Source organism: Jaculus jaculus, chromosome 2 (assembly GCF_020740685.1).
Source record: "Jaculus jaculus isolate mJacJac1 chromosome 2, mJacJac1.mat.Y.cur, whole genome shotgun sequence".
Lineage (NCBI taxonomy): Eukaryota > Metazoa > Chordata > Mammalia > Rodentia > Dipodidae > Jaculus > Jaculus jaculus.
In genome coordinates, this window is record NC_059103.1 from 83,893,744 (window position 1) to 84,154,726 (window position 260,983).

Here is a 260,983-nt window from a genome sequence, read left to right on the forward strand (position 1 = left end):
AGGAAAAGACAATCCATGAGCACTAAGAGGATTTAATAATGGCCTAATGTAAGAAACTGTTATGAGTGTATTGTGCTTCCAAAGTGCTTGAGTTACAAAGGACTTTTAAGTAAGAACTGAAAGAACCTCTCACAGTTTGGCTTCTGAGGCTGTGGGACATGGGACAGACAGAACAGTCTGAATCCTGTGGAAGCAGAGAACTGGTACTCCCTTGAGGCAGCTGTGTAACCTGGGGCAGTATGAGAGAATGGAGAGAAACTGGCCCCTGACAGGCTGGCTCTTAGGGGTCATTAGAGACACTTGGGTATTGCCATTTGAAATCTCCAGAAATACCAAGAGTTGGAAAATGACAGATAAAGGGCAGGTTTTACTGAGGGAACCACATAAAGGAAGCAGTGTCTAACGCCTGATAGGGCTGTGTTCACTAGAGTTAAGAAAGAAAATAATCCAGCAGGGACTCGGGACAGGTATGGAGCTTTAATGGCCTCGTATGCTTCTTGATGGGATGTGCTCTCTATGAGATAGGTGATGTTTTGGCAGATTTGAGTGACTTTGACAGGTATATAAATTGTGTTCATGAGTGGTGAAGCAATCTAGATGAGAAAAAGGACAAGCAGACAAAAGTATGTTTACAGCATTTGACGGCAAATGTGTTAAGATTTGTGTCAAGCTGGAATTCCTAAGGAAAATAGCAACAGAAAGCCCAACTGCTGTGCTTGTGAGCCTTTGGAAGACTTTAAAGTCAGAACAGTTCTCAGAAAGCATAAATGATAGACAAATGCATCTAAAAAAGACAAACTTGTCTTAGAGGTGGGAGATTATGCCCTGAGTGAACTGTGTAAATTTCTTTCCAACCAATCAAGGTCCCACATATACATTTGAACTTAGCAACGAGGCTTATCCCAGTTGAATGTCTTACATCTTTAAGGTTACAGAAAAGACCTGAATTCAGTGGCCATGCAGACTTTCCTGGTTTTTCTACCCTCTGTACACCTTCCAGTTTGGGATGATGGTGGTGTTTTCTGCTTGGAAGCTTTTCTATTTTATTTCTGCTTTCTCATTTATATTTTTTCCTAAAATAAATCTATTATAACTTACCCTTCTTCATGTCTATGTTTACAAATTCTTTGTTAATCATAAGTCAAGAAATTGAGAGCCCCTGGCTTGAGGAATTCTACACCTGTCTAGAGCCCAGCAGGGCTTATTGCTCTCAACCTATAACAGAGGCAGAATGGTCCAGAGAAAATGTGGATTATGATACAGATTAGATAAGGTAGTGTCTCCTGTCCATGGTGCTATTCCCAGTACTGCTCTTCTGAGAAAATAGTTGCTATAAAGCATTGGAATATATTTAAAAACTATTTATTTATATATTTGAGGCAGAAAAAAGGAGAGAGGAAGAATGGGCACACCAGGGCATCCTGCCACTGCAAATGAACTCCATATCATGAGCTACTTTGTTTATCTGGTTTTGTGTGGGTTCTGGGACATTGAAACCACACCATCAAGCTTTGCAAGCAAGAACCTTTAACAACTGAGTCATCTCTCCAACTCCAGTACTGTAAAGTTTTAATTCTGTTTTGGACCTTGAAGATGTTCTTCTGAGCTGCTAACTTCTAAACCAACTTGTACTTGTTTGGAATGAATGGTAGTGGGCCTTCCCAACCTCTGTAAAATGGTTTCATTACTTGAATAATATATGTGAACTTTCGAGTGTCTTACAGATTTGTAAAAAAAAGATATATATATATATATATATATATATACATACATACATATATCAGGGCTGGGGAAATTGCTTGACAATTAAGGCATTTGCCTGTGAAGCCTAAGGACCCTGGTTAGATTCCCCAGGACCCACATAAGCCAGATGTACAAGGGGGCACATGTGTCTGGAGTTTATTTGCAGTGGCTGGAGGCCCTGGCGTGTCCATTCTCTTCTCTCTGCCTCTTCCTCTGTCTCCTTCTTTCTCAAATAAATAAATAAAATATTTTTAAAAATCTATAAGAACAGTAAAGACAGCAATAAAAGTTGAAAAGAAGATAGCCTGTGTGAGTGGGAAAGGGCACTCCTAAAAGCCATTAGATTATTATGTAAAGATCGCAGTGCTGGAGGTGGGCTACCTCCCTAAGGTTTTTGGGTCAAAGAGGCCCTGGGGGGGCCCCCAAATGATAAAGGCTATTACCACCACTGTTGGTTGTGTACCATAGTTAGATGGTAAAATTCTATTGCTGAAGACATGATATGCACTGATTGCAGGACATAGAGAAATCAGGCATAGACTGCACTAGAAGGTCCCTTCGTACTGGCAGGTTTTTGTGCAGGCTGCTGGAGATAATGATCACCAACAGTCCTACTCGGCCATGAACCTTGCATGCTACAGTTCTAACATGCCAGGCCAGCTGTGCCTGCTGGTACGATAGTGGCAGAGTGTTGTGGCTGTAATCAACTTCTTGGTTGTTTTTAAGACCCATTCCATGTAATGTAAATGTGGTCAGAAACCTGTGACTGAGGAAGTTCTAGGCTGCTAGCTGGGAGCAACTGCAAAATCGTTAGATGGATGTGGTATACTTAACAAATGGTGTTATAAACATTTGTGCTTGTACCTATAGGGCATTCCTGGCTCCCATTACTGCAGCTGTCTGCTTTGGCTAAGGAAGAGTGTGTGTTGCAATGAGTGATGGTTGCAGATGGAGAGACCCATAACTGCTTAAACTGGGGAGAATAAATGACTGCTGAAGTGGCATGTCCGTCTACTATTCAGAAAACGATAATAGCAGATATTATACACACAGTATAACACATTTAAAAAAATTATAAAAAGCTTTGCCATAACTTATCTTGCCAAGACCTAGGACTTGAAATTTGAAAATTGAAAATTTGAAAATTGGTTTGTATGATGGGGAAAAAAAAGACCTAATCCTAACTCTTAACTCAGTTACTCTAGTACCCACTTGGAAATAGCACAAAATTGACATTTCTAAGGTAAATACCAGTGATTTGCTGGTAGATTTACTGTGACAAGGAATGGCTAATTTTTGCTTAATGGGCCCTTCCTTTCCTTCTTCCATGGTCACTTGTTATTGATATTATTGGCAATTTAGGAAGAAATTGTCCCCTTGTGTTCTCAGGATTTCTTATTAGGTCACTGTATAGATGGAAGGAAGTTCAGTGCTTGGATCTTTAGTGATTACTCAATATTACAACAGAAAGTCATTTCACTCAACTAAAATAGAGCAAGGTATTTCCTGGTTGCGTTATATGTGCTGGTGACTCAATCTCCCTTTCTCTATAGTCCCCTTTTATTAAGGCGCATGGTACTCAAGTATGACCACTACTCTTATCTGGTAGAAGTCATCAGCTGTAATTAGCATGTATTTCTATGATCAGCATGTAAATCAGTTTTACTTTGAAATGTTAAATCTAAAATTAAAGCTTACAAGTTGGCTGTTAATTCTTGGACAGACAGAGTTCAGAATTCATGAAAAACAATGGCTTTGACCTTCAGGCAGCCTTGAGTCAAGCTGTAGGTATGAGGAATGCAGACCGTGTGACCCATTGCCCTCCTGTTTCAAAACAGTTTACACCCACTTGAATGACATCATACTGCAGGAAAGCACTGTTGATACGGACTCCCAGGTGCCTCTGCTGTCTAGACATGAGTATTTCTACAATTCATCTCTCATGAGATAAAGTTTTATTGTTCTTTAGAGCTTAAAAATTATTTCTACACATATTGATCATTTCTGTCAAGTGTCTTTTTGTGTATACTTCCTAATTCCATTGACCACATTATTTCTTGCATAGTAGTTGTCTTTGGCACAAATTTCCCCATGACCCTTCATTAACTACAGTCAGCCTTGTTACCATCCAAAGATGACTCAAGTGAAAGTGAAACAACAGATCTCTTTGCTGGTGGTTTTTCATTCAACAGATATTACTAGAGTTTCACCTTGTTTAGGTTTCACCTTTCACTACCCCTTTGCAGAACTTTTCAGGGTCCCATGGATTGACAAAAATGCTGACTAAAGAAAACTTCCACACCTTATAACATTTTCTACCTGCCCCTGATCATATCCTATCTCGTCTACACAGTGGCAGGTATTGTACATCACAATACACACTCAGTCCAGTAATGTGATCTGAGTTCCCACATTTATTCCCCCAAGCCATTGTGGCAAACACCAGTCATTCTTGAGATGTACTTCTACCTCCTACCCAGCTATATTTCTTTATTATTCTTATTTATTTTTATTAGTTTTGTACTCAGTGAATACAGTCAAGTTGGTACCATTGTTGTTCTCCTCCCTGTCCTCCCCCTGGCCCCTCCTTGTTGGGGTATATGGGTCACGCATTGTGGGGTTAGCCACCAGTTATGGGTAGGAGGAAATGTCTCTGTGTATCATGACCCAACGTGAGGCTTTGACATTCTTTCCACCCCCTCTTTCACAAATTTCCCTGAGCCAGGTTGGGTTCATTTTAGGTTTGATTCAGTGATGAGGTGTTGGGAGCCTCTGTGTCTCTGGATATCTGATTTGGTAGGAGTTGATTGTTCTCTGTGTAGACCTCCTTCACCCTTGTGCTGGTACCAGGTTCACCAAGAAAACAGCACACTTGCTTGTTTAGCCAATTATTCTTAGTTTCAGCTGGGGCCCTTTTGAGGTATGATGGGGTGGTTCTCGCCTTAGGATCTGCATCTATCTGAAAAAGAGAAGCAGATTCTCCAGTGGAGAGTAAAGTTAGCACCCGATAAATGGAATAACCATTTTTTTTTTAAGAGCGAATTTACTAGGTGTAGGCCTTCTTGTAGCCCACAATTGGTGGTAGCTTGATAGTGGAGAGTGGGCTCATGTTTGGATCTTGTTCTGACTTGTTTCCCAGCTCCAGCTATGGGTCATTTAGCCAAATCAAGAGCAATTGGTTTCTCACCATGGCTGTGCGCCACTATTGCACCCGTGTGAGCCTCATGACAGGTTATTTCCCAGCTATATTCCTTGACTCCTTTAAAAATGCTGTGTAATTTCTTCCTGGGGTGTTCTTATTGATCCATAACAATTACCAGGTTTATTGTCTTTAAATGATAAGGAAAAGAAATAAGAGGACAAGTATGGACAGCAGGTCTGTTCATCATTTTCCATGCACATTCTCCTAGTTATTCATAATAGTTTACTTGCCAGTCAAACTTTATGGTGATTTCAAGCGATGATTGCCTGTGTTCTTATTTAGAGTCAATCCCTGCACTTACATTTGTGCTTACCTCTTTACTTTGCTTAGTTCATTTTGGAGCAAAAATCATTCGAGAAAAGAATGCTATTTCTTTTAGCAAATATTGTTTACAATTAGTCATCTAATGTGGCACTTGAAAGTCCTCAAAAGTTTTGCTACTCACATTGTCATTTCTTTGATTTCCATGAAGAAATTCTACCTTATGGCATGCTTTCCATCTTCAGATCTGGATCATGAGGCTTCATGCAAGCCCCACACTCTCCTGGTACACACAGTTCTTCTAATGATGCAACTTGCCCATGCAGGAGCTGCTTTCCATCCTGACTTTCATCTCTTGCAGATGTGAGACAAAGCCTGGACTAGATAAGTGAAATTTTTATGTTCGGAGTTAAAATGAAAGAAAACAAATAAAAATCTCTGCTGGCTCTGATTAGTCCTAGGTGACTAAAAATGCTGTGATCCTGTGGAGTGTGGAATGTACTGGCAGCAAAGACCCTGGGCTATCTCTTAGAATCTTGGGGATGGTTTTGAAGCAGGAGGTTAAAGCTCTAATGTGTCTGAAAAGAATCTCAAGTTTGAGTTATGATTGCATAATGTTTGATAAAAGTGAAGATATGTGAATCTTATTATAAACTTGCTTTTGCACTATGAGTAAGGCACCAAATTTGATCTATCAAGATGTTTGTTTGACATGGTCACTGCTGTGATTTCATTCCAGTAGCAGAGAGCTCTCTTGCTCCTCTAGCAATGTGATTTACTGCTGCCTCATCATGGGTAATGATGAAGACACATGGCTGCTTCCTCTGCTATCATTTCTGATCTTACTTACTTCATGCACTTCTACGGTTCACTTCTAGCAGGTCATCAGTTAATATTGACCTTCACCCAGACCTTTCTAGTTCTTTGATATTATGACTGACAATGACAGGGAAACTATTCTAGATAAGATATTAATATCTAAATATTGAGATGTTTCCAAATGAAAAATACCTAAAATATCAAAGGATGTTTTTGTTTGTTTGTTTTTCAAGGTAGGGTCTCACTCTAGCTCAGGCTGACCTGGAATTCACTATGGATTCTCAGGGTGGCCTCGAACTCATGGTGATTCTCCTACCTCTGCCTCCCGAGTGCTGGGATTAAAGGCGTGTGCCACCATGCCTGGCTCAAAGTTTTCTTTTTAATAATAATCCAGCTTGAAGAAATTTTGATGTATGCTAATTGTGGTTATTTCTTCCCCCCCCTTTTTTTTTTTTTTCAGACAGGACCTCATATGCTTCTGAGAATAGCCTAGAACTTAGTATGTAGCCCAGGATGATCTCTAACTTATGATTCTCCTGTCTCAGCCTCCTGGGTGCTGGGTTTATAGACATGTGCCACCATGCTTGGCTGTGCACTAGGGGTGTGTGTGTGTGTGCGTGTGTGTGTGTGTGTGTGCACGCACGCACACACACACACACACACACACACGCACATGCACATGCACATTGAGCTACTGGGGATTGGGCTCAGGGCTTTATGAATGCCAGACATGTACCCTACCACTGAGCTATAATCCTAGCCCATGTATACTAGTTTTTAATTATTGAGATGGCAAGGGAACTAAGCTAAAGGGAAATTATAATATTAATTTATAACATATAGTGAGAAGTCATTTTTGACTTTTTTGTATATGTTTCTGTTCCAATATATTTTTCTACATATTTTTCATAAATCTATGTCATTAGACATTAAAATAAACTAATTCCATTAAATAAATCACTTCTTGAACAGGTTTATCAGTTTATATTGACAGTAATATGACATGATTGGAAGAAACTGATTCCCAGGCATCAGGAGACACACAGTTCTATTGTGTGACATTAAGCAGGTCATGTAACTTCTATGGGAATTGGTTCCCTCACCAGTTATGGAAAAGGGTGGAACGGGGCAGTCCTCCTTCACTTCTAGTCATGACAGTCTTACACTTTATTTGAGGGCTCTGAATATGTGGCATGCAAACAAATTCACAAGCTGGAGTCCAGGTATATATTCCTGCTTCCATTTTTTTATTGCTTACTTTCAACATTCCCTTCAGAAAAGAGATTAAATTTATTTAATTTATTTATCTTTTGTTATTCCAAAGGCACACCCAGCCACAGGGCCAGTGAGAGAATATTTAAACATGTGTAAACAATCAGCTTTCCTAATTGGAAACCGAACTTGGCAGAATCATAATCAGGGCAAGGCAAAGAAAGCAGTTAAAGCCCTACTTGGACTCCCTTACGAAGTCCAAAATTCAGATTATTAGTTGGTTTTATCGTCTGGATTTCTCTTTCTTCTATATTAGTGTTTTATTGCCTTGGCAAGAAGAATAAGAAAAGATAATGCAACTGACTCACAGAAACATGAACCTTAGTATAATGAACTAAACACTGAGACTTTGTTGGTCATCAAGCAAGACTGTTGGGTCATTTGACCCACTGACTGTGAACAAATTGTGAAGGGTAACTGGGTAGATTGGTTATTGACTCTAATTTAACAAAATGCCAATAAAAAATGTGAGAGATCCATGAGTTAGGATACTCCTTCAATGAATTGATGGTTCTTTCCTTCTTTCTTTTTCCTTTCCTTCTTTCTTTATTTTATTGATAGCTTCCATAATTATAGACAATAGTCCATGGTAATTTCCTCCCCCTCCAACTTTCCCTTTGCAACTCCACTCTCCATTATATCCTCTCCCCCTCTCAATCTGTCTCTCTGTAATTTTGATGCCATCATTTATTCCTCCTATTATGGTGGTCTTGTGTAGGTAGTGTCAGGCACAGTGAAGTCATGTGTCTGGAAGATAAGATTGCATTGTAAGCAGACCTACCCTTCCTTTGGCTCCTATATTCTTTCTGCCACCTCTTCCACAATGGACCCTGAGCCTTGGAAGGTGTGATAGAGATGTTTCAATTCTGAACACTCCTCTGTCACTTCATCTCAGCACTATGATGCCTTCTGAGTCATCCCAAGGTCACTGCCATCTGAAAAGAAAAGCTTCTCTAACCAAAAGTGAGAGTAGCATTAATATATGGGTAGAACATTAAGAGAAATGCTTACTGGGCAGTTTGGTGAGCATAGTATATATATTTAGCCAGACACCAGTAGACATTACACCTCTAGGGCTCATGACTACCCCTGCCATAGGTTTTCAGTATCAGACATGTATTCCCTCCTGTGAAGCAGGCCTCCAGTCCAATTAAAGAGTGGTTGATTTTCCCCATAACAGACATGCCACTATTGTGCCTGTTGGCTCATTTGGCCTGGCTAGCCAAATTTAAAGCTTACAGTGTCCACTGTTGTTTATATCCACTGGTTATTTCTCTCTCTCTCCCATGAAATTGCATGAAACATAGCTTTTTCCAGCTTTCTGTCAGAGGAAGTTTTCAGCTCAACTCCAGCAAGATTTCTCAGTGACCCTGAAGCCCAAGAATGTGGAGTCTTCAGCAATAGGGTTTTACCATCTATTCCTGGTGGGAAACCAAGAACCTCGGCAATGGCCTGTAATTTTGGGGGGAAATCAGGGACCTTCCTGGCCAACAACTCACTGGAAAGTATCCCATCCCTGGCACAGAAAAATTTCTCGTAATAATCTATGGCTTCTGGGTGTGCCACTGTCCAAAAGTAGGTTTCCATATGGCTTATTTGTACCCTCTTAGATTTCGATTAGCTGTCCCCCTACCTTTCCTTTACTCAATCTCTTCCCCAGACCTCACTTAGGCCTTTCCACCCCCAGTAATCTGTTCTTCAGAAGACAGTCTTTATGGGGGAAGAGGGAGGCAAGGTCTTGGCTGTGTAAAATAAGCTGTCCTGGAGCTTGTCATCCTTCTGTTTCCAACTCTTGAGAGCTGAAATTACAATTGTACTCCCTGACATCTGGTCTCAGAATTCCTCTTTTAAATCTATTTCTTACCTGTATGAACTTGAGCATTAATTGATGCACTTTTATGAGGATGGAAAAGAACTAAAAAGGTGTGCCTAATGTGAGAAGCTTAATAGGACACACCCACTATAAAGTCAGAACACAGAAAGACTGTACTCATAGTCTAAGGGTGAGCCAGAAATCAGCTTGCATGCATTATAAACACTGCCCTTCCCTAGGTTTTCAAGGGAAATTACCTGCATTTAACTTTGGCAATAAACTTAGGCATGGTGGTATATGTCTGTAATCTCAGCTGTTCATGTGGTAGACGTAAGATGATGGAAAGTTCAAGTCCTGCTTAGACTACATAGCAAGTTTGAGGCTAGCCCTGGCAATTTAGTGAGTCCCTGTATCAAGCCAAAATTTTAAAAAGGGATAGGGTGGTAGCTTAGTGGTAGAGTGCTTGTCTAACATGCATGAGGCTCTGGTTTTGGTGATAAGCAGGATTAAAAAAGAAGTTTAGGAAATGTCTAGCCACAAACTGTCTTCCATGTGTTTGAAGACATAATTCCAATACTCCCTGGTTGCTTGGGAAATCTGAAGCCCATGAATCCTAGAATAACAGTGCAAAGGCACTTGTCAGGAGAAAATGAAAGCTCCTTGGATAGGGGAACTTTCCCTAGGTTGTAAAGACCAGTGAGGCTCAAAGAAGATGAGGAATTCCATTTAAAAGAAAATCATAGACAAGGAAAGACTATTCCAAAAGTGATGGTCAACAGACCAGAGAAACCTGCTGACATTTTTTGAATTACTACACAATTATTAGAAATATGATATATATATATTTTAATAATTTTTTATGTGGAGAACAAGCACATTTAAAACAGTTAAACCAACTAGACTTTATAGAATTGAAGTATGATTAAAATGTATTGTTATGTGTTGAGAGCTAGAGAGATGGTTTAGCAATTAAGGCACTTGCCTATGAATCCTAAGGACCCAGGTTTGATTCCCCAGAACCCACATAAGCCAGATGCATATGGTGTTTCATGACTCTGGAGTTTGTTTGCAGTGCCTAAAGGTCCTGGCATGCCCATTCTATCTCTTTCTCTTTCTCTCTCTCACTCTCACACACACACACAAGTAAATAAAAATAAAATTAAAAAGTATGTGTTGATATTAAATTAGATACAACTCAAAATACTGTCCAAAAAAGAAAAGGCAGAAAGGTATGAAATAGAGGTTAAGAGACATAGAGCTAGTATTAGAGGTCCAAAACATACCCAATATGTGTACAAGGAAGGGGAGAAGCCGAGCGTGGTGGTTGAGGCCATCCTGAGATTACATAGTGAATTCCAGGTCAGCCTGAGCTAGATGAGACCCTACCTTGAAAAACCAAACAAAACAAAAAGGAAGGAAGGAAGGAAAGAAGGAAAGAAGGAAGGAAGGAAGGAAGGAAGGAAGGAAGGAAGGAAGGAAGGAAGGAAGGAAGGAAGGAAGGAAAGAATGAACAAAAAAGAAAGAAAGAGAGGGGAGACCTCAGGGATTTGAGATTTTGTAGCCCAATCCTATTTCATATTTGCTCTATGCTTCCCACTTGACAGTGTGAGTAGCTCACTCCTATTCCAACCATTATAGAAGCTAAAACAAACCCTTTCCTTCCTGATGTTGCTGCTGCTCAGGCATTCTTGTCTGAGCAATGAGAAAGTAACTAATATAGCCTCCCATCTCACTGTAGGAGGCTGGGATTACAGTTGTGAGCTACCACATCCAGCTGTACACTGGTCCAGGAAATCCATACTCGAGTCCTGCTTGGAAGCAAGTGCTTTACCCATTGAGTCATCTCCCCAGTGGCCCCCACCCCATTTCATTTTTTTGATACAGTCTCACATAAAATCTGGAGATCACGGAGTCTTCTAGACTACCTAGTCCAGTCTAGTCCTAGGGGTTTTTTCTGTTCCTGCCTTCCCAGTGCTAGGATTACAGGCTGCACCATTTTTACTTGCGTGCTGGGAATCTGAGCCACGTTTCCCACTGAGTCATCTCCCCAGCTCCACTGAATTTATGTCAAAGAGACTGTAGACTTTTTGGACTGGGAGAGGTAGCTCACCTGGTAGAGTGCTTGCCTGGCATGTATGAAGCCCGAGTGCCATGCTCAGCAGCACATAAACTGGGCATACTGGTGCATGCAAGTAAGCACTTCACTACTGAGCCATCTCTCCAGCCCAGACAATAATTCTTTTAAGATCACAAGGTTAACAGTATTGAAACTGGGCTTAATTTTTACACCTTCTTGTCTCCAGATGTAGTGTTTGCTTTGCTTTATAGTTTGTAAGAGGAAAATAATTGGAACATAATATTATCTTCTATGAAGCCCTAGCAAGGTCACTGAGTTGGAGAGAATTATGAAGTTTTACATATGACATGGGTAAACTCAAAAATCCAGTGGATTCTTCATACAGATTTCACATTCCAGGTTTCTGACATTTGAGGTTGAGCATAAAGGTCATGACTTATATAGCCTCATAGCGAAGACAGTTGTTCCCTTATCCCTTCATTCAGCAAATGCACCCTGAGATCCTGAGGCAGTTGGGTGCTAACCTGGGTATGGGTCTTTCGCAGTCTCCATAATGCCTGCATTCACAGAACTCAGGTCTGCTAGGCGACATGGGCAAGCAAGAGGAAATTTTGTTGAATGCTGGAGGCAAGGGAGGCAGGGTGTGCTATAAAAGATGTAGAAAAAAAATTTCAGGCGTGGCTCTCCCCTTAGGATCTACATCTATCTGAAAAAGAGAAGCAGATTCTCCAACGGAGAGTAAGTTAGCACCAGGCTGGAATGTGGGAAGGCAAGATTGGAGAGGGCTTGAATCTTAAAGGATAAAGGTAAACTTTGTTTTGTGAGCTGAAAGGCTGCTTTGGCACATAAGTCGTGATAATTTGTCACCCGTCATCTTCCTCACAGCAGAGGCAGAGCTGAATCGCCAAGAGTGTCTAGGCTACATCTGGTAGAAGGGGGGCCACCGGCCCGCTCCCCCCCGTGGGATGGGGCAGAGATGACAAGGCATCCCTCAGTGAAGGACTGACTCTGAGGGAGGGGAAGAGCGTGAACATGCTTCTCCCAGTGACAAGAGCTTCAGTGGTGATGATGACTTGCCCAGTTTTCTGAGTAGAGAGTGGCGTCTGTTGACATTTTTCTTGGTAGTTACAGCTTCCTGACTTTGTAAGGAAAGTGGGTCTAGGTAAAGTAGGAGAGGAACAGTGGAGTCCATACTGCAGCTGCTTGTGGGAACATGGAGACATGGTGGAAGGGCTGGAAAGGGGAAAGGACGAAATGTCTAATCGAAACTTTCAGTCATCAGCTGCAGAATATGTGGTTTAACCTTCCTTCGTTTTCATACAATGTTGGGTGAGGTCCACATTCCTCAGGAAGATCTTTGTTTGCCAAGAGGATTCATTTGGTGGGAGTAGGTGTTGGGGAACTTCAAGGACAAGGAAACAGAAGAAAAAAATATGGGTTACACTTTTCTCTCTGATTTAAGCTCCTCCAACATATTCTTTTTCACCCAGAGGAGAGGAGAAGGTGAAGACACATGGTCCCCGAGTGAGAAGTCCATCATTTAAAACCTCAGCTGGATTCCCAGTCACCTCCTGAATTCCAGAGCAAGACAGAAACTAAGGAGAGAATCTTTCTTTTTTTTTTTTTTTAAAGTTTTTTTTTTTTTTAATTTATTTATTTGAGAGAGACAGACACAGAGAGAAAGACAGATACAGGGAGAGAGAGAGAAATGGGCGCGCCAGGGCTTCCAGCCTCTGCAAACGAACTCCAGACGCGTGCGCCCCCTTGTGCATCTGGCTAACGTGGGACCTGGGGAACCGAGCCTCGAACTGGGGTCCTTAGGCTTCACAGGCAAGCGCTTAACCGCTAAGCCATCTCTCCAGCCCAGAATCTTTCTTTTTTTAAAAGACATTTTTATTAATTTATTTGAGAGGCAGATTATATATATATATGGAGAGAGAAAGAGAGGAGAAAATGGACACACCAGGCCTCTCACAGCTACAAATGAACTCCTGATGCATGTGCCACCTTGTACACCTGGCTTTATGTGAATACTGGGGAATCAAACCTGTGTCCTTTGACTGTGAAGGCAAGTTCCTTAACTTCTAAGCCATATCTACAGCCCCAGGAGAGAATCTTTCTTTCTTCTCTGGCCTAAACCTTCCCATGTGTAGCAAACTCCCTGTGCCCATCCAGTGGCCTCCTGAGCAGAAGTGTGAGGTCAGCCATAGCAGAGTCCAATAACCTGGGATGTCCAGAGATCACCTTGGGCACGTGGACCTGCTATAATTAGGTTAATAACAACTTTGTTCAAGGTCACAAAGCGAGGAAGTGACACAACTGGAAGAATTTGCAGCCAGGCTACCTCACTGCAAAGTTAGGTTCTTTGCCACCTTACTAAATTATGATTAAGAGAGTAGGATCCAGAACCAGGCACCTGGCAAATCCCAGGCTCCAGCACTGACTTCACCCTGCATGGAAGGCCAGGGGTGTATCCTCTGTTCATCGCTGTGCACCCAGCAGCTGGCATGTTGTAGGTATTCCGTGTGGGATGAGTGAAATCAGATGTATCACTGCATTCCTAGGAGGTCTTTTGTGTTCGGGACTGGATTCTCTTCTCGGCAGAAGTCCGTAGGATACAAAGCCCAAGCAGCATTCTCTGAAATTTTCTTGTTTGGGAAAGAGAAGGATCATAGGGCTCAAAGACTGTGACACACCAACTGTTCAGATGAGTCAACAGGGTGGTAAGAGATGCTCCCATGGTCACATCAGCAAAGGCTAGGATAGACAGTAAAAGAAGAAGAAAACTAGGTGTATTAGGGAAGATGGTTAGGAAAGAGAGAGAGAGAGAGAGAGAGAGAGAGAGAGAGAGAGAGAAAATGAAGTCCAAGTAGCCTGTCAAAAATGTCAGAATCTAGAAAATAGCCTCCCAATTTCAGTATACATGTAAATTTGCATCATTAAAATATATTAAACTGATAGCCGGGCATGGTGGCACACGCCTTTAATCCCAGCACTCGGGAGGCAGAGGTAGGAGGATCACCGTGAGTTCAAGGCTACCCTGAGACTCCATAGTGAATTCCAGGTCAGTCTGGGCCAGAGTGAGTCCCTACCTCGAAAAACAAAAACAAAAACAAACAAACAAACAAAACATTATATATATGTTAAACTGCCATTTGCAGTACAAAATGGAAGTGGTGGTGGTCTCGCAGCCTTTTCTATGATTGGCACCTTGAAAGAACTGAATCCTGCCATGGACAGAACCATGAACCGGATCCCTGATTGCTAGTTCAGGCTGTAAAGTGATTCTGGAGGGAATGCTGAAGGAGGGCAGGACAAGGAAAGGAATGTGAATAGTCAGAAACAGAACCCACCCGCCATTCTTTTTCTAAACCTCAATGAGGCCACATGGAACCTTATCATTCTACCCATGTTTCCTTCCTCTTGATCTTGCTTGCAACTTCCCTTTTCTCCTCCTTCCCACCTTCAGTGGGTAAGTTTCCCCTGGTCTTGCAGTTGTGATGCTTCATGTGTGATGTGTTCTCTGTTGGTAGCAGAGAACCTTGGCATTCTGCTGCTCCTGGAGCACTTGCCATCTTTCTTTGCCTTCCTTGAGTTCTAAGTCATCCTGTTAAGGATTGTGGGTGGCAGGAGAGCTGGAGGACAATAGGCCTCTAAGGCTTTACTCTGGGCCCCCAAGGAGCGATGCTGGTCCACTCCTACTTGGCACTGGATCCAACCCAGGAGGAAGCTGGTGCCACCTCCCTGGTACCTGCCCTGAACCAGTGTTGACTTTTCCTTAAGCTTTGCTTACAATAATGTGTGGCCTCAGTTAAATGATCTGGCTTAGACAAGAACTTGAAATGTATCCAACTTAACTCTGTTTAAAATAAAAAAGGTATACAAAAGGTATATTTTTCAATTTAGAAATATAAAATGTGCATAGAACTTTTGAGCTTCCTCTCCAAGCCAGGCCCTAATGTTAGCTACAGGGGAAACATGTTATTAACCGTGATAGAGCAGGGAGACTGTAGACCGGGGCCTCTTTCTTTGTGACTGTTTGCAAAGACTGAGGGCAGAATCCATTCTTTTCATTTCTCCAGCATTTAGCTGCCATGATACATAACGCACATTGGTCTACTGAAGAATCTCACAGGTAAGGGCTGGGTATGTTGCCCAGGCCTAGTACTGGCAGAGCTCTAGATCAATCTCCAGCATTGCAGAAGACAGGCAGCCAGTGTGTTGAGCTGATCAGACATTACACAAGTGCTATGGAAATACTTTACATTGGAAACACGTGGGAGCATGAACAAGAAAAAGGTAAGAGGGGTAGTGATCAGAAAAATGCTTCACATAGAAGCTGCTGTGTAGCCTGAGGCCTGAAATACGAGAAAAGAATGGTGTTGAAAGACATCTCAGATTCCAAAGATGAGAAAAGGTGGGGATGAGGGCATTGGTATTGAAAAGCATCTTGGACAGGGAGGTGTGTCAGCTATAGTGTGAAGGTTTGCATCCACTAAAGAAAGGAGTTTCTGAAATTGTCAGTAGTTTGATATGGATGCAGTACAAAGCGCAAGAGAAAGGGATGTAGTAAAAGGTAAGGCAGGGGCCACCAGGCCTGTAACCCCAACACTCTGAGAGGCTGAGGCAGGAGGATTACCACAGATTCAAGGCCAGACCAGGCTATATAGTGGGACTCTGTCCACACACACACACACACACACACACACACACACACACACACACACTTCCTAAGAGTTTGGATTTGGGCCAGGAAACCATAGTTGGCTTTAACATGATGTGCATTTTTGTAATGTTACTTTAGCCATAGTATGAAGAACAGAGCAGTTGGAGGCAGTTTGTTCACTTAGGAACCTATTAAAGAGAACAGCATACCTGGCCAAATACAGTGACAGTGGCGACAGGCATGACCAGGTAGATGACAAAACCACTGAGATGGAGCACAGAGGCTTATGAGTGGAGTGTGGCATCAATGTGAATTAGAGACTGGGGTACAGCTTTCCATCCCAACATGCATCAGGATGGCTGGTGGAGCCAGGCCATGGACGGGAGGTGGATGAAGGAATAAAGGATCGCTCCTGGAAGCAGGAATCTGAGGTGTTTGATGGTCACTCAAGCAAAGTGATTAAACAGACTCAGAGCCACAGCTATTTGGAAATTAACTGTGGGTACTGATTATCTATCATCATCACATAAGTAATTTAAGTGACTATTAATTAGATTGCCCAGCCAGATCAATCAGAGGGACAAAAACTGGAGCTGGGGATGGAGCCCCACACCAGAGCAAAGGCACTGGGGACAGCGGCTCCTCTGGAAGGAACTTCTGTAATCCTAGTCTCTGTGTCACATTGCACAAACACTCCTGCGCTTTTTCCAAAATGCTCTGGGGGGTTCTTCTCTTTTCTACTCTTCTCTTTCTTCTGTTCTCTTGTCTTCTTTGCTCTCTCTGGGTTTTAAATAGTGGGCTGTTTCCAGGTTTAATCCTACTTCTTCCCTGGATCTCAGCTGAAATATAACTTCCCCGACAGAGGCTTGGATGTCACTGTTGTGCACACTACATTCAGAAGATACCACAGCTTGTTTTACTTGGTGGTTTGTTTTTGTCTCTGTCATTATGTGCAGACTCTGAGACATCAGGGAGTTCTAGTTCATCAGTGCCCAGCTCACTGTGACAGTTAGCCTGTCTCTGAAGGGCTAACTGTAGAGTAAGTGTGTATGTGCAGGTGACTGTCTCCGGGCCAGATGGCTAAATGGTGATACCGTTAATTCTCTTGGAAGAAGTCCCAGATCAGCAATGCATAGGAAGGTAGAAGCAAATTTTATTGCAATTGCTCTTAGCACTCTGGCTATATAACCACATCCATGATAAGGAAAGTAGTCTTAAACTAGGCATGCTGTCTGTAATGCTGGCACTCAAAAGACAGAGGCAAGAGGAATTGGAGGGCAACCTGGCCCACATAACAAATCCCAGGTCAGCCAGGGATATACAGCAAGACCCCATGTCTATAAAAATAAGTGTTATTTCAGCAATAGAATTGCCATGCATTACAATTAGTGTTTAGTTGGTCCTGCCCTGCCATGTGTGGGAAGCTGGGCTTGCTTCCTTTGCTTTATTTAGAACTGGGAAGGACTTAAGGACTTCCCTGGCATCAGCACATTAAGTTCATGGTACAGAGATCAAAAGGGCTAGAAGTGAATCCTGACTCTACTAGTTACAAACACAGGCTCTTGGGAAGCAAGCTGATAATTCTGGACCTTACTTTTCTCATCTATAAAGTGGAAGTTACAATAGTAACTCCCAAGTAGGGTGACTGTAAGAATTAAATAAGTTAATATGTAAATAAAGTCTGATACATGATAAGCAAGCCTTGTAATTATTAGCAATTCCTGTTACACTCTAGTAGTCCTTTTACTTTAAGAGTAGTTTTCTACAAGGCTTAAAGTTTCCATACTTAATATCAGTTCAATAATGCCAACATAACCATTTTATTTTTCTCTTGTAAGTTTGTCTCTCACCTTACTTGTCCTCATCCCAGTTTTATGTATTTACTTATTTGCAAGAAGAGATAGAGAGAAAGAGAGAGGGGGAGAGAGAAAGAGAATGGGTGTAGCAGGACCTTTAGCCACTGTAAATGAACTCCAGATGCAGATGCATGCATGTACCTCTCTGCATCTGGCTTGACATTGACCCTGGGGGAATCAAACCCCAGTTATTAGGCATTGTGAACAACTATTTTAACTGCTGAGCTATCTCTCCAGCCCATTTACTTAACCTCAGAAGAGCATCTTGTGCAAAATTAGAAATGTAATTAGTACTTGGAAGAACTAAAAGATGGAATGAAATCTTCTGTTCCAAAAACTGATATGGCTCAAGAAATCATAGTATTCAGAGTTTTATCCACTCATTCATTCACTCAACAAGTTCATTGTGAGCCATCCCTGTGCTCATAAGATGCTGGAAAATAAAAGGTAAGCAAGCTTCTGCCTCTAATATGGAGTTTAAACAAAGTATACACAAAAATACAGAGGAGAGTTGGCTAACAGTTTGGGGAATGAAGTGCTTGAATGAGAAAGCTTGAGCTGTTTCACGAGGGAGGAGCTCACACATGAGGAAAGGAGACCGGTGCTGAAGGCTGAGAAGAGCCTGTGGAATGTACAGAGAATGTGGACAGCGGTCTGCAGAAATGAACTGCTGACTGTTTGGAATAGTGACATAAATTGGGCTGGAGGTTGTTGGCACTTGATGAGGCAGGAGTAGGCTTCTAAGAAGAAGGGAAGCATTTCCAAGAGCTTATTATGTATCTCAACATTGGCAGGTATGAATTTTAGAATATCACTACAGGAAGAACTCCAAGGCCCTGGAGGAGGTGGAGAGGTAACACTTGAGAATACGGAGCTGGGGAGCAGGACTGGGAGCAAAGCGTTTCTGCATTCTCTTGAGTGACCTTGGACGTTTTGTCTTAGCTAGCTGTATTAGTCATTTTTCTTGTTGCTATGAAAAAATACTTAACAAAAACAACTTAAGGAAGAAAGGGTTAATTTTGACTAAGTTTTGAGAAGGGATACAGTCCATCATGGCAGGAAAGGCATGGAAACAAGAATGGCTTCAGCTGTGGGGGCCGAAGCGTGTGGCAGCTAGTCACGTTGGATCTCTAGTCAAGAAGCAGACAGAGATGGCTGATGGTGTCCAACTATCTTCCTCCTCTTCTTTATTTTTTATGTAAATTTATTTTTATATTTTAAAAATTTAGTCCAGCCCATGAGATGGTGAGCCACCCCCATTCAGGATGTATCCTCTCAACCAAATTAAACTTCCCTGGAAACATCTCCACAGACATGCCTAATGAGGTGATTCTAATTCTCATCAAAGGGAAAACAATGATCAACCATTACATTATATATCAAATCCCTTTCTTAAAAAAAAGAGTTTGACTAGATAATGTTCCTTTCAATATGATTATCCCATATGTAGCTCAAAGTTTTCCTTTTCTTTTCTTTTCTTTTCTTTTCTTTTCTTTTCTTTTCTTTTCTTTTCTTTTCTTTTCTTTGTGTGTGGGTGTGTGTTCAGGGCTCCTCCTCTGTCCTTCTTCCACCCTATTTCCTTGAGAAACTGGAGTTGCTGTTTATCAGACTGGCTGACCAGTGAGGCCTAGGAACTCTCCTGTCTCTGCCCCATGATAGCAGTAGGGTTACAGACATGTGTGACCATGCCTGGCTTTTTATGTGGGTGCTGGGGATCAAACTCAGGTCCTCATGCTTGTGCAATGAACACCCTTACCTACTGAGCCATGTATCCAGTCCAGATTTTTATTTTGTAGTGAATGGGTTATAACTGCAAACTGTAAGCTACAGTAAATCTTTCTTTCCTTAAGTTGCTTCTGGTCAAGATTTTGTCCCACTAACAAGAAAGTACAGAGGCAGTAGAAGTAAATTGTTTTGTTTAGGATTGGTATGTTGCAACTACCTACAATGAGGAGCAATCATGACTATCATACTCCTCCTACTTCTTGTGTCTATCAACATCCACTGTTTCTGCCTAGTTAGAGTACTTAAAACCTAGAAAATACCTCACAGAGCCCCTGGGGTATCATTCCTATAATCTCAACACTTGCAGGATAAAGCAGAAGGATTACCATGAACTAAAGGCCATATTTAGCTGCATAGTGAATTTGAGGCCCACATAGACCTTGTCCTCAAAATACAAATAAAAGAAAAAGGAAAAAGATAAAGGAACGAAAGATGAAAGAAAGGAAAGAGGGAAGAAAGAAAATTACTCATATATACTTAAGAGGTGATTGGATGAATGTGGTAAAACAAATAATTCAGGTAAATTATGTCAAACAAATCTCCACCTAAGTTTTTTTCCTTGATTATTTGAATAGAGTATTAGTTAATTAAGGGTAAATGTATAATCAACAGCTAAGTCTCCAGTTCAGACTTTTGCTTTATTTAAAAGAGCTACATTTCAGGCTGGAGAGATTGCTGAGTGGATAAGGCACTTGCCAACAAAGCCAAAAGACCACATATAGTAGTCAGATGCACACTGTAGCACCTACACCTAGAATTCATTTAAGAAAAAGAAGCTACATTTGGGGGGCTGGAAACATGGCTTAGCAGTCAAGGTGTTTACCTGCAAAGCCTAAGGACCCAGGTTTGGCTCCCCAAAACCCAGGTAAGCCAGATACAGAAGGTGATGCATGTGCACAGGTGGCGTATGTGCACAGGTAAGGTAGACATGTGTCTGGAGATCGTTTGCAGTGGCCCAGGCCCTGGTGTGCCAATTCTCTCTCTCTCTCTCTCACTCACAAAAAGCTACATTTGAGCTGAGAGGTTTATCAGTGGTTAAGGTGCTTGCTTACAAAGCCTAAGGACCTAGATTTGATTCCCCAGTACACACATAAAGCACAGGGTGGTGCATGTGTCTAGAGTTCGTTTGAAGTAGCTGAAGGCCCTGGGGCACCCATTCTCTCTCTCTGTGTGTGTGCCTCATTCTCTCTCTCTCTCTCTCTCTCTCTTTTTTTTGAGGTAGAGTCTCACTCTAGCCCAGGCTGACCTGGAATTCACTATGTATTCTCAGGGTGGCCTCAAACTCATGGCGATCTTCCTACCTCTGCCTCATGAGTGCTGGGATTAAAGGTGTGCACCACCATGTCCAGCTAAAATATTTTTTCAAAGTTACCTTTGCTGCATTGAGAAGCCATAGGTTGTTATAGGAGCATCTTAATGCCAGAGATAAGATGTGGGTGGGTGGGTGGGTAGGAATCCCGTGAGGTGTTGGTCAGGGAGGACCCCAAAATAACATAAGCTACTTCCAATGGTCCTTGTTGCCACGAGAGCTAGACAGTAAGACCATACTGCTGAAGGCAGCACGTTTTGGGTAGGGGACACTAAGAAATCAAGCTGGAATTGAGCTGGAGGCCTCCTCTCTGCTGGCTAGCTATCATAGTACTGAAAAGTGCTATACTGGCTGCTGAGGGAGAAAAATCACCAATAGTCTTAACCAACAGTGGACCCTATGAGCTACACAATTGACCAGCCAGGCAGGATGTGCCCACTAGTGAAGCATGACTGTGTCGGGCACTGCCTGGCATAGTCTGGAGCCATCAGGAGACAGGCCTGAGCTTCCAGTATGGCTAAGGACCCCAGGACTACAGGAGGCCACTAGCTCTCCATGTTGGCACACCTGAACTTAGGTTTTGCCTATAGCCCGGTGACCTTTGGCCAGTTGCCTAGGACACTCCTTATATGGTATCAGCCAGCAGCCTTCACCCAGCCCATCCCCCTGCGACCCTCTTCCCACCACTATGTAGATCACCTGACTCTCTCCTTAGTGCTGGAATGAACGTCCCTAGGCATCAGCTAGCAAACTGTGAACCCAACAATCCTCTTAGGACCCTCTTCTGGCTCTCAACTGCTTAGAAACCCATTTCCCTGACAAATATATGAGCTGTTCACTGAGACTGCACCCCAAAAGTTATTCCTCAAGTTCACTCTCCATGGTTGCCTGGACGCCTAACGGGAACCGCGGCCCTGAGCATCCAGGGACCCACATGACTGTTAGGGGAATAAACATCTGCTCTCTAATTGGATTTGAGGCCAGCTCCATGGGAAGAAATTCATGCCTGGTACTGAAACCTAATCAAAATCCTCTGGTTGGGAAGATAATAGGCCTTAGTGGGGAACGACTACTATTGTTTGACTACATGGAAATTCTGTACCTATCAAGTTGCTCTCTGAATGTTTATGTCTGTAACCACAGATTAATGCTGCCCTTATCTTTGGTCAGAGAAGCTTCTTATTGCAGATCGTGGTGTCTACTGAGGATTCCCAAACCTCATCAAAGTACTGAGAACAGGCGACTGCTGGGTGTTCAGCACTAAAGTAGGCATCCCTATCACACCCATCAAGGCTCAGAAAACGTAGAAGAGGAGGTGGAATGAATATGAGGGTCAGAAGATGGAGAGTGCTTTGACATGCTATCTTCTGGACATGAAGTGATGACTGCATGTGTAAGTTCACAGTGATTACCACTACCTGCACAAGACCACCATAATATTGGGGCTCTTCAACATTGTTTCATAGATGATGGAGGGGGAGAGAGAGAGGGGGACAGAAGAGTGAATATCAAAATAGAAGGAGGACTAACTAGAAAAAAGAATGAATTCAGTGAAAAGAGAAACAGGAGATACAGGAGAGAGAAATGGAAGGGGCTTATGACTGAACTACATCATGCACATGTATGAAAATGATCAATAAAAGTGAAAGAATTCAGCTGCATTTTGGAGTGATGTGATAAACTTAGAACAGATCAGAAAAGCATGCAGCAGAATTGCGATTTTTGTGTGTGATGCTTTCCCCAGTCACTTCTGTTTCTGAAAATCTGTGAGGAACTATTGTGAATTTCTGTCTTCATCCTGTTGAAAGACTCTTATGTCTTCTGGGGCTTGACCTATTTAGTGGGTATGACAGACTAGCAATTTCTTGATTATAGAGCTATCTTAGTATGAGTTACTATTGTAGCCAACTCTGGCATTTTCTGTTTACTCTTTTGGAAGTACCCGTTGTTATACGTCTTCCGAGACTATATTCTTCTTCAACTCATGTTTCTGCATTTGGGAAGAATTTTAAAATGGAGATAATGATATACTGCCATTATGAAATCAGCCTGCAATTGCCAGTGACATCACCTTTGTCTGTGAACCAGGAAGGAAGGAAAGAGGCCATGTCTGGATCAGTGTTCACTGCAATGCACACTCATCCCCTACATAGCAAGCCCCTCAAGGGTGGAAGCGGGCTCTGTAACTCAGTGACATTCATGTGAACCTGGCATTGTGCCAAAGTAGATTAAATTTGTCATCTTAAATCTAGCAAATATTGGGTCACAAGAGCTCTGCAATTGCTTCTCTGAAGAAAGAATACTGTGGAGAGTCCTGGGCCTCCTCCGGCTTTCTAATCCCTCACCTGTCTTCATAGCCTCCTTAGGTTCCCTCTTAATCATCCGAATTTCGAATATCCAGCCAAGATATTCTTTTGTCTTAATTATCTTTTAAAAAATCATTTCAACCCTAAAGTATTTTAGTGGCATGTTTGATTTTAAATACTTTGAAATTAAGATTTAAGATGATTCAGCAAAGGATAAATTATTAGATTATATCACAGGAAGTGAATCTGAACATTTAATTTTTCTGAGACCACATCACTTCATTTGCCAAAATGAAATGAAGAAAATTGATTGCTCCTCCTTTCAACCAGAAACTATGTAACCACATGTCATGTGCACTGGCATGCAGGAGGAAAGTCAGCTGTCTGGAGTACCCGACAATGCTTTCTAGAAGCTGGACAAGTGGGCTGCTGGGGTCACTCAGTGTAATAGACAGCTTCAGGTCACTGAGATAAACCTCTAAATCAAGCACAGTTATGGAAGAAGGGATATTTACTAAAGCTTACAGATCCAGGGGAAGTTCCATAATGGCAGAAGAAGCTGGCCTGCTTTCATAGGTCCAAGCAGAGAGGGAAAAGCCACAAGCCACCACCAGCAAACCAGTACACGTAGAAACTCCAGGCAGAGCTCAGGCACTCTGTATATCTTGAGACTGGAATTCCAGATTCACCACCGCACCTTAGGGCTGGACCACAGTGACACCTCCTTCAGCCAGGTGGCTGCAGATCTATATTAAAAACTGCAGTAAAATCCTGAATGTATTGGGGCCATCCATTCAAACTACTACACTCAGCATAGTTCTCTGTTCTATTCAAAGTTTTAAAAGAGTGACAGCTGGCAAGAGAGCATGTGTCTGAGGTGGAGGATGGTAAGATAAGAGCAGGAAGCACAATGGCAGAGAGGAAAGGACAGGAATTGATGGGGAGGAAACAGCCACTGAGGATAGTTTGGTGTCAACCAGTTTATTGCATGGTGTTCTTGAAGGCAAAGCATGCCTGCATATTTATTTGGAGGGTCTTTTTAAATTTTATTTTTAGTATATGCATAATAGTTGCACATCTTCATGGGGTACAATGTGATATTTCATACGTACACATACAGTATGTACTAATAAGTCATGATAATAAGCATGCCCATCACTTAACACAGCTATCATTTCTTAGGGTGAGAACTCGCAAGTCTTCTAGTCATTTTGAAATATACAACATGCATTGTTGATTATTATAGCCAGGTTCTGGGGCAATAGAACATGAAAACTTAGTCTTCCTATCTAACTGCACCACTGTAGCACTGTACCCCTGATAACTGCTCCCCATGTCTCCTTTGTTCTTGTCTCCTTGCCTTTGTAACCCACTGTTCCATGCTTCACTTCTGAGAAGGTCGGCTGGATGTGAAATGATATGACAGCCTTCTGTATCCTTTTCATCAGCCCCGCTTGAAAATGCCTTCCTCCATGATGCCCAGGCGAGCTTTCTGCAACACCAGCATGATGGAGCCTCTACAACACCAGCACAAGGGAGGCCCCTGCAACGCAGCCATCTCCTTTAATGGGACTAGGGATATAGATCAGAGGTAGAGAGTTTGCTCAGTGGGCCCAAAGCTCTGGGATCCAGGCCCAATACCTCAAAACAAAGAGCAAACAAGTAAACCATTAATGCTTCCCTGTGGTGGCCCTGTAGCACAGATGGGTAGACACCATGGCCAATGGGCTAAATTTGGATGAATGCTGTTTCTGTATGGATGGTGAGTTATAAATGGTTTCTACTCTTTTTCCGTGTGTGTGTGTGTGTGTGTGTGTGTGTGTGTGTGTGTGTGTGTGGTGTATTTATATGGGCTCAGGTATATGTGGGTATGTGCACGTGGAGTGGAGGCCATGGGGTTTTGTCGCTGTCTTTCTGGATCACTCTCTTCTTAAATTCTTTTTTAAAAATCTTTAAATTTAAATAATTCCTGATATTTTGAATATTATTTATCTTTTTAAAATATGCATGTGTCAATGCTTATGTGTGTGTGGGTACAGGTGTTCCTAGGAGGGTCTAGATGTGTGCAGACGCCAGAGGACAGCCTTGAGTGTCATCCTGAAGAAGACAGTCCACCCTTTCCTCCACTGACCTGGAAGTTAAACTGTCTGCCAATGAGCATGAGTACCAGTTATCTTCCTGTTTCTGCCTCCCCAAAACTAGAATTACAAGCATGAGCCATCATACTTGGCATTTTTATGCAGTTCTGAGTATCTAGCTCATGTTCTCATGCTTGTGAGGTAAATTCTTTTCTAACTGAGCTATTTCCACAAACCCTCTTACTGAATCTCACTGTCCAGTATAAAGGAAGAGCTAGGCATTTAGGAGATGATTAGACTACAAGCCTCTGTCTTCATCATGAGATTAGGAGGTGATTAGACTATGAGGCTCCGACCTCAATATGAGATTAGGGGGTGATCATTCTATGAGGCTCTGCCCTCATCATATTAGGAGGTGATTAGACTATGAGGCTCTGCTCTCATCATGAGTTTAGGGGTGATTATGCTATGAAGCTACACGCTCATCATGAGATTAGGAGATTATTAGATTATAAGGCTCGGCCTTCATCATGAGATTAGGAGATGATCATGCAATGAGGCTCCACCCACATCATGAGTTTAGGAGGTGCTTAGACTTTGAGGCTCTGCCCTCCCTCCAGCCCTAATTGTGTTTATTTCTTAATGTCTTCTTTTCAATGAGAAATTTACATATTCCTTATTCAATCATATTATGAAATAACCAATTGAATTTCCATGAAGAGTATAAGATTCTAGGATGGAGAGATTGTTCAGTTAAGACACTTGCCTGCAAAGCCTAAAACACAGGTTCAAGTCCCCAGTACCCATGTAAAGCCAGATGCATAAAGAAGCACATGCATCTGGAGTTTGTTTGTAGAGGCTGGAGTGTGTGCCCATTCTCTCTCTCCCTCTTTCTCTCTCTGCTTGCAAACAAATAAATTAAAAAAAATTAAAAATGAGATTTTTATCCCAGCATTCAGCAGGATGAGGCAAGAGGATTTCAAATTCAAGGTCAGCATTGGCTACACAGTGATAGCCTATCTCATAAAAGGGGAAGGGATTGGTACTGAGAGTTAACTCAACTGATAGAGTGCTTGCCCGCCTAGCATGCACAGGACTTTAGGATGGGTCACCAGTGCCGCATGAACTAGGTGTGGTGGCACATGTCTATAATCCTAGCACTTGAGCAGTGGAGGCAGGAGGATCAGAAGTTCAAGGTCATACTTGGCTGTAAAGGGAATTTGAGGTCAGCCTGGCTTATAGAAAACCCTATCTCAAAGAGTCTCTGTGTGTGTGTGTGATTTTAAAATACCACAACCAGAAAACTCTGCAGGCCATTTTCCTTGTCAAGTTTTTGTTCCACATAGGGTTTTACTTACCTCTGTATTGAACATAGACTATTTTGCCACAATCTCCAGGTCATTTTTTTTCTAGTTTTCATCTGCTAATAAGTATCAAATTCAGGAAATCATAAGGGAATTTGGCTGTTAATCATAACCACAATTATAGGTTGAAATTAGAGGGAGCTTGTTTGAGTGCAAGGAAAAGAGCATTTATGGTCAAAGCAAAATTCAGATAACCGGGCTGGAGAGATGGCTTAGCGGTTAAGCGCTTGCCTGTGAAGCCTAAGGACCCCGGTTCGAGGCTCAGTTCCCCAGGTCCCACGTTAGCCAGATGCACAAGGGGGCGCACGCGTCTGGAGTTCGTTTGCAGAGGCTGGAAGCCCTGGCGCGCCCACTCTCTCTCTCTCCCTCTATCTGTCTTTCTCTCTGTGTCTGTCGCTCTCAAATAAATAAATAAATAAAAAATTTAAAAAAAAAAATTCAGATAACCATGAAACTGCAGTGTGCGATGCCTTGGGTTTGACCTGAGGACTCTGGAAAGCCATCAGTTCAGACCTTTTCTAACCTTCTGCCACCCTTCTGGCTTCCACCACCCTCTCCTCTGAAGGGAGTTATGGAAACCAGAATTCCTCTTCTCTAGGGAGAGTCACGCAAGCTAGAGTCCCTCTCAGAAAGCTGCTGTGGGGTTTGAGTGAGATGTCCCCCACACACTCATGTGTTTCCCATGCTTTGACACTAGCTGGTGGCACGTTGGGAGGTGGATTCTCTCTGGAGGAGGCTTGTAAATTGGGTGGGCTTACTGTGTTAAAGCCAGCTTTTCCTTGTCAGAGCTCTGCTCTCTCTCTTGCTGCTATTTTCCACCTGCTGTGACAAAAGTGATGTCCAGCCTCTGGCTCTGCCATCTTTCCTGCCATCATGAAGCTTCCCCTCAAGACTCTAAGCCAAAAGAAACATTTTCCTGTTTGTTCAGGCAACTACAACAGCTGCCACACCTGGAAACTCATCATTCCATTCTCCCTTGGGGGTCTCATTTCAGAAGGTTCTTCCTCATGCCTGAAAGATATGTCCTGCCGACAGAACAAAAGACTTCCTCTCAGTCTGTTCTTGTGAGGCCATCCTCTCTCTACATGCTGTTCATGAAATCTAAGCAAAAAGATAAATGCTGGTCACCCAGGGCCTTTGGGTCTTCAATTCTGAAAGGCTTGTGTCATGTAAAACTTTGATTAAATACATTTGTCATGATTTCTTTTGTTTACTTGTTTATCGAGACAGGAATGCCCATTATGATTCTTGTGAGAGAAAGTATTATGGAAAAATACCCATCCCTCTTATTTATCTCTCTTTTTTTTTTTTTTTTTGGTTTTTCGAGGTAGGGTCTCTATCCCAGGCTGACCTGGAATTCACTATGGAGTTTCAGGGTGGCCTCGAACTCATGGCAATCCTCCTACCTCTGCTTCCCGAGTGTTGGGATTAAAGGCATGTGTCACCACGCCTGGCCCTTATGTTGCTATTTTTAAATCTTATTTTTCTGTGCCCTTTGTACTGCTTACAGAGAATTTGGGTATGAGTGAGATGTTGATCAACAAGGAAAATACCAAACCAGAATCTTGAAATGCGGCCAGTCCTGATGGGTCAGCTGAGGGCTGCAGACTCTCAGATAGCTCTCTCTCTCTCTCTTTCTCCCCTGCACCTCCTCTTTCTTTGTGGATCAAACCCAGGGCCTTAAACATACCATCCTTATACACCTACCCCATCCCTAGTACTATCTCTTTAAAGTACTTAAATCTTTAAAACGTTCCTTATAATTTTAGTACATTTTCAAATAATGACTGCTTAAATTTTTTTTTTATCAAAAGGCCACACAAAGGCAATTTACTCAGAATTTATGAACAAAAATGTATTGAGAAGCTGTGCTGTATGATATAATTTGACCAAGAAACTCACTAATGCTGATGCTTTAATACTGTGGAGCAAAAGCCATTTTAAAGAAAGTTTTGTATAGAATGGCAGCTTCAGTGTAACAGAGGTCACTCTTGGGCCAGCTGGAAAGGGAAAAACAGCAGCACTGTAACGCAACACGCACATGGCAGATCAGAGCAACTCATGTGTGCTGTGTTTATGCGTGGGCTGATTTCCAGTGCACCGTTAAAGAATGGATTCTTGAAAAATAATATCAAGATACGTTTGGATTCCAAACTTCTTTGCTTTTTGTTTTGGTTTGGTTTTAGACACAATCTTCCTACATATTCCTGGCTGGACTTGAATTTATCATCCTCCCATTTCTACCTTGTGTTGGCACATCTGGCTGGTCTCACTTCTTAAATAAGTGAAATTTATTGTACTTTCATGGAGGTTTAAAAGAAGCCTTTAAATGTTCCAGTGACAGAATCATTGTTTGGCCAAACTTTAATCAAGCTTCTATATTAAGCACATCTTTGAACTTCCTTATAAAATCCACTTTTAGCAGAGAACCCTGCAAAATCCTTATAACATACCCTTTACTCTGGATAGCTCATCAGGCCATTGGTTGTTCAGAAACCCTCAGAAGATTCCCAATTTTCCTGCCCTGTCTTCAGCAAGAATACTCTTATATTGATTAATCCAGAAACCCTTATGTTGCCTTTTACTAAATTCCCAACTACTCCAACCAACCCTACCCCTTGGCTGTAAATCTTCCCTTGCTTAGGCTGCCTTTGGAGTTGAGCCAATCTCTTCCCCCAATGCAAGGTCCCATTGCAGTGGGCCTTGTATCTGTGACTGTGATCCTAAATACAGCCTCCTTTCCATTTCTTCTTCAAATTTTATTCATTTATTTGCAAGGAGAGAAAGAGAGAGTTTGGATGTGCACATCAGGGCTTCTAGCTGCTGCAAACGAACTCCAGATATATGCGTCACTCTGCACATCTGGCTTTTACATGGGAACTGGGGAACCAAACCCTGGTCGTTAGGTTTTCAGACAAGCAACTTAATTGTTGAGCCATCTCTCTAGCCCTCCCAATCATTTCTTTAACAAGTGACATTGAATATTTTTTGTTTTAAAAAGTATATTTATTTATAATTTTGATCAAGAGATCGAAAGAGGGAGATAGAAAGAGAGTATAGGCATGGCAGTGCCTCCCGCCGCTTGTGTGGATACCGGGGAATCAAATCCTGGCCAGCAGACTTTGCAAGCAAGCTTCTTTAACCACTGAACAATCTCTAGCCCTGACACTGAACAATTTCTAACAGTTAAAATGTTGCCATGCAGTAGGAAATCCTTCCAATGTTTCTGGAGGCTATTATGAAAAGTCAATTTTAAAAATAGATAGTAGAAAGGAGTAAATCTTTGGAATTAATAATTCAAAATGATTTTTACAGAGAAAAATAAGAAGTGTCCTTGGTTTCAAAGTTACTTTTATTACTTATATAATATGGATTTCAGTATGAATCTTTCAAATACATTCTTCTGGGAGAAACAAGTGGAAATGCCATTCTAACTAGCAGGAGGACAGGCTTTCTTTTTTTAAAAAAAAAAAAACAGAAAAGTGTGAACCATGCAGTACTTACTTCTATCTTAAGTAAAAATCAAGTGTTGGAGTATACCTTTTCTTAAAAAATAAACGCCCTTTTAAAATTCTATTTGTTATAAATGGAACATTGATATAATTTTTACACAAAGTTTTAACTCACTAATGTGTGTGTGTATGTATGTGTGTATATATATATATATATATATACATATATATATATATATATATATATATATATATATATATTATATATAAAATTTGGTCTGCATAAGGTGATCTTTTCCAATGTGAGTGATGGTACCAAATATGAGGCATCTTCAGAGTCAAGTGGACTGGAACCTGTGCAGTCATCAAACTCAAAATACAAGTTTAAGTTATTTCATTAACAGACATGCAGCCGTGATATGAAATTCAAACTCCAAAGGCAGGTTAAGTGCCAGGTTGGCTTTATGATGGTGAGCTACTTTAGAAAAGGTTTTTACATGTACAGTGAAACACTATGGGATTGCTACCAATTGTATTATGTCTTACAACAAATGTGATATGCATTTCAAAGCAACACCTCTTCTCTACAAGGACTTTTTTGGAAGATGAGATCAACAATAGTTATCTACATCTTTACCCCCACAAGAACAGAATCTCACCAGGCCAAAGATCTTGAAGAAACTATACATTGATTGGAATTTATCACTTTCAAGTAGATGGGAGAAAAATAGCCACAGCACACTTGGAAAGAATATAACAATGGAAATACCAATAATGCACTTGGTGAGGACTTAACAAGGGGAAGACCCTCGGTGCACTGGGTGAGGACTTAGGGGAAGAGCCACGTGCACTGGGAGAGGACTTAACAATGAAAAGCTGTGCATGGTGAGGATTTAACAATGGAGATACTACAACTATGCTGCCACGTGTTACTTTATGTTTAGAATAAATTCAAGTAGCTCAATGCAAACGATGATTTTAATGTGGTACAAAGAGAAATACACTTTATCATATCTAAGTTAACTATCTGCTTCTATTTTGAATCTGGTGAGTCTTAGTAAGTAGTATATGTGTCAAGTGAGGGAAATAATGCTTAGCACTTACCAAACAAAAAAGCAATAGAATAGAATATAGCCCCAACAAATAATACCTTTTTTGCTAGGTCCCCATTCTTTCAAACATTGCAGCCTGGAATAATTCAAATGCTGTACTCTATTTTCAACCTAGTCAAATTTTTATGTGAGGGACTCTTGAGACTTTCAATGTAAGCGATATTACTTCTTTAAGACTACATAAAAACCACCTGGGATCAATAATTGTATTTTATACTTTAAGAGAGTTAATACTACATTCATTTAAAATAGTTTAACAACAAAACTTTTTGTTTTTATTTGTGTAAAGCAGGGTGTCATTTGTAAAACCCAGGCCTTACCTTGGCTTGCTGAATGCTGAGGTTATAGGCATGAACCACCATGCCTATCTTAGTTTTAGAAAGTATTCATCTATTTCTTTTCTGCATAACTGAGCAAATTAGTTTCTAGCCATTTCTATCACGAGTAGAAATTGCTGTAATTTCTTCAATTAATTTTTTTACTTCTAAGGTAAGGGACCATTTGTACCCTCAGTAGTTCATTTGTTTTGTTCTGCTTTACTGGTGTTGGGGATTGAACCTAGGGCCGCATGCTGCCAAGTGCTCTGCCACTACACTGCTCCCAGGCCCCTTCCATGATAAAAAGCTTTCTGCTGCGAAAGTACCATTATGTGGTAAGATAAATGGTTTAAAAATAAAATAAAGCAAAGTTACCTAATTTACCTAAAACTAAGAAAGTTTTAAATACTCAATCTTTTAAAATTTAAAGTTATTTAGATAAACCTACTCTCAGTGTAAACTATTTTGGATTTGCTTATATTTGCACTTTGTGAGTACGGCTGTGGGAGTAGGTGTCGTCATGGTCACACTAGCCAGGCATGGGCCATGGGATGGATAAAGCAGCAGTCTAACTCCCTCGGAACATCCTGCCAGCAGCTTCCTAGAGAAGCGCCTCTTGTTGCACGGGCTGGTGTGACATGCTGTCTGTAACCACGTAAGTGTTCATGAGCTGTAGTTGCATGATAACCAATATGTTCATCTACCACTTCCTTCAATCCATTAATACTTTTATCTTCACATCAACCCTCATTCCACATAACACATAAACAAAACCTGCCACTTAGGAATTCCTTTTCATACCTTCAGTGATGCATGTAGTGACACTAATTATCCAATCCATTCCTAAGGTTAATCTGATATTTATGTGATGAGCAACACAAACTAATGCATCAAAGATCTTTTTACCAATGAGAAGCTCACAATATCAGCTACTAAGAATCTGAGAAATTATATAAACCAGTGTTCTCATTTGACAAATGAGGATGACTAAATCCAAAGTCTATTCCTGTCTCAGACTGCTGACTTTAAATAGAAAATAAATCCTAAACACAAATGTTTTGGTTTTCCTCACATTACATCATTTGCTCCCAAAGTCTATCTGAGTTGTATAGTAATCTGACTCATGTATTCCTTTCTAAGAACATTTATATTTCAGCCCAGCGTGGTGATACACACCTATAATCTCAGCAGTCAGGAGGTTGAGGCAGGAGGATTACATGAGTTTGAGGCCAGACTGGGTTGCAAAGGGAGTTAAAAGCTAGCTAGGGATGCATAGAAAAGCTCTGTTTAAAAAACAAACAATAGATAAAACTAGAACATGTCTATTTCAGTTCTTTAAAAACTACAGATTAGGCTTAACATTTGAGAATTTTTTTAAATGAAGTCAAGGAGATTATTTTGTACATAAGCATGCTTATGATCCTACTTTCCTTAAGAAGTTCCTCCAACAGGGAGGAAGGAAAGTAGCCAGGGGAGAGCAAGGGGCTTGGGAAAGGGACATGAGCTGATGGATGAATTAGAACAAGATATAATGACACAATAAAAGTGCCACAATGAAACCCATTGTTTTGTATTGTGATTTAGAAATTAATTTTTAAAAGGATAAAAGAAGAAATGTCCTCCATTATTATATTCCTTACTATTGGAGCTACTGATAATTAGCACACCAAATCCTACTGATTCCTTACTGGACTAAAAAACTAAGAGAAGAAAGTATTTGATTTCACTTTAGTTGAGCAAAGTTGAGTTTCATAGAGCTCCTCTATATGGAATTAAGATACTGAACTACATTGAAGTTCATATAAGAGCCAAAGCATCAACCCAGAAAAATGAGTTGTATTGAGGCAGGATCTCATGTATCTCAGACTGGTCTCAAACTCACTATGACGCAGAGGGCATTGAACTGATTCTCCTGCTTCCACCATTCTCTGTGCAACATCAGCCAAGGAAGTGACTCTTACTCTTGAGTACACACACACACACACACACATACACACACACACACACACCAAGACCCATGACTGGTGAGAACCAGCCAAGACCAAAAGTGTGCCTAAATCTGTCAACAGTGTAAAGAACCCTACGGAGAGCACTAAAATAAACAAAAGCCAGTTTTCACACTGGCTCTCATGTTTGCTGTCCCCACCCCCTGGGCTGTGGGTTATAGCTACAACCTGCGACTGGAAGGCAGTAATCAGACCTGGTCTCCATGAACGATTCTGAATCATTTCTGGACTCCTGCCTGTAATATGCATATGGCAGCTGGGAACCGAATAAGGAGTTGGCGGACATGGGGTTACTGGCTAGGGAAGCAGCGTGATACGCTTGCCTTTGGAATAAGCCCGCGTTTGTCTCCGGGGTCTGAGAAGCGGAGGACAGTCTCGCCTTCCATCCCTCTGAGGGCCCCGGGAGCGCCTTCCTGCGGGCTGCTGACACCACGTTAGCCACGACGGACTCCTGGATGCTCCTGGGCGCGAAGGCATCATCCACCAGCCCGAGCGGAGAGCGCGCTGCCGCTTCCCAAGGCGTGGGTCTCCGGCCTGCTTTCTCTAATCCCTCAGCTGGCTTGCTGTAAACGGGCTGGTACACCCAAGGCGACGGAGAGCAGGTGAAAGGGGCTGACCTTCCAGGAAGCGAAAGGGAGCGTCCACTCTCCTAAAAACAAACAAAGTGTTACTATGTCCCATTCCAGTTTGTGCTTATCATTACAAAGTCCATGGTACCACTACCACAAGCCGCAAAAACCCAAGTCCTACAATGCCTCCTTAATCCCGAAAGCTGTCTTCGCTTGGTACAGTCTTAGTCGGCTCTGCCTCTTGACTCTCACGTTCCTCACATGACCCTTTCTTGCCTTCCTTCTCTGCGCTCACACTTCCAAATCGCTACTGTCTTTCTCAGGCATACTCTGGCAGGAGCCCCGACGGTCCTGGAAGCCACCCTTCTCTCTCCCCCAGCACCCCCCTAACATCCCCAGTCCACCTTCATTCCAGGCCCGTTTTCCCGGCACAAAATAAAACACAGTGATAACTCCAGAAACAGGAGGCAAACTATGAGGATCTGTACTTTTACCGAGTGACTTTTAACCTCTTATCTCATTTTGGCTCTCTGAATCTAGCAAAAACAAACAAGAGATACTTAGAAGTCATTAGTAACTGGTATGATGGGTGACTGGCCTTTGCCTCTCAAAATCTGTTTATGTGGTAAAGATCACATGATTCTGTTTTCTTTTACATTTTTTTAAACATGGTCTTATATGTCATCCAGGCTGGCCTTTATAGCAATCCTCTGCCTCAGCTTCCTGAGGGCTACCACTGCAGCCGTGAGGCACCACGGGGTTGGTTTCTAGTTCTTAGGTGCGGTGCATCGCTCATGGTTCTGAGGAAGTAACTCGGTTTCCTTTATGTCCGTTCTTTTTCTGCGTTGTGTTACTATGTCTTTCAGGATTTGTGTCCCCACAACATTCCTCTGGGCATACTGAAGTTCTGCTTGCTCATGCACGGGTGTGTGCCACTCAAAATTCTCGTGTTATCTCATTTTATTTACCCTTCTGTCTTTCTAGGGACCATGACTACTGACAATCTTCATTACTTTTCTGTACATTTATTCTTGGTTGCATGAGACTTGCTTAGACAAACTAACTGCTGGGGGGAAAAAAGGGAAGCGAATACATGTAGAAGAAATGAGTCAACTTTGAAGGTATTAAAGCATTGTTTCTTAGCTAGGTAAGGGGACACATCCTTGTATCCCAGCACTTGGGGACGTGGGGCAGGATGATCAGTTCAAGGCCAACCTCAGCTGTGTTACATTAGAGGACAGCCTGAATTACATAAGACCTTGTATCAAGAGTGTACGTGCATGCACACACACATTGTTGAACAAAAGATTATGCTTTCAAGTTAAATTCAAAAAGAGTTTTAACAGCATTTTATGTCTTAATTAAATTCTTAACTATAATGTAAATAGCAACACTTAGATTTGAGCAAAGCATGTCATATTCAATTTTTTTTTTTTTTCAGTTAGTCATACAGTGGTGGATAGTTGATCCTTGATTTGTGTTTGAGGAATAAAGGAGTCAATACAATGGATCTTGACTTTCTTATTTTAATCAATAAACATGTTTGTGTTGGCTGAACCCTAGGAAAAGCTTGTTTTTAAATTAACATTCTAGGATATGAATATTATTCTTCTTCATAAATAAATCCTCTTTACTATAAACTTGGTAAAGGGGTGACTTTTAGTTATCTAAGGCCTTGATTCATATTCTACAGTTTAAAGAGTTACAACAAAAGGTGGGCGTGGTAGCACAAGCCTTTAGTCCCAGAACTCAGGAGACAGAAGTTAGGAGAATCACCTTGAGTTTGAGGCCAGTCTGGGATGACATGGTGAGTTTCAGGTCAGCCTGGGCTAAAGTGAGACCCTGCCTCAAAAACTTAAACAAAAAAATTAAAACAAAATTGGATGTATCCTACATTATTCATGTGTTAGTTTCACGAACTTAGGTAACACAATTTTGCAAGAACACCTGATACCTTCAGGCACTATTCTAGAAAGCTAGAGATACAAAGATGATTAAAATCCCTGCCCCAGACCACACATTCCAGTACTAGTTTAGCTCTCCAGTGGCAAGTTAATCATTGAGGGCCAGTGTGAGAAGAGATTCTAACTCTGCTAAGGGAGATTTTTTTAGCTATGAGAAGTAAAAGATTTGGCATGAGAAAGAGAAACCTAGGTGTGCCCACAGCATGTTATCTACATTTCCCTTTGTCATTAGCCATGGACGAGGAAGAGCAATGCTAATATGCCGAGTCCCTGGGATGGTTTGCAGCTTAGAATGATTTGTGCAGATGCCTTATCTGGTCAGAGTTCGCTCCTTAGGCACCTGCTACGGTCTTTGAAAACAATCAGTTGTGCTGGGAAGATGGCTCAGTGGATCCCCAGAGCTCACACAGAGGCAGATGCATAGCCATAGCCCCTGTGATCCCAGTGCACCTGTGGTGAGAAGGGAGGCAGAAACTGGGGAATCCTGAAGCACAAAGGCCAGCTAGCCCAGCATGCACAGCAACAATCAACATAAGACATTACTTCAAGAAAGGTAGAAGTGTGGCCTGACACTTGAGATCCACCTCTGACCATGCACGCCACAGCCTGCACACGCCCTCGTTCACACACAAACACACCCCACACAACAAAACAGTTGAGAGGACAGCAATAAGTAAAGGGATCCAAAACTACAAAAAAACATCCTATCACTGGCTGATAACTGGAAAAATAGCTATTAATATAATTAGAAGTATTAAACATTTTGTGAGTGCATAGTCTGCAGTGGTAAGACATCCAAATGCTGACTGAAAGAAATTTATTTTCTGTTCTTTCTCTCATGCTCAGTTCTATTATTATTATTATTATTTTTGGTTTGGTTTTTAAGGAACATTGTAGCTGATTTGATAGCATTGTTTTCTGGCTTTTAACTTGTGGGGCCTGACAGTTCCAGAGAGGGATGTCTTCACGGGATAGATGTGAAGATTCCTGTTCCTAGAGACCTAGTCTTCATTCACAATTTTCTCTCTACCCTACAACATTTAACCCATTCTGCACCATGTTTGGATGTTGCCTGACTTTAGCTAGTAGGTCCCCTTGGAGAGGCCCCAGATAACCACACTTCAGCTCTCTCTTGCTCCTGTCCAGTTTTGGTCCAGGAAGAAGTCTATGGGCACAAGGCAGTAAATTTCTTGAATCTTTACCAAAACAGTTTGCCAGGCTGTCTTACCCTCTATGTGGCTGAGAGGGTGGTCGGATCTACTTGGAGCTACTAGCTAGCCTCGTGCAGTCCTCTCAGTTCAGCTTGTCTCAGAAACCACTTTCCAATTCTTCACTCACATTGCACAAAGTGAAAGGTTAGGGCTTGCTCATGGCACACCCCCCCCCATCTTAAGTAGTCCACTTCCCTTGCCACGCTGACCTCTTGTTAGTTACCTAGACACTGCTAGGGACCAAGCACTGTGGAAGTTGTTTGTTGCTCTTTTTAATACATACATACATATATATATATATATATATATATATATATATATATATATATATATATATATATATGGCCTATTATTTTGGCTTAGAAACTCACTTGTCTGGGGTTTCTTGGATGGAAACTCCAACTTCACTATCCTGCTGTGTTAGCATGCGATTTTTTAGTAGAACACAGAGTTTTCTGTCTTAATTTTATTTTTAAAATAAAATATACTCTAAAATTGAATGGAAGGGGTTTTTTTTTCCTACAAATTAATTCCAAGAAATTTCTCTAGGAACTTTCAACAGTCTCTTCTCCATAGCTATTCTTCCATGGGATCCCAGATTTATTAGATGCCCCCCAACCTTCTTTGACCACTTTCACTCTCCTGTTTCTGACTTTCACTTACATATATACATTCTTCTTCCTCCAGTTTGTTAAATAAGCTTAATACAGATAATTTTTTCATGTTCTTAAGTAGTATGTACATAACTAAACAGAAGCACCAAAAGCCAATTCATGGACAAGCCATCATTCAAGCATTTTTGGGGGGGGGGTGAGGTAGAGTCTCACTCTAGCTGAAACTGACCTGGAATTCACTATTCAGTCTCAGGGTGGCCTCATTCTCACTGCAATCCTTCTACCTCTTCCTCTGAAGTGCTGGGATTAAAGGCATGGTCACCATGCCCAGCCAAGCCATCATTCATACTGAGTGAGGGGCCATGCCATCTGGTAGATGACAGTTAATATCCCACATGGAATATTCAGTCTGTATATTTAGAGCAGTCTGATCCATAAGGGTCAGATTCATAAGTGTACACATGAATCTCACTAGTCTAATATTATTCACATAGTAAAAGGCTACAAGACTCCCATTTACTTCACTAATTATGATTACATTCTCCCCAAAGAGAGCTGAACATTAAGTCGGACTTTTTCTCCCTCTACCTTTAATTACAGTTGACATGAATTGATTGCTCTCAGAGTACCAAAAAGTAGGTGTGCATTGCTTTAAGTGAATATTTCATGTCATGCTCATAATAGCCCCACAAAGCAGACACAACATTATTCCTATTTCCCAGATGGCAATGAAGCCTGAAGAAGGTAAGTAACTTTCCCAAAGGTCAAAAGCTAAAGAGTTTTGCTAGGACGAGCTGAGCCCAAGAATCTCATATCAGAGAAACAGGCTTGGGTTCATGGTGCATGCCTATTGCCCCAGAAATTGGGAGGCAGACCCAGGAGAATAGCTGCACATTCAAGGCCTGCTTAGTCTACATAGTGAGTTGTAGGCCAGTTGGGCTACATATTCTCTCTCAAAAGAACAAAAAATTACAGCTCTTAATATAATATTGAACTTTACTTGAGGTAAAATATGAAATTGCTTGACAGAATATCATTAAAATAAACATTCAAGGACTGGAGAGATAGCTTAATGGTTAAGGTGCTTGACTATGAAAACAAATGACCCAGGTTTGATTCCCCAGGACTCATCTAAGCCAGATATGTAAGGTGGCACATGCCTCTGGAGTTCTTTTACAGTGGCTGGAGGCCCTGGAGCACACAGTTTCTCTTTCTCTGTCTGCCTCTTTTTCTCTCTCTCAAATAAATAAATTAAATTAAATATTTTAAAAAACATTTGAGTCCATGAAGACTAAGTAGAAAGAGATCTTGAAAAAAAAACCCTATTAAATGTTGATTATAGTAAGATTAATTAATACTAAAGTCTTGTCATTTGTTACAAATACAAGTAAGGGACCAGTGTGTAGGAAATACACTTTTAGATCTCACTTGGATACTTTTCTGCCTGGAGGTGAGGTCAGCGGGGGCTATGCATTCAGAAGAGCAGAAGGCCTGAGGGTCCTTCTCAGCTTTTCATCAACTAGTTTTTATGTCAATTAAATGCTAACTTCTCCACATAGCTAATAAACTGTCTGGTTACCAATTTAACCAGGAAATGCAACATTCAAGATAAAATGCCATCTGAAGTTTGTTTAGGACAAAGAGTTGACTTCTAAAGCAATGTATGGGGCTGGATAGATGGTATAGGGTTTAAGAACCTTGCCTAAGGACCTAGGATCAATTCCCCAGTACCCATGTAAGCCAGATGCACAAGGTGGCACATGCATCTGGAGTTTATTTACAGTGGCTGGAGGCCCTGGCGTGCCTATCCTCTCTTCTCTGTCTGCCCCCCCCCAAGTATATAAATAAAATAGAATAACTAAAAAATAAGCAATGTATGGAGTTTGATATTATATCAGCTTTCAAGTTCAAAGTATTTTCTATCATGAACCCTGAAAGATTAAAAAAAAATCTTTTGACTGAAATTCTGCTGACATATGCACTGTGGAGCAGGAGTTCCACTGATAAATATTATGTATGTAATCTTCACTGACTCGTTTCTCCTATGAGCACACAATCAGAACATCCTCCTTTGAAACACATACGTTTTTGGTTTATTTTTATTTATTTATTTGAGAGTGTCAGACAGAGAAAGAGGCAGATAATGGGTGCAACAGGTCCTCCAGCCTCTGCCACAGAACTCCAAATGCATGTGCCACCTTGTGCATCTGGCTTATGTAGGTCCTGGGGAATCAAGTCTTAGAAATGCATGCCTGGATCTAGGAAGAGCCTGAAATAGGTTTACAAGATTTGAAAAGTAAGACTGAAAAAGAAAAAGATAATAGAAGGTTGGTGTTAGTGTTAGAAGAAGAGAAGGCTGGAATTTGAATTGCTATTTGTGCCGTGTTAGTAACCAGTTATACGGGGTTACTCCCATCTTCAAGCAGGATTTAATGACAGCAGAAGCATTTCAACATTGGAATAAATTTCTGCTTAGCATTGCAGAATCATTTATCTAGAGGTCCTTAAATATAGCAAAAATATTTTCTTTAGGTAATTAGAAAGAGTCATGTGTGAAGTTAGGGATGAGGAGGCATTTAAGTGGGTTTTTGTTGTTGTTGTTCTGGTATCTTAATATAACAGTTTCTTCTTCATAGTCCCCAGGACTTGCCTCATACAGTGGGTCTTGAGTTTTCTTCTATCAAATGGAGTTTTTAGAAATTCCCTTGTATCTATTCTTCCCACCTTTCTCATCTCCCCTCTTTTCTTTTTCTCTTTTTGATACAGAATCTCATGCCCAGAGTGGCCTTGTATTCATAGCGGAGGGTGACTTTGAACTTCTGATTCTTCTGTCTCCATCTCCTGAGTACTGGGGTTACAGGTGCCACCATACTTAGTTTATGTGATGCTGAGAATGGAACCCAGGACCTTTTGAATACCAGGCAAGCACTCTATCAATTCTGCTATGTCCCAGTCTATAACAGGAGTATTACCATATTCAGAAAATAGAGGCAAGAGTCCACAGAAGTTTGCAGTATTATTATGCTTATAAAGAAAAGCCAGACTCGGGACTAATAATCCATATTTTTTATCAAATAACCTAGTTAGCATATATCTTAAAGTAGCTTGAGAATGCAATGAACATACTCATGTATCAGAAGAAGGAATATGTCCACGTGCTCCTCTCCTCTTGGCTCTGTCACTGACTATTCATCTGAGATTAACTTGTAAGTTAACATTTCAGCTCTGAGCCAATAGGTTTTAAACATTTTATCTCACATTTGAAGAACATCTTTCTGGGAGAAAGGAAGGGTTGTCAGTGGTGTGTTATGTTGAAAGAACGTGAACTTGGACCTCACACAGACATGGTCGTGCTACTGCTTCTCTGGTTTCCAAATGGCTCAGCTCCTCTAGGCTTGACTTTCCTTAGTCCTGAAATGGGGAAAATGCTGACTACCATTTCAAGATTTTTGGGTAGAGGAGACCGGAGTTTAAATTGAATGGTACCAACTAACAACTATTTTTGTTATGTAGGAAGAGACCATGGTCCAAAAGGTATCAGAGACCTGGCAGAACCTTTTGTTCAAGAGGCAGCTGCAAGGGCGGGCTGCTGACCCCAGATAAAAATAGGAGGCAGCCCTGTCTTTGAAGTGGTGTTAGCAGTACAGTGCTCAGAGGTGCCAAGCCAGCCTGGCCTCCCTGCCCCACCAGGACACAGGCAGGAGGCCGCCCAGAGCGCTGCCCCCAGGGACCTCAGCCTCTGCCTCACTGAAGTACCACAGTACAGAATGTATGATTTTTATAGTCTTCTATTTTAAAAAGATACAGGAGTGCTCAGCACTGCAATATCTCTATCACACCTTCCATGGCTCAGGATCCATTGCGGAAGAGGTGGTGGAAAGAATGTAAGAGCCAAAGGAAGGGTGGGACTCCTTACAACATGCTCCTCCAGACACAAAATGGCCTGGATATCCATGACCTCACAGTGCCTGACACTACCTACTCAAGACCATCATAACAGGAGGAAAAGATCATGACATCAAAATAAAAGAGACTGATTAAGAGGGGCAGGGGATATGATGGATAATGGAGATTCAAAGGGGAAGGTGGGGGGAGGAAGGGTATTACCATGGGATATTGTTTATAATCATGGAAGTTGTTAATAAAAAATTGAAAATAAAAAGGATACAAACATACTTGACTGCTTTTCTGATTATTAGATTAGATCCTAGCCTATTCTTGTAAGAATAGCACTACAGACTTACTCTGGGTAAGAGTGCTACAAGTGAAAGTTAAAGATGTAGCTTCGTTGGTAGAGTTTGTGTCTAGTGCGTACAGAGCCCTTGTTCAACCTCTAGCACCTTATAAACTGGATGTGGTCATATATGCTCGTGATGCCAGCCAAAGGCAAGAGGATCAGAAATTCAAGGTCATCCTTGACTACACATTCATTTTCAGGTAGAGAGAAGGTTTAATGGTTAAGGCACTTGCCTATGAAGCTTAAGGACCCAGTTTCAATTGCTCAGTACCCATGTAAGCCAGATAATATAAGTAAAGTAAGTAAATAAATAAAATAATTTTTTGAAAAAAAAAAAGAAAGATGGACACTACAGAGGGATCTGTGCAGGCTGTCTGTGTTCTGGTCATTTTAGAAGCATGACAAGGCAACCAAGATGGATAGAGAATTTACTACATTGTCATAGTTCTTTTTATATAAAAAATTTTAATATATTTTACTTCTATTTATTTATTTGAGAGAGAGAGTGCACTCTAGGACCTCTACTCACTGCAAACTCCAGACACATGCACCACCTTATGCGTCTGGCTTACATGTGAACTAGGGAATAAAACACAGGTCCTTAGGCTTCACAGACAAGTGCCTTAACTGCTAAGCCATCTCTCCAGCCCTACGTTGTCGCCACAGCTTTAAGCAGTCTTGTCACCTCATTTCATCCTCCTCATGTACCCCAAGCCCTTATCTTGCAAAAAGGGAAAGTGATGTACAGGTATTGGGTCATTTGCCATAGGCCACGCAGCAAGTGTTATTAAAAGTATTTCATAAGGAAATCGGGGGGTGATTTTAGTCACAGGTATGAAATTCAATTTGAATAATGTATTTTGAAGCATTAAATTTGTTCATGAAAAGATTGCTACAATAGCAACTTTTTACCTGTTCTCTTTCCCTTCTCCTCAGAAAAGAAGCTACCGAGCTTAGACATAAAATTGTCTCTTCAACACATTTCAAAATATTTTCTGAAAAGTTTTCCCTGTCTTCAAAAGATTTAAATACTGTAAGTCATTCATGCCATAGAAAAAATGAATGATAAATGTCAAAAGTTGATCTCTTATCAGTTTATATAATGAAAAAAATTCAGAATAAAAAAGGATATTGATTTTGTGTGAAATAAATGAACCTTTGACCATGGGAGAGGTATTTGTGGAGAAAAAAATAGCAGTGTGTTGGCTCAGTGAGCACTTAACAAAGGACAACAATCACGAGTAATATAAAAATAAACACTGGGGTCTTGAGGAATGGCTTAACAGTTAAGGCACTTGCCTTGGAAACCTAAGGACCCAGGTTCAATTCCCCAGTACCTCACATAAGCCAGATGCACAAGGTGGCACATGTGTCTGGAGTTCGTTTGCAGTGGCTGGAGGCACTGGCACACCCATTCTTGCTCTATCTGCCCCTTTCTCTCTCTCTCTCTAGTGAATGAATAAATAAATAAATAAAATGTTTAAAATAATAAAACACTGGGCTAGAGAGATGGCTCAGTGTTTAAGGCACTTGCCTGCAAAGCCTAACAACTCAAGTTTGATTCCCCAGCATCCACATAAAAGCCAGATGCACAAAGTGCTACAGGCCCTGGCACACCCATTATTTCTGTCAATATTCTTCTTGCAAATAAGTAAATAAAAATATTTAACAAATAAATACTGGACATTATTTGAAGTATAATTATAATAAACTACAAACCCCATTTAAAATGTACTTAGCTATGTGAATATAACTTCAGCTGTCCATAATACCTTAAATACCTTTTTACTGAAATAAGAACAGGCACTTGTCTCTCTTCATCATGAAAAGAAAAGAAATTATTAGATGTGCTTTTAGCTCTGGAGGGAAATTGAGAAAACGGGTGACAGTGTGGGGTGGCTAGCTGGCTGATTGCAGAGTAGAAAGCATCTCCAGGCAAGCTCTTGGACCAAGTAGAGTAGCTTTGCTGTCTCAGAGGAAAATCCCAGTAAAGATGCTAAGAGCAGCTATTCTTCAGAAATGCATGCAGGGGGCTGCGGGTATTGCTCAATTGGTAGCACTCTTGCCTAGAATGTAGATGGCATTGGATTTGATGACCAGAACCACATAAACCAGACATGCCTGTAGACCCAGCACCCCGGAGGTAGAGACAGGAAGATCAGAAGTTTGAGGTCCTTCTCAACTACATAGGTGAGCCTGAGCTACATGCGAAATGAAAGAAAGCATGTGTGCTATGCCGTCCAACATTCTCAAACTTCCTCCTGGTGTGTTTCGAAGCGCTTCTCTATTACAACTCCTAAGAAAATTAAAATTTCCTGTTAATGGTAATGGCTGAGCCCCATAAGTAACCACATAGCACTTGACAACGTTATTCCACACAGACTTGGAGTATAGAGAACATATGAGGAACCTGACTTCTTAGTCCTTGCAATGGTTCTGTCTCCCCCATTCCTAGGCTTATTGAATGTACCCTTTGATTCATGTCCTGGGCCCTCAGGAAATAGCTTAACACTCTGTTCAAGGACAAATTTAAGACTTACTGCCAACTCATGATTATGTCCCCTTTGTCAAAAACATAGCCCCAGAATGGTCTTAAAACTAGCAAGAAATGCAATTCTTCCTCCAGGAAGGCATCAACACATTTTTTTTTTTTTTTAAAGCACAAAGTAGAAAAGATGGTGCTTAATTCACTGAGCACATCTCTCTGGTCCAAGTAGTAACTTTTATTTAATGGTACATTTTCTGTTTGAGAAGTTTGCACAATAATTTCATGCATATCATTTCATTTTAGAGGAACAGGAATACAATAAGGCAGGTGGATTTTTTCAACTGAAGATTAATTTCTGGGATAGATAAAGGGCTACTAAGGACATTAAAGCAGAGTCTACAATGTTGGTCATGAGTTTATTCTTCTCAAACATGAATCAGAAATTTGAAAACTTTCTCTTGTTTGTCTGAGTTACTATTTTTTTTTTTTCTGAGTAAAAGTTTCACTGTGTAGCACAGGCTACCCTTGATTTCGAAATTCTCCTGTTTCAGCCTCGCAAGGGTTGGGATGACAGGCACTAATACCACACAGGGTTTACGAAGATCTTTCATGAAAAGGTTGCCAGGTCTATTTCTTTAAAAACAAGAAGCATTTACTTGACTTCATAAGGCTCACCCCAGCTGCATTTGTTATCTGGCATTAAGAGTTTAAGGGGATGTCTTGTGAGGCATTTGAATGCTTGTCTACTTATCTAACTTTTAAAACTGGAGAACAGGTATTTAATTTTGCACTTGGCACTAGGTGCTATTATAGCTGTTGTCTCCTGGCATGGCTTTCTTAATAGATGCATAAAAGTACAGTGTGCAATTTCCTAGACATAATATTGTATGCCATTATCATAAGAAATTTTACTATGTTAGACACTGCTACTACTGCTATGTTGGCTACTCTACTAATTTTATTTTTAACGAACCTTACTGTACAGGACGTACCAGTACCAAAACAGGCATGATTAAGAATGAGGATGAGATGAGCATAGTGGTTTTGGCCTATAATCCCAGCACTCGGGAGGTTGAGGCAGGAAGATTGCTGTGAGTTCAAGACTGGCTTGGGCTGCACAGCAAGAACTCGGCCAGCCAGGGCTATATAGACCATGCTGTAAAAAATAAAATAAATAAATAAGGCTGGAGAAGTATCTCCGCTGATAAAGCGCCTGTCTCAAGAGACCATGAAGACCTGAGTTCAATCCCTAGCACCCACCTGACAATACTGGGTGAGATGAGACACATCTATACTCCCAGCACTGGGGAGGCAGAGACATGAGGGTCTTTGGAACTGGCTGGCCAGCCAGATTAGCCTAAGTGGAGAACTCCAGGCCAATGAGAGACACTGTCTCCAAAAAAAAAAGGTGGATATGATCCTTGAGGATGACACTTGAGGGTGTCCTCTGGTCTCTACACACACATATACGCTTTCATAACATGTGTACCTAGACATACTAAAAAATAGGATAAATCAATGGTAGGGAATCAAAGGTTTAAGGACAACCTGTTTCTTGGTATCAAAGCTGATGCAGAGAGAACCTACTTGTTCTTTGCTTTCAATTCTCTCTCCCAGTCTCACTCTCTCAGTTTCTTCTTTCTTTCTCTCTTTCTCTCTCTCTCTCTGTGTGTGTGTGTGTGTGTGTGTACTGGTACTGAACCCAGGGCCTTGAACGCAGTGTAACACGGATTTTAATCAGTCTTCTTTTTATCTTTTTCTTTGAGGATAGCCTGGACTTGCTCTATAGACCAGACTGGTCACATGGACCCAGCCAGATCAGCCAAATGACTGGCAATCAGTGGGGTGCCCTGTCACAGCCAGCTAGCCCTGGCATCCTTTTCCTCCATACTTGTGGAGTTAGGCAGCTCTCTGCCATACTGTTCTGTCCACCCATTCCACTGTCAGCTCGCGGTAAGGTTAGGGGTAGGAAAAATGTCAGGATCTTTCCCTCTGGTATCTAAAGTGCAAGAATTTCCTTTTACTTGTGAAAATTTTACGATCCTTCTTATTTTTGTTTTAAAAAGCTAACTGGAACTGGGCATGGGATCATACAAGTAATCCGAGCACTCTGAAGCTGATGGGGAAGATGCCTATGCATCTGTCCTGGGCTATGTGTCTCAAAAACCAGCACAAAACAAAAAGCTGATTAGCATTCAAAGTACTCCAGAAGTCTCTTAGTTGATGTCAACAGAAGAATGTTTTGATTACTGCCCCAGAGGCTTAAGTTAGTCACTAGGACATTTGTGATTAGAGATAACCGGCTAGTTCCTTACAGCCAGGGAGGTCACACAATCCCTTCTACAGATAAGGGGAGGGGGGAAGCCAAAGGAATTTGGAACAATCTTTTGTCTAGATGGTAAAATTGTAATGGTTCTATCCCTAAAATATGTATGTTCACCCTTGATTAGAGGCCGAGGGCCTGACAAAATCAAGTTTTAAATCTCCCCCATGGCTTTTATTTAAAAGAAAAGAAAAAGGCAAGCAACCCGCTTTAGACCGGCTGCCTGCGAAGCCCTTTGTACGGAAGAGAGTTTGCTGCCACCTTCTGGAAAGTTAAAGTAGCGTCGGCAAGATGGGTGCCCTTCAGGGGAGACACAGCTACCAGTGTGGCTGATCCTGCCGCGACGAGCAGGCAAACTGTTTAAGGGTCTTAAAGAAAAAAGTTGGTAAGTGTTAGAAATGTGGCTTTCAAAGTGCGGTGCACAAACCATTTGTAACGGAATCACCTTTGATATGTTAGGAAGACAAACTCCTGGAGCCTACACTGACCTATAAAATCAGCGTCCAAGGTGGGGCCAGGGAATCTGATTTCTGCTTGGGAGCAGAGTCGGAAAGCTATGTGTTAAAATACAATAAAGAGAGCCAGTTAGGGCTGGGGTGGGGGGGGAAGCTCAACAGACAAGGTGCTTGCTTGCAAAGTCTGCTGGCCTCTGTTAAATTCTCCTGTACCCATACAAAGCCAGATCACCAAAAATGGCTCATATGTCTGGCATTCACTTGCAGCAGCAAAAGTCCCTGACACCGCCTCACCCCCCCACCCCCCACGTACAAATAAATAAAGATATTTGTTTTAAAAGAGGGAAAGGCAGCCATTCATGGTGGCCCGTGTTCAGATTGCCTGAAGTTCTAGGCCTTCACGTGACTACAGAGACCCTGTCACAAAAACAAAAAACCATCCCTGACAAATCCCAGCCCAATTACAAAACCATATGTGTTGGGTGCTGGGGAAATCAATCATACTAGAAGTGTAAAATTGAAACAAAAAAATGTTGAGCTGGAGTGATTGCTCAGCGGTTAAAGTTGCTTGCTTTCCAACCTGATTACCGAGGTTCGTTTACCCATGTATAGCCAGATGCACAAAGTGTTATATGCATCTGGAGTTTGTTTGCAGGAGGCCTTGGCACACCCAATCTCTCTCTTTCTCTTAAATAAATAAAGAAATATTTTAGAAAAAAAACAAATAAAATTAATTTTTTTTTTGAGGTAGGGTCTTATTCTAGCTCAGATTGACCTCGAATTCACTATGTAGTCTCTGGGTGGCCTTGGACTCATGAAAATCCTCCTAACCTGTGCCTCTCAAATGTTGGGATTAAAGGCATGTACCACCACATCTAGCTAAAATTAAATTCTTTAAGTTATATATTTTGCTTATTCTTTGTTTAAATAATGCTACCCACAGTAAGCCATAACAACACTTCAGTGGTTTCTCACTGGTTTTGGCTTAAAAAAAAATCAGTCTCATGTAGCCCAGGCTGGTCTAAACTCCTAAGTATCTGAGGGCAACCTTGAACTCCTAATACACCTGCCTCAATCCCCCAAGTGCTGGGATTCCTGGCATGTTCCACCCTGCTCAGCTCTGGTTGGGTGTTCAGTCTCTGTGGAGCCCCAGCAGCCCAGGAGGCTAGGCTACCATCAAGAGATTCTGAGTATCATTTCAAAACAATGAAAACACTCAAACCTTAGAAGCATGATTGGGAAAGGACTGGCATGCCTTAAATCAGCAGCTGATTGACATTAGCCCAGCTGATTCCTTAGCCATTCTGCACTGGAGAGGATGGGTTGAGGATGCTCCTTATGTATCTGAAATATACTAGGAGAAAAAGAGCTAAAGGGAAAGCCAGTGCCGGAGAGACCCAAAGAGAGTCAGATATCACAAAAGGAAATCTAAGCTGTCAATTTATTTACATTTAAACAAAAATATTTTTGGATCCAAATAACACCTTCTGAATCTAAGCTTGTTTTGATTTTCTCTTTCTCTTTAAGATCAGTTCTGACTTCTGCTTCTGATTCTGAAACATTCTAGAAGTACCAAAAAACCCACAAAAATTCCCGGGGCTTGAAAGGCAGCTGGAATGTTAAGTCCTGCCCTGCTCAGTCCCTGGCTTCTGAGAATTGTTTTCCCCTAGCCCTGTGAGCTAGATTGGGCTTTGTTCACTCCCTCTGGCTTTGGAAAGCAATCATGCTTCTCAGGCCAGGGGATCGATTACTCTGCATAGGCCAGGCTACTGACCCTTTGTCCTAGGAGGGAGTTGGGCAGCGGGGCCAGGACAGCTGTGAGCTGCCCTCATGGGTCAGCTGGTGCTAGCAGAGCCCAGCTGTGCGGATCTGAAGAAGTGGGATAGCCTTGGGGACAGAGGTGCCAACTGTTCCACTTTCTGTGTGATAGGCCTACTTAGGCTTCAGCGAGCATACTAGAACCTTACCCAGGATATCAGCTCTCCTCCTTTGAAAATATATTTGAGTTACAGACAGATCCGCTAAGACTGCTTTCTGTCCTGCTAAGTACGATGCTGGTTCTACTTGACACTGCTATTTTTAACTGAAAATCATGTTGAACCAGCGTCCTTTCCTTCCCTTCTCCCTCTCCCTCTCTCTCTCTCTCCCTCTCTCTCTCTCTCTCTCTTACTAAAGCTATGCTGGTAATCTTGACAAAGCTGAAACAAAAATGACAAGCAGGCCGAACATAAAGCAAGCGTATAGGAGGGAGTTGTGACACACACACTTGTCACTTTAGCACTGGCAGAGGCCAGAACATTCTGAGTTCAAGGTCAATCTGGGCTACCTAAAGTAAAAAGCATGCTGACTATAGAATGTGCATACAATACTTCAGTAAGAGGAAAACAGTAAAGAACCAAAGATCCCTTGAAATAATCCTACGATTAGATTCATGATGTCATTGTAAACATTTATGCAGACACTGGATAGGGTCGTTAATGCAGGCTGGCTTCACATTCCCTTAGCAGTTGAAGAAGACCTCAAGTGTCCAATCTGCTTGCTTTCACCTAGGCAGTGGTGGGATTATAGTACATATACAGATTCTGCAGTGTTGGGGCTCAGGCCTTGTACATCCTAGGCAAGCACCCTACCAAGTAAGCTTCATTCCCAGGCCTGCTCCTACTCTTCCCAGTTTAGTTGTGGCATGTCCTCTAAACTGAGATTCGGGTGAGCAAGGAACACAACAGCACTTGCTGCATTTTCCCTTGGAAGTTCTTGAAATGGTAGCTATTGTTTAGGGAGTGCACTGTATGATAAGATTAATATCTAATGTGCATTAAGTACTTTCTATGTCCCAAGTCCTGTTCTATACTCATAATGAATACCCACTCATTTAATCGTCATAACAGCCCATCATTTTCTTCCACTTCACAGCTGAGGTACTGAGAAGTGGCTCAGCAAGATGTCTGGTCTTAGAAGTCATAAAGACAGGGCTGAATTCAGATGCAGACAGTTTGGCTCTAGGGTCCCCTCCTAAACACTGAAAATGTACCTCTGGGATGGGAGTAGTGGTCCGCGTTTGTAATCCCTGCACTCAGAAGACTGAGGCAGGAAGATCACTGCAGGAGAATCACGGATCATGACAAGTTTGCAGGCCAGCCTGGCTCATGCGGTGAATGATAGACCAGTTAGGAATACATAGAAAGACTATCTCTAACAAGAAAAGAAAAAATAAAAATGCTCTATTCTGAGTGTGCAGGTACAGTGTCATGCAGTGCCATGTAAGTTTATTGAAGAAGTGATTTATACCCCGAGTCTCCTATCTCCCATCATGCCTTACCCTCCGCCCTCCCCCGCAACACACACTGGGGATTGAACCAAGGGCCGCGTGCTTGCCAAGCAATCACTCAACTATTGAGCTGACTTCCCAGCTCCAAATCATGGCTTCTTCTTGATTTACAAAGTTGGGGAGTTTGGGGGCATAATTACTTAAATTTGAAGATTTTATTTTTATCACTATCTTCTCTTGGTACAAATACACATAGCTCTGGTAATGGATGATGCTATTTGGCTGGGAGTGGTAGTGGGTGTTTCAGGGATTTGGTCAAGTGCCGTCTTCTGGAATGTTAGGTATAAAGTGTCATTGCTGGGAAGTCTTTGACAAAAATAGAAGTTGAGGGATCTTCCAGTGGGGGCCTTGTGGAGCAGGAAGGGTTTGCTGCCTCATGCACATCCAGGGTGGTGCTGAGTCAAGCGCCAGAGGCAGGGCTCTGCGTCTGCAGTGGTAGCCACTTGCCACTTGCACGGTATACTTTGAAACAGCCTCTTAGCATTATTCCACTCAGAAGATTGTTGGGATGGCTCAAGTTATTATAGCTTTGCGGTAACCCAAATTTCGTATTGATTCATTACTTAATAGGAAAGTTCCCTGAATTAGATTTAGTCAGAATAGCATAATGCCAAGGGGACACTTCCTTTTATGCAGTTTCATGTAGTCTGCTTTGTGGCTTCCTTTCTCTCTCTTTTTTAAATTGTTTTGCCAAACTTGAGGATTGAACCTAGGGCCTTTCACATGCCAGGAAAGCACTCCGATACTGAGCTACCCCACCCCACCCGACCTTCTGCTTTTCTAAATCACATCAGTTTCCTAGCCTGTGAATAGGACCTGCTCATATTGAATAAGTGAAAGAATTTGTGGCCCTTGTACAAATTCACTGTCAAAGCCATTGGTTTCACTTGTAAAATGAGACTGTCACTTCTAATATGATATCATAGCATGTAATTCTATGAGCTATCTCATGAAAGTGGGGTCCTTCCTAAGGTCACTCAGTGCATGCAAAAATGAAACTCAGGGAACAAAGGCCTGGTGGATCGACTTGCTGATTGCATATCCACCAGGTCTCAAGGAATGAGCTCTTAGAGTCTGGCAAGGCAGTAGAAACCCAGCGGTCCTGTAGGGATAGCACAGAAGAGGTGGGGAAGGTTTTTCATTTTCATTTCCATTGGTCTAATTGCAATTATTTGATGTTTAAATCTCTCTGAATTTCAGATACTTTGTACAATATGAAAAACCTATCTTCTCAGGGTGATTCTGATGAGTAGCTGAAATGGATATATGATTGGCTAAAAACATAGGTTGCATAGTGAATTGTGTAGGGTGCAATTATGAGTTCACAATATGTAACCTTGGGCAAGTTACCCAGACTTTGTGCCATAGCATCCTATCAATGACCATAAAATGGGGACATATGATGGTACATACCTCAAAAAGACAACTGATCAAAATTGATATTTTATGGAAGATACTCAGTTCATGGATGGACATTTCCCTCAGTTAGTACTAGCTATTATTATAACTTATATAAAATATCTCACATTCTTCCTGGCCTAGAGTAGATGCTTAATACATAACACATTAACTCCTCTCTGTTTACCTCCCTCTTTTCTTGTGGGCCCCAGGAAGCTTCTCCAGCTTCCATTTCTACCTGTCATCCACATAGGGCCTGGGACACTTCACCAGGGAGGTTGGGTGTCTTTGAAAACACATCATTCCCTCATTAAATGTAAGAAAGTTTCCCTGACTTCTAGAATTTATTCTGAAGAAAACAAAGCAAAACAAAAGAAAACACTGTGTTCTTTGTCATTTACTTCCAAGAAGAACATTTCCTTGTTTATTAACACAATGTGCAATTTTCTTCAATGCATGGCCAACTACAATACTGTGACTATAAAATGCTTCCTGTGAGCCCACCAATAATAATAGTTCTTAAGGAGCCAAGCAAGCAGGAACTGTGAAAGTAGGGACTCTGTGTGGTGCTTTGAATGTGGCTAAATGACAGTGCCCCTTCACTGACAGAGAGAAGGATAGAGTTCTACCCTGAGCTTATAAGTAGTTTGGCACTAATAAAGCACCAAATGTAGATTAATAGGTCAAGAATGAGCAGACAGAGACAAACATGAGGGCATTTAAATGAAATAAAATGAAAACTCAAAAACTTATATGTATCCATAATTAAAAAAAATTGCTTGTAGCACTCTGGAAAAGTCTAACCTCCTCTTCTTATACTTAAACTGTACTTTATTGGCAGGCAAACTTTTGGTAAAATCTGGAGTCTAATTAATGTCTGATAGGATCTGACTTTTTTTTTTTCTTTTCTTTTCTTTTCTTTTCTTTTTTGGTAGTCCTGTGCGTGGATCCAGAGCTTGCAACTGCTGGTCAAGGGCTGCCCTTCTGAGCTGCACTGCCAGCCCCAGGTCTGAGGATTTCAAATTAAATTTCTTTTCATTCATTTGCCTCTGAGTAGTTTTGTGATTTCTTAATGTCAAGTGGTAGTTTAGTATTTAAAAATTTCAAGAACTGTAACCTGATAATATCAAGCAATCAGTCCTGACTCAAGAGCTCAGAAGATGACAGTTTTTTTTTTTTTTTTTTTTTTTTTTTTTTTTTTTAACTACAGAAGGATAAAGAGAGGCTGCGCTCTTATAGCACTTTGGTATTTGGGTCCTATGGGAATTTATTAGCCTGCTTATGGCTGAAGGCCAACTCTGCTGGAAAGTCAAGAGAAGAATTTCAATGCGGCATTTTCCCAGAATACTTACTAACTCAGTCAGCTGCTCTGAAGTGTTATACAAGTCTTTGTGTCCCCCAGAGTCCAATGACATGGGACATAAGACCATTGAGGGTCAGTGTTTCTGGGAACACAATGCTACTTGTTGAAATTATAAATTTATATAATTTTCTCATGAACATAAATAATTACAAAAAGAAAAAACTCTAGGAGACAATGAGCTTGCACTCTGCACTTGCCTCTGGAAGCCTTTTAAGCATTTAGCATTTAGAAAAAAATCACTTCTTGATGAGCACAACCTCAAACACCTTTCCTAGCTGGCTGGGGTTGGGGGTCTCATGAAAGGGCATCACTGATTTAGAGGAGTTCACCCTTGGCATGTGGGTGCTGGCAGATTCTCTAAGAAGTTACTGTTTGAGGGCTGGACAGATAGCCTGCAAAGCCGAAGGACCCAGGTTTTATTCCCCGATGAAAAGCTAGATGCACAAGGTGGACTATGCATCTGGAGTTCTTTTGCAGAGGCTAGAGGCCCTGGCTTGCCCAAGCTTTCTCTCTCTTTCATTTTCTCTCGTTGTCTCTTTCTCACTTTCTCTCTTTCTCTCCCCCTCTCTCTCTCTTTCTCTCTCTCGTAAATAAAATATTTTAAAAAGAAGAAATAACTGTTTGAAATGATATACAGTAACAGTTATTTGAAAGATTAAGCCCAGGCACAGATGACCACATCTTCTGCTTGTCAGAGACTTTACTTAAGGTGCTACAGAGAGTGTTTCACATGCCCGCTGATAGCAAAAGACTTTCAGCATTCTTTAACCTAGTAACTGCAAACAGGAAGGTGGGCCCATGCATTAGTATACCCCCTTTAAAAGAGTATCATTTGCTTGGATATTTCAGATTTATTATGTAGGCTGTGAGATAATACTCAGCTGCCCTAAAACAAAAAAAGTTAATACTATCTCAAGTAAAGGACCCCAGCTTATGTTAAGGAACCACGTGCAGCTTGGATCCACTTTCCTGTTGCTGCTTGTGGAGATTAAATGAGATACTTGATCCATGGTACCATCACCAGTCATATTAGATACATGCTGAAGTAAAATATTATCCTACAATGTATAGTGGAGAGTCAAAATACAGAAACACTGTCTTATCCTCACAAAACAGAATGTGTTATTGGAATATTACAAATAAAATAGTAAATAAAATGTGGGCTGCTGGGCATGGTGGCACATGCCTTTAGTCCCAGCACTTGGGAGGCAGAGGTAGGAGGATCACCTTGAGTTCAAGGCCACCCTGAGACTACAGAGTGAATTCTGGGTCAGCCTGAGCTAGAGTAAGACTCTACCTCGAAAAACCAAAAAAAAAAAAAAAAAAAAAAAAAATGTGTGCTGGAGAGAAGGCTTAATGGTTAAGGTGCTTGCCTGTGAACCCCAAGGATCCTGTCCCAAGTACAAGGTGGCACATGCATCTGAAGTTCCTTTGCAGCAGTTAGGGGCCCTGGTGCACCCATTCTCTCTCTCTCTCTCTCTCTGCCTCTTTCTTTGTCTCACTTCCTTTTTTTAAAAAAGATTTATTTAATTTCTTTATTTGAGAAAGAGGCTGATAGGAGAGAGAGAGAGAGGAAGAATGGGTACATCAGAGCCTCTAGCCACTGCAGACAAATTCCAGATACATGTGCTACCTTGTGCATCTGGCTTTACATGGGTCCAGGGGTATTGAACCTGGGACCTTTGACTTTGCTGGCAAGCGCCTTAAGAACTAAACTATCTCTCCAGCCCATGTCTCCTTTTCAAATAAATAAATAAATAATATTTTTTAAAATAGTAAATGTTTTAAGATTAAGATGGCAATGCTAAGATTCCCACTTTTACCAATTCTGTGACTCAGTATGCCTTTCCATGAAACTATGGGGGGGGGAGTGTTATAGCTGTGTGAATAAACCATCTTTCTTCCTCCTAGAATATTCAGTGCTGAGAACACTTTCAGCAGTACAACACTCCTGCTGGGAAAGCAGCCTTAAGACACTACGCGGTTCACTGAAAGAGGAATGTACACCAGGTCGTGCCGCACCTCAACGGCGGCTACTTCTCAGTGAACAGACCATGCACAGCCAGTGCCTTGGGGGATTGAATATAGAATGGCAATGGGCAAATGATTAGTGCTGTGTGGGTGCTCTGCTTAGAAATAAGTTAGCAACAACAACAAGATACAAACACAAACAAAAAAAACCAAAAACTGCCTTCACAGACACAACCAGTCAAACAACCAAACCAGTAACTTCTACCAGAACGAAACCAAGACACAGATAGGGATGCTTGCGCTTGATTTCTAACCTCCGGCCTTCCGACACAACAATCATTAATCTAACTCCAACTAAAGGGTGCCACATGCAGCTACATGGATGGACAGGGTAGGGGCAGGAAGGCCGCCTTTCTCTGGGAGCTGATGAAATCCTTCTCCCACCCATGCCCAGTTTCCAGGTGCTACTGGGGAGTTCCTTTGGAGAACTTTTACCTTTTCTCTAGAAAGTGGGCCTGTCTCATTGCAGATGAGACCTCTGCTATCAGTTCTTGGTCCAAACTGTACATTGTGTCTGCATGCCTGGAGGGTCTTTTAGAAGCTTCTTTTGGGAACACCAAACTGTCCCCAGGTGACAAGGAGATGTAGTAATGTGAGTGCTGTCTTTAGTTATTAATTCCAAATAGTGGCTGTGCTCAAATTGCCATCTGTCCAAAAGGAAACCCACAAAACATTTCTCATTCTACATACCACAAACCACAGAACAACTGGGAATACTGGCTCATCACATCCAGGATACTTTTTTTTTTTTGGTTTTTTGAGGTAGGGTCTCACTCTGGCTCAGGCTGACCTGGAGTTCACTATGTAGTCTCAGGGTGGCCTTGAACTCTCGGCAATCCTCCTACATCTGCCTCCCGAGTGCTGGGATTAAAGGCGTGCTCCACCACGCCCGGCTACATCCAGGATACTTTTGACCCAATGAGCTACCTGTCAGTTTTAAGGCAGAGCACCTAAGAGTTCTTTACCTTTCCTCTAACTTTTGTCATTTTTTAAATGCCATGTCAAGAATCCAAAGGTATAAAATGACTCTTTTTTTTTTTTTTTTTTTTTTTGGCTTCAGGTTAAGAATTGTTTGGTGGTTCTATCAGAAAAAAAAAAAATGCAGACTGTCCATATAGGGGGCAAGTGACACAAATCATGGCTGTATAAAGTAGGTTGCTTTCCCTCTCATCCTGCTATATCTTTTCAAAAGTATTTTTTTAAATTTTCTTATTTATTAGGGAGAGAGAGGCAGCTAGAGAGAGGATGGGTGCATTAGGACTGTCAGTCTCTGCAAAAGGAACTCCAGATTTATGTGCCACCTTGTGCATCTGGTTTACATGGATCCTGGGGAATCAAACCGGGGTCCTTTGGCCTTACAGACAACTGCCTTACCTACTAAGCCATCTCTCCAGCCTTTTTTCCCCCTCCTCTTTCTTTATTTTTCATCCTGCTATGTCTTGGCAATTGGTTTCCCATAACAACACATGTAGGAGCAAGCTACATTTGCTTTGCCTGTTGTTGTACTGCCGCCACACGCAATGGAAGATTTTACAGAGAAACAGCAGAAGAATCAGCATCATTGTTCTGTAGCTGACAATTCTCTCCTGTGTTATGTGATAGAAATACCTTAGGGTTATAGTTTTAAAATGTGTGGAAAAATGGATGCTGCCCCAAAGGAAACTCAGATACAGTAAGAGAAATATCAGAGAAATGACTGAGATCAGAATAGCTCAAACAAGAAATCTTTTTAAAAATATGTACAATAAACAGATAAAGAAGAAGGTAAACATTTTAATAAGATAGTGGGAAACAGCAGATTGACAGTGACAGTGGAACAGGAATACAGATATACTGAGAGGATAAAGTGGTACTATGCACTCCCCAGCCAGACCAATTTTTACATGTCTCTAAACACAGTCGTGCATGTAGTAGGTGATTCTCCTCAGAGCTGTCATAAATGCTCCGTAGTTGTCTACATTAACTCATGTTGAATACTTTCCGTGGTTGGTCACACTCAGACTTAAAATAGACATGAGAAAGGTCTTCAGATTTGCTTTCAGTAACATTGTTAACCTCATAGCCAGCTGGATGACGACATGGTGTGTGATCATTCCAAATTTACAAGGTAACCTTGCCCAAGTGATCCTGGTCCATCAAATATAAATAATAAAGTGAAGGTGCAAGAAGAGAAGTGCAAGGAATAGTGGAGGAGCCCTTGAGGCAAATTAAACCTGTGAGGTCACTCAGATGTGATGTGAAAAATTAGGTGTTCTTGCCCTAGGCGCCACGCACTGGGTTTCTCATGCTTCACCATCAGCTCCTGTAGTTTGTAACCCTATGTGGTTTTTCAAGATAAAACAATAGCCACGCATACCTTTATGTTCACCCTCCTTTTCACATTACTTCATTCTACTCTACCATTTGCCTCAGCTGAGGAAAATAATAAGTGCTGTCATGGGCAACTGGAAATGTGTTCACTTAGTTCCTTAAGTAAGTGGGGAGGGAGGATGGGAATCGTCTCTAAGGATAATTATCTTTCTTTTCCTAGCCTACTTAAGTAAGTCTTCTGAAATGACTCATTATGTCTAAAAACAGCTGTCAAAATCAGATAGAGAATAAATGTTCAGTGACTACAATCCCGCTTCTTTCCCACCTCACACTAAACTATATACATTCCAACCAGCCTCAGAATACCGCCTCTGTGATATCCATCTAAACAGGTGCCTGTGGGTCACAGACCGCAGCTGATCCTGTCCTGTCCTTGATAGAGTTCCTATTCCCTTAACACTGGTGATAGAAATAAAGTATGACTCGAAGGGAAACCTGACTCGTTTCCCATTACATTTTCACTACATTTGAACCATTGCAGGTTGGGAGCACGGCTCTTCCAGGCTGGGTCCTGATGCTGCATGCTCATCACTGTCTTGTGGCTAAAGCATCAAACCTACATATCCTGCTTACTTAATACTGTGACACGTGTCTGTTTTAAGTCAATCTGAGTTGAGTATTCGATTCATTACTGATATTATGCTATTTGGACTCAGATTGGGAGGTGACATTCTGAAATTAAGTGGAGGATTTGTTAGGCATCTTGGGGGACTCAACACTGCAAACAATTCATTTCAAGCAAAGTGGACACCCAGCTTCAGCTATACGATTACTCCTCCACAACAGATGGTTTCCACACCTGGGCTGTGACACCGCTTTTCTTGGCTGAGAACTTGGGCCTTGGTGCCACAAAATAAGATGAGGAGGCTGATTCTTGCTTTGGAGAGGTGGGGACACTCACAGGCACCGGGGATGCACTGACTGGGGAGGTCACCTCTGCAAAGAAGGAAGGCTGAGAGGTGTAGGCCGGAACCGAGTAAACGGAGGAAGCCTGCATGTCGGTGGGTGAGCCAACATTCACCGGCCTGGGAGGAAGCATCTGCTTCACAGCCGGGGCTGCGCTGGCTTTGACAGATGGCTTCTGAGGAAGGCCACCCTTTGCATCTGGAGGTTGGAAAGTGAACAAGGATGCGTTGAGTTGGTAAGGTTGGTGCTTCATGACATCCAAAGCATTGAGGGGTTTCTTGCCTTTTTTCTTGCTCGTTTTGGAGGCCTGAGCGGCCTGTGGCTGAGACTTGAGAGCAGCCAGTGGGTAGGAGGGGGAGTGGATGGGATTGTAGGCCACAGGTGGGGGTGCTCGCACGTTGGAGGAGTACTTCCAACTGGCGGGCAGCGATGGAGTGGGAGACTGGGCCCGAGCTGCGTGGGCCTGCACCGTGTCGGAATCCACCACGTACTTCTCCATTCTTGACTGCCTCTTAGCGAAGAGCTGGGCTCCTTTCCCACTCATTGCAGGCAGCTCGTTGGATGGTCCCCCTACACCAGAATGAGTAGCATTTGCTAGTGGCGTGGGTGCCATTGGCTTGGGCGTGTAATTCTGACTGACCACAGCCGCTTGTGGTCCTTTGAAAGGACCGGCCAGGTTCAGCGCACTGGCAGGTCGGGCAGGAGCATAAGAAGGCTGGGCGATTTTGATGGAGGCCACAGCTGTGCCCTGAGATGGGTTTGATGTGGGGAAGGCGGGAGGCTGGGTTGGAGCCACTCCTGGAGACCAGACGGGAGAAACTGGAGTTACTGGCTGGGAAGCGGAGGACTTGACGGTGGGTTTGGGAGCCACGGGAGGTGGGGTCTTTTGTTTGGCAGAGGAGCCTTGCATGAAATTACAAGCCTCGGCTCCCAAGCTGAGGTAGTCTTCTTCGGGTCCGGAATCCCCTCCAGCTCCGGGGCCCCGTTTGCCTTCTGCGTTTTGAAGAAGCGACAGCAGTTCAGGATTGGGGCTTACTTTGGGCTCTTTGAAGGTAAACATGGGCTTTGTCGTGCTTCGCCTCTTGGCTTCCTGCAGTATGCCCGTTCTTTTTGCTGGCACCGAGATCCTCTCGTCCCGGGAAGCTATTTGCTCGGCTGAATCGTAGAAGGCTGGTTGGGACCATGGGGCGGGCTGGGGCCACGGAGGGGGCTGCGCCGGGCCAGCCTGCGGGCTCGATACCCCTCTGGAGAAGGCATCCGGTGGCGGCGAGACCGCAGAGTAGGGCGGGGGTGCGGGGAAGTCCGAGACGGGACTGGTCACACTGCGGGTTGGGGAGAAGGGGGCCGCCGGTACGTTCATTGCTCCCGGGAAGGGCTTGGCCGTCCTGTTCATTGGGGTCACCCTGGGGGCCTCGGCTGGCTCCGACGCTCCGCTGAAGCCATTCTGTTGGGGCACGGGGCCCATGTGCACGGAGGTTTTGCTCACCGAGCTCTGCGTTCTCAGCGCTTCTTCCTCCTTCCTCTGGTAGGAAGTCACGGTTCTCAGACCGTCGGTCTGCACGCCCACCCTTTCCTCCTCCTGCTGGGCGGTGATCTGCTCCATCCGCTCCCTCCTCTTGGCAAACATGAGGGCCCCCTTGCCTGTGGTGTCCGGCAACATCTCCATCTTGTCCCCCCGGCTCAGTTTCTTCTCGATGTCCACCAGTCCAGAATCCCAGTCAAAGGTCACCACCTGTGTGCTGTCGTCAAGGTCAGACGCTAGCTCCTCATCCACTTCTGACTCGCTCGCGCCAAGAAGTGCGACCTCACATGGGTCCTCCTTGTCGCCTTCCTCCTCGCCGTCCTCCTCGCGGTCAAGCTCGCCCGTGCCGTAGCTGACTAGGGTGTACTTCCTGGCCCGCCGCCGGCGCTTCTTAAACATCAGCACCCCCTTGGAGTTGGGGTTGGGGGCATCTGTAAGAAGTAGGGCGATGCTTTTGCATTTAGACTTCGCTTCTTTCACCTGCTTTTCCGACAGACTTTCACTCCTCCTGAGCCCTAGGGAAGGAACAAAGTTGTGTTGAGTTGATGAATCCCAGGAATATACCATAGCACCCCAAATCGATTCCCCTTGGGCAAAAGGAGGAAGTCAAAAGTTCTTACAATTCGGTACTGAAACTTGAAAGAATCTCCCCTTCCTTCCTTCCTTCCTTCCTTCCTTCCTTCCTTCCTTCCTTCCTTCCTTCCTCTTTCCCTCCTTCCCTTTCCCCTCTCCTCTCCCCTCCCCTCCTTTTCTCTCTCCTCTCCTCTCCTCTCCTCTCCTCTCCTCTCCTCTCCTCTCCTCTCCTCTCCTCTCCTCTCCTCTCCTCTCCTCTCCTCTCCTCTCCTCTCCTCTCCTTTCCTCTCCTCCTTTCCCTCCTTTTCTCTCTTCTCTTATCCCCTCCTCTCCTCTCCTCTCCTCTCCTCTCCTCTCCTCTCCTCTCCTCTCCTCTCCTCTCCTCTCCTCTCCTCTCCTCTCCTCTCCTCTCCTCTCCTCTCCTCTCCTCTCCTCTCCTCTCCTCTCCTCTCCTCTCCCCTCCCCTCCCCTCCCCCCCCCCTCCCCTCCCCTCCCCTCCCCTCCCCTCCCCTCCCCTCCCCTCCTTTTCCCTCTTCTCTTCTCCTCTCCTCTCCTCCCTCCCCTCCTTTTCTCTCTTCTCCTCTCCTGTCCTCTCCCCTCCTTTTCTCTCTTCTCCTCTCTCCTCTCCTCTCCTCTCCTCTCCTCTCCTCTCCTCTCCTCTCCTCTCCTCTCCTCTCCTCTCCTCTCCTCTCCTCTCCTCTCCTCTCCTCTCCTCTCCTCTCCTCTCCTCTCCTCTCCTCTCCTCTCCTCTCCTCCTTTTCTCTCTTATCCTCTCCTCTCCCTCTCCAGTGCTGGAGATTGGACTGGTATGAGCCTCACTGCTGCTAAGTATATGCTCTACCATAGAACTTTGCCTCTAGCCCTACATTCCTTTTGAAATTTGCACTTATATAATAGTAGATAACATGTATAAAACACTATAAAGTATCTTGTTCCATTTATTCTTGCAACATTTTAATATATGACAATTAGAACTTATTTAATATTTCTCTATAGATTTGTACATTTTAAATAAAAATGGGCTAGGAAAATGCCAATTAGTAGGAAAAAGAACACAAGATAAGATGTACTTTGTGTTTCTATACTTAAAAATAAAATGATATTATAAGATGAAATGCCTTAATATAATAAATTTAACTATTTGTATTCCTTCTTTGTTACTTAAGCAGCCACCCTAAATCTTTCCTTTAAGTGCTGCTGGGCTAATATAATCTCAAAACACTGAATTAACAATCAAAAGTACCAAATTAATAATGAGCTATAATTCAGAATTTTAGGCAGTAGGAATGTATGTAATAAACTCTAGCTACATCATTATCTAGACAAGTTTGTAAATGTATCACTATTTTGGAAACATGCTGTTTTAATTACAGCAACAATAAGTTGTACCTTTGGGGGAAATTTAAAAATTATACAACTTGTGATCATTTGAACTAACATAAAAACTGATGCCAGAATTAGATGATTTTTAAAGAAGAGCTAGACATGTTTTAAAATTTAAAAATTTTATTTGAATTTTTATTTTATTATCAAATATAAATTAATGACTAATTATAGCATCAGTTACTTATATTGAATTTTAATATGATTCACAAATAAGTGTTTAATATCTCAAAATAGTTCAATTAAAATTTCAGGAATAGAATGAATATTTTATAATTGAAAATTATTATTTTCATTGAAAGAAATCAAAGTTGGTTAAGTTTTAACAACAAGATAAAAATCAACGAAAACAGTTTCATAGCATTTTATCAGGTATCTTTTGGTGATCGAATTTTATAGATGAAACAATAAAAATTGTGGCCCGTACTAAATGTAATTCCTTTTCTGACTGTTGGCAACAGCTTACTAATAAATTGGCAGTCACAACTGCACAGTTGTTGCTAACTTCACTGGGAAATATGTGAATGCCATCATAATGCTCTTGTTTAATATGCTATAAATGTGAAGATGGCATACAGATGCCTAAGACATAATGAGTGGTTAACAGCACTTGCCAATAGAACTACAAATGGTCATGCTAAAAATATATGTTGAAAGGAATAACGAAGGCTTGGAGGCTTACTGTTCTCCTTTGAATAACCAAGTGCAATGCTGTTGTGTGCCATTCACAATGCAGCCTTTATATTCTCAAATGAAATCTCATTTGTAAAATGAGAGAAAAAAAATAACTATGTATAGATATGAAAGAAAATAGCAAACCCATAGCATCTAACCATAACTCTTAACCTCATTCTTTTTTTGTCCTCATGGTCCTAGGTAAAACAAAATGCCACAAGAAGCCTGGAGTTAAGTCCATTTTCTGGTTGGGGACATGGGCCGCCTGCACATGGCTCTGGGAGACTGACGTCTGTGTCTAGAAGGTGGGTGAAGTGCTGTAGTCTAGTGAGGACTTACACAACAGTGGGGATCATGTAACTGCCCAGTGTCACACATGTCCTTGTCTGTCAAACTCACTTCTGCAAGCATCATCAAGCCACAAAATGATTTTTCAAAATGAAGATTTGCTTTTAATATTAGTACAGAGCCTGTGTTTTAAAGGCACCGCTCAGAAGCAGGTTGAAATGTTTTTGTCATTTAAACTCAGAGTGCCCATGGCTTCTAATACTCTTATGGTATATGACTTAGAAATAACATTCTGAAACAAATCAGAAGGGCATATTGACTATATATCTTTGACAGTTCCTTTGTCTTGCGGACACAGAAAGTTTATGAAAGGGATTCAAGTCTAATATGAAGTCCAAACTTATAGTGCCAATTCAGAAACAGATATTCTCTACAATATTCACATTTGTCATTTTGTGCATTGATTTGAAAAAATAAAGATAATGAAAGACAAGAGAAAAATCTTTTCAAAATATTCATACAGACAAAGCAGCAAAATGTCGTAAACTCCCAGCCTCCCCGACTCCAGGCACCCACCTAGGACAGGACTTACTTGCGTGTCGTGCTCTGTGCTTGTGTGGTCTGCTGTGAGCCTTTTCTGAGCAAGGATCTTCTCCCTGCTCGGTGCCTTCTGATGAGATGGCAAAGGAGACCAGGGAAGGAGGTGCCTCTGACAGCCCTCCTTCCACCACAGAAGCCACACACCCCTTTCCTGCCTGCAGCCTGCACTCTTCCGTCTTCTGCCTGTCAGAGCAGTCGAGGATCACTTCCACGCGGGCTTCCCTCCCCTGGGTCACTCTCAGTTCTCTGCCACTGGAGATCTGGATTGTCTTGCTGGACTTCACAGAAGGCTCTGCTTTCTCAGGAGCAGGGATTGAACTTATGTGGACAGTCTCCTCATGTAAGCCACAGTCTGGGGCAGGTGACTTGGAATTTTCAGCTCCATGGAGAGCCACTACAGGGCCAGCAGTGCAACGGTGACTCTCTTGTGAGAGAGACAGTTGTAGCTCAACCACAGGGCCCAGGTGGCCCACTTCTGCCCTCTTTCTTAAGATGACCTCCTCTGACAAATGTCCTTGGGAGTCAAGTGTTTGGTGACCTTTCTTGTAGCTGGAGTCTCTTTCTTCTTTTATGCTCTCTACACAGTCAGAATCATCTCCTTGGTCCTCAGCTAGGGGAACTCCACTCTTGACTGGGGCAAGGGAGAACTCTGTGCACTGGGTCTTAGTGGCCGGACGAATCTGTAGGGTGGTACTTTCCACAAACTCCTCATGCGTAAGATGCTCATGATTTATGTTTTCAGTTTCAGAGGCCGAGGTCTCACTTATTCCGCTGGATGGTCTACACACAGAAAAATAATTCCAGACAGTTAAATCAGAGTGTGTTCCACCTGCCAAAGAATTCCCTGACATTTATGATGTCTATTGCATGATATAATCAAAATATTTCCTCCTAATGTCAACCGCAGCATATTGGAAAACAGAACTTGGCAACATGCCTGTGTGATTGTTTAAAGAGCTTCCAAATAAATTTTTCTCTCAAGTACAACAAGAATCCTTACAAAAATTTTGAGACATAAATCTATCTTAAACTCAGATTTTATTTTTTAAAAAGCACAGGTTATAGCTACATGTATGCTCTTTACCTGAAATCATTTGGATATTTCCAACTAATTATTCTTGCTAGAATGTGACAAAGCATTTCAGTGTTATGTGAAGTAAGTTTTGGCCTAGACATTATAAACTTTATACAAAGTCACATGAAGATATTCCATGGCTTTATATTAACCTTAAATTACAGGTTAAAAAGTCAAGTAATCTTTTAGAGGTGGGATTTTTTTTGAAAGAATGGAATAGAACTTGTTTGTGAAGTTCTTATGAACTTGTATCTGGTCAAAAGTAGACCCCAGTCCAATTCTCTTATGGAAAGATAATCCTTTCCATGCTGCAATGAACCATTAAGTCATGGAGTATTTATAATCTGAAATGCTTTCCCTTCTATTTGAACCTGTCTCTTTCAGCATTTCCCTTTTAGAACCTCTGAAGTCAAGCTGGACCTGCCCGGTGGCTCAGGCCTTCAATCCCAACACTTGGAGGATGAGTTAGGAAGATCACTATAAGTGAGAGTGCCAAATTAGGCTGGGGTAGAGTCAGACACTGCCTCAAAGAAAAGTCTGAAGTCTAACTGTTTCTTTAACCACTGAGGCATCTCACACTGTTTCTTATCTCTCAGCCAAGGAGCCCAAGCAATTCACCAAAGTCTTTAAATTTTAAACCTGTTCATTTGCAGTTGGTTTTGCAAATGTGAGTTTGAAAGAAGTGAACTTGATTCAGGGGTTAAACAATTTCATTCTAAAACACTGAGCTCTTAGTATGCTTAGAAGTGTCATTCACAGAACAGCTATGGGAGACACCTTCATTTCTCACACTCAAATTTCTTTAAGAAGCAGTAGCCATCTCTCACAATGAACCCTAACTAAAGCAGGGGTCATCCACACAAAAAGAATCCTACTTCTACCCAAAGAATTCTACCCTAGAATTGATGTGGAAATAGAGTTTAAAACTATTGTCCAAAATGTTTACCCCTAACTTTGATTTTGACTGTGTTTGAAACAATAAAAACTAACAGTAAAATACAACTTTTTTATATTGGTCATTTGAAAAGCCTCCTAGTAATATAATACATAAAAGTTATAATAGATTTTTTAACATGACAATAGCAAATTAGATATTTATTTTATTTTAATTTATTACTAAACAGGTTCTCACATTGTAGCCCAGGCTGGCCTGGAATTTACTATAAGCCAAGGTTGACCTCAAACTTATGGTAATTCACCTGCCTTAGTCTTCCAAGTGCTTGGGAATATAGGTATGAATCTCCAGGCCAGGCCAGGCCAGATCATTCTTATGCAGGAAATGGTGAATCTAATCTATTACACTGAATTTGAGAGCCCTAAAAGATTAGAAAGGTTTAATTTAGAAAGGCCTAAATTAAAAGAAATAGATGGGATCACTTTGAATTATTCTAACAGTCAATTTCACACCTGAAAATGAGTAGTTTCAAATCATTCCAACCTTGTAGACTGGAATGTTGGCAATTGGTCATATAAATGCTAGCATTTCTTGGTAACTGAAATAGAATGTGTATAACATTAATAAAAATTCAAAAGCATGAGTGATTAAAGCTTGAATCACTCTTCTCTCTTCAGTCTATTTAAGTACTTGGTTTCACAATTTGTGCAGTTAAAAAATAACGTATTTTTAAATTTTTTATTATTTTAATAAAGTTCAAGATAATATAGGTTTAGTATTCAAGTACTTTTAAAATATTTAATTTAATTTATTTATTTGAAAGAGGGAAAGAGGAAGAGAGAGATAGAGAGGGAGAGAAAGAGAGAATGGGTGTGTCAGGGCTTCTAGCCACTGCAAATGAACTCCAGATGCATGTACTATCTTCCACATCTGGCTTACGTGGGTTCTAGGGAATCAAGCCTGGGTCCTTTGACTTTGCAGGCAAGCACCTTAACCACTAAGCAATCTCTCTAGCCTCTTAAAAGTCTTTTCAAAAAAAACTATTACCCAATGCTGGGCAGGGTGGCACATGCCTTTAGTCCCAGCACACAGGAGGCCAAGGTAGGAGGATCATTGTGGGTTTGAGACCAGTTTGAGAATACACAGTGAATTCCAGGTCAGCCTAGACTAGAGCAAGGTCCTACTTTGAAAAATAAAAACAGAACAAAACAACAACAACAAACTTTTACCCAACAAGTTCTGGGTAATAATCTAAGAAAGGTCAAATCTTGTTCCCTAATGACAGATGACAGTGACATGAAAGAGAAACATTTTATTGCAGGAACCATGTTCATCTAGTGATGATGGTTGTGATCACCTTTGGGTGTATTTTAAATTTTTTTAATTTGTTTATTTATTTGTAAGCAGGGAGAGACAAAGAGAAGAGAGACAGAGACAGAGACCAAGAGAATGGGAACACCAGGGCATCTGGAAACTGCAAACAAACTCCAGATGCATGTGTCACCATATGCATCTGGCTTTATGTGGGTACTGGGGAATCAAAGTTGAGTCTTCAAGCTCCATAGGCAAATGCCTTAATCCCTGATCTCTCCCTGGAGTTATTTTAATTAGAGACTGAATTTTGAATTCCATAAATTAATTATTTATTTTTAAAAAGTCAAAATAGATTAGATAAAAATAGTCATTCTAGTTATTAAAAGTAGCAAATAACTACTACATTTCTTTCTTTTGTAAATTAATTTATTATTGACAATTTTATACATGCACATACATATTTTGATCACATTCACTCCCCCCCATTGTCTGCTCTCACTCCCTTGTGCTGAATCCATTATTTCTCCCAACTACTTCTTCTTCTACTTTGACATCTTTTTTGTGACCCACTGAATTTAACTAGGGTTGTTTGCACAAACATGACTTGGGAGTTATTTACCAGAGCATGAGAAATTTCCCAGTGGCCACACTGCTAAAGAGAATGACTCCCTCTCTCCAAGTAGTCAATTTATGTTTGAAACTAAATAAGAAACTGAGACACAGCTTCAAATGAAGCAGTGTTTCACCCAGTGATAACCATCCAAATAAGAACGAGTAGAACATGTCCCAGACAGTAAGTATGCTCCAGAGAAGTTGGCCTCATTAAGTCAGTAGAGACATAAAACAGGAAATAAATTAGAAAAGATTGTTCCTCACTTTGCCTATGACCAAACCTTTTGCAGAGATGGAAATTGGGTGGCTTTGTATATTTCATAGATTTATACAGAACCATGTCAGCTACTGGAACCACGCTTACATGGCCATGCTCCAGCATCATTCCTCTAATTTTATTTTGTGGTTACTGATTCCTTTTCAAAGCAAAGGGCAGGATTATAAAATAAATGGGAGCCTAAGAGCTTGGTAAGTGAACATTTAGATGAGAAATTCTAAAAAATATGCTGATTTGCTTAATTTCACATGATTGGGTCAGTTTGCTTTTATATTGAAATGAAATCACACTAAATGATTATCAATATTCTATAGAGGTAAGGCAAAACCCCAAGGGCTTTGTTGTTCTGGAGGAGACATTCTCTGACATCACCTGACGGAGGTTCTCCAGCAAGCTGGAATCTCAGTAGGCCAGGCTGGTCTCAAATTTGCTACATGGCAGAGGTGAGCTTTGAATTCTTGATATTCCTGCCTCTACCAGTGGTATGCTGGGATTAAAGGTGTTCTCAACTATTATTTTTTATATTCAGAAGTTTTCTTTCACATTTTCAACAACAGTGGAATTTGGAGATTTTAATTGCAAAAATGATTTGCTTTGATTGTATAAATCTTTATTCTGGTTACCTGTATTTGCACACCCAAATATTGGTTTTAATTCCTGGTAAAAAAGAAACTAGCTACTTTTTTTGATTTTGTGGGGGTAGGGTCTCACTTTAGTCCAGGCTGACCTGGAATTCACTATGCTGTCTCAGGGTGGCCTTGAACTCATGGAAATCCTCCTACCTCTGCCTCCTGAGTGCTAGGATTAAAGACATGTGCCACCATGTCTGGAAAGTTTGGCTACTTTTAAACTCTGTTTCTTTTATTCTCCAATATCCTTTTTGTATGAAAACTTGTACAGATCAATGGTTTAAACTCATCAGTGAATCTATGAGTTATAATAATCCTGAACCATTTGAAAATCTTGACCTTGAAGAGATTAACTTGTCCAATACTCTCTAAGGAAGTACTTTAAAAGTATCTAAGATTTTCAACACAGTGCTTGACACAAAGATTTTCAAGTTAATTCTTAATTAGCCTGAAAGTCAAGTTGAATAGTATTGTTAATTTTCAAACACTGTAGTATTTCTGCTAAATTCTTCTGACCTACACAGTACCAATTCCAATCCCCCCCCAAAACCCATAAGATATCAAAATCTAAAATCATTCTCCCTGAGTTTTAAAGAGAAGAGCTAATTGCAACAAATGTACTGTACCTTTTAATGAGCACCTGGAGAGAGTCTGTGATGCTTTCCATGAGCTTGATGACTTCAGGGTAGGTGAGGTCTGCACAAAGGGTGCCATTGATAGACACCACTTCATCCCCTTCACACAGCCCCGACCCGGATGCTTTGCTCTGGCTTCGAATCTGAGTGGAGTAAGAAAGCAGGCATAGTCAGAAACACCCAATTTGTGGAAAAACATGCCACCTCCTCTCATAGACAAGGTAATCAGACCTGCAAATTATAAAAGTAGCCCTGAACTTAACTCACTTGTTAACCTGTATGTCCATTTTAGACAATTCTCAGCATGTCCCAAACATGCCTGCCTCACACACAGAGGTTATGGTTTGCTATAATGTCAACATTTAATTCATAACATTGTAAGTAAAAAGCAGATCAATGCAAAGGAATCAGAACAAAAGAAACAAAGAATATGGAAGAATGGGAAAAGATAATAGATGTTTATGTTAAGAAAGTGACTGTACTCAAATAAAATTTCAGAACTCCTTGCATCACCAAGGAAGATGGACACTGTGACTTCAGGAAGGAGGTGTGGGAGGAGGACCCAGTTTGAGGAGAAAGCTATACAAATGACCAATGAAAACCACCCCAGTATCATAGGAAAGCATATGTCCAGGAAATTGGGGAGTGTGTCTAAAGAAGAAATCCTCCATTTGAGTTAACTATTCAGGGCATGGTATGAACCAAATTTTAGCAAAAAATATTATATTTGCAAATAATAAAAATAGCTACACTATAGGGACTGTACCATATTCTAGCACACAGTGATATGGAAAATTCTAGAAGAGGTATTTAGATCCTAGAAGAAGAAAACTTCAGAAGATTAACATAATGAGAGAGAGCTCCAGGGAGCTTCTCAGTGAAAGGAACTGGAGGCTTATGTCTTGCATAATGATCACTTTAAAATGTCCTCTTGATTACACTCTATCTGCCCATCCAGGCCCATCCTCTAGCTCCCCTGGGCAATGGCCTCTGGAGACTTGGTTGAAACTAGTCAACAGGAAGTCCACTGGAGTTCTGAGAGTATGAGGAATGAGAGGTCAGGCCGCATAGCCTCCTTCTAGCTCTGCTAGGCCCTGGTTTGGCAATGGCTCTGGCCTTTGGTCTGGAGAGTCGTGATGCCTGTCAGTCTGTCCCTCCCTTGTTACCTTAACCTGTGTTATTCTCCAACAATATCCTTGCAACTCCAAACTTAAGGATTTGAGCTCTCAGGATGTATTCTGTACTCTGTGTGTCCTGTGGCCCAGTCTTAAGTAGACGTTTCCTTTATTGGTACTTAGAAGTCTGAATGTTAAGCAGTGTGATGAATTTGCAAAGCAAGGTGAACAGCTAGTTCTTTTTTTTTTTTTTTGTCATTGTTAAGGTAATAGAGGCATTTTATTAAGAAGGAGAAAGGGTGCTAGAGAGATGGCTTAGCTGCTAAAGCCCTTGCCAGTAACGCCTAATGACCCAGGTTTGATTCCTCAGTACCCATGTAAGCCAGATCACATGGTGGTACATGTGTCTGGAGTTCATTTGCAGTGGCTAGAGGTTCTTGTGTGCCCATTCTATCTTTATTCCACTTTTTTCTTTCAAAGAAATAAATAAGAATATTTTAAAATTATTTTTGAAAATAGGAGAAAGGAACTCCTGAAGATGGGAGTTGGCTTGTGAGTTGGGAAAGATACATACTCAAAAGGCTGAAAAATAGATTTTTGGAAAATAAACCCTCATCAAAGATGTCTGTCATTAAAACATTTGTTGCTTGATAGGAAAATGGCAGTTCATCATGTGCTTGTCAAGTGGAGCTTTTGATAGCATCTGAATAAGCCACTGCACATCAGCCTTCTTTCAGAGCATGTGGGCTGCAGTCAACACTCACCCTCAACTGTTGTGATTGTATTTCATTGACCATTCACATGTGTCTGAAAACTAGGAAATGTCATTCCTTCAAGAACCATGTTAAGGCTGGGCATGGTGGTACCCAGATATAATCTCAGAACTCAGGAGGTTGATTTACATGGAGTGAGGGACACTACCTCAAAAACAAAACAAAACATAAAAAAAAAAAGGATAGAGTATGGTAATACTTTCCTTGTCACCAAAAGCAGCAGAACTAATCTTTATTTCTCGGAGAACTGCTAAATCAGCCAGATGCAGTGGTACATGCCTTGAATCCCAGCACTTGGGAGGCAGAGGTAGGAGGACTGCTATGAGTTTGAGGCCAACCCAAGACTACTGAATTCCAGGTCATCCTGGGCTACTCTATGGTGAGACTCTGCCTCAAGAAACCAAAAATATGATGGAGTCTCTTCTGTCTAAACACATCCCTTGCAATCACTATCTTCACTAATTCTGTTCTTCATCAGTTCTAGTCATAGATGTATTATGACATACATACGTGATATTGTACATAAGATTTTTTTACTGTGTATTATGTATAACTTGTATTATTATGTAAATGTATGAATTCAATATCTTGAAAACAAAATACACTGTTAAGCCAGGTATGGTGATGTATGTCTTTAATTTCAGCCCTAGGGAGACAGAGGTACGAGGATGGCTGTGAGTTAAAGGCCACCATGAGACTACATAGTGAATTCCCAATCAGCCTGGGATGGAATGAAACCCTAACTCAAAAAAAAAAAAAAATACAGTATCAATCATAGGTTTAGACACAACAAGACAACAAGTTCTTCAGGAGTGATAACTCCGATCTGTAGTGAACATATCATTTGGTTTTCTTAGATAGTTCTAGACTCATGGAAACACATGAAACAGTGGGAAAGAGAATCAACCATGAAGGTTCCTTTTTGTCGTTTTGAGGCAGAGACTCACTAGGTAGACTTGGCTGGCCCCAAACTTTCAGTGATCTTCCTGTCTCTGCCTGTCAAATATTGAGGATCTGGTCACATTCCAATTCAACATGTTACAAATTCAAAATTGAACACAATTACCTTCTTTAACATATGATTTGACACACTATATCCACATGAGTACATAGTGTAATTCCTTTGAGGATACTCTTTTAGAGACTTCATTCCATATTCAATATATTAGACCATGAGAGAGTTGCTGTCTATAGAATACTGTAATTCCTTTCTGTGTCCTCAGTTTAGCCAGACCACATAACTAAGAGGTTATGACACTATAACTGTCTACCAAATGTTATGTTTCATTGTTTACTAATCTTCATCTATGGCAGAAAGCTTTATTTGGCTATAACCAAATACAAGTGGGGAGTTTATTCTTCTTTGGGAAATTTAATATTATTTGCCTTTTGTATAATAAATTAAGAAACACTCCAGCAATGTAATCTAGTTTCATGAATCATTCCTTGTAAAAATGAAAAAAAAAATACCCTACTCCTTTTCTGTTTTTACCTCTTCATTTCCATCTCTCCCAGAACTGACTAGAAAGATGAGATCTGACATAAGTTATCATAAAGCCTTATACTTAAATTATTTTGTGCTGTATGTATGGCATATTAGTCATGTCTGCCTGCTGTCTATAAAGCCAAGTTGTATCTCAGGAACTTCATTTTCATACATAATTCATTAAGAAGCCCTTCTGAAAAATGTCAGAGTAAATGCAAAACCAAGACATTTGCTTCCTCAAATGACAATACTATGCATATTGAACTATAATGAACAAAAAAGAAAACCCATTAATCTTATTTACTACATATAAGACATGTCAGCCCCTACAATAAAGTTTCAGGGGCATGGGAATAATGTCGAAGATGAGCAAGATGATCTTAGACCATAATTAAAGTTTCAGAGCTTAAGTTGGATGTAGTGTACACACCTGCACTCCCAGCTCTCAGGAGGCTGAGACAAGAGGGTCACTGAGAAGTTGAGAGCCAGCTGGGACTACCTGGGAAATTCCAGGCCAGCCAGGTTTACATAGCGAGACCTTGTTCCAAAGACACAGAAGCAAGCAAAAATGTATTAGATATGAAGACTTGTTGAAGGAAACTAAAGTAGTCTATGATTCAGTTGCTTTTTTTTTTGTAAGCATTGATCCTTTCTCGATTTTTTCTTTAATTTAGGCATTTGGTAAAATTTTCTTATGACTATAGAACACAGTTTAATAAGCCTCTTCCCAGCTAATTCCTAAACTAAAACCCCAACTTAGTGTGTATCCTTCACTTGACACCATAGAAGAGTTCATAACAATCCTTTGATTTTACAGAAAGAGCAATGATAATGATAGCTAATGTTTTAAGAGGTAAGCAGATAGTTCTTCCTTTAAAGGGCTGGCTGGCTATCAAGAATCTGAGGTCCAAGCCCAGTCTGTACTAGAGAAGCTTCCTAACAGCAAAGCCAAGTTCACTAGTTGTTGCAAACTCATGTTTATGCTAGAGCAGTATGTCTGGAAACAAACAGCAAGCATTTACCCATTGTTTTCTAAGAAAAGGTACCAAAGAGAAGGATCCAACAACAAGGAACCAAGTCAGATCCATATTGTATGAAGCAACATCATCCTGTAGATTGCAGAAATCCATGCAATAAAATGGACAAAATACTTGAGAAAATGCCTGGAATGCATGACAAATAAATAAGAAATAGGACTAATAAGTGAGTAAAAGTTGTCAGTGAAGAGGACTGATGAAAGTGTTGGTTGGATTGCCGCACTTCTGTTGCACACTTCTCATGTTCCTGTGTGTGGCAGAGACTGAGGAGGTAAACATTTCTTAGACACTTCTCAACCAGGGCTTGGAGTGTACTGGCCAGCTCAGCAGGTGCACCTATAAGAAACTTTTGAGATCCATCCTTCCTTCCTTCCTCCCTCCCTCCCTCCCTCCCTCCCTCCCTCCCTCCCTCCCTCCCTCCCTCCCTCCCTCCCTCCCTCCCTTCCTTCCTTCCTTCCTTCCTTCCTTCCTTTCTTTTTTTTCTTTCTAGAGAGAGAAGGCTTCAAAACTCAGAATAACCCCAAATTCACTATGCAGCCCAGGTTGGTCTCAAACTCACTGTAGTCCAGACTGGCCTTGAACTCCTGATCCTCCTAGCTTTACCTCCCAAGTGCCTGGGATCCCATATACATGCTATCACACTAGGCTGAAACTTGTATTTGGAACTGAATTAAGAAAGAGACCTTATAGAGCATGAGGCATCCTTTTTATCTGGTCCCTGTCTAGTGAATAATATAACTGTGGGTTCTACTAGAAGCTTCTCAATCCCAAATCATGGCTTAGTACACGATGCTGGACCCAGGTGTGACCAGAGACTTCTCTGTTCCTCAGTTTACTGATTTGGGCAGATGCTACCAATCTCTTGGGTAGCCAGCTCTGCTTTTTTGTTGAGATCACTTCAGTAGGCCCTTCTGAGCTTTCAATTATTCTATAAGCCCCTGCTGTATTCCTTTCTGATCAAGATGCTTCTAGTTACAACAAATGAAACAGAACTGACAAAGAATGATAGAATTAACAGCAAACTTAGAAGGTAAAGGCACAACTATTTCTAAAATACAGAAAAGAAGGGGAAAGAGGTATTCAGAAGCAGTCATTTCAAATTGACTAGAAAGAAACATAAGTGTATGAGATCATCATCACATAACAATATCACTAAGAAAGGGGGAAAGGTGAAGAGGGATGAAAGCATGGGGACTATGAAGGAATATCTAAGCATAAGCCAGTTGAGTGTGTAGTAGGGTAAGCAATATAGAAAACAAAAGCTTTGTGAAGAGCTCCCAAAGTAGAGCTGATTTCCAACATGAACAGATACCTTAGACAAACATCTTTGAGGAAAAAGAGAGCAAATGATTCTAAAAAAGAAGCAAAGCTTTTCTCTATTAAACCATTAAAGCACTGGTCAGTAAGTGACATTCAGTACTAAAATAATATTCATCTATACAATGACACAAAATCTTCACCTATATATTCAAATCAGGTCCAGGTACAAATACAAGTGGACACTAGGCTTTTTTGCTTTTGTTTTAACTTGGTTGGTTATTCTACACTCAAAAGTTTTCTCACATGTCAGGTTCTTGTTTTAAGATCAAGAGCTTTCATGTTCTTATCAAAACATGTATCTAGACACTGGACAATAAAACCATCCTTTTCCCTTGGGGTAGTTGTTCTGACCCTTAGGAACAAGGCACCATAAAAGTAAAAAGCATTCCTGGGAGCAACTTTGGAAATGTTTCTGGGTAATGGGACTTTAATCCACAGGGCTGCGTACTTCAGAATCTACATACCAATGTGATTCTACAGGCAGAAATTGTACAGCAATGTAACTGCTCTGCGCTGTGAAGAAGTAGTCATCATGGTGCTGGAAAACCAGCAAGTACAAATACGGAATGGTATTCTCTGCCTCTCTCCTTTCAAAAGAATGTAAACATCTCAATGCTCTCAGGAAACACTGGCAGACCAGAGTCTGGTGTGACTTGTCACTGGCTACTTTTCTTCACTGGATTAAATTTTGATAGATTGCTAGAAGAGTCTGAAGTATAGGCAGATTCTTTTTATAAATATTTACAAAGACTATGTAAACTCCCTCCTTTTTTTTTTTTTTTTTTTTTTCAAGGCAGGGTCTCACTCTATCCCAGGCTGACCTGGAATTCATTATGGAGTCTCAGGGTGGCCTCGAACTCACAGAGATCCTCCTACCTCTGCCTCCCAGTGCTGGGATTAAAGGCGTGTGCCACCACACCCGGCATCCTCCTGTTTTTATTTTTTTAAAGAACTCATTAAAAAAAAAAAAAAAACCTCATGTGTCCTGAGGGTGGAGCTCAATGCTGGGGTGCTTGTTGAGATATGGCATTGGGTTCCTTCCCCAATGAAGGACACATCAAAAATGCCTAAGATTACATGAATCTGTTTAATCATAATTGATAAGGCCGGTGAGGAAAAGTAAAACTCATTATTTAGATTTTTCCACATTTCAATTTTTATTTGTTAACTGGAAGTACAACTTGTCCTAAAATAATTATTATGTTACTAAGAAATTAGTTATCTAAAGTACCTACAGATAAGTTTCTTTTGAGTGGTCAAAATATAGAAAAAAGTTCACTAAAGGTTCTGCATATTAATGTCTTTAATTTTTTAGTCTACCTAACCAATTTTATATAATTCTAATAATCTATATTCTTTGGCTTACAAAAAATTAGAAGTGGGGAGACAAACACGCACCTTGCATATACGAATGTCAATAGCCAAGGGCTAAAAGTCAAAATTTAAAGACACTTAAAATCTTAAAGAAAGCAGCAGAAAAGACTCAGAACACTAGGCCATTTCATCAGGCATGAAGCACTCATGTACTCAGTAGGATTTAGTGTCTCTGCTGTAGCCACATAAAATGATGGTACTGATAACAGTGATCCCAAGTTATTTAGAATGTGTAAATCACCACTTGAATCAGATCAACAAGATGCAGAAATGTATGTGATTTCTTTCAGAAAATATTTGTCCCAAGGAGCTAACAGAGAAGCTTTGCAATCTGAAGTTATGATGGGATCTGAGGCATTGCCACATGTATAAAAGTAAGGAACTACTTTATAACCCAAAATTAATACTTTACCAAAGTGATTTAATTTCAGCTTTGGCTATGTTTCATGTTTGTCTCTTAGAATACCTGATTTTTCTTTAGTTCCAGGCACCTGAAATTTTCCTATATTTGATTAAACTAGATGAAATAGTTTATTCTTCCATTTTACTTACAGATAAAACTTTAAGAGTGCTGGAGAGATAGCTCAGCAGTCAAGGCACTTGCCTGCAAAGCCTAATGACCTGAATTCAATTCTCCAGTACCCACATAAACTCAGAGGTACATGCTTCTAGAGTTTGCAGCAGCAAGAAGCCTTAGCATACCCATCCTCCTTCTCTCTCTTTCTCTATCTCTTCAGTCCTGTCTGCTTGCAAATAAATAAATAAATATTTAAAAAGAAATAAATATATATATAACATAAAATATATTCTATTGGACAGCAGATGGTAGGCCGGGATTAGTGGGGATAAAATTAAACTATGCAGGCTGGAGAGATGGCTTAGCAGTTAAGCGCTTGCCTGTGAAGCCTAAGGACCCCGGTTCGAGGCTCGGTTCCCCAGGTCCCACGTTAGCCAGATGCACAAGGGGGCGCACGTGTCTGGAGTTCGTCTGCAGAGGCTGGAAGCCCTGGCGCGCCCATTCTCTCTCTCTTCCTCTATCTGTCTTTCTCTCTGTGTCTGTCACTCTCAAATAAATAAATAAAAATTAAAAAAAATTAAACTATGCATATGTATAATATATATATAATATATATTTCTAAATGACAGGAGTATAAATCTATAGAAATGTGTACATTCTGTTATTTTGCTTTTGTCCTGAAGTTTTTAGTGAATATAAGATCTTGTCCTAAGTCTGTCAAAATGACCCTGACCCAAGTATTCAAGCTTCAAAGAGGGATACAGGATGTAGCTCAGAGGTAGAGAATTTATGTAATATGTTTGACTCCCTGGGTTTAATTTCCAGTACCACAAGCACATCATCTCTCCAGCCCAAAAATGTCCAACATTCCTAATCTTGTAACATATTAAACTACAACTTACATATACATACATGCATGCAAGACACATCATGTTAGTTCATCTGGGAACAGTTCACATGAAATTGTTATTAGGGTTTCAGTTGAAGCAGTATCATTGGAGCACGTCTATAATTCTAGCACTTGAGAGACCGAGCCAGCTGGGGCTACATGGTGACACCCTGTCTCAAAGAAAAAAAATTACCAAATATTTTGTCTAGTTTTCAGCCAAGAAGATGAAGTGGACTACAGAGAACATTTGTAGCAGTAGAGAACTGGATTAAAAGGGTGATGGAAGTTACACTATTATGTAATCAGACAACTGCCACCCCCATCCGCTGGAGATGCTGAGAAGACATTTATAAAATGCAGCAACCTGGCCAGAGCAGAGGCCAGGGAAATCTAATTGTATCAGGAAGACTGAGTCCTTTGAAGGAGGTCTGTTGTATGTTAATTTACAGAGCTTTAATAGACCAGAGTTTGATGTAGGCCATCATCAAAATTTAAGTGAGTGTGTCCTAAAGTAATAGTCTTCAAATACTTAAATCTTAAGAACAATCACACTCAAAAATGATTTAGGACTACAAAAATATCTGGTTTATTAAGTTCTATCTATTGATACCATATTACAAAGAAAAAAATGAGAACTTAAAATTGATTAATTAGTTTTAAAATAACATAAACTCACTGCATTTAGCATAAATTTGTTTTTAGGAGCATATAGCCATATTTTTCTAAAATCGAGAGGACTAGTGGAATAGTGGCGTTGCTGGTCATTCTGTAAATCTCTTTCACCTTCGAGCTTAGCAGAAGACAGCAAAGTGCTCTTACACGTGTTTGCATGTAATCGGTTCTATGTTTTCTGTTGATTAAAGCTTATGAAGAAAACCAAGCCTCAGGCAGGTGTACAGTTGTAAAAGAAGGAGTACTTTTAATAGGCTTATGAAAACTGTTTAGATATCCTTCTATGATACCAAATTAAACTCAATAATCCATGGTTTCGAGGTTTCAATGTGGATTCTGATACTCTAGCAATAAGCTTTTCATGTTGTGTTGAATTAAAATCCATTTTTCTAGTGAGGCATGATGCAATCTATAATCTCAGTACTTTGGAGGTTGAGACAGGAGGATTGCTGTGAATTTAAGATCAGTCTTGGCTCCATAGTGAATATCTGGCCAGTTTGGGCTATCATGTGAGGACCTGTCTCAAAATAAAAAATGAGGGATGGAGAGATGGCTTAGCATTAAGGTTCTTGCCTGCCAAGTGTAAGGACTCAGGTTGGGTTCCCCAGTACCCACATAAGCCAGATGCACAGGTGGTATATGTGTCTGGAGTTTGTTTGTAGTAGCTAGAGGCCCTGGAGTACCCATTCTCCTTCTCTCTCTGTCTGCCCCTTTTCTTTCTCTCTCTCTCTCTCTCTTCTTTTGTCTCTCAAATAAATAAATAATTATTTTTTAAAATTAAAATTTAACAATATTAAAAATGGGAGAAAGAAAAGAAAAAGAAAGGAAAGCACAGAAATCCACTGGTCAACTTTACATTTTGAGTGGATATTTTACATGTGTGATTTTGATTCACCATTCCTTGGTCATTTGGAAAAGACTGACTCACTGAGTTACAAATCTCATCATATAATGGAAAATTCTGATGCATTATATATTAAAGATAATAGTCATTAATGTTATAAAGGATAAGTTGTTCACAATATGGAAGTTGTCAAATTTACAATGGCTAAGGACAGCTTGTAAATATTCTTTTTCCTTGAAAGTTCAAATATTTTGAGCTGTTTTTCTTGCTTCTCTCATTTTCTAGAAAATATCTATTGCATTCCCAAATGTGAACAAACATAGTTTGTCATCCAGTCATTCTTTTAGTATAAATAATGCCTCAGGAAACTAATGGCCAGTTTAGCTTTTCATTCAAACATGAGGCAAATGTTTCCCTCAGAGAAGCATACTGGAGTTCAGTATTCACTTGAAGTGCTTTATATACATAGAATGCTAGAAGATGCACATGTATGAATTAAAGCAAATTCAAAATTTACTGCTTATATGAAACTGGCTATCTTGCTTTCTAGGTTGAATGCATATCAGTGAAGAATGTAATGACTCCTGGACTGGAGAGATGGCTCAGCAATTAAAAGCACTTGATGCAAAGCCTGATGGCCCAGATTTGAGTCCCTGGTACCCACATAAAGCCAGATGCACAAAGTGGCACATGCTTCTGAAGTTGTTTGCAGCAACAGGAGGTCCTAGTGAGTACATATTCTTTCTCTCTCTTTCTCTCTCAAATAAATAAATAAATAAAAATATGTTTTAAAAGAACTCCTAATACAGTTATTGCTTTGAATGCTAAACATGCATTCAAACATGAACATGTTTGAATAACATAAACATGTTTCACCCACTTGGATTTATGATATTATAGTGCAAATGTCAATGAGAGAGAGAAAGAGAGGGGAAAAATAATGCATTAGTATTATTATCAAAATTATTTTTATCTGAAAGCATTGCAGATCTCACCAGAAATCTGAGGATCATGCTTTGAGAATTACTGACCTAAAGGCTAAGTATCCTTGACCACTTGGGTTGTACAGGAGGCAGTTCCATTAACCAAAGGCAACCAAAGGCATGATCCCCTGGGGAAGCAAGGTTGACAGAAACTAGGAAAGGTTGCCTGTTAAGAGCCATGTTCTAGGCTAGGGAGGAAGATAGCTCTGAGGAAAGGTGCTTGCCTAGCATATGTGCTGAGAGAACATGCCTAAAACTAATTATAAATTCAGCCTAGAGTTCACTCTACTGGTCTGGGGAATAGTCCAATTTTGGTTGCACTTAGGCCTTTGTGAAGGGGAGAGAAAAGGGGATACCTTTACTGTCCTGAATGTTAAATTTGCTTTGGAGATGGTTCCCATGCAGTTTCCAAACCACAACTAGTTAAAATTTCTTGAGAGCAGACATGACCGCACACAGATCTTTCTTATCTTCTACATCTTGAGATGTACTCTGTCATGTCATGGTCTGCAACCATCTGTGCTGAGCCTGTGACAATCGAATTTTATCCAAAAATCTGTCTCAACTCTCCTCAGTCCTGAGCTAGCAGTGACTCCCGAGTCTTCTACTCTGTTCTTTTTTTCATAATCTGCTTTATCTTTATTTATTTATTTTTTTTCGAGGTACAGTTGCACTCTAGCCCAGGCTGAGCTGGAATTCAGTATGTAGTCTCAAGGTAGCGTCGTGCTCACAGCAGTCCTCCTACCTCTACCTCCAGAGTGCTGGAATTAAAGGCGTGCGCCGCCACGCCCTTCTTACACAATCTTTAGATAGGGGACTGCGAAGTACTGCTATGCACGGGGGTTTCCGGGGCATTCACCGAGAGCAATTAGTTCTAGTGAACGCCAGGCAGCAGCAGTGGCTGACGTTTCCTCGCGCAGGTGCCCCGGGTGGTACCATGACTTAAGCAACTCCGCAGCTGCACCTGCCAGTCACTCCATTTCGCTGCCATTTGTCTGGTCCCATGCATGAGACGTAAAGTCACAAGGCAGTCAGTAAAACTTCAAAACATTCGCTACGTATAGGCTGAGGCTTAGCTGCGATTTGTGGAGGTGAACACATGCATAGACGCAAAGTAAGTCTCTGGAGCTAGGGCACTAGGGCAGGTGCCGAGGGCTTGACAGGCTCTGTTTGTCTTGGCAGGTCCCGGAGAGATGAACTGGGCTGTGGGAAAGACTTCGAAATCCGCTGCTTCAAGGAGACAAGCCAGGATCCTGCTGTCCGCCTCTGTGCTCATGTACGTGCTCTGGTGATGCGGTTAAAACCAGTCATGCTCCGTTCTGTTACTGGCTACTGGTTCTCCTGTTTATTTGGGATTGAGGAGAGCCTGTGGGAATGTTATCATCTTGCCTAAAAGGATCCTGGGCCTTGGCTGGCCAAGGAGAGAGAGCCTTGCAGAGCCAGGCAAGAACCTCTCTTTAGCCAGCCAGAGGTCTGTGTGGAATTTATGTGGGAAATGCAGTTGAGTTCAAAACCCTTGCTTATGTCATCTCATTTGATTGAACATACTAGTTGCAGGATGGACTTTCTCCCTGTTCATAACACAGTGATGCTGCCTATTAATACTACAGCAACTAGACTCAAAACAATTACTATGGAAGTGACCTTACAAATGACTTATGGGAAAAATACCCAGCCTGGGTCCTCCAAGTGAGGGTGAAAGAGCAATAGCACTGGAGTCAGCTGGAGGCTTGTTTGAAGTGCAGTCAACGTGTGTCATTAACAAGATCCCCAGGAGAAGGCTGTGCATGTTAGTGTTTGTGTCTGGGCTGTACTGAAAGCTCCCAAACTGCTGATAACTTTCTAGGACTAACACAGAACTTTGAGTGAACATATCACATTCTCCTGGAGGAAGGAATCTTCAAAAAGCAGAAAGCCAGTTTTATTTCACTATTCGCCATTGAAACTGAGTCCTAGAAGCTGGAATTTTCACCATTGCATTTTTGTGTGTGTATGTGTGAGCTTTCCTCTGTGGTGTTATGGTCTACTATTTGATATAGTAAGCTATTATTTTCTATAAGCTACTTTAAGAAAATGTGTTGTGGAGTGGTGTGTGTGTGTGTGCGTGTGTGTGTGCGTGTGTGTGTGATGTGTATCTTTAATGAGTGACTTTCTCCAAAAAATCATATTAATAACTACTGAGAGTCAAATAGATATAAACTTCAAAGAACTAGAAAATGAATTTATGATTATCTCCTTATGATTTTTGCTTTTTGGTATGTGACTTCTTTTTCTACACATGACAATACTCCGAAGCCTGTGGGCCAGCAGCAGCAAACAATGTGAGCTAGCATACTGCTGAAGTGCAACCCCACATGGAAAAACTTGTATTTCCACCCCGAAGCAGATTGTGCTTGCAGCGTGAGCTCCTCAAAGTGATTTTGAAATAGCCCCATGTACTGTTAAATAATACTTTTGCTAGAAGTACAATGGAAAGATAACAATACTCTCAAATTCTAATTAGTTTACCTCAACTAAGATTGTTATTCACAAAATTTATCAAGTTGAAAGAAAAGGGTTATCATTCTTTTTACTTTTTTAGGAAAGGGTCTTTTGTAGCCCAGGCTGCGCTCAAATTCCCTGCCTCCACCTCCTAAGTGCTAGGATTACAGGCATGCAGCAACCCACTTGATTTCTGTTTGTTCTTGATTTCCATTTGAATGTAAATATGAGGAAACTTAAACTTCCTCTTTATTATTACATAAAGCTGAAACAAAGAAATGGAATTACCAGGTGCTTGTTTTGTAGGACAAATAACCTACACATTAGTCACAAATAATATGGCCCCTGTAACAGTTGAAGGAAGTGGTGCATAAATATATTCAAGTATTTTAACAGGGGTTAAAGTTCAGCATAAAATCACTGAACTTTACTGGAGCAACTTACCCAGCAGCCTATTAAATTATTCATTTAAAGAAAAAGACAAACTATATTATTTTCTTCAGTTAAGAGTCATACTTAGTTTTCAAGACAAAAGTTAAGTGTGTTGAGACATCTCAATACAAAACAAATTAGATTTGAATGAAATCACCTCTACTCTTTTCAAATGAATATTTGGCAGTCATCTTTCATCTTTCACAATAACATGTCATAATCTGCATTATTAATTAATCTCATACTTGTCAAGACGTTTCATTCACAGTTTGCTTTAGAGACAAATTAAAAGCCTGTGCAATTTACTAGCTTTTTATTTTTATTTTTATTTTTTTGAGACTGAGTTTTGTGCAGCTCAGGCTGGCATCTAACTCACTATGAAGCCTAGGGTAATCTTGAACTTCTGATCACCCTGCCTATGTCTCCTGAGTGTCAAATCTACAGGATTGTGCCATCATGCTCAGATATGTGGTGTTTAGTAATGAACCCAGGGCTTAATGCATGCTAGGCAAGGACTCTATCAACTAGGCTATATTACCAGCTCAGACTATGCAATCTAAATCAATGTTTGTAAGTCTCCACAGATCATTTCATTAAGTGTGGAAGGCATTCATTCATTCTTCAAGAACTAAGTAACTCCAGTGGGAGCAAGTGTTGTATACAGGTCCAGGAAGAACTTAGCAATTGGACATCTATCTTAATAGACTTGTTACATGACTGACCTTGACAATCACAGATAATCACCAGCACCCACAGTGAGAAGAGCACTAAGCTCTACAGGCTAATCTAACAACTAACAAGCTATAAGCACTGCATATGAGCAAAACACTAGACTGTGAAGTACAAGACCATATGATAGATTTCCTGGTCAAAACCTTTAGTATGCTCTTTCTCTCTTCGTCTTTCTCTCTCTCTAATAAATAGTAATAAAAATAATAAAGGGCTGGAGATACTGCTTAGTGGTTATAGCACTTGCCTATGAAGCCTAAGGACAGAGGTACAATTCCCCAGTACCCATGTAAGCTAGATGCACAAGGTGGAGCATGCATCTGAAGTTTATTTGTAGTGTCTAGAGGCCCTAGTGCACCCTCTCTCTCCTCCTTCCTCTTTCTCTCTCTCTTAAAGAAATAAATAATACTTTTAGTATGGGAGCTCTCACATTATGTTGCTGATTTAGTCTCTAATTTGTTTTCCACTTATTTGCCTGTGAATATTGCTTATTCTTAGTGAGACTGCACCAATGACAAATGATATTCTCACAGGTTTCTTTACTGACAAATCTCCATTTGACATAGTAATATTCCTGAACATAAAATATATACAGCAATAAAATATACAAAATAATGCTGTCAGCATGCAACTGTGCAAGTCAGATGGTCTGTCTGTTCCCCACCATTAGTGGTAGGAAAAACCCTGGAGTTGATACTAAAGTAATTGTAGATAGCTTCACATTGCTGGGATGACCATCCAAATTGGGCACAGTTTAGGGGAGGATGGGATTTATTTCAAACTTACAGATTCAGGGGTAGTTCCATAAATGGCAGAAATGCTGGTTCCCTTTCATTGATCAAAGCAGATAGAAAGAAACCTTAACTGCCAGCAAACACCAAAAGGCAGCAAGCAAAACACCAGCATCAGCACACACACCAAAAACCAATTAACACAAAATCACCAGCAGGAACCCAGCCAGACCTCAGTCTCCTCTGTATACCTTTTAGCTGTACATTAAACACCTTAGAGCTGGGCCTTAGAATAATCCGCCCCCAGTGGCACCTCCTCCAGCCAGAAAGCTGGAGACAAGCTTTAATAAAAACATCTGAGGCTATGGAGGGACACACATTCAAACTACCACAATAATTAAGGGTGATTTTGTACTAAATATGGAGTGACACTTCTGATACCAAGAGCTAAGTCAAAAACAAGCAGATCTGAGGCCAAAGGTGGCCTGATGCTGATTCTACTAACATGGTCTATGCAGATTTGGTTTTAAATAATACAGCTGTTTACTAATAAAGTGATAGACACATTGTCAAGCTAAACTTCAACATATGATTCACAAGCATATGATTTTACTATATGAGACTTAGAAATGTAATTCAAGTTATATAGATTTTATTACTTAACACTTTTAAGTCAAACTCTTGAATAAAATGGCACTTATAAAATATTTTAGAGCTTTAGGATGACCTTTTCCTCCCTGATCTTCTATTTTTAAATTTTTTACTTATTATTTATTTGAGAGAGAGAGACAGAAAGAGAGAACAAGAGAGAGAATGAGCATGCCAAGGTCTTTAGCCACTGCAAATGAACTCCAGATGCACTCACCACCATGTGTATATAGGTTCTGGGGAGTCAGACCTAGGTCCTTTGGCTTCACAGGTAAGCACCTTCACTGCTAAGCCATCTCTACAGCCCTGATTCTCAATTTTTAAGCTACTTAAAAAAAATTTAAGTTATTTAAAATTTTTTAAATGAAATAACATCCTTTTGCTTGACTTTTTTTTTTTTAATTAGGGTCTCAGTCTAGCCCAGTCTAACCTGCAGTTTACTATATAGTCTCAGGGTAGCCTTGAACTCATAGTGATCCTCCTACCTCTGCCTACTGAATATTGGGATTAAAGGTGTGGACCACCGTGCCCAGCTTTACATGACTTTTTATTCTGTTGCATTTTTGAGGTAGTGTCTCAATACGTACTCCAGGTTATTGTTGAATGCTTGATCTTTCTACCTCAGCCTGGAGGCTGAAATTACATATGAGCATTGCTATGCCCAGCTCTTCTTATGCACTGTTGATCTTTTGCTTTAAATATCTTCTGGTTCCTCTTCCCTTTATCTTCATTTTTTAAAATAATTTTTAAGGTTGGCGTACAAGTACTGGGTTTAATTATAACATTTTAATCTTTTTTTAAAAAAAATTTAGTTTGAGTGGTTTTGTTTTATTGTTTGTTTCTGTGGTTCTGGGGCTTGTGGGCATGCTAGTCACTCCAGCACGTAGCTCTACTCCCTGACCTCATTATGGAATTATCATACATGTGTGTCTCTACAGTTTTTTCTCAGTCATCCCCCACTGCTCTCCCATTGTTTCCTGCCCCTGCTTGGGCTGGTTCTTCTACTTCCCCCAGTTGTTCCTCCCTCCTGCTTTCCAGTTACATGTATCCTATTACCTTCTGTTCCCTCCTTCCTTAAGATCTCTTCCTTCCCTCTCACAATTCCTTTTTTAGTTTTGTGAGCTAAGCACGCACATGCATGAAGAAACAAGAATGCACACATATGTAACTTTAAATCTTGATTCCATATATAAAAGAACACATGGTATTTGTCTTCCTGGATTAGGCTGATTCACACAACATAATGATTTCCCATTTCATTCATTTTTCTGCAAATGTGATTGCTTCATTTTTCTTTAATCATTCATCTGTGGATAGACATCTGGGCTAGTTCTACTTTCTGGCCATTGTGAATTGAGCAGCAATACATATGCATAAGCAACTATCTCTATGGTATGTTGACTTAGAGTCTTTTGGGCATACACCTAAGAGTGGTACAGTTGGATCAAAGGTAGTTCTATTTTGAGTTTTATTTTATTTTATGAGAGAGAGAGAAAAATTTGGCACACCAGGGCCTCCAGCCACTGAACTGGAATTCCAAGTGTGTGTGCCACCTTGTGTGCATATGCAACCTTGAACACTTGCATCACCTTGTGCACCTGTCTTATGTGGGACCTGGAGAGTGGAACATGGGTCCTTAGGCTTTACAGGCAAGCACCTTAACCTCTAAGCCATCTCTCCAGCCCTGTTTTGAGTTTTTTTGAGGAACCTCCATACTATTTCTAAGTTTACATGCCTACCATCACTGAGTAAGTTCTCTTTCCCCCATCCTGGCCTGTATTTTTTTACATTTTTTTTTTCCATGATGATGGCCCTTCTGACTGAGGGAGTTGGATTCACAAGGCAATTTTAATTTGTACTTTGTTGATGGTTAAGGAGGTTGAATAATTTTTCAAGTATTTATTGACTTTTCCTTTGAGAACTGCCCATTTTGTTCATTATTTAAAAAGGTGAATATTTATTATCAAGTGGCATTCCTTTACATGTTTGTATTGTGTATAAAGCTAACTCAGGGTCAACATGCCTAGCTCCTAAACATTTATTTATAGTGAAAGCATTAAATACCTTTCTTCTAGCTTTCTGAAATCTGCAGAACCCACGGTAATTTGAAGCCACCCTAATGTGCAGTAATGTGCCTGAACTTCTTACTTCCATATCATGATAGGTTGATGCACATTCAGCAACATTCCCTGCCTGTCCCTATCTCTTGTTCTCCCAGCCTCTGATACTCTCAATTCTATGAGATCAACTCTTTTACATTCAACCTACGGGTGAGATCATGTTATACTTGTCTTTCTGCTTAGTTTACTGAGTTGAACAAAATGCCCTCCAGTTCTATCTATGTGTTCACAAATAACAAAATTTCATTCTTTGGGGACTTAATAGTAACCACAGTTGCATTATCTACTCGTCAGCTGACGGTCACTTAAGTTTCTTGACTACTGTGATTAGTGATGCAATAAGCTTGAAAGTGCAGATGTCTTCCTTTAGATATATAATCCGGAATTAGACTGCTTGGTAGCTCTATTTAAAAAATATAAGAATCTCCATACTGTTTTTCATAATGGCTGAAGTAATTTACATACAATGTCCAAGAATGCCCTTTTCTCTACATCCTTGCCAGCACTTGTTATCTTTGACTTCTCTTTATTTACCTTAGGGATGTGTGTGTGTGAGAGAGAGACAGAGAGAGAAAGAGAGAGAGAGAGAGAGAGAGAGAGAGAGAGAGGGAGAGAGAATATTCTTGTCCCTCGTGACAGTAGGTGCCATGCCTGTACTGTCTTGTACATTACCTAATGGGAAGCTCACTACCTTTAGATGCCCCTTATTTCTCAACAGTGAAATACCAAAGCAACAAGACAAGACATTAAGTGGGCATAAGGAAATATAAAATAATTTAAGATAGCCCCCAAACACTTATAAACATGTAATAAAGAAAAGCTTGGTTGATAATAAATGCAGATTGAAAGACAAATGATAATTAGGGAGATACTGTCTGCATGTTGAAATACTCTGGCTACACCAGATGGCCCTTGCCATCTAGCTAAATGGGAAAGAGGGAAGCTATAAACACAACCCAGGAGTCCCTGTCACATGTATCTGTTGCTACCAGATGTATCCATTACAAACATAAAATGTTACAATTATTATGAAAACTAAAGAAAAACCAGCATGTTCCTCTGGGATCATCTAAAGTTCAATTTCTTATGTTACATAAACATATTAATGATGCTTACTAGGTCTTTGATTTATTGTTCCTTCTTTGATATTGATATTTCCTTTAATAAGATAAGTTCCACAGATTGTGAGGCCATAATATTTTTTCCCTGAAGTACATTCCTCTATTTTCTTCATAAAGCAGCTGTAGTTTATAAATCCTAAAAATTGGCCATACATGATTTCCTAGTAAGCCCCAGGCATCCATGAGTGTTCTTGGTGCTTGTTGCCAAAGGACTGCAGTACTGGGCTTCAAGACTCCACCCTTTCACCATGTTCAGAAGGTGCTTTGGGATTTGAGTTACTGACAGACTCCATGGATAATCTGTGTTCTGCTAAAATATGCATGTGGCCCACTTCAGCCCGATAGTGAGAGTGATGCCTATCTCCACTGAACACTCTGACTCCCTCTTGAATTCACTGGAGCACTGTCTCTCTTCCTCTCCATACGTTGCCATTCATCAGCAAAGCTGTTGGTAGGAAAGCAATCTCCATGCCCTTATGTTCAGACTTCCCTGTAGCAAGTGGCTTTGTATTGACCACTGAGGATGCTGTCAGCTAACTGAAGACGAGGTGAGCCACAGATACTTTTACTCTGGGCTCATGGCTTCTTCTTCCTAAAGAAGCAGACCTCTTTGCCTCCCAATGCCTCCCACTGGAGCTGGAGACCTCACTTTCTCTGCAGCGACACACGTGGGCTGATAATTTTTAAATGACTCTTTTTTGAGATAGGATCTGCTGGGTGACCTGGAATTATCAATTAATTTTCTTGTAGAATGTAATGTGGTTGCTGAATGTTGCAAGACTGCTTTGGTGTTAATACTACTGCAAAACAAACAGTTGTTTTCAGCAGTTATTTGCACATATTGTTTTACATAGGCACATATTTATTTTTCATTTAAATATTTTTATCAATTATAATGAAAGATAATTTGGACAATTTCTAAAATCAGGCTTTCTGGGGATGCTGAATACTAAGCGAGGAATACAAAAAGCCAAAAAGAAAAAGAAAAAAACAAAACAAACCAAACTAACCAAATGAACAAACAAAGTACAATTTGCCATGCAGAAATTCCCTCAAGACATGGGAGTTTACAGGAATAGTTTCTTCTGAAAGTAAGCAAGGGCAGGGCAGGGCAAAAAACAGGAAGACTAATTAAAAGGCAGTTTAAGAAGATATTTGCTCCTCCAATGCCACTTGTTATCCCCATGTCCAAGTAATTGTCTTTAGTCACCTTACAAGTCTCCAGGCACAGTGAAGGATACATATACCACATGGAGAATAAGAATGAGTAACAAAATAAGTACTGGGTCTGGAGATACCCCTTCCCCAGAGCAGCTCCTGTTGGCCTCCTGGAGCTCTGGCAGCTGGACTTCCCTTTGGAAGGAGATTAGAAGATTCTGATCAGCCAGGCAATAAAAATTATGATATGACTTTGCCAAGAAATGGCTCAGCCTGATTTTTGTACAGTGAGCAGAGAAATACAGAAATCAGTCTTTGAACATAAAAGAAAGTTTCTGCTAAAAAAGAAAGAGACTTGAAAAGTAAATAGCCTATTTTTGGTAGACACCAAGAAACATAATCATTATATCTAGGGTGATGTAAAATTTGTGAAACAGAGACTTTTGCCAATTAAAATTATCTTTTTATTTTTTGCTTGTGTGTATGTGTGTGTGTGTGCACGAGAGAGGGAGGGAGAGAGAGAGAGAGAGAGAGCAAGAAAGAAAGAAAGGAAAGAAAGAAAAAAGAAAGAAGAAAGAAAGGAAAGAAAGAAAAGAAGAAAGAAAAGAAAGAAAGAAAAGAAGAAAAAAAGAAAGAAAAGAAAGAAAGAAAAAAAGATGTATGCAGGTGGATGTGCCCTCATAGCGCCCCATGCGCTTGTCTCCTTCCGGGAGGAAGGGCTGTTTGCCTACCTTGGTGGAGGTTGTCCTGCTCCATCATCACTCTTCCTTCTATTCTAATTTTGAGCTGGACTTTCATTTTTCAAGGTAGAGTCTTACTCTAGTGCAAGCTGGCCTGGAACTACAGAGTGAGTTCCAGGCCAGCCTTGAGTTCACAGCAATCCTCCTACCTTTATGTCTCAAGTGCTGGGATTAAAAGGCATGTACCACCATGCAGGGCTGAGCTGAAGTCTTCTCTTAACTGATAGTGATGCTTGCTGTTTTTTCAGGAGACTGGTCTCTGCTCTCCTTTTATTTCACTGGGGTTACAAAAGTGTGTGGCCATGCCCATCTGTGTATGCTGGATCTGAAACTCCATTCAAACAGTTCAAACCCACTCAAACCCAGGCTCTCATGCTTGTGCAGGAAGCACACTTAACTGTTAACCCATCTCTCCAACCCCTAAAATTATGTTATTAGGAATGAATAGCTCAGTAGAGAACTTTGGAGATAATGCTGAGATTTTCTTAGAATCTTCTAGAAGCCAACAATATTTGGATATCAAGACAAATGAAAACAAAGAAGAAAATTGGAGAATGTATACAAATTATTCTTTGTCTGGGTAATAAAATTTAAAAATGTAGAAACAAAGATGATACAAATAAATAATCCAAGAAGTTTTATAGTTGGAGGAAAAGAGTTTCAGAATTAAAGGAACCACATAATAGATGGAAGTCAGCCAAAACATGGTACATTGTCATGGAATATCACAAAAAGATTATATACAAAAAGATTCCAAACACTGGGACAAGAATCAGAATGGCCTTGGCCATTTCAGCAACAGCACAAGGTAAAGTAGAGACTGCAACTTTCTAACTTCTGAGAAAACTGTTCCCAGCCTATAAGGCCACACCTGGATAAACCACTATTTAAGTGAGATAGACCACAGATGCTATCACATAAACTAGGCCTCAAAATAAGCTTCTCTCATTCTTTCTTATGATGTGATTAGAGAAAGGGTACCATGAAAGTGTGGGAAAAGAGGAAGAAAAAGGGATCATAGTATGTAAAAAACAGGAGCTCTGACTCAAGAGAGGAAAGAAGTGTCCTCAAAATAAGTATGAAGAAAGAGTCCAGCCATACCTGTACACCTGGCAACGAGAGCCACCTATCCACAGTGTGTGTGGTCAGAGAACTCCAGTCAAGATAGCTCTAAAACAGCTAACATCAATTGAGAGAATTCCTGATACATATAAATTTTTTTGAAGTAGGGCCTTACTCTAGTCCAGTCTAGCCCAGGCTGACCTGAATTCACTATGTAGTCTCAGACTGGTCTTGAATTCACAATGATCCTCTTATACCTGCCTTCTAAGTGCTGGGATTAAAGGCATACACCACCATGCTTAGCCTGATATATATTTAAATATCATGTGTCTATTTAGACAGACACACAGAGAGAAGTTAGACATATGATAATGATAAGAAAACAGAAAAGAAAATATAATTGCTGATCGTTTTTGTTTGTTTAAAACAGAGGTTTCTCTAGCTGGCCTCGAACTCCCAATTCTAGCACTTCCCCAAGTGCTGGTTCACAGGTGTATTACTGGTATGCAATAGCATACCAGCCTGATGGGTAATCATTCTAAAGAGAACAAGGTATTATATGTGCATGAGAAAAGTAGTTACAGTGGGCTCCATGGCTTAGCATAAGAATCTAAGCACTGATGTGATAATATAGGGAAGATGGGCTGAGGACACAGGCAATGACATCAGCTTGAGGCATGAAGAGGGGAAGGGGTCACCAGAGTTTTGTATTCGAATACCTCCTATAGTGGAAGTCCTGTGGATTTTTTTTTAATTTTTAAAAACTGCCCTATTGATGTATAATACATATCAACATTTATATTTGCTTTGTTAGTATACACATAACTGAGCACACACACCATCAGAGTAGTTTCAGAACACAATTCCTCCAGCCCTAAGCAATTGCTAATCTACTTTGTACCTCCAAAGATTTTCTTGTTCTAAATGTTTCTTATAGATGGAGTTATATGACACATAGTCTTCCATGGCCAGCTTCTTTCACTTACAATGTTTCCAAGAGTCATCCATGCTGTAGCAAGTATTAGTGTTTGGCGTCTCTTATTGGTGCTAGACAACATTGCATTAAATGTGCATTGCACATTTGGTTTGTGTGGTGGTTTGATTCAGGTGTCCCCCATAAACTTAGGTGTTCTGAATGCTAGGTTCCCAGCTGATGGAGATTTGGGAATTAATGCCTCCTGGAGGGAGTGTATTGTCGGGGGCGGGCTTATGGGCTTTATAGCCAGTTTCCCCATGCCAGTGTTTGGCACACCCTCCTGTTGCTGTGGTCCATCTTATATTGGCCAGAGGGTGATGTCCACCCTCTGCTCATGCCACCGTTTTCCCCTGCCATCGTGGAGTTTCCCCTCGAGCCTATAAGCCAAAATAAATCTCTTTTTCCCAGAAGCTGCTCTTGGTTGGGTGATTTCTAACAGCAATGCGAACCGGACCGCAACAGTAAAGTGGTACCGAGGAGTGGGATTGCTGCTAGACACCTGACTGTGTGGCTTTGGCCTTTTGGATCTGATTTTCAAGAGGAAAGTGGAAGGAGTTGAAACCTTGGCCTAAGAGATGCCTTGCAGTGCTGTAAGTACAGCTTGATGGACTATTCTGGTCTGAGCTTCAAGACCTGAATGCAATAAGAACTATGGACTGTGAGGTTTGGCTTATGAGGGTGAGAAAGAGCTGTGCTTGGACTGGGCTAGCAGTTTGTGTGAGAAGCTTGCTCTTATGCCCACGTCCTGAGAAGTTGTGCAGGGTTGCTTTGCGTAGAAATGAACTGGTGTGAGCAGAGGAATATGGCACAGAAAGAAAAATCTTTGGGCGAACTGTTGCCCGTTCAGCTGCAACTGAGAGATTACAACCTTTGAGACTGAGCTAGCTGACCTGCGCTGGGGCAACAAGAAGAATGTTGACTCTTTTGAAGGGGCCTGAGTTCTCAAGGAGTGTCCTGTTCTTCAAAGTCTGCTTTATTCCCTCCTGGATTAGCAAATTGGCACCCTACCTGGTATCGTGGAGTATAAGAAAAGAAAGAGGGTCATTGAGTTTGCAACATGGTCTTGTGTTTTGGAAATGGCCATGGGCAGTGTGAAGCGGGTTTGCTGGTTGCCTGCATAGAGACCCCCATGGGGCCATGAAGATGAACCGTGGCTTGCAGTGGAGACCCAGTGGAGATGCCGGGACCATGAGATGGCTGCCAAGGGGAGCTGCCGGCCCTGATGAAGTTTCCCAGGACTGTGAGTAGCTTAGCTGGAGGGGCGGAATTGGAATGCCAGAGACTTGTTGCTGGTTAGAATTATCGGACTTGAAGATTTGTCACTGGCTAGAGTTGCTGGACTTGAAGCTACAGAGTTTGATGTTTGCCCTGGTTGTTTTAAATCTTGTATTGGTTGAATGTTTCTTTGCTATGCCCAATGCCATCTATTGCAGTGTGAGTGTTTATTCTGTGCCATTCTGGGTTTTTTAAGGTTATTTTTTTTTGGTATTATGGCTCAGTTAAAAGATCTTGGACTATGGGGATGTATGAACATCATTGAGATTGATTAAAAACTATGGGGACTTTTAAAGTCAGACTGAATGCATTACATTTTACATCATGTATGATTATTAGTTTATGGGGGCCAGGGGCAGAATGTGGTGGTTTGATTCAGGTGTCCCCCATAAACTTAGGTGTTCTGAATGCTAGGTTCCCAGCTGATGGAGATTTGGGAATTAATGTCTCCTGGAGGGAGTGTATTGTCGGGGGCGGGCTTATGGGCTTTATAGCCAGTTTCCCCATGCCAGTGTTTGGCACACCCTCCTGTTGCTGTGGTCCACCTTATATTGGCCAGAGGGTGATGTCCACCCTCTGCTCATGCCACCGTTTTCCCCTGCCATTGTGGAGTTTCCCCTCGAGCCTATAAGCCAAAATAAATCTCTTTTTTCCCAGAAGCTGCTCTTGGTTGGGTGATTTCTAACAGCAATGCGAACCGGACTGCAACAGTTTGTTCACATCTTTTTTGTTTGTGGACATTTCAATTGTTTTTCATTTTTGGCTGTTATGAATAATGTTGCTGTGAATATCCCTTTTATATGAAGGTGTATTCTCAATTCACTTGGATGCATACCGAAGAGTAGAATTTCTTGATCATATGACAACTCTTATCTTCAACATTTCAAGGAACTACCAAGCTATTATTCATAGTAACCACACCATTTTGTATTGCCATAAGCAATAGAAGATTACATTCCCTGCCCCCCCACATCCTCTCGGTTACAGTTACCTTTGCAGTGTTGGAGCAGATACCCCACCAGAAGTAACTTCTGGAAGGAGAACATTTATTTAGGCTTACAGGTTCCAGGGAAAGCTTTCTCATGGAGGAAGAGCCTGGCTCACTTCGTCCATCAACAGCAGAGAGGCAAAAGCCTCAGCCAGCACCAGCAAGCATGAACGGCCACAGCCCAAACTGGCTTTCAACCCATTGAGCAGGAGTGGACTTACATACCTCCTCCAGCAAGGCTCTGCCTTCTGAAAACTAGGCAGAAAGCTTTATATATTACATACATGAATATACATGTATGTTCAGAGCACCACACTCTCCAACTCATGGTGTATTTTTGAACAACTTCATTTTGTACTTTCTTATTATTGTTATTGAAATAGGATCTTGCTGTATTGCAAAGACTAGGCTCCTACTCATGATACTCTTGCTTTCGGTTCCCAAGTAGCTGGGTCTACAGGTCCACATTATTGTGGCCAGCTTGTTTTTCTGGAAGGAGGGAATGAAAAATTAATAACTTTTCACAATTTCATATATATAATATATTTTGATTAAATTTATTCTCATAAGCTGCTCCTGCTTTCAGTGAACCCTCCCACTTCCCTTTTATTTTCATGCTTCATGTCTTTTTTCTTCTAGTGACATGGAGAGTTTAATTAGATTTTTTGGCATGAATATAAATAGGGATTATTTACCAGCTCATGGCAACTTAGTGATGGCTACACCCCTGAAGAAAATGTCTTCACTTCTCCCAGAAACTGTTAATTGCCAAAACTTACTCAGGGGAAGGGGCCTCATGAGCCTCTCCTCCATTTATAGTTTAAAGAAGTCAAGAAAAAAACATGTGTGTAATTTAGAAATAAGAGAGAAAAAAGCCAAATGTTAAAAATAAATCATTGCTGGGCTGGGGAGATGGCTCAGTGGTTAAAGATGCTCACTTGCAAAGCCTGCCAGCCCTGGTTTAATTCCCCAGTACCCATGTAAATCCAGATGCCCAATGTGGTGCATGAGTCTGGAGTTTGTTTTCAGGGACAAGAGGACATGGTGTACCCATTCTCTCTCTCTCCTCTCATAAATAGATAAAATGATATTTACAAAAGTTGTCTGTAGAAAATCTAAACCTGATGGTTTTCATAAACTGTTGTAGAACTACCTGACTCTTCATACTAAGTACATGCAACTCTGATAAAGAGTAGAAACAAACATAAAGACCATTATGATTGTCCCTCTCCACAAAGTTTTATGTTTTGGATATTCTGGTTCCAAGGCATACTTGATAGCCTGTGAATTTAAGCTAAAACTCTCTAAATAAAAGCTGCCTTGATTTATTAAAATCTCTACATCAGAATACAGAATAATTAGTGGTCTTTGGACATGAAGTATTAAATAATCTTCTGGCTTCTTTCTTCTGTAAGCAAGGAGTATCTACTTATGAAAAATATTAAAGTACTGTTTTTCTTTTAGTATGTGTCCTTAGCCTAGAAGCCAACATCGAAACATAAGTCTATGCAAATATGTGTACTTTAAGTATGAGACTATATATGTTCTATGAAAAATTTTGAGGTGAACAACAATATTTCTTCATTTTTCCTCTCAATCTATCCATTCTTTTTAGTACATTTTTATTGAGCATTTAAATAAATGAACATATTATCATTTGATCATATTCCCTTCCTATTTCTATTTTGTTTCCCTCCCCAACCTGATTCCACTGAACTCCCTTCTCTACACAAGCAGTCTTTATTCTGTGATGTTTTCTTCTGTGATGTCTCATTCATTTTGTCCTCCTCTATGTGAGTTTGTTAATGGGCTCAATATTGTGTACATAACAATTTAACTATTAAACATGGGTGGCCCTTTGGGCTGGGACTTCTGCACATTTTACATGAGGCAATAGTCATACTTTATGTATGTTAATAGCATCATAGCCAAAGAGAAGACAAATGGTGGATTTGAAATGGGAGAGGTTGCTCTTGCCTCTTAAACAAAGTATGCCAGTGGAAAGAAAGGCAGTGTGGAGTATAAACAACAATGGACAGCTCAAATATAACCATGCTTCACTTGTCTCCTTTGAGACTCTAGACATGGCAGACTATGTCCCAGTGAATTGAATACTTTTAGGTTGTTAGAGATTGTCTAGACTTATGTGTCAGAAAAAGTGTGGGAAGAAGTATGAGGAGGAAGAAAAAGAAAGAAAAGAAGGAAGACTGAGAAAAAGAACAGGAGCCATCTCTGCAAATGATATAATTGAATTATTAAAAGAAGAAATGTTTTCTTTGCTTCCCCTCTCTCCTGTCCACCTCCTTCCTGTTTCTCCTGGAATCCGGCCCTGGCAGCTCAGGCAGTGATGAGGTCATAGGCTCCTAACTGTAGCCATGGGATGGAGAGGCAGCACAAATTTTCACATAGTTTCTGTTTCCTTTTAACTCTTTATTTTAATTTATTTATTTGAGAAAGAGGCAGAGAGAGAGAGAGAGAGAAAGAGAGAGAGAGAGAGAAGGAGGGAGAGAGAGAGGGAGAGAGAGAGAGAGAGAGAGGGAGGGAATAAACTACAGATGCATGTGCCACTTTGTGCATCTGAGTAATGGAGTCTGGGTCCTTTGGCTTTGCAGGCAAATGCTTTAACTGCTAAGCCATCTCTCCAGCCCTCACATAGCTTTTCTACAGCATCTCATTGCAGAGAACAGAGCTTTTGCAGTGCGAGCAAGCAAGGTTGGTAGCATTTTCCTTATCCAGAAGTGTTGCGTGTGTGTGTGTGTGTGTGTTGGCCTTCTTCATCCCAAGGCAGTTGTCAAGAAGTCTTCCTCAGATGGACATACTGGCAGAAGAGTGGAGAGAACTCACATCTCACATGAAGATAGCTGGAAGGTTCTCAACAACCGTGACATAAATAAAGAGGCTGCCTAGGGGAGCACGCCCTCTGACCTGGCGGGAGGAAAGCACCAGCTTTGCAGTTACAGGTCTTCTGCAACCTCCCACTGCCCCTCCCACGTTACCATGCTATTTCCTCTTGAAACCTCCTTGTTGCCTGGCGGAAGAGTGCCTGCTCTGCTTCACATACCTCACACTAGACTCCCTTCCAGCAGGGCCCCACTTCTGAATAGTCCAGGCAGCTCCCTGCTAGTGCCAAGACCACTCTCCAGATCGCTGTAATGTCCCTTTGCCAGATTCTTCAGAGGAAAAATGACTTCTTGGGGCAAAACATGGTGGTGTTTAGCATCTATATTTCAAAAGGGTTAAGCAGTACCAGGCTCCAGTACAAACTCCGGGACAGTAGTGGATTGGAAGGATGCTTTCCTATCTGTGCTCTGAACCTTTCCTTGCCCCCCAGTAATCCATCCAGCCCTCAAATATGACTTACCCTTCAGGTTAGAGGATGCCTCCTTCCTGTAGAGGTTTCCATAGTAGTATAACACTCCTGACTATGGTTGTGAATTGTGAGTATCTCTCTTGTTCTTGGCAGATAAAGTATTGTTTGTACTCCTAAATTATATTGTCACAGGCCAGAAAACTTGTTGTGGTCTCCTTATGGTCTGATAGCAGATAGGCCAGGTACTTTCCATGTGCCCTTGAATCCTCTCAACAACTCTGAGTAAGGACTACTAAGTGTACTTTGCAGAAGACAAGACATTTGAGATGCTCTATGGGAAACCCATAAGTGGTCAGACCAACTAGCATTTCAGCCAGAACCTGTGCTCTGTATCTCTATATGCTCAGCTGTAGGCTAGAAACAAAGATGATAAGAAATAGAGGGAAGAAGGCAGGGAGGAAAGTGAAGTTTAAAAATCTTAAATTTAATCCATTTATTAGGCTGGTCGTCATAAGTTGGCAAGTTGTGAGAGATTAGACCCTAGCATATGAACCTTCTCCTTTTCAGAGAAGAACTGAATTTTATATTGCAATCCCTATTCAAGGTGGTACAGCCAGTGACAACTGAAACTAGAATACACCTTAAGGGTCTTGATCCCATGCCCATATCCCTATCTTGGTAAGAAGTCAGTTTTGAACGGGGCACTGAAGAATCAGTGAGTACACGTTTAAAAGAGGCTTGTAAGTAATAGAGATGCCAAAATGTTTGTTCAAACTGTTGTTTACTGAAGTCCTCTGGCTCCTAAAGTGCTTTTGCTGTTGTCATGCTTTCTAAAAGTTTTCTTGATTTTTCTATCACTGAACACATAGCATAATATCTAAAACATACCAGATAACACTATCTTTTGCTTGTTTACCAAAAAGGGAAACATTGCCTTTAAAGTATGATTCACTGCCTGTTTGTCATCACAGTCAATTATGCACATGCTGTGGGCACACACTTCTGACCAGCACATAGGCAGCCAGTTCTAGACTATGACCAAGTCAGTGAGGTGTATTAAATAAATAAATATAGCAGTTCAGACACTAGGAATCTTCCTCAGTTAGCTGACATGTGCTTTCACAAAAATGTCAGCATCACACAGAGCAGTTCTGAAAATCCTACAAGACTCCCAAATATTAGGGTCCTTACTTGTTTCTACAGCTCCATATCAACACCTCCCACTCCTACCCAATTAAGACTCTAACCCTGCCTCCTGAAGAAAGCCCTTCTCTTCCTCCTTGGCAGTAAGAGGAAGGGTCCTGCCTGCTGAGGCTCACTTCTGACATCAGCAAGCCACATCTTAGAATAGTAATGTTCAAAATTACCTCATGAAAGTAGACAGACCTGAAGCCAGGGCAGCCCAGTGGGAGGCATCACCATATCTCAGGAAAGAATGTGCCTTTCTGAATAGGCTGTCCAGAAATAGAAGTGAGAAAAGTGTTGGATACAAACAGTGCCCATAAAAGTCCTGGCCAGGAGAGAAGGCTCCTTAACTGAGGACCCCATTTTCCCTGGGCAAGTGGCAGGCACACTGCCCTTGGAGGTGAAGGTGGCAGGCAGCAGTAGACTATCCCTTTACTGCACACTCCAGTGTTAGGCTGGGCAGAGCTGCCCAGAAAAACACATATATTTAGTCTTTTCAGGATGGGTTTTTCTATGAGAAAGAAGTCAGTATTCTAGGTTGTGTCTTCTTTGTCCTCGAGTGGCTCAAGTTAGTGTATCAGTGTTTTGATGATTGCACGAGCAGTGTTCTGGCTGCTATACCATATGCTTGAGGCTCAGGCTGTGGCAAGACCAGCTCGGAGGACCTTCTATCAGGCAGGCAGTCAAACTTTCTTTACCTGTGCTGCCACATCTTCTTCCAAATTCCAGCGAAAATTAATTCTCAGCCAAGAATGTAAAGATTTACTTATTTGTTTGTTTTAATATAGGGTTTCTTGTGGCCTAGGCTGACCTCCAAAACATTATATAGCCAAGGATGATTTTGAACTTTGGAACCTGTTGCTTCTACTTTCCAAGTGCAAGGATTACAGGCATATGCTACCTACCACACCACGTTTATGCAGTTTTGGAGAATGAACACAGGACCTCATTTCCAGCCCCTTAAAAGTAGAAATTGGGATTGAAGAGATAGCTTAGCAGTTAAGGTTCTGGCCTATGAAGCCCAAGGACCCAGGTTCTAATCCCCAGGACCTATGTAAATGAGATGAACAAGGTGGCACATGCATCTGGTGTTTGTTTACAGTGGCTGAAGGCCCTGGCATGCCCATTCTCTCTTTGCCTCTCCGTCTGTCAAATAAATAAAATTAAAAAAAATTAAAAAGTAGAACTTGATCCCTCTACCCTCCTTCTCTCCCTCTCTTTTCCAGTATACCTTATGCCTAGTGGTATATTCATTTTTATTTTACAAGAGTGTGTCTCTCCTTGAGAGCAGGTATTGTTTTGTTTTCTGTATTCAACCTACAAGTGTTTGTGTATTAATGTAGAACTGAGTAAGGGGCAATCATGTCCTCGGTTACTCAGGCCAGTGGCCATGGCAAGTGGAACACTGAGTTATATATGTCATGAAGGCAATAGCAAAAGTATGTGAAAGGACACAAGTATTGCAAAACAGGCAGATTAACTGCACTGGGAAGTCTCCCCAGAGGAGATGGTGTCTGAGGTGGAGTTTGGCAGAGAAAGAAAACTTCCTTAAGATGACCAGAGAAGGGGAAGAGTACTTAGAGAAAGGGAACAACATATAAAAAGGAACCAGAACACAATGCAAAGCTTCTAAAATATGCAGTGCACAGAAGACAGCCCCAAGAGAGGCAACGCTGGCTAGGTAGAGTGGATAAAAAGTTTGTGTATGGCTGGTATAGTCAGAAATTGTAGGTGAGAGCAGATTTTAACTGCCAAAGAGGCTGTGTCATATGTGTGTTCATGTATTTTTTTGTTTGTTTGTTTGTTTGTTTCTAGAGGTAGGGCCTCACTCTAGCTCAGGCTGACCTGGAACTCACTATGTAGTCTCAGGGTGGCCTTGAACCCATGGTGATACTCTTACCTCTGCCTCTCAAGTGCTGGGATTAAAGACGTGTGCCACCACGCCCGGCTCCGTGCCATTATTATTTTTTTTTTTTGGTTTTTCGAGGTAGGGTCTCAATCTAGTCCAGGCTGACCTGGAATTCACTATGGAGTCTCAGGGTAGCCTCGAACTCACAGCAATCCTCTTACCTCTGCCTCCCGAGTGCTGGGATTAAAGGCGTGCGCCACCATGCCTGGCCATGCCATTATTTTTAATACCAGGGTGAACAAAGGAATTGAGAGAAAAGTCAGAAGGCAAGATTAGACAGAGTGATGGATAACTGAAAGTATATATGTGGAAAAGTCCATACTAATATAATATGAACATATATTCCAATATAACATGAACCACAGATAAGAGCCACATGGGTAATTTAAAACTTTACAGCAACCATGTTGAAAACACAGAAGGAAACACCTAACATTAATCCCATAATATATTGTATTTAACTGGTGGCTCAAGTCTTCAATTCCAGCTACTCAAGAGGCTAAGCCAAGAAAACGGCAGGTTGAAGGCCTGCTTGGGCTGTACACAGTGAGTTCAAATCCACTTTGGGCAACTTAGCAAGACCTTCTGTCAAAATTAAAAGCACAAGAAATAGTAGAGCGCAGTGGTAGAGCATTTGGCTAGAATGCATAAGGCCCCAGATCCAATCATTAGTACTGCAAAGCAAAGTAAGTACTTTATCTGTCAACATATTAACATAAAATTATGTTTACTTATATATTTTTCATTTTATTTATTTACTTACTTGAGAGTGACAGAGAGGGAAAGAGGCAGAAAGAGAGAGAGAGAGAGAGAGAGATTATAATGGGCATACCAGGGTCTGTAGCCACTGCAAAGGATTCATATAGCACTGTTGTGTGTGTCCTGGAGAATTGAGCCTGGGTCCTTTGGCTTTGCTCGCAAGTGCCTTAACATCTAAACATCTCCCCAGTCCAACATAAAAGTCAAGATGACTTTTCTTTTTGCTTGTTCACCAAAAAGGAAATTATTAAGGACATAGTTTACATTAATTACTGTTAATGGAATAGACAATTTACATTACTTTTATCCTTGATTTTTGAGATATGTGATGTATTTTATACTTACAGTGTACCTGAGTTTGAACTAGCCACACCTCAAGTGTTCCATAGGCACACATGGCTGTGGCTTCTGTGCCAGTACAGGTCACGTGGTGATGGTGAGACTGTGGCTGCAGGATGCCAAGAAGGGCAGATGTTTATGATACCTTTATATGATGAATTTGACATAAGCTAGTACTGGCATCAATGATTAAATATTGGGTGAATGTGAAGCTTTTTATCTTAGGTAATTTGCTGATGATAATTCTATCTGCTAAGCCAGAAAAGTGAGTTTAGGGAAGAATTTTCTTGGGACTATTCAATTTGATTGATTGATTTGTGAGTGTGTGTGTATGTGTGTGTGTGTGTGTGTGTGTGTGTGTGTGTGAGAGAGAGAGAGAGAGAGAGAGAGAGAGAGAGAGAGAGAGAAACAGAGAGAGAAAGAAAAAGAGGTATCAGGCCTACTGGATATAATAACCATAAGTATACACTCTAATGTCTTTTATGTGTTGGTCACTCTTTGGTCTACTTTCTGCACACAAATGCATTTACTCTTTAAAGTAATGTTACACTATCTCTCACATAACAAAACATGAAAAAATATAAAATTTCTCAATAAAATATTTGAAAACCAAATCCTGGAACACACCAAAAAGATCATTTACTGTGATCAAGCTAGCTTCATTATGAAGGTGCAATGATATTACCATAAAAGAAAGTTAACAAAGAAACCAGGCCCAGATAGAACTCTAAACAGTTTCTATTGTACAAGCTTTACCAGGGAGATAGCATGAGCCTGAGTCTCCTTATCTGTGCAGCTGCACTCTGATTGTATGTTACCTGCTTAATGGAGCCATAGTCACAAACTCCTGAACAAACAGCTTTTTAATATTTTTAACTTCTAATTACTGATTTATTGCTAAGGAAATTTTCTCTTTGTTACCCAAAATTATGTAATGTTAGAAACTTGTAACCTACCAACGGTGTATAGAATTCCAGGTGATGTCAGACTGCCTACCATACTGTCTATACAACCTCTGAGCTATCAGAGCTCAGTACCCAGGCTTTGACAGTTATTCCCCTGAGTTCATGTTGACATGAATAAATTTTCTGATTCTTCACTCTATCTTTGGTACCATCTCTGTGTGACTCAGTTTCCTGTAACAAAATTTCAACATATGAAAATCAACAAATGTAATGTATCACACAAATGCATTTAAGGTCAGAAATCATATTCAGGCATGGCTTTTGATAAAATTTGGCATCCCTTCATCATAAAAGCTTTGAAGAAACTAAGAAGAGAAGGAGCATATCTCAACAAAATAAAGACTATATATGACAAATTCATAGCTGACAGTATACCAAATGGAGAAAATTTCAACATATTTCCACTGAAATCAGAAGTTTTTAATCAAAATGAAGCTTGAAGTAATATTTATAGTACTAAGACAAGAGAAGGAAACAACGGATACAAACATGAAAGAAACACATCAAAGTATTCTTATTTACACATGATCTGATTGTATATATGAGAACTGAAAGATCACACCAGGAAACCTTAGGTATGATAGACACTTTCAGCAAAGTGGCAGAATGCAAAATTAATATATAAAACCCAGCAGCTTTTCTTGCTGCCAATAAAATACATCTCAAAAGAAATTAGAGAATAACCTGCATCACTTACTTTTCTCGTTGTTGAGACAAAATACCTGACAAAAATCAGTCTGAGCAGTGGGGAGATGTGCAAGCATGAGGACATGGCTTCCACTACCGGTACCTGTCTAAAAAGGAGGTGTAGCTGCACATGCCTGGAATCTTAGTGCCACAGCGGGCACTTGGAGACAGGAGGATTGCTAGCGGTCTCACATCTCAGCTCCACAACTGCCAACTGTGTGTGACCATTGGCAGGTTATTTAATCTTGTGCATGCATGATTACTTTCTTACAAAATAATTTTCTCAAGTCCTCCTCAGTTTCTTTTTTGAGTGTTTTTATGTTTTTGTTGTATAGATCTTTCACTTCCTAGTATTTGTCTCTTTTTAAAAAAACCCAATCACAGAAAAAAAATCGCCACATAGTCTCACTCATCTACAGCACCTAACCTTAATCTACCCAAGATACCTTTATATACCCAGCAAGCATCTCATGGACTAGACACTAGGATGTATGGGGAGGGAGGGGAGGGAAACATCGAAGGGGGGGGGGGAACACTAATCTAGACCCAAACGGCAATGGTACCATAAAATTCTACTTCCTAAAAGGCAGACCAAATGGCTGAACCTTCACCAGGCCCTTACAGGAAACACCTAAACCACAAGACAATGGAGAGGGTAGGATCAAGTCTAACCTAAACCTTCTACATCTTCCCTCCCTCCCTCTCCCTTTCCCTCTCCCTCTCCCTCTCCCTCTCCCTCTCCCTCTCCCTCTCCCTCTCCCTCTCCCTCTCCCTCTCCCTCTCCCCCTCTCTCTCTCCCCTCCCTAACTTTTGTATATTAGTTATCTTTTTCCTCATTTTCTTAGTGGGCACTGACCTGTAACTCCCAGTACCAGCATGGGGCCATCATCCACAATGAGCTTTTGATCAGAGAAACCTACAAGATTTCCTAAAAGAATGACAGATTTCTGTCAGAGTACTTGATGACCCACCAAAGATCAGTGGTAAGACCCTATTGCTGAAGACTCCATATGCAGCTGACATGTAAAATGGAACAGCATGGCTGGAAGCCAGGAAAGAGTCAGTCCCCAGACAGTCAGCTTGTCTAGTGCCAGAAGGTGCTACATGGGCGACTGGGGGAAATGACCAATATCTGTCCAAGCAACTCATGGTCTAACCTACTTAGCAACAAATAACCTGTTGTGATGCCCACACAAGTGCAATAGTGGCACACAGCCATGGTGGGGAACCAACTGCTCTTGATTTGGCTAGCTGATCCCCTCAGTGGTGCGGGACCCATAGCTGGAGCTGGGAAACAAGTCAGAACCATATCCAAACATATGCTCATTCTCTAATATCAAGCTACCATCACTCATGGGGTACAAGAGGGCCTACACCTATTAAACTCTCTATTAAAAAAGTAAGGGTTATCTCATTAGTCCTGGTGCTAACTTACTCTCCGTTGGAGAATCTGCTTCTCTTTTTCAGATAGATGCAGATCCTAAGGAGAGAGCCACCCATCATACCTCAAAATAGTCCCGAATGAAACTAAGGAAAATTTGCAAAACAAGCAAAGGTGCTGTTTTCCTGATGAACCAGATACCAGCACAAGGGGGAAGGAGACCAACACAGAGAAAAATCAATGCCTACCAAATCAGAGAGCCAGAGCCTCAGAGGCCCCCAAAACCTCATAACTGAAGCAGACCAAAAATGAACCCAACATAGATCAGGGAAATTTTGTGGAAAAGGGGCGGAAAGTATGTCAAAACCACATGTTGGGTCATGATATGCAGAGACATTTATCGTACCAGTAACTGTGGGCTAACTCCAGAATGCACGACCCATATACCTCAACAAGGAGGGACAATTGGGGAGGGGTAAGTCACGGATGAGCCTGATAATGGTACCAAACTGCCTGTATTTGCTGAATAGAAAACTAATTAAAAAATTTAAAAAAAATTTAAAAACTTAAAAAATCTAAGTTTAGGGCTGGAGCAGAGCCTAAGGACCCAGGTTAGATTTCCCAGGAACCCACATAAAGCCAGATGCTCAAAGAGGTACATGTATCTGGAGTTCATTTGCAGTGGTTAGAGACCCTGGTGTGCCCATTCTCTCCCTCTCTCTCTCTCTCTGTCCCTCTCTCTCTCTCTCACACACACACACACACACACACACACACACACACACACACACCTTACAAATAAATAAAAAGTAAAATTGAATTTGAAAAAAAACAAATCAGCTTAAGGGAGGAAGGGTTTATTTGAAGCTGTAGTCGTCCATGATGGCTGTGGAAGTCATGGCAGTAGGAGCTGGACCCAGCTGGTTGTACTCATTCCACAGTGAGGACGCAGAGGAACAAGCACTGGGGCTCAGCTCTCGGACCCCAGCCCATGGAATGGTCCTGCCCAGAGTTAAGGTGGGTCTTCCCACCTCAATCAACCTAAGCAAGATGCTCCTTTACAGAAGATTCTAGGTCCTGCCAAGTTCACAATAAGTGCAAGCGTCATACAAGCCTTTTCACCATTATCTAAAGAAAAGTATATTGGGATAAATCTAATGAAGGAAGTGAAAGAACTCTACAATAAAAACTTTAAAACACTGAAAAAAGAGAAATTTAAGAAGACACTAGAAGATGGAAATATGCTCATGGATTGAAAGAATAAATATTGTAAAATGGTCATATTCCCAAAAGCAGTCTGCAGATTCAATGTAGCCCCATCAAATTTTGAATGTCATTATTCACAGAAATACACAAATAAATAAATTTATGTAGAAGCACAGAAGGCCCTAGATAGCCAAAGCAATCCTGAGCAAAAAGAATAATGCTGGATGTATCCCCATACCTGAATTCAAGCTATAGAGCCATGGTAATATATATATATATATATATATATATATATATGTATATATATATATATATATATATATATATATATATATATATTTGAACAAAACCAGGCACGTTAGAGGAAACAAATATAAAACCACACATCTAGAGAGTCAACTGATTTTTGGCAAAGTAGCTAAAAACATACTTTGGAGAAAAGACAAACTCTTCAACCTATGGTGCTAGAAAAACTGAATATCTACCTGTAATAGGAAGAAACTAGATGCTTATCTCCCATCCTGTAAAAAAATTGATTAAAAGTAGATTAAGGACCTTAATGTAAGGTCTGAAACCCTGAAACTTTAGAGAAAAAAGTAGGGAAAACATTTCACTATATACGGATATGTAAGGACTTTCTGAATAGGCCTCCAGTAGCTCAGGAAATAATGCCAACCATTGACAAATGAGAATATTATGAAATTTTAAAAACCTTCTACACTGCAAAGAAAACAGTTGAGTAAAGAGATAACCTAAGAGTAGAATAAAATCTTTGCTATCTGTATATCTGACAGAGGATTAATATCTAGAATATAAAAAGAACAAAAGAAACTGAAAAAAAATCAAATAACCTGTGGTAGTTTGAATGGATATCCCTCAATCAATTCAGGAGTTTAAAATTTTTTTTATTTATCCATTTTGAGTGTGAGAGGGAGGCGGACAGAGAGAATGGGCATACCAGGGCATCCAGGCACTGCAAATGAACTCCAGACACATGTGCCCCCTTGTGCATCTGGCTGATGTGGGTACTGGGAAATTGAACCTGGGTCCTTAGGTTTCACAGGCAAATGCCTTAACTGCTAAGCCATTCCTCCAGCCCAAAGCTTGTCACTTGATGTCACTGTGGTTTGATCCTAGACCCCAGCCCTAAGGTGCAGGGCTGAACCCATGCCAGAGTTCTGCCTGGGTTCCCTGTTGTTTGTTTTTTGCTCTTGCTTTTGGTGGTGGGTTTTCTCTTTTCTGCCATTATTGAACTTTCCTTGGATCTGTAAGCTTCCAATAAATGCCACTCCTCCCATAAATTGTGCCTCATTTGGAGGTTCAGCTCAGTGACATGTGGCTGCCTGCTACATAATCCAATCAATAAATGAACTAATGAAATGAATAGACTGTTTTTAAAAGATGAAGTACAAATTGTCTTAAAACAAATGAAAAACTTTTCAGCCTCACTATCTATCAGAGAAATTGAAACTATACTGAGAATCTCTCACTCCAGGTTAGAATGACAGTTATTAAGAAAACAGCAGCTGGGCATAGTGGTGCATGCCTTTGACTCTGGCACTTGGGAGGCAGAGGTAGGAGGATCACTGTGAGTTTGAGTCTAGCCTAGGACTACAGAGTGAGTTCCAGGTCAGCCTGGGAAGAGTGAGATCCTACCTAGGGGGCGGGGGACGGGGACAACAAATGCTGGCGCCGGAATGTGATCAAAAGGGAATCCTTATACACTGGTGGTGGGAATGGAAACTAGACTATGGAAGTCAGCATGAAGCTTTCTCAAGAAACTGAAAATTGATTTTCCACATGGCACACCTATACCACCACTCCTAGGACTCCAAGTCAGCCTACACACACCAGTGCTTATTATTGCACTGTTCTCAAAGTTATGGAACCAACTTAGGTGTCCACAACAGAGGAATGCATAAGGACAATGCAGAATTTTGTTAGAACGTAAAGAAGGCCTGAGAACTGGAAAAAGGACAATAACTGGAGCTACATATTAAAGCAAATTAAGCCAGTCTCTGTGAGACAAATAGACGCTTTCCTCTATTTGTGGTTTGCAGATTTTCTACAGCTACATGAAATGATGTGTGCATGACACAGGAGCAGAAGCACAGCTATCTAGGGGAACAGAGGGAACCTAAGGGAAGAGGAGGACAAAAGGGAGAGGAATAATGAGGTTGAGGAACTCATTCAAAGTACATATGTGTATGAAAATATCCTTATGTAACCCCAAACAGTGCACAATGAATATGGATTAGATGAAATAAAATTTAAAAAGAAATGACTTTGATTCATTGCAAAGACTTTGGTCATACAACTTCACAGATGAGAGCCATGGGCTGGGGCCATTCTAAGTCAATGGCATCAATAATTATGGCACTTAAGTCACGGGACAGTACTAAGTGCTCATGGTCCTTAGCGATGGTGGAGAGTCCTGCTGGGTGTGAGCTAACATTCTCCAACCTTCAAGTAGTCTAAAAGAACACCGTGGATGCACACACACAAAACATTTGCAAAATGTAGGGCACCTGCTTAGTGCCCTTCCCAACTTCCCAGCTTGGGAACATGTTTCTGCATCTACTTTCCGCTACACTCTCTTAAAATAAAGCATTAATTCAAAATTAAAGCCTTTACATAAGGCAAAATAAAAATAAAAAAGAACACACTGGATGCAGCAGCACAACACACACTTGTATCTTTTTGTGAGTTTAAGACTAAAAAATAGTAAATAACTCATTAGGTGAGAATCTATGGGCCTCAAATCTGAGAAATTTAACAGGGCCTAGATATAGAACATCTACCTAGAGTACCTGATATGCAAGGCATTTGTGTTAGCAATCAAAACACTAAGCATGTAAAATGTAAACAGGTAAAACCTTAGGTGCTCTCTGGATTTAAAAAAAAAAATAAGTTTATTTATTTCCAAGTAGAGAGATAGAAGAGAGACAAACACACTTTGTGTACCTGGCTTTATTGGGCACTGGGGAATCCCTGCTCCTTAGGCTTTACAGGCAAGCACCTGAACCTCTGAGTCATCTGTCAAGCCCAGCTCTGGGAATTTTTTTTTTAAAATTTATTTTATTTGAGAGCGACAGACACAGAGAGAAAGACAGATAGAGGGAAAGAGAGAGAATGGGCACGCCAGGGCTTCCAGCCTCTGCAAACGAACTCCAGACGTGTGCACCCCCTTGTGCATCTGGCTAACGTGGGACCTGGGGAACCGAGCCTCGAACCGGGGTCCTTAGGCTTCACAGGCAAGCGCTTAACTGCTAAGCCATCTCTCCAGCCCTCAAGTGGTTTTAAAGAAAGTCTTTCTGCAACCCGTCAGCCTTGAACCATATGTTCCCCCAGGTTACAGTAGAGTCCGTGTGCTCCTGCTGAGCAGTGGCTGGAGGACCTGTCCCTTAGGGTGGCCCAGCAGCACCGAGGGAAGCTGGAGTAAGTGCCACGTGTCTATAAATGCCGATCTTACTCAGCTGTGGCCTGCTGGAACATCTTGTAGAGGGCATGTTTCCCAGGTGGGTCTCCTGCCCGCATGAAGAGTCCATGAGCTGGGTGATGGGGCCCTCAGTGCTGACTTGCCAGATGGTCTCCCCACTTGATCGGATAGACACACAGCACTGCACTTTCCACCACCATAGTGAAAGGAAGCACACGGCCCTGCCACCTTGTATGCTCCACTTACAGGTTTTTTTTTTTTTTCTTTTTTTTTTAGGCAAGCCCAGCAGACTGGCCTTTTTTATGTGAAACAGAAAGAGAGAGAGCATTGATGTACCAGAGCCTCCAGCCACTGCTTGTGCCCCCTTATGCATATGTGCAATTTTGCACACTTGTGTCACTGTGTGTCTGGCTTACATGGGACCTGGGAGTCAAACATGACTCCTTAGGCTTTGCAGGCACACACCTTAATGGCTAAGCCATCTCTCCAGCCCTATATGCATTTCTTGTTCCATTCTTTTCTTTCAGCAATGTCAGGAAATAGAACTATACCATATATATGATTTATATGACTATCTATGACAAAACAGGCTTTAAAAATTCAAATCATACAACCAATAAAAGTGGTGACACCTGTATTCCAAGCCAGCTCCATATCCCTCTTTTGCAAAACCCCTTTTCATTAAATCATGCTGCCAGTACATGTGGTGTCACACCAAATATGTTCAGTGCTGTCTTTGATTCTTACTTTATCTGCTTACAGGTTTGTCTTAGCTTTGGGGTAGAAATCATATATATTATTTGTCTTTGTATCCACAACTCTGAGCCTACTTCCTGGTATACCATATTTAACATGTAAATTAGAGACAACATGAATGAATGATGAATGAATGAATTGGGTAATGATGGACAGGGATCCTTGCAGGCTTCATGTTTACTTTCAGAGACTCTTGTTGTTGACCAGGAACTCCCTGCAGAATGTCTGATTGTATCCCCCCTGGAACACAAGTTGGGCCCCTCCACCAAGTTCCTGACTTTTAATCCATCCACCCCTTTTGCTTCTGCCACAAGATTCTCAGAGAACGAGAGGAATTTGCTCATGTTTGTCTTTGCCTCGTGGGTTATTTCTATCTTAGGGAATCAGCGGGATGTCAGGGATGCATGAATATATGACACATGCCCTTATGACTTGGAACTAATTTTCTTTATTTGCAGCTGAAGTCATTGCTAGCAGTGGCTGTCAGTCAGCCAATAAAGTGAGTCCATGACTTAGATTCTTTGGGGAAATAAAACTAGCATGCATCTGTTTTCAGTTGTTCTCAAGCTTGCCAAGGAGATATGATCACATGTGAAACAATTGAAGACTACTACAAAAAAGTTTAGAATCATATCAAACATGAGCCACAGTTTGAGACCCTGACTTCTAGTCACAAGCTTAACAAAGCTTCAACTAGTCGCAGTTAAGCTTAACAAAGTTACACTCCAGAAATGTCCACACATACTGTTCACCCTATTCTTCTTGCAGAACTCTCAAGCTATGGGCACATGATCTCAGGCATAGTCATGAGCCTGAAACTTTCTAATGTATTATGGGGCTTCTGGTGAGAACCACAGCAACCTGAGATGTAGCTCCCTTGTGCTCCAACATAAACTTATGCTGGTAAGAGCATTAATCAGCTATGGGACTTTAAATTCAATGACCTCTTTGTGTTTAACTGCCTTCATTAGTTCCTCTTGATTTTCAGTTGAAAAGCAGCTTGTAAGCACTGCTGGTTCTCAACTCAAACACAAAATGAGTGCTGTTCCAGAGAAATTCCCATGGAATGACGTTGAGCCTCCCTCCCATCAAGGGTGCAAAGGAGACCCTTAGACCCCACATGACTAGAAAACTAGGAGTAAGAAGTGTGTGGTGATCATCCTTCACCACCTACCTTTGCAGAGCTGCCCAAATGGTGCTTGCACTGGGCAGGTGAGAGGCTCCTACAGCTCCAACACCTGCACTCAGAAGAGGGAGGAATGGTGTAATTGAATCTCTGCTTCCTCCCCATAAGAAAGCTGTGGTTGTTGGCCAATTTGCAAATAAATGGTTAAATTCTCACATATGTTTTTTAAACAAAATAAATGATTGCTAAAGAAAATGTCCTTGGAGCTCTTCTAAAGGGAATGCTAGATACACTTTTCCAAACTTCAAATTTGGAAATAAAACAGAGTCCTAATGTGCAGTACTGTAGTCCAAAGGGACTCCCATTTTTAGAATGAGGTTTGGCTCAACCTGCTGTATAAGGCTGTGCTTGGAACCTCTGCTTTTAGGGAAGTTTTCTGCTCTTCCCTGGATAAATACTGCTTCATTTCAGGTTTATTTCCTGGCTGGTAACACCTCCCTCCCAAACACAGTGCAAAAAAGTAATCCCTTAACTGGAGGTTTTCTTAAAGGCCTGCCAAAATAAGGTGTGAAAACTTAAGAAGAAAAAGCAACAACTAAAAAAAAAAAAAAAAAAAAAAAAAAACTAGAACAAGTGAAATAAGGCCATACATAGGTGAGTAGTCCTATAAAATTATAAATTTAAAATTTATGCAATATTCACTCTAGTTGTTTAAATGAGCAAGATTAAAATAATTCTCAATAAACTGAGTTTGAAAACTGAGGCAGTATGTATAGTACCCAAACCATTCTGTTAATGCAAATTCTCTCATTTAGCAATAGTGATACTTGTGGAATAATGATTTTATTAAGAAATTGTCATATTAGGCACTGAGCTAAGTAGGTCTTATGTTATATAACATTTCTGAATTTTACCATTTTCTTTAGGGTTATCATCATAGTATGTAACTATTAGGTTATATTATGAAAAAAATAATGGCCATGTAGAAAGCCTACTCCTACAGTAGAAACTGATAGAAATGGACATAAAGAATCCTTATTCATCTTTCAGATGAGTCAGTACTAAGTAAATAAATGGCTTTTGAAGCAGCAATTTTGGTTCATTTTAACAAGAAGGCACAATTAAAAATAGTTATATAACACTTTTTGCACTAAATCAAAGTTGTAAAGAATGAAGTGCATATTATTTAATTTCTGCTTATTATTATTTGTATAGGACATCCTATGTTATAAAAGAAAATAAATTTAATTTTGTTCTAGAAGAAAATCATGAGGACTTAGTTCTTCTTTTAATGTATTTCCATTAACTTGTTCCACGTACTTGATTCAGTTCATAGGTTGTTTCTAATGCCATTTAAATATCCCAAATTTTCTCTTTAAAGATTGTGTTTCTTGGCAATTTCATAAGTATAATGAGAAACCTGAAGAAGGCTTAGACTTGGCATGATTGAGCAAAGCTGTGCTGGCTTTGGTGAATGAAGCACAGCACATTCACAACACACAGGCATGGAATGGAGCACACTGGAAATGTCTGTTCCACTCAGAGATATTGATAGGGGAAGTTGTTGGAAGCATTAGGGGCAATATCACTATCACACAGAATAGCATTGCTTCCTGGTTCCTCTCGGCCCACCAGGGCATTTATTTAATGCTGAGTTCAAATGGAAAAAGGAAGCGTACAGACATCAGCCAGCCTGAAATAGAGTCTAGAACAATGAGGGGGTAAAATTAGTAGCCAGACCCATGATGGCTTAAACTGGTTCTAAACACAACCTGAAATACTGAATCATAAATAAAACCATAGACTTCTGTTGTTAGTAGAGATGGCTGCAATCATCTGTCAGACTTGGGATGGGCCAGTGACATATCCCAGAGAAACTTTTGGCGTCATGCATGTTCAAACTAGATCCGGGTCAAGTTTGGGGCTGCCTTTAGATTTGCGAACTCTAAAACAGAAAGAAAGCTCCAATGTTGTGACTTTTGGTCTATGCAGGAGTGTACTGCCTGTTGTCAGTCTGTGATGCCCAGCTGCTCTGCATATGCTGAGTGACCTAGCGTGACGTGTGCTCCCCAGCACAGAAACTCCAGTTTGAGTTGACGTATTTAAAACATACGTTCTTTTATAAGTGTTGATTCATAAAAAAGTAAGTTGACAGAAAAAAAAACATCAAAAATCTTAACTGGTTTCTGAATTGTACAGTTATGGTGAAACTTCATAATGTTACCGTTGGAGAACAAATGAAAATTTAGGCGTTTGGAGATGTACCCCAAGACACGGCCAGGAGGTAGGTTTAAGTAATAACCCTAATCTATAAAAGGATTTCAAATTGTGAGAACAAAAGATCATTTATGTTGAGGATTGAGGCTTTTCAGTGCATGTTGATGGGTAGAGAGGACAAAGGTTTTCTTCACAAGGTTATATGCTTATTCGTAGAACTTCTAGTTTTAATTTAAATAAAATATCAGGGAAACCCAAGAGTCAGACGTACACCAATCGACCATCCTTGGATGGTCAGCCACATTACAGAACTACGTATCTGTCCCACCCTGTTCTCTTAACTGTACTAAAAGCTCCAGCATTATGCAGTAAACAATGATGCTCATGTAAAATATAGCTCAGCAACCTGGGATGACCATAATGACAGCCAGCTGTGGACGACATGGTACAGAATTAGAACCTAGGTCAGGGATAATGTAAGGACACTGAAGCAAGCTCCCCACAGGACCAGCACAAGCCAGCAAGATGTTAAACAAGACACTTCTGGATTCCTGACTGGCATTCAGTAAATTCTTGTTGATTAATTGATTGACTTACTGATTGACATAATGAACATTGGGAATGCCAACTTGGATGACAGGCTTCTGACATTAACTCTATTACTATGTCAGTGGCTTTTGCAAGTCTCAATATTTTCCTGCTGCAGGATCCTCATGTCTACAACACAGAGGATAATCATTTGTCTGCAGCAGTTGTGAGAAAGAAGGCAAAACTGAAAGAAGATGAGATTATAGTTGGAGGAATCCTTTCCAATCAAGGGCATCAGTGCCAGCCTGTAGAGGGAGTCCAAGTTTGTCAACTCAGCTGCCAAGGTCCTGAGAGGAGAGACAGGACAGACAGGAGCATGTGCCACCACCAGGCACAGAGACCAATCTGGGCACCAGGCGGACGAGGACCATGGAGTGCCAGCACGATGAAGAATTCTCAGGGATCTCCTGCCTCTACCCCCACTCCAAAGCCATATACTAGATCTGGGTTGCCAAACCTTAGCAAACATATGATCAGTTTGGGATATGTCCTCCAGTTACGCAGGGGTAAATCCTAGATTCTGAACCAATGAGTCTCAGCTGGAGCCTAGGACTTTGCACCTTCGCAGGCATTCCACATGCTCTTGTGGCAGGCAGGCGGTCTTTGACCCTCTTGAGAACTGGGCTGAAGAGCATTCACCAAGCTTTGTACTTCTTAACATCAATGACAAACACCAGTGGTGACATGCACATATCACAAGGTCTTACACCCACCCAGGTCTAAGTTTGGATTTCTCAGGGTGTTGAGGCCCAGTGACAGTCATAAACAACTTACCAAGTTTTCATCATGTGAAAAGCAAGGAGTATGAAATATACCTGGGTAAGAATAGTCATATGCATTGATAACTTCCGAACCAGGCTACGTTGGAAAGAATCCTTAAATGTAGAGGCCAGAAAGCACAGAGATGCCAGGGCCTGGAAAAGTACTCTGGAATGAGGAAGGTATTTGGAAGGAAGGACATCAAAGGTGGAAAGACTGGTTTCAGTAGAGGTATGGATGCCCCAGAAACCACAGCAAGGCAGCAGGCTGTGCAGCACATTAGAATGGAGACAGAGTACAGACAGAGGAGAGACAGGCAGGAGCTGGTCACCTCGTATTAATGATAGATTGAAGTTCAGTTTTGTTATGAAGGCAGTATTTGTGGGATTTTTCAGCAGAAATGTGACTGGAAATGTTTCATTTTATTTATCTATTATATCAAGATGTACATAGTGATGGGTTTCATTAAGACATTTAAAAAAATTTTTTTTTTGCCGGGCGTGGTGGCGCACGCCTTTAATCCCAGCACTCGGGAGGCAGAGGTAGGAGGATTGCCTTGAGTTCAAGGCCACCCTGAGACTTCATAGTGAATTCCAGGTCAGCCTGGGCTACAGTGAGATCCTACCTTGAAAAACCAAAAAAAAAAAAAAAAAAAAAAAAAAAATTTTTTTTTTGGTTTTTCGAGGTAGGGTCTCACTCTATCCCAGGCTGACCTGGAATTCATTATGTAGTCTCAGGGTGGCCTCGAACTCACAGCGATCCTCCTACCTCTGCCTCCTGAGTGCTGGGATTAAAGGCATGTGCCACCACGCCTGGCTTAAAAATATTTTTGTTTATTTGAGAAACAGTGAGTATGGGCACGCCAGAGGCTCATGCTGCAGCAAATGAACTCTAGATGTGTATCTGGCTTTATGCAGGAACTGGGAACTTGAACCCTGGGCCATCAGACTTTGTAAGCAAGTACCCCCAAAAGACATTTTAATTCAAGCACATCATGTACTTTGACCATGTTCATTCCCCTGAGCCTTTCCTTTCTCTCCTCTCTCCTACTAACTAATCTTCTTCCTTTTCTCACACAGCCTGCTTTTATTTTCATATCATATATATGTGCCATAAGTGATAGATACAAATATCATAATATCATAATAGCATCAATTCTAGGATTTATATATCAGAATGTGGGCAATATTGTTTCTGAACCTGGTTTATTTTGTTTAATATGATGATCTTCAGTTCCATCCATTTGCTTACAAATGACATAATTATGTTCTTTATGACTGCATAAAACTCTATTGTGTATATATTATGTATTTTATCCATTTAATTGTTAAAAGACATCTAGGCAGATTGTATAACTTGGTGATTGTGACAAATTTAATAAATCATGCTTGATGTTCAACTTTAACATGAATCTTAGGCAGTAATTTTCTAAGGGCAAGGCAGTACATTCCTGTTCCTTGCAGTCTATTGTCCTCCAGCCATTTGTTTTGGAGTAAAAATGTTTCCGGTTTCTTTGTGTGTGTAGGATAAATTGAAAAAGATGCCCAATGGACAAATGTTGGTTGGGCCACAATGGAGAAGGTAAGGACTAATGGTAGGGACAGACAGTTGTCATTTCGGAAGTCCAGGTGATGAAGGCTTTTAGTAGAGCACAGGCAATGTGCATGCGAGGGTGGTTCTAAAAAGATGTTTTGCAGTCCTCCAAGTGCCCATGCAAGTCAGTTCATAAAACTCAAGTCTGAGTCACAGATAACTGAAATTTTGATGAAATACTTTAGGAATGGCACAGAGAAGGAGTTGATTTGGGACAATGAGACGGGAGGCTATTCAGGAAAGATGATTTCTACATTGGTAATTTTTGCTTGAGATTATAGTACATAGAGGTGGAAAGGGCAAACATTCCATTGGAAGGCCAGACATATAGCTTGCAAAGAGGCTAGAGTTAGAAATGTATACCGGGGAGGAAAGAGCAAAGAGATGGCAGAGTTGCAGGACGAGGTGAGCTCAGTGAAGATGCTTAGACGCTGAGTAAGTCCCACATTTAAGGAGGAGGCAGAGGGAGTGGGCCGGTAGACCCTGAGGTGAAATGGCAGACGATGTGTGCATGCTCTGTTTTACAGTGAAGAACACTCCAATGGAGACAGGTGGGAGGGTGTCAGAACAAAGCCTCCATCATGGCCACAGGCATGCCATACAGCACAAAGAGAGAACTGCTGAGAAGAAAGCAGTGGACCATCTGGGGATGAAGGCCCACTCATACATGAGCTGGGTGGGGAGAGGTGGAGTACCCTGAGGCAAAGGCTTGCCAGCTTCCTCCAAGAAAGCAGAAAAAGCAGGAGGGGCTGGAAAGGGAAGTAAGGGACATTTCTACAAGTGTAGGGTGAAGGTAGAGGAGAAAAGGAAAGAGCCAAGGACTTGTCTGGTGGATCCTGAATCCCCGTGGGACTGAGGGGCTGAGTAAAAGCAAAGGGAGGTCATCCGAGGAGTGCGCAGCGGCCAGCCATGCCATGGCTATCCCAGCAAAGAGGAGTCCTGTTCTGTGTGTTCCAGGGGAGTTAATTATACTTGGAGGTTTCCCTACCCCAAAAGCAAAACAAAACAAAAAACCCAGGAAGCATTTTTTAGGATATAAATTTGGGATGAACAAGGGATTCCCCCCCAGCCCTCAGAAATACTAAAGATCTGAGAGGCATAGGCTAAAGAAGTTATTCATCTTAGCTTCTACTACCTTCCAGATCCTCTGCCCCCATACCGTCTCAAAGAGACCTTGTTTAAGGATGAGAGTTCGTCCTCTTTGGATAGCTGGGGAAAGCACTCAGGGACTTATCTTCATAAAGGTCCATAAGGAGTAGCCGAGGAAGGAATGCACAATACAGTTTGGCTTCTGGGACGAAGTTGCTGGCTTGTTTTAGTTGCATAATGTATATAGTACTATTTGGAAAAAATGTAAATACCTCTAGTGCTCCAGGCTATTCAATCTAATTTGCTTGCTGGCATCCCGGGGTTGCTACACAGATATTTACAGTGTATGGGAGACCTGCGAATGAAGCTTCACTACTTCCTGCGCTGGAGACCTCTGCTGGTGATTCTCTAAGGTCAGAGGAAGACCCTTCCCTGTATCTCCCAAGTCCACGTCCACCACAGATTTACCTCAAAATGGGAAAGGAAGCGGAGTCTCTTTTCTATCTAGAGAGGTTGTAATGAGTACATGTTCCAAGGGCTCATAAGGACCTGTAAGCATACTTACGATTTTCTCCCCAGGCTCAACTGTGGGAAATCTTTCAGTCTACTAAAGAAACCTCCAGTTTATAAAGTAAATCTCTTCCCCTATAAAAACCTTGTGCCTGCTTCAATCAAGTGTTTTATAGAAATCCAAGCAAACGCATTTAAAACCATTAGAAACCTATCCCTTTCTAGATGATTCTTCATGAGGAATCTAATCATGTCTTCTAATCATTTAGGGTTTTTAATCCCCAGAATTACAGTAATGTTTGTAAAACCCACGCTGGGTAGCTCCTCCCTTGATCAGAACGTATGTTCCTAGGGCTGTGCTGCCCCCAAGTGGCAGTATATGAGAGTAGCTTTTTTAAAAATGTAAATGGTTCTAACTTGTTCAATGGCGCGTTAACTCCGAAACTAAAAAGCAAACCAAACCAAACCAGCAGTAAAAAAACAAACAAAACCCACATTACGTGTCAACTTAAGAAGCCAAGGTACCACTCGTAAGTGACGGAAAGGAAAAAGCTGATTCCCAATGTGGCCCGAAGATGTAAAGAAGTAAAATGGTCAACAGAACAGCCCTCGCTTGTGCTTGTTTTGTTTCTTACGGAGTGTGTTGACTGCTGTGCGTAGCCCTAAGGACTAGGATGTGGTTATGACTTAACCTGGCTCTTATGTCTTTGGGGAGTATCCTCAGCTTCTCTAGGGTAACCCTCATGATGTTGTATTCTGCAACTACGAAAATACAACTATCTGGAAACAATGCATTGGGAAAACACATTCACATCTTCTGACCCAGGCTCTCAGAAGGGAGTCTAGTAATCATGGTGACCACATTAATCATGGGGTTGCTGCGTAGAGGTGGATGGTGGGGACACATGCCATTATGGAGCTCCGTGGGGGCTCTGCTGTAATTGCCCACTGCCCTTGGCTAATGCCTATGATTAGCGCCCTGTAGGTCTTTCTCTCCCTGTGGACAAGGAAGGAGACCACCCAGCCAATGGACCACCAGGCTCTGGGTTCCGCTGGGTGGATGAGGACGATCAGCTGTGGGGATGTGAGGTTCTGCCACAGGAAGGCCAGATAGAAGTCAGCGTGGTGCTGTGTCTTGTTGCATTTGGTTTAATGGTGAATCTCCTCAAATAATAAAGAGTTCCAGTAAGGAAAATGCCTGTTCTCCTAAGCTTCCCTTGGACACAGAAAGGAACTGCGTCAGCCCAGTGAGCAAGAATGTGTTGAATAGCAGTTACTTGGGGATAGGGGGCTGGGAGGACAGCCCTGTAAAGACTCTGTGCTTAGAAAATGAGGGGGGCAGGGCTGGAGAGATGGCTTAGCGGTTAAGCGCTTGCCTGTGAAGCCTAAGGACCCTGGTTCCAGGCTCGATTCCCCAGGATCCTCCTTTGCCAGATGCACAAGGGGGCGCACGCGTCTGGAGTTTGTTTACAGTGGCTGGAAGCCCTGGTGCGCCCATTCTCTCTCTCTCTCTCTCTCTCTCTCTCTCTCTCTCTCTCTCTCTCTCTGCCTCTTTATCTCTCTGTCACTCTCAAATAAATAAATAAAAATGACCAAAAAAATTTAAAAAATAGAAAATGAAAGGGGGCAGAGTTAGGGTGACTGGGCCCCTGAAGGCAAAAAGGACAGGAAAGTTATCTCTTGCCTAGTTCCAAAGAACTGTTTTTCCACAAGAAGTTAGGACCCTTTCTGGGAGGGAGGTCTTTCATAGGATTTAAACAGTGTGGTTGGTCAAGTTCAGCCCCTGAAGCTAATCTCTTCCTCAGACAGGCCCTAGCCCTAACCAAAAGACAGCCCACAACCCTAAGGTTATCAATACTTTGGCAAGGGGAGGGCAGGCTCCCTGGCTCACTTAGGAACTTCCAGCTGTGGGTATTTCTCTCTGCGGGGTCTGGGCTAGCTCTGCCCAGGCCTAGCCAGGAGGGCTCCCCTAGCCCTTACTCTCCGCGTGGGTCCTTTATCTCCTCCAGCTCCCCACCTGGCAGAAGCTCCTCAAACTTTCTTTTATCTTTTCTTTCCATGCTTCCCCCCCCCCGCCCCCCACATTTCCCTATCTGGTCACATGGACTCCTGAGCCACACGGGGCCCACATGGGCTTTTGGGCTGCACTGGTGGACTTCTCCTCTCCCCACTTTGTCCTCTTTCCTCTCAGCCTTCCCCTCACCCCACTCCTTTGTAACATCTGAATAAAATGTGGTAGTTTAAAAATCATTCTCTTGAATCTGGAATTGCCAATTCTTTTGTTAGTTTGCAGTTATGAACTCAGGGCTTGGGATTCCAGGAAGTACCCCAGAATCTCAATTTCCCCATTACAAAATCAGCCATGGAGCATGCTGGCCATATGTCCAAAATTGCCCTGGAAATGGCTAATTGCACTTATTTGTTTAAGATCATGCGTTTTTTGTAAAAAATAAAATAAAATAAAATAAAATAGAGCCTCACCCCACCACATTTGCGTTTTACTTTCCTCTTTCGTCATGCTAGAAAAAGTCATATTTAATTTTTAAAGCTTTTAATATTTATTTATTTGAGAAAGAGAGAGAGAAAGAATATGAATGAGAATGGGTGCACCTGCACCTCCTGCCTCTGCAAAGGTACTTCAGATGCACGTGCCACTTCGTGCCTCTGGCTTTAGTTGGATACTGGGGGATCAAATCTGGTCCACAGGCTTTGCAAGCAAGCACCATTAACTACTGAGGGAGGTTACAAGAAGCAATCTCCCCAGCCAAATTTTTTTAAAGCTTTTAAGAGCAAGTATAATTTCAATTCAGTCGAACAAGGATTTCCAGGTGTTTATGCTTCAGCTGTCATTCGTGCGCATACATATACTAACATTAAAAATGGTACTACTTAACTCAGCATTATATTTCATGCGTTTTCCATGTTACTATACATTATGAATCTTTTAGTCAAAAATCATTTAGAATTCCAAAGCTTAAATAAAAAGTTAACAAGAAATTGTCATTTTGTCATTCACTAACTAAAAATTTAACATTTGCTAATTATGAAAACAGCTTTGGGCTAAACTGTGGGAAACAAATGAAAGAAGAGACTTGGCTCATTCCTAAAGAGGCTTGCAATTTAGTCTGGCCAGTCTGGCTAAGGAACGAGAGACAGCTGAAACAAAAGTCAAAACTTGATAAATTACAATACTTTAGGCCACTGACATTTTGAAGGAATTTGTATGGATCCCTTAGCATATTCCTGATACACAAATTCTACAGTAGCATGTATTTCCCCATACAACATTCATGCAGTGGTTGTCTGATGCCATAAAGCCACACAGGGCTATGCATTGGCTCTGAGTGCACTCATTTAGCAAAAACCTTATCACCTCAACCCAGCTTTTCAGAGTTCTTGAGTAAAGGCTGTATCTTAGGAAACTTATAAAGAGCAACTATGCCAAGGACTTTACAGCTTGCTGTACAGAAGTTAAGCTTGGATGGCTAGCCCTACAAATGGTAAGGTGGTACTGGCATGGTGCATGTTCAAATGGGGCTTGCAGAAGATGCGGCAGGCTCCGGAGCTGGCACTTTGATTTTCATATCAGATCTGTAAAGTGTCCATTATTTTTTTCCAGTTTTTATGACTGAGAAAATTAAAACTCACAAAGAATGAGGAACAGTTCACTGTCAGCTAGTGGTAGGAGAATGACACTTAAGTTTAAGGGCTTTTGCTGCAGCAGATTCCTTCCCAGACCCTGGAGTGCATATTCTTAGCTCTATTTTGTGGGTCTGGGACTGGGTCACATAATGCAGAAAAATGCTCATTAGGCATGCAAATGTATTCCTGCCCATTTTACTCTTTGTGATGTCATTGTGCCCTTGAAAAACTATGGAGACCCAACGCTTCTAGAATGGGAGTCCTTCCTGTCACCCTCTTCCTTTCAAAGGTTGACTCCTGCTCAGCTGAGTGGGTAACTTCATTTGTCAGGAGATACTTCACATGCTGTTTGTACTCCTGTTTCTCTGAATGTCCATCTTACATCTTTCATCTTTTATTATTATAAGGATGAGCAGTAGTATACTAGTTCATTTAACTCTTTATTAATTATGAACTTTGCTATGAACAAGTCATGTGTTGGTGCCATGGCCCTGGCGTTTATCCTCTTACATCCCTTCTTCCCCACCCTCATTCCACTAAGAGCCTTCCTCGGTGGGATTAATGATGTGCACCATGGGGTTATGAATGGATCAGTCAGTCTTTGAGGGGATGGGGGCAATGACTTGGGCTAATCCTTCCTACCCTGTGGCTCTTACAATCTTTCTGCCTCCTCTTCCACAATGTTTGTGTTTGTTCTGGTAAAGACTTGCTTGTCAGAATTTTCCTTTGATTTTCTGTTGCTATACTTGTTCCTAACTCTGTTCCACATTTAGACTTATTTTCCTTCCAGAGGAAGTACTAGACAGGTCTGAGAACCTAGGTCATTAAGTACTTATTGTTCAGTGCACTAATCTTTGTCCAGCTCGTTGCCTGAGTGATGCATGCCCCAAAATATAAACATAACAGAATGATGGTTGGAGACAGCCTGGTGTGCTCCTGAGAGGGTAGATCCCCATCAAACAAGGAAGGGTGTGAAGACGCCCTTAATAGTGTGCTGAAGGTAAAAGGGGATTATTAAGATGGAATCACATTTAAATGGTACGGTAAGATGTTTGGATATAAACCAGGACTGATAAGAAATATGGTCGTTTGAATCAGATGTTGTCCATAAACTCATGTGTTCTGAATGCTTGGTCCCCAGCTAATGGCAATTTGGGAGGTGGAGGCTTGCTGGAGTGGGTGTGTTGTTGGGTGTGGGCTTAAGGGTGTTATAGTCAGCTCCCCCTTGTGAGATGGAAAACAGTAGCAGGAGAGTGAGCCAGATCCTAGCAAATTCCTGAGTGTTGAGTTATGCTCTGAGTGGTGCTGGGTGATCCTTTTAAGGCAACTACTGATGGTGCAGCCCACTTAACCTTTATGTACCCTCAGGACCAAATGAAGTTTCTTTTAGCTTTGATTCTAATTAAAATTTAAAATTATGGTTGAGGAAATGAATGGAAGAGAAAAAGATGTGATTATTTATGGTGGAGAATGAAGTCTTTTATTTTAGATTGGTATTTTCCCAATAGTATTCTGAGTTCAATAAATAACTCAACACTCATGAATTAAATTTCCAATGAAAAACATGAATCTTAAAAGGAAGTAGAAAGTTCTTGGCAAGACACGTATTTACATTTGATTAAGGGACATTTTAATAGTGGTTGGCCAAACCTGACATGTATAAGGATTAACCCATTCCAAATCATCAAAGTGACAGAAATGTCTAGGTGCCAGTGGCATGATGCCAAGATTGACATTACTGTCCTGGATGGAAGCTGACTTCTAAGTATAAGGTGTGTGTGTGTGTGTGTGTGTATGTACATATGCAAGTGCCTGAGTACTTGTGTGCTTGTGCACTATTCAGTGTGGGTGTATGCCTTACCATTTACATGGTAAGCAAAACATCATGTTTTAAGATGGAGCAAGAGAAGGACAATGGAGGTGCTGACAAGACTTATCACCAGTGACAGAAAGCGCTCAGTCCCAAAGTTTTCTGCCATTCCTGAGGGTGTTGTGCTCATGACCAGCAAGTCTAGTCCAGAAAGACTAAACATAACAAGGGGTCAAAACAAATTATAGGATTTCCTTTTCTGTGAAATTTATATGGACATTTTTCTGGGAAAAGGAAGTGTGATCTTTTGGGGTTATTGCTTACTCATTCATTTATGACAAGGAGTCATACATCACCTACTTACCATGTAATAGAACCCTTCTGGGGCGAGCAGTCCTGTGCATATCAAATGCTTCTGAGGAGAGCCACTTTAGAAAGTCTAACATGGTCATAGATCAAACCATGTTTTCCAAATGATCCTTATCAATCAATTTTCAAGGTCTGTATCTAATTCTAGCCTATTTCTCAATTTATTTGGAATTTAAAATAGGAAGAAGATGTCTAGTCATTGCTCAAAATTTTATGACATCTATTGTATGAAAATCATTTGATTCCATTTATTTATTTAATTTTGTAAATATAGGGTCTTATGTAGCCAAATCTAGTAAAAATGAATTAATTTAATAAAACTTTTGCTTAAAAGATTTCTTAGCACAGACTAATTTTTATCAACCACACTCTTGGCAGATATTGGTAGGTAGCATATACTTCCTGTCAGGTTCCTGTGATGCAGCGAGCTGAAGGATCATATTGGCCACAGGATGGAGGAGATGAAAGAAACTGCTCATGTTGAAGTGGCAGTGGAGACACAATGGGCTTAGCAAAGGCTTCTAAGCTTAGATCTGCATCAAGGTTCATATGGACAGGCAACAAAGGTCCCAGTTGCATGCCTTATGGTATGACTGCAGTGAATTAATCCCAGAAAAGCTTTGAAGCAAACAGCAAATATAAATAATACCTGCCTTCGCCATTACAAAATTAAAGAAAATACTTTACAAAAGCATTTAACATTAAGCAATAATTTTCAAATGAATTCTTTTGTGTGGCATTTGGGGACTTTAAACAAAGTCCCCTGTGTGAACCTTTACCTTCAAAATATGTCCTTGGTAACCAAATTGCTAAATAAGATTATTGTTTTCCAGCTAAGCAAATGTCATAATTATCCATTAAATCCCATCTTGATCATGGAATTTTTGTTCAATAGCTGCTTTGGCAGTAATAGGCTGTAACAGAACAATTTCTTATTATACTCCTCCCAGGCTTACAATAATAAAGCTAGATTATATGCATTTGGAAGTTTAACTTTCTATTATTTACCATTACATTTGTGATTGCAAAGTGGATGGGTTGTTTGGAGTAGATGTATGCACCTATCCAAGGGAGGTATCAAGTTATTAAAAGATGTAGAGAAAAAGAGGGGTACAAACCTCATTCTTATTTTATCCAGTGATTATCAAATAATATAGAGACAGTGTTATTCATTAGGGGCTGTCTCATTGTTCCTGATGAGAAGCAATAAAACTTCCAGGGCTGTTAACTGGCACATATGTCAGAACAACCTATAAATCTCTCAATAAATCACCTATTTATCTGGGTTTGGAATGTACTTAGTGCCAGGGTGCTTATTTTGCATGGAAAAGACCTTGAGTTTCATTCCTAGAACTGCAAAAACTCAAAAGAAAGAAAGAAAGAATAAAAATTTGTCTAAGTTTTGCTTTTACTGCAACTAAATCATGAGTACATTGGGAAAGAAATGCAATTTATTCATCTATGTTTCTGTGCCTGGGACATGGGAAGCATTGAACAGATATGTACTTGTGAAGAGAATGAAACCTGTTGATAACTTTAATTCAGGAGCAAAATAGATTTCAGGGAAAGCTTTTCTCCTAACTGGGTGAATACAAACCACAAGTGTACTTCAGGAAGCCTCTTGATTGCTGGCTATTAAATGTCACTGTCTTATTAAACAAGAAAATACAACTGAAGCTATGAAGATACTAAATCTTTCCCTTATGTTGAACATATTTAAGTGCAAACAATAGAAAATCTTCACTGTATCCATTTTGTTTGTAAAAGCAGTGTTCCCTTCTCAGATAATTTTGTTGACATTTCTATTAATTTTTCATGACTAAAACACACTGATATTTTACACAAAAACCCTTATAATAATTGACTAAATCCACAGCCATATCCATATGCTGAGGGTCTTGTAGAAAGAAAGCCCAATTTATAAAACCCCAGACTTTAGGAAATCCTGACTCACAAGAACATACTACTTATTTGGTTTCAGGATATTAGCTAATTCATTGTTGGGGGTTTTCAACTCAGAAAGTGTTGTCCTTGGAGTATGCCAGTGAGTATTAATAATAATAGACATAAGTGAAAATCTAACCTTTCTGAATCAGTTTAAGACCAGTCCTTCCAAACCTATGTTCTGCTTTGAACAGCAGAGGGCACTGAGTGCACTGTTGAGTGACAATATAAAGCTATTATTACAATTGAGGAAAAAATATTTTTTCTTGCAACTCTATTTTCCATTTTAAAACCAATACCATACGTGCAATAGGTTGGAAATACAATATATTTGGAAGCAATTTTAAAGTCTTATAGAACTTTTACGAAGTGCAATGAAATATCTGCATAGCATTTCTTATAGTAAAATTTAATGTGTCAGAAAAACTTGGTCCCAAATATATCTATACGAGGTTTCTATTACTATAAAATTTAAGAGTTTCAGGACTATTTAAAGCTATCTAGCAATTCATGTCCCTTTTTAACCATCTGGGAAGGTCACAGGGCTCTGTGACATACAGAGAGAGGATAAGCTGTTATTAAAATTATAGTCCATCTCCTCACTCTTCCAATTCTATAGGGTTTTGCTTGTCTTGCTTTGCCACACAGTCTTCATAGTATCTAACAGTTAAATTTTTGACTTAATATTTTGGTCAGAATTCAATGGTCACAGAAGTCTCTCACCTGGAAAGTGTAGAATGCTCCCAGCTAGCCTGACCTTGCCTTTGCCAGAGTTTACATTCAGTGTTAAAAGAGGAGTCCTCCACACAGTAGAAAATAAAGTCTGTGTGCATTTGATTTTTTTTAGTTTTCTGTTCCTGACAGGGCAGTATAAACTAAGTGTGTCAAAGTAAGACTTTGAGGGGTCTTCCTGGAAAGATGGTGGAATACAAACCATACTTGGGTGGAGAAGCAAAGTCAGAGAAACAAAGCTTCCAGGGTGGCTTTCTGCCCAGCCAGACTACAAGTGCCAACTCCAAGATGCCCTAAAAGTCAAATGTTGTGGCATAATCCTATAATCCAAGCATCCAGGAGTCTGAGGCCATAGGACCAAGTGTTCAAGGCCATCCTGTGCTACATAGTGAATCCAAGGCCAGGCTAAGCTATTTAGTGATACCCTGTCTCAAAAACCAGAAACAAAACAAAACAAAAACAACCCACCCAAAGTAAGGATTATCATACCCCATTCTCCATTCTGACCCCCAAATTATGTACAGGCCCTGCTTCTCACAACCTCTGCAAACCCAAACAAATTGAGTGCCCTTTCTTCCTAAAAATGCCTGGCATTGTGTTACTGTCAGAAATTTTACTAAATGGAATGGGAAATGCCTTTGGACCTTTCAAAGCCTGGACTTCAATTTGGAAAATGTGTCCCTCACTTTCTCTACTGAGATAGAAGTGTCAATATTAACTTGTAAACTGGAAAGCATGCCAGGACTGGGAAGATGTTGAATAGCGAAGGACTTGACAGCAACCTCTCATTTGTGACCCAGCACTACTCAAACAAGCTACACCAGAACAACTTGCCCCTGGGCCTTGCTCAGCTGTCTGGAGCCCAGGGGGTCTGATTGGCATTAGCAAGTTCAAGGGCTTCCAAAGACAGTCTTCTGACCCTGAGGCAAATTCTTCCTTCTTTTAAAGAACACACACTAAGCCTCTGGAGAGTGGGGGTGTGGGAAGGAGGAAGGGTCTTGCTTTCATTTTCACTAGCTGGCTTCTCCACTGGCCAGCTTTGTTCTGCTTGTGATCTTTCAGCAAGCCCAGGGCCAGGCTCAAGTCCCAGAGCAAATTCCTCTAAGGCCAAACAAGGAAATGCTCAAAGATATTTGGAAACCAATTAGCAAGAACATGATGCTATCTTATTTAAAAGCTAATTCATTGGATGTCACAAAGTTTTCATAAAAACAAGGTATTCTGTGGATTAGTTGCTTATCTTTCTGACCAGTGCATCACATTCTCTAGGGAAGGTTAAAAGTCCATGGGCAAGCCAATGTTTTAAGCAGACTGCACTATTAAGTTACAGCAGAAAAGTTATACAAACCGCATCAAAAGGAATGCCTTCTGCAGAGGCTCTGTAACAAACTGCAGAACGACACACTTTAAATAAAATACTATGGTTTTCTGAGGACATGGCTAACAGCTAAGGGAATTAGCAGGAGAGTCGAAAACATAAAGAAAAATATCTTTATACAGAAATGATCAGGCATTGCTGTACAGTCCTTTTCCCAAGAGGCAAATGTTTCTCTGGAAATAATCATAGATTGGCCGGCCAAAGAAGCCACACAGCCTCAGGCCAAGGACTGAGCAGAGCTTTGTTTCCCTGGGCGATAAAATGTGTTACAGCAAAGAGTGGGCTCTTGAATTTGGCCTACTGGCTTGGGAATCTCAAGCAAGGATATTCCTCAAGCAAAGGGAAACTGTTGATTTGGAAAGCAGAGCTAACTGGTCAACTGTATGGGTTTCAGGAAGCTCAGGGAAAATGGTTCTTACACAACTCCTCTTCAAGGCTGGGTTTCCTAAAGTGGGAAGACAGGAGGGCAAAAGGAGGAAGAAAGAGAAAAAGAAAGAAAAAAAAGGAAGGAAGGAATAAAGAAAGAGAAAAGAGCAAAATAAAGCAGGCAGTGGGGACTGGGAACTAAAAATATGCCGTGTGTAAAATTCAGTAGCAGAGTTTGGCTGCCTTTGCTTTCTGAGCTATTAAGTGGGAATAATATCCACTTGTGTTATAACAGTGGTATAATTCATTGAGTTAATCTCCACAACTTACTTAATATAATGAAGTACACTCAATAAAGGATTATTATTCCTATTGCTACTTTAGTAACTGCTTAAGAAAGGACAAGATGTACTTACTCTGAGGAGTCGTTCCTTAAACCTTACTGCTTTATTAGCAGAAAGAACCCCACGAATCTATCCAACCTATGCTGTTTGTAGTCTACGCGACCTGGGACAAACCAGGCCAGTGTTAGTTTGGGTTGTGCTTTAGTTAGTAGACTGAGTGCGGGAGAAGTTACACTTGCCAAGTCCTGCATCTGGCTCTGGGTTGCTGTTGTATTGACCTTCCAGTTGTTGATACAAAACATCCAACCAGAAGCAGCTGATGGGAGGAAAGTATTTATTTTGGCTTATAGCCTCAGGAAACTCCATGGCCGGGGGAAGAATAGCATGCACAGAACTGGACGTCACCTCTGCCACAGCAGCTGGAAAGCAGCAGTGAAGAGTGAGCTAAGCTCTAGAAAGAGGAGCCGGCTATAACCCCTAAGCCTGCCCCCAGGAACACACCTCCTCCAGCAGGCTGCACTTCCAAACTTGCTGTCAGCTATGGACCTTGCATTCAAAACCCATGAGTCTGCGGGGGCATCAGATTCAAACGCCAACGTTGCATTATGTCAATAGCATATATACACACTCTTATATAATATATATGTTATAAATATATTGTATATATGTGTATAATATATGTAATGTGTATGTATAGAATACTATACAAAATGTAGGTACATATTCACTTATATACAGCACTTTTATACACATACATATGATCATAGCCAAGCTTCCTCTTGTTCCCTTGCTTCCCTCTCCAGTAGATTGCAGACAGATTCACCCCCAGGAGCTACATGGGTATCAAGAGCCAGGTGTCCAGGGAGTTGTGCTCTAGGGCCTCTTAGGAAGAAAAAACAATTCAAATAAGGCACTCCCGTCCATTAAGTCCACCAAGAAATGAGTTCTAACCTCAATTCTATCTAAAGATACTGTTTGAATAGGTCTTGCAGCTAGAGGGAGAGATAATGGATAATTCTCAAATAAAATATTTTGTTTCCTTTTTCATGTCAATGCCTAAATAACCAATGAAGAACTTCACAATTTTTTTTATTATTTTGAATTTATTTATTTGCAAGCAGAAGAGACAGAGAGAAGACACACACACACACACAGAGAGAGAGAGAGAGAGACTAAGCATGCCAAGGCATCTTGCCACTGCAAATGAACTCCAGATATGTGTAACACTTTGTGCCTCTAGCTTTACGTGGGTGCTGGGGAATTGAACCTAGGTTGTTAAGCTTTGCAGGCAAGTGCCTTAACTGCTGAACCATCTCTCTAGCCTCTTCAGTTAATTTTTTTTTTTTTTAGTTTTTGAGGTAGGGTCTCACTCTAGCCTAGGCTGACCTGGAATTCACTATGGAGTCTCAGGTTGGCCTCGAATTCACAGCAATCCTCCTACCTCGGCCTCCCGAGTGCTGGGATTAAAGACATGTGCCACCATGTCCAGCACATTCAGTTAATTTTTGCCATTGAGTTCCTTTATCAAAACCCTTACCCTGTGGTTCACTCACCATAATCTTTCTTGCCTGCCAGAGGTAGCTTTCCATGTCCCAAGAATCTTCCTCCGGAGGATGAGTTAGCATTTTTTTTTAGAGGGGGAGAGAGTGAGAGAAAGAGCCAGAAAGAGACAGCGTGTGTATTGGTGTGCCAGGGTCTCAGCCACTGCAGTCAAATTCCATATGCTTGTACCACTTAGAAGGCATGTGTGACTTTACACTTGCATCACCTTTGTATGTCTGCCTTATGTGGGATCTGGAGATAGATTGAACCTGGGTCCTTAGGCTTTGCAAGTAAGCGCCTTAACTGCTAAGCTATTTCTCCAACTCCCCTAGCATTTTTGGGGTAGCATTTTTGTACATATTTTCTGAAATCCATGAAGACAGGACCTATGTCTATCTTACACACTTTTTTATTTCCACTTCCTAAACAGTGCCTAACATATAGCAGATATCCAACAAATACTGTTGAGTACATAAATAAACAAGCATTAGTATGTGCTAGCGAGGGAAAAGTACTACAGAATCACAGCTGTCCTCCCTGAAGAATGAAGAATGGATTTGGAGACAAGGCTGAAACAATAGGATAGATTTCGGTGTGGCAAAATGAATCTGGATCTGAAACTTTGAATTTGGATTTGAATTTGAGGAAACATGAAAAGGAAAGAATTATTCTGCATAGTAGCAAGCAAGAATATTCTAGAACAAGTGTTTGTGGGAGGGGTAGACGCATTGCAGGAGCCATGCATGAAGAGACACCTGAGGGATTAAACAGAAAATTGGCAGAAGTCTGCATGCTCTGTGGAATGAAGTGGATGGACAGTGAGATGGCCCTGTGATTGGGAAGTCAATGAGGCTCCTAACAGTAACCAAGCCCATGACAAGAATGCCCACTGAGTCATTTGAAATTCTACTGTGCTTGTCCATGATCCAACACGCTCAGTTCAAGTTTTTTCAAGACATTGTCAGCCTTGTTTTCATAAGTACTTTGTATGGAGGCAGAGGGGCAGAAAGTGAGTGTAGCAGAGACTAGATGAGAAGGAGTTGTGTTCCAAGCACGTGTTTATGCTATATAGAGATAAATGAACAGCTTCAGATGCAGAGTATATCAGAAAGCAGAAAACTGGAGCAGAGCTGACTGCAAATGCAGCAGAGCACTGGGTTTCAAAAGTCAGATCTCAAGAATCTAGGAGGTCCCAGCTTCTTCCGCAGAACTACCTAACATTAATGAGAACAATCAAGTGCGAGAGGAAGAGGAATTCTGAAAATGAGTACTAGGATGAGGCGGAGCGACAATGTCCGAGTGGGAGAGCATCATTCCAGGTTGTAGCCTGACATGTAGAACCTAATGGTTTCTTAAGCTAGTAGTTTTCCCTACCTCATGTTTTACATGTCCTTCTCTTATCCTTGGCACTTACTGCATCTGCAAGAATCAGGTTGAGTGGCACCAAAATCCTGGTAATTGTTTCAGTGGGAAGCCCACCTCTCCTGCAAATGCTACACATGTCCTAACAAGCGGGACTCTTTCTCAGTGTGAGACAGGGCCCCACCGTGCCTGACTGGGGTGAGAGCATCAATATTTCAAGGATGTATCCGGAGGAGGTCTGGCCTCTGTGCTATTTGAGTTTGCCTAGAGGCAGTGGCTGAGGATGAGGGAGAGGTTTCCTAGGCCACTGTGCAAAAGCTTCTAAGAGTCAGATTTAAGGGTTGTGTTCCTTCATTAAAGGTCCTAAGTCAGACATGACATGAACATCAGCTGAGGGTCTAGGGAATAGGTTCAGTGGATAAGCCACTTGCTGTAGAAGCATGAGTTTGAATCCCCAGACAGCACATGAAAGAAGCTGTAGTGGGTTTCTGTAATCCTGGTATGCTATGGTGGCAAGAAGAGAGACAGAGACAGTGGAATTTCCTGGAATATCCTAGACAAGAGGAGTGGTGAATAAGAGGTTCCATCTCAAAGGAGACAGAAGACTAGGACCAACAACCGCAAGTTGTCCTCTGACTTCCATACAGGGGGATTTTGAGATTAAGGCTGTGCTATTCAGTAAAGCCCTGTCCAGAAAACAAACAAATCAGCTGACCCTCATTTCCTTGTGCACTTTTGAAAAATATTGTAAAACACATTTTATTTTAATTTAATTTATTTGAGAGAGAGAAAGAGAAATACACAGTGGGAGAGACAGAGAGAGAGAGAGAGAGACTTACAAAGAATGGATGTGCCAGGGCCTCCATTGAACCTGGGTCCTTTGGCTTTGTAGGCAAGTACCTTAACCGTTAAGACATCTCTTCAGCCCTTCCTTGTATACTTGGTCAATTGATATAAGGAAAGGATAAAATCTGATGTGCTGAAAACATAAAAATGAAAACAAATACAATTTGGGGCCATTTTTATTTTTATTTATTTACTTTTTTTTTTTTTTTTTTTTTGGTTTTACGAGGTAGAGTCTCGCTCTAGTCCAGGCTGACCTGGAAATCATTATATAGTCTCAGGGTAGCCTCGAACTCATGGTGATCTCCTACCTCATCCTCCCAAGTGCTGGGATTAAAGGCGTGTGCCACCACTCCCAGCTGGGGCCATTTTTAAATGCATAAAATTCAGTATAAAACCTCTCCTTGCTGTTACAGATTTACTCAGCATTGAAATTACTGACATTACCAGCAAACGAGACAGAATGATTGCTTAGTTTAGTGGCCAGTGTGACTATGCCTTTTATTTAATCAACAGTTCTGTTTTCTCTCCCTGCCCCCTCAGGGTTTCATTGTATAGCCCAGGCTGGCCTTGAACTCATGACCTTCTTGCCTCCACCTCTGGAGTGCTGGAATTACAAGCATGCATCACCATGCCTGGTTTTAATCCACCTTTGAAATTATAGACAGGATGAAAGTTTATTCTGAACAAAAATATACTTAAGTAAGACTTCTTTCTTCCAGTAGATATACTCACTGTGATGATCTAAGAGGACTGACATTTGCCCAGGATGCCTTGTGGAAATGATCAAAGCTTGGTACTTTGTCCCACTAGAGGTGTTACAGAAGTGCATGTTACAGTTTGCATACTTTGGGGTCAGGATCATGGGTAACAGGTGTTAAAGAGAAATGTGCATGTCTTTGACCTGCCAGGAATGTGTGCTCAAGACAGATCCCAAACACAGAAGCAGCACTGCATCATGGGGCAGATGGAAGCTTTGCCGGTTCTTCACTTTGTCGTTCCTCCTCACAAACCTCTTAACCACTCAACACAGGGTAAATGAGAACAAAAATGACTTCCATTTCCAACATTTTGGAGCTATTAGAAATGTTCAGTTGCCTAATAAGTCAAAAAGGTACTAGAAAATTGTGGATCTGAGGATTATTCTGAAACCATTTGCAATTAATAAAATTCCAAGCTGGGCATGGTGGCACATGGCTTTAATCTCTCTCTCTTTCAGTATCTGGGAGGCAGAGGTAGGAGGATCATCATGAGTTCAAGGCTAGCCCAAGACTACATAGTGAATTCCAGGTCATCCTGGGCTACAGTGAGACCCTACCTTGAAAAACAAAGCAAAAAAATAAAACAAATAATAAAGAAGAAAAAAAAGAGAAAAGACCAGAAAATTCCAAAGCAGGATTAGAATTTGGAGAAGGTTAAGAAACGTATTTTTTGTAATATATGTGTATATGGCACGTATGTGTGCATATGTTCATACATGTATGGGTGTATGTGTGTGTACGAAAACCCTGGGTGTCATTCTCAAGAATGCTATCCACCTATTTTCTTTGTAATTTTTTTTTTTTTTTTTATTTTTAGGAGAGAGTGAGAGCACATAAGAGAGAGCACAACAGAGAATTGGCATGCCAGGATTTCCAGACACTGCAGTCAAACTCAAGACATATATGCCACCTTGTGCACATGTGTTACCTTACATGCTTGCATCACCTTGTGTGTCTGGCTTACGTGGAACCTGGAGAATCAAGCATGGGTCCTTAGGTTTCACAGGCAAGCGCCTTAACCACTAAGCCATCTCTCCAGCCCATCTCTTCTTCTTCTTCTTCTTTTTTTTTTTTTTTTATAACAAGCTCTCTTTTTGCCCTGAAGCTCACCAGTTGGTTTAGACCAGCTGGCCTGTAAACCCCAGTGATCTGTTGTCTCCATTTCTCCAGTGCTGGGGTTACAGGCACAGGCCACCATGCCTGGTGTTTCATTGATTCAGAGGTCAGGTCAGATCAAGGTCAGGTCTTTATGCTTGCACAACAAGCACTTTCGCAGTGGCTATCTCTCCAGATTCAAAGTAAATACTTTTAGTATTATCTTATTCCAAGTATTTCTCTGTCTGTTTATTGTCTTCTCTATTAAATTTATACCTAAGTTAATTTTTGCTTTGCCAGAAAATTTTCAGCTATTCCCTGGTAAGTGAAAGGAACATCCAAGCAACTCATTCTGTTAGTGGAGCCAATCCTCAAATACAGATAACATCTAAAGAGCCAAGCACTGGAAATTGACAAAGCCCAGAAACAAATCTGCCTTTTGTGGTAACTGGCTGCATCAGTTTTGGCAATGAACACCTCAGACATATTCAATAATACTTTGTGACTTTAAATCTATATGCCAGATAAATACTGTGCCCTCGTTCTGTACCAGTCTCCATACAGAAAAAGAGGGGAAACAAAAGAAAGACCTGAGATGGGCATGTGATTTTGGAAGACAAAGCTAGCAATCAACATCAAATCATGTGCTGATAAGAGCTATACAGAAGGTGATAGAACAACTGGGAGAGGAAGGTAAGCTACTTTATGAAAGATAGTTGCATAATGCCTCTGTGAAGAGCTATTTTAATTGGCATGCCCCTGTGTGTAAAGAAAACTGTTAAATGGTGGTCCTTGTTTTAGGCAAAGGTAAGTAGTGTGAATATGATTCTAAGAGTATGGGAGACTACTGGAGCATCTTAGGCATGGAGTGACAAAATCCGAGTGATGCTGTAGGAAGGAAGTTGTGCAGACTTGGTTTCTGTGGAGAGAGATGGAGTAGAAGCAGGGAAGAAACTAGGAGTCTGTAGTGGTAGTACTAGCCAAATATGGCACCCAAGAGGCTTCTTCTAGGAGTAAGTGGAGGGTAGCAAGCAGAAGAAAAGAAATATGCATAGCACTTCAATTTTCTCCTGGAGTCATAAAGCAGTTGAGCTTAAGCCCCAAACCTACAATGGTAGTACTATTTATTCATGATAGACTTGGAAGTTTTGCAGGTATCATAAATGTAGATCAAAAATTCTATTAGCCCAACTAGAGAGATCAACTATGCACTCAGATGTATGATCAAGGTGATCTGAGAAGTCTGGAGTGGCTATTTACATTGCCAAGTCATTTACTTGAAGGATCTTGAAGATGAGAGATTAGCTAGTGTATTAGTCTTCTATGTCTGCTATAACAAAGGTCTATCAACTAGTGGCTTAAACATCATAAATTTATTCCTTCATGATTGAGGAGACCAGAACCCTCAAATCAAGATGTTGTCAGGGCTGTACTCCTTCTAGAGACATTTGAGGGAGGTCCATTCCTTGTTTCTTTTGCTTCTGGTGGCTTTAAACAACCCTTGACATTTGTCTTACATTACTGGACTCTCCATTCAGACTCTGTAGCTACATTGTATCGCCCTACTTCTTGTCTCTAGATTTAAGATCCACCTGAGTAATCCAGATCTTTTCATCTTTAATTCCTTCACAAAGATGTCTTTTCCCAAATAAGGTAACATACATGGGCTCTGGGACTTAGAACATAAACGTATCTTTTTTTGTTTTGTTTTTTTTGTTTTTTTCAAGGTAGGGTCTCACTCTGGTCCAGGCTAACCTGGAATTAACTCTGTCTCAGGGTGGCCATGAACTCATGGCAATCCTCCTACGTCTGCCTCCCAAGTGCTGGGATTAAAGGCGTGTGCCACCATGCCCGGCGAAATGTATCTTTTTATAGGTCACCATTCAACCGACTAGATGGAGATGTTAGCTACAGAGGACAGAGCAAAGGAGAGCCTTGGAGACTCCATCAGGTCAAAGCTGGTTCAGGACAAGGAGGTGGAGATGTAGAACTGGGGAGTTCAGGGCCCACTGATGACCAGAGAGCAGACTGGAGTTCATGCTGCTTTTCTACCTCTTAGGTTTCTTCTGTGTTGGATTTGTCCCAGCATATACCACATCAAACATCCTTTAAACTGAACTGAATGTCTACACTGATCTTTGAAAATACATTATCCATGTGCTTTACCTGCCTTGGGGTTGTTGAAAACATTCAGGGATAATCACTCACATGTTTTTTTTTTTTTTTCCTCTTACTTTCTTTAGGTGAACACATGGAAAAAGAAGAGAGAGGAAAAATAAAAACTTGTTTTATTTTGTGCCAAGTTTTTAATATAACAGCAAGCATCACTCTTCTTTTCCTTCTTCACTTTTGAGCCTACAAAGGAGCTAACATTTGAAAACTATTTAGCAAATTTTCTGGAACTTACAGCAAACTTTACAGTTCATGATTGGTCAGTGGAGTGCAATGATTTGAAGAAACTGTTTTCCTCTATGTCCTCATATGGTAATAAGAAACTTATCCTGTTGGTATAGCTAATCCTTCATGCCTGGGGAGAATAAATGGATGGTCTTCTCATTAAAAGAATAGATTCTGTCAACACATTTAGGCTTTACTTACTGATGAAGAGACATTTCTAAAATTCTTTCAATAGAAATATATCAAGTTGAGTCAAGATGGGAGAGGGATAGGGATAAGAGAGGGTAATGGAACATGAATAAGATCAAAATACATTATATGTATGTGTGAAATTGTCAAAAATAAAAATGAAATTAAATGTATACTATAAGATGTATGTTATTTTTAAAAGTACATAAGATGTGTGGTTTTTATATATAATGAATTTTGGACACATGTATAATAGGCATTTAAATTATATTATAAATTTGCATTTATTATTAAATTATTTAATTAAATAAGTTACACTGATTAAAACATAAAAAGTCATCTGATAATATAAAAACAGATATATTGGAGAACATTTTAAATCAAAGTAAAATTAAATGTAAAACCTTGAAATAGAAAGACACCTGCATTAGGTGTGGCTACCAAGGGAAAGTAGTCCTCAAAAAGTATAGGAGACCAAATTTTCAAGTTTTCTTCTGTCACCTGACAACTAGACAGAAAATGACGCTTCTGAGATGGTTGAAGCTGCATGAAGAATTGCAAGGGTTCTTTGCAATTTCCCTCTGCACCCACAAGGGCAGATGGCTGTGAGGCAGAGTGGTCCACCCGCCTCATCCCATCCACTGGAAATGTAGTCAGAAATCACTGGCTTATCCTTCTGACCCTCCCTCTTCTCTTCTGCTCTCTGATGCCTTAAGGCTTAAGGAATAAACAAAACTACTTAAGACTAAGACCCATTTGTCTAGGTCCCTAAGCCTCCCAAGCAAGTATCATATTTATTCAATATGAACTGTTCAGTTAATTAGCTTTGTGCAAAAAGCTGAAGAAAAGTATATTTTATAATTAAAATCAGAATATTTAAACTAATGTATCATATCTCAAAATATTTGATTTCAGGTGGACCTGAAATCAAACCAAAGCCTTAAACATGTTGGGTAAGCACTCTACCACTGAACTACATGCTCAACCTTTAAAATACTTGAGATTAAACTCCACTTGCACACTTCCTATGCTAAGGTCCTCCCACCCCAACATACACAGAACACAGAGAGCCAAACCAATATTGTGGTTTGACCAAGTATGTATATGGATTAATGAGAAAGTAACAAGCAACATGTCTTTTGATGAAAACAATACCCACTGTTCATGGATGCTAAGAGTGTGGTGCTTTAAAGCACAAAAGTAAGAGCAGAAGAAGCATCAAGGGATGACCGAGGCCAAGAAGTGACGAACAATTTGCCAAAAGTCGAAAGTTCAACAAACAGCTCTTTTATGTGACTAGGGGATTAGCTCATCTCTGCATCATGTTCCCTGCAGAATGGAGGGGTATTTTGGCAAGAAAAGTGGCACATAGTTTTGGCTTTTTCCATCAGGTTCTGACAGGACTAAGCAGCGATGGCTTCCAGTTCAGCCATTGGGACGGTCTCCCTTTGTGACTGGAACAAGTCTTTGCCCCTTCCTTAGGCTTTCTCTGCTCAACCACAAAGCAGGATGGTGACACCCATGCAGCCACTCACAGGCTGCCGTGAGACCATGTATGTAGTAGCCAGTGGTCAAGAGCTGCAAGAAATCTTGCAGATGCAAACTATTTTATTTTATAGGAAAGGAATCAGGATTGAGAACTGCTTAGAGCTTGACAATCACCAGGACAATCAATCTCCATCTTTTAGCTCCCAAAATAACAGGGTAGCAAGCACGTTCTCAGTGTATCACATGAGCAGAGCCTTAACAACAGTCTTCAATATAGAGATATTGCTACTTCTTCATAGACTTACAAAATAAAGTCAAAATGATTCATCCAATTATAATTCTGGTAATTATGAAATTACAATCCTGGAGGAGCTAGGTTTAAATCCAGACGTGAGGCTAGTGCACATAATCTATAAGACCATTCTGGATGGAGACCAGAAAGATGTACAACTTGGCCCCCAACTGCATGGGCAGATGTGTGGACAGAATCAAGCCCTCCTTTCTCTGTACTGATTCTCAAGAGCTCGTTCATATCAGAAGCAGCCAGGCAGGCATGTCTCTGAGACAAAAGGCCACAGTAACCTTCCCCTTTTAACTGTGCTAGTTGGGGCTGGCTTCTTTAAACCAAGACCTCAGTTTCAAAGACCTGTTACATAGAAAGTTTTTCAGGACACCCTGGGATATATATGATGTAAGCCTATAGTTTCTTTTGACCATGTTACCTTCTTAAATCTACTCTCTATGTGCTAAGAAAAGGAAGCTAGAACTAAGGCCAACTTTTGTGTTTTGATCTCTGAGTATTGGCTTGAGCCCTTCCTGCTGCCTATAATCTTTCTATTCTCTGCTTTGCTTGTCCAGTCCTTTCAAGTCAGTTCTATCCGTCCTAGGAACCTTCCCTGATCCATGGGAAAATAGGTAGGGACATGACGACCTCTAGATCTGTAGCTATTGCTGTCTCAGAGGTTATATAACATACAAATGTACATGGCTGTGGGACCTGTCACAGTACTATCAGTTTTATTTAGACCTCCGTTATGTTCTGAGGACAGAACTTGAGCATGATGTAAAGAGTGTGGGGTCTCCTGCCAGGCGGAATGCAAGTCACTGTTTATTAAACTGGTGTGTCCTTGGATAATATTTATTTAGTTATGCCTCAGTTTCCTCTTATATAGAAATTCCTCCCTCACATACATCTTGTGAAGATGAAATGAGTTGATATATGTAAGGTGCTTGGAACATGTCATCATATAGTACTATGACTCTTCTTAACATATTCCCCACATTAGCCACATGTTAGAAAATGATTTTCAGCTCTCCTTCTACAGAAGGACAGTTGATCAACTAAACATGTGTTTGGAAAGTATAAAAATTCATCTGTTCCAAGGGTATATGGCTCTCCTGTCACTCAGTTTATTGCCTGGGTTATGCTAGGTTTTTCTTCATGCCTAAATCCTAACCGTTCTGAGTGCAGATTAGAACTCTTCTGAGACAGAGAGGTGGACAGCACACTTGTTTTCAGCTAAGACTATGACCAGAATAGAAATGCCCATTTTTGGTTGAACAACTTTTTCATATTTGAGATGTACATATTCCCTAGATGGCAATGATGAGCCTTTATAACAGGGTACTTTGTATTAATTACAGTAAGGGTGAAGTTGGAAACAGCTGTAGGACTTTTCCCAAAAACAACATTCCTGGAGCTAGAACAGTAGTGGGAGGAAAAGAAATAAAGGAGAAAAAAACAGCTCACTGTTAAATAATGAAAATCTTAAAAGGCACATCTGTAGACAGTTTGGCAGTTTTTAATATCTTTTTTATAGAAATGTGTACAGATTATAAAATATGATTATAGGAAGACTCATGTATTCAAGTCTTCAAATCTTAAAAGTTGAAATGAAAATGTGGTTTAATCTTGAGTTGTTTTCTTGAGGTATTAGCAATCGAATCCAGGGCTTTAACCATGCCACACAAGTGTTCTGCCACTGAGCTATGGCCCCAGCCCCTCAAAGTGGCTTCATAGTGTAGCAGTAAAACATATATGTGAAGAACAGCATGAGACATTGTTAATGTTTGTAGGTGCAGAATCTAAACAGAGAACTGTGTCAGGTAGGCAGACATGTGCTAAACATCAGGAGGGCAGAATGTGCTAGAATCATGCTTTCTGGGGGAAGTTGCAAGGTGGGGGAAGGAAGGAGGGCATGGCCCCAGCAATCGGATCACTTCCTTGCCAAGGGCTCTAGTTTTGTAAGGAAAGAATCCCCAGGAGAGGATGAGGGAAGTGAGTATCGCTGACTCCTCATGGAGCTCATCAGGATTGAGTTTCATGCTGGTTTCTGCTGCTTACCTCAATGATCCCTGGACATATATGTGAATTCTTAGGAGTCACTGATGTGCATGCTGACCTTGCAGTTATGCATGCAAATTATGAAAAAACAATGACAGATTCCATATGCTTTGAAGGGTACAAAGTCTTATGGTTGACAATAATGAAAAATTTTAAATTATCAAAAGGAAAGGCTAAGTTAGAGAAAGGTTGAGTACTTCAGGGTAACATTTTTTAACATAATGTTGATATTTCTACCATTCATTTCTAAGAACTTTAAGTCTCTAGTAATTTATTTAATTCAAATGATCAACAAATATTTAATGAGAACTTGCCCATCCTCTGTTCTGGAGACAGAGTGACACACTGACCTGCCCAGGGCTTACAATCTAATAAATACTTTAGGAGAGAAATTTCTAGAATAATGATGCTTATGAAGAAGAATTAAAAACATTGTAAAACTACAAAGTCTGTACTATGTCTATTGAAAGAATCAACTTAACAATTCTAGGAAAACTTGTTCTTTTTAAGCTTTAAGCCTGGTTTGGATGAATCAACCAAAAAATTTAACTGAAAATAAATAATGTGTTTAAGCCCATACCTACAGTTTAAAAGTGTCATTCTATCCATACCCTCCTGCATTATACTATGCTACACTATACATTATACTTTAATTATGTGAAATTCCAAGGTCTTGTCTATTAGTTATGCTCATGGAAAACAAGCTTGTTTTTCTTCTTTTCACATTTGACTTTTCCCATTGAGATATATTTAAAGTAAAGAATGTGGGTTTACAGGATTATGGATTAGAATCCTTGCTTTAGGGCTTTGGACATGTGTAATTTTAGGAAAATCATTGAAGCTTTCTGAGCTTGAGTTTTCTCCTGAATAAAAATATGACAATCATAATTGTTTCCACAATCGTTGCATTATTAGAAATAAAGTTGTTTAAAGCATCTGGCACCGTGCCTAACATAAAAGCATTTGATAATAATGTAAAGCACATTGTATCATTATTAGGAGATAGATACTAAATGTCCATTTGTTGATAATGTACTAACCTGAAATAAATATAGAATATGCTAAATTGTTTTATCTGAAAGAATCACATAGCTAAAATATCAGCAAAAAATAAAATAGTATGACTCATTTTTCATATCTGCATGTTAGCATTACATCATTTCTAACATCGGTCTTAATGCCACATATATAAAATCAGTTGGAGTTCATTCAGAATACATAATTACAAGTGCCTTGGCTTCAGACAGAACATTCACTTTGTTTGTAAGTTCAAAGCACTTGGGGGCTGGGGACATGGCTTAGTGGTAAGCGCTTGCTGCTCAAGTCTGACTGCCTCAGTGTAGATTCTCCAGGACCCCAGGTAAAACCAGATGCAGTAATGCTAGCCTCTGTAATCCCAGGGTGCCTACAGCATGAAATAACAAAAGAGACTCTAGGGACTGAAGAGATAACCCAGCGGTTAAGATGAATAGGGCTTGCTGTGGAAGCATGGGGGCCTGAGAAGGCCTAGAACCAATGGAGTTTAATTAAGCAGCACCCAAGTAAACAGCTGGGCATGGCCAAACTTTACTGTAAGATCCAGTCCTCAGGGGCTGGACAGACCAGTGAGTTTCTGGGACTTGATGACCAGAAACAAACAAAGAACATTTAAAAAAAGAAAAGGCCAAAGTGTCAGCTTGGGGTTGAGGGAGAGATTCTGTCTCAAAGAAAATAAGGTAGACTAGTGAAGAGGACACTTGAGGTTTTTCTGTGGCCTCCACATGTGTGCATGCAGGGCTCCCACATCTTCACACATATATGCATACAGTATACAGACATTACAGCACATGCCATACCACAGTACTCTGCACATATATCCACCAAGAATTGAGAAATGTTACCTTAAACAAGGGGGAGTGGATCAGTGTGTTAGGTTGTCCTTTGACTCAATCTCAGGTATCAAGAAGAAAACAAGATAATAAAATAGAGTGTGTCATTAAATTCCAAATATCCAGAGAAAGAAAAACCATATGTGGTAAATGGAGTCTTGAATTTAAATCTTTCAATTTAAATGCCTACAGATCTTGCTAGGCATTTTTCATACATCACCTGTAACCATCAGTCATTCTCAAAGCAGCATAAGGGGATTTCTAGTTCTTGCTTCTAATCCATACCCTTCATCCACTGGCCCAGCTGTTGGGACTGGGAGATGAGGCTGCAAAAGTCCAGCTGGGTCAGTCACTGGAGGCCCCTCACTCAGGAGGCCCCTTGCTCCAGCTGTAGTCTCAACTAGTTCATGTGATCCCACAGGAACGCTGACTTGAGGATAAGATATTTGAAAGCCCTTATAGCTGTGATTCCTAGTTACACAACTCAAACTCAGCTTCATTTCCAAATGTTGGCATTTTAAATCTTCATTTATTCCCTAAGCTTTGTTCTTCCATTGTTTCAGATATTTTTGAAAATTAATTATTTATTCATTTATTTTTTTTTTTATTTTGAGAGAGAGAGAGAATTGGCAGGCCAGGGCCTCAGCCACTGAAATTGAACCCCAGATGCTTGCACCACCTAGTAGGTATGTGTGTCTGTGTGCTTGCCTTGTGTGAGTCTGGCTGAAGTGGGATCTGGAGAGTTGAACATGGGTCCTTAGGCTTTGTCCATAAGTGACTTAACTGCTAAGCATCTCCCCAAGCCTATTTGTTATTTTTGAGGACAAGCATGTGCACTTCTTGGTTTTGAGGTGAGGAGAAAGACATGGCCTGGGCTTGAGTGTTGGCTACTGCTTCAGCTTGTACTTGGCTCTGCAGAGGGCCAGTTGGGGGACAACTATAGTTCTCAAAGTGTTGTCCCAGGACCTACAATATCAGCATCATCTCAGAAATTGTTCGAAATGGAAATTATTCACCTTATCCTGAACTTGTTGAATCAGAAATGCCAGGGCACTGAACATGTGGCTCAACAAACCCATCCAGGTGACTGCCACATGTTCAAACTGAGAAGCACTGTAAATTAGCACGGGTTCAAGCATTGTATGGCCTAACTGCTACTTTTATTGCTGAAGAAAAGTTACTGCTGAATTTTAGCATATGCTTGGCTAATTTAGGCTTCCTAAAGTGCCTGTGAAACAAAAAGTTAACAGTCTGTAGCTCATTAGTATAAACAAACTTTAACAGTCCCATCTCTTAGAAACCATTGTCTAAACTATTAACTGAGACAGAGTACAACACCATCTATATTAAACGTCTCATTACACAAATTCTCCAGAAAGAAGAGACTTTTGTTTAAGCTTAATGAACCAAAAAATTTCTAGTTGGATCAATATAAACACTTAACTTTATGTACTTCTTGAAAGAGCAAGTATTAATCAGGACTGCTGAACTAGTGTGCCATTAAATCAAGAGAGTGATTAGAACAATGGTGATAATGATACCTGGTCCATTTGCTATTATTTAAATCATGACAATTCTAAGTCGCCTTATCCTTTTAAAATTAAGTATGCAAATGCACACACAGAGACAGGCACACACAGGGTGTATGAAAGCACTTTCTTCTTTAAAATAATGTTTATAATTTTATTTATTTACTTGCAAGTAGAAAGACACAATGAGCGAGAGGAGAGGTTGAGAATGGGCATGCCGATGTCTACTGCCACTGAAAACAAACACGTGCCGATTTGTGTATCTGGCTTTACGTGAGTACTGGGAAACCGAACCCAGGCCTCTATGCTTTGCAAACAAGTGCCTTTAACTGCTGAGCTTCTCTCCAGCCCAAAGCACTTTCTTTTGAGACTCACAACACTTGCCACATTTCAGAATTAAATTGAACCACTCTCTTAAGTTGGTTTTTATTGTTTTAATTTTCCAAATTGCCTTTTTTGTGGTTCAAATTTGCCATTTAGTGGGGTGTGTGGTGCACGCCTTTAATCCCAGCACTCAGAAGGCAGAGCTAGGAGGATTGCTGTGAGTTTGAGGCCACACTGAGACTACATAGTGAATTCTAGGTCATCCTTGGCTAGTGCGAGACCCTACCTCAAGTGAATAAAAAACAAACAAACGAAAGGATGAATTGCCTTTTCATGAGGAATATATTGTAAAGAAGTGCTGTGCCTCATTCTCCTGAGATAGCCTTCACTAATGTAATTCTGTTCCCCACAGAGGGAAAGGAAGTGCTGCAGACCACAGAGGACACACAGCAGAGTATGTAGCAGTGAACTTCCCTCAGGTGGCTTCAATCAAACTTTGTGGAGTTGTGACTGAAGGTCATCTTCCTCCTCTGCACTTCAAGGAAATGCTGCATTAAAGAAGGCAGGCTGTTGACATGAACACGCTTAGAAAATGAGACTGCATAGGGATCCAGACAAAACAAAGTCCCAGGCCCCACTGTCCATGTGGCCTGAGGAGGAAAGCTGCACCATGTCACATGCCTCATTGCCCATAAAAGGTAATGTAACTCTGCTTGTGACCCTTCCTGTTCAAATATACATTGTGCCTGATGTAAACCAGCCTCCCCATCTGGCCATCAGAGAGATAATACAGAGATGACAGGAGTTTATCACCAGAGACTCAGACATTCACAGAATTCAATCTGCTTAAAGAGAAGCTAAACTACTTAAAGCCAAGAGACAATGTGACCACTTGAAAAACCTAAACACAAACAAAATACTCCTTTTCACAGACCAGAGTGATGAAGAAAAGTTCAAAAAGTGTGTTAGCCATGACTTCACAAAAGCAACCTGTCCTATTAGTTCAAAAGAGCCACTGGCCAACCTCAAGTGCTTCACCCAAAACCCAAGCAAAATAGAAAGCCTTTTCTTTTTCTCAATGCATTACCAGTGTGTGCGTATGTGTGTGTGTGTGCATGCGCCCTCATGTTTTGTGCACACGTGAGTACCAGCATGTACCAGGTGTGGGCAGAGGTCAGAGGACAGCTTTGGGGTCAGTCCTCACCTTTCCACCTCACTTGAGGCAAGGGCTTTCTCTCTCTCTGTGCTGTTACTTTTTTTTTTTTTTTTCAAGATAGGGTCTCACTCTAGCTCAGGATGACCTGGAATTCACTATGTAGTCTCAGGTGGCCTCGAACTCGCAGCAACCCTCTTGCCTCTGCCTCCTGAATGCTGAGATTAAAGGCGTGCGCCACCACGCCTGGCAGCTGTTACTCTTTTTGTTAAGAGATTCACTTTCCTCCACCCCATCTTGCTGCCAAACGTGCTAGGATTGCACAAGTCTGCCATGGCTTCCTTGAAGTCTGGGGTGGCTCCAATCTGAGAATTCAAGCTTGAGATCTTAATCCACTGAGCCATCTCCCCAGCCCCAGAAAGCCTTTTCTTAGTTTAGAATTTAAAATACTCAAGCACTTGGCATAAGGCATTTAGGAAAAGAGAATGCTCTCTATAGTGATTTCTCCTGTCCTGGACTTGAAATGTGAAAGTGTAATCACAAGGAGACTTGTACAGTTTAGTGTTCCCTACTTGGATTTTACAATTAGCAACATATTCAAGAACACATATAAGTAAATCTTAAAGATTACTAAAGGATACGAGCTGTGCTTTGATGTGTTTGGAATGAATGAGCAGGCTAAGCGCACTGCACTCGGGGCTCACATCAGCAAGCAGAGGCTTCCCAGGCACGTATGCCATGTGGTGGAGTTGCTCTCTTCCTTATGATGGCAGCGTTATAAGACTGGGTCACAGAAAGAGGAAATCTTTTCCCTCACCCTCCCTCTCCCCTTCACCTGTCAGACAACCCGTCAGTTGCATTAAACAGAACCAGCATCCACAAAACAGCACGAATTGAGCCCTCAATTTGGTAATCTTGCCAAATTTGCTATCTTATCTTTCTTTCTAAACCTTAAAAATTACACCTCCTGCAGGTAAAGCCATATTCATTGCAGCAGAATATGTATTTGAAGGTGCTGACATTGGGATCCCAGTATTTTATTTGGAGAACTTTCATGATGGGAGTCCTGTTCCCACTTCCTTCATGTTCTCTGAATCTGTCTGTGGTTAGGTAATATATGAGGCCACCAAACACTTACCTATGTTGCCAAACAATGAAAGTGTCTTTCTTTTTGTCTGGGAACTTTTCTATTTGTGATTAAGAAAGTGTTATATAGCCAAACAGTTGCCCTCAAAACAATTGGAAGAGAATTGGCCACACTATACTTTTTCTTGTCTGTATAGCTTCAAATAACCTCCTCACGAATATGTTTTGAATGTTGACTTTCAGCTTAATGCCACCATAATGCATTTTCAAGCATTGCGAATAATTGTTAAATACACCATTATAGAATCATTGAAAAAGTAGACAAGGTAATTGCTTATTTGCCTAAGAACATTAGTTGTTAAAATGTTTCTTCTTTGGGAATAAAAAGGCATATGATAATTATAATGGATTAAATTTGTAAAATTATATCAGTATTATTACTACTGTACATTGATACATTGTCATTATTGTTGGTTGGGGATATGTGGCCTGAGCCACCACTAGAAAATAGGACATCTAACTCCAGCTTGAATCCACATAAGAACTGACAAGTTGTTCTCTGTGGGTTTGGCTGAGTCAAATTGTTCTGCAACAACCTCTAGGGATATGTTGTTCATTTCTTTTATTTATTGTGGGAAGCTATTGTTTTGTTTTTAATATAGTTATCCCAAATATTGGAGGATTAGCTAAGAAACCGGGAATTGTAATAAGAGTCATTATTTAGCCAGAATCGAGGAGATTCTCAGGAAATAGGACTTTCAGTTTCCAAATCATGACAGTTGCAGAAAAACTGCAATAATTCGATAGACTACAGTGTTATTTTTGTGAATTCGGTTGTAGCACTGACCTGTGGCAAGTATACTTATGGAGTTCTTGATTTGACACAGAAATAGCTTTCCTAGCTACAGTCTATGTAGTTGAAATTAAGACAAGGAAAGAATTTAACATTTAACCCCTTGCCTAACCTAAGAAGTTTCAGAGTTTGAAGTGATATCATGGCTTAAAAGTTAAACTTTAACATGGAAAATGTACAATGATCTCTATTTTCAACATTCTCAATGTAACAAAAATTTTGTTTCCACAAATCTAGTATAGCTTCCATACATGTACATAATATTGAATGCTTTATGACTATAAAGTCATACTTTGCAAACACAACTCAGTGACAGCATTTCTCCTGAGGATAGTCACCTCACGAGACTACACGCTTGGTCCAATGATGGGAACTGGGAAAAGAAGTTCTAAAGCTCCTTTGAGAGTCACCTTTAGAGTGAGGTTCATTCGTTAGTGTCTGCTCTCAATTTTTTATGAAAGTTGTCTTAGAAACATGGGGAACTTTCCTTCCTCATCTTATGTAAGTAAAAGCAGTTATTTTTTTCCACCTAAAATCAAACTCCTACTTCAGAGAACAACATTTGGCACCACAAGGTTCAGAGGAACAAAGGCTCCAAAGCCGGCTCCAAGAGCGCATGACGGCCCCACTTTGATGAATGGCTGCATGCTGTCACACGAAAACTTCAGCCTTGAGGACAGCAGCTTTGGTGTTAGAAACTCTAATTCTTTCCTTCTATTACATCACTTACATTAACTTATGGTGGTGCTTTTTAAGTGTCAACCGAGAATTTTATTTTCCCTAAACCCAGACCTCAACATCACCATGCTAGGACTCAATCCATTTAGATTCCTTTCACAGTATTTACCCAAAACTTGAATTCTTCACCTACATAGTTTGTATTCTTCTTTGACAATCACCTTCTCCCTCGGGGCTTGTGTCTCTTTCTAACCTAACAGGTGGTTAGCTTATAATTGCTTCGTGGGGGAGTCTGGGGACATGGTTGTGTGAGGTCTTTTTAGTTATGCTTGTCAGATACATCATCCTCTAATAGAAACTTTCAATTCACCATACTTGCTGCTTTAGGTTGCATAACTGGAGGGCTGACATGTGCATTGGAAGATGTTCAACAGCACCCCTGGTCTCTTATTGATAGATGCCAGTTCTGACAATTAAAAACATTCGACAGCTAAATGTTCCCTGTAGGATTACATCACCCCCCAAAAAGCCACAGGATGACTGACACAAGGGGCATAGAAATGTGTTCTCCTCTTTATAGTGCTTTATGAAACATACGTTATGCTGACTCAAGCTTTAGTTAGTGTGAAAAAACTCATCCTCGAGCAAAGGAAAATACAGCTTATTCGGCTGACACAGCAACATCTATATTTAGAAACAATGTTGTACTGTCCAGGTGAAACATTAACCATATAAGCCACTAGTTAACTCTAATAATGTCTACTGAGCATGCACTAAGTGAGGGTTATTGTGGAATGGCCCTGAGCTATGTAGTGAACAAGATAGACAAGATGCTTGCTCTTAACAGACGTCCAACTTGCAAAGCTGAATCATGCAAACAGTACTAGAAGATTTCTATGTACCATTTCACAACAGGTAGTAGAGTAATGTGGCACTCATGTTTTGTCTTTTTTTTTTTTAAGTTTTATGATGCTTTGATATCTTGGTGGATCCTGCAGGCTGGGGAGAGGATGGTCCTCTCAGAGCAAGTCATTCTTAAGATGATGAGCAAACAGTTTGCCATCCAGTATGGCTTTCATTCCTGCTGTATGCAAACCCACCAATCTTTGGTCTATTCTCCAATAAATTCCTTTATAAAGTTACTATTCCTCTGCCCCAAAATAATTCAAGGCAAGTAGTGTTCTAGAAGGACTCAAATGAATTACTCCTCAACTATACCCTAACACTTTACCTTTCCCACAGAGAGCCCAGTAAATGCTGAGGTCTGGGCTATGGGCTCTGCTGTGGTTGGTATCATGTCCCACATGTTGTGCCCTCCCCCACCCCCATTCCACTTTTCCTGCTTCTTAACTGTGCTGATGCTTTTCCATATAGCCCTTCAAAGTTATGGCATGTCTCAGGAATGTAATAAAATCCTTTCTTTTAGTGGCATTAGCTTCCCCATGTCAGTCCCATAAATCAAAGTCCTGTGTGTCTAGTCATAAGACAGATGACACTATAGAAAAGGCACCAGAAAACTTTCCTGGGGCAAGATTTAAGTCAGTAATATGAATACCTGGGGAATAAATACCATCTAGGGAAAGGAGAATAGAAAATAGCCAGGTGCAACCAAGTTGGGGTAGGAGAACAGATGGGCAGATTCATTCAGTTTTTGTCTTGCAGACATTAATAGCTACTCAGTACTTAAATCGGGTGTTTTGTTAGGATGTTTTCTGATGGCACTGTAGGGAACAGGTCTGCATTGGGAAAACACTAGGCAGAATCCTGTATTTGCATGTGTGACCTTGCACTTGCCTCACCTTTGCGCATCTGGCTTATATGTGATCTAGAGAGTCGAACATGAGTCCTTAGGCTTTGCAGGCAAGGGCCTCAATCACTAAGCTATCTCTCCAGCCCTTAATTTTGGTTGTGAAAGCAAAAGTTAAATCTTCAACATTTAAACTGTGCATTTTAGTTTAGCATCCACTTATCTGCTGTTTGTGCTCTGTGCACACGGCCTGCATTGTAGTCATGGGAGTGCCTAGAAACATCTGTGCCTTATGTAGACAGCCACAGGTCAGAATTCTAAAATGGGACTTCTTGCCTTTCTACATATAAGCACACAGGGACAGGTTTCTTTTAAATGCATATACAATCCCACACAGCATTTCTAGTCCTTGGCTCCCTTACTGTTATCCATGGCTTCTGTATCAAGATGTAGAAGAATTCAGGACCATTTCCACCCCTGCATGTTCCCACTGTGTCCCTCCTGGGATGGCTCATGGGTGTACTGCATTGCCTTTTGTAGTCAGCATGAGTTTCCCTACTGCCAACCTGTGCCTGTGTTCTCAGATGTTATAATAATGCTCACTCAAAAAGTATCCCTAAATAGGGCACAGTAGTTAAACTGGCTATGCTATAAATGTTACTGGACCAGAGTATATTTTTGTCCTTCTTTCTCCCTGCCAGATGCTGTTGCACCAACTGTTAAAATACACAAACTTTGTTGTTGTTTTGGTCGTCAAGGAGAGCGTGCAGCTTCCTTGGGGCTGGTTTACATTGTGTGCTGCAGTTACATCAATATTTACCAGCAGGAAGGTGTCTGACACTGATAATCTGTACACCACTGTAACTGTCACACATGGAGCTCAACTTCTTCTTTTATATCTAGAGCTTGCTGAATGTAGAAACATTCCTCGGTGAATATCCCAGTATGAAGAGTGAGTATAGATGCCCGGGTGGGGTGGGGAAGGTTATTATATCCAAAGGCTGATGTTTGTAAAAATAAAATGTCTTTGCTATGGAGTCCCACCTGTGTTTGAAATGTGCTCCCTTTACCAATTTCAATGGAAAATTTTTTTTTAAATGGTGATTTATTTACAAAGCATCTCAAAACATGTATTCACATGAACAAATTTAAAAGAAAATCGCAAATACTTATATGCAACCTCTAAAGCAGAGACTTGTTATACTGACAGAGCTAACTTTAACTATTTTAAAAATAAAACATTTAAATCCTAGGGACAATGACAATGAAGCAAATGCTTAAAAACACACTTTCACAGTGCTGTTCTCATGTGTAAAGCAAGTTCCCTGAGGCCTAACTTCTTCAGCTGTGGGTTGGGTCATATGGCTGAGTGTGGGGATGTCAGAAAAAATTTCTGAATAAGTAAAGACCAAAAATTAATTCAAAATCAGACACTTAATGAATCTGGGGTATTTCTGGCAACACTCACCTGTGCTGTGTCATAGAACTCCACTGCAGTCTTGGTTCAGAACACATTCATGCACCGCACAGTGCCAACCAAAACTACCTAAAAAGTCTTGACTCAGGTTTGTCACAATGATATGCTAGGAATTCTGGTGTTCTTACTAACTTAGAAAGATTTCTGCTCTTCTAATAACATGATGATTGAATTGAAGAAAACAAAGACAATATTTTCCCACTGCCATTCCTTAGCATGTATCAAAATCATGTATCTCTGGATTGAATTGTGTTGGAATATTTGATTTTGGTTGGCTATTTGACTCACTGAGTTGTTGAGCTTGATAGAACTTTATTAAATAAAATTTGGTTTAGGATTAGAACAGAATTTACAACAATTTCTATAATTTCTTTGCCAGGGCTGAATACCAAATTCAGGGCCTTGCACTTGCTAGACAAGTGCTTGTTAACTTAGCTAAACCCTCAACCCTGCAACAAAGTCAAAAATGGTCCTAAACAGGGCTGGAGAGATGGCTTAGCAGTTAAGCCCTTGCCTGTGAAGCCTAAGGACCCTGGTTTGAGGCTCGGTTCCCCAGGTCCCACGTTAGCCAGATGCACAAGGGGGTGCACGCGTCTGGAGTACGTTTGCAGAGGCTGGAAGCCCTGGCGCGCCCATTCTCTCTCTCTCCATCTGTCTTTCTCTCTGTCTGTCGCTCTCAAATAAATAAATAAATAAAAATTTTTTAAAAATGGTCCTAAACATACTTCTATCATTCTTACTATGTATTTATGCAGTGTCATTCTCAGCAATGATGATTAAAATAAAAATCTTGATCAACTCTCAAATGTTAAAGACACTCTACATCCTATAGTATCAAATATTCAGCCAAGAATTAGTTCTTTATGTAAAAAATGCACAACTATCTCATTAGTATATGAATTTGCTTTCACATTAAATTGTAAAATTATTATTTTTAAATAAATTTCTCTATGATTTGTTATAAGTATTCTAAAATATTTATAAATTCTAAAATATTTATAAATCCAGGATAGCATAGAATTTCTTGAGGGTAAATGGCCTGCTAGTATGAAAAGTCCAAGTATCCCTTGTTGTGGTTTCCTTCTCATGCTGGGATAAAGCACCAAACTGAAAGCAACTAACTGATGGGAGGGAAACTTTTCATTTGGCTTACATTCTCTAAGGGAAGCTTCTTGATTGCAGGGGAAAGCATGGCATGAGCAGAGGCTTGACATCACCATTGCCATAGCAGATAGGTAATAGCAGCAAGAGAGTGAGTTGAAGTCTAGCAAGGGGAAGCTTGGTATAACACCCCTAGGCCTGCCCCCAACAACATACCTTCTTCAGTAAGGCTCTACTTCTATCATCTGAAACCCAAGCATGAGTTTGTGGGGGCCCTCTGATTCAAACCACCATATTCTACCCTTGACCCCTATAAACTCATGACCATCCACAATGCAGTGTATTCAGTTCAAATTTAAAAGTCCCAGTTTTTATTAATAACAACATTGTTCAAATATCCTATAGTCCAAGATATCTTAACTGTGGGCCTATAAAACCCAAAACACATAATTGCACAGAGTAAACATTCACACTATAAAATATGGCATTGGGCATAGCAGAGAAAGATTGAACCAATGCAAGATTTAAAACAGGGCAAACATCAAACCCTGTAGCTCCAACTTTGTTATTGGTAACTAGTGAAGAAGTATTTTGGGTTCCAATTCTGCCCCTCTAGCTGGCCACAGCCCAAGGAAAACTTAATCCCTAGCCAGCAACTCTTCTTGGTGGCCAGTCTGTAGTCTAAAATTCTGGGGTCTCCACTGCAACCCACAGATCATCCTCATGGCTCCAGTGAGCTTCCACACAGGGACTCCAGCAACCCTACCTCACATTGCCCAGTGGCTGGACTCCAGCAACCCTACCTCATATTGCCCAGTGGCTGTTTTCATAAAACTATGTTGCCTTTCCTGCATTTGTTATACTTCCATAGTACCAGGCAGGCTACTAAATTTGTTAATCTAGGCAGGAATAAAGCTAATTGAGAAGAATAGGAAAGCTGCAGCATTCTGGCACCCTACTTACAAAAGAGTCACCAATCTTCCTGCCATCACCTCAATAGTGGTAATCTCTGAAATGATCACATCTGAATGTGCAGCAGTCTGCAGACTTAAACTTTCTGCACCATATCCATCTGCTCACCTCAGTCCACTTCTTCTAAGTTCAACCCTTCTCAAGTTCTTAGATCTCAACAAGCCTCTTTCAAACTGTTTCTAGCTCAGAGAAAGCTCTTTTGTCACCTCATAATCCAAGCCTACACAGTTCACCATTCATTCTTCATGTGGTTCTTTAAGCTATGAAACAAAACCACCCATTCTGCTTATAGCACTGCCAGGCATCTTTTAGGCCAAAGTTTCAAATCCTTCCACATTGCTTTGGTAAATCAATTACGAAAGGCCAAAAAGCCAGTCATGTTTTTAGCAATAATGACTCCACTCCTCTGGTATAAATTTTTCGGTTGTAGTTACTTTCTTGTTGCTGGGATAAAGCATCTGAGTTTTTATTTTGGCATACAATCTTGACAGGATGCTTCATGAAGGCAGGGGAAAGCATGACATGAACAGAGTCTGGGCATCACTTCTGTGGCTATAACACCCCTAAGTCCACCCTTAACAATACACCTCCTTCAGCAAGACTTCACCTTCCACATAGGCATCAACTGGGGACCAAGCATTCAAAACACATAAGTTTGTAGGGAACGTCTGATTCAAACCACCTCAGCTCTGTCTAGAGTCTTTTTAGAATTATTTGGGAAACTGATGCCATTTCCTTATGACATTTGCCTACAACGAGTAAACACATCTTTAAACAATAACAATACTGCAAAAGCTAATAGAGATTGAACACCTAAGACTCTTGAGGCACTCTGTTCAACATTTTACATTAATTTTATGATTGATTCGCTAGCAATTTTGTTAAAAGGGAAATGTTGTTTTCTCTATTATATGGTGAAGAAACTGAGGCTGAAGATTGATAATCTCATAGCTGCCAAGTGAGGGCCCCAGGATTCAAACTCAATTAGAATGCACCCAGGAGATTTAGTCAGGGATGAGTGCACTTCTGTACTTTTTGATCTCCTGTTGCAGCTGATTTCACACACTCAGATACTATAAAAGCAGGTACTCTGGAGAAAAACTAAGAGACTAATAGAGAATATAAAACACTGGGCCTTACACTGAGTGTGGGGGTATACTTGAAAGTAAATTACACTGGTGGGAATTTATGATTAGTGGGAGCTAGCCAGGCAAAGAGATAAGGAGGGAATAGGACATGGGAAAAGGCCAAAGTTAGAAAGATTTTACTAGTGAGAAGTGAAGCAAAGGAGTGTATCTGGAATGTACTGAGCATTGGAGAAAATGGGCACTTGTGCCTGGACATGCAGGAAGGGCCTCCCAGAGTTCTGGGATGGGGAGCAGAGTTTGGGTTTCTGTGCAACCATAATGAAAAGCACCTGAGTTCCAAATAAAGACAGAGTGATCCTACTTGCATCTTAAAATCATCTGGTCTTTGTTCAGAAAGTAGACTGGAGGCTGGAAAGAGATCAGTCTGAAGGGCACTGAAGTCCCCGAGGGCTTATGACGATGCTTGTACTGGCCAGTGCTACAACGCGGGAAGGAGGCACTGTGCTGGCGCCGTACTGGAGAAGCAGATTTGGTTTATAAGAGAAAGGCGGTCTGGATAACTCATTACAGGCTTTCCTTAAATCAGTGCTTAGTTACTTTCCACTTCTGTGTCTGACAGGAACAATCCTTTGTGGAATTAACATCAGTATAAATATTCCAGAAAATGGAGAGGGGCGGGAAAGCACAAACCTAACAGTTATTGTTATTGATAATAGGTTTTAAGCCTAAACTTCCCTGGAGTGCACTAAGTAAGTGGAAGGGAGAGGGTGGCTGGCATGAAGAAAGAGGTAGAAGAATGCTGTCTCCCTCACGCCCCCAAACAGCTGTGGGGACATCTGTTAGTCAAATTTTCCTAACAAAATGCTTCAAATTTCAATTCTGAGAGGTTGTCACTCAGATACAGTCACAGTAAGGAGAGAGTTAAGAGTTCAGATTACAAGGAGCATCTGCAAAAGCTCATCTCTAAATACATTTCCTTTCTTTTCTTTTCTTTTTTTTTTTTTACAAGAGAAAGTATATAGAATTACCTAAAGAAAAATATGGTTTATACATACATACATACATATGTGTGTGTGTGTGCATGTATTTGGCACTTATTAATTAAATACTAGTTATTTTTAGAACCTTAAAAATAAAGTATCTAGTGCCCAGCAAACAACAACAACAAAGCAACTAAACCCAATACAGACAGCAAGAAGCTAGAGAGGTCAGGCTCTAAGCCATTTATTTTGCACATACTGTGCCAACACCTTAAGTGGTTATGTCTAAGATTGGCTTCCTCTGAGGCCCGCATGATATTTAACTTCTTTGCCTTCAATATTCTACTCACACTTATGGCAATAAGCTGAAACCAAAGGCCACAGGGTGGGGTGGGGGGATTCTATGTCAGCACCATAGAATTGTGTGTCTGAGTTCAGAAATGATTAACCAGAATTATACAGAGAATACCTGCCAAGAGAGTGAAGGCTATCTTATACCTATTAATATTAAGAACAGATGAGAGAACAGCAGATGTGGAAGACGGCAAAAGAAACGATGAAGATTGCAAATATTTTAATATATGCCAGGAATGCAGAGAGGTAGAAGGATTGAATTTATTTATTGTGACTAACCATTGCGAAAAAAGAAAAGAATTATTTGATGAAGGGTAAGGGGAAACAAATGCATGCTCAACATAAGGAATATATTTCCAAATAGAAGTGCTAACCCATCAAGAGGATTATCTCCAAAGGTGCTGTGTGTTATTGTCACAAGTTGTACTTGTGAAGAGTAAGTGGCCACATTGTATTGGTTAAAGTAGATCAGTCAAAACAGTATTTAGCTGAAGATTGTAAAGCCTCACTCTAGGATTCATTATTAGGACTTCAGCATCCGTTCTCATCTTCCTAACAGCAGCAAGTCCCTATTAGAAGATTTATGTCATTCTTCGATGTCATGGTCGGATTAGAGGGGAAGGTGTGAAGTGAGGCAAAGTATTTGGCATATGATGTCTAGACTAAGGACGGGCTGTACAGATAGTAGTGGTCCCATGAGATTCTAAGACTTGGTGTTGTTACTGTCATCTTGGTTTAGGTAAGATAACGAGAACATTACTGTCGTGTTCACACAATAAGAAGAAAACCTATTAATATATTTCTCAGAAAGTACCCTGTCATTAACCATATATAACTATATTCAGTGATTCCTGTACTCCAGCATCAGTAATGGGTCAGGGACTAAAGAGTGCTTTAACTCAGTTCTGATTTCTTTTTTCTAGTTAAAATTTATTTCTAAAGATTACTTATTTATTTATTTTTAAGAATGAGAAAGGAGGCAGAGAGAGAGAGACAGAAAGAGGGAGAGAGAGAGAATGGGTGCTCCAGAGCCTCTTGCTACTGCCAAGGAACTCTAGACACTTGCACCCCTTGCACATCTAGCTTATGTGGGTCCTGAGGATTCGAACCTGGGTCTTTCGGATTTACCAGCAAGCAACTTAACCACTAAGCCATCTCTCCAGCCTTCAGTTCTGGTTTCTAGGGAACTCTGGAGCAAGTATAATTCTTCCCACAAGAGACAGACTTGGAAACGTGTATCTGACAGTCATCTTGGGACACAGGGAGAGAGCTTGACTAGAGTGGGAAACCAAAGCACAGAATAAAAAACACCCAGGACTGTTGACATCACTGATCTAGCTGATGTATTCTTGCTGAGCTCTTCGTCCAGTGAATTTTTCCATTGCAGAAACCAGTGAAGTCTGTTTTAGCTGTAAGCAGTCTGACTCTACTTTCAAACATGCAAACAAATGATCCCTAACTCTGATTTTTATCCACGTGTGTGGACATTGATACCTCATTCTCAAGAAATGAGAGACCAGCTGCATTTTGCCTCCAGGGCTTCCCTTTGCAAAGAAGGCAATTCTCTAAAGCCAGTCCCTCAACGATACAAATCTTAGTGTGTGTTACCAAAATCCAGTTTCTGTAGCCATCCGTATGAAAGAAATCGTCCAGGAAAAGTCATGTCAACCAACACTTCAATCAAGATTCAGTAAGAAATGAAGGCCCATCTAAGGCACTTTGGCTGAAAACTTTTTATTACACACACAAACTCAATTCTTCCTCCTTATAGGCTATCAACAAAGAAAACACAATTCTGATCAAGTTAAAAATGCAAGGGTTAATGACCTGTTGATCTGATTATATTACATGCTTGAATAATTGGTTTGGTTTGGTAACTCCTTCACACTAGAAATATAAGAATCATGAACTATTTTCATGCTATTTTCCAATTATTTTATAATCAGGTTTTTACCATCTTTTCTTAACTGTACTTAAATAAACATTTTAAAATAAAGATGAAAATCTCTTACACATACTGAAGCTAAAGACCTCCATCAATGTTGCCTCCAAGTCAGGGCCTTCCCAGCTGCTGATCTGAGGTATTCCTTGGTCTGCTGAAGGTAGTGATGTTTTTCTGCAGTCTCCCCAAAAGCTCAACAGGGTATCAGGTAACCAAAGCCTTTCATCAGTAGACTCTGGTAGGAGCAGCCGTCTGCTCACCCAAAATGCTACCGAAATAATTTCATTTCATATGTATGGGTTTGCGATAAAAATGCATATGCAATTGCTTTTAATCTCTGTTTAAAGGTTCTGGAGCTGGAGAGATGTTTCCACCAGTAAAGTGGTTGCTGCTCAGCCTGTGATCCAGAGGATGACTCACTACCACCTATGTAATAGGTGAGTGTAGTGGTGTGTGCCTGTAATCCTGACTCTGGGGAGGTAGAGACAGGAAGAACCCGGAGGCTTGCTGGGTGGCTAGTCTAGCTGCATGAGTGAGCTCTACATTCAGTGTAAGACCCGATAAGGCAGAGAGTGAGCACAAATGTTACACATGTGCTTACTCCTAAACACATAGACGCATATGCATACAACCCCCACCCCACATACACGGCAAAAGAAAAAACAAACAAGTAAAGTTTCTATCTTATTTCTTTTTATTGAGCTGTGTATATTCCTACTTGGGATCCTATAGTATAATATTGTTTGGCAAAAATATTGTAAAATTATTAACTTCACTTGTCTTTTTCCTTAAAAATTATTTTTGACCTTTTATGTTGTCCTTTGTCCCTTGTTCCTTTAAAAAACTGGATTTTGACTTCCGGTTAAGATGGCGGCGTAGGTACCACGCCAAAGCAGCCTAGGGGGGGGAAAAGACCAAAAAAACTCAGCAAAATACACACTTTTACTAAAAAGTGAGGTGTATAGGAAATTAAAGTGGCAGCGGAGAAGTAGAAGAGTTATAGAGCATCCAGAGCCTGCACAGGCGGGAAAAGCGGCTCCGGCAGCTCGGCCAACCGCCGCGGCCGCATCGCAGCAGAAAACTGCCAGACTCGGCTCGAGCCGCAGGAAAAGCCAGGTGCGGGATTTTCCCCTCACACCGCGCTCTCCGCAACTCGGGAAACGTGAGGGGAGAGCGGCAGCGAGCAACGGAGGAGCAGACCGCGAGGTAGAAGAACACGTGGAACAGCGAGACAACCAGAGCAGCCGCGGCTCCCTCCCCTCCCCCACCGCCTGAACCCAGCTCCAGCGAACACAGCAGCGGCCCGGGACCCGGCCACGCCAACTTGGGCTGACAATGGGACCCAAGCAGGAGCAGAGTTCGGGAGCAACATCAGAGGCTCCAGCACCGGTACCAGCGGCCCCAGCAGCAGCAGACCCAGGAGCAGCAGCAGCAGCAGAACCCACAGCAGCAGCTTCAGGGGGAGCAGTGGCAGTGGACACAGCAGCAGCAGCTTCAGCAGCAGGGGTGGCTCCAGCAGTGGCAGCTACAGCAGCAGCAGAGGCAGCAGCAATGGCTCAGTTGGCCCCGTAGGAAAAGCAAGTGCCCAGCTCCAGAAATCAGAACAGCAGCCCGACGACCCAGGCAGCAACTTGACTGAGACCAAAATCACCCAAGGTAACTGGGATTGCACCAGGGAAGGGTCTCACTTGGTCACAAGCTGACTTGGATCCCTCAACAGACCAGAAATCTAAACCTCTTTGTTGATAGAGGATCTGGTCATTATAATAACTACTCTTGCATACATACTTGGGGCTGTTTTTGATTGAATGTGTACAGTTTTTAGTTAAATTTTAGAATCTACCTGTATTTTATTCCACTCAGCCTGCTTGAATACTCCTATAGCAGGGAAACTCAACCCCTAAGAACATCTTTGTAGATACTCTGAGAGTCTTAAGAGCCACACCTAATACCTTAAGGTCCTACCCTGAAAATATATTACATCAAATCAATTGATACAGCTAAGAATACACAGCTAGCTAGAAAATCCAAGCATTAACTTAATCCACGATGCAAAAATATATACATTATAACACAAGAAACACTAAAATGCAAGACGATATAAATCCACCTAAAAGTATTAATGCATCAGAAATGTCCTCCAGTGAGAAAGAGTTAGAGGAAATGCCTGAGAAAGAGTTCAAAAGAATAATTATAAATATGTTCAAAGAGGTCAAAGAACACATGAAAACAATCAAAGAATAAATCAAAGAGGAAATCAAAGGAATCAAAGAAGAGGCAGGACACCAATTTAATGAAATAAAGAAGGCAATACAAGACATAAATAGGGAAATAGAAATAATAAAGAAAAACCAGTCAGAATTACTAGCAATGAAGAACACAGTTAATGAAATAAAAAACTCTGTAGAAAATCTCACCAGTAGGATGGATGAGGGAGAGGACAGAATATCTAAGCTAGAAGACCAGGTGGCAGACCTAATGCAGTCCAACAAAGAGAAAGACAAACTTATAGAAAAGTATGAGTGGGAATTTCAAGATATTCGGGACACTATGAAAAGATCCAATATAAGAATTCAGGGCATAGTAGAAGGAGAAGAACTCCACTCCAGAGGCATAGTAGGCATCTTCAACAAAATCATAGAGGAAAATTTCCCCGAAATTGAGACAGAGGTGCCAATACAGATACAGGAAGCCTTTAGAACCCCAGCCAGACAAAACCCAGAAAGAACCTCTCCTTGCCATATTATAATCAAACTTCCAAACACACACACCAAAGAAAAAATAATGAAAGCAGTTAGAGAGAAAAATCAAGTTACCTACAAAAGCAAGCCCATCAGGATTACAGCAGATTATTCAACACAAACTTTTAAAGCCAGAAGGGCTTGGAGTGATATATTCCAAGTTCTGAAAGATAACAACTGTCAACCAAGGTTACTTTATCCTGCAAAGTTATCCATTCAAATAGAAGGAGAAATAAAGACATTCCATGACAAAAGCAGGTTAAAGGAGTATTTGAAGACAAAATCAGCTCTACAGAAAATACTTGATAGAATCCTCCATGCTGAACAAAAGGAAAAGCACACATATAAGGAACCTAGAAAAAACAAGCTATACTCAAATACCAGTTAACAGAAGAGAGCACAGGTAGAACCAGAAACACACACACACACAAAAATGGCAAACATAAATACACACCTTTCAATAATATCTCTTAATATCAACGGTCTCAATGCCCCAACGAAAAGACATAGATTTGCAGACTGGGTTAAAAAGCAGGATCCTACAATTTGTTGTCTCCAAGAAACTCACCTTTCTACAAAGGATAGACATTATCTTAGGGTGAAAGGTTGGAAGACGGTGTTTCAAGCAAATGGGCCTAGAAAACAAGCAGGGGTTGCTATCCTAATATCAGACATGGTAGACTTTAGTCCAACGTTAGTCAAGAAAGATAAGGAAGGTCACTTTATATTGATTAAGGGCACACTCCAACAGGAGGACATTACAATCCTAAACATATATGCACCTAACATGGGGACTCCCAAATTCGTCAAACAAACACTATTAGAACTAAGGTCACAGATAACACCAAACACAGTGGTGGTGGGTGACTTTAACACCCCACTCTCATCAATTGACAGGTCATCCAGGGAAAGAATAAACAGAGAGGCATCTGGACTAAATGAGGTCATAGAAGGAATGGACCTAACAGATATATACAGGACATTTCATCCAAAGGCTGCTGAATATACATTCTTTTCAGCAGCACATGGAACATTCTCTAAAATATACCATATATTAGGACACAAAGCAAATCTTAACAAATTCAGGAAAATTGAAATAATTCCTTGCATTCTATCTGACCACAATGGAATTAAACTACAAATCAGTAGCAAGAAAGGCTATAGAGCATACACAAAATCATGGAAACTAAACAATACACTACTAAATGATGAGTGGGTCAATGAAGAAATCAAAAAGGAAATCAAAAAATTTATAGAGTCAAATGATAATGAGAACACAACATACCAAAATCTCTGGGACACAATGAAGGCAGTTCTAAGAGGTAAATTTATAGCCTTAAGTGCCTATATTAAGAAATTAGAAAGGTCGCAAGAAAACGACCTAATGCTTCGCCTTAAAGCCTTGGAAAAAAAAGAACAAGGCAAACCAAAAATCAGTAGACGGGAAGAAATAATAAAGATTAGGGCAGAAATTAATGAAATAGAAACAAAAAGAACAATCCAAAGAATTAATGAAACAAAGAGTTGGTTCTTTGAAAGGATAAACAAGATTGATAAACCCTTAGCAAATCTGACCAAAAGAAAGAGAGAAGAGACACAAATTAATAAAATCAGAGATGAACAAGGTAACATCACAACAGATTCCAGAGAAATTCAAAAAATCATAGGGGCATACTATAAAAGTATATGCTCCACAAAGTATGAAAATCTGAAAGAAATGAATGCTTTCTTTGATTTATATGACCTACCTAAATTAAATCAAAATGAGATTAATCACTTTAATAGACCTATAACACACATGAAGATCTGAACAGTTATCAATAATCTCCCAACTTAAAAAAGCCCAGGCCCAGATGGATTCACTGCTGAATATTACCAGACCTTTAAGGAAGAGCTAACACCATTGCTTATTAAGCTTTTCCAGGAAATAGAAAAAGAAGGAATTCTACCAAACTCCTTCTATGAGGCCATCATCACCCTGATACCAAAACCAGGCAAATATAGAACAAAAAGAGAAAATTACAGACCAATCTCCCTCATGAACATAGATGCAAAAATTCTCAACAAAATGTTGGCAAACAGAATACAAGAGTATATCAAAAAGATCATTCACCCTGACCAAGTAGGCTTTATCCCAGAGATGCAGGGATGGTTCAACATACGCAAATCTATAAATGTAATACATTACATAAACGGGTTGAAGGACAAAAATCACATGATCATCTCATTAGATGCAGAGAAAGCATTTGACAAAATCCAACATCCCTTCATGATAAAAGTACTACAGAGACTGGGAATAGAAGGAACATATCTCAATATAATAAAGGCTATTTATGACAAGCCTACAGCCAACATATTACTAAATGGGGAAAAACTGGAAGCTTTTCCACTAAAATCAGGAACAAGACAAGGGTGTCCACTGTCTCCACTTCTATTTAATATAGTTTTGGAAGTCTTAGCCATAGCAATAAGGCAAGAGACACACATAAAAGGGATACAAATTGGAAAGGAAGAAATCAAGTTATCATTATTTGCAGATGACATGATTCTATACATAAAGGACCCTAAAGACTCTACTAGCAAGCTGTTAGAGCTGATCAAAACCTACAGCAATGTAGCAGGATACAAGATAAATACACAGAAATCAGTAGCCTTCATATATGCTAACAACAAACACACAGAGGATGAAATCAGAGAATCACTCCCATTCACAATTGCATCAAAAAAAAAAAAAATAAAATACCTTGGAATAAACCTAACCAAGGAAGTAAAGAATCTATACAATGAGAACTTTAAAACACTCAAGCGAGAAATTGCAGAAGACACTAGAAAGTGGAGAAACATCCCTTGTTCCTGGATTGGAAGAATCAATATCGTGAAAATGGCAATCTTACCTAAAGCAATCTACACATTTAATGCAATCCCTATCAAAATTCCAAAGGCTTTCTTCATGGAAATAGAAAAAACAATCCAAAAATTCATTTGGAATCACAAAAAACCTCGAATATCTAAAATAATACTGAGCAACAAAAAAGAGGCTGGTGGTATCACCATACCTGATTTTAACCTATACTACAGAGCCATAGAAACAAAAACAGCATGGTACTGGCACAAAAACAGACATGTAGATCAGTGGAACAGAATAGAGGACCCAGATGTAAGCCCAAGTAGCTATAGCCACCTGATATTCGATAAAAATGCCAAAAATACTCATTGGAGAAGAGACAGCCTCTTCAGCAAATGGTGTTTTGAAAACTGGATAAATATCTGCAGAAGGATGAAAATAGATTCTTCTCTCTCGTCATGCACAAGAATTAAGTCCAAATGGATTAAAGACCTTAACATCAGACCGGAAACTTTGAAACTGCTAGAGGAAAAAGTAGGGGAAACCCTTCAACATATTGGTCTTGGCAAAGACTTTCTGAATACAACCCCAATTGCTCAGGCAATAAAACCACAGATTAACCACTGGGACCTAATGAAATTACAAAGATTTTGCACCGCAAAGGACACAGTGAAAAAAGCAAAGAGGCAACCTACAGAATGGGAAAAAATCTTCGCCAGCTATATATCTGATAGAGGATTAATATCTAGGATATACAAAGAACTCAAAAAGTTAAATAATAAGGAATCAAACAAGCCAATCAAAAAATGGGCTATTGAGCTAAATAGAGAGTTCTCAAAGGAAGAAATACGAATGGCATATAAGCATCTAAAAAAATGTTCTATGTCACTAGTCATCAGGGAAATGCAGACTAAAACTACATTGAGATTCCATCTCACTCCTGTCAGATTGGCCACCATCATGAAAACAAATGATCATAAATGTTGGCGGGGATGTGGAAAAAAAGGAACCCTTCTGAACTGCTGGTGGGAATGCAATCTGGTCCAGCCATTGTGGAAAACAGTGTGTAGGTTCCTAAAACAGCTAGAGATTGATCTACCATATGACCCAGCTATAGCACTCCTAGGCATATGTCCAAAGGACTCATCTCATTTCCTTAGAAGTACATGCTCAACCATGTTTATTGCTGCTCAATTTATAATATCTGGGAAATGGAACCAGCCTAGATGTCCCTCAACAGATGAGTGGATAATGAAGATGTGGTACATTTATACAATGGAGTTCTACTCAGCGGTAAAGAAAAATGAAGTTATGAAATTTGCAGAAAAATGGATGGACCTGGAAAGTATTATACTAAGTCAGGTAACCCAGGCCCAGAAAGCCAAGCGCCACATGTTCTCTCTCATATGTGGATCCTAGCTACAGATGACTGGGCTTCTGTGTGAGAATGAAAATACTTAGTAGCAGAGGTCAGTAAGTTGAAAAGGAGACATAAAGGGTGGAGAAAGGAAGGGAGGAGGATACTTAATAGGTTGATATTGTATATATGTAATTACAATGATTGTAATGGGGAGGTAATATGATGGAGAATGGAATTTCAAATGGGAAAGTGTGGGGGTGGGGAGGGAGGGAATTACCATGGGATATATTTTATAATCATGGAAAATGTTAATAAAAATTAAAAAAAAAAAAACCACTGGATTTTGCTACCATCCACAATGAGCTTTTGATCAGAGAAACCTACAAGGTTTCCCAAAACAATGACAGACTTCTGTCAGAGTACTTGATGACCCACCAAAGGCCAGTGGTAAGACCCTATTGCTGAAGCCTCCATACACAGCTGACACGTAAAATGGAATGGCATGGCTGGAAGCCAGGAGAGAGTCAGTCCCCAGACAGTCAGCGTGTCTAGTGCCAGAAGGTGCTACATGGGCAACTGGGGGAAATGACCAATATCTGTCCAAGCAACTCATTTTCTAACCTAATTAGCAACGAACAACCTGATGTGATGCCCACACAAGTGCAATAGTGGCACACAGCCATGGTGAGGAACCAACTGCTCTTGATTTGGCTAACTGATCCACTCAGTGGTACTAGACCCATAGCTGGAGCTGGGAAACAAGTCAGAACCATACCCAAACACAAGCCCACTCTCCAATATCAAGCTACCATCAATCATGGGGTACAAGAGGGCCTACACCTATCAAACTCTCTATCAAAAAAGTAAGTGTTATCTCAATTTTCCGGGTGCTAACTTACTCTCCGTTGGAGAATCTGCTTCTCTTTTTCAGATAGATGCAGATCCTAAGGTGAGAGCTGCCCCAACATACCTCAAAAGGGGCCCAACTGAAACTAAGGACAATTGGCGAAACAAGCAAGGGTTATATTTTCCTGTGAACCAGATACCAGCACAAAGGGGAAGGAGACCAACGCTGAGAAAAATCAACTCCTACCAAATCAGAGAGCCAGAGCCTCAGAGGCCCCCAACACCTCAGCACTGAAGCAGACCAAAAATGAACTCAACATGGCTCAGGGAAATTTTGCAGAAGAGGGGGCGGAAAGAATGTCAGAGTCACATGTTGGGTCATGATTTGCAGAGACATTTATCATACCAATAAATGGGGGCTAACTCCACAATGCACGACCCATTTACATCAACAAGGAGGGTCCAATGGGAGGGGGTAGATCATAGATGAGCCTAAACAATGGTACCACACTGCCTGTATTTGCTGAAAATAAAACTAATAAATTAAATTTAAAAAAAAACTGGATTGTGGAAAATGCTGGCTTAAAAATTAAATTGTGATGTTCAGCATGGGGCACCTTCATTGTCCATGTTTGCTCTTATCATTCCTCTGCATGGACAAGATTCCTAAAGTCAAGAGAGATGGAAAGTGATGAGCTGAGACCTTACCAGGACATTAGAAAATGTGTAAGGCATACTCCCTAAAGATAGCTGTTGCTTTAATATGATAACACCAGTGAATTACTCACCATTTGTCAGTTCTATCAACAGTTAATCAGCTCTTTCAATTTCAAATTGCAGAGAACAAATTCAAACACAGACATCCCTACATTTACCTTAATGTTAGGCAATTTATAACAAACACCAACCCTAAATATCCATGCCCAGTTCTCATAAAGTTTTCATCTTTTGCCTTGGTAAATTAATTGATTATAAACCATTATGTTTTGGTATTTCTTTTCTTTTTCTACTTTTTTCTCCCTCCCTCCTTCCTTCCTTTTTTTCTTTTCTTTTCTTTTTTTTTTTTTTGAGGTAGAATTTCACTCTAGCTAACCTAACATTCACTATGTAGTCTCAGGGTTGCCTTAAACTTATGGAGCTCCTCCTACTTCTGTCTCAGGAGTGCTGGGGTTAAAGGCATGCACCAACCTACTCACTTCGGCCACCAAGCCTGATTTAGGTATTTCTTGACTAAAGTAATCAAGAACCAGTCAAACCAATTTAAGTTTCATAACTAGCAGAAGACAAATTACATCAAGATACCTTCATAGAGTCAGCCATCTTGTTTTATTAATATAAATAGTCAGATATGAACAAGTTTATAAGCTCAGAATTCTGCTCTGATTCCTAAGGCATAGAAGAGGGTTTTGTAGAGCACACATCTTGTCCTAAACTAGAATCTCCTTTTGAGTCTCACCTTAAATGGCACCGTTCTTAGCCCTGGTGAGATCAGTGATGGATCTCTCTTAGGATACAGGCAGGTTAAAGAAAATGCTCTCATCCACTTTTGACCATCCTGAGATCTTTGAAATAAAAATTCTTTTGAATAGATGGAAGCATATTATTAGAAGAAAGGCTGCCTGCTGAGGCCAGCGGTGAAGTAGGCATGGAGGACCATGAAATCTAATAGTTTACAACAGCCAGCACACTGCTTGTTTTTCCTTGCTGTCCCAGATTCATAGCTTCCAAAGTGTGCAAAAGAAAGACTGGTTTAAAATAAGCAGAGAAAAGTGTTTGATTTAAGAAAAATAAAGTAACTTGTGCTAGAAAGATGCTTAGCAGTTAAGGTACTTGCCTATAAGACCAAAGGGCCCAGGTTTAAGTCCCCAGGCCCACGTAAGCCAGATGCACAAGGTGGCACATGTACCTGGAGTTCATTTGCAGGACTAGTGACTCTGGCACACCCATTCTCTCTCTCTCATGTGCTGCATCTGCTTCTCTCTCTCTCTCTCTCTCTCTCTCTCAAATAAATAAATTAAATTAAACATTAAAAAAGGAAAATATGTAACTTGTCAAATCTAAATTCATGATTGATACAGTAATGCCTTTTACCCATGAAATAATAGTGCTTTTAAAGAATCATTAGTGAGGTTGGTCCTACACTAGGTATCTCACAAAAGTTTGAGGTATCTGTTGGCAATGCCAGCCAAAGGGCTCTTGATTCAATGAGTCAAAAGAGATTCACTGTGTACAGGTAGGTAGTGATGACTGGGTGAAAAGCTGGCTTTTGAGACTCTGTGGTTCCATTGCTTGCTTACATAATTTCCTTTTAAAAAATATTTAATTAACTTATTTATTTGAGGAAGAGAAAGAGGCAGACAGAGAGTGATAATGGGCATGCCAGTGCCTCTAGCCACTGCAAATGAACTCCAGACAGATGAACTACCTTGTGCATCTGGCTTATGTAGGTACTGGGGAATTGAACCTGGATCCTTTGGCTTCACAGGCAAGCACCTTAACTGCTAAACCAACTCCCTAGCCCCTGCTTACAAAATTTCTATGCCTTCTTGACCCAGGCTACTGCTGATTGTATTTCAGAAATGGAATCATCTAATCACTTAGATTGTAAGGACAAGGAGAGACTAGGATTCATTTCAGTAATGGATTAGTTTTCCCTCCTAAAAGTCAAGCACTAGGGACCATGTCATGTGCATATGCAGATTTTCATAATGGTATCTTCCATTTTGTGATTATTCAACAACTATTAAAAATGATAGTTCATGGGCTGGAGAGATGGCACAGTGGTTAAGCGCTTGCCTGTGAAGTCTATGGACCCCGGTTCGAGGCTCGATTCCCCAGGACCCACGTTAGCCAGATGCACAAGGGGGCGCACGCGTCTGGAGTTCGTTTGCAGTGGCTGGAGGCCCTGGCGTGCCCATTCTCTCTGTTTCTCTGCCTCTTCCCCTCTCTGTCTGTCACTCTCAATAAATAAATAAAAATGATAGTTCAAATTTCAATCAAAAGGTACTGTGGTAGTTACCACTAGAGTGACTAACAACTCATGATAGCTGGGCATGGTGGCACACGCCTTTAATCCCAGCACTTGGGAGGCAGAGATAGGAGGATTGCCATGAGTTCAAGGCCACCCTGACACTACATAGTGTCATTAGTATATTAGTTATCTTCTCCTTCCTTTTCTTAATGGGCACTGACCTGTAACTCCCAGTACCAGCATGTGGCTATTATCCACAATGAGCTTTTGATCAGAGAGACCTACATAGTTTCCTAAAAGAAAGACAGATTTCTGTCAGAGTACTTGATGACCCACCCAAGGTTAGTGGTAAGACCCTACTGCTAAAGACACCTTATGTGGTCTACATGTAAAATGGATTGGCATGGCTGGAAGCTAGAAGAGAGTCAGTCCCCAGACAGAGCGTCTAGTGCCAGAAGGTGCTACATGGGTGACTGGGGAAAAATGACCAATATCTGTCCAAGCAACTCATGGTCTAACCTACTTAGCAGCAAATAACCTGTTGTGATGCCCACACAAGTGCAATAGTAGCACACAACCATGGTGGGGAACCAACTGCTCTTGATTTGGCTAACTGATCCCCTCAGTGGTATGGGACCCATAGCTGGAGCTGGGAAATAAGTCAGAACAATATCCAAACATCAGCCCACTCTCCATTATCAAGCTACCATCAATTGTGGGCTACAAGAGAGCCTACACCTATTAAAGTGTCTTTAAAAAAAAGTAAGAGTTATCTCATTTGTCCTGGTGCTAACTTACTCTCTGTTGGAGAATCTGCTTCTCTTTTTCAGATAGATGTAGATCCTAAGGAGTGAGCTACCCCATCATACCTCAAAAGGGCCCTCGCTGAAACTAAGAAAAATTGGCGAAACAAGCAAGGGTGCTGTTTTCCTGGTGAACTGGGTACCAGCACAAGGGTGAAGGAGATCAACAGAGAGAAAAATCACCTCCTACCAAAACAGAGAGCCAGAGACCCAGAGGCCCCCAATACCTCATCACTGAAGCAGACCAAAAACAAACCCAACATGGCTCAGGGAAATTTAGTGGAAAAGGGGGAGGAAAGACTGTTAGAGCCTCATGTTGGGTCATGATATACAGAGACATTTATCCTACCCATAACTGTGGGCTAACTCCACAATGCATGACTCATATACCTCAACAAGGAGGGGCCAAGGGGAGGGAGTATATCATGGATGAGCCTAATAATAGTACCAAACTGACTGTATTTGCTGAATACAAAACTAATTAATAAAAAAATTAAAAAATATATATGGGAGACTAGTTGAAAATCCATTGGATTCAATGGATGTGGAATTTGGGAAGGGGAAAAGCAAGGTAGTGGGAAGGGTTTATGATCATGATATATGGTATGTAATTTTGGAGATTGCCAATAAAAACAGTTAAAACATGATAGTCTTATGAGTTTGGACACTTGGGGAATTAAGAATTCTTATACATGTAAATAGCAGCTGTGAACCAGTTTAAATGTCATAGCAAGGACCCTAAGGAGGAAGATACCTTTTCTCACAGCATCAACCTTTAATGGCCTGAATATGGATAAGTTACAAACTTGTCAATCACCCATTTTATTACATATAAATCCTCAATTTCTTAGGTTTATTGTGAGAATTCAACAAAATATATTTTTTGTCCTTTCTTAATAAAAAGTAAAAGTCCTAGAAGGTATTATATCTATTTTTTGAACATGAGTCTACGATGTAATAGTCTTTTCATATCTTCATTAACATAATATATAAATTTAATATTTTATGATAATAAAACTTCAATGATACATAATACACATTTTGATCTCTAATTTAATTCAGTAAGTATTAATTTAAGTCATCACCATGTAAAGGATTTACAAATCCAAATACTTCTGTTGCTCAAGGTAATTGTAATCTAATAAAGGTGATAAACACAGACACAAATTCTCATTTCAATACATATTGATACATTTTTTTCTTTTTTCTTAAATTTTTATTTATTTATTTGAGAGCAACAGACAGACAGACAGAGAAGGAGGTAGAAAGAGTGAGAGAGAATGGGCACGCCAGGGCCTCCAGCCACTGCACACAAACTCCAGATGCACGCACCAATTTGTGCATCCAGCTTACATGGATCCTGGGGTATTGAGCCTCAAACCAGGGTCCTTAGGCTTCAAGGCAAACACTTAACCACTAAGCCCCTCAATATGTATTGATGTAATTTTAATAAATTTTAATAAATTTTAATAAATCACAGAATCTGTGCTGAACTGTTTTCAACCAATAGGAAAAACTACCCTGTATCAAGTCTTGAGGAAGTTTGTGTCCTAATAAAAAGACAAAGTTGATTCTTTGAAACTTTGACTTACTCCCACACACTACAGAAGTGCTCAACAAAAAGTATGCATGGAACAATTGGATAGGGGGCTGAAGGAAGCAATGGGGAAGACAGTAAGAAAATACTGAAATATGAGCTTTGGGGCAATGGCTGAAATAACAAAGAACTACACAGAGTAAAGATATTAGGTTATTTTACCTTATTTAACTTTGTGAGATCAAGTAATATTACTTTAGGAGATATACTAAAGAATAAACTGAAGTGAACAGTTGAAGGACTCTCAGAAAATGAAGGACATGTGTTAAGGAATATGCCCAACTACCACACGGCTTCCCAGTATGAGTTACATGAGTGAGATCCTCACCAATAATCTACACACTGTTACTTACCTACATGGTCCACAGAAGCACAATGAGGCCCTGCTTTGTGCTTTGTGCATCCTTACCATAAAGCACCACTAAAAGATAGGTCTTCACTTTTTTTTTCTTTTTTGAGACAAATTCTCCTGTTGTCCAAGCTGGCACTAAACTCTTGACCATTCTGCCTCTACCTCCCAAGTGCTAGGATCACAGGCAGATACCACCATGGCAATTTTATGTGATATTGGGTAGGGAACACAGGCCTCTCTTCCTGCTTGCTAGGTGAAAACTGTGCCACTGATATATATCTTCTAAATGTGCATTTCTTCATATTTTTGAAGATAAATTATGTAATATATAATTACTTGTGATTCCTTATTTTTACCAATTTTTCCAGAATATATACTTTTTTTAAGGACTAAATATCAACCTACTGTGAAATGATTCCATTAAGTGAAGTTAAAATTATTCTCATTGTATTTGCTAACCAAGAAGTGAAAAAATAAAAGAAGCTCAGAATCAAATTTATGTTGAAAACTTGTTCCTTTCCAAGTGACCTACTTTCTCTAGTTTCTAGATAATTAAATGAGGGAAACAATACATCTCTCATAAGACTGTTGTCAGGGCTAAAAGGAGATTAAGCTTTAGCACTTTATCTGATGGGTGACAAAATGTTCAAGTTTCATTATTAGTAATATACAAACGTACAACTTTACTATCTCTTACTGCCTAGCATGATCTTACAAACAGGGTGGCTGATCTGTGGAATTTTAGTTAGAACTCTGCTGAGTCATAATCATAGATATCCACCTAAAGATGCTTATCGCAAATATCTACTCCAATAGCACAGTATAGTATATATTTTACTTAGTAAAACGAATCTGCATGATTTCTTGCTCTTTTGTCCTTTTCTTCTAAAGGCGGGAATCATGGCAGAGGAAGTGGTGACACAGGTGTTTCTCTCATGGAGCCTGAAAACCATTCCCGGGGAAATGGTGACAGACACTCTGGTCACTCACATCTCACCATAACAGAAAGACAGAGGTTACATAAAATTCAACACTGAGTCAGATTTCTAACATGCCCACCAAGGTTCAGGGTGCCTTGTGGAAGAGGGGGCTAAAAGATTGTAAGAGCCACAGCATGGTAGGATTAGCCTGAGGCATGCTTCCTCCCCTCACACACTGACGCCTTCAGGATCCAAAGTGAATATCAATAACCCCACTAAGGAGGCCCTCAGTGGAATGTGGCGGGGGGGGAGGGGAGAGGATTTAAGAGTATAACCTTTAAAAAAAGAGAAAGGAATGAAAAGGAAACATTTTGAATAAAATATTTCTAGTCAGAAACAGAATGTAAGAAATAAATCAGAAAACACTTATATGTGTATTGGTCCCATTTCCCTCCTGTTATCCTCTTGTGACCTCTCTGCCCCACTCCTATTGCACTGAAGGCCTCCTAGGGGGGTTACTAGTGTTCACTGTGGGGTTATGAGTGCAGTAGACAGCCTGACTGAGGATTTTAGTTAATAAAATTTGATTTCATCCTGATGAATCTATGAATTATGACAAACACTATGCATTTCATTATAAAAACTACATATGTATTTTTTTTTAATTTTATTTATTTATTTATTTGAGAGCGACAGACACAGAGAGAAAGACAGATAGAGGGAGAGAGAGAGAATGGGTGCGCCAGGGCTTCCAGCCTCTGCAAACGAACTCCAGACGCGTGCGCCCCCTTGTGCATCTGGCTAAAGTGGGACCTGGGGAATCGAGCCTCGAACCGGGGTCCTTAGGCTTCACAGGCAAGCGCTTAACCGCTAAGCCATCTCTCCAGCCCTACGTATGTATTTTTTTAACTTACCAAATACTTAACATTTGAAGACCCTTGGGAAATAACTATTTGTGAAAACTAAAAAAAGAAAAGATTTTTAGAAAATCATTTGAGGAGTAGGATTCAATGAAGAAATATACAGATGTCTTCATGGGGCCAGGGAGATGATCTCAGGGGTCAAAGGTGCTCACTTGCACATGCATCTGCATTCCTTTGCAGTAGCTAGAGACCTTCACATGCTCCATGTGCATGCATGCACATAAACACATGTGCAGATAAATAAATAAAAATAAGAAAACCAAGTCAGCACTTCACTCTACTTGGAAAATATAACCAAACCTATTTCTTTTTTTTTTTTCTATATAATTAGCAAACATGAATTAGAAACCTCAGCCTGATCTGCACAGTGAGACCTTATCTTAAAAACTAAAGGGGCAGGGAAAGAAAAAGAAAAACACAGAAAGTACTGAGAAGTCATTTGATTTTCCTAAAGGACATTCTTAATTTTAAAATGTATGTTGCTATAAATCTTAAGAACATACAGATGTATCCAACTCATGTAAGCAACCCTGCAACATTTCAAATTTAAAGGTCTCAAGAATTGGTTAGTTCTTTATTTTTTACTGCATATAAAAAGAAGCCAGTCCAGTGTATTTATTTTATTTTTATTGCTTCTGTTATTTCTCTTCTTCTTTCTCTCTTTTCTCCTGTTTTTCTTTCCCTTATTTCCTTCCTCCCCTCTTTCTTTTCTCTCTCCTTTTATACCTCTTTCTTTCTTGTTTCCAAGTACTTTCCTTAAATGCTGGCAACGAAACAGTGACTAAAACAAACATAGTTTCTTCCTCTCAGACTTCATCATAATACATGGAACACCAGTAAGTAAACAGTGTGTTTATTATCGCATTGTCAGAGCTGTAGTCAGTCCAGTGCCACCAGGACAAGGGCACACTGATGAGGAATGTGCCATGGTTCATGAAGATGAGAACAGGCACTACCCAAGGTTTCTGAAGCTACTTTACGTGTTTATGTTTCTATGCATTTATAATTACCATGCTAATTATAAATATACAAAATGATCAAATTTTACCACACAGTGTTTTAGGGTAAGATCTCGATACATAAGTTCACTTAAAGAAATAAGCTAACCTCCTTTAGTAGAAATTCATAAATTATAGCAATTTATAAAATAAAGGAACAAACAGATTAAAGAAAAACTTTCTTTTTTGTATCTGTGTGTGTAAAGAAATGCCACTGACAACATAAAAACTGGTCTAAAATATCAACTTGTAAAGTACCAGCTATGACCTTAAAAGGTCTATGACATCTGATTTCTCCTTCCTTAGAGAAGAGCTTTTCTTTTCCTTTCTTTTCTTTTTGGCTTAATATAGAAGTGCCTACTTTAAACATACACTTCTTCTAACATAAATTTATATGCAGGTTGGCAAGTTTCCTAAAGATTAGCACCTTAGACCTCAGAAGAGTTTTTTTTTAATCTGAAGTGTAAACCTCGTGAGTGTTTTCCAATATTTTTAGAAGTTTGATCCTGACCAATTAGTGAATAAAGACCTCCATGTAGTGATTAGTTATTTCCAAACAAACCTCTTGCCATAAAATATCAACACTTCTTAAAGGGTAACACATCAACCATTAATGTCCAGGTCTAATTTATTGTGCCTACTTGCCTTCTTGGGCAATGGCAGCCAGCCAAGCAGGAACCTCCGGGCTTGTTTAGAAGCACTCTCCAGGTTGCCTAGCCAACCTCCTGACACAGGAGCCAAGCAGCCTGGCTCTGTAGATCCCAAGTGCCTTGCCAGACACCCTCCTTCTCCCAGGATAATTCTTTAAAAAATTATTTTATTTTATTTTATTTATTTGAGAGAAAGAGCAAGAAGCAGGCAGATAGAGAGAGACAGAAGAGGGAGAGAATGGGCGCACAGGGCCTTTAGCCACTGTAAATGAACTCCAGATGCATGTGTAACCTTGTGCATCTGGCTTGTGTGGGCTCTGGGGAATTGAACCTAGGTCCTTTGGCTTTGCAGGCAAATACCTTAACTGCTAAGCCATCTCTCCGGCCTAGATAATTCTTAAGAAATATACTCACACTGTACATTACAAAGGTGAAGATGGGGGTACTTACTACTCCTAGCTTCCACAATGTTAGTACAACACATACAAGCAGGATCCTTTTCTCCAATGTCAGTAGCCAAATTTCCCCCCCAATTCAAGGTATGTATGTATGTATATATGCATGCATATATATGCACATGTGTATGTGCATGTTTGTATATCTGGATATATGTATGTATTCTCCCTCTTCAAATTTCTGGGTTCTTGTAACTTCTCAATCATTTTGGGGGAAATTAAACTCTAGAATAACATCATTAAAAATAGCGCTGATATATCATGGCTAATAGTCTATACAATCTATATGTAAAGCAGGTTCACATTTTATACACATAAAGGCAAAACAGTTCTACCCTATAGCTATAATGCTAAAATAATAATAAAGATAACATTTTTGATAATTATACTTTTCCAGAAAAAAGTGGGAGAAGTATTTACCTCAGAGTCAGAGCACTTGAACTCTAGATCCAACTCATATATTGCTTGCTTATGCAGCTTTGAGTAGTCATATTGCTTTTTTTCTTTTTTTGATGGGCCTCAATTACCTCATCAGTCCAAGATCAATTTCGGTTAAGGTTATGGGCAGAGCCCTTTTTTAAAAAAAAATTTTATTTTTATTTATTTGAGAGCGACAGACACAGAGAGAAAGACAGATGGAGAGAGCGAGAATGGGCGTGCCAGGGCCTCCAGCCTCTGCAAATGAACTCCAGACACGTGCACCCCCTTGTGCATCTGGCTAACGTGGGACCTGGGGAACCAAGCCTTGAACCGGGGTCCTTAGGCTTCACAGGCAAGCGCTTAACCGCTAAGCCATCTCTCCAGCCCAGACAGAGCCCTTTTTGATTCTAACATTTTATGGCCTTTCATAGAAAAGGAGAATCCCAGCAGTTTCTAGTTAGCAAATATTTGCATGATATCAAATTTGGGATTTTCTTACTGCAGAAACAATCAGTGGCAGGCATTTTATCTTTCTTCTCTGTCCAACACCTGCTAGGGACCAAGCAAGGCTGCACGTGTTTGCACACTAGTGAGACAGATTGGGAATCTATTTACTGAGAAGAGGCAAGGAAGACACCTGCAGCTCCCTAGTGTGCCTCTCAGAAATCAGTCTAACAGAGACCTCAGGGCCCAAGGGAGTACAGGAGGACCCACTTTTGCTCTGGGGATGAAAGGTCTTGAGGAAGGACCTGCCTGGCCTCTATGGGGCATGGACAGTCTTAAATATTCTTGGCAACAGCATCTTGCCTCTGCTAGGGCAAAGTCTATTTGACTATACAAATGATTTTAAAGATTCCATGATAGCATGTATATGTATATATATATATATATATATATATATATATATATATATATATATATATATATACATATATATATATATATAGTTTTTTGTTTTATTATAGAATTTAACAATGGGCCTCTTATAAATGATCATATTTTCATCTTTGCTTCAACTGCTAAAAGTCTGGAGGCAAACTGCACATGCTGTCATGGTGAATCATCCATGCCTGTTCTTGCCATACTCCCTTATCACACCATATGCCAAGGCTGAAAGTAGCTTTCCAGCAACCTCACACACATATCAAAAATAAAAGGTCTTTCTTTCCCCTCTTCTCATGAGGGTTCACGAATTATGTATATCAACTTTGTCTTGGCTGATTCTTTTGATAGCCCCCCATCAGTGCTTAGAGGAGTCGTCAAGGGCTATAGCTGAGGTCACACAGGCCTTTGTGCAACTCCCCATGCCTACCTCTCCAGTTCACCTTCTATGCTAGCTTCTCATGACCAAAGCAAATACCTGAAACGTCAACTTTTCAAGATAAAAAGTGTTTCTTTGGCTGCATTTTTGGAGTTCCAGTGAAGATTGGTTGGCCTGAGTCAAGATTAAAAACAAAACAAAATAAAACAAAAAAACACATGGCAGGAGCCCATAATATAGCAAAACCACTCTACTCGTAGTCAGGAAGCAAAGAGAGGGAAAAGAAGAGGCTGGGGTCCCAATGTTTCCTTCAAGGGACATCTTCAAATATCTACAGACCCTTACTACGTACCCCCTCTTAAAACTTCCATTATGTCCCACCACTACCCCCATAGGGAGTTAATTTTGGCCTTGGGAGCACATTTTAGGTCCAAACCACAGCACCTCCTGTAACCCCTATCCTACATGCACATTTCCCCCAACAAGTCATGCTGTACCAACCCACTTTTCTAAAGCAAATCACCAGGTTCCCACTGCTTCAACTGTATTTCTCACAGTCATCTATGAGCTGGGTGCTGACCACCACCTCCCCCTCTTCTAGAACATGCACACATGCACACGGAGCCAGGTCTAGTTATCTTTATTTTCCTTTATCTAGCTAGAACTGTCATTCTTCTTACACATTTTTATTAGATTTTTTTCAATTTTTATTTATTTGAGAGAGAAAGAGGAGATAGATAGATAGAGAGTGATAGATATATAGAGAGAATGGGCACACCAGGGTCTCTAGTCACTGCAAATGTATTCCAGATACATGTGCCACCATGTACATCTGGCTTATGTGGGTACTGGGGGATCAACCCTGGTCCTTAGGCTTCACAGGCAAGTGTCTTAATCATTATCCATCTCTCTAGCCCTTACACATCTTTTTAAATGGTGACTCTGAAATGTCAAGATCAGGAAACTTTTGCAGAGAGAAACATTGTATCAGATTACATACTGTTTTCTCACATCCCACTGGAAATATTTCTAATCACACATCCCACCTATAGATTTATTAAAAAGCATGTGCCTCTTGTTGTTAAGATGACAACTCACATTTCTTTTCTTCTGAATACACTCATGACAGACTTCAGCTAATCCACTGATTTAAATAATAATTGAAGAACAGAATCTTTGCACTTGAGAATCCTATCAGAGTTAGGCTCTGAAGAGAGTGAAGTGAATGAATACTGACACGGAAGGCTGCAGAGTCCAAGCTCTTCCTCACAGCACAACTCCACAGGGCAGGAAAAATGGCAATGCTCATCATCCCTGCAAACCTAGGGCCTGCGTTTATAGAAGAAAGCCAGAGATGCACATGATTATAATGCACTATGACTAGCAAAATCATATAACTGGAGCAAGATTTGGGGTATGTAAGAATATATCAAAATATTTCCACCAAGTAAGCTGAATTTTGAAGGTGTGGTTGTTTAAATCAGGTATCCCCCATAAACTGAATACTTGATCCTCAGCTGATGGTAATTAGAAGTTGGATCTCTACTGGAGGAGGTGCACTGTTAGAGGCAGGCTTATGGGTGTTATAAGGAGCTTCCCCTTGTCAGTGTTTACCATGTTCTCCTGCTACTGTTACCCACTTGATGTTGGCCAGCCAGATCATGCCATCTTTTCCCCTGCCATCATGGAGCTTACCCTTAAGCCTGTGAGCCAAAATAAACCCTTTCCTCCCATAGCTTCTTTTAATTGGGTGTTTTGTGCCAGTAACAAGAAAGTAACAGCAACAGTAAAATTGGAACTGAGAAATAGGGCCATTGCTGCTACAAACCTGAATGTGTGGCTTTTGGCCTTTTTGAGACTGATCTGCAGGAAGAATATGGAAGGATTTGAAATCTTGGTTTAAGAGATGCCTTGCAGTGCTGAAAGCAGTTTCATGGGCTATTTTGATCAGATTTGAAAGAACTGAATGCAGTAAGAACTATGGCCTATGAGGTTTGCCTTCTGAGAGGAAGAAAGAACTTTGTAGGAACTGGACTAGAAGCAGTTTTGTGTGACATTCTTTGGTTCTCCAGCATGTCCACATAAAGGGTGTACCATATATCTAGTCCAGACCTGATGGTCCTGCCAAATGCATAAAAAAATAAAGCAGGGGGGCTGGAGGGATGGCTTAGTGGTTAAGGCATTTGCCTGCAAAGCCAAATGACTCTGGTTCAATTCCCCAGGACCCATGTTAGCCAGATGCAAAAGGGGGTGCATCTGGAGTTGGTTTGCAGTGGCTGGAAGCCCTGGCACACCCATTTTCTTTCTCTCTCTCTCCCTCTTTCTCTGTCAAATAAATAAATAAATAAATAAAAATATTTTAACAAAAAAAATAAGATAAAGCATGGAAGACTGAGAAATAGGGTGTGGAGATATGAAGAACGATGACCCATACAGCAACATTGGCTAAAATCCTGGCTTCTTTTCTCTGAATTCCCCATTGGTTTTAATGCTGCTGATACACAGGGTGCATGTTTGGGAAAAATAATTCCACTCTCTTATGAGCCATGCTATTATGGAAAAATTAACTTATAATAACTGTGGATTTGTTTCATTTATAATGACATCTACAGCAATGTGGAATTAAAAGTTTCTGTGTTTCTCATTAGCACTATACTATATGACTTTCTGCCAATTCCAGATGTCTGTGCTTAGGAAAAATGGACAAAAGTTTCCCATAGACATGTGCAGTCCTGGAGTGAGGTATTACAGTTACAGATCGGTTGCTTGGTGATATGCCTGTAGCTTCACATAGATCTGTACTTAATCTGCTTGGGAATGTTACACACCCACACGAAGCACCTGGGGACTGCCTTTTCCATTTAAAGATTCGATTCACTGACAGATGTTTAAAATCTGATGTATCTAGACAGCTTCTGTCAACTATGTATGTATTGGAGCACCAATTACATAGAAGTGCAAATTATTCAAGTTGAGATCAGCATTAATTGAAAATTAGAATACTAATCCTTTGAAGATTTTCTTAATGTACGTGCTGCCACATGACTTGTTTCTTTGAATGCAGTTGTTGAGTTGTCTGCTCTCTGTCTGTGCAAGAACTGTCTCCCAAGGAGCGCTCTGGAGCCTGAAAAGAAGGAATTGTCCTACAGGAGGCACACTAAAGTCACTGTGATGTTAAGAGGTGAGTCCTTTGTTCAGTGGGTCTACATTCTGCAGGCCTTGCTACATTCTAGTAAAAATGACACATCTCACTTGTTTTTGGAGCTAGAAAGCAAACACATAAAGGTGGAGTATGTGGGGTTTTAGACTGTACTCAACATGTGGCTAAAACACCCTGCTTCAAAAGCTATAGACATATTGTGTAGATGACTGAATATTTATCTCTTAAAACACATGAAAGCTACCTGAATACCACCATTCATTTATCATACACCTATGGAACTTACTGTTTTACTTTGAAGATTTATAATTTATAATTAAACACATAGTAGTAAATAAGACCAACCAGCACAAATATGGTCAAACTGTAGCATATAGATGATATTTCTAATCAAAAGAACTCATTTATTTTTGATACACTGAACCTATTAGCTGTCTTGCATCCCTATTTATAATGTGGCCAATACAGGACACATTTACTACAAGGTTAACAAATGAGACATGTTATGTCTGTCTGTCCTATTACTATAGATTTGTATCCACACCTACCAGCAATATCAGAAATGCTGGGACTTAATGTTAATGAAATATCTGTTGATTTAACCTTCCTTGATTTAATAAACAAAGATCATATGTGGTTCTTTGTATGAATATTTAAGTAGAAAATATGAACATGCGATGACTACATATGTAGAAGAGGTATGTGGCTGGTATTTGTTTTTAAAGAAAAGTATTGAAAGCAAAAACAAATTAACTAGCCCATTGAGCTAGAAGTCATCCTTGGTGTTTCCTCAAAGAAGTCCTAGCAGGATTCAGTAAGCATACAAATATCACATGTTTTTCTTCCAGTGGGATAAACAACTTAATAGGTTTTAGGTCAAAAAACCGACCCTTCCTCCATCTTTCTAAAACCTGTTTTTGATGCATAAGAAATATCCCTGTCCATCTTGTAAGGTGAATCTATTTTAGACTCTGGGCAGTATCTGGGCAGTTTGGTAGCATGAGTAACAGAAAACAAATGAGAAAAACAAACTCACAACTCACTAAATGGCAAAAAAAAAAAAAAAAAAAAAAGTCATACCAAAGCTCAAAGATGATGTCTTTTTCATATGAGTAGAACTTTGGCCTTCATTCCTTTTTCATTTATTTATAAACACAAGCTAGCTGCTAGAGTATAAAGATGAATACAGCATAGTGAGGGAAACAACATCTAAACAGATAGCTATAACTATATATAGCGATGTAATAAGAGAAGAGACATGCACAAGGCATTACGATAATACTGTGACGAGGTCAGTACTTCAGAGCCAAAACAGACTAACTGGGAAAGGTGACAAAAAAAGTTACCACGTGGAAGAGGTTAAGAGCTGTTTATTGAGAGAGAAATAAGAATGAAAACAGGGTGGCAAAGGGGAAAATAAGTGTATTTAGTTATCCAGCATCCATCCATCAATCCATCCCACATATCAAGAGTAATTATGATACATTTGGTGTTTCTGAAGCTTATAAAGCTCAGGTGGTTTAAAAAAAGATAAGACTGGGAATGACTGGACTTCATTAATTAAGGGACTGTTTTTCTACAAAGAGCTCTGAGACAGGTAAGATGGCTCAGCAGGTAAAAGGGCTTGCTGCATAAGCATGAAAGACTGAAAAGAACCAAGATGGCATGAGTGAATTCCCCAGGATCCACATAAGCAGCTGGGCATGGCCACAAATGCCTGTAACCTCAGTCTGATGGAGAATAGAGACTGGAGAATTACTGGGCTCAGTGGTCAGCAGTCAGAACTGACACAGAAGCTCTGGGCTCAGTGAGAGTCATCTTAAGGCAACACAGATGAGTGATTAAAGGACAACCAACCTTCTCTGGCCTCCGTGTATACAGGACAAGTGCATCTGCACACACACGTGCATGTATATCACACACCATACATATCCCTCCACACATACTACACACACTATATAGGTACAGGGCAGTACCTGCACACACATGTGCATATACAACAAACCCACCATAGTAAATCATACATCCACACCACACATACTACACATGCTATATGTACAGGGCAAGTGCATATTCACACACATATACCACACACCTACCATACTACACCATACATATCATACCACATACATACTATATGCATAGGACAAGTTTGTCTGCACACACATGGACATCTCTCTCACACACACACACCACACCATGCCATGCACACCACATTACTACATACAGAAAAGAAAAAGAGAAAGAAAACAAGAGGCATAGCTTATTCTGGAGGATATGGGGATGCACCAAAGAATTTTAATCAAGAAAATGATATGGGGATACATCACATCATATAAAGGATAGACTTGAGGGCAAGATTTGGGTTAAATAAAGATATAGATGTTGACATCATGAACATCATGATGCAATGGAACTTTGAAGAATAAGATAGTCTGATTGTAGTGTACAGAGTGAAAACATAGAGGTCTGGTACAAAAACCCTGAGAATACCAACATGTAGAAGAAATTAGGTCAAGAGCTTGGATGGATCTTATTAATATACTTCCCTGGCCAGAGAGGAACATAATTTGCCCACTTGCTGCATAGTTATTGCATGGTTGGTCTCTAAAAATACTATTACATGTGTGAATTATGGAAAACATTAAGATTAATTTCAATCTCAGTAAAACACTTTGACTCCAGGATGCAATGTTAATAAAGCTAGAACAATTTTTCTTTGTAGTAGAACTATGGGGAGAGAATAGGATTAAGTACAGTGATTACCAGGAGATTGTATCTCAAAGTCCAACTCCCACCCATTCAAATGGTTGGCAGTAGCACAAACTTGAGAAGCTCACTCCAGGTTGAACACCATGCTGCACTATCACTTTTGGCCATGGAATGCCACTTCCTGGCTTCATGTAAGCATGTAATTATCAAGCCAACTGTGCAAGCATCCAACGATGCTTGTGAAGATCTCACATGCATGCAGGAGTGAGCCAGTGTGTACACCAAATGGTGTATATGTTGGACGCAACATGCTAAAGGTATTTAAAGGTATGATAAAGGGTATTTCTGTTAACTGGTGCTGTAAAATATGTAAAATATATATTGCCATAATAGTCTTAATGTTAGCCTACACAGTATGACTGGTACAGCAATATTTTTCAATATGCAAATCAGATGAACTTTTAATCTGAAGTAGTTATTACCTTTGAAAATATGTGAATAAGGATTAAGTTGTCACTCTCTAACATAAGTATACCTGCCACACCATTTAGTAAATACAAAAAGAAAGTTATACAAATATGTATTTTGTATTTGGTAAACATAAAAAAGAGCTTAAAAGGCAAATATAAATCTTATCCCAATGTTTATATTAGCTGTTTATTAAAGCAGCTTATTTAATCTACAAAGGTGAATTAAGAAAATGCAATCTACAAAGTTTCTTTTTAAAATGACTCTCATGTTCCACATAGTCTAATTGGAGTCCATTTCCTTGTGAGGTTATCTGACCCTCTATATGCTGGAGTGCAAGTGAGTCACAGCACAGCTATCCCCAGTTTGGAGCCAGTCCTGCAGAGAAGCCAAGGAAAAAGAAACAATTACCTTATAAGGAATTCAGACCTGTTCTAGGGATAAACCTATTTTCATTTCTATTTGAACTAAGTCTCAACAACTGAAGCACAGAAAACTGAAAAGTGCACTACCTCTTACATGAGCAACTCAGCTGTAGGTTTGTTTAACTTGTTCCCTATACCATAAACTGTCATATATAAGCAGACTTTATAAGTATACACACCTGGACACATGTGCAATGTTAAAATGAAAGCACAGTTCTTTTTCTGCAAGTATTAAAACAGCTGAGTGCAGTTTGGAATTACATGCTGGCTACTTTGTTACAGAAATTTATTTTCAAAAGTTGAAAAAAAAAACAATAAATGCCTAGGAAGTTTATGTAGCATAGAATTTGAATTGCAAAGAAACTGAATAAGAATTTGAGCCAAGCCTAGTGGCACAGATCACTAATCCCAGCTACTTTGCAGACTAAAGCAGGAGACTAGCACATTCAAAGCCTGCATGGCCCAATGAGTGAGTTCAAGGCCAGCCAGGATTGTATCTCAAAAAAAAAAAAAAAAAAAAAAGCAGTAGCAGAGTGCTTGTCTGGCATGTGTGAGGCCTGGTAGCAGAAAAGCAAATATTAGAACTACAAGAATTAAACACAAAATAGCAAAACTGCCAATCAATTAATAGGCCAATGAATTGAACAGAGAGTTCACAAAAGAAACACAAATGGTTACCATATGTTTTAAAAATGTTCAACATTTTTAGTCATCATTTAAATGCAAACTAAAACCACTTTGAAACAATATATGTTTTGAAAACAACAATGATGATATCTATGTCCAGTAACACAAAATTGTTCTGACAAGTTTGATATATTTATTAATGTTGTCATCTGGATGCTGTGTATAATAAAGGCACACACACAAGCTCAACACACATGTCCATTTAGTATAAAACTTGTTTTGGTTTTGACTTGTTTCCTACATATCTGACCAGGGAAGCAATAGCTGATTATTAAAAAATTGAAACAACAGATTTTCCTTTATTGAGTTATAGAACTCTGATAGTATTGTTTATACAAAATTACAGTGTTCAAATTCTCCAAATCTAAATTGTCTTAAAATAAAATAATCTAAATCTCTATGATCATTAAAATGAAATTTCTGAAGTAGCAGAAATGCTATGGGATTAAAAGAATAGCATTACATAAGAATGCTCAAAAGTGGTTTTTAAATGTATGTGGTAAAACATATTGAAAAACATCTTAAGGTAATACCTTTAAAACATACAGATTTTGTAGTAAATATGAGTATGTATGTATGTATATGTATATATAATGTTAATAAAAATTTCTTCTAACAATGACCAAAATACTAACTTTAAAGAAAAGCACTAGTAAATGTGACTATATTAAAATTCTGCTTACTCAAATAAATTATAAACAGCATGTAAACACAGGTTAATGTTAATTCAGAGGTCTTTCCCCCAGTTTAACGTGAAGAATACAAACATTAGAAGCTGCTGCTGCTGCTGACAAGTAAAGAAGTGTGAACGGACAGCTTCCTATGAAGAATATATCAACCATGAGCACTAATAAGTAAGAAAATGTTAGAATTTTTGAAAGTTATGTGCAGCCAATTCCCAAAATCACATACAGCCAATAGAAATATGAAAAAATATTCCACTTACCTGGTTGTCATAGAAGTAACAGAAAAAACAAATGCCACAGAAAGGAATATTGTGTCCCCAGTTGAGTTGCAAAAACAAAAATTCTAGTAACTCAGTTGTTGAAAAAAATATGAAGATATAGGTTCTCATATACACTACTGGCATATATGCAAAATGATACATGAATTTGTAAAAAAAAAAAATCAAAAATGGAATTTTCTCCTAAACCTAGTCTCTCACAAACCTGTGACCTAGCAATCCCTTACCCAGATACAACAGGAAACATGTTCTAGTGGCACTGTTCACAAGAATAAACATCTGGAACAGCCCAGATGCTCCCCAACAGAGAATGGCAAGTGAACTGTGGGTGGATAAAACAAATGAGCCGGAGTTAGAGCCATATAGATAAGCGCTAGTGATGATGTGCTATGTTTAATTATTTAGTTAACTAAAGAGGTTCCCAAGGACTACATTCACATGATGCCCACCACTTCTTAGTATTGCATAAATGTTCTATAAAACTGTAAGACAAAGTTGAGTGCTGGACAGATGGCTTAATGGTTAAGGTGCTTGCTTGAAAAACCAAAGGACCCAGGTTTGATTCCCCAGGACCCACGTAAACCAGATGCACAAGGTGATACATGCATCTGGAATTTGTTTGCAGTGGCTAAAGGCCTGAGAGCACCCAGTCTCTCTCCCTCATTTCTATCTATCTGTCTTTCCCTTGCTCTCAAATAAATAAATAAAAATTAAATTTAAATGGTTGGTTTTTTGAAAAAGTTAAGAACTGATTAAACATAATCTATGGTCATGTGGGGAGAGGCAGGATGACATTATGTAGGTGGCAGCGTGTGAACATAATGTGAGACACAGAACACAGGACACAGTCCTGGTTTTTGTTCATAGGATGAAATTTATAAATGCTTATGATATTATTAAAAATAATAAGAAATATGTTATGAATCAAAGATCATAATTATTTAGTTACATGTTCATTTGCATAAAGTAAAAATAAATTGCTTAACAAATATTAAAAATTTAAGATGTAGGTGGCCAGATGCAGCTTGGAGTGGGTCAGACCCCTGTTTTCCAGCTCCTACCAGCTCCCTGGGCTGGGTTCCCGGTGCTGGACTGTGTGAAGGCAGGCAGATCCCTATTTCCTGCTCCTACCAGCTCGCTGGTCCAGGTACCCGGTGCAGGAGAGTGTGCAGGCAGGCACTTTGAGGAGTGAGTAGACAAGATCCCTGTTCCCTACCTCCTCCCAGTTCCCTGGTCCTGGTAGGTCCCACTGTGCCTTGCTTGGGGAAGCCTGGACCTTGTGTGAGCTGTGGAATCAGGTCTTTTGCTCAGTTATCCTGACTGGCCACTGGGTACCAACATCCCTGTTCACCTGAGTCAGAGGTTGCACTAGCCAAAGGACAAAACTTGCTTCCTCTTCAATAAAATAGTCTCCCTAAAATGGGTAGACAGCAATGCAAAAAGCCAATGACAGTCAGAAAACTGAGAGATCACCAAGGATGCCTAGTCCAACAATGGAAGCCTCTAATGAAATCACAGAGAAATCAACAGAAATTCATGTCCAAAATGAACACACAACAATGAATGAGACCCTGATCAAAAGAATCACTGAACTGGAAGCAAACCATCAAAGAACCAACAATTGTATCAGTGAAATTGAAGAGAATCATCTCCTAGAGCATTCAGCTTTTTGTAGTAGGCTTGATTGAAGAACATGCTAGAATCCTCAAAAGAGATATGAATGAATTGAAAGTGAGTCAAGAAATGGAAGATCTCAACAACCAGTTGATTAAGCTTAGTGAAGACTTGAAAAAATGCAAGAATGAATTCCAGGAAGCATCAAGAATATCAGAACTTGAACTAAAATAGTACCTCAAAAAGAGATGGACACAATGCAAAATAACAACAGAAAACAAAAATCAAATAAAAATTATAAAAACCTCTCTAGAATCACTCATCAATAGAGTTACTCATGTAGAAGACAGAACCACTGACCTGGAAGACAGGACAGAAGAAATTGATTGGGAGACCAAAAATTTTGCTAAGTTCAAAAAAATCAGATGAACAGAATACAAGGGAACTGTGGGATACCCTAAAACAACCAAAGATCTGGATCATGGATATACCAGAAGGAGAGGAAATCCAGGGCAGAGACATAGAGAGGCCATAGTCACCAAAATTGTTGAAGAAAAATGTCTGAATCTCTTAAAAGACAGGCCCACCTACATATAAGAAACCCACAGAACACCAAACAGACAGGACCAAAGAAGAAACTCTCCAAGACACATCATAGTTAGAACGCTTAACAATATAAACAAAGAGAGAGTGATAAAAGCAGAAAGAGAGGAACAATTCACAACATACAAAGGCAATTCCATCACAATTACATCAGATTTCTCAATGGAAACCCTCAAAGCCATGAGGGCCTGGAATGTAACACTTCAAAGTCTCAAAAACTATGGCTTCCAACTCAAGCTACTCTACCCAGCAAAAGTATCCCCTCATACTAGATGGTGAATGGAAAATTTTCCATGAAAAAAGTCAACTCCATGATTATATGAACACAAAGCCAAACCTACTTCAGGGGATACTCCACACAGAACAACCATTCTCAAGAGCCAACAAGAAGATCACAATAACCAAAATAGACCAGGCTCAAAATGATACAAAACACAAGAAAGTACCAAATCCCATAAATCACCTCATCATGGCAGTGATTAATTCAAACCTCATAGTAAATATTAATGCCCTATTTGCAGATGACTTGATCCTGTACATAAGTGACCAGAAAACTTCCATCTCAAAACTTCTGAAGGTGATTAATTAATTCCTTCAGTAAAGTGGCAGGACACAAAATCAATGCACAAAAAACCAATAGCTTTTCTATATGCAAGGGACAAATATACAGAGAAAGAAATCAGTTGTGGCTGTCCCATTTTTAATAGCACCAAATAAAAATTAAATACCTTGGAATAATGTTCGGCTCTGAAAGGCCCAGGTGTGAGGCCTAGTGGAATTTCCTGAGCCTAGCTAAAGTTTGGCGACCTGTCTCTGGCAAGCTAGGACTCAGCAAGACTCCTAATGGCTTCTGGCCTGCCACTTCCGCATATTAATTGTAATTACCATTTCAATAGTTAAAGTTTACTATTGGCTCTTACCTCTTTCCCCATCCTAAAATCCCCGCCTTCATCCCCAACATGATATAGGCAACTGCTCAGAGTAATAAAGTGAGTTGTTTCTGCGAGTTTCTGCATAGAAAAGACTCCTGACTCAGTGTGGTTTTTATCCGGTGGCCAGGAGAGGTTTCTGAGTCGTCCAATGCTTATCATCCTTCTTGACTCCTAGGGAGGAACCAGCAGGCCTGGTCCTTCCTTTGACACTACCTACCTGACCGGAAAGGAGTCCCTCAGAATAACACTAACTAAGGATGTGAAAGACCTATAAAATGAAAACATTAAAAAAACTCAAGAAAGAAATTGAGGAGGACTTGAGAAGATGGAAAGACCTCCCACACTCCTTGATAGGTAGAATCACTATTCTGAAAATGGTAATTCTACCAAAAGCAATATACAAATTTAATGCAATACCAATAAAAATATCATCATCATTCTTCAGAGATTGAGAGAAATGTTTTCAAAATTCATATGGAATGGCAACAGGCCTCGGATATCCAAACATATCCTCAGCAAACAAACAAACAACAACAACAAAAAACACCTCTGGAGGTATCACCATACTTGATCTAAAGCTATGTTATAAAGCCACCATAGTAACAGAAACAGCATGGTACTGGAATAAAAACAGAAACATAGACCAATGGAACAGAACTGAAGACCCAGACCTTAGGTCAGGTAACTATAGCTACTTGATTTTTGACAGAGGTGCCAATAATGCAGACTGGAGAAAAGACAGCATGTTCAACAAATGATGTTGGACAAATTGGATGACTATATGTAGAAAAATCAAGTCCAAATGGATTAAAGACCTCAACATAAGACTTGAAACTCTTTAACTACTGGAAGAAAAAATAGGAGGCACTCCTCACATTATAGGACTGGGAAAGGACTTCCTAAACAAAACTCCAATAGGCCAGGAAATTAAACAGGTACTCAACCAACGTGATCTCATGAAGCTAAAATGCTGTTGCACAGACATACATATGATAAGCAGAGCCAATAGATTACCCACTGACAGAAGCATAACATCTAGAATTTACAAAGAACACTTACTTTTGTTTGCTTGCAATATCATCTTCTACCCTTTCACCCTGAGGAGGTGTCTGTCTGTAGTGGTGAGGTAGGTTTCTTGAAGATAGCAGATTGAGGGGTCTAATTTACTGATCCACCCTCTTAGCAAGTCTCTTGATGGGTGAAATAGGCCATTAATATTTAGGGTAATAACTGTGAGATTTTATTTAATACCTGCCATATTGTGGTAGCTTATGTGGTTTGGTGTTTTCTTGGCTTTTGTAGTTTTTGTGTCTTCTTGACGTTTGGTTATTGTGATCTGCTTCTCATAGGCACTTGACATTGGTTATTTGATTCTTCTGTATGGAGCATTCCCTGAAGTACTGTTTGTAGGTTTGGCTTTGTCTTCATATAGTTCTAAACCCAACTTTTATTGTGGAAAGTTTTTCTTTCACTGTCTATTATGAGGGATACTTTTGCTAGGCAAGTAGTTTGGGTTGGAATCCATAAGTTCTTACAGTTTGCAGTGTTCCCTTCTGGCTTTTAGAGTTTCCATTGAGAAGTATAAGGTAATTCTGATGGGGCTTCCTTTATATGTAATGTGTTGTCTCTCCCTAGATGCCATTAGGACTTTCTCTTTGTGATTGGTATTTAAAGTCTTAATGATAATATGTCTTGGAGAATTTCTCCTTTGGTCCAGCCTGTTTGGAGTTCTACTAGCTTCTTGTAACTTGATGGGACTTTCTTTTGAGAGAGTGGAAACGTTTTCTTCAATAATTTTGTTGAATAAGTTTTCCATGCCTTTGGTCTGTATTTCTTCCCCTCCCGGTATTCCCATGGTATGAATGTTGGGACACTTATGGGCATCCCACAGTTCCCTCATGTTCTGTACTTATTGAAACTTTTGGACGCATTAACTGTTTCTTCTGTTTTGTCTTCCAGTTCTGAGTTCTATCTTCCCCATAGCTGACTCTATTCCTGAGAGCATATCTAGAGTTTTGGGCTTGTTCAATTTGGTTTCTATTTTCTACTTTTGTTATGTATAATTTCTAACCCTCTGTCTAGTTCCCTTTTCACATCATTATCTGATTTTTCTAAAGAACTCAAAAAACTAAACATTAAAAAATCAAACAACTCACTCCAAAAATGGGACAGAGAATTGAATAGGGAATTCTCAAAGGAAGAATTACAAATGGCTAACACACACTTAAGAAAATATTTAACATCCCTAACTATTAGAGAAATACAAATTAAAACAACTATGAGCTTCCACCTTACCCCAATATGAATAGGAAACATTAAAAAATCAAATGAAAACAAATGTTGGTGAGGCTGTAGAGAAATAGGAACACTTATTCACTGTTGGAGAAAATATAAGCTGGTAAAACCATTATGGAAATCAATACAGAGACTCTTGAAGAGGAGGACTGTAGAGGTACCAACAGACCCAGTTGTTTCCTCACTGGGTATTTACCTTAAAAGCTCCACACCTCATTTCAGAGATATTTGCTCGACCATGTTTATAGCTGCTCAATTTATAACTAAGAACTGGAATCAACCAAAGTGCCCATTATTGGATGAATGATAACCAAGATGTAGTATATTTACATGATGGAATTCTACTCAGCAGTTAGAAAAAGTGACACAATGAAATTTGTAGAAAAATGGTCGAACTTGGAAGAGATTATACTAAACAAACTCACACAATCACAGAAAGACTATCATTGCATGGTCTCACTCATCTGCGGTTCCTAACCTGGATGAGCCTGAGTTGCTGACATGCCTGAATGGCATCTCAAGGCTTGGACAACAGAAAGGGTAGGGCTTGGTGGAAGGGGAAGGGTGCGGTGGGGAGACACAAATCTGAACCCAAATTGAACTGGTACTATAGAATCCTATATCTTGGAAGTTAGAATAAAAGGTTGAACCCTTGAGAGAACCTTAGGGACACCACCTGAATTGAAGGACACTGTAGAGGGAGAGCTGAAGCCTAACCTTAAATTTTTCCTGTTTCTTTCTTTTTTTCTGTCTTTTCTTTTTTACAGGTACTGGCCTGTAATTCCCTGTACCAGGATGTGGTTAACATTCATGATGAGCTATTAATCAGAGAGATCTATAAGGTCTCCAAAAACAAATAAGACAGACTTCTGTCAGAGCATTTGATTACCCACCAGAGACCCTGCTGCTGAAGATGGCATATGCTGTCAGCTCGGACCATGGAGACACCTGGTTAGAATCCAAAAGAGAGCCAGTCCCCAGACAGCCTACCTAGTACTGGAAACCGCTACATGAGCTACCAGGAGAAAGGGGCCAACATCTGTCTGAGCAACTCAAAGTCTAAGCTACTCAGAATAAAACAACCTCACATGATGCTCACACAATGCAATAGTGGCACACAGCCATGGTGGATAATGAACTGCTCTTAGATTGGCTAATGGATCAACTCAGTGGAAAGGAAACCATATCTGGAACTGGAAACAACTCAGAATAATAACCAGATAATGATTTTGCTTTCCATTGTCAAGCTCTCACTAACCTTAGACTATAAGAGGGTCTGCAATCTTTAAGTTTTCTCTAAACTAATAATGCTTACCCCATTTAGCCACTGCTGATTTCACTCTCCACTGGAAAATCTGCTTCTCTTTTTCATATAGCAATGGGACCTAAGGAGATAAACAACCCAGTGCCCTTCACCCTGGCCAAGCTGAAGCCACTGAGGAATTGGGGAAATGAGCAACAGCGATCCTTTCTTAGTGAACCTGATATCAGAACAAGGGTGAAGAAGATAGACACTCAATTGAGGACTCTCAATAACTACCAAAGCAGAGACACTCAATACCTACCAAAGCAGAGATCCAGAGGCTCCTAAGAGCCCATCACTGAAATAGACTTAAAATGCACCCAACATGGCTCAGGGAATTTTGCAGAAGAGGGGGCAGAAAGATTGTTATAGCTACAAGTTTGGACATTATGCACAGAGACACTGCTTCTCCCCCATAACTGACTGCTGCCCCCACAATGCATGACCCAAAATCCCCATGGGGTTGACCTGCATCCCCAACGAGGAAGGCCTCTTTGAAAAGGGGGCAGAAAAGAGGTAAAGGATAATACCAACATGTGTTGTTTACATACTATGTCCATATCTAATAAAAATAAAATTTAAGATCTATTGTTCAATGCTCTTAGATAATAAAATGATTATTTCATTTTTTCTTTTTCTTCATAGATCTTTTTTACATCTAATATTTTAATTGTGGAAAACCTACTTCCAAATATCAAAATGAAAAATTGTATATAAAATGAAAATATACTGAGCATTAGGTTCAATGTGCTCTATTCCTTTCAAGCTCTGATTTTGAACTACCTTGATTTTCTTATGTTATTCTTGCTCTCTCCTTCCAACATTCTAGCAAGCACTTTCCTAGACTACCCTTTCCCTTAGATAGAAGCAGCTATCACGCTTCCTATTTTCTGAGCAACGGTTTGCCCTTTCCTTAACTGCCACACCTTAAATATGGTCATAAGAACTTGTGTCATTACTTGCCCTTTTCTAATTCCCATCTTTTCTTATCAACTTTGGTGTGGCCTTCTTCCAAGAATATTTTTAGCTAAGATCACCAAAACCCCTCTTAGATGTCAAATGTAAGGCCTAATCCCATTCCTTGAACCCTACAATAGTTGCCACTGATCACCCATTCCTTGAAATAATTATTACTTATTGGTAATAGTTATTCTCTTTTTATCCTTCTAATGACCTGCTTTTACCTGCCTCTTTCTCATCTCTGACTGGTTTTCCCTTCAGTTCCTGTATGCAGTCTTTTTGCTCTGTGCATCATGCGTCTCAGCTCTCATCTTCTGAATTTTGTTACCTATCATTATCTTGAGCACACACTAAGAAACTTCACTCTTCTGCTAAATACGCTTCCTCTGTGGTCATTAGATGATCCACATTTGATTTTTTTTTTTAATTATTTATTTATTTATTTGAGAGCGACAGACACAGAGAGAAAGACAGAGAGAGGGAGAGAGAGAGAATGGGCGCGCCAGGGCTTCCAGCCTCTGCAAACGAACTCCAGACGCGTGCGCCCCCTTGTGCATCTGGCTAACGTGGGACCTGGGGAACCGAGCCTCGAACCAGGGTCCTTAGGCTTCACAGGCAAGTGCTTAACCGCTAAGCCGTCTCTCCAGCCCCCCACATTTGATTTTATTTAAAGTTATTTTCTTTCTCCATACTTGCTCCTTATATAACCATTCAATAAATGCAACATCCATCCCTTTGACATTCAGGATAAATCTTCAAATTACTGTCCATTCTTCTTCTAAACTTGCTGCCACATCCTACCTCTTTCTAATTAGTCTGTGCTTCTTTCTTTTCCATGAAAGCAAACATCAGTTCCTACTGGCCTAACCTAAAGTCACACTACTTGCCATATGGAGAATAGAAATGGCCTTCTTCAAACTTTACCTCTCACTTCATCATCATCACCATGTCATTTTCTGTCTAAATTAGGCATCAAGTTCTGGTTTGAATGCTAACTCTATTGATCCCTAGTGCTACTATGCAAAATTAATTTATGATTTGTACTTCAGAATATGTTATATATTCCATTCTTAAGGCTTTATCAGTTTGTATAGTAGTTAAATCTATTGGCCTACCCCAGAGTCTTATGACTTGCCAAACAGAGAATGAAAATGACCTGCTGCAAACTACTTCACAATCCATCTCTTCGTGGTCTTAGATGTTTAAGAGCAAGAACTATATCTTATTTATTCCGAAATCTAGCAAAGTGCTTTACAAAAAATCTGGTGATTATATGCTTACAAAATTAAAACAAACATCAAAAGCTGATGCTAAAAGTCAGAATCAATAAATCTGTGACTTGATTTTACCTGGAAGTAGATCTTCTAATGATTGTGGGTCCAATCTGAAAAATTGCATGGAAAGCTTATTTTTACAGTGAGGTCTAAGCTAATCAACAACAAAACTCACGTTTTTTGTGAATCATTTTCTTTATGACTTAGATTGTTTTATAAGTGTAGATTTTACTATGAATTAATAGTGAGCTGGCCCAGCTCGATCCATAAGTCTTACTTTCATGAGCTACTTGTGAGCTATTATTACCTTATAAATTTTGTAGTATTTTACTCAAAGTAGAACTCTGCATGGATTGGCCTATCTAAGGTTTTTTGATAGGTGTGTTCCATTGGAAGCGTAAAGGAGTGGAAAAAAATGATTGGAATTTCCATAAAAGCTTTTACTTGAGTAGCTGTTAAAGTAAGCAGTAGACTTGCTCTGTATTTCACTGAAAGCAGAGGTGAAAATCAAGGAGTAGAAGTTTTAATGATGAATATTTTACTTAATATAAAGAAAAAATTATTTGTGACCAGATATCCAACATGTGTCTCATGACCAGAATTATTGTTTTTCGAAAGGCTGGTTGTTTAGTCGTGGTTAATTAGTGAATTGTGATGTAAAAAGAAAGCCTCCACCTAAGGGTAGATTGTATCAAAAGATATCTCTTTCAAACTCCTACATTATTAATGCCTTCCATATTTTTTCAATTGTTGCCATATTATACCAGTCCTATTTTGCACCTAGACATAATGCTGTCAGTCAGCTTAACCTGTTGTCTCCTGTCTGTACCTTGAGGGCAATTTCTCTATTAAGTAAGTCTGAGATCATTGTACATAGAGAGGAGAACAAAAGTCCCTGGATGAAAATAAGACTGTTAGCTGGACGTGGTGGCTCATGCCTTTAATCCCAGCACTCAGGAGGCACTAGTAGTAAGACCCCATGAGTTCAGGGCCACCTTGAGAGTACAGAGTGAATTCCAGGTCAGCCTGGGCTAGAGTGAGACCCTACTTTGAAAAACAAAAACAAAAGAAAGAAAGAAAGAAAGAAAGAAAGAAAGAAAGAAAGAAAGAAAGAAAGAAAGGAGCCTGTTAAACAAAATAATGTTTCATTCATAGTCCATATGAGCTCCCACAATTAATGTAAAAAAACCCTCTAGATATGTATATCTCTTAAGCCTTCCCATCATGGTACATTGGCAAGACCTTCATATAGTCTTCCTCTGGTTGCAACCCAAAGGTTTCATGCCATCTATATAGAAGGTGTTGAGGTTTTGAATGTTATGGGGACACACTATAGAACATTTATGCATCTAAGAACAAACAACAATAAAAGAAAGGATGAGAAGATGAAGTGTAAAAGCAAAACAAACTGGTATTTGTACTCTAGCTGCTTGAAGGGTGACCAGATGCCACAGTAAGGCAATTGGAGAAGGGGAAGCAGAGACTAAGTTAATCTCAGGCATATATCTGGAATTTATGAAAGAGGAGCTGAGAAGTATTTCTGATGCACATACACAGATAACCAAGACAGTTAATGCAGTTATAATGCAGACAATTCCCAATTACTGTGATAATGGGTCCAGGGATGGCATAAAGTGATTTGATACCACAGAGAAACCAAAGATTAATTTGATTACAAATTTTATTCTCATGCTCATTAGAATTTTCCTGCCTTGATCCATACCACCCTCAAGCTGACCCTAAGTAGTAAATGACTTAAATGACAGACAAATAGGAAAGTCTGTCCAGGGTTAAGCTGTTGATGTTATGTATTATCTTTTATCATCAGACTAAATAAATGTATAACATACTCCCTAACCTTGGGCATCTTAGCATTTTCTTTAGGGAAAAACACATGCAAAAGAAAATCCAGTAAATTACCACATATGCTTTATCATTAGCTATGTGGTCATTGACGAGTAGAGCTCTGACACCGAAAAGAAAAAAAGCACTTATATTTACTGGGAGAAGGATTCATGAAAACAAACCGTCCTGTGACTAGATTTTAAAGAATTATAGAAAAGAGAGCAATCAGGGCTGAACAGATGAGCAGGTAGTTAAATGCTTGCTTGCAAAGCCTGACAGCCGAAGTTCAATTCTCTAGCTACCCACATAAACCTAGACTCAGGCATGCTCCTCCACAGCAAATAAATAATTCAGAAAAATAAAAAAGAGCATAAGGAGAAAAGATTTATTTTGATGCTAAAATCCTTTAGCTTGTCTTAAAATAAACTGTTGTATTAGGGGACACACACACACACACACACACACACACACACACACACACATAGCTTTTCAGGCTTTCCATGAAATGCTTATAGTTCTTGTCTAAAATCATCTAAAGCTACTAATCCTGAACAATAAATCTCAGTTGTTTCAGAAATCAGCACTTACAGGAGGAACCTAGGGCTTGTGGAGCAAATTATGGTCTACCCATATCATAAAATACAATACAGTCATTCAAAATTATTATGTAGATAGGTAATAATGAACATGAAGCTATGTACATGGTATGTTGTTTAATAAGAAATCACATTGAGGGTTCGCGATGTTAGATGTTATGTTAGAGAATTTGACTGGCATGGGTCAAACCCCAGGTTCCATCTTCAGAAGTGAAAAAAGGAAAAGAAAAAAAAACTACTAAAAGATATTTTAGCAAAGTTTGGTGGTATATACTTATAATCCCAGCACTCGGGAGGCAGAGGCAAGATGAAGACAAACTGAAGGCCAGCCTGGGCTCCATAGCTAGACTCTGTCTCCATGAATGTACATTAAGCACATTTTTAAAAGTGGAATGGACCAGAAGAACGACAGCGCACTTGTGTGATCACAGCAGGAGGGATCTGATTATATTGGCTTAGGCAGAAAATTCTATTTAGAAAATTAATAAGGAAAGGATTTACTTTAAATGCATTGACTTTAAAATACATTTATTGAGCTGGAGAGATCACTTAGTGGTTAAGGCATTTGCCTGAAAAGCCTAACAACCCGGGTTCAATTCCTCAGTACCCATAAAGCCAGATGCACAAAGTGGCACATGCATCTGGAGTTTATTTGCGATGGCAAGATGCCTTGGTGAACCTATTCTCTCTCTCTCCTCTCTGTCTCTCTCTCTGCTTGCAAATAAATAAATAAAATAAAATAAATTTTAAATAAAATACAGTTATAATTTTAAGCACTTATTAAAAAAAAACAAAAACAACAACAGTAGTTCCAGACATGGCAGGGTGTCCCCTAGGGATAAGTCACCTGCATTCCAGGGCTGCTGTCAACAACCTACAATGTCTAGGACAAAGAATGACCCAGCTGCACATGAAAAGTGCAAACAGTCCATGATGAGGATGTTATCATGGAACAGCTGGGATTGTTTGCTGAGGGAATAACCAGTTTTCTAGAGAGACAGAGATAGAGACAGAGACAGAGAGAGAGAGAAAGAGAGAGAGAGAGAGAGAGAGAGAGATACAGTAGAACATGATGAATTTGGAAATAACTTATTGCAATACAAGTTTAAATTTTTAGAAAGGAACATCTAGTGATAGTACACTCAGTGATAGCATTGAAGAAGTTTTATTTTACTTTTGAAAATAATAGACAGTAAATTATGATGAAGAAATGTATATACATGATTTCTACAGAATTAATCTTTCCAGAAAATATGTCTTTGTAGTCAAGTTAACAGGGAAAATATGACCATTCATAGGTATATATTTCACCTATTATCTTCTTGATTTAAAAATAAACTAGCCAAGGAGGCTGGAGAGATGGCTTAGTGGTTAAGTGCTTGCCTGTGAAGCCTAAGGACCCTGGTTCAAGGCTCGATTCCCCAGGACTCATGTTAGCCAGATGCACAAGGGAGCACACACATCTGGAGTTTGTTTACAGTGGCTGAAAGCCCTAGAAGCCCATTCTCTCTCTCTCTCTCTCTCTCTCTCTCCTATTTGTTGCTCTCAAATAAATAAATAACAATAAACAAAAAATTAAAAAAATAAAAATAAACTAGCCAAAATGAAATATTAGACCATGTTTTCCAAATCTTCCATTTTGCAAATAGAGCAGTTAAAAGGCAGTTCATTTGAGTGATTGCAGTTAATAGAAGAAAGCCAGGTTGTACCTATTCTAGAACTCAAGGCTCCTGGTTTGAGTTCCACTAATGGTCATCTTTTTGATATTCTTGAATTTGCATTTTGTTACCACACAAGATCAAATAAAAACATGAGCATATATATGTAAAATATACCACTCCTCTAGTTACTTTTTAAATCAGTTTCCCTGTATTTAAATTTTTAAAATTTTATTTATTTATTATTTATTTAAGAGAGAGAGAATGAGAAAGGGAGGGAGAGTATGTGGGCACACCAGGTCCTCCTGGCCCTGCAAATAAACTCCAGATGCATATACCACTTAGTGCATCTGGCTTTATGTGGGTAGTGGGGAATTGAACCCAGGCCATCAGGCTTTGAAAGCAAGAGGTTTTAACTGTTGAGTCAACTCTCCATCTTAATTTCTCATTTTTAAAAAGTGTGAAATTAAACCTGAGCCATGTCATACTTTTTAATAGCTGCCACTCATATGAAATGACATATTTATGCATCATATTTTAGTAATTATATTTAGCCTGTAATAAATATCCAGTTATTTGTGGCATATACTAATCATCCACATTAATTTAGGAAATCAGAAGAACTATGAAAAGATGGTTTCTATTTTCTCAGAGTGACAATGAAGAGTGGAAAATGTGAATCTTTTAACTAGAAATACCAGTGAGAAGTAAGTCTCTATATCATTAGCTATGGTAGGGCTGTTGAAAGGCATGACAAGTCCTGACTGATACCTTGGGATACAGGTGAGAGTTCCATTTTGTTCATAAAGGTGCCCTTGCTTCAGACTGCAGTAAACCCCAATCCTTGCCATCCTGCCCCTTGTCTGTTCCCCCCACCCACCATTTCCTTGATTCCTGTAACAGCACTGGCCTTTAATACAGAAAATGCACTGCAGTTCATTCTCATCGCCAATGGTTCAGATGAAGCTCATGAATGACCCCCAAATGCATGCTTGTTTTTGTTTAGTAGAGTGCAATTTTATCACCAACTAAATTAAATATAAAGATGGTCACTAATCTATGTGCCTAGGATAAATGAATGCCTTCTTGAGAGGTCATGGGCAAAGACACAGAGGGCGGGAGAAGAATACAAGGGCATGTTCAGGAGAAGATGAGAAGGACCTCCCTGTAAGCAGCGAGCTGCCGGCTGTGTGCATGGTGTGGGAGGAGGAAGACAGCTGCCCAGTGAAAGGAGGTAAAGGGGCCTTATAAACCTGAAGAGAAGTTCCTATGAATGACAGCTGAGATTGTCAGAATGCTCCTGGAAGCCACCTAAGACCTATAAGGGTGAAGTAACTTTCCACACTAGTTCATCTCATCCTTGAGTTAAAAGATATAGCATGTTACTACATTTCTATCAGATAAGAAAGACACACAGATCTTCATATGTTCTCTCTCATACTCACACAGAGCACCACCACCAGGTATCCCTCTCTTTGCAGGTCTGGCAACACAGATTTTTTTTTTTTTTATTTACCCAGAAAGCTATGAAAAAGAAATGTACAAAGATCTAGAGAAAGGATGAAAGAGAGTGAGTGCAGTCAAGACAAAGGAAGTTTCCTTCACAAGAAAGAGAAGTGGAAGATAAGAATAGTGGGAAGTAATGAAGAAAGTAATAGGATGACTAGAACAGTGAGATGTTAATTGAATTTGCCTCTGCTCTCAGTCCCTTGTCTGCAGCTAGCAGGGCTTAGTAACTAGTCAACATGAAGCTATGGAGTCCTGTTGGGTGGGAGGGATGTGCCCCGAGTGGCTTCTCCCCACTGCTGATCAGGCCTTCTCTGCCCCGCTGAGCCCTGTCCTGCTCTGTCCACCTCTGTCCTGGTTAAAACTACTCAGGTCTCTGTTCATCATCTGGCAGGCAGAAAAAGATTGGAGACCTGAAAATGGATCATTGCATTTAGACTTCCTGCGGCAGCAATAAATGTTTACACAACCCAATCCTATAGAAGTCATGCTGAGCACCAGCCAGAGGGAAGTGTGATGTTTTCATGAAAGAGAAACAAATAATAGTGACTTGTATGACCCATCTTTCCTTTCAGATTTTGGTTTTCATCTCAGTTTGATCTTGACTGAAGATCAAACTTATGATTGTTTGAAAAAGAAAAAGCCAAAAAAACACCAAGGAGTGTGATATGGTATCGTTTGTTCAGAAAAGCACCTTTATATGGTAATAACATTTTCTAATTTAGAAGACAAGACATAGCAGGAGGAGGGGAAGAGAATGAAATGTGTAGCAGCCTTTGCCAAGTGCTGGGTATAGCCTATTCGCAGAGCCATATCCTATATTTACTTGCCAGGGACAATTTATTTTCTTTTCTAATTCCTAAGCACTTGAAGTGATTTCTTCTCTCTATGATGATTTCCATATGCTGTTTCCAATTACAGGGCACTGGGTTATTTAGTAAGGATGAGGTAACATTCTGAAACCATTAAGTGCCACCTCACAGGGAGAGACCCAAGGACTGCAGGGGCCCTCTCAGTGACCTCCAGGACTCAGAGCTTTGACTCCATGAAAGCTGGTCAAACAAAATTAAATTAACAACTAACATGATCGTAGCAATTGTTTTAAACATTGAATGTTTCTCAAGTGCTAACTAATTTGCATGTGTCACTGTACTCATTTTACAAATGAGTAAGAAGCAGAGGCATGGAGCTGATGTCTACTCACTCTTAAGTATAGCACAACAGAATTATATGAAGTTATAAATTTACTAAGACATAATAGACTATTTATTGAAATATTTCCTTTTTAAAAGTTGGTACTATTTTTAAAATGAGCCAATCTATTAATTTTGTTTTACTTTGTAAAACAGATCATTTCAGCATTTATTGCCCTAAGTTGATTAAATGACCTAGCAAAACAATCTAGATTAGTAATCAATATTGACAAAATGTGATACATTTAATCAAGTATGAAAATTGTGCTGTGAAAAACAATAATCACATGTGCTTTTTCTGGACTTTCATTTTTGATTTTCAAGGTAGGGTATCACTCTAGCCTAGGCTGACCTGGAGTTCACTGTGTAGTCTCAGGCTGACCTGGAACTCACGATGACCCTCCTACCTCTGCATCCTGAGTGCTGGGATTAAAGGCATGCACCATCATGCCTGTCTACAGAGAGAATGGATGCAACAGGGCCTTCAGCTGCTGCTAACAGACCCCAGATGCATGCAACACTTTGTTCATCTAGCTTTATGAGTACTGGGGAATTAAAGTCAGGTCATTAGGCTTTGCAGATAAGTGTCTTAACCACTGAGCCATCTCTCCAGCCCCTTCTTGGTTTTCATTTGCATATCTGGACTGAAGAATATGAAACTTGCGCACAACACAGGTACTTTGGTCTCTAACTGGCCAAGTGATGGTAAAGATGATAATGATGCTGCATTATTGGCATGTGACTGGTTATGTAAATCCATGATCTTACAAATTCTGGCAAGACATTAACTGGTTCTTTGGGTTTCAGGTGCTCACCTATGCAACTAATATTGTGAGGCATTTTCACCTATAATACCCATAAATTCATTTCATAGCACCTCATTTTACAAATGAAGGCTCAGAAAAAATTTCAAGCCAAACATTCAGTAAGTGGATAGCAGTTAGCTCCAAAAATCTTTTGCCTTTTAATGGATCCATTTACAAATAATTGCTAAATAAGATCTTACTTCTTTTTCTTTGAAGGAGAATGGAAATCGACACCTAAAAAATACAATAAATTCTTTTTAGCTTTAAGTTGAAAATTGAGATCAAAATAAACTCAAATCTGTTGCAAATTCTCCTCAACACTTTTCAAATTCCTCTTCTCTCACTGGGAAAATCAATTCAGGGGAAGAGGAAAGATTACCTTAATATTACTTTGAACCAAACTTCAACACAAGAGCAATGGTGATTATTCATTTAAACAAAGTGTTGTAGAAACTGTTCAGTAAGCTGCTACATTTTGAAAAGGTGACCTGGATGAAGAGGAAATATAAAAACTACAGTACAAAACTCTTCACTTAGGACTGGCATATTAATCATTTAATGATGGCAAAATAACTACATGATCACAGTTCCCAGGAGAGAGAGGTTTTTGTTTTATTTTATTTTATTATTTTAGTGCACTGTGTTTTGTTTTCTACCAATGTAATAGCCTGGAGTTCTTGTAGCCATTTCTCCTGGGACTATGTGCCAGCTGGACTGTTCCTGAACACAGAAGCACACTTCTCCTGAGGACTGCTGCTGCCCTTGTTGCATCTGGTGATCTGGTACCTGAAAGTTCTTCTCCTTGTGTCTAGAAAGACAATTAGACTCCTATGCACATGTATTTGCATCAGCAAAATGAGACAGAAATGAACTCTAAGATATAGTTGACTTTAATACAACGTGGCACCATGTTCCAGTCTGGTCTGAAACAGACAGTCCTTAGAGTAATAACACCAAAAAGGAGGTTTTGCTACTTGCTAGAGGGAAAACATGCTTTTTCATTCATTCATTTTCTTTTAGTATTTTGTAATATATTGTGTTACGCTGCTTTTGATGAAGTGTAATTACTTAATTTCAACTAAGTCAACACTCAAAAAATGACTCAAGTAGTAAAACATTTCTGAAAGGAAACTGTTAATTAATGATAACAGATTTTAAGTGCAATAGAACAAATACAGCTGACCTGTCTCTTCATTGACCATATCATCGTTAGATTAAAAAATGACTGTTTAACCATATTTTATAGTAGATAAGATATTCAAAACTATCAAGATTACTTGTACATTCACACATGCATACATTGTATATGATACCACATATACTATACATGCATATCAAAAAAGATGGTTTGTGTAGGGCTGGAGAGATGGTATAGTAGTTAAGGTACTTGTTGGCAAAGCCAAAGGACCCAGGTTTGATTCCCCAGGATCCATGTAAAGCCTGATGCATCTGGAGTTCATTTGCAATGGCTAGAGGCCCTGGTGCACCCATTCTCTCTATCTGTTTCTTTCTCTCTCTTCCTGTCAAATAAATAAATAAATAAAACCTCCTTGATGTAGACCAGCTGACAGAAAGCTGAAAAAAGCCATGCTGCATGCAGTTCAATGGGAGAGTGAAAAATCACCAGTGAAGATACCCAGTGGTGGACACTGCAAGCCTTATAATTGGCCAGCTAGGCCAAATGAGCCAACGGGTACAATAGTAGCACATCTGGTATGGGGGAAGCTGTCCACCCTCTAATTTGACTGGAGGTCTGCTCCATGGGAGGGAATACATCTCTGATACTAAAAACCTACAAGAGGGGGAGTCATGAGCTCTAGGGGTATAATGCCTGCTGTCTGGCTAAGTGTATATTGTATACTCACCAAACTGCCCAGTAAGCACTTATCTTAATGTTCATACCCCTTTGGTTAGAGAACCGTCTGGCAGTGACCTTGGGATGACTTAGAAGGTACCATGGTACTGAGAAGAAGTCACAGAGGAATGTTCAGCACTGAAATATCTCAATCACACCTCCCATAGCTCAAGGTCCATTGCAGAAGAGGTGGAGGAAAGAATGTAAGAGCCAAAGGAAGAATAGGACTCCTTACAATGTGCTCCTCCAGACACAAAATGACCTGGATATCCATGACCTCACAGTGCCTGACACTACCTACACAAGACCATCATAACTGGAAGAAAAGATCATGACATCAAATTAAGAGAGACTGATTGAGAGGGGGAGGGGATATGATGGAGAATGGAGTTTCAAAGGGGACAGTGGGGGAGGGAGAGAATTACCATGGGATATTGTTTACATTTATAGAAGTTGTCAATAAAAAAAAAAGAAATAAAAAATTATTTGTAACATGGATTTATATACACTGTTGTTTTAGGGAAACTGTTCCTTCATGTGCTCTGTGTCATTAGCTAGTGTTAGTACGAACCAAACAAGATTAGGAAGATAATTAAGAATTAAACATCCAGAATACAAAAATCTGCTATCTTGATATTTCACCAATAGTTGAAGTCAAGCAGTATTGAATTTTAAACTTCAAGAATTTCAGGGATACAGTTTAAAATTACTAAAAAAATTCAACATGGCAACAAACCAGTATCTTTGAGCAAATGTTCAAATATGAAAATAACTACGTGAAAAGAGGTTTGCTGTCTGAGTGAGTAAAGAGGTATATGCTTCTGGGATATCAGCCTATGCTATTTTCTAGATCTTATTTTAATATTAAAGTAAAAGCCAGGCATATTCCTAGCACTTGGGAGGCTGAGGCAGGAGAATTGCTACAAGTTTATGTTCAACCTGGGCTACATTGTGAAATCCAGGACAGTCAGAGTCACAAAAAAAGTATTGAAATAGAGAGCTTTTGTGGGAGAGGGAAATTCAGTAAGGAAAGATAGCAGAAAGAAATTAACAAAAATAAGGAAATTCTTTAAGAAAATTTAACATTTTATACAAAACTGTGAATAAAGTCATTGATAGAGCATGTGTTTTAACAAGAATTAGCAATAATAAACAATCAAGGGCAGGGCTATGAGGGAGCCTCACGTTGGACTCATTGAGTACTTTATCTGTAGGCAAGTAACACAGCAAAAGAATTTGAAAATAGAAGTACAAAATTTCTGCAGGATGTTTTCAATACGTTTAGTTTCATAGAAACTCACATTTAAACTACATTGAAATCTTCCTTGTTTGTTTGCTTGACACATGTCTTACTATGTAGATCAGACTATGCTCAAAGTCATAATCTTCCTGCCTCAGCCTATTAGGGCTACAGGTATGGGCCAACACACCTAGACTGACATCTTTAGGACATTTTTTCAGTGGTAAAGGAAGTGACAAAGAAAACTATATTGTGTAGCAATTTGTACCACCAAAGTTCAATGGCATCTCTTCAAATCCTTAAGAGTAGAGAATTTAAGAATAGTGTATCACAGTTTTACTTAATAGAAAATGAATAGTCTAAATTTGTTCACCTTTTCCACGATGAGAAGTTGACATGTCACTGGTCACCTGACATGTATGTTAGAATAATAAACATAGTGTGTCCTCTGATTGAATTCTTTTGAAATGACTTTGAGAAAAGAAAAGGATGAAACAGAGAATGATTTGAAAAGAGTTGCTGAAACTCTTTCTAGAAGTGAGTTCTTACTGATAATTACAATAGTATCTTTTCTTTAAACAGATGTTCTCTGCATACTTAACTAGGAAATAATCAAATCTAATTTCTTATCTACCAAATATAAAGTACGGTGAGATCTTAACACTAAAATATAAAAACATGGCCTATTCCAATAGCTAGTAAGAACAAAAGATGGTCATATGAGAAACAAAAATCCACTGACCAATTCAAACCAGAGCAAGAGGACTGGCTATCAGCTAATGATTCATGTCTTTGCATACATCTTTGTATGCTCAGAAACTGTGTCTTTCAGGGAGGCAGAGTGTTGAAATAAGTCAAATCTCACTAGATCTCTAAGTAAGAGCAATCTATGGAGTCACCTCAGGAGTTTCAAAATCATAAATTATGCCAATTATTGCTTTCACAAACTAAAGTGTTCTGGCAGTGAGATTTCATGTTAGAAAGAAAGAAAGAAAGTTTTTTTTTTACTAGTTTAACTTGTTTTAAATATTGTTGATACATTCTTTCATTATTTTAAATTTTTTTATTTTTGTTATATTATGCTAAATGTAAACTATTACAAAGCTATGTATATATGTACATGTGTATATATTTCACATACAGTGTGTGTGTGTGTATATGGAATCTGCTCAAAATTGTTTTATTTCCAGGGGCAAGATTGAAACACTTAGATACCACTAGTCTACCAGAGAATAGGACATGTGAGCAAAAGTTCCAGCAAGGGTCTTCAGAGTAGGAGGAGTTCAAGGTAAAAGCTATGTGATAAGGGGGCACAGAGGAGTAAGTGCTTACCTCCGACTAGAACTTAGTCAAACATCCCAGGGAACTTTTGAGCAGAATCTTGTATAATGTATAAAATTTCTCCATGCATGTTCAGGTGGGTGCCGAGGAAAGGGGTGAATGAGTACTCCTCCCCTTGCAGACATAGACAGCAGGGATGAAGTTACAAAAAACACTGTCGCAGGGCATAGGAGGGCAGGCCTATAACCCCAGAACAGAGAGGCCAGCCTTGGCCACAGAGCAAACTTGAGGCCAGCCTGGACGATGTGAAAGACCCTGTCTCAAAACAACACTACTTCTCCCACAAAACAAAATCCCAAAACAGTTAAAAATATTTTTAGCTAAAAAAAAATATTTTTAAAAGGAAGAAAGGAGAGAGAAAGAAGCAGTAAGGTTGTATTTAGTAATGGCTAAACAGGACACTGGGAGAGGAATAGGTGATAGTACTTGACAGTTTGACAGAGCCCAGATCGTGGAGGCTTTGCGTGCCTCTGTGGGATGGACAACTGTCTACAAAGAAGCCATGCTGCAGGGTGTCGTGTGAGAGCCTGGGCTTTGGCACCAGACTGGCCCCTCTTCTGATCTTGCCATTTACTAGTTGCATGACCTTAACATACTGATTTAATTTCCCAATGTCTCAAGCTGCTCACCCATAAAGAAGGTTAAAGTAGCCTTGTCAAGGAAATAAGTCATAGAGGGCCTACCAACTGTATGTGCATCATAAGATACAGGCAATGTTACAGTTGTTTGCAGGACAGTGATGTAGAGCTCTTGAAGTATTTGAGGCGGTGCTGAAGTAGGCAGCTTAGAGAATTCTCTCTGGCACCATGTATAGCCTGACCCTTAGGATGTGAATGTACATGAAGGTAACCAGTTTTAGGGTGCATGGAATGATCTAAGAGACAGTAATGAAGATCTGAGCTAGACACAGCTGCAGTAAGAATACAGAAAAGGAATTAGGGATGAGTTATTGGGGAGGCAAAAAGGTATATCTAGACTTTCATATAAAAGCACTTGTTTTATGACTCTTTAATTAGTTTGTTTTTAATATGTCATGAATTACACAATAAACTTCTAAAAATTATCAGTTACCAGATAGGTTTTGCTTCAAAATTTAAGTAACATGTATTTTTAAAAGAGAAGATGATGGTTGGGAGGAAGTGGGCAGAGCAAAATGGTGAAATACCAATTTCCAGTGATCATTCTGTCATAGAAACATCAATTTGAAAAATAACCTTATCTGAGCTGCAATAATAATAATAACTCAAAAATGAACCTTAAAACTTAAAATTATATCCAATGAAATGGAAAATTAATGGTAAGAATGAACAGTGAGTTGATAAAACAGAATAATCCATGAACTTATAGACAGATTATTTGAAAATGTAATCAGGGGTGAAAAAATAAAAGTTGAAAATTAATGAAGAAATCTCATGAGTTTATGGGCTGCATCCATAGAGTAAATGGGCACCCAAGAGGGAGTAGATAAAGATAAAGCAAGCCAGGTGTAGTAGTACATACCTATAATCCCACCTTCAGGAGGCTGAGGTAGAACATATGCCATAAATTCAAGGTCAGCCTAGACTACAAAGTAAGTTCCAAGTAAGCCTGGGCTAGAGCGAGACTTGACTCAAAAACCAAAAACCAATACTGTGATGATGATAATTATGATGATGATAAAGCAGAGAACTTATTTAAGGAAATAATGGGGGGAATCTCCAAACCTGGATAACAATATAAATATTGCAATATATTACAATATAAATATTGCAGATCTGGGCTGGAGAGATGGCTTAGCGGTTAAACGCTTGCCTGTGAAGCCTAAGGACCCCGGTTCAAGGCTCAGTTCCCCAGGTCCCACGTTAGCCAGATGCACAAGGGGGCGCACGCATCTGGAGTTCGTTTGCAGTGGCTGGAGGCCCTGGCTCGCCCATTCTCTCTCTCTCCCTCTATCTGTCTTTCTCTCTGTGTCTGTCACTCTCAAATAAATAAATTTAAAAAAAAATTGCAGATCTGCAAGGTTAGAAGTCTTCAGTTTCAATCCAGATAATACTACCTGAAGACATTTCAAATGTCAGTGATCAAAATAAAAGTGATCCTAGAAGAAGGACAAAAGAAGCAAATACAAGCATTTCAGGACTCCTGGCAGCAGAATTCCCAGCAGACACACAGATCAGAATCAAAGTGACGAAGGGGAAGCCTATCAACTAAAATACTCTATTCCAGAGACGGAGGGAAATAATAATTTAGAAAAGACATAAAGAGTTCACTACCACTGTGCTTGCCTCAAAAAATGCTAAAAAAAAAAAAAAAAAAAAAAGTTTTCAAGCCCTTAAAGAAAAGTAATGCTGAGTAACATGAAAGGATTTAAAAGTATAAAACTCACTGACAAAAGCAAGTAATTAATATTTTCATAATGTAATGATTGGTACTTCCATTTCCTCTTTCCCTCTCCCCTCTTTCTTTCTCTCCATTTGCAAGTAAATTAATAAAAATAAGTACTCCAAGAGAATGAATATTGTTTTCTTTTTTATATTTATTTATTTATTTATGAGAGAGAAAAAGACAGTTAGAGAGAAAGAGAGAATGGGCATGCCAGGGTCTCTAGCCACTACATATGAACTCCAGACACATATTCTCCCTTGTGCATCTGGCTTACATGGGTCCTGGGGTATCGAACCCTGGTCCTTAGGCTTCAAAGGCCAATGCCATAACTGCTAAGCCATTTCCCTAGCCCCTGAATATTGTTTTCTAACCACAGGAAAAAAAATGTGTAAAGTAATACATCTACAAATTAGCTGTGCTTAGTCATTCCATAGAGTATATAACTTCAGTTCATTATGTTGTAAATTATAAATGCAATTTCAAATATAGATTTAAAATAAATAAATAGAAACGATATGAGAAATTCTGTAACAAGAAAATCACAGAAAAATAATTATTCAGTAGATAAAATGATGAACATTTCTACTGTGATTCTATTTTATTTTCTGTTATATTTATTCTGAAAATTACAGTTTCAAGTAAAGTAATTTATTAATTGACATGACAAAATACTTCATGTCAGAATACAAAAGCAGGTTTTGCCTAAGAGATCATACAAATATCTTCATCATGGTCTATTCAGATAGCTATTCTTTTAGTTGGATGTACCAACTACACTAGACCCATAAGTGACATGTAGGAATTTGGAACATAAACCTAGGACCCAGACTCTACCTGTTTCTCTATCTAAATGTATCCCCAGAAAGTGACTTAACATTTTCATGTCCCTATAACATGGATCTGAAATAGAAACTCAGAATTCTCTCATTTCACTTAAAATGCGGTACAAGAAATTCTGATCTCAGAAAATATTTACAACTTAATAAGGAAATTATTCCAGAAATTAGTGTTACAGGCAATCTGTTGTTTGGGGAGCAATAAATCATTAGATTATTATTACAGATTCCCTAGGGAAAAGGGAAACAGACTGTCCTAGAAGGTGAAACTCAAACCAGGTAAACTTGGTAGAGAAATGGAGAAAGAAGGAAAAAGGAAGGAGCAGAATCAGTAAAAATATAATTCCATAGTTGGGTTCTGAAAACATGCTGCTTATAGCTTTATTGGTCATACACCCACACACTTCCAAGCCATTGATTAGCCCGATAACAAAACACACACACACACACACACACACACACACACACACACACCCCAACATGCAGGAAAAAATGATTTGTTATGTAATTTAGAGATGTAATTTTTATTTACAATGCATCAAATGCCATAACATGTAACTGCAATCCAAGATGCACTGTGTTTATATGCTAGTGACAGAAAACTGTCAATGATCACATGCCAATGTGTTCCACAGACTTTCAGACAGTTTATGGGAATCTGGCCATGTCTGCTTTTGTAAAATAAAAGAATGGTACATAAGTCAGAAATATAAAGTGCCTAAAGAAAGCTAATGGTATGCCTATGCATATATGTGTCCTCATTGGGGTGGCCAAATAATGAAACACTTCCCAAAAGATCAAATGAGCAATGTCACCTTGTTTCTCAGACAAGAATTTTAACTACATCAGGGTTTTACTCTTTAAGATTGTACAAAGGATTAGAAAATGATTCAGTTCCTCTTATAAAACTTCCATGGTGTTTTCTTTCTCCCCCTACTAGAATAGATTCAACAAACATTTGTGTTTTCCAAAGTAATAGAAAATTATTTGTTACAATTTTATTCTTACTGCACTTATCTTAGGAGTGCATTTTCGGTAATCATTTCTCTCAGTCCAACTAAAAGAATTCTTAAAAAATATGTATTCATTTATTTACGAGAGAGAGAGAGAGAGAGAGAATAAGAATAATCATTCCATGGCCTCTTGCTGTACAAACTAACATCAGAGGCATGCACCACTTTGTGCATCTGGCTTTATGTGCGTACTAGGAAATTGAACTCAGACCATCTGGCTTTGTAAGCAAGCACCTTTAACTACTGAGCCATCTCTTCAATCCAAAGAAACCCTTTTTTTGCTATCAGTGCTCTTAAGAATACATTTAAGGGCTGGAGAGATGGCTTAGCAGTTAAGCACTTGCCTGTGAAGCCTAAGGACCCCGGTTCAAGGCTCGACTCCCCAGGACCCACGCTAGCCAAATGCACAAGGGGGCACATGCATCTGGAGTTCGTTTGCAGTGGCTGGAGGCTCTGGCACGCCCATTCTCTCTCGCTCTCTCTCTCTCTCTTCCTCTTTCTCTCTCTGTCTGTTCCTCTCAAATAAATAAATACAATTAATGAAAAAAATAAAAAAGAATGCATTTAAATATGATGAGGTTCTATTTTCAACATTGGTCATTTTGAATATTGATAATATTGGTATTATAATCTTTAGCAGCACAGACAGCCTGTTTCCTTTACCATACTGAAGCAAAAGACCCCACAGGACACCCCTGTTAGAAGGCAAGTATTACATTTGACTTTAGATTATTTCATGTAAGGTTGGGGAAATTACTTTATAGGAATGGTTTCTTTCACCTGTAATCAATTTTTAAATCAAGTTGGCATGAAATGATAAAATGTGTTAAAATATGCACTTTATAAATAACGTCTAATGAAAATTTTGACATTTGCCTGGCCTTGATGTGCCCACCTATCTTAAATCTCCTCACTTACTACCTCCAGTCAAACAGGCTGAGAATGTAAATGAAGTTTCTGCAAAGAAATATGTATAGCTAGTACACTTAATAATATGTACAGAGGCAAAAATAGCAAAGAGACAAAAAATACATGACATGTTAGCTCATTTGGAAAATTATAAGATATACACATAGGAAGTGTTTTTAGCCAAATATATAAATTATCTTTTATGTTCTTGGACACATTAATGGACATAGGAAAATTTAATTATTCTGGAAGTTATATCTATGCTTCAAAACCATTATCATGAGAAATATCATCTAGTGAAGCATAATGTTTTGTCACAATGATATTGCATACCATTTGGCTCATTTGACAAGGCAAAGATCTTTGGATGAAACCTGTCATAGAAGGTAACTGAACTTGAGCACCTTTCCCATAGTCTATCCAGAGGCTGGCAGGAGCAAACTAGCATCTTGACAAATCACTCAGCAAGGAGAGGGCACAGAAGAGTGTAGGTATCAGCCTGACTTCAAATGTTAGGGACTTGTCTGGTGACCTCCAGGGATGCTACAGAAGACCCTATGTGCACCTCAGCATCAGTGTCCACATCACGGAAATTTAACACAACCAATGGAGAGAGAAATGCGATCTCATTCAGCTGTAACCTTGGAGGAGCTGCATGGAAATGTGAATAGCAGATGACATCCTCCTCCCCATGAGAAGCCCTAGAGCTACAGCCTGGCATCTGGACTGTTTTGATAATCAGTACCACCAGAAATGCATGGGATTTGCCCAGAGTATTATTAAGGGAGTGCTCTGTTTTTGTCATGGTTGAAAGCAGTTATCAGAGGAAATTAAGCCAGTTCATATTTTGTATATGCTTCTGCAAATAAGTTACATCACACATGTTCGTATTGATCACATGTACTGAAAATTTATCATCGGCATAGGTGAAGCTGAGTAGAACTAATGAAAATCTGACTTTGGATATAACAAAAACTGCAAACTATCACTCTTTCTTTTTGTTGTTTTTGAATGCAAGTCAGTCCTTTAGCAACCCAGTATACATTTACTATCAAGCAGATGCTTATTTTCAGCTCTAGAAAGATATTCTCTGGATGCTATTGTCAGAGTCCAGAATTCTCAAGTAAGTCAGTTCTCAGAACGTTTATTGAATATTCAACTAATGATTGTTTACAATGAAAGTCACGTTCTTTCTTTCTCCTTTCCCCCCTTTCTTCCCCTCCTCTTCTTTTTCTCTCCTTCCTGTACATATTTTTCTAGTTTTACTCATCACCACTACCACTCACTCTCATATGCTAGACAGCTCAGCAAGCCCAATGACAAACACAGGGGAAGAAATGTCCAGTCCTCTCCTTGCAGGAATCCCCAATGTGTAGAGTGACCATTTTGAAGCTTCCCAACAACTCTTCACAGCCTGATAGCCCTCCTATCTCAGAATCAAAAAGGGGCACTCCTCTCACTGCTGACCATGACCTGGTACAATGCCAAAGGCTCAAGCAACTCTTGGTCCTCTTCTCAATTTGGCTGAGAAAGGGACAGTGGGGAAGTGTCAAAGGACATACCATCCTCAACCCCATTAAGCTCTGTGGCGACATAGCTGGCCTCAGCTTTCCCTAGCAGTGTCTGTATTTTGCTCACACATCAGAATTACTTTTGGAATGCTAATAAATCCTGATGCCCTGGGCAAACTTCAGACCAACTAAATCAGGTTTGGACACAGGCCATGGTATTTTTATTTCAACAAACTCCTTTGGGAGACCACCTTAACATACATTTAGCTTGAATGTTCCTTTGTTCATTATTTTTAAAATGTAAGTTATTTTTTAATTGTGTATAAGATTTGTTTATAAAACAAAATTTCTCCTTATTTCTTTATATGAAAATATCCCACAGTGACTTACCAAAAGAGGTACAGCCAGGTAAGTACATGTCCTGAAAGTGTTTTATCTTGAGAAAATCTGCATACACACATACAATGGACTTTTCTGTCAGTATAAATTTATTTCTGAGGCTGATTTGAAAATGCACTTTATAGAATAGGATCATCCCATTACTGAGCATTGGAAATGTTTGTTTCCCATTATATTAGGCATAATATAAGTTAAAAGATGTCAATACCTTCAAACACCATTTGATGTTTTTTGGGTCTTTAAATTTTTCAGTATATTTGAAAAATACAAAATGATACCAATGAAAATATTACTAATATTTATGTCAGTAATCTTTAAAAGTTGGGATTGCCTACAGTTCAACCAGCCAGGCAAATGGGAAAAACAACTGGACATTTTTCATGGATAACTAAACATAACACTAGAAAGATATTTATTATTGGGAATTAAGAAGTCACAAACTTCTGGCTTAATAACATTATAGTAATTTTTCTTGTGCTATTTCAGCCTTTAGAATATTATTTGATATAGAATTATAAATCTATATCCTTAAATATTTCACTATAAGCCAAAATTTGTTTTTGTCTACAGACTTTCTTTGTAGCATTATCTTTTTCATGGGCATGATATGAACACTGTCTGAAATTAAAATTTTCTTTGAGAATTCATATATTTTTAATTCCAAAATTTATAATTTGCATATTCTTCTTTAATTTGTTCTTATTTTTTTGAGAGGGGCTCATGTAACCCAGGCTGGTCTTGAACTAGCCATGTAGGAGAAGATGACCTTGAGTTCCTGGTTTTCCTGCCCTTCCTCTCTCGTGTGCTAGGGTTACAAGTGTGGCTAACAAATCTGACTTCATCTGCATGTTCTTCAACCCTGTGAATAGTTCTTTAGTTAGTAACCTCCTCTACTTAGCTTTTCTGCCTCTGTCCTTATTACTCCCACTCAGGGGTCACTCAGCCTTAAAGAGTTAAAAAGTCTATGTCCAACTGACATTCACATAACCTTGACTTTAGTGATGAACCTTTACAGAGTTTGACTTGTTACCTTAGTGGCTTAAAAATTTATAAGGCTTTCTAAAATAATTCTACTGTAAGAAATCAAATATAATAAATTTGAAGTGAATATAAACATAAATGCAGGAATGGCATAGTAATGGCAATTTAGAATTTACATCTCTTTAGAAAACTATCTAGTGTCACATGATATATGGAAAACAAGTAAGCTATGGATATGGTACCCACCTCCCCCCCACACATACATACGCACACATGAGTTGAAGCAAATGTTCAGATGTTTTGACAATTTGAAATCTATAGCTCTAGGAATGGAAAAATGGCTTAGTTGTTAAGGTGCTTGCCTGTGAAACCTATGGGTCCAAGTTGGATTCCCCAGGACCCATGTAAGCTAGATGCATAAAGTGGTGCATGCTTCTGGAGTTCATTTACAGGGAATGGAGGCCCTGGCACACCCATTCTCTCTCTCGCGCTCGCTTACTCTCTCTCATCTTCTCAAATAAATATTTTTTAAAAATCTATAGCTCTGTAAATCACTAATCAGAAAATTAGAGAATTTGGGGTGAGGGAATAATGGGGATTGAACTGAGGGCCTTGCACATGCCAAACTCAGACTACTTTTGAGCTACCCCCCCCCAGCTCCTAATGAGTTGGAAAATTAAAGCAAATACCTAGATGTTTTAATAACATTCTGTTAAAATAAATGTGAATATATTTCCTGGAAGATGACTCAGATGGAGTACAGAACGCTGGACTAGAACAGGAGCCCTTCCAGGCCCAGCAGCCTTTCTGGATTCTGGCCCTGGAGAAACTACAAGCAGAGAAGCGTCCCTGTGACAGGACCCTTCCCCAGCACTTGGCTCTGTTCTTCAGCGACTCATCACAGGTGAAGCCAGAAGAGAACTCAGGAGAAGCCCGATATCTACTGTTCTCCAGGCCTGTCACAGCCCCAGTGCAAGGTGACAGCTTTCACCCACTTCTGTTCCCACATGTCAATTAGTAAGCAAATGATTCCACACTGTACCCTATTTGGATTAGAGAACATCTGAGCAAGAAAGAAACTCATAATTGTACAGTCCAGTTTCTTCCTCAATTCTCACCTTTCCAAGCCACTAAGAAACCTCCCCCTCCGTGGCTGCTCAGACTGCTCAGACAGGACTCCTGACAGACTTGCTCACCGGCAGGCTGCGGCTAAGATCAGACCTGAGATTAGCACCTCCTCTCAACACCTGAAGCCAGCCACCCAACTGTCTTCTCAACTCGGAAGAAATCAGGCATCTGAATCTCATCTGATGTTGCCCACCCAACAGAGTCGCAGGGAAGCAGCCCTCCCAGCCCAGGGCCACTCTGCCACTTCAAGGTGAGGAACTGAGCTTCTCCCTTTCCTCAACTAGAAAGAAGTCATTTGAACTGGAGATCTCTGAGAACTTTCCAGCTATAAAAATCCCTGCTTTTCATCTTTCTGTGCCAGGCGTCCCACTTGATGCCTACAGTTCTCACTAGGTGGCAGGATTTAACCACCGCAGTCAGAATGACTTTTCTGACTGTGTCAGGGAGCAGAAAACTTCAAAGAAACTCCCCATTTTCACATGGAACATTTTGAAAAGTAAAACGCCAAAGGGAAAGAATAGCTACAAAGGCAGTGACCCATCTATTTCATAAAAGTCTAGATCCATTTTTGTACATCACAGAACAAGACATTAAGCTCCTGTCTTCTGAAACTCATACAATTCTGCAATTTGGCATTAAAATTGGGCAGACAATTACTCTCACGTATTTTTAAAATTTATTTTAGCTTCATGCCAATTAGAAACTTTACATCCCCATGCCGCTAAGCAGCAAGCGATCTACCCTAACGGTAATAAAAATGTAATATTTTAAATAGATGTTAGGTGCACCATAGTTACTGCCTGTTTAAAGTATAAAGTTAGCCACAGTAATAGAAGATTTGAGCTCTTCGCCAGACGAACGCAAATGATTTTCAGTGCTTGGGCTTTTGCATTTATTTCTCAAATCCTTAAAAGGCTACTTTTTAAAATAGATTTTATGACACCCCATCATACGTTAAAAAAAAAATCATTGCCCAAAATTGGCCTTTTCATGCAGCTGCATAATAAATGCCACTACCAACTCTTTCTTCGAGTACCCAAAATATCCATGCCCAGTGGCTGGGCTGAGTGAGCCGAGCCATTTCTCTTCTGATGGGGACATGAACCAAGAACGCAACAGAACAGTCAGATATTGTTCGCCAGAGAAGACGATTAATAACCAGTCCTTTTCTTCAGTTATACTATGACACCCATGAGTTGTTAGCTAATTGGGTGCAATTAGGACCAGTGTGGTATGTATTCCTTTGCGAAGTTTCTCTAGAAAGCAACTCACATCCCAGATAAACTCATCGTTAGCATGAAAAGCAAAGTGAGGTGCAGACTTGCACATTAGCACTTGAAACCCCATCCACAGGTTGCCCTCCTCCTCCCCTGGCCCCCATGCCCCCCTGGCAGTGCAGTGGTCCCCAGCCTAGCGCTTACCTTAGCAACCTGGAGGGGCTGGCTCTGCTCCTTGCCCCCTTGCAGCCGGAACCCCCAGGGCGCCCCTCCCGTCATGGAAATGCAGATAAAATCCCCCGTGCCCATCTTCTCCCTTCAGCCGAGCAGCGTAAAGCGCTTGCAAAAGCTGGCCAAACAGGGTGCGCTGGCGGATGCGCCCTGAGCTCGACGCAGGACTGGGGCGCAGAGCCTCGCCGCCGCCCGGGCCGTCGCCGGTGCAGACTGCGCGCCCGAGCGAGGGAGGCCGGCAGAGGCGCCCCAGCAGCGCACAGCCTGCTTGCGTCACCCGCCGGGCTCAGCCCACTTTCAGGGGAAGGACTCAGCGCTCCCACACAAGAAAGTCCCCTGTTGGGGCAAGATGCGGGAGGAGGGGCCACCTTCTTCTTGCTTTTTACAGATGAAATCCCAGCACCTGAAAAGTCTGAGAGGAAAGCGCACATTTACTAGCTCTATAAATAGCAGAGGACACATGGAGGTTTTAACCTTCGAGCCCTGAGAGACGCGCTAAAATGTGAGCGCTCGGAGTTCAATTGCCAGAGGGTTAGAAGACGTACGTCAGAAATGTACCACACGAACGAGTAACATACACGAGTTAAGGTGAGTTTCATCAGTTTTCTATCTTAAATCTTCGGAATGAACCCCATAAGAAGAAATAAAAGAAAAAAAATAGGGCCAAGGAGATGGCTAGCAGTCAAGGGCAACCTGGTGTGATTCCCCAGCACCCAAGTAAAGCCAGATACAGAGTGGCACACACATCTGGAGTTCCTTTGCAGTGGCGGAAGATCCTGGTGCATCTGTTGGTTTCTCTCTCTGTGTGTGTCTCTCTCGCTCTTCCTCTGCTTGCAAATAAATAATGAAATATATTTTAAAAAATATATAAGCATTAAAAAAATCTATTCTGAAACTGCATTTTTCTAAACTATAGCATCTGTTTAGAGAAAGAAGGGAAGAGGAAAGGTAGAAGGAAAGGAGGGAGAGGGGGCCCACCTCTGGAAACTACCTTCTAACAACACCCCCTGTTGCCTGGTTTGGAATATTTTATGTTTAGGTGTTTCATTTTATCTCTTCCTTCTCTTAAAACTAAATACAAGTCTCTTATTTTTACAGCTTCTCATCACATGGTCTGAATCGGGGCGGTTCAACAGGAAAGTTGATTTTACATGTGTTTCAACTATTGTAATGTTTTTTTTTTAATTATTTATTTATTTATTTGAGAGCGACAGACACAGAGAGAAAGACAGATAGAGGGAGAGAGAGAGAATGGGCGCGCCAGGGCCTCCAGCCTCTGCAAACGAACTCCAGACGCGTGCGCCCCCTTGTGCATCTGGCTAACGTGGGATCTGGGGAACCGAGCCTCGAACCGGGGTCCTTAGGCTTCACAGGCAAGCGCTTAACCGCTAAGCCATCTCTCCAGCCTATTGTAATGTTTTAAATGTCTGAATACAAGTTACCGAAAATATACAGATGGAACATTTTATGTTTTCTGCAATAATAATCTCATCTTTTATAACACTCATCCACACGAAAACGCCATAAGTAAAGATGAGCCTGGGAAAGTTAGCTGGTGCCACATGTGGTGCCAGACACATGATGTCCAGACACAAGGCCTGTTTTGGTACATGACATTCTGTAGTGAACAATCACATAGGCCACAGGTGAAAAGGACTACCCAATCAGCTACTGGGTACAAGGAGAGATGCTCAGAAGGTCAGATGCCCATTCCAAAGTCGGTTTGCTTCAGAAAGGTGATTTGTTTTCTTTGTTCTGTTTGGAGGCAGGATCTCACTCTACCTCAGAACTCACACTGTAGCTTGGGCTGGACTTAAACTTACAGTGATCCTCCTGCCTCAGCCTCAGGTGTACTAGGATTAAAGGTCAAATTGTTCTTTTAGAAATGCTACAGTAGCATCATAAATATGAGTTGTGCCAACAAAAGGATATAAAAGAACCTCCATGTTTGTTGTTTCTACATTTTCTTATCTCTGGTTCCTCAGCTCACTCCAGTTGGTACCTACCCCAACGCAGGCGAGCTCAGGACACATTATCTGATGGCCTCCTTGTTTTCGTGTCACGTTGGATACTATTGACCATGTCCTCCTTAAGTTGCTCCTCCACTAATCTGACTCAATACACTCTTGGCATCCCTCTTGGCTCTGGAGCCACTTCTTCCCTCTCCTTTCTGGCAGGTCATTTGCTTCTATTCATCCATCACATACCGGTGTTTGTCCAAGGTGTAACTGGTCCTTTTATGGGTTTTCTCACTTACCCTGCAGAATTCAGTTATCCTTACAATCTCAGAGATTTTCCTAACTCCAGGCTAGTACATTCAACTTCTATGGAAACTATTTGTATATTTGGAATTTATCACAGAAACCTCAAGTTTAATATATTAAAAATAAGCTTGTAGCCAGGCATGGTGGTGCACGCCTTTAATCCCAGCACTCGGAAGGCAGAGGTAGGAGGATCACCATGAGTTTGAGGCCATCTACATAGTGAATTCCAGGTCAGTCTGGGCTGGAGTGAAACCCTACCTTGAAAAACCAAAGGGGGAAAAAAAACAAAGAAACAAGTTTTTAGGGTTGGGGATGTGGTTGAGTTGATAGAATGCTTGCTTAGCATGCACAAAGTAATGTTTTAAATGGGTTAAATTGCTAGTACCATATAAATTGAATATGGCGGTACATGTCTAGAATCTCAGCACTTGTGATGTAAGGCAAAAGGATCAGGAGTTCAAGGTTATCCTCAGCTACGTAAGGAATTTGAGGCCAGCCTGGGATACATGAGAACACACATGCATTCTGGAGATGTAACTCGCTGATGGAAGGCTTGTGTAGCATGTATAATGTGCTCTAGGTTTGATTCACAACAACACAGAAGTACAAAAGTCACGTCCTCTCCTCCAAAACCACTCATTCATGCACCCCTCTCCCATCAGTAACCACGAACCGAACTTTCAAATTGACTACAGGTCTACTCACTCACTCCATCCCCACGGCATGACCATCGCTTCACTTCAGTTGCTGGTCTGGACTCCAACCATCTCATAACTGGAGTCTCCGCTCCAACCTTGGATCCACTCCAATTCATTCTTCAATCTATAGCCAAGATGAAATTTTTGAAATATAATCCTTCTCGTGTTTCTCCCTTTTAAATATATTCATTGTCTCCTAGAATAAAGGCAAAACTTTTGCACAAACAACACTTTCTGCCTCCCACTTCCTGTCCCTCCCCACTGCTCACTGTTCCTCACCTTGCACGTCAGGACTCAGACACAGAGCTACTTTCAGATTCTCTAGCGCTCTTTGTTGCTCCATCTGCTAAGGCATTCCTCCGGGCTGTGGGGTGCTCACCCACTCACACATCACTTGATTTATTTGGATCAAACATGTATTATTTCTTCCTAATTCATTATTTTTTGGAGAAAAATAAGAGAAAGTATCCCAGAGAAGGTGGGTAAACATTGAACAATTATGTAAAATTTGCAACGATTTGAAATGATCAAGATTTCAGTATATACATCAAGCCTAAGACATCATTTCCCCACAGCCACTCAACCCTCCTGCTTATTTCAGTGATGTATTCCTGTGTCCAGAATTCCCACCTCAATGTCTATGTGGGTCTAAGGCAGTCTGAAACAAAAGATAAACCTCCCTGTTTACAAAATTTACTTTTAAGTAAGGCTAGCAAGCATCTCATAAAATTAGGTAATATATAGGTTCATTTTAAATATATCACCAAGTTAAAATAATAAATTGAGATTCCCTTAGTATACACAGAGATTGAGAGTTTCATTTTCAAAAAGTATACTTTTTGAAATTTGATGACTACTTGTATATGTTAGGGGCTGTGTGTGACAAAAAGCTGGAGTTAACAGGTTTAAGTATTTTAGTATTTAAGAGAGTGGGAGAAATATTTGTCAGGAATGATAATATTATGACCCATGATGTCTACTGATGGTTACTTCCATTACTTCATGTTTTACTAATAATGCCAATGGGTTACTAAAGATGAAATTCACAAGGAAATACATTTTTCCTTGGGTCCTGATCACTATTTGAAATTACCTCAATTATATACCACCCTCCAAACTTTGGTGTTAGCATTTTAAAGTTTTGAAACAATATATCTCGTCATTTTATGAGACATAAGATAATGTACATGGATTGAAATTAATATCTCAGACAAAAGCAAAACCTTTAAAGCTAGCATTGGTGGGCTGGAGAGATGGATCAGTGGTTAAAGGTGATTTCTTGAAAAGCCTGGCAGCCTGGCTTTTGTTCCCCAGTGTCCACATAAAGCCAATTTCACAAAGTGGTATATGAGTCTGGAGTTCATATGTAGTAGCAGAAGGCTCTGACATGCCCACACTCTTTATCTCTGTCTTTCTCTCTCTCTCTTCTCTCTCTCTCTCAAACAAATAAAAGTATTTAAAAAAATAAACTAATCATTGCTAATTGCTAGTGGAAATGCTGCTTGGAATAAATTGAAGGTTACCGAATTTGTACTAGATGGGGAAACCACTTATAGAGATAATCCACAGGATGGATAAACATTTCTGAACTCACCTTTAACAATCATGTAGCTCTGACCACTGAGAAAGTCATTAATTCATCATTTGCTATCCACTAGGGCCCAGTGGGAATGCCATTCAAGCAGGTGTTGGTGAAACTCAATGGCATTCTGGTGGAGGGTAGAAGGAAAAGTAAGAGAAGATTCTCTCAGGCCCTTCTGCTGTCTCCATGACCTCTCTGCCCTGAGGCCAAATGTGGTCTGTGGATAAACTACTGCTGCTGGTGGCTTAAAGTTCTATGATGAGGCTAACAGAGCCCATGGGATGCTTGCCAGGAAACACTGCTTTGACACAAAGCCCAGAGTTACTGCCCTTCTCAACCCGTCTGAGCACAAACGAAGGCATCCATGCAAAGGCTACCAACACAAAGAAAGGACCACAGCTTGCAGGACTCACAGAATAGGAGCTCACTGTCTCACAGTTCTGGAGGTGCTATGGTTTAAATGTTACATGCTCTCCATAGGCTCAAGTGTTTGAATATTTGGTTGTCAGCTAATGGCACTGTTTTGGGGGACTGTGGGTCTTTAAGTTGGTAGCCTAGCTATCAGTATGTGCTTCTGATTCTGACCAAACTTCTATGGTAGCCAAGATGTGAGGAGCCCCAGCCAAAAACTCCTGGGCCACAGTAGACTATATCCCTCAAATTATGAGCCAAAATAAATACTTCCTTCATTAAGCTGTTTCTATTGGGTCCTCTTCTCACAGTGATGAGAAAAGAAACTGATGCAGGAGGGTTCTGATATCATGGTGCCAGTAGGGCTCCTCCCAAAGGCCTCTCCCCTAGACTTGTAGATGCTCATCCTGTGCTTTCACATGGTGTATTAATTACTTTTCTTACTTCTCTGACCAAATATCTGACAAGAATCACCTTAAGTAAGGAAAAGACTTACTTTGGCTTACAGTTTGGGAGAATATAGCATCATGATGGAGAAGGGCAGGCAACAGGATCATGATACAGCTGGTTACATAGTGTCCTTGGTCAGGAAGAAGAGACCAGACAAGAAGTGGTGCCTAGCTGTAAAACGTCAAGCCCTCTCAAGCACACTCCAGGAATCACTTCCTCAAGTGTAGTTCAATTTCCCAGTAACTATGTAAAGCCAGATGCACATATGTGTCTGGAGTTCATTTGTTGCAGTGGCAGGAGGCTCCTGATGTGCCCATACTCTCCTTCTCTTATTCTCTAATTCTCTAATTCTCATGCATGAAAATTGTCAATAAAAACACTTTAAAAAGCCGGGTGTGATGGCGCACGTCTTTAATCCCAGCACTCGGGAGGCAGAGGTAGGAGGATCACCATGAGTTCGAGGCCAGCCTGAGACTTCTTAGTGAATTCCAGGTCAGCCTGAGCTAGAGTGAGACCCTACCTCACAAAAACCAAAAAAAAAAAAAAAAAAAAAAAAAAAAAACCCAACACTTTAAAGGGTAAAAGTGAAATTACAAGTGGATGATGATAAGTCTATCTTTAAATAGTAACATTCTGAGATAGTGGGGGCTTATACTTCAACATATGAATTTGGGCAGACATTACTTTTCCCATAAGAGTGATGCATAGCATATGGATAGTCAGATACAGAGATACACAGAAATAGAGAAAATGGCCATAACTGGATAATTTTTCAGACTGATGATTTTGTTATACAGATTTTTCTTCTTTTTATTCCAAGCAATTAATCAGATATCTACAATTTTCTTACCTCAAAAACTTTTGCTGAGATGAAATAGAAGACAATAACTATACTTTTATGCTTTACAAGGCTTAAACTCCTTTAAATCAATAAGCAAAGTATACTACAGATGGAGAAAAGAGAAATAACTACCCATGAGTGAAGTAAGGGAGGGACTTGACCCTAAGAAGGCTGCTCTTTGGGTTTTCAGCAAATGTACTGTTGACAAAAAGATGAGGGACAAACCCCAGAGAAAACTAGCTATACGGTCTTAGAAAGGAGGCTGCACCTCAAGACCAGTGATTCTAACCCATGCCAAAATTATTCAGTCATATGAACACCATGGAAACTGACACTTAAAGGCAATAGATACCATGTAACCAGTGACCAGCAAGGGCAAATGGATGAGCTAATGCTCTACTGACCCTGAAGGCTTTGCAAGTCTTGGTGTCTTGGTCCACTGTATTGTTATAAAAGAGTAACATAGATTCAATGACTTCTACCAAGGACATTATTTCTCACAACTCTGAAGTCTGGAGAGGCCAAGATCAAAGTGCCAGCAGATTCAGTGTCTGGCTGCCTCCTACTCCTAGAGGGTGGAATGAACATCCATTTGTCCTGTGTCTGTCTTCAATAAAGGCACTCATCAAATTTATAAGGATTAACATTGCAGGCTAATCATATTTCTGGGGCCATACCTCTAAGTACCATCACTTTGGGATTATGGGCTACAACAAAAGAGCTTGAAGGAAAGATACAGCATTCTGTTGCATAGCATCTGGGGAAGAAGGAGCCTTTTACCTGCACTTGGATTAGCTCTCAACCAACCCAGTGAGATGGAAAAAGAGAGTTGGAGTAAATTGATCAAAACGATAAAATAGTACGCATTGTAGTTAAAAAGACAACCAAGGTCTGGAGAGATGGCTTAGGGGTTTAAGGCACTTTTCTAAGGGCCCAGGTTAGACTCTCCAGGTCCCACTTAAGCCAGATACACAATGAAACATGCTCACTAGGTGGCACCTACATCTGGAGTTCCATTACAGTAGCTGGAGGTCCTGGTGGGCCAATTCTTCCCCCACTCCCTCTCTCTTTCATTCACTCTTGCTCTCTCACATAAATAAATTAAAGGCCAATTTGTTGGGCTTGCCTCACCAAAAAAAGAGAGAAAGAGAGCTGAATACCTTCAATTTTATAATTTGTTTGCTCGTTCAAAAGGTACTTGAATGAATGAATGCCAAGTGCTCCTGTAGAGGATGCACCTATGAGCCCTCAGCAATATTCCCATTCCTTTAGGGACTACATCCTACTGGCAAAGCCTGACAACCAGTAAGTAAACATAAGAGTTCCCAAGAGAAGTGAGAGCTAATAAGGAAAGAAAGCAGGGTGACATGGCAGACAAAATGCACACAGCTCACAGAAGAAGCCTCACTGTGAATTATTTGGAAAAGTAGAGGAATGGGAAGGGAGAAGGGTAAGGGTGTGCTTGTGGATGTAATGACCAGGAGGCTAGTGCCCTAGGTTCACACTTGCTTCAGAATATAGTTCTGACATTCCAGCACCCCTGTGTTTACATGTTTTAGAACTGCCAAGGTGAAATACTTAAACTGAATCTGATTGTCTTTAACTCTAATTCTTCCTCTCAGTGGTACTGGGGTGGCTGGGAGCATTTTCTGGAATTTAACTAAAGGGAAGATATTGAGATTTGTTCACTTTATTGAAGAGGTTGGCAATCATATCTGTAACATTGCTGCTCTGCAGAAGGAAGGAGTGGCTTCTAGGCATATGCGTCCCACACATTGTGCCAACTCACCTGGTATGGGAACACTGCAGGGAAAGGGCAGAGGTCTCTGGGAGCATAAATGTATTCTAACGCAGGGCACTGCAACGAGCTGGGCAGTGGAGGAGAGACAAAGCTGCAGTACTAGACGTTGGTATGTAAAAAATTCTTCTAATCTTCAATTATAAAAATCATCAGGGAAGAGCTTATTTTGTATTTTAATGAGGCTAAGTCAAATACAAAGGATTTTCTTTCAGGAATAATTGAATAATACTACACATGCAATTAGAAATGCACATTGCATTTTCGTAGCTACCATGAAAAAGTAGAATTGATCAGTTTCTATCAAGTTTATGGTCACAAATCTGCAGGTGTGTTCTAGTGATTGCATTTGTATGCAATTCACATGTTACATGGGATAGAATTGTTAATAATACAAATTAATTTTAACAATGATAAAGTTAATAAAAATTATAATAATACCAACGATCATGTTATCCAACTAAAGATATAAGGAAAAAGTGTGTTAAGTGGGTAATGAAGATGCTTTTTTATCTAGATTTTTCAAATATTTGTGGTATTATGTATATTTATATTATCATTTTTAAAACTCAACTTTTGGATTTTTCCTCATTATAAACATTTTAAGAGACGCCTTGCTGTGCTTTAAGTACAGCTTGAGGGACTATTGTGGTCAGAGTCAAAAGAGCTGAATTCAGTAAGAACTATGAACTGTGAGGTTTGGCTTATGAGGGTGAGGAAGAGCTTTGCTTGAACTGGGCTAAAGGCAGTTTATGTGAAAAGTTTGCTGTTATGCCCGTGTCCTGAGAAGTTGTGCAGGGTTGCTTTGTGTAGAAAGGAACTGGTGTGAGCAGAAGGATATGGCACAGAAAGAAAAATATTTGGGTGAACTGCTGCCCATTCAGCTGCAATTGAGAGACTACAACTTTTCAGATTGGTCCAGCTGACCTGCACTGGGGCAACAGGAAGAATGTGGACTCTTTTGAAGGGGCCTGAGTGCTCAAGGAGAGTCCTGTTCTTCAATGTCTGCTTTATCCCCCCACCCCACCCACAGATTAACAAATTGGCACCCTACCTGGTACTGTGGAGTATAAGAAATGCAGGAAAGAGAGGGTCATTAAGTTTGCAACACAGTCTTATGCTTTGGAAATGGCCATGGGCAGTGTGAAGCAGGTTTGCTGGATGCCTGCATGGAGACCCCATAGAGCCATAAGAATTAACTGGATTGCGCTAGAGACCCAGTGGAGATGCCGGGACCACAAAACGGCTGCTGAGGAGAGCTGCTAGCCGCAGATGAAGTTTTCCAGGACTGTGAGTGACCTAGATGGAGGGGTGGAATTGGAAATCCAGAGACTTGTTGCTGGTTAGGATTATCGAATTTAGAGACTTGTCACTAGCTAGAGTTGTTGGACTTGGAGCTGCAGAGTTTGGTGTTTGCCCTGTTTAAGTCATGTATTGCTTGAGTATTTCTTTACAATGCCCAATGCCATCTTTTGCAGAGTGTATGTTTATTTGGTGTCATTATGGATTTTGGGGAGGATTTTTTTGGTATTATGGCTCATTTAAAAGACCTTGGATTATGGGGATGCATGAACATCATTGGAATTGATAAAAACTAGAGGGATTTTTAAAGTTGGATAAATGCATTGCATTTTACATCATGTATGGTTATCAGTTTATGGGGGTCAGAGGTGGAATGTGGTGGTTTGGTTCAGGTGTCCCCCATAAACTTAGGTGTTCTGAATGCTAGGTTCCCAGCTGATGGAAATTTGGGAATTAATGCTTCCTAGAGGCAGTGTAGTGTTGGGAGTGGACTTGTAGATGTTTTAGCCAGTTTCCCCATGCCAGTTTTTGGCACTCTCTCCTGTGGCTATGGTCCACCTTATGTTGGCCACGGGGTGATGTCCACCCATGGCTCATGCTACTGTTTTTCCTGCCATCATGGATCTTCCCCCTCCAGCCTATAAGCCAAAATAAACCTCTTTTTTCCCACAAGCTGCTCTTGGTTGGGTGATTTCTACCAGCAACGAGAACCTGACCACAACACTTACTATCCCATGCACTACCTTAGCCCACAAACTGAAGGAGCAGATATATCAGGCTCTTGATCAGTACTGTGAAATGAGCCAATTAATAACCATGACTAGGATTCCATCAGGTCTCTCCATCTTTAGGTTTTAGAAGTGCAACCTATAAGCAGCTGAAACATTTGCTGGTAAATGAGTGGAACTGTCTCCCAGTTTTAAGTTTTGTCCATTGTAGTGGACATTTAAGCTCACCAGAACCACAGAACCAGATATGAACCGGAAAGATTTATTTTCTAACCTTCAAACAAATAAGAAACCCTTAATCTTCAAGATGGCTAGTAAACACATTTTTTTCAGGTCGAGTTTTAAGTTGTCTTCATGCAAAAAAAAAAAAAAAAGAATGCTTCTTAGCAAATGGATAAAATAGAATCAATTGAAATAAGTGGAAACACTAGAGGTGGAGATATACTAACATAAGAAACCTGATGTTGATTTTATTTTCAGAATACAATTTTTCTTCACCAACACATAGTGTGAGAAGGAAAGATTAATTCTTATTTCCTGGATAACTTTCTCTTTGCAATACTAGAGTGCACATAAGAATTTAGTTTCACAAATTGTCATTGCTAACCTGTCTGGAGAGAGAGGAAACAGTCAGTAAGGTCAGTTCATCTCCTGCAGTCGCCATGGAGTCAGTGAGAAAGCCAGCCAGACTCCAGAGTCCTCTAATCACATCAGTGGCATAAAGGAAGTTACATTGAGGTCATTAAAGCCATTTCTCTGGCAACCCAGACAGGGGATTTTCCTGTATTTTGTTTTCAACACTTTTCTAAGTCTGGCCTTAAATATCCCAAGGGATAGGATAGATAGTCTTTCTTTCCATCTTTCTTTCTAACTAAGGGTAGCATTTAAGAACTCTGACTACCGTGCAAAGTTTACCTGTCATTCATGGCATAACTTCTAGAACTCATCTCATTATTTCCATGTATTTTCTTCCCAGTGCTATCTTTCATTTCTTCTTCGCATTAATACTAGTCATAATGAGCATGTTTTTAGCCATAGGGTTATCCTAATTAAAAAAATTCTCTACTTAGAGTTAAGTTTGAAAAAAGTCCTTATTCCTTTTAACTAGAAGGAAGATTTCCTTTCAAAGATTGAAGTGACTGATATTTGCAAAGATAATATGTCCTGCCAAATATCTGAATTTCAAGAATACAAGCTGTGCTCTTTTTTAGGAGAGATGTAAGTGCCTGCAATGCCAACACTTTGGAGGCACAAGCAGGAAGATGCAAGATCAAGGCAAGCCCTGGCTGCTGCAGAGACCCTATCTTTGAAAAGGACAGAAAGGAAAGCAAGATAGACAGAAGCAGGGAGGGAGGAAGAGAGTTCTTTTGAAAGGCAAAGTTAAATGAATGAAAATTTGCACAACAATAAATATTACTTTATCATTACAGGAAATTTTAATTCAGATGAAGATATTTCAGGCCCATGCCTCTACCACTGAGCCATCTCTCCAGCACCTAAGATACTTCAAATTTTTCAAATACATCACATTGAGAACATTTTCAAAAATCTAATCATCACCAAATTTATGTACTCAGTTTGACAAATTATAACATCTACAATAAAATATTGTGTTTATGGAGAAATATAATACTTTAACAAGTTCATGTGATTACAAAAAAACTGTTAAATACATCAGTCATTAGAGAGGAAATTCAAATGAGATTATATCTCTTATTTCAAGATTTCCCATTAACTGGGTAGGGTATATATCTTTTTCTTTCTTTTTTCTGTCAGAGGAGCAAGGGAGTAGGTTAGGTCATTGAACCTTGTTTTCCTATGAAGTCCTTACTGCTATTCAAAGTTTAAAGTCACATACATATCCTGACTTAAACAGACAAGGCAATTTTCAGACCCAAAGTAAAATCAGATACTGTTCATCAATAAAACTTATTTCAATCCTTTTTTCCTGAAATTTATTGTATCTTTCCCTAGTAACAAATGAAACCCAGATGTTGGAATGATGTGAAATCCTTTGTTCTGGGTTCGGTAAAGCAGAGGCATGCTCTCTACTTAATAGTCATTAAAAACCCTGTGGTTTCACTAAAGAATTGTCTTCACTAAGGAAGCCGAGGATGTTAATTTCAAAGATCATCAATTGCCTTTAAGAGACAAATAAATAACTAATAGGTGTCTCCCAGGTCCAGTGACAACTCAGAACCATAAAGTAGGACAGTGTCAGAATCTCAAAGAAATTTGTTCAAAGACAGGTAAGATTTATAGTATGGTAATATGCTTCTGACATAGAGTTAATGGAATGACAAATTCACACATTAATATTCAGTATGTAAAATAGATTCAGGATAATGTATGATTAATGATGCTTATCATTAAAGACTGGCAGAACAAATCATTAATGAGAATGATAAAATTTTAATGTGGAAGCATACAGACAGCCACTGTATTGACATGCAAGGTAGACAAATATTAATTCAGTCCAGAAACATTTAATCTCAACCACAGCATACTAGTAAATGGCCCTGCTTTGTGTGCCTACTTGTTACATACAGGTACTAATTGCCTTGACATCATTTCTTTCTCTCAGTGGAGAGCTAGAAAAAGGATTGTATCCAAAGTTCACTTGTTTCCAGCAGAAACCACACAAAAACTAGATAGAAGGCATTCTTATTATCAAATATGAAATGACCAAATCTACCAAATATAAATTTTATTCTCCATATAAACATAAAAGGAAGATATAAAATGTAGAAGGAAAGATTACTAAATAACCATTTCAAAAAATAAATGGTAGAGGCAGGGGAGATGGTCCAGCACTTAAAGGCACTTGCTTTCAGAGCCTGCCCCCACATTTGATTCTCCAGCACCTTTGTAGAGCCAAACCCAAAGTAGTACATGCATCTTGCATTTCCTTTGTAGCAGCAAGAGACCCTGGTGTACCCATACATGCATTCACACACACATGTAAAGAAAGAGAGAAGAAGAAAGAAGGAGAGGGAGAAAGGAAAGAAAGGAAGGAAGGAAGAAGGAAAGAAACTTTTAAAATATTTTAAAACTATACAAAAATGTAATGATTTATTTTTTTCAATCTTTAGGTATTTGTATTTATTTATATTTGTACTAAAGTATTTGTTTGCTTTATCTTATTCTCCTGTAACAAAAGCAAAAAAAAAAAAAATGTGTTTTGTGACAGAGCAAAGGAAAAGGAATTCCATAGGGATAGTAAGGAATTGAGGCCAGAATGTTAAGATTAACCTTTTGGCAGCATGCTTTAACCACCCATAGCATTTGACCCACAACAGTACAGTGCTTATAGAAGATAACTCATTTCATTCAGTCCTCCACAATGCTGTTATTTACATAATTTTATATTTTGATAAATCTAAGAAACATATTTTATTATTTTGCATGTGTATGTAGTATATGTGGCTGTGTATATGTGTGCTTGTATGTGTGGAGGTGTATGTGTGTGAAGTCAATGTCAAGAATCTACATCTGTTCCTTTCCATCTTATTTTTTTTTTTTAAATTATTTATTTATTTATTTGAGAGCGACAGACACAGAGAGAAAGACAGATAGAGGGAGAGAGAGAGAATGGGTGCGCCAGGGCTTCCAGCCTCTGCAAACAAACTCCAGACGCGTGCACCCCCTTGTGCATCTGGCTAACGTGGGACCTGGGGAACCGAGCCTCGAACTGGGGTCCTTAGGCTTCACAGGCAAGCGCTTAACCGCTAAGCCATCTCTCCAGCCCTCCATCTTATTTTTTGACATAGAATCCTGTACTGAAACCAGAACTCATTAATTCAGCTAGATCAAGAAGCCAGTGAGCCCCGGGAATTCCCTATTTCTGCCTTCCTAGCACTGAGATTTCAGGCACACCTCATCCTGTGAGGATGTGACATGGACACTTGGGATCCAAACTCAAGGTCCTCATGCTTATATGTTGTTGCAGTCCGGTTCACATTGCTGGTAGAAATCACTCAACCAAGAGCAGCTTCTGGGAAAAAGAGGTTTATTTTGGCTTACAGCCTTGAGGGGAAGCTCCACAATGGCATGAGCAGAGGGTGAACAACACCCCCTGGCCAACATAAGGTGGACAATAGCAACAGGAGAGTGTGCCCAACAGTGGCAAGGGAAACTGGCTATAAAGCCCATAAGCCTGCCCCCAACAATGCACTGCCTCCAGGAGGTGTTAATTCCCAAATCTCCATCAACTGGGAACCTAGCATTCAGAACACCTAATTTTATGGGGGACATCTGAATCAAACCACCACATTCTGCCCCTGGCCCTCACAAACTGATATCTATAAATGATGTAAAATATAATACATTCAGTCCAACTTTAAAAGTTCCCAGAGTTTTTATCAATCCCAATGAGGTTCAAACATCCCCATAGTCCAACATCTCTTAACTAAGCCATAATACCAAAAAATAACCTCAAAAAACCCATAACACAGAATAACATTCACACTGGAAAAGATGGCATTGGGCAGAGCAAAGAAATACTCAACTAATACAAGATTTAAAACAACCAGGGCAAACATCAAACTCTGTAGCTTCAAGTCCAACAACTCTAGTCAGTGACAAATCTCCGAGTTCGATAATCCTAACCAGCAATAAGTCTCTGGCATATGATGCCCACACAAGTGCAATAGTGGCACACAGCCATGGTGGGGAACTAACTGCTCTTGATTTGGCTAACTGATCCCCTCAGTGGTACAAGACCCATAGCTGGAACTGGGAAACAAGTCAGAACCATACCCAAACACAAGCCCACTCTCCAATATCAAGCTACCATCAATCATGGGGTATAAGAGGGCCTACACCTATTAAACTCTTTATCAAAAAAGTAAGTGTTATCTCAATTTTATGGGTGCTAACTTACTCTCCGTTGGAGAATCTGCTTCTCTTTTTCAGATAGATGCAGATCCTAAGGAGAGAGCTGCCCCAACATACATCAAAAGGGGCCCGCTGAAACTAAAGAAAATTGCCGAAACAAGCAAGGGTGCTGTTTTCCTGATGAACCGGATACCAGCACAAAGGGGAAGGAGAACAACACAGAGAAAAATCAACTCCTACCAAATCAGACAGCCAGAGCCTCAGAGGCCCTCAACACCTCAGCACTGAAGCAGACCAAAAATGAACCCAACATGGCTCAGGGAAATCTTGCGGAAGAGGGGGTGGAAAGAATGTCAGAGTCACATGTTGGGTCATGATATGCAGAGACATTTATCATACCAATAACTGTGAATTAACTCCACAATGCACGACCCATTTATATCAACAAGGAGGGTCCATTGGGAGGGGGTAGATCATGGATGAACCTAAACAATGGTACAAAACTGCCTGTATTTGCTGAAAAAAAAAAAACTAATAAATTAATTAAAAAATAAGTCTCTGGCATTCCAATTCCGCCCCTCCAGCTAGGCTGCTCACAGTTCTAGAATACTTCATTGGGTCTGGCAGCTTTCCTTAGCAGCAATCTTGTGGTCCCAGCATCTCCACTGGGTCTCCATTGCAGTCCATGGTTCATCCCCATGGCCCCACAGGGTCACCATGAAGGCAAATAGCAAACCTGCTTCACACTGCCCATGGCCATTTCCAAAACACAAGACCATGTTGCAAACTCAATGACCCTCTCTTTCCAGCATTTCTTATACTTTACCATACCAGGTAGGGTGCCAATTTGTTAATCTGGGAGTGTGGGATAAAGCAGACTTTGAAGAACAGGACACTTCTTGAGCACTCAGGCCTCTCTCAGAGGGGGACTTCACATAAAGAAGATCTGGGTGAAAAGAGCCCTTTCTTCTTCCCACTTGGCTGCCAGAGCTGCTTGCAACCTTCCAGCATGGATTGAAGACCAGCGGCAACTGAAGACCGGGGTGGATGGAAACCCAGCAGCTCCTCAGGAAGCCTCCAGGCCTTCCGGTGCCATCTGCAGTGCCGGGTCGGGACTGCTGAGGCATCTGGCCATATGGACTGAGCAGCTACCAGGTTCCTTGATTCTCAGGCCTGCATCTGCTATTGGACTACCATAAACTAATCCAATAAATTCCCTTTTTGAAATAATTCATTCTAGCAGGTCTGTTCCTCTAGAGAACCCTGACTAATACATATGGTAAGCACTTTACTGACTGAACCAGCCCTTATATATAAGAATATTTAAAGATACAGTCATTCAGCTACACTAGACTGTCTTAGATACTATAAACATAACAACTTGGTTCAAACCAAGAGTAAAATTGCTTTCCTAGACAAAAAAAAAAAAAAAAAAAATCAGGAGAAACCTCTATTAGGGCTTAATGCTGTAAATAGAAGTATGTGTGTGGTGGAGTGTTGTTAGTGCATCTGGTAGACACACACACACGCACACACACACACACACACACACCCACAACATTGCAAAGCATGGCACACTGTTGGAGTTACATTCTCATTACTGGGTTAAAGGACCAAACCAAAAGCAGCTGATAGAAGGAAAGGCTTTTATTTTGGCTGTAGTCTCGAGGGAAAGCTTCATGATGGCAGGCAAAAGCATAGCATGAGCAGAGGCTGGCTGTCACCCCTGCCACAGCAGAGGGAAAGAGTGAGCTAATCTCTGGCAAGGGGAAACTAGTATTAGCACCCTGAAACTCGCCCCAACAATACATCACTTCCATCAAGGCTCCACTTCCAAAACTGCCACCAGCTAAGGACATCTGATCCAAACCACCACACACACACACACACACACACACACACACACACTTTTACTGGGGAGGTAATTCCCCCAAATTACAATATGACTTCCAGTTTTGCCAATCAAAGTCCTCAGAAAAGGATAAATCACAAGCCTCGAATGAGCATGAGTTTTTGCTAGTCACCAGAGTCATTTTCCTCCTTTTCCCTGGCTTTGTTGAATTCTGCTCTTACCAGGTCCAGAGCAGCTGGTGGTAGGGACCCTGGTCTCTTCATGACTGCAAGCAGGCTCCCCAGAACTGCTCTAACTTGTCTGGAGCTGCTGAGATTGGGTAAGACTTCCCCAAACAGTGGTCAGGGCTTTCATATTGGCTATGGTTTGCAGTGTGCAAAGTGAACTATCATGTAGACAGTCCAGTCTAGTCACCATAAAAGGGCATGCTCAGTAGACACCTACCCTCCCCACTCAAGCATCCAGGCACAATGGTTAGGTCTGACAATTGTCAATGGAACAAATCTGACTGCCTCTCAACAAGTTCATTTACTTGAGAGGAAGAAGGGCTTAAGGGACTTGTGGAGGTGGTGAAATTGGGAAGATTGCTAAGTGTTTCCAAGTGCTTGCTTGCAAAGCCTGCCTGCCCAGGTTTGATTCTCAAGCTATCTATGTAAGCCAGATCCCAAACATGACACAAGCATCTGGTGTTCCTTTGCAGAGGCAAGAAGTACTGGTGCACCATCCTCCCCACACATGCAGGTACATAAAAAATTAAAAATAAATAAAAACATTGAAGAGGCTTTTAATAAAAGCCTGTCATGAATATAAAGGTTGTTAACAGTATTTAACAGTGCTTAACTGCTAGATAAATACTCTGGAGGGAGACTGGGGTCTATTTCAAGTTGTAGTAGTATATAGCAAGGTGTATTTACAACAGGAAGAAGTTTTAAATGTTGAATGAAAGAGGTAATTGATATGCAAATCTTGATGAAATGATGTCTGTGTTTATTGTTCATGTTGTCAATAAAATATCTGACAGAAACAACTTGCAAGGAAATATTTATTTGGGCTCTTGGTTTCAATCCCTCATGTCAGGGAGGGCAAGGCAGAGCAGGGCAGTTCACACCATGTCAGACAGGAAGCAGAGGAAAGGAGCCCGAGAAAGATATAGCCCCAAGGAGAGACCCCTGGGGACCTTCTCACTCCAACAAGGTTTGTTCCTATAATGCCATCATGTTATGAATGCATCAAGGGGTTTATGTATTGATTAGGTCAGAGCCTCATGGGCTCAACATCTCTGGAAATTCCCCACAGACACACCCAGGAATGTACTTTGCTAACCTCCTCAGCAAGTCTCAAACTCATCAAGTTGACAGCCAAGGTTAACCATCACAATCACATTTGGGTTGAACTAAGAGCATCCATAAACCTTGTCTCCATGTAATAGGCATATGCATTAACAGCTTCTGGTCTGTGTTTTGGCTTTTGTATATCTTGGTTTATTAAGAGCTTCTAATATTTGCTAAGTCAGTTATGATTTTAATCAATTACCCCTCAGTACTCTGGAAATAAGACTATTCAAATAGAGATTATAGGGCTGGAGAGAAGGCTCATTGGTTAAACCTTGCCTGCGAAGCCTACAAACTCATAATCAAATTTCCAGGTCCCACTTAGCCAGATGCATAGTGGGGCAAGACAATGTCGCACATGTGCATAAGAGGGCCCATGCGTCTGGAGTTCATTCACAGAAGAAGGCCCTGGTGTAACCATTCTCTTTCTCTCTCTCAAAATAAGTAATAAAAAAATTCTCAAACAAAAGTTCTAGATATGGTAACATTGCAGCAGAACCTTTTTATGGTGGCTTCTGAGGCCAGTGAAAGAGAAGTCAGTACTGGGAGACCCCAGGCTGGTCCCCTAACATTGACTCTGATCAGCGTGGATTGTTCTGCCTCTTCAGCCTGGAACTCCCAAAGCAAGCTACTTCTACTGAGAAGGAAATTTGGGGCCTAGAGACAAGAAGGCTAAAAAGACACAAAATAAGTCTGCAAAAATAACAGAGCAAAGCAATACTCCATCAGTGTTTCCAGACCTTCTCGCCACACAAAGAAATTGTGAAGGGACAGAAGGTACCAGAGTTATTAAATTTTGTATTTTCTTACACTGGTTATTTTTACCAAGGTTTCATCTCACAATAAGCAACAGTAAGCCCAGAAATGAAAAGTTCCTATCATGTTTGTGCTAGGGTAGCTAAGAGACAGGGGCTAGAACATTGATATTGCTCCCAACACATAGCTCACATTATCATAAAGGTCAGCAAACCTTAGTGAAGATGGTTACCATGTTAAAGAAGGTCAGGAAGAAGGCTGAAAGCCCCTGAGTTGTGCAACAGGGAAAAAATAAATATAAGAACCAACCTAAGCTAAATAACTCACCCTAGAATGTAATGACAGGATGCACTGTACTTTTAAGTAGCATGGAAGTAGAAAATGTGAATAGGGCAAGAAAAATGCAAGCTAAGCAAGAAATGGCCAGCACATGCTGATTCTTACACTTACATTGTTGTTACTATTTCTCCCTCTCTTCAACAAACCTTTCATTTTCCTTATAAATAAAAATATTCTCCATGCGTCTTAGTTATGATGTTATTGAAACGATGTTATTAAGTAGTGCTAGAAAATGGGCATGATTCTCAGCATGAAAACATTCAATGTAACTGATAGTTAAGTACAAGCTTAAACTTCATAGTGAACTTACGAATTTTTTCCTTACCTTATTTTCATGTTATGATGATTTGTGATGAAATTTGAATTTTTGATACCACAGATTTCTTAAAAAGATGTAATTTTAAAACTCAGTCCTAGCTGGGCATGGTGATGGATGTCTGTAATTCCAGCACTTAGCTGGCTGAGGCAAGAGGATCATGAGTTTGAGGGAGTCTGGGCTATATTGTGTCTGAAAACAAATAGATAAATGAATAAATCTTATTACCATGAATCATATGACTTCTGTAGTCCTTTCCTGGAAAATACAGACCTCTTTCCATTGAAAACGTTCATGTACAGATGTAAAATTATAAAATTCATCAAACAAATTTTCTTTGATTTTTTGAATATTTATCAAATTTAAATGCTTTTAAATTTTATTGTGTGTTTACAAAAAATAGGAGATCAAAGTTTCCCTTTATGTGTCAATATATTAGAAAGATTTGTCATCAAATTTCAGAATCAAATCTCATGCATCGCTTGAGCTTATGAAGAATATGTTTAGGTCTTTTTTTGCTTTAATAAAAATTAATTGAGAAATAAACCTGCTTATAAATAGTGTCACCAACTTGCTAATTACTTGCAAGGTGATGTTTAGGTTATTCCATTTACTCACTGTCGATTTAGCAATTCTAACAGATTTTGATTGATTGCAAATAAGTTTAATGTTACTGTCTGATATTTAGATCCATTTACAAAGAAGTTGTTAAAGGCTTAACATTCCTCAATTTTATTAATAATGAGTAGAATAGAAAATACATGCTTATGTCTAAATTATTTTTTTAACGTCAAGTATATAAAAATTATGCAGTCTAGTTACTCTGTGTATATATACGAAGTAGTTTTACAACTTCACAACTGTGGCTTCTATTTTGGGTGTTAGCAACACATACTAGCATCTGATGTGTTGCTACAGTATTCTTGTTATCTATATGTGAAGTTATTGTGTAATATTTCTAATATAATAATACCTATTTTTTCACTTTATACATAATTATAATAAAACTTGGAATATAAAATGAGCAAAGCTGAGAAGTAAAATTATTTGATCTAAGTGAAAGTTGTGCTTCAGCGAGGGACACATTAATACTTTAGTCATATGTGTTAATCATGAACGCTGTTCACAGTCTTCTAAAAACAGCTTTAACTTTTGGAGCTGATGCTTTTCACATGGTTAACATTATGACCCATTGTTGGGTAAACATTTTCACTTTTCATCAAGTGACATTCATTATTAGCATTTTTAAGAACCAGAAACTCATTGCTTAATTTTTTACTGACTAATCCTTACACATGCTTCAACAGCTCTTTGTACACACTATAGAAGACTATCCAGCGTCTATTTCAGGCACATGTTTCATGGAAACCTAATCAGTAATTCTCCACATATCTCAGTGACCCAGGTGGCTGGCAGCTTGCTACATCTTGCAATTGTAGGACAGGCCAAGGCAAAACTGTCTGGAATACCAAGTGGATTGCACAGGCCAGGGTTACGGTAAGGTGAGAATTCTGCTACCTGAACTTTAGCTAGCAAAAAGTAGGTGCTATGTGAAGCTTTAGTAAAAAACTGGTAGAACTGTTGACCCTGATGCTTTAATTCACTGAATAATATGGCTTGTTTAAATCAGGAAAAATATAATCTAAATTGGATAGTATGCCAAAAATAGTTGGGGATTATTTTAGGTAAGCTGGGACATAATGAAACCCCAGTGTTCATTATATCACTAAGACCTACTCCTGAATGCCATAACCTTACAGGTTAAAATCCCTAAAGATCTCAGTCCACAGCATATAAAATCCCAAAGATCACATCTAGAAAGGCTCAAATATTATATATTGAACTCTTGAAGACTGTAATTCGGAAAACTTCAATTCCCATTGATGGGGGAAAAAGCTATATAAAGAAGAGTAGAAAGTCAAATTTTGGGAAAGTATTAATGTGGTCTTCTCTGTACACAGGTGTTGCAGCCAGGTTCACATAGCTGGCAGAAATCACCTGATGAAGAGCAGCTTTTGATTTAAAAAAGGGGGGTATTTTGGCTTACAGACTCAAGAGGAAGCTCCATAATGGTAGTGAAAACTATGGTATGAGCAGAGGGTGGACAGCACCTCCTGGGCAACATCAGATAGACAACAGGAACAGGAAAGTGTGCCAAACATTGGCAAGGGGAGAATGACTATAATACTCATAAGTCCACCCCCAACAATACAGTGCCTCCAGAAGGCAAAATATTTCCCAAGTCTCCATCAGCTGGGAACCTAGCATTGAGAACACCTTAGTTTATGGGGGACACCTGAATTAAACCATCACATTTTGCCCCTGGCCTGCATAAACCGATAACCATCCATGATGTAAAATACAATGCATTCAGTCCAACTTTAAACGTCCCCATAGTTTCTATCAATCCCAATGACGTTCAAACATTCCCATAGTCCAAGATTTTTTAACTGAGCCATAATACCAAAATATACCCCCGCCACCCACCACAAAACCCATAATGGCATAGAATAAACACACTGCAAAAATATGGCACTGGGCATAGCAAAGAAATATTTAGCCAATACAAGATTTAAACAGGGCAAACATCAAACTTTGTAGCTCCAAGTCTAACAACTCTAGCCAGTGACAAGTCTCCAAGTCCAATAATTCTAACCAGCAACAAGTCTCTGGAGTTCCAATTCTGCTCCTCCAGCTAGGCTACTCACAGTCCTGGAAAATCTCATCAGGGACCAGCAACTTTCCTTAGCAGCCATTTCATGGTCCTTGCATCTCCACTGGTTTCCACTGCAACCCATGTTTCATCCTAATGGCTCCATCGGGTTTCCATGCAGGCAATCCTGGTTCATACTGCCCATGGCCATTTACAAAACACAAAACAGTGTTGCATATTTAATGCCCCATTTTTCCTGTATTTCTTATATGCCAAAATACCAGGTAGGGTGCCAATTTGTTGATTCAGAGGGGAATATATCAGACTTTGAAGAACAGGACACTCTAGCATTCAGGCCCTTACAAAAGACTGTTTTTTTCTGTCTTTTTTTTTTTTTTTTCTACTGTCCCAATGCAGGAAGCTGGCCCAGTCTTAATGGTTGAAATCTCTCACATAATTGCAGCTGAATAGGCAGAAGTTCCAGCCCAAAGATTTTTTTTCGGTACCATATGCATCTGTTCACACCACTCCATTTCTACACAATGCAACCAATCCTGCACAAATTCTCAGGACATGGGCATAACAGCAAGCCTCTCACAAAATTGCTTCTAGCTCAGTCCAGGCTAAGATCTTTCTCACTTTCACAAGCCAAATCTCACAGTCCATAGGTGCTTACCTCATGCAGGTCTTTCAACTCTGACCAGAATAGTCCATCAAGCTGAACTTTAAGAAATACAAGACATCTCTTAGGCCAAAGTTTCAGATATTTCCACATTCCTCTTGAAAATCAGCTCCAAAAGGCCAAAGCCACACAGTCAAGTGTCTAGCAGCAATCCCACTCCTCTGGTATCAACTTTACTGTTGTAGTCAGGTTCACATTTCTGGCAGAAAACCACCTGACCAAGAGAAGCTTGTGGGAAAAAGGACTTATTTTGGCTTACAGGCTCAAGGGGAAGCTCCATGGTGGCAGGGAATAATGATGGCACAGGCAGAGGGTGGACATCACCTCCTGGGAAATATGAGCTGGACAATAGCAACAAGAGAGTGTGCCAAGAGTGCAGTAGTGGAAGAAGGAACATAGATGATTTTAAATTTAACACTGCAGCTCATGCAGCTGGAAGAAGTGCCAAGAGTTTATTTAATTGGTTGGCTGAAGTATGGATCCAAAGATGGCCTACTGTGAATGAGCTCTATGCCTGATATCCCTTGGCTTAATGTTGAAGAATGGATTTAAAGTCTCAGAGAACTTGGAATGCTGGAGTGGATGTGCCGTGTAAACTCATCTTTACTCCACAATGGGAGCATCCATAAGATGTGCCACTTACTAAGACTATATGAAACAGATTTGTGAAGGGAGCACCAGCTACTTAAAGTGCCTGATCATTGGTGCTTTATGTAAAGACATCACAGTGAGAGCTGCAGTTGCTGCATTAGGTGACTTAGATGCAATGTGTCTAACTGGATCTTGAGGTAACAAGGGCCAAATGGCACCACTGAATCACCAAAGGATAGGTGAATGTGTTTATCATAATAGCATAGGCAAAATAATGCACACAAAGGTATGACTTGTATGGACTTTTGGCACTGTCTGATTGATCATGTTGTTCCCAGAAGTCAAATAGATAAGAAGTCTACTGAGTTCCTGCTTGATCTGTATAAGCAGAAAAGTTCCAGGGCAAAGGAACATAAGGCCACTTTGAATTACAGCAACAGATCAGCAAGGCCTCATAATCAGTTTCCAGACTTGAGCCAGTTTGCTTTTGCAGCCATAACCTCATGTGAAGAGATCAGTTCTAATTTTAGGAAAGACTGATGTTTAATGTCCAAATTATTGTAGAGAGAAAAAGAGATATGAAGAGAATGGGTCCTCCAGGGCCTCTTTTCCCTGCAAACAAAGTCCAGACATATGTGCCATTTTTCACATGTGGCTTTATGTCAATACTGGGGAATTGAACCCAGGCTGGCAGGCTTTGCACAATCAAGCAACTTCAACTAGTGAGACCAACCTGAGCATTTTTTAGTTAATTAATTTATTTATTTCAGAGAGAGAGAGCGAGAGAGAGAGAGAGAGAGAATGGGCCCACCAGGGCCTCCAGCCATTGCAAACAAACTCCAGACCCATGTACCACCTTGTGCATCTGGCTTATGTGGGTACTAGAGATTTGAACCTGGGTCCTTAGGCTTTCTAGGCAGATGACTTAACTGCTAAGCCATTTCTCCTGCCCACCATTTTTAATATTAACAATGACATAGTATTCCAATTGATTGGACCCAGTAAATAGTTCCCTATTTCTTAGTAGGAAGAGATTTTATTGTTTTAGGTCTAGCAGTTTTGTAACTAAGCTAGAGGTACCACTCAATGAAATTCTTTTTGGAACAATTAGAATAGATTTCATCTAATCTAAAAAGTGAAATTTATTAATGAAATTATCCTAATAATGAAATAATTATTTTATGAATCCTTAAAACATGATGCCTTGGTAAACAGGAGGCCTAGATAAGCAAACAGTTATAATATAATCATAACTAACAGTGGGCTGTCCCACTGTTATCACTTGTATTTGTAATTTCACAAAATTGAAGATCAGCATTATTTCTATCATATAGGAGATACATCAAGGCAAAATAAAATATTTTAGCCAACGTTTAGAAGATATAAACATAAAAGGATTAAAGAAGTGCACTATGAACGAGTGAGAGCTAGTGGAAATGAGAGTTAGCAGAAATGTCAAAGACTGAGTTCAGTTACTTGAAGTTCTCAGTTGCTGGGGTGGTGAGAGAGGAGTATCACCCACTTCTCTGAAGTCTGAACACGGCCTGGGTAAGCGTGATGCAGTCCTTTCCACCCCGGCTGGAGGAGGCTCTGACAGCATGCCTTTGCCACTTGACTAGATCACTTGGTTTTAGAATTAGTTCATTTGCTTGTCTCCTGTGAGCTACCTGTGGAAAGACTAAAATTAATGCTGAATTTTCAGTTACCGGTTTTTAAAAGCCCCTTATACTATTGTGTAATGTCTCTCATTAACATAAGCAGCTTATGCACTTATTTATCCAGTAATTAGTTTTTAAGAAGTTAATTGATATTTTCTAAAAGGGAGATTTAGAAGTACTAAGGCTAAGAAAGACACATGCTCTAGTCAAATTTAACCACTGCTATATTTTTTTTCTTTGTTTTGTAGTTTCTAAGCCAGTTTTTGTAATTGCAAAGCCTTATTATGATAAATAGAAAGTTAGGTTTTAGGTTTGTATCAATATTGTATCACATCCTCCTAGAAAACAACTATTGCCATGTTTCCTAGAAGGAGGTGCAACTGCACACCAGAGACTCTCCCGATTGTGCTCCATAGGAGGAGATGGGTGGGAAAAGATAGTCAGAACCTCACCTGAGGCCTCAGATAAGCCCTGTGCCAGCTGTGTGTATGCAATGGTGCACAAGGTCTTGTGGCCTCAAGGAAGATAGAATCTCGAGAGGGTGAAGATCTAGTCAGAGGGGATGGGTAGTGGGGGTGGGGGGTTGTTATCCATGTCACGTTGAGACTGTTCAATGCAGCTGTTTCAGGTCTCCACAGGCTGGTAACCCTTCACCCGCGCTCTGTCAGAAAACCCAGTGAACTCATGGGTTCACCAGAGTCAGCTTCCATGGAATTGGCCTTCAGTTTGTTGGGAGTGCTTTGCCAGGGAAGCAAGCACTCTTCAGCTCTTCCCCAGAAGAGTTCATAGAATAACCCTGGCACTTAATTTTGACTTATGGGTTTTTAAATAACATTTGATTATTATAAACTTAATCATATATATGTTCTTTTAATTTTGTCTTTCACAAATTTTCTTATACTTTAATCTTTTGGTTTTATCTTCACTTTACCCTTTTAATTTTGGAAAAATCTTACTTCTAGACAAACACTTTACTGTACAAACCCTTTGTATTCATTTTTCTCTTTTTCTTTTCTTACCAAAGTATTTTATAAGTAATTTGTATTCCCTCACATGTAATTGTTCCTTTTTGTCTTATTTTTCTTTACAAAATTTCTGAATTTAGAAAAATAATTTCCTTGTGAAAATTAAATATATTGTAACGAAAACCTAGGAATCTGTATTTGAACCCAGAAAACATGGACGTTATGTGTTAAATATCTAACATGGTGATATCACATGAACACACATGGAAAATAGGTTAATTGTCTTGGAGACATTTATATTTTCTCTTACCAGCAAAGTTAACCTAACTAATTTGATATGTTTTTAGGTCTTATGAATTGAAAGGAATTAAAAGGACTAAGTTTACATGACAACTTATAGGGCAATTTGAACTGAACTTGCATTGGGGGATTTTGTCATGTAAACATAATACATACAATGTACTTAAAAGTAAAATGCAGAAATATGTTCTGAAACAGAAAGGTGGATATAATCACTATGTTAAAATTTAATCATATGGTAAAGCAAAACAAATTTATTAAAAGAAGTGTGAATCTAAATTTTAATAGAATAAAATAAATTAAAATTACCTGTTTATTTGATCAGACTAAAACATTTTGTTTGGCTGGGGAGATGGCTCAGTGGTTAAAGATGCTTGCTTGCAAAGCCTAATAGCCCTGGTTCAGTTCCCTAGTACCCATGTAAAACCTAGTGTACAAAGTAGCACTTTTGCAATGCCAACAGGCCCTGTTGGGTCCTGATGCACCCATTCTCTCTCTCTCTCTCTCTCAGATAAATAAAATAAATAAATAAATACATACATACATTCCTACATACATACATGTTTTATTATTGCAGTTATAAATCTTAAGCCTTATTGCTGCTTAGATTTTATGTTTTTGTTTTGCATTTTCTCCTTTCCAAGCCAGTATGATGACTTTGACATCTCTGTATTGATGGATTTGAGAGAGGAACCTTGAATGACCAAAGTTTCTTAGAAAAAATTACAGCAGAAAAAAAAAAAAGATATTAAGAAGCAAAGGTTGGGCTGGAGAGATGGCTTAGCAGTTAAGCGCTTGCCTGTGAAGCCTAAGGACCCAAGTTCAAGGCTTGATTCCCAGGACCCACGTTAGCCAGATGCACAAAGGGGCGCATGCATCTGGAGTTTGTTTGCAGTGGCTGGAAGCCCTGGCGTGCCCATTCCCTCTCTCTCTCTCTCTCTCTCTCTCTCTCTCTCTCTCTCTCTGTCTCTTTCTCTCTCTGTCACACTCAAATAAGTAAATAAAAATGAACAAAAAATTAAAAAAATTTAAAAAAGAAGCAAAGGTTTCTATATTGCAGTCTCAGACATAAATATGTGTGCAATCAAGGGGGCACACGCGTCTGGAGTTCGTTTGCAGAGGCTGGAAGCCCTGGCACGCCCATTCTGTCTCTCTCTCCCTCTATCTGTCTTTCTCTCTGTGTCTGTCGCTCTCAAATAAATAAATTAATTAATTAAAAAAAATATGTGTGCAAAATGGGAATACAGACTCATACATCAAACTAACAGTTGCTCCAACAGGTACAAAATGACACATAAACAATTAAATGCAATCCATTATCATGAACACAGACAAGTAAGAAATTCAAAAAAATCACAACTATATTACATTACAGTATATTCTTAGGAGAAACAAAGTAGAAAAAAACACAATTTTTCTATGCTACCTGGTGGAATTTGGGTTCACTCCAAGATCAGTCTCTCACATGTATCTTCTGTGGATAAATACATACAAGTCCGTGGGAACATGACTGAATGATCAAACTTAATGTGTAGCTGAGCCAATGAGGTCCTTTCCAACCCAGGCATAGGGTATGTTGTCCCAAGGTTTCCTTATGAGTCCATTGCATATCCTGGGGAGTGCATCTTGACTACAGGACTGGAGGGAATGATTCTTCTAATCATCAGGGCTTATCTTATCTTTATGATCAGGGATTCATGGAGTTTCTAAACAAAAAGCAGCATGGTTGCAATAGACAGAAGAGAGGAGACAGAAATAGTGCCGCTAGATATTGTGGGAGTAGCAGAAGAGAAAAAAGGAATGCTATTAAATGAAAGTCCTGACATGTTTTGACACAAGTACTCAGAATGAACCAATTGACCATCAGTCTAACCAAAGAGAAGGTCCTGGTCAGGTCACTAACGTCTACATGAGGATACAACATGTTCACTAAGGTCTTGTGCTGGTACCTGGAGCTAATCTATTTTACTCCTTTAGTGAACTTGGATCATCCCTGGAGTCTCATGTTGAGTTATCAAACTGATGACACAAAACACACCTCTCATCTCAAAGAGAATAAGAGATAATTTCTTTTAAAACAAATATAGTCCAGGAGCATGGATTGAAGTTGCTTTTGTGATGACATATTTCCTTGATCAGTATCTTTATGAACATCATAATGTACATCTGTTATTATCAGATTGATATAACTGTCAATATATCTGAGGGTTTTCAGTCACAAAAAAGTATATTACCTTATTGTGTAAAGTGTCCCGTGAAATATTTTACTTATAAAATACTTCTAATAATGCAAATGTATATCTTTCAGTACATTTTGGGATTATTTTTAAATTGTTTCTAAGAATTATATTTTGGTGAATTTAATTTGGGGAATTAATTTAAGAATTTTGATTCTTTAGGATTTTAACACAGGTCATTATAACTCAAATCCATGAAACCCTTATGCTAGTTTTAAATTCACAGAAGAGATAATTTTATTCAAATCTATAATTACTTATTGAGAATAATTTAAGCCCAAGAATCTTTGCTATGAGCTATAAGAAGAAACTCAAGTAGAAATTAAATCAAAATGGACCAAAGACAGGCTGGAGGGATTGCTCAGTGGTTAAGGCATTTGCCCACAAAGCCAAAGGATCCAGGTTTGATTCCCCAGGACCCATGTTAGCCAAATGCACAATGGGGTGCATACATCTGGAGTTCATTTACAGTGGCTAGAGGCCCTGGTGCACCCACTCATTCTCTCTCCCTCTTTCTCTGTCAAATAAATAAAAATAAAAAATATTTTAAAAATGGATCAAAGACCTCAATATAACACCTGAGACTCTTCTACTACTGGAAGAAAAAATAGGAGGCACTCTCCACAATACAGGAGTGGGGAAAGACTTCCTGAACAAAACCCCAGTAATCCAGGAACTTAAACAATCACTCAACCAATGGGATCTCATGAAGCTGAAAACCTTTTGCACAAACATAACATAAGCAGGGCCAATAGATTACCCACAGAATGGGAGAAAACTTTTGCCAGCTATACAAATAACAGAGGCTAGTATCTAGAATCTACAAAGAACTAAAAAATCTAAACAATAAAAAATTAACCCTCTCACAAAATGGGGCAGAGAACTGAATACGGAGTTCACAGAGCAAGAAATACAAATGGCAAACTCATACTTAAGAAAATGTTCAACAACCCTAATCATCAGAGAAATGAAAATTAAAGCAACTCTGAGATTCTACCTTACTCCAGTAAGGATTGCAATCATTACAAAACCAAATGACAACATATGTTGGTGTGGTGGTTTGCATAGATGGCCCCCAATAGATTCAGTTGTTTGCTTGTAGTTTGCATCTGCTGGCTACCTGGCTGGAGGCAATGTCACTAGGTGATCTTAAGGTGTGGTGGTGGGTTTCAGATTTCATTCTAAAGATATGCAAAGTGTGCCTACCTGGAGTTCCTGAAGTATGCTATGGCTTTTGACCTTTAGGCTTGTGCTCTTCTCTCTCTCTGCTTGGACCTATGAAGGCAGGCCAGCTTCTTCTGCCACTTATGGAACTTCCCCTGGATCTGTAAGCTTCAATAAATCCCTTCCTCCATAACTGTGCCTGGTCTGGAAGTTGATCTCAGCAAACCTGGAGTTGTCTGCTACAGAATTTGGTACCAAGGAGTGGGCTGAGATGTACCTGGCCATGTATACGTTGATCTTTTGGAACCTTTGTTTTGGAGGAATGGGCATGGACATAGTGCTTGCAACTGAAGATGCCTTCTGGAGTGGTAAGCCAAGTTTTATGGACTATTCTGATCAGAGTTTGAGAATGCTAAGTGCAGTCAGCATTGAACTTTGAGGCTTGGCTTATTAGCTTTCTAAGGGGAAGGAAAGACTGCAGAGGACTTTGTTGGAACTGGGCTACTGGCATAAGGGCTGGCTGCATCCTGCTGCCCAAGCCCAGAGAGTTTGATCAAGGTTATATTTGGAATGGACTGATGTGCTTGGCTAAAGATATTGGACTGAGAGATTTTAAGATTTTAAGCTGGAAAACCTCAAGCAAGTTAAAATTATAGGCACTGAGACTGGTTTTAGGTTACTGAATCTGCTATTGTTGAACACATTAGCAATCTTAAAGGAAGATGGCCCAATTGCTTTACCATGGAAAGGATGCCTGAGGAAAGACTATCATAGAAATGCAAACACTTTTAGAAAGAGTTGACTGGAGAAGGAACCAGCTTTTCAAGGTTATGATTTATTTTGTCTGTGAATTAAGAATATGGTTGGGTCCTGCACAACTGGTACTGGTTTCAGAAGCATGAAAACTGCAAGGAGTACTCATGAATTGCACACAATTCCAGGAGCAGCTGCTGAGATGTGGCATGAGGTAGGGCCTGACGCCCTGATAGGCTGAAAGAGCCTTTGGAAAATGTGAGGAGGGGTCATGAATTGCACATGGTTCCAGGAGCTGCTGCTGAGTCACAGCATGTGGCAGGGCATGATGCCCTGATAGGCTGAAAGAGCCTTTGGAAGATGGACCGTGGTTTGCATGAAGACCTCAAGAAGTTTTGGATATACCAGGACTGTGCAAGGGCTACCATGGAGTGCACTGTTGGCCTGGGATGGAAGTGTTCCCTTGCTACTCTGCCCAGCTGGAGGGGCAGAATTGGAAAATCTGGAGACTGTCAGTCTCTGGTTATGTTGAACTTGAACTGCAGAAGTTTGATGTTTGTTTGATGGTGGTTGAGTTTGCATTGTTTTAGTCTCTCCTTGCTATGCCTTATACCAGTTGAAAATGTTTACTCTGTACCTTTATATGTTAGAAGTGTTTAACTTGTTTGATTTTACAGGTCTTAATATCTTAAATTGGTGAAGACTATGGAGACCTTTGAAATTGAACTGAGTACAATTTACAATGTGTAATGGTTATAAATGTATTAGGGGCCAGGGGTGGGATGTGGTGGTTTGAATAGATGGCCCCCAATAGATTCAGTTGTTTGCTTGTAGTTTGCATCTGCTGGCTACCTAGCTGGAGGCAATGTCACTGGGTGGATCTTAATGTGTGGTGGTGGGTTTCAGATTTCAATCTAAAGATATGCAAAGTGTGCCTAGCTGGAGTTCTTGAAGTGTGCTGTGGTTTTTGACCTTTAGGCTTGTGCTCTTCTCTTTCTCTGCTTGGACCTGTGAAGGCAGGCCAGCTTCTTCTGCCACTTATGGAACTTCCCCAGGATCTGTAAGCTTCAATATAAATCCCTTCCTCCATAACTGTGCCTGGTCTGGAAGTTGATCTCAGTGAACCTGAAGCTGTCTGCTATAGTTGGTGAGGATGTGGAGAAATAGGAACCCTCATTCAGTGTTGGTGGGAATTAAGCTTGTACAACCACTATGGAAATCAATATGGAGACTCCTAAAAAGGATTAATATAGAGTTACCAACAGACCCAGTTATTCCCTTACTGGACATTTGCCTTAAATGCCCCATGCCTCAATACAGAGACACTTGCTCAACCATGTTTATATTTATAATTTATAATAGCTAAGAACTAGAATCAACCCAGGTGCCCACCATTGGACAAATAGATAACCAAGATGTGGTATATGTACATGATGGAATTCTACTCAGCAGTAAGGAAAAATGACACAATGAAATTTGTAGACAAATTGCCAAACTTGGAACAGATCATACTCAGATAACTCATACAATCACAGAAAAACAATCGTCACAAGGTCTCACTCATCTGTGATTCCTAACCTGGATCAGCCTGATGTGCTGACATATCTGATAGGCAGCTTGAGGACTGTACAGTAGAGAGGGTAGTGCTTGAGGGGAGGGGAAGAATAGGAGGAAAAACACAAAACTGAACCCAAAATGAATCTGGTATCATAGAAACCTATATCCGGTAAGATAGAGTAAATGATTGAACCCTTAATAGGTCCTTGGGGGGAGATCCTGAAAAGAAGATCCTGGAGAGGGTGGGACAAATCCTAACCTTAAATTTCTCTTGTTTCTTTTTCTTTTTCTTTTCCTTTGACTCTGGCCTGTGACTCCCAGTACAAGGATGTGGTTAATACCCACATTGAGCTGTTGATATGAGAGATCTACAAGATTCCCCAAAACAAGACAGGTTTCTGTCATAGCACTTGATTACCCACCAGAGGTTAATGGCAAGACTCTACTGCTGGAGACACTATATGCTGTTGGCACAGAACATGAAGAGACCTGGATGGAACCTGGAAGAGAGCCAGTCCCCAGACAGTTAGCCTGTCTTGTACTAGAAGGCATTACCTGAGCTACCAGGGGAAAGTGGTCAACATCTGTCTGAACAACCTGAGGACTAAGCTACTCAGAAGCAAACAATTTGACATGATGCTCACACAAGTGCAATAATGGCACACAGCCACAGTGGGTGACCAACTGCTCTTGTATTGGCTAAAAGATCTGCTCAGTGGAAAGGAACCCATATATGGAATTAGGAAACAGGTCAGAATCACAGTCAGACAATGATTTTTCTCTCCAATATCAAGCTCCCACTAATTTGGGGCTTTAAGAGGGACTACGCACATTAAATTCTCTCTAAATTAATAATACTTATCCCATTTAACCTGTGCTGACTTCACTCTCCAGTGGAGAAGCTGCTTCTCTTTTTCAGATGGGAGCAAGACCTGAGGAGTTAAGCCACCCATGACACTTCAGCCTGGCCCCAGTTGAAACCACGGGGGAATTGGGGAGATGAGCAAGAGTGCTGCTTTCTTGGTGAACCTGATAATCAGCACAAAGGTGAATGAGATAGACACTGAAGACATTCAACAGCTACTAAAGCAGAGATCCAGAGGCTCCTAAGAGCCTGTCACTGAAGTAGATTTAAAACATATCCAACATTGCTAAGGGAATTTTGCAGAAGAGAAGGCGGAAAGATTGTTAGAGCCACAAGTTGGGACATTATGTCCAGAGGCATTGCCTCTACCCAATGACTGCTGCTTCCACAATGCATGATCCATAATCCCCATGGGGATAACCTGCATCCCCAGTGAAGAGGAGCCCTTTGGAAAGGGGCAGGGATGATAGAAAGGATGGTATCAATGTGTTGTTTCCATACTAAGTTTGTCCATAACTAATAAAAACATATTAAAAAATTAATTCAAGGTTTTCATTTTCCTGATAGCAGTATACAGAATAGCACGTATGTAAATGATTCATAAACAGAGTAGGTAGTATGGAGTAACAATCCTATAGCAAGGAAAATAATTGACAGTGTTTGCTGCCACTGATTAAACTAGATATTCCAAGTAAAACTCACAGATTTCTGGAAAAATTGTATCAATCACTGTACACTTCACTTTTTATCAGTAGTTGGAGGATTTTTTTAATGGATTCATGACAATGTTAATGGATAGGATAAAGCTGGGTGTGATGTCACACACCTTAAATCCCAGCACTTGGGAGGCAGAGGTAGGAGGATCATCGTGAGTTCAAGGCCACCCTGAGACTGCATAATGAATTCCAGGTCAGCCTGGGCTAGAGTGAGACCCTACCTTGAGAAAACAAAAAACAACAACAATAAAAAGATGGGATAATAAAATATGGCAATATTTTGAACACTTACATAACCCACAAAAATCAATAATTTCCAAATGACAAATGCATGATGTTATAAATCATAACCTGATTTTTAAAATTACCATTGAAATCACAAAGTAGACAATGGATTTTAATATAATATGTCAAAAACTATTTGAATTAACCTTTGAGAAAATGCCATTAAGTTATGTGTAGAATCAAAGGAGACTATCCAGTTTTCTAACCAAAGTGTTTAAAGTACAATATATTTTCCCAAGAGCACATCAATTTGGGATTGGATTCTTCTCCTCTTCTATACATCAAGGAAAACTGCACATCACAGCAGATTGGATATGGAGGTAGTTATGGAAACTTTCTGTTATTCAGCTGGAATTAGAGAGATTTGCAGAAATATATTCTTCTAAGTACATTATTTCAGAATATATACTATCTTTCATCAAAATATTATTTACTTTGATGTTTTGTGGTTCTGTTCTTTCCATATTTAAAATCATTTAAGAAATGATGGCTGAGGGGCTGGAGAGATTGCTCAGTGGTTAAGGTACTTGCCTGTAAAGCCTAAAGACCCAGGTTCAATTCCCCAGTGCCAGATGCACAAAATGATGCAAGCATCTGAAGTCCATTTGCAGCAGCTGGAGGCCCAGGTGCACCCATTCTCTCTGTCTGTCTTCTCTTGCTCTCTGCAAATAAATTTTTAAAAATTAGGGCTGAAGAGATGGCTTAGCGATTAAATGCTTACCTGTGAAGCCCAAGGACCCCGGTTCGAGGCTCAATTCTCCAGGACCCATGTTAGCCAGATGCACAAGGGGGCGCACGCATCTGGAGTTCATTTGCAGTGGCTGGAGGCCCTGGCGCACCCATTCTCTCTCTCTGTGTCTGCCTCTTTCTCTCTCTCTGTCCATTGCTTTCAAATAAATAAAATTTTTTTAAAATTAAAAAATTTTAAAAATTAAATTAAAAAAAGAAATTATGGTGGAAATCATATGTTTTAATTTCTTATTAACTTATATTAATAGCTTTTGTCTACATAAGCAGAAGTTCTTTGAAGCTCTCATTTTCCCAAAGATTTATGTACTGGGAGCAATTCCTCAGTGCGACACTGCAGAGAGACAGAGCTTTGAAGAGGAAGGCCTCCTGGGAAGGTAATTCAGTCACTGGTGGTGTACCCTCAGAAGGGATTGACAGGTTGTCTCAGGACCTTTGTTTATTCCCAAGGGAGTAGGTCAGTGTAAAAAGAGTGAGTCCGGGCTGGAGAGATGGCTTAGCAGTTAAGGCATTTGCCTGCAAAGCTGAAGGACCCAGGTTCAATTCCCCAGGACCTATGCAAGTCAGATGCACAAGGTGGTGCATGCATCTGGAATTTGCTTGCAGTGGCTGCATGCACGGTGTGCCCATTCTCTCTCTCTCTCTCTCTCTTTCTCTCCCTCTTTCTCACTCTCAAATAAATAAAAATAATTTTAAAAATAAAATAAGATAACTTAAAAAAAGAGTGAGTCTGACCCATGAATCTGTCTCACCATAGGATCTCTTTTGCACATCCTTCTACCATGATGCCACTTGAAAGTACTTCTTCTAGCACTCCAACATACCAACTGGCAAATAAAAATCTAGGGTTTATGAAGCACATGTCCAGCATCCCAGTGTGTAGTATTCTCCTTAGAAACATGTCAAAAATTATTTCAATTTGTTGCATGTTCCATTTCTTTAGTATTATTCACCATTGTTTACAGACTTGATATTCTTCTACATTATAGCAATTTTGGTTTGAGAGGTTTGTTTTTTTCTCCAAAGGCAAATTTCTAGCTTTTCATTTAACATAGCTAGCTACTCACAACCAATTCTAAGATTAAAAGTTTTAAGCGGCAATATAATAGTCCCATTTGTCATCTCTTGAAGTTAAGCAATGCAGGTGTTACATAGATGCCTGCCAGACCCTTGCTTCAATATCAGACTTCATTACCTATAAGTGAGCCTCTACAAACAAGTCTCTGTAGAAGGCCATTATATAAAGCCAATTTGAAAAATAAAATGGAAGATTCATTTGAATTACTTGTGCACTTCCAACATTGCATATGAACTCTACAATCTGCACTTCATTAAGAGTTTTCTAGCAGGGGATGGTGGTGCCTGCTTTTAATCCCAGCACTCCAGAGGCAGAGGTAGGAGGATTGCCATGAGTTCAAGGCCACCCTGAGACTATATAGTGAATTCCAGGTCAGCCTATGCTAGAGCAAAACACTACCTTGAAAAACAAACAAACAAAACCAACAACAACAACAAAAGAGTTTTCTAACTCAAGTACTTAAATTAAAAAAAAAAAAAACCTGAGCGGGATGTGGTGGCGCATGCCTTTAATCCCAGCACTTGGGAGGCAGAGGTAGAAGGATCATCTTAGAGTTCAAGGCCACCCTGAGACTACACAGTGAATTCCAGGTCAGCCTGGGCTACAGCAAGACCCTACCTCGAAAAAACAAAACAAAACAAAAATCTGTAGGGTTCCTAGGGATGTAACTTAGTAGTAGAGCACTTGCTTACCATGCATGGGGCCTTGGGTTTCTTGACCCCTAGCAACACACACACACACACACACACACACACACACACACACACACACACACGTCTCCCGTAATAATTTTGTCAAAGATGGATAGTATGTGATATCAGCAAGGAGTTCGTTCTCAGTCCTAAATATTTAGTTTCTTGGATGTAAACTTAAATGATTTACTGAGGAGATTCAAAATGTCTATAGCATCTCTGGTTAATTATATCATGAAGCCATATTCTAGCTGTAGAGATGGAAAGTCATACTTTTATACAAGGTCATACTCTGGGGTCTATCTGCTTGCTATCAGAGTAAAAACAATGGTCATAATGGCAGCAAAGGGATTTCTTTGCTACCTGGAGATTTGGTGCCATGAGGTTTGTAGCAAGTCTATAATGGTGGTAGTGTACTTTGGTGCCTTGGAGTACTATGTATGTGAGAGGAAGGAAGTAATGTTCTCTTTAAGGTCAATATAAAGAGACAATAAACAAGAAAAGTAGAGGAATTTCAGGATTAGAGGAGGACAATAACTGAAAAATCATCTGAGGATTAGTCAGTATTTGTGGAGAGAGTAGAGGATTATAAAAATTCAGATTCTTAATATCAAGACAGGCATGATCAAGACTGAGCTTCAACAATGTTTTATAAAAGATTAGCAAAATCTTTGATAAATCAGATTTTGTTTCTCCGCTTGCTTTTGTGTTGAGGTATTTGTTTCATGTAAGTGGTATGATCAGTTTTCTGGGATAACAAATGTCTTGAAACTAGGGTGGAGACAAGAGTGGCAAATTTAAATAGGAAAGTAAACACTAGGGCTCAGAAGGAGGCAAGTGTAAATGGTAAACTCATCGGATCTGAGGACAACTTGGTTTTCCACCATCATCTGCACTCTCAGAGACACTTTGTGCCTTTTTTTTTTTTTTTTCTTTTTTGGTGGTATTGCAAAGATGAGACCTTTAAGCTGAAATCTGAAGGCAGAAGCTGCTTTTATAGTTAAATCATCATGCCACAAAAGCAGGTTTGCACCCTCCCTCAGATTACCTGGAAGCAGTGGATCTGGGCCACAGAGAGAAGGCAGGCACAGAGCCTGGAAAGGGAGACACAGACAGCAGAGATCCCTGGCAAGAAAGGCCTCACAGTGTTGGCTTAAAGTAAGTCATAAATGGAATGTTTTTTTCCCTTCCCATCATTATCCTTTCCCTTTCTCTTCTGCTTCTTTCTCCCCCTCTTCTTTTCCATCCCTTTATGAATCTCTATACATAAATGTAAGCCATAAGTGGAGACCTTCGCTACTCTGTTTCTTCTTCACTGCTCTGATTTCTACTGTGTCTGGAGTAGTGAGGATGAGCCAAAGTTAGCAAAAAAAAAAAAAAAAAACCAAACAAACAAACAAAAACCCCAAAAGCCAAAAACAAACCCTTAACTCTTAAAAGGGGCTTTTTATTTTGTACTTAAATGGAAGCAGAGCACAGAGAGACAATGCAGAATGTGGAATCATGGAAAAGGCACTGGAGTGCAGGTCAAGAAATCAAGGTTCTAGTCCCAGATATCCCTAAACCCGTGTGACTATGACTCTCTGAATCTCAGCCTGTCTATCTGCAGAAGGAATGTATGGGGAGACTGCCGTGAGATTATTCCATGAAATTTTTGCCATGTGAGAAACAGAGAGCCTCCCTTACATGTTACATTAACACCAGGTAGAGGCATACCTGAAATGTAAGAGTGGAGAGGAGTAAACCCAGCTTCTGAAACTGCCTTCATGAACAAATGAGTAACTTGACTTGCAACTAAGGAGACACAGAAGTGACAGTGGATCACCACCTGTGGTACTTGTTAGGAGTGAGCAGAACTAGACCAGAAGTATCAGGTAAAGCATGCGTAAGTAAGAGCACCAGAATGTAAGTACCAGCATGTGTGCTGGGCTGCCCTTTTTGCTGAAGTTTTCAAGAAGGATAGATAATAGAAGCAACCATTGCAAATTAAATAATGCAGCAAGAAGCATTGTGGTGCCCACCTTTAACTCCAGCATTTGGGAGGCAGAAGTAAGAGGGTCACTATGAGTTCAAGGCCAGTCTGGGACTATAGAGTGAGTTCCAGGTCAGCCTGGTATAGGGTCAGGCACTGCCTTGCAAAAACCAGCAAAAATAAGCATTAGTAAGTCCAGGGATAGTCCAGGACAGAGGGGTAGTTTGGGGACCTCAGGCTTGACAGATTTGGTTGCATATTTGGATTAGTCACTTGCTAGCTATGATAGTATGACTTTTTTTGTAGAACATTTGGAAAGTGCAGAAAATCAGATAGTAAAATTGCTTTAATGCAAAGAATTCTGCAGAATATAGTTTTAACTTTCTAATCCATGTATTAAAGAAGCAAGGCAGAACAGATGTCTCTTTTTTTTTTTTTTTTTTTTTGGTTTTTCGAGGTTGGGTCTCACTCTGGTCCAGACTGACCTGGAATTAACTCTGTCATCTCAGGGTGACCTTGAACTCATGGCAATCCTCCTACCTCTGCCTCCCGAGTGCTGGGATTAAAGGCGTGCGCCACCACGCCCGGCTCAGAACAGATGTCTCTACAGGTGTATGTTTACTGCAGAAGCTGCCCAGTGTACGTGCTGGTATGTTTCTTTTGGTGATCTTTCTGACTGGTCTGCATTCTCCAGAGACTCAAGAGCACTGGGGGTAGCAGAAGGTCAACGTTCACCTCAAGCTGTCAGACTAAAAGGGAGCTTGGCTTGCCTCTATTTCTTTCGCTCTCTCTCTTACATTCAGGTCTTCAGTGGATTGGATGGGGTCCAAGTACCACCTACACAAACATATGCAGTATGTTTAACTAGATGTCAAGGTCTAGTCAAGTTGGCATAAAATTAACATCATGCCACCTAGACCTAAAATATTATTCTGAACATGTACACCAGAATCATGTGAGGAGCACAACCAGACAGAAATTCTCCATGACCAGCTTAAGTAATCAACATAACTTTGAAGCTTCTTGTGAGTGTAATTAGAAAAATAATTAAAGGATTTAGTAAAACAATGGAATAGAAAAAATGACCTATGAATGATGTAGTTTTATTGTTGAAAAACCCAAAATTGGCCAGGCGTGGTGGTGCATGCCTTTAATCCCAGCACCCGGGAGGCAGAGGTAGGAGGATTGCCATGAGTTTGAGGCCACCCTGAGACTCCATAGTGAATTCCAGGTGAGCCTGGGCTAGAGTGAGACCCTACCTCGAAAAAAAAAAATTGCAACTTTACAGAGAAAATATAGAGATAATTTGATAATTTGATCAGTTACTTATATAAATATTATTTAAGGGCTAGAAACACGGCTTAGGGTTAAGACTCTTGCCTGTGAAGCCTAAGAACCCATGTTTGACTCTCTAGATTCCATGTAAGCCAGATGCACAAAGATGAGGCAAACACAAGGTTGCACGTGCCCACTAGGTGGCACAAACATCTGGAGTTTGAGTGCAGTGGTTGAGGCTCTGGCCAGTTCTCTCTCCCTCTCTAAACAATATAAATAAATAAATAAATATTATTTAAAAGTCTACAAATACTTTACTAGTAGGAAACTATACTAATAGAAATTCAAAAAAATATCCTAACTTAGATAAACCTAATAATAGCAAAGAATTATGTGAAAGCATATAGAACCCATATGTCAAAACAAGCAAAAAAAAAAAAAAAAAAAAAAAAAAAGCTTTAAAAAACAGCACAACCTACAATGCCTATTGAAAGGTCAAAGGCAAAGAAAGCGACCAGTCCTGCTCTGGGAAGGAAAGGTTAATATGACAAAACATTAAGACTCTGGGAAACAATTAATTCAAATGGATAAACAATAACATATACAGTAAGCTTTAGAAATATAGTCAGCATACATTTTCTTGAAATTAGTAGATAGAGCAATGTCAAACATTCTCCATTTTGTCTGGCTTCCTTCCTTTAACACATTTTTAGTGTGCATGCATGCATGTTTATGTGTGTGGTGAGGGTGCACGTGTGCATGGTGCATGTGTGAAGGGCAGAGGACAACTCTGTGTGTCAGCTTTTGTCTTCCAGCTTGACGCAGCAGCTTCAGTGGGTCATCACTGCATTGGCCCAGGCTGGCTGACCTGACAGCTTCCATGGTGTTCTAAGTCCACATCCCTTCTTGTTGTAGGCACGCTGGGACTGCAGGTGGCCATTATAGTTCCCAGTGCTTTTGTGGATTATGGGGGCGCAAATGCAGGTACTCCTACTTGCACTGAAAACATTTATCTGAGCCTTCTCTCCACCACAACATGGTTTTTAATTTAATTTTGAGAACTTCCATTTGTTACTAGAACAGCAGGTCAGTTCTTCATTGATGAGTATTGCACTGTATGGGTATGCCACAGTTTGCCTAATCATAGACATTAAAGTTAATTTTAACTTGTGGCTATTATAAATAAAGATGTTTTGAAATTTTATTTAGGAGTCAGTATATAAATGCATGTTTCATTCTTCTTGAAACTTTAAGATATGTAGAAAAAAGTAAGAGAGAATCCTTTCGATCTTAACTTTTCAGTTTCTGGATTTTCTTTTAGGAATACATTCCACCTTCAAACATATGCTGCAATGTAGGGATGGAGGTTCATTGCTTTGGATGTTAGTATCCAATTGTTCCAACCTTACTTGTTGAGAAAAAAAGAAAAGTCTGCTTACATCTTTGTCACAAATCAGTTGAATATATGTATGTATGTATGTATGTATGTATGTGTATATTAAATCTTCATATGTATACTTCAATATTAATATTTTCTTAGTGTCTTTGTCATTTTATTTATTTCTTAGGCAGCATACAGAGTTTAGGCATCACAGCATTTTTTATTTTTTATTTATTTTTAAATTTTTTTTGTTCATTTTTTATTTATTTATTTGAGAGTGACAGACACAGAGAGAAAGACAGATAGAGGGGGAGAGAGAGAATGGGCGAGCCAGGGCTTCCAGCCATTGCAAACGAACTCCACATGCGTGCGCCCCCTTGTGCATCTGGCTAACGTGGGACCTGGGGAACCGAGCCTCGAACCAGGGTCCTTAGGCTTCACAGGCAAGCGCTTAACTGCTAAGCCATCTCCTCAGCCCCATCAGAGCATTTTTAAGTTAGCACAATTTGTTTGAGTTGATTCTCCTCTCTTTCATCTCCCCATTCCTCCACCCTCCTTACATCCTCCCCCCTCCTTTCTGTTTACAGATCAAATGTGTCTGTCCTTTTGCCCTTCCCTGCCCCCATCCTGGTTATCTTTTATTGCAAAATTATATTGATTTGGCTTTGTAGTATATTTTTATAGTAGTTAACCTTCTATTATCTTATCCTATATGAGAAAAATCTCAACCTGTAAACAAGTCTTGAAAACCAATTTAAAAGGGATTTTCTAAGGAGTCAGTAGAATATCACCTGCCTCACAGACACTGGAGCAAACACCCACTGGCTCACTGAATTCATTCCCAACACCTAGTTGATGCAGTAATATTTTTTCCTGGTTGTTTTTATTCTTTCTTTTTTTAATTAATTATTTTAGTTAGCATAGGAAAGAAATGGTTTATTAGAAATTTCCATACATGTATAGCATCACACATTTCCCATATCCATCCCCCCCCCACACTTCCATTACTCTTTCCTATAAATTCTTAGTGATTCCTTTCTTCTCCCAATCTGCTCCTTTCTAATGCATTGATTTCTCGTCTCCCCTGGTGCTGATTTACTTGTGCTTCTGACTGCAATTGTTTCTCTCATTGTGACTGAGCATTACCTTGTTCAGCTACCTGCCTTTCTTCTATTCCTCTAAATGAGAGACAACCCAATCACAGGACTAAAGAGTGGCTTGTGACTCTTATGAAGACAGATCTGGAAACTGCCCTTGAGGCTGACCAGGCACCATGACACATGGCTGCCCAGAAATAGCTCACACTCTTGCTGCCGTTGCTAGCACAAGCACTAGCTTGAGATCCATCTTCCAGTGGCTTGGATTCCCTGAAGATCTAGTCCTATGCAGCAGCTCAAGCTATCTCTCTTTGCTCCTGTAGCTCCTCAGGAGCAGACATAGAGTTCAAGACAAGTAGTAGCTCCGGTCCATGGAAACAAGCAAGGCTGGTGCTGCTTTCACTTCTTGTCACCAGCCCTAGAGGCCTGTCCTCATCTGGATAATTAATTTAGTCTACCACTGTGTGACATCACCATTCCAGCTTGCAGGAGAGTGAAGGATGCGGGGTCAGATGATCAAAGATGAGACAAAGAAGTTGCACTCGTCATGTCCCCTGTCATCTGCGAGTCAGCACACCACAACCACGCAGGCAAAGCTGAGGAACGGCAGCCACACCTTGAAAACACTACCAGTCTCTGTCCCAGATAGATATTTGAAGTCTCAACTTCTGAGAGTTTTTATCTACAAAATGATGTAGTATTGCACTACTTTTCTAAGTAGACATAGAAGTGATTGCAAGAAAACAGAATGTCTTCCTATTAATAATCATAGGCCAAGCACCAGCTTCAATAAGATTTTAGTGCCATTTATATTTTCTTTACTCCTTCCTTTTTCTTCCCTTTATTCTTCTTTCTATTGCTTTCCTTCCTCCCTCCCTTCTACCTTCTCATCCTTTCTTCTCCCTCTTTTTCTCCTTCTGTAGCTCCGCTCTTCCTTTTATCCTTTTCCTCCTTCTTCTTTGATAGGGTCTTGATGTATAGCCTAGGCTACCTTTGAACTCTAGAGCATCCTGACTCAGTCTCCCAAGTACTGAGATTACAGATATATGCCACCACCCCATGTGGTAGTCCCTCATTTATTCAGGTGTTAAAATTCAACTTGCAACTTGGGTCTCCAGCCACCTGGGGGCAGATCCTGGGGTACAGCCCAAAGGTATGTTTGTGTGGGTCTGAATTTTAGCCCAAAGGTGTGTAGAGAGGTTCAAGTTCCAGGGGTCCTGCTTGTTGCAGGTTTGTGCCTGCTGGGTTTTTGTTGTTGTTTGTTTGTTTTTGATGTTTGCTGGATGCTGGTGATTTTTCTCTGTTTGTGTGTGTGTGTCCGTGTGTGTGTGGGGGGGGGGAGTGTGTTTGGATGTATGGAAGCAACTTCTTCCACCATAGGCACAACTTCCCCTGGATCTGTAAGCTTGAAATAAATCCCTTC

General features: G+C 40.2%; 1 protein-coding gene across 2 annotated transcripts; it reads right to left on the bottom strand.

Moving 5' to 3' along the window:
- Positions 1-30,442: 30,442 nt before the first annotated feature.
- Synpo2 (synaptopodin 2) lies at positions 30,443-217,498 on the bottom strand. Of its 2 annotated transcripts, none has more exons than XM_045144082.1 (5): positions 217,362-217,498; positions 69,165-69,316; positions 63,729-64,516; positions 58,691-60,732; positions 30,443-34,087 (listed from the first exon to the last, which is right to left on the bottom strand). In XM_045144082.1, the coding sequence occupies exons 1-5, from the start codon at positions 217,464-217,466 to the stop codon at positions 33,560-33,562; spliced, it is 3,615 nt and encodes a 1,204-aa protein (XP_045000017.1). In that variant the 5' UTR covers positions 217,467-217,498; the 3' UTR covers positions 30,443-33,559. The 2 variants fall into 2 exon arrangements, with proteins under 2 accessions (XP_045000017.1, XP_004658604.2); XM_004658547.2 differs by having other exon boundaries at positions 58,589-60,732.
- Positions 217,499-260,983: the final 43,485 nt, after the last annotated feature.

What these genes read in the sequence shown, in the direction of transcription:
- Synpo2 (XM_004658547.2), bottom strand. Translation starts at nt 217,466, where the DNA reads ATGGGCACGGGGGATTTTATCTGCATTTCCATGACGGGAGGGGCGCCC. An exon ending in GCACAGAGCACGACACGCAA is followed by an intron (nt 60,733 to 63,728) that starts GTAAGTCCTGTC and finishes TTCCTTCCCTAG; the next exon opens with GGCTCAGGAGGAGTGAAAGT. An exon ending in AAAGCGGTGTCACAGCCCAG is followed by an intron (nt 34,088 to 58,588) that starts GTGTGGAAACCA and finishes GTTTGTTTTTAG; the next exon opens with GAGAGTGGACGCTCCCTTTC.